The sequence below is a fragment of the Eurosta solidaginis genome, chromosome 5 (genome assembly GCF_040869045.1).
Source record: "Eurosta solidaginis isolate ZX-2024a chromosome 5, ASM4086904v1, whole genome shotgun sequence".
Taxonomy (NCBI): domain Eukaryota; kingdom Metazoa; phylum Arthropoda; class Insecta; order Diptera; family Tephritidae; genus Eurosta; species Eurosta solidaginis.
Genome location: NC_090323.1, coordinates 170,235,847 through 170,490,281, shown reverse-complemented (window position 1 = coordinate 170,490,281; position 254,435 = coordinate 170,235,847). Strand labels below are relative to the sequence as shown.

The following is a 254,435-nucleotide window of genomic DNA, read 5'->3' as shown; positions in this document are numbered from 1 at the left end:
TTAGTAACAGTCACGCCATACTCCAGGCAATATTTTCAGTTAAGATCCTTAGTGGTCCTCGAGTGCGGGAAGAGACCTGACCGGCTCGGATGTCTCAGAGAACTACAATGGTTTGAAAGCACAAAATTGCGAGGGCAATATCGCAGCTTGGGGGTTTTAACATAAAGCGATATAAAGACATAATTAGCCGTATGAAAAGTGGGTGTTAGAAATACCTATTTACATTGCAGACATAAAAGATAATTCACAAAATGGTGCATAAATAATAGCATCGATTCTCTTTATTGTTGAATATCGAAGGAGAACACGGCGCGCCAAAAGAGAGGTAGAGGCTAATTCATTTCATTTATTATTTCATGGAGTAATCATAGTTTTTTGTTATTTAGGCTTTCTCGCAACTTTCAAAAGCTAATTTGAGCAGAAAACTAAAATAAGCAGAAATTTGTAAAGAAAAAGGAAAAATGTTATGATTTTAAAACTAAATTTACTATAATTAAAAAAATTATGACTAATAGTACGGTGCTCATAGATAGTACATTATCTGAGTAAAGATACCGGGTGCTAACTCCGCCACCAAACTGTGATTAACATAACTGTGTCTACAATGTACATTCAGAGAAAAAATCATTCTAAAACGAACGAAACACGTTCAAAATTAAGAACATTCGTTGACAAAAGTCTGTTAAGTATTTTTTTCTTAACTCGTGACCGATGGGCTTGTTTTAAGAACAGTTTTTCCAAGCACACCGTTCGTATTTTATGACCACTTTGGTATTGATGTGTGAACCTTCTGTGCTCATTTCAAGCACTACTTGGGCTTGATTTAAGATTTTTCCTTCTCACACTTCGAGAACGATTTGTAGTCGATTTAACATTTTTCGGTCTCAATTCAAGAACGGTTTGTGCTTGATCTTTGGGGGGAGTGGGGAAGGTAATTTTATCAAGTAGTACCCATTTATTTATTTTTTATTAATAAATAACTTTTTTGTCATTAATAAAAGATATTAATAACAAAAAAAATATTATTAAAATTCCAAAAGTTTATCTTTTTGAGAAATTCTTCTTATTTGATGATGAAATCTGAATATATATATAAAACATTGCATAACAAGATTGGGAATTACCTGTGCATATGTGAATGGAACTCAATGAAAAATAAGAGTTAAAACAAGTAAAGGTGTCTAGGTTCGGGTGTAATCGAACATTATATACTCAGCGTGAGCTTCAATTGCACATTTCATTTCAGATAAATTACTTTTCTACGTAACACGTGGCACCGCCCGTTTAAAAAATAAATGTCTCCCCATTTCCTCTTACAATAAAACTTGATAAGTGAAATACCATTGATTCAAAACTATTTTTTCTAAGTTATAGGTTATTATTCTAGTCTACGACCCTTTTAAACCTTTTAAACTTGTTTTATATTTAAGTTGCCGTGGTCTTTAACCGATCCCGTCCATTTTTACTAGAAATATTTTCTGCTATAAGGAAAATATGTGTACCCAATTTTGTTACGATATGAAATTTTTTTTTTGAGTTATGGCTCTCGAAACATTGAAAATTGCTTAGACAAAAAAGGGGGGGTGCACACCCATTTTTGCAAATTTAAGTGTTTTCCTATTTAATGTTATAATTCAATTTAGAAAGTAAAATTGTATTGATACAAAGCTAAGATATAGCTTATTATTTTCGTCTACGACCCTTTTAAAAATCTTTTATATAAAAGTGGGCGTGGTCTTTAACCGATCTCGTCCATTTTTTCTAGAAATATTTCTTGCTACATGGAAAATGTGTGTACCCAATTTTATTAAGATCCGTTAAATTTTCTTCGAGTTAGGGCTCCCGAAACATAGAAAATTGCTTAGTCATAAAAGGGGCGGGGCCACGCCCATTTTTAAAAATTTGAATTTTTTCCCATTTATTGTTATAAATCCACTTGGGAAATGAAATACCGTTGTTATAAAGCTCTTCCTTCTTTGCAAAGATATAGCTTATTTTATTCGTCCATGACCCTTTTAAAAATCTTTTATATAAAAGTGGGCGTGGTCCTTAATCGATTTCGTTAATTTTTCTTCAAAGCATTCCTTATAGTAAAGGCAACCTCTGCCGAATTTGGTTACGATATTGATTTATGATTAATAATATTTGTAAAAATGATTTTATCACAAGTGGGCGGTGCCACGCCCATTTAAATTTATTTTTTTTTTCAAATTTTTATCAAGAGTCTCATTATCAGTCCGCATGTCAAATTTCAGCATTCTAGGTGTATTATTTACTAAATAATCAGGTTTTTGTGTTTTCCAAAATGTTATATATATAAAAAGTGGGCGTGGTTATCATCCGATTTCGCTCATTTTCAATACCAATCTATTCTGGGTCCAGATAAGCTCGGGTGCCAAGTTTGGTGAAGATATCTCAATATTTACTCAAGTTATCGTGTTAATCAAATTTTTTTCAATACTGATATATGGAAGTCTATATCTATCTCGATTCCTTTATACCTGTACAACCATCCGTTATCCAATCAAAGTTAATATACTCTGTGTGCAAAGCACGCTGAATATAAAAATAGAATATAAAAAAATTGTTTTAAAAAACTTCAAGAGTTTGACGGTGATCGAACTCGCGTCACACGATCGCAGACGCAACATCATAGCCGCTGGGCCACTACAACTGTTTATTAGTGTGTGACAAATGTTGTATTTAGCAATGTATTGCACACGAATTGTTCCGTTTCTTTTTTCTTGAACTTAATTTAAGAAAATTGTTCTCATTAATAAGTAGAACATTTGTATATATTTTAAGACCAGCCGTTCTCTTTTCAAGAAAATGGTTGTCAGTTCAAGAACAAGGGTGTTGTTTTGAGAACAGGTCGTTCGTTTTTCAAGAATAAAAAAGTAAGAACATGAAGAGCTTAAATTGAGTCCGGTGGTGCTGGATTTTAGAACGGCGTTTTTCTCTGGGTGTATGTATGTATAGAAATGAAATCATACTTATCTCTTCGATTTGTCATGCACCTAAACAAAAATGACAACACAAATTTTTATTACCTTAATATTTTGGTGCCACCGCTTTTAAACTTTTGAACTAATTTGTGTGCCATTTGGTATCGTCAATTTAATAAAACAAAAAAATCATCAAAAATTCTATTAAATCAGCTACGATTCACTTTAGCATAGTCTGCGGTTTTGTCTCGTTCATTGGACGCGCCTTTTCAACCTTACCCCCTCTAAATTGAGATCCATTAGCTGTTGACATCACATGTTCCGTTCGTCGCACGCGATTTCGGGGCCTGACTCAACCCACGCTACTAACACATACAAATACTTTGCTGATATGAATGTACCCTCACGTAATAGCAACAAATACGATAAAATACAGTGTTGAACAAAACATAAATAATTTAGAACTTAAGCGAACGAGCAAGGAGAGAGAAAGAAAAGTATTTTATTCACCTTCCTGAAATAAATAGAAATCTCTAAAATGTGTGAATTTTTAAAGAAAACTTTCACAAAACTCAAAAAAAGATTGAAAATATTAATGAATATTTTTACATACTTCTCTAACTTTCAAATTTTTTCGAACTCGTTTTCAAAATTGATTTTTATAGTTTCCGTTGCCAAATTAATAAAATATTGTTTTACAAGAAGCAAAAAACTGCTTAACCTATTCTCACTGCAATTTTATTACTCGCATAAAATCTGAGACACCTTCTGAAAAAAAAAACTCAAAAATCATTACGAGGTATGAGAGACTTTACTTTGTTGGAATGAATTGAACTTTAAAACTGCATACTCAAAGATATTCTAAAATTCTAAATAAGTACCTAAAAATTTCGAGGTTGTAATGGAGTTTTTCCAAACTTTTTGAATTTTCGAAATTTTTCTAACATGTTTTAAAATTTCGTTTTCCAAATTCGGTTTTTGATAGTTTCTGTTACACAATTCTATTGATTTTTCTACAAAACTGCACACTCAAAAAATTCGGTAAAATTCAAAAAAAAAAACAATTTGGATATTTCCAATGCGAATCCGTACCAGGTGGTGGCAAGGCGAATTCAACCAATTCGCCATGAAGAAGAAAGTCAAGTCAAAAGAAAATTGTAATTGATTTCGATTAACTGACATATTAAAGTACAAGGCACTGCACGGAAAATAATCAAGAAGAAGGAATCAGCTGTTGGGATAACAACACTTGGTACTGAACTCGCCTTGGATATTTCCAAAACATTCACTAATTTAGCTACGAATTTTTTCGAACTTGTTTTCGAAATTTGTTTTTATTGTTTCTGTAGCATTATAATAAACTATCTTTTTTTAACTAACTGATAAAATTCGCAAATTAATATCGCTACTAATTTTTAATCGCAGAAAATCTAAAAAAAAATTTTTTTTAGTTTCGAATTTCGAAATATTTTATACTTTTACTACTATCTGGACAACAAAAAAGGTATAATAAATTCTAACCCAGTGTTTGGAAATTTGAATGAAGTTTTTTGGAATTTCAAAACGTGCTTACTCAGTTTTGGTTATACAATTCCTCAAGTTAAAAAAATAAAATTAAAAAAAAACATAAAGCAAATAATTTTTGTTGCAGTTTTTTTTTGTTTCGAAATTTTTTAATTTTTCAAAAACATTTTGAAATTTCGCCGATATAGCTTTCGTTATACAATACGTTCAAGTTCTTTTAAGAAGTTACGAAAAAAGCAGAAAACAACTGACAAACTCTACAAATCAATTTCGTTGCTATTATTTTACTCACATGTGTATGAATTACGCGCGAAATTAGAAACAACAACAAAATCATATGCTAATGCAGAAGAGAGTTTAAACACAAATGGTTATTGGGTAGTTTTTATACTCAGTTGAGCAGAGCTCACAGAGTATATTAAGTTTGATTGGATAACGGTTGGTTGTACATATATAAAGGAATCGAGATAGATATAGACTTCCATATATCAAAATAATCAGGATCGAAAAAAAATTTGATTGAGCCATGTCCGTCCGTCCGCCCGTCCGTCCGTCCGTCCGTCCGTCCGTTAACACGATAACTTGAGTAAATTTCGGTATTTCGGTATCTTGATGAAATTTGGTATGTAGATTCCTGAGCACTCATCTCAGATCGCTATTTAAAAAAATGAACGATATCGGACTAAACCACGCCCACTTTTTCGATATCGAAAATTTCGAAAAACCGAAAAAGTGCGATAATTCATTACAAAAGACAGATAAAGCGACGAAACTTGGTAGATGAGTTGAACATATGACGCAGAATAGAAAATTAGTAAAATTTTGGACAAAGGGCGTGGCACCGCCCACTTTTAAAAGAAGGTAATTTAGAAGTTTTGCAAGATGTAATTTGGCAGTCGTTGAAGATATCATGATGAACTTTGGCAGGAACGTTACTGCTATTACTATATGTACGCTTAATAAAAATTAGCAAAATCGGAGAAGGACCACGCCTACTTTAAAAAAAAAAAATTTTTAAAGTAAAATTTTAACAAAAAATTTAATATCTTTACAGTATATAAGCAAATTATGTCAACATTCAACTCCAGTAATGATGTGGTGCAACAAAATATAAAAATAAAAGAAAATGGGCGTTGCTCCGCCCTTTTTCATTTAATTTGTCTAGGATACTTTTAACGCTATAATTCGAACAAAAATTAACCAATCCTTTTGAAATTTGGTAGGGGCATAGATTTTATGACGTTAACTGTCTTCTGTGAAAATGGGCAAAATCCGTTGATGCCACGCCCAGTTTTTATACACAGTCGTCCGTCTGTCCTTCCGCATGGCCGTTAACACGATAACTTGAGCAAAAATCGGCATATCTTTAATGAACTTAGTTCACATGCTTACTTGAACTCACTTTATCTTGGTATGAAAAATGAACGAAATCCGACTATGACCACGCCCACTTTTTCGATATCGAAAATTACGAAAAATGAAAAAAATGCCATAATTCTATACCAAATACGAAAAAAGGGATGAAACATGGTAAGGTAATTGGATTGTTTTATTGACGCGAAATATAACTTTAGAAAAAACTTTATAAAATGGTTGTGACACCTACCATATTAAGTAGAAGAAAATGAAAAAGTTCTGCAGGGCGAAATAAAAAACCATTAAACTCTTGGCAGGTACTACATATATAAATAAATTAGCGGTATCCAACAGATGATGTTCTGGGTCACCCTGGTCCACATTTTGGTCGATATCTGGAAAATGCCTTCACATATACAACTACCACCACTCTCATTAATACCTTAAATTTGATACCCATATCGTACAAACTTATTCTAGAGTCACCCCTGGTCCACCTTTATGGCGATATCTCGAAAAGGCGTCCACCTATAGAACTAAGTTCCACGCCCTTTTAAAATACTCATTAACACCTTTCATTTGATTCCCATATTGTACAAACAAATTCTAGGGTCCCCCCTGGTCCACCTTTATGGCGATATCTCGAAACGGCGTCCACCTATGGAACTAAGGATTACTCCCTTTCAAAATACTCATTAACACCTTTTATTTGATACCCATATCGTACAAACGCATTCTAGAGTCACCCCTGGTCCACCTTTATGGCGATATCTCGAAAAGGCGACCACCTATACAACAACCATCACTCCCTTTTAAAACCCTCATTAATACCTTTAATTTGATACCCATATCGTACAAACACATTCTAGAGTCAACCCTGGTCCACCTTTATGGCGATATTTCGAAACGGCATCCACCTATAGAACGAAGGCCCACTCCCTTTTAAAAATACCCATTAACACCTTTCATTTGATACCCATATCGTACAAACAAAGTCTAGAGTCACCCCTGGTCCACCTTTATTGCGATACCTCGAAAAGGCGTACACCTATAGAACTAAGGCCCACTCCCTTTTAAAATACTCATTAACACCTTTCTTTTGATACCCATATTGTACAAACAAATTCTAGGGTCACCCCTGGTCCACCTCTATGGCGATATCTCGAAACGGCGTCCACCTATGGAACTAAGGATTACTCCCTTTTAAAATACTCATTAACACCTTTCTTTTGATACCCATATTGTACAAACAAATTCTCGGGTCACCCCTGGTCCACCTTTATGGCGATATCTCGAAACGGCGTCCACCTATGGAACTAAGGATTACTCCCTTTTAAAATACTCATTAACACATTTCATTTGATACCCATATCGTACAAACGCATTCTAGAGTCACCCCTGGTCCACCTTTATGGCGATATCTCGAAAAGGCGACCACCTATACAACAACCATCACTCCCTTTTAAAACCCTCATTAGTACCTTTAATTTGATACCCATATCGTACAAACACATTCTAGAGTCACCCCTGGTCCACCTTTATGGCGATATTTCGAAACGGCATCCACCTATAGAACTAAGGCGCACTCCCTTTTAAAATACTCATTAACACCATTCGTTTGATGCCCATATTGAACAAACAAATTCTAGGGTCACCCCTGGTCCACCTTTATGGCGATATCTCGAAACGGCGTCCACCTATGGTACTAAGGATTACTCCCTTTTAAAATACTCATTAACACCTTTCATTTGATACCCATATCGTACAAACGCATTCTAGAGTCACCCCTGGTCCACCTTTATGGCGATATCTCGAAAAGGCGACCACCTATACAACAACCACCACTCCCTTTTAAAGCCCTCATTAATACCTATAATTTGATACCCATATCGTACAAACACATTCTAGAGTCACCCCTGGTCCACCTTTGTGGCGATATCTCGAAACGGCGTCCACCTATGGAACTAAGGATTACTCCCTTTTAAAATACTCATTAACACCTTTCATTTGATACTCATATCGTACAAACGCATTCTAGAGTCAACCCTAATCCACCTTTATGGCTATATCCCTAAATGGCGTCCACCTATAGAACTATGGCCCACTCCCTCATAAAATACTCTTTAATGCCTTTCATTTGATACACATGTCATACAAACATATTCCAGGGTTTCCCTCGGTTCATTTTCCTACATGGTTATTTTCCCTTATGTTGTCACCATAGCTCTCAACTGAGTATGTAATGTTCGGTTACACCCGAACTTAACCTTCCTTACTTGTTTTTTATCAGATTAAAATATTCGCGCGAAGGGTGGAACAGGCAAAATGTTAAATGAAAAACGGAAAGAAGGCGCAACACCACATTTACTGTTGTAAGGGGTGGAATATTGGTTATGTATAAAATTCTACACAACTGTGAATGAGTTCATTCAGAAAAATCAACAACGAATGGCAATGGCACAGCATCACTCACAAAAAAGCAAGGGTCATACGAGGTGTGGGCTAGTAACGACAAAGTCTTTGATGCAGAGAAGGGGCAAACTAAGGCCACTTCTTATGCTTATAAAAGTTGATAGATGCCGTGGTGTACAAAAACATGTATGGCAAACAAGCAAACAAAAGAAATGTTGAATTAACAAAAGAAATGCTTTTGCAGCACTTCCTACATACGAGTGTACCTAAAAATTAAATGAGAGAACTTGCCTTCGCCCGTTTGCGCCCACGTACTCATCATATACGTTCGCTCAATGTGCGTGTGATTGTGCTCAAGGTCGTTGAGATGCAGCTTCGAAGAATCTATTGATTAAAATTATTTCCCAGCAGCAGCTATGGCATTGTTTTCATTTACTGCTTTGCTATGGAGTGTGCGCCATTAAAGAGGACTTTGGAGCCCCATGGCATTCAGCTTTGAATTGAATATACATACTTACGTTCTTATGTACATATAAAAGTATATAGTGTGGGCGTGTGCACATTGGCACATGTGCAAGTCTTTAATCGGAGGAGGTTTGTATTTACATAAGCTCGTGTTTAACTGTCTGCATAGAGAAGAGTTTGTTAAATGGCGTTACATTGAATAGCCGCCAAATAATTTTCCATGGAACAAAATTTACATAAATACAGTGGTGGTATTATAATTAGAGATGGTTTTGCAGGATAAATTTTATGTGGGAGGCGGACATTTTTTTTTAATTTTACTTTTTTTTATGGTGCATCGCCAATTTCACGTGAAGTCTGCGTGCCACTTTTCGAAAACCTCCTTAGAGACCAGCAAGGAAAATAATTCTTGCTCACGAATTTGCCGTAAATTTGCCCTAGATAAGTGGCATATTTTATAAATTCGAAAAAAAAAAAATTGACGTGAAGTTAGCGTGCCACCCTCAGAAAACCACCTTAGACACCAGTTAGGAAAATTATTCTTGCACACGAATTTGCCGTAAATTTGCCGTAGATAAGTGGCATATTTTATAAATTCGAAAAAAAAAAATGTTCAAATATTTTTTATGGTGCACCGCCAACTTCACGTGAAGTTAGCGGTCCACCCTCAGAAAACCACCTTGGACACCAGTTAGGAAAATTATTCTTGCACACGAATTTGCCGTAAATTTGCCGTAGATAAGTGGCATATTTTATAAATTCGAAAAAAAAAATTTCAAATATTTTTTATGGTGCACCGCCAACTTCACGTGAAGTTAGCGGTCCACCCTCAGAAAACCTAGACACCAGTTAGGAAAATTATTCTTGCACACGAATTTGCCGTAAATTTGCCATAGATAAGTGGCATATTTTATAAATTCGAAAAAAAAATTTTCAAATATTTTTTATGGTGCTCCGCCAACTTCACGTGAAGTTAGCGGTCCTCCCTCAGAAAACCACCTTAGACACCAGTTAGGAAAATTATTCTTGCACACGAATTTGCCGTAAATTTGCCGTAGATAAGCGGCATATTTTATAAATTGGAAAACAAAATTTTCAAATTTTGTTTATGGTGCACCGCCAACTTCACGCGAAGTTAGCGTGCCACCTTTCGAAAACGACCTTAGACACCAGTTAGGAAAATTATTCTTGCACACGAATTTGCCGTAAATTTGCCGTAGATAAGTGGCATATTTTATAAATTCGAAAAAAAAAAATTTTAATTTTTTTATGGTGCACTGCCAACTTCAAGTGAAGTTAGCGTGCCACCCTCAGAAAACCACCTTAGACCCCAGGTAGGAAAATTATTCTTGCACACGAATTTGCCGTAGATAAGTGGCATATTTTATAAATTCGAAAAAAAAATTTTAAAATTTTTTTTATGGAGCACCGCCAACTTCACGTGAAGTTAGCGTGCCACCTTTCGAAAACGACCTTAGACACCAGTTAGGAAAATTATTCTTGCACGCGAATTTGCAGTAAATTTGCCGTAGATAAGTGGCATATTTTATAAATTCGAAAAAAATTAAAAAAAATTTTTTTATGGTGCACTGCCAACTTCACGTGAAGTTAGCGTGCCACCCTCAGAAAACCACCTTAGAGGCCAGCTACTAATATAATTCTTGCACACGAATTTGCCGTAGATAAGTGCATATTTTACATAATATGCCACTTAAAAACGGTTATTTTTTCAAAAACTGTTATCGCCAACGTTTTTAGCGGACATTGTTGGGTCGGATAGCGTATACATGAAAATTTATAATCAAATGAAAATTTTTTTAGTAGGTCATGAAAAAACCTTAAAAACCAAAGTCGAAAAAAGTAAAAAAAAAATTTAATTTCGCAGGCTAGAAAATTATTTTTTTGGGTATGCGCAGTGGAACTTTTTTTCTGAGCCCAAATCCTATCGAAGAATCGATGACGCGAAATCGGTTAATAAATCGACCCACCCTAATATGTATATTGAAGATATGTATATGTATATTTAAGCGTCATTTTCGATAATAAAATAATTCGATTATAAAATATGCCACTTATGTACGGCAAATTCGTGTGCAAGAATAATTTTCCTAACTGGGGTCTAAGGTGGTTTTCGAAAGGTGGCACGCTAACTTCACGTGAAGTTGGCGGTGCACCATAAAAAAAATTTGAAATTTTTTTTTCCAATTTATAAAATATGCCACTTATCTACGACAAATTTACGGCAAATTCGTGTGCAAGAATTATTTTCCTAGCTGGTCTCTAAGGGGGTTTTCTGAGGGTGGCACGCTAACTTCACGTGAAGTTGGCTGCCACCCTGTATTTTCTAATATATGGCCACGGCAAATTTTTATGTTTCACGGATAAATTACGGCAAATTCACGGCAATTTTCCCAATAGGTAATTTTTTTCCACGTAAAAGTTTTCTTGCCAACTTCAGAGAGGTGACCTTCGGTGTGGTATTCGGAGCACGTTACCACGAAACCACGGCGCCAACGCTGTGTCCTACAAGGAATTACAAATTTGCCTATAACGATTGTTGTCGTAATAAGCGAACACAGGTTGTGTGTTGAGCTTGAGAACCGCCAAGTAAAAATCCCTACCAATGAAAAAAATACGTAACAGAAAAATATATAGTTGATCAGCTGGTTGATGTCCTCATGAAGACAAAAGCTGACATTACCGCCAAACAAAAATCACGATGGGCGCACCTGTTGCCGGAAGATCGATACTGTAAAGAACTTGATTACCAGCATCAACAGCAAAACAAATTCTGCTTAGAAATCAAATGGATGTCTATAGGTTATTTATCATACTAAAAGAAGGCGATGGTGGCTCTTGAGAAATTGGAGAGAGAAGATTTTTTGTTCTCTCTTGAACTCAACGGCGTGTATCGATTTGATGATGAGCTGTATGAGTAAGTTCAAAAACTTCGCCGCCTATGTCAAAGTATTCCTATAAACATTCATATTTGGAAATAGAGAATGGATGATATCTTCACTAAAATGGTAGAGAAAGGTGAAGGAAGATTTGATTCCCAAACCTAAATTTTAATAAAAAACAATTTTTTTAGAGTTTATATTTATGCGCAGTACTGTACATATATAAATAAACAGGTGAATATATCTATACTATATATGTATGCCCTTTAAGGAGAAAATATTACTCGAGCATTTCATTTGCATGCAACGTTGGCTTGTTTTGAATGGATAACGTTGCTGACTTATCGTGCGCTTTCTAGTAATGACGTGATAGTATATGAAGTTAATGCTATTTTTCAACTTACGTCAATAACTACTGAGGTAAAAGGTGATTGTGCTCTAGCCGGACATTCCGTTGGTTGATGTGAATACCCGACTTCGAACTCGGGAGTTTTACAAATGCCTTCGGAGAGTGAGGGATATTTGGGTGACATTTTATAAAAATATAATTTTGTCTATATCTATGTATGTATGTACATATAACCTATGACGATTAACTATTATTAAACGACTAAGTATTTGTAAAGACTTTGCACTCTAAGTTTGCCGGGCGTAATCATCTTATATCTGACCCGGCCTATGAAAAGGTGGGTTATGACTCAAAAAAAATTTCTCCACCTTTTTCTGGTTTCGATAGTTTTTGAGACGCTCTTTCAACTGGTGAAAACTAGAAAGTCCTAACTTGCTTAGAAGTGTTCTGGAGATGATATTTTCATCCACTTCCATTTGACCTTCAGCTTGAAACAATGCTTGTAGTTCGTCCTCGTAATTGATACCAACATCATCGAAAGAATCATCATCATTCTCTTCGTTTTCACAGAAATATGTTTGAAAAACCTCGCTAAATCCTTCTTCGGCAGATATTATTCACAAGCGACACACGTCCTATTCGTTCAGCATTGCTTTTAAATCTGAGCACTCACACGATTTTTTTCGGTCAGAAACTGGTTTGTGCTTTGCATTGAAAAAAACATCGCTCTTTATATACACACACGAACTTATCTCATTTATGCTCTTTTGCCTTTTGTTGCCTTATGGGCATGACTGTTCATAATGCAAAAGAAAAACTACTAAGAAACTGAAGAAATGCATTGTTTATCTTTAACAGCTGTTTCTCGCAATTTCTTTTTTGAATCATAAGCCACCTTTTCATAGGCCGGGTCACATACATATATTATTTCTAATTGCCGTTTTTATGTACGGCTCCCTTTTTCTCTCTTATTTGGAATCCAAAACTATAAATAAAGTTTTGGTTATAAAGATGGAGATTCGAGCTATTAGCGAGCTTTTATTAAAATAATTTGTAAAAAATAAACGATTGTTAGCACACAAAGAAATCTATTTGTACTATGGCACTACACTCACAGAAAAAATCGTTCTAAAAAAAACGAAACAAGAACAACAAGATTAAGAACATTCGTTGACAAAAGTCTGTTAAGTACGTTTTTTCTTAACTCGTGACCGAAGGGCTTGTTTTAAGAACAGTATTTCAAATCACACCGTTCGTATTGTCACGAATATTAGCAACACTAAGCCGATGCTAAGAGTGACTTGTATGCACATCCATAAATCAATCATTATGTATCTACATAAACGAATCAACCATTATGTCTACACATATGTACGTACACGCAGCGGAGAAGCAACGCACAAACACATGCAGATATCTTATATGAGATGCTCCCAAAAGTATGCAATTGTAATTGTGGAAGTGTCGCTCACAAATACACGCGCATATGAGAGCTACACACGTGCATCTGTAGTTATAATTATATACCAGTAACTAAGTAACTTCTCGAAGCGCCTAGAAGATGCAACGAGAAAATCACACAGTATAAAAGCAGCAACAGTAGAGGCGCGGTAATCAGTTTCGATTAAGCACGCTATCTGTCGAGCAATAGAAGTGTTATATTGAAAGTACTTGAATAAAGGCCATTTTGCATTATTTTTTATTTTTATTTTATTTATTCAACAGTTTAGTGATTCGAACTTAGCAGAAGGTTGCAAATAAGAGGAGTTGCAGTAAATTGGTGTCAGAAGAGGAATTGTTTAATAAATTCTGAAGATTTCGAATACAACAAGGACACGGCAAAGTTAAGTGAATTGAAGATCCAGCAACTGAAGAAGGAGTTGGACAGCCGTGGATTGAATACAAGCGGCGTTAAACTCGAACTTCAGGCATGGCTACGAGAGGCAATGGAAGTAGAAGGAATTAACGTGGAAGATTATGTCTTTCATCTCGATGTCGACGAGACGACAACAAAAATTTAAGAGAAAAATGAAACATCGCAGACAGTTACGAGCACAGACTTGAACATGATTTTGGCTGCAATATCTGCTCAAACATCGACAATGGCATCTCAACTGGAATCACAGGAGACACGTATAACATCCAAGATGTAAACTCAACTGGAAGAACAGAAAACATATATGGCATCTCAACTGGAATCACAGGAGACACGCATAACATCGAAGATTGAAGCACAAGAAACACGTATTTCAGAAATGTCGACACAGATTACATCAAAGATGGGAGCACAACTGAAAGAACAAGAGACACGCATAACAGTACAACTCGAAGCGCAAGAGGCGCGTATATCATCAAAACTCGAAGTGCGTATGGACGAGAAAATAACGCAGTTTGAGGAAAAAATCGAGGCCGAGGTGGATGCTTTGAGAGGTCGTATACAGGAGCTGCAACTAAATCGCCCAGCTGTTTCAGCAAGCAATCCGAAGGTAAAAAATACATCTTTTGACCGATCTGTTCCTTTCCAGGTCTTTAAGCTACAATTTGAGAAGACCGCAACTGTGACCAACTGGAATGCTGAAGATAAAGTTGCTGCACTGTTCATGGCATTGAAAGGGCCTGCAGCTGAGATTTTACAAACCATTCCAGAGGGCGAACGGAACTGTTATGAAGCATTGATGGGCGCTCTAGAGAGACGATACGGAACTGAGCATAGGAGACAGATATACCAAATGCAGTTACTGAACCGCTTCCAGAGGCGTGGTGAAACATTGCAAGAGTTTGCGTCGGATGTTGAAAGGCTGGCACATTTAGCGAATGCGGACGCACCCGTGGAATACACTGAAAGGGTAAAGATTCAGAGCTTTATAAATGGCATACGGGACGTCGAAAAAAAGCGAGCTTCATACGCAAACCCAAAGCCAACATTCGCAGAAACGGTTTCACAAGCTCTGATTCAGGAAACAGCGTCGCTTCAGAGTGGGTAGACGCAATATTGGAGGCGCTGGAAGGATCGCAAAAGCGGAGTGAGAGAGTTATCAAATGCGGGAAGCCCGGTCACATTGCACGTCATTGCGATCTTGATTCTAGTGGGTGCAACAGCATGAGCGGTTTTAATAACAAAGCTGGAGGGGATGAGCAAGAGCGAGTAAGATGTAGAGATCGAGAGCTATCTCCAGCTATTGAATGTCCTGTGATATCTGTGTCGCAAATTGGAAGGAAATCAAGCAGTCTTATCGTCAGAGGGAATGTCGATGGCAAGGAGCGTATACTGACTGTAGATACGGGTGCATCTCATTCCTTAATCCGATCTAACTTGTTCAACAGGAGAATAAAACCGTTACCTGGAACAAGGTTGCGTACGGTCACAGGCGAGTATAACCAAGTCCAGGGAGAAGTGATATGTGAAGTCTTAATTGGGAAGGTCATGGTTCTACACAAATTCATGGCAGAGATTGTTGATGAAGTCATATTGGGAGTGGACTTCTTGGTTGACCATGACATCAGGATCGATATGCAGAGAAGGGTGATGCATTATGAGAACTAGGATGTGCCACTTAACTTCAGTTTGGAAAAAGGGTTCAGCAGTAAGCGAGTGCTCGTGGAGGAGATTCGACAGAGACCACGAAAGTCAAGAAAAGTAGAGCGAGCAAAGGTTGATGGAAGAAATGGGCCAAACAAATAAAACCGAAGGTACCTGTGAGAGAAACACTGGCATTAAAGCCCTAACGGACGTACTAAAACGAAGGAAAGAATTTCGCAGAAGAATGCAAGGGTGGTTTCAAGCCAGGCCACATTACTGCTGTGAAGCGTCGGAACGATACTGATTATGCAAAGCAAATCCGTCAAGCGCAAGCTCTACGGACGTACTAAAATGAAGGAAAGAATTTCGCAGAAAGAATGCAAGGGTGGTTTCAAGCCAGGGTACATTACTGTTGTGAAGCGTCGGAACGATACTGATTATGCGAAGCAAATCCGTCAAGCGCAAGCTCTACGAAGTAGTTCATTGGCCAAACAACAGAGTGTGAGGGAACGAACCAGGGTAATGAGTAGTACGATGAGAACAATAATTCGGAAGGTTTCTTGGCGGGAGATTTGGTACTGTTATACAACACTCACCGTCGGAAAGGTGTTCCATCCAAATTTCGGAGCATTTAGGAAGGCCCGTACAAAGTTGTGAAGAAGATCAGTGATACCATCTACCGCATACAAACAATTGGAAAACCACGAAGTAGAAGAGTGGCACAATTGGAGATGCTAGCGGCGTTTAGATCGAGAGATTTGTCTGATCGGGACGACTTTATATCGGTTGCGCAAGATGCGCACGGGTCCGGCTCGTATTATAAATAATGGTCTAAAAATAAGTTCTGCAGCACCAGAACAGTGAAGCAAGCTAGCCGGGACTATAAAACTTACACTTCCACAATGAGGTTGAGTTTATAAGGTGCAACTACAACGGTATCGAAATGACAAAAGGGAGATTTTGCAACCTCCAAAGGCAAGACACGGTTTGAGGATGTGGATAGAGCGCCGAGCGCCGGAGGATGTGCTGAACTTATTGCAACATCAAATACCGAATATATAAACACATGTTCGGAAGGTGTTCGTCCATCTGTAGAGCTTCCATAGATCAAAACCATGTCAAACCCAAGTTATGATAAAACGATTTTGGCTGTATTTACACGATAAAAAACCAAATTTATGTTTTGAGACCGTCTCAACATAAGCTTCTATTTAAGAAGTGGACTTTCAGAACTCTTTTTTTTCGAAAACATTCATTTTATGTGTGGCCTTATTTGTTTGACAGTGTTACCTTCTCAGCTTTTTTCAACCCAGTCTAGAGAACATCGGAATCTCCTCCTAGTCCAAATAGCAGCAGAAGCACTATTACTATATCTACTGAACTCACAATATTATTAAATTACTTTCTTTTCTATTTTCGATTGGCCTCATTAATATGTTTGAATTTACGCTACTAATTATATTAGATAATAACATGATTTTTTTTATTTTTACGCTTTCAGCTACTAGCAATTTTACTAATTTTCAAGTATTTTTCTATAATTTAATTCTAGAACTAACACGCAGCAGCCGTCGTCAAATAACAATCAAAATCCGTGTAGTGTCAACATAATTTGGAAAGAAATTTTTGTGTAGAAAATTGCATTCAACACGCATAGCCGCAAACAAATATATATATAAACAAGTGAAAAATAAAAGAAAACAAAAAGAAATAAACGCCTACTAAGGTAAGGTTCATAGAAACCATTAAAAATTAACAATCAAAAAAAAAAAAAAAATTACTGCAAACGTTCCAAAGAGTCATCAAGTCAATAATAGAAAACAAAATTAATAAAAGTAAAACAAAATAAAAGATAAACATGGATATAAGCGTTACACCGAATTATTCATACATTTTCGATTTCGAAAATGATTTTATCCACCAACGCACACGAAAATGGATGGTCGAAAATTGGACTTGGGTATTTTATTATTGTGGCATTTATATGCTGGTCATATTTGGCGGGCAACATTTTATGCAAAATCGTCCTAGGTAAGTCAAGATACAAGTAGTATTAAAAAGTTCACTAAATCCAATATTATCAAAAGAGCTCTGTTGAACGCGTCTAAAAAGATTCCACACACTTTAAGTTTTGACATATGCGGCGTTTTGCGTCTAATAAGAGCATATCTACACCTAGAGCTGTAACTGTAGAGATTTATTAAATTTCATATAATAACCTGCACTGTAGTTTTATTTGACGTTTTATTTTTTCGTATTGAAAAAGCTATGAGTTTTTCAGTCACAAAAAAATTTTATATTTTCGAACTAAACACAAACATTTTCAAATGTACTATAAAGCAAACACATATCTGAATTCATTAACGTTCTATTTTGATACATTTTTCATTTTACTCACGTTTGGCAATACAAATCTTAGCTTGAAAATACTCATAAAACATCTGTAATCCATGAATTTAAAAACTGCTCCTACGTTAAAATATTTTGCTATCAAAAAATTACATGAAATATGAATGTTAGGTAGGCAGCCTGACAGAAATATCGTAATGATCAAATGAATGGTGATTTTCCCTTATTTTGTCTCCAAAGCTCTCAGCTGAGTATGTAATGTTCGGTTACACCCGAACTTAGCCTTCCTTACTTGTTTTTCTTAAAATAAAGCCCATTTATTTATCAAAAAATGTATGAATTTAAAAAAAATTTTTGTTTGACAAACTGTACGCCCAAAAAAAATTTGGTGTCAAACCCGCACTTTGTGGTGGTCTATATAAAAATCAAAATAGCGTGAATTTCATGCGCAAGAAGTTTTTTTCGTTGTCTCCCGACCATATCGAGATATCGAAATTGTTGATACATTATCTTAATTTCTTGATTTTTTTTAAATTTAGTCATTTTTGTGAGTCCCCAATAAAAGCCTACCAGGGTGACATTTTGGTTCCATTTATCCAAACGGGTACGAGATATTGAAGTAACATGTATCCGAGTAAAATAAGTATTTTAGCGTCTGTTAATTTTTCGTAAATTACTTTTATGGACATAAGAATTGTATTGCTACCGCCAGTGCTAAAAATATTATTAGTTCCCACATTACCCCATTCCACCCTATATCATTATCATATTCTATAGCATTTTATGGCTCACTTCTAATTATCACATTTTATTACAGCTTAAATACTTAGAATTAGTATACTAATTCAAAATTAATGAAAAAAATCCTCTTCTGTGTAATAAATTTTGTTTTCTGGCAAGACTATAACAGTTAATGTTAAGGGATAATCTAAAGCACTTGGACCTCGTTATCTTAAAAACTGCCAGTTAATCTCGGGGTTTCGAAGTTTTGCTTTTTAAGATTGCTAAAATTGTGATATGAGATATTAAAACAGTTGCTGTTTTTAAAATGGTCAACTCCAGTTGTGAACATAGAAACAGTAGCAAATATTATTAACACACTTTATTAGTCATTTTAGTCTATAATTTATTTTTTTAACTTTAATATTCTTAGTTTTAAAATCTAGTCCAAAATTGTTTAGGAAAGCGATGCACCTTCGGCGGATCAAATAAAAAATTTACAGGTCGGTCCTTGGTCGCAAATTATTCGCTAACTAGTTGCGAAGAGTAACAAGTAAGGAAGGCTAAGTTCGGGTGTAACCGAACATTATATACTCAGCTGAGAGCTTTGGAGACAAAATAAGGGAAAATCACCATGTAGGAAAATGAATCTAGGGTAACCCTGGAGTGTGTTTGTATGACATGGGTTTCAAATGGAAGGTATTAAAGAGTATTTTGAAAGGGAGTGGGCCATAGTTCTATAGGTGGACGCCATTTCGGGATATCGCCATAAAGGTGGACCAGGGGTGTGGGCCTTAGTTCTGTAGGTGGATGTCTCTTCCAGATATCGCCATAAAGGTGGACCAGGGGTGACTCTAGAATGCGTTTGTACGATATGGGTATCACATGAAAGGTGTTAATGATTATTTAAAAGGGAGTGGGCCTTAGTTCTATAGGTGGACGCCTTTTCGAGATAACGCCATAAAGGTGGGCCTCTAGGTGGTGACTCTAGAATATGTTTGTACGATATGGGTATCAAATTAAAGGTATTAATGAGGGTTTTAAAAGGGAATGGTGGTAGTTGTATATGTGAAGGCGTTTTCGAGATATCGACCAAAATGTGGACCAGGGCGACACAGAACATCATCTGCCGGCTACCGCTAATTTATTTATATATGTAATACCACGAACAGTATTCTTGCCAAGATTCTAAGGGCTTTTGATTTCTCCCTGCAGAACTTTTTCATTTTCTTCTACTTAATATGGTAGGTGTCACACCCATTGTACAAAATTTTTTCTAAAGCTATATTTTGCGTCAATAATTCCAATCCAATTACCATGTTACATCCCTTTTTCGTATTTGGTATAGAATTATGGCATTTTTTCATTTTTCGTAATTTTCGATATCGAAAAACCGGGCGTGGTCATAGTTGGATTTCGCCCATTTTTGATACCAAGATAAAGTGAGTTCAGATAAGTACGTGAACTTAGTTTAGTAAAGATATATCGATTTTTGCTCAAGTTAACGTGTTAACGGCCGAGCGGAAGGACAGACGGTCGACTGTGTATAAAAACTGGGCGTGGCTTCAACCGATTTCGCCCATTTTCACAGAAAACAGTTGTCATCATAGAAGCTATGCACTTACCAAATTTCACAAGGATTGGTAAATTTTAATTCGAATTATGGCATTAAAAGTATTCTAGACAAATAAAATGAAAAAGGACGGAGCCACGCCCATTTTGAAATTTTATTTTATTTTTGTATTTTGTTACACCATATCATTAGTGGAGTTGAATGTTAACATAATTTACTTACATACTGTAAAGGTATCCAATTTTTTGTTAAAATTTGACTTAAAAATTTTTTTTTTTAAAAGTGGGCGTGTTCTTCATCTGATTTTGCTAATTTTTATTAAGCACATATATAGTAATAGTAGTAACGTTCCTGCCAAATTTCATCATGATACCTTCAACGACTGCCAAATTACAGCTTGCAAAACTTTTAAATTACCTTCTTTTAAAAGTGGGCGATGCCACGCCCATTGTCCAAAATTTTACTAATTTTCTATTCTGCGTCATAAGGTCAACCCACCTACCAAGTTTTATCGCTTTGTTCGTCTTTGGTTATGAATTATCGCATTTTTCGGTTTTTCGAAATTTTCGATATCTAAAAAGTGGGCGTGGTTATAGTCCTATATCGTTCATTTTAAACAGCGATCTGAGATGAGTGCCCATGAACCTACATACCAAATTTCATCAAGATACTTCAAAATTTACTCAAGTTATCGTGTTAACGGACAGACGGACGGACATGGCTCAATCAAATTTTTTTTCGATACTGATGATTTTGATATATGGAAGTCTATATCTATATCGATTCCTTTATACCTGTACAACCAATCGTTATCCAGTCAAAGTTAATATACTCTCTGTGCAAAGCACGCTGAGTATAAAAACTGATACCTTTCACAGAATAAAATGGGAAATGGTGCTATTTTTTGTGTATTAGTTTCTTATTAGTTGCTTTTTATTTTTTTATAATGTCATGTCTACTTCGAAGAAACGGACTTAGACTTCTCCGATCGAAATGCGGCATCGAAAAAATATTTTGATGTTTAATAAATTCTTAAAGCTGTTATTGGCTGATAAGTTTACGTAGTTACATTTGTTGTTATTATAACTAACTTGGAACGTTTAATTGCTCATCCAGGAAATGTCATCATAATTATAGTTTTCGACATGAACTACCCCACCGAAATAAGAAACTTCTCATAAAGATCTATATATTTTTCTCAAGACGAAATATATTTACAGAATTTTATGAGTAAAGGAGTACCGTGGAAGGTCAACTGTGAGGAGAAACAGGCCACTTACCATTTAGTTAATGTCAAAACCCATACTAATTAGCGACTGATACACACCTAAATGCCAGCTAAGTCGCATTTCGATCAGAGAAGTCTAAGTAAATTTTTACGAGGGTGCTTCGCTAACTTCACGTCTACTCAGCGAAGCAGCCCAAAAAAGCACTAAGAAACGCGCGGTTTTTTTTCCCTGCGCAACAAATTATCGAACAATTTGCGACAAATTATCTAACTATTAATTTTTTAATCGACCGAAGGGTTTCGCTCACTTAACGTTAATTAAATGTAAAAATTTCTAGAATTATTTAAAACATGAATGCAGATTTGTATTGAGTAAACTGTTTTCATAGTCCAACTAATTATTGTCTAACAAAGTACAAGTTTGAAATCCCGCGAAGCTCTCTTTAATTAAAAAAAATTGTTTAAGGGTGCTCTACATTTTCTTTCATACAAGATGAGCATAACTTTTTCTTTTTACATATATGTAAAAAAGTCCGAGTCCGGTTTGATGAAGGGTTTTAAACACTTCGAATTTTCGAACTTTTTCGAAATAGATTTTGTAATTAGTTCGCATATCATATACATATGTACATAGTACATACTGCACTTGATTATTATTTTTAAATAATAAGAAGCAAATAGTACATACAATTTTCTAATAATTTTTGCTGTTATTTTCCTGTTCCCAACTGTATGTGTACATATTCTGCTTCTTTCTTAAATATTGTGCATACCTTAATAGTTCAAAGTTTTTCAGGTTTTTCCTTTTTTGTTTTAGTACTTTAAAACTATTCCTTCACCTAGAAATATTGTAAACATAGTAAGTACTTCCGCAAATAGTATTAGTTAACCTAGGCCAAGGCACAATATGCAGGCAATGACAAAGCTTCCATTAAAATTGTACAGACCTTTCATTACAAATTAACACACATTCTATGAACAGGTAGACTCATAAATATTTGGAATTAATTGCATGAAAGAGAATAAATCGATGTAATGAAATCAAAACACATGTTTACAAATCGTTAAAACAGAAAAATGTAAGAACATTTTTTCAAGTTAAAGCGTCTAAAGATCTTTACTGACTTATTTACTCTTTTAGGCATAACTCTTCAACTTTCTATATGTTTTGCTTAGCATGCATTCATAAGAATTCGCCACCTTTTCCTGTACCTTTCAGGGACTCTAAACTCGAAATTCCCCGAGTTTCATTAGATTACCTCATTTAAGACTGATGAATTATTATTTGCCAACACTTTTTTTTCATTTCCTTCATTGTTTGCTTTTTCGCTATATGTAAATATTTCAACAATGTAAATGATTGGTTATTGTAAATATTAATAATAGTGAACGAAGTGCCTACGTCAATCGCTTACAGCCAGGGCTCCAAATAAGGTAAAAATCATGTCACCAAATGTTTTTGTTCTTTGAGCCATATTACTAAATAAAATACATAGTTTTGGTTAACAATTTTGAGTTTGAGCCCAAACCTAGAACTATTGTACAATACATGTATATGACCAAACCAAATTTAGTCTAGAAGTCAGATTATACCACTTTTTGTGAAAATGAGGGCGTTAGAACTTGGTCTGCAGTCATATTGGAAGAAAAAATAAAACTGGTGTGCTTCGTCGGCTGGATTCGAGTCGAAGTTCTCTAGATCAGAGTAGCGCGCTTCACCCACTGAGGTATTATAATACCTGTGTAATCAAACATATCATAACACTAGCCGTGTTTTTTAACACGCGCGTATACGTTTCGTTTGCGCGTGTTAAAAAACGCCTATCTTCGCTTAGATAATGCTTAGGAGACCCATCTAGCGGCTGTGGTAAAACAACTAGCTACAGCAACAGGGTGTAGCGAAAAGCGGAGACGCAACGCTCTGATGGCCATAGGGTATAACATATAGCTGAATCAGTTGCGATGAATTGTGGACACACATATAATACATAGAATTAGTGTACAGGGTGAAACAAAGACACATATTTCAGTTACATCTGAGTATAATGCGTATTGAAATTTAGTAGGACAAAATTTATGCGCAGCAATTTCAGAGGTGTATTTATAGTTTGTCTCTTAGCAGTCAATATAAAGTTTAAGCGTAAACGGATATACGCGTGTTAAAAAACACGGCTACTATATAACAATTAGGTTGTGAAAAATATCTGACTTGCAGTACTCATAAATGAAATTTGTAGTGTTTACATTTTCTGCAGTGAGTTAAAACCTTTACGTTTTGTTTTAAAACCAGAAGTGCCAACAAGTTCCTATTTTTATATTTTTTAAACATATTGTTTTTTATTTAAATTTTAAATCGAAACAATTTAAAAATAGTGTATAAAATTACGAAATTTTAAATTTATAATTTGGTTTCAATTTTCTAACCGTGTATAAGTTCTAGAGAAAATAAATCTCATTATTTCGCCCTCTTCATAAAGAGGGCCAATGTAGGAAAAGCCAAACCTATACAAAAGGGCCAAAAGTGACAAGCGTGTCAACTCTTAGTTGCGGTTGTATTCCACTATCACGCTTACGCTCCAGTTCGCACCACAAATTTTTCGATTTTTTATTTATTTTATTTTATTGTAACTTTTTCTTCTCTTATTATTTTCGATTTTCACATCACTAGGTTTTTTCGATCTCAAATTCACTTCTATATACAATTTTTGTCTTTCACTATCTGCAGTCGATGTAAAATTCGCATAATAATTAATAAAATAAAATTTAAAAAATAAATACTTAAAAAAAACAATAAAAATTTAAAATTCAAATTAAAAGAAAACTCCAATTATTGGGGTGCGACCCAAGATCCTCCAATTGTTTGATGTGAACTTTTTAATTACTATCCCATCAATAATTTTGCAGTCCAAAATTTTCCGTTTGGAATAGGTATAGCCGTTTATTTGACATCGTAAGGACCCTGGCTCGCAACCCCATTTCTTGTTTTTTTTTTTATGTTTATTTTAATTTTTTCAATATTAGTTGTAATTATTATATGTACCATACATTTTCGGGGTTGCATATCTATTTTTTTGTAAGAAATATTTGTGATCTCTATTATGTTTCGATGTCCAACATTCTTACTTTCACTTCTATATACAATTTTTATCTTTCGCTGTATGAAGAAGAAAAATTCACACAATAATTAATAAAAAAAATAAAAACTTAAAAGAAATATAAGAAAAAAAAATAAATAAAAATTAAAAGAAAATTCTAATTATTGGGGCGCGATCCCAGAACCCTCCAATTGTTTGATGTGAAGTGATCTCAATGAAATGGGAAGGAGTAAAAGAGGCGGAAACTTCAGTCCAAAAGCTATTTTTCTATCTGCCAAAGGCACGGAATCGCATCGCAATTTATTTAGTTTTTTATTTTTCAAATACATATTTTGAATAATTGTTTTTTTTTAATCAATAACTTTTAATATCACTAATTTTGCAGTCCAAAATTTTCCGTTTGGAATAGGAATAGCCATTTATTTGACACCTCAAGGACACTGGCTCGCACCCCATTTTTTTTTTTTTTAATAATTATTTTAATTTTTTATTTATTTTTTCAATATTGGTTTTAATTATTATATGTACCATACATTTTCGGGGTTGCATATCTATTTTTTGTAAGAAATATTTGTGATCTCTATCATATTTCGATGTCCAACATTCTTACATTCACTTCCATATACAATTTTTGTCTTTCACTGCCTGAAGAAGACAAATTCACACAATAATTAATAAAATAAAAAAATTTTAATGAGCTGATAGGCCTTAGTTAAATAAAGCACAATATTTAAAGTTGTGTTTTAGTTTTACTTCGTCGATATTTCGATTTCAGTCTGAAATCATCTTCAGGACTGTCAAACACAAATAGAAAAAATACTATTAGAATAATATTCTATTTTGCATATAGGTATATAATAAAGGAACTTACACATATGACTATGTTTGATCGACTGATCAGATGTTCAAAAATTAAGTATAATAAAGCATAAGAAGGAATGTAAACAATAGAAAATACCGCAAGTGTAAACAAATTTTTGCAAATAACAATAATACATAGGACAAAGAACAATAAGACAGAAAAAAATGCATGAGCCATAACTATGGTGTTTAGTTGTTGTCATTGGATAGATTTTTAGCGGGATGTGTTGGCTGGACGCTGTTTGAATTTGCTGAGCACCGTGAAGCTTCCACTGCATGTTGTTGTTGTTTCAGCAATAGATGTCGATATGCATATGCACATTGGTCGGTGTCGCTTTTAAAATTCATTCTCTTATCATTAGGTGTGCTCATAATATGGAGCATTTCCAAAGTAAAACGCTTATTATAATGGCCCCTATTATGAGCATTATTCGATCTTCGCTGGCTATCGAACATCGAAAATCGAATTTGAAATTGGTATTATGACAACTCATCTCTGTCGAAATTTTCGTTGTGTATCTAATTTTCAAGCGAATAGAAATTTGTAGTCGCTGCTGTATCGAATAGAAAAAGAATTGTATAAAATGTAAATTTTTTGTATTTATGTTCTACTTTTTTACTACCTACTAGTAATTTTAAACTTTTTGAATTAATTTTATATAGGTCCAAGGTCGTGAGTACAAAGCAACAGCTTGAAAGACTGGTTTCAATTATGGAACAAAATCCCCATATAGCAAAGGAACTTGCACATTATAGAAATGTAACTTTGCTTGATGCAGCTCAGCCTCCTCGTAATTCAATTTTATTAAAATTTAAAATTTTCCAATTTTAAATATTAAAATTTTCCAAGACATTCAACACCTTTGATAGCACCACAGACACAGTCGGCTGGGCAAGTCCGAGTGCATTTTCGTTTCCAACGCTCGGTTGGTAGGATCCCTGAGCGCAAAATCGGGGAACTGTTGCCAAAATTAAAAAAATATTAGGAAAAGACTCGGCTCTTGTGCATTCCTGCAGCAGTTCATCTGTACTGGACAACAAGTCCATGAACGCTTCTTTGGACAGTCTGAAATTTTGAATAAATCTATAAAGAAAACTTATAATTTCAACAATTTAACAACTTATTTAGAAAGCCACACTTACGTGGTGGAATTCACTTCCAAAGGATTTAAAGCATCTTACCCGTCTCCTACTTCTGGCTAGCTCCAGTAAGCTTTCCTCTTCATCTGACGAATCATCAAACCACAATTCCGTTGTAGTCATACTTTTATTTTTAATATTTGCATTTAATAACTAGTTCTGCTTTTGTTTATTTATTCTATTTTATTTGACAGAGTATTGGAAATGTGCTATTGTGAAGTTTTGAATTTATCAAAATTCACAATAATGCTTGCCTTCATCGAACGCGCGTCGTAATACCGAATGAAAATTCGTTCGATCAGCTCTTTCGACCACGGTCGAAGATCGAATTTGTCTCATAATAGGGGCAAATGTTTCTCAATATCCAAAATAGAAACATTTCTGAAGTCAGGATAGTGACCAGTATCCTTACAATGCGCTGTCAAGGCCGTCTTATTGTCCGAAGCATTGTTTCTAAGCTTTATATTGGACTTATGACCGGAAATCCTTGTCTTTAGCTTTAATTTGGTTGTCCCCACATATACCTTATCGCATAAGTGGGACCCGTCACCGCTGCATGGAATTTTATAAATGATGTTGGATTTCTCATCTTTCGAGATTCTGTCCTTAGTATTGCTGTAAACCTGTCGTAACGTATTGTTATATGTGAACGCTAGTGTAAATTTCTCTGTATCATATAATTGCGATGTCTTTATTCTCTCCGATATTCCTGGAACATCTACTATAGACTTGTATATTTTACTTTTCCTTTCACGTGTTACCTCATCATTAGAGGTTCTTATTTTGAAATTTCGTATGAGTTTGTTGATGAGATTACTGGGGAATTCATTTTCTTCTAGAGTTTTCTTTATAATCGCAATATTCTTTCCGTGGTATATTCTTTCGCTAATAGTGAGTACCCTACTGATGAAGTTTTTGGCTGTATTTAAAATTGTTTTCCTTTCATGGTGTGAGTTGTAGTTAATTAATCTTCCCGAAGCTGTGGGTTTTTTGTACCAGTCAAAAAATATTTTATTGTTGTGCGTGTTTATTAGCGTGTCAAGGTATGGTAGTTGACCGTCTTTTTCGACCTCCACTGTAAATCTGATGTTCTTGTTGTAGCTGTTGAGTTCCTTCAGCATATTCTCTACTTAATCCGTTTTGACAATCGCAAATAAATCATCTACATATTTAGTTAGTAGGCGTGGTTTACATTTGGCTTCCATCTCAAATCTTGTTAGCAGCTCTTCCATGACGATGTCTGCTATGACCGTGGAGGCTGGGAACCCATGGGCATTCCTGTCCGTTGTTCATATATCTTTTCATTGTATTTGAAATATCTATTCTCCTTTATACAAAATTTGACAATCGTTAAAAAAAGTTCCCTTGTTAATGTTGTGTACTCTTTTATTTCATCCCACTTTGAAGAAATGATTTCCAAGGCCACATCAACTGGAATGCTTGGGAACAGGGAGACTACGTCGAAGGACACCAAGCATTCATCATCATATATGTACGTGTCCCCCACTTTGTTTTTAAATTCTGCCGAGTCCTTAACATTATACTTGGACGACATAGTAACATTTTCAAGAATTTTCACGACATATTTACATAAATTGTATGACGGGGATTCAATCGAGGAGCATATAGGCCGTACAGGTATATTTTCTTTGTGGATTTTTGGTAATCCGTAAATTCTCGGTGTGTTTGCGTTTTTACATAGTAGAAATTTCTTTTCTTGGGCATCTATATTGCCATTGTTGAACATTCATTGTACTAATTCATTGTTTTTCTCCTGTAATTTGTTAGTCGGATCGCGTTTTAAAACCCTGTAGGTAGAGATGTCGTTGACTACGGTCTGTATTTTTGAGTCGTATTCTTTTTTGTCCATGACAGCCGTAACATTGCCCTTGTCGGCATTAAGTATGATTAACTGTTTGTTTTGTTTGAGGAGCCGTTTTGTGTCTTCTAAGGTTTGGCATATAAACTTGTCTCGGAATGAAGTCGTCTTTTTCTTTAAGTGATCCTGTATTAGTGTCGTGAAATTATTTCTGGCTATTTCTTGCATATCTCTATCTTTTACAGTTTGGATGATGTTCTCCACGTCTTCTATAAACTTAAACAATGGAAACTTCTCATTATCGGACGCAAGGGCGTATTTTGGGCCAAGGGATAATAGCCACTGTATGTTGTGTGGGATTTCTATCGGTGTTAGGTTTCGAAACCATTGTGGGACTACCCTAATATTTAATTTTTCCATTTATTTTTGGCTTAGTTTTTCGTACTTGTTGGTTTGTGTCTTTTTGATATTGTTGGTAAGTTTGTCCAGCAGTACATTTTCACTGTCGAAAAACTTTGTTGAGTGATGCAAGTCAAGTATATGAGAAATCTATGTTTTCATTTTTTCCGATTCCCTCCTTTTTTGTCTTAGGAGTTCATGTTTGATACATATTATGATGTTTAATAATTTTATTTGCACTTTGCTAATATATGTGGACACTCTGTTGGTGAACTTACTTGGTATCCTGCTGCTGCTGGTGTTGTTGCTTATGATGTACATAATGGTTTTTGTTGCATCACTAATAAAATTGGGTGTTAGTCCGCTCCGCTTGAACCTCTCCAAAAACTTGGTCGACTGGGATAGTTTTGTAATTTGTTTGACTATTTGTTGGTATCGTTTGATATACCTGTTGGTCCGATTATTGTATTTGTGTTTGATTGTATGGTACACTTTGAATGTGTTGATGTTTTCTCGGTGTGCTCACCGTTTAAACATATTGCTGATTTTTGATAGCCTTGTAAGTACTTATTATTGTAAAAAATTTCTAATGAGCTGATAGGCCTTAGTTAAATAAAACACAATATTTAAAGTTGTGTTTTAGTATTACTTCGTCGATATTTCGATTTCAGTCTGAAATCATCTTCAGGACTGTCAAACACAAATAGAAAAAAGGACTATTAGAATAATATTCTATTTTGCATATAGGTATATAATAAAGGAACTTACACATATGACTATGTTTGATCGACTGATCAGATGTTCAAAAATTAAGTATAATAAAGCATAAGAAGGAACGTAAACAATAAAAAATACCGCAAGTGTAAAAAAATTTTTACAATAACAATAATACATAGGACAAAGAACAATAAGACAGAAAAAAAATGCATGAGCCATAACTATGGTGTTTAGTTGTTGTCATTGGATAGATTTTTAGCGGGATGTTGGCTGGACGCTGTTTGAATTTGCTGAGCACCGTGAAGCTTCCACTGCATGTTGTTGTTGTTTCAGTAATAGATGTCGATATACATATGCACATTGGTCGGTGTCGCTTTTAAAATTCATTCTCTTATCATTAGGTGTGCTCATAATATGGAGCATTTCCAAAGTAAAACGCTTATTATAATGTTTCTCAATATCCAAAATAGAAACATTTCTGAAGTCAGGATAGTGACCAGTATCCTTACAATGCGCTGTCAAGGCCGTCTTATTGTCCGAAGCATTGTTTCTAAGCTTTATATTGGACTTATTGGCCTCCCCGGTCATAGCAGACATCGTCATGGAAGAGCTGCTAACAAGATTTGAGATGGAAGCCAAATGTAAACCACGCCTACTAACTAAATATGTAGATGATTTATTTGCGATTGTCAAAATGGATGAAGTAGAGAATATGCTGAAGGAACTCAACAGCTACAACAAGAACATCAGATTTACAGTGGAGGTCGAAAAAGACGGTCAACTACCATACCTTGACACGCTAATAAACACGCACAACAATAAAATATATTTTGACTGGTACAAAAAACCCACAGCTTCGGGAAGATTAATTAACTATAACTCACACCATGAAAGGAAAACAATTTTAAATACAGCCAAAAACTTCATCAGTAGGGTACTCACTATTAGCGACATAATATACCACGGAAAGAATATTGCGATTATAAAGAAAATGAATTCCCCAGTAATCTCATCAACAAACTCATACGAAATTTCAAAATTAGAACCTCTAGTGATGAGGTAACACGTGAAACGAAAAATAAAATATACAAGTCTATAGTATATGTTCCAGGAATATCGCAGAGAATAAAGACATCGCAATTATATGATAAAGAGAAAATTACACTAGCGTTCACATATAACAATACGTTACGACAGGTTTACACCAATACTAAGGACAGAATCTCGAAAGGTGAGAAATCCAACATCATTTATAAAATTACATGCAGCGGTGACGGGTCCCACTTATGCGATAAGGTATATGTGGGGACAACCAAATTAAAGCTAAAGACAAGGATTTCCGGTCATAAGTCCAATATAAAGCTTAGACACAATGTTTCGGACAATAAGACGGCCTTGACAGCGCATTGTAAGGATACTGGTCACTATCCTGACTTCAGAAATGTTTCTATTTTGGATATTGAGAAACATTATAATAAGCGTTTTACTTTGGAAATGCTCCATATTATGAGCACACCTAATGATAAGAGAATGAATTTTAAAAGCGACACCGACCAATGTGCATATGCATATCGACATCTATTGCTGAAACAACAACATGCAGTGGAAGCTTCACGGTGCTCAGCAAATTCAAACAGCGTCCAGCCAATATCCCGCTAAAAATCTATCCAATGGCAACAACTAAACACCATAGTTATGGCTCATGCATTTTTTTCTGTCTTATTGTTCTTTGTCCTATGTATTATTGTTATTGCAAAAATTTGTTTACACTTGCGGTATTTTCTATTGTTTACATTCCTTCTTATGCTTTATTATACTTAATTTTTGAACATCTGATCAGTCGATCAAACATAGTCATATGTGTAAGTTCCTTTATTATATACCTATATGCAAAATAGAATATTATTCTAATAGTCCTTTTTTCTATTTGTGTTTGACAGTCCTGAAGATGATTTCAGACTGAAATCGAAATATCGACGAAGTAATACTAAAACACAACTTTAAATATTGTGTTTTATTTAACTAAGGCTTATCAGCTCATTAAAAATTTTTTACAATAATAAGTACTTACAAGGCTATCAAAAATCAGCAATATGTTTAAACGGAGAGCACACCGAGAAAACATCAACACATTCAAAGTGTACCATACAATCAAACACAAATACAATAATCGGACCAACAGGTATATCAAACGATACCAACAAATAACCAAACAAATTACAAAACTATAATAAGCGTTTTACTTTGGAAATGCTCCATATTATGGAAAAAATGCGATAATTCATTGCCAAAGGCGGTTAAAGCGATGAAACTTGGTAGATAGGTTGACGTTATGACGCAGAATAGAAAATTAGTAAGATTTTGGACAATGGGCGTGGCACCGCCCACTTTTACAAGAAGGTAATTTAAAAGTTTTGCAAGCTGTAATTTGGCAGTCGTTGAAGATATCATGATGAAATTTGGCAGGAACGTTACTACTATTACTATATATGTGCTAAATAAAAATTAGCAAAATTGGATGAAGAACACGCCCACTTTTTAAAAAAAAATTTTTTTAAATTCAAATTTTAACAAAAAATTTAATATCTTTACTGTATATAAGTAAATTAAGTCAAAATTCAACTCCAGTAATGATGTGATGCAACAAAATACAAAAATAAAAGAAAATTTCAAAATGGGCGTGGCTCCGCCCATTTTCACTTAGTTTGTTTAGAATACTTTTAATGCCATAAGTCGAACAAAAATTTACCAATCCTTCTCAGATTTGGGAAGGGCATAGATTCTATGACAGTAACTGTTCTCTGTGAAAATAGGCGAAATCGGTGGAAGCCACGCCCAGTTTTTATACACAGTCCACCGTCTGTCCTTCCGCTCGGCCGTTAACACAATAACTTGAGCAAAAACCGATATATCTTTACTAAACTTAGCCCACGTACTTATCTGAACTCATTTTATCTTGGTATAAAAAATGGCCGAAATCCGACCATAACCACGCCCACTTTATCGATATCGAAAATTACGAAAAATGAAAAAAAAGCCATAATTCTATACCAAATACGAAAAAAGGGATGAAACATGGTAACTGGATTGGTTTATTGACGCAAAATATAACTTTGGAAAAAACTTTGTAAAATGGGTGTGACACCTACCATATTATGTAGAAGAAAATGAAAAAGTTCTACAAGGCGAAATCAACATCCCTTGGAATCTTGGCAGGAATACTGTTAGTGGTATTGCATATATAAATAAATTAGCAGTACCCGACAGATGATTTTCTGGGTCACCTGGTCCACATTTTGGTCGATATCGCGAGAACGCCTTCACATATACATCTAAGGGCCACTCGCTTTTAAAACCCTCATTAATACCTTTAATTTGATATCCATATCGTACAAACACATTCTAGAGTCACCCCTGGCCCACCCTAATGGCGATATCTCGAAAAGGCGTCCACCTATAGACCTAATGCCCACTCCCTCTTAAAATGCTCAGTAACACCTTTCGTTTGATACCCATATCGTACAAACATTCTAGAGTCACCCCTGGCCCACCCTAATGGCGATATCTCGAAAAGGCGTCCACCTATAGACCTAATGCCCACTCCCTCTTAAAATGCTCAGTAACACCTTTCGTTTGATACCCATATCGTACAAACATTCTAGAGTCACCCCTGGCCCACCCTAATGGCGATATCTCGAAAAGGCGTCCACCTATAGACCTAATGCCCACTCCCTCTTAAAATGATCAGTAACACCTTTCGTTTGATACCCATATCGTACAAACATTCTAGAGTCACCCTTGGTCCACCTTTATGGCGATATCTCCAAAAGGCGTCCACCTATAGAACTAAGGATTACTCTCTTTTAAAATACTCATTACCACCATTCATTTGATACCCATATCGTACAAACACATTCTAGAGTCACCCCTGGCCCACCCTAATGGCGATATCTCGAAAAGGCGTCCACCTATAGACCTAATGCCCACTCCCTCTTAAAATGCTCAGTAACACCTTTCGTTTGATACCCATATCGTACAAACATTCTAGAGTCACCCCTGGCCCACCCTAATGACGATATCTCGAAAAGGCGTCCACCTATAGACCTCATGCCCACTCCCTCTTAAAATGCTCAGTAACACCTTTCGTTTGATACCCATATCGTACAAACACATTCTAGAGTCACCCCTGGCCCACCCTAATGACGATATCTCGAAAAGGCGTCCACCTATAGACCTAATGCCCACTCCCTCTTAAAATGCTCAGTAACACTTTTCGTTTGATACCCATATCGTACAAACATTCTAGAGTCACCCCTGGCCCACCCTAATGGCGATATCTCGAAAAGGCGTCCACCTATAGACCTAATGCCCACTCCCTCTTAAAATGCTCAGTAACACCTTTCATTTGATTCCCATATCGTACAAACACATTCTAGAGACACCCCTGGTCCACCTTTATGGCGATATCTCGAAACGGCGTCCACCTATGGAACTAAGGATCACTCCTTTTCAAAATACTCATTAACAGCTTTCATTTGATACACATATCGTACCAGGGATGCACCTTAACGTTAAGCTAATCGTTTATCAAAAAATTTCCACCGTTTCCGTTGAAACACTTCGAAATATTATCGATAAAGAAATTATCAAGATAAATTGTATCTCGTTTTTAACCGAAACGAAAAGCTTTCGTTAACGTTAAAACCGTTAACAAAAACGTGATACTTTATGTTTGAATTGTGCTGGCAATGCTATAGCCATGGTGAAGCCGTAAGGTGGTAACAACAAGCGCACATACACACACAAACTCCATGTAATTTGTTTGTGTAATTCGTTGGTGGTAATGTCAAAAATACTCTGAGAAATGTTCGTACTCTCAAAATACATGAGAAAAGTTGCAATCAGCTTGGCTAATGCTTTCACCATTAATGACCCCGCCATCACTCAGCTTTGCCAGCATAGTTTGAAATTAATAATCAACATAAACGATTTGATTTCGTTTTGATATGGCAGAAAACGAAACGAAATCATTTCGTTAATTTGACGTTCTTAACGTTAATAAACGAAACGAAATGACTTTGTTTCGTTTATTAACGTTAATTACCGTAACGAAATGATATCGGTTCGTTGGTTAAGCATGCCTGTATCGTACAAACATATTCTAGAGTCACCCCTGGTCCACCTTTATGGCGATTTCTCGAAAAGGCGTTCACCTATAGAACTAAAGCCCATTCCCTTTTAAAATACTCATTACCACCTTTCATTTGATACCCATATCGTACAAACACATTCTAGAGTCCCCCTTGGTCCACCTTAATGGCGATATCTCGAAAAGGCGTCCACCGATAGACCTAAGGCCCACTCTCTCTTAAAATGCTCAGTAACACCTTTCATTTGATACCCATATCGTACAAACAAATTCTAGAGTCAGCCCTGGTCCACCTTTATGGCGATATCCCTAAATGGCGTCCATCTATAGATCTATGGCCCACTCTCTCTTAAAATACTCTTTAATACCTTCCATTTGATACACATGTCATACAACCACATTCCAGAGTTACCCTAGGTTCATTTTCCTACATGGTGATTTTCCTTATTTTGTCTCCATAGCTCTCAACTGAGTATGTAATGTCGGGTTACACCCGAACTTAGCCTTCCTTACTTGTTTCTATTTGTGTTTGACAGTCCTGAAGATGATTTCAGATTGAAATCGAAATATCGACGAAGTAAAATTAAAACACAACTTTAAATATTGTGTTTTATTTAACTAAGGCCTATCAGCTCATTAAACATTTTTTACAATAATAAGTACTTACAAGGCTATCAAAAATCAGCAATATATAATAAAATAAAATTTAAAAAATAAAAACTAAAAAAAATATTAAAAAAAAAGAAATAAAAATTAAAAGAAAATTTTAATTATTGGGGGTGCGACCCCAAGACCCTCCAATTGTTTGATGTGAAGTGATCTTAATGAAATGGGAAGGAGTACAAAAGGCGGAAACTTCAGTCCAAAAGCTATTATCTGCCAAAGGCACGGGATCGCACCCCAATTTAATTAATTTTTTATTTTTCAAATACATATTTTGAATAATTGTTTTTTTTTTTAATCAATAATTTTTAATTACTATGCTATCACTAATTTTGCAGTCCAAAATTATCCTTTTGGAATAGGTATAGCCATTTATTTGACACCCTAATGATCCTGGCTCGCACCCCATTTTTTTATTGTTTATTTTAATTTTTTATTTATTTTTTCAATATTGGTTTTAATTATTATATGTGCCATAAATTTTCGGCGTTGCATACCCTTTTTTTTGTAAGAAACATTTGTGATCTCTATTATGTTTCGATGTCCAACATTCTTACATTCACTTCTATATACAATTTTTGTCTTTCACTGTCTGAAGAAGACAAATTCACACAATAATTAATAAAATAAAAATTAAAAAATAAAAACATAAAAAAAATATTAAAAAAAAAGAAATAAGAAATAAAAATTAAAAGAAAATTCTAATTATTGGAGTGCGATCCCAAGACCCTCCAATTGTTTGATGTGAAGTGATCTTAATGAAATGGGAAGGAGTACCAAAGGCGGAAACTTCAGTCCAAAAGCTATTATCTGCCAAAGGCACGGCATCGCACCCCAATTTAATTAATTTTTTATTTTTCAAATACATATTTTGAATAATTGTTTTTTTTTTAATCAATAATTTTTAATTACTATGCTATCACTAATTTTGCAGTCCAAAATTTTCCGTTTGGAATAGGTATAGCCATTTATTTGACACCCTAAGGACCCTGGCTCGCACCCCATTTTTTTTTTTTAATAATTATTTTAATTTTTTATTTATTTTTTCAATATAGGTTTTAATTATTATCTGTACCATACACTTTCGGGGTTGCATGTCTATTTTTTTGTAAGAAATATTTGTGATCTCTATTATATTTCGATGTCCAACATTTTTTACATTCACTTCTATATACAATTTTTGTCTTTCACTGTCTGAAGAAGAAAAATTCACACAATAATTAATAAAATAAAATTTAAAAAATAAAAACTTAAAAGAAATATGAAAAAAAAAATTCTAATTATTGGGGTGCGAGCTCAAGACCCTCCAACTGTTTGAAGTGATCTTAATGAAATGGGAAGGAGTAAAAAAGGCAAACACTTCTGTCCAAAAGCTATTTATTCGATCTGCCAAAGGCAAGGGATCGCACCCCAATTTAATTTATTTTTTATTTTTCAAATACATATTTAGAATTCTGAATAAATTTGAATTTTTTTAAATAAATAATTTTTAATTACTACGCCATCACTAATCTGATCTGATCTCTATTATGTTTCGATGTCCAATAAAATTTATAAAAAATATAAATTAAAATTTAAAAAATACTTAAATTAACTAACTTGCTAGCCTAAAATTGAATTATGTAACAGCATATCGACGGCTGAGTGGAATATCACCCTGTCTCGGTAACCAGTTAGAAAATGACCTATCTGAGAATATTTTCCAAAAACTCGCTCTTTCAGAAATTGCTTAAAAAACGACGTATCTCAGAATTTGGTTGAAACCCGCATTATCCCAGATAGGGCGTTTTGAAACCAATTCTAAAATTGCACGTTATTCATTAGTTTTCTGAGATATGGCTTTTTCGAAATAGCAGCCGAGATAGAGTGATATCTTACTCAGCAGTCGATACAGCTTATAAACTTTATATCATGACAGATTGCAAGATGTAATGTAATATAAATAAATCTTTGTTACCAAATATATCGTGTTAGTTGAAAATTTTATGATCCTTATTAGTTTTGACATAATAAAAACCTAGAACAAGTAGCTCGAACCATTCCAGCCAGATTTTTTGAAAATTTTGATCAAAAAATATTCAAATATCATACCCCAAAATGATTAAAAACATTCAAATTTAAAAGCATTTTCTGTTCGAAAATTAACGTATCGTCGGGAGAAAAATGTACCATAAATGTGATTATTCTTGAATAATCGTTTATGATTCATATTTCGAAACGATTTTTGTTCATATTTGATATCATTGTAAAATTGAGCTTTAATTGTTTTAGAGTAATATTTGAATGATTTTCACAGTCATTTTCTAATCATATTCGTGAACATATTTCAATCGTTTTGGTTGAGATTTTTGAATCATTTTTGAATGCGATTACGATGCATTTATTCTTTATATCTCATTCAAAATGAGATACTACATAATAATCTTATTTCATCAGGGGAAGAAAGAATGCGAAAGTGAGCAATTTTAACCAGAGGTCACTCGTATACAAACTTGACCGATATACTCCTCGACTACAACATCCAGCATCAACTATGATCGTCAACATCTTGAAATACGATATGGTACGGGATGTTGAAGCCATATCCAGGTACATACATATGTCAAGAGAGTTTCACTTACCTGGGGTTCACAACCTTTGTGTTGTCTAATTTGTATTTTCTGGGAAGCCGAAGGTGGAGAAATGGTTGGGACATCTTTTCTTAGGAGCAGTATTTACATTATTTCTTGTCTTGAAGAATAAAGTTTTAATATATTTTTTCTGAACTTCATGATTGAAAAAATGTGAGTATGTGTAAAAAATAAGATCTTCAATGAAAAGTAAAATTTTAACAAGTATAGAATTCATTATTCAGTCAACCTAGATAGTCAGAAAAGATTCAGAAAGCTGAATGAAAAAGGATTAAAAATGTTTGATCACCTAAAGTAAATACGTTTGATTCAAATATGATTCCAAAATTTGATTGAAAAGTTATATTGAGTTTTTGATCATCAAAAGTATTCATATTTGATTATTTCCATTGTTCAATTGTATGATAACTCATTATTTAGTCAGAAAGAGTAACCAAATTGTATTGATATGTAGGGAAATTCAAAACTTAATCACCTAAATGCTGAGTGGGATTAAACTGAACCGCATAAATTGTTGAAGTTATTTGTAGCCCTGCTTAAAATGCATACGGTTATTAATATGTATTGAAGGAACAAATATAAAATATTAAAAATAACTCATCCATATCCTTACTCAAAAGGGTGCGGTATTATATTTATGTATGTATAATTTACAACAATAATATTTGTTATTGTTTTTTCATTCATTCATTCATTCTCTTTTAACAAGCAAGTTTCAAAAGTTGTTAAGATATGTATTTGTTTAGAATACAAATAGTGAAATGTTTACATTAAAGAGAAACAAAAACTAGAAATAAATAAATAAAGTGCACTTTTACAATTGATGTCCAATGTCAAGAGTATTTGCAGTAACTAACTATGCAGATACATAAAAAAGCAAAAAACCTAAGCAAATAAATATATTTAAATGAATGTGCGTATGCGGGTTCTAAAAAGTGTACACTTTTACATAGTGTATACAAAGCTTCAGTAGTGCTTGTATAGTACAGCCGCTTTAAATAAAAAGTTGTGAGATCAGTTTTTAGCCAGGGCTCCCAAATTAGTGCCAAACGTCCTTCCTAATGTGGAATTTTAAAGAATTCTCTTTTATATTGAAATTTAGCTTTAATTTTTGTTATACATGTTATATACATATGGTCAATATTTTAGTCTTTAATGTTACAGAAATATGTATATTTTTGTACATATTTCCGAAGTATTGAACAAAAACTGAATATTTTTTACTTATTCTGATGACTAACCCCAAGGGCTATATTTTATACCTATACACTTTTCTTCAATTCTTTGTTGTTTTCAAGATGCAGCCAGTTTTAAGCGGTCTTTAATGTTACCGTATTTGGAAGTGCGTTACGTAGTAACGTCACACTCACGGAAAATTCAGCTCATCCTGCCAACTAAAAAACTTAAACAAAGCATTTTCTTCATGGCCAAGGTTGAAAGAAACGGCAACTATTTTAACTTTTGGAAAAAAAATGTCCGGCAAGTCTACGATTCAAAGTATACAGGTCTTTAACGCTACACAGAAAAAGTCTTTAACGTTACCATTCGATCTCCTTGGAGAATATAGTGAATAAAAAGATATAAAATAAAGTAAAATAATAGTAAGCTTGAAAATTAAATATTTATTCAATTGAATTCAATTCAACGTACATATCGCATACCTCAGTCTAAAATGAGGTACGTCAAAAATCTTAAATATTGAAGTTATGCATACCACTGGGTTACACGACTTAATACCTATCGACCTGTATAGTCGATCAAGTAATACCCATATATGTAATACTTCTATATCACTACTACTGAACTGTGCAGCCTGTCAAACATTACAGTACAGATACACAACGAGAGAAGGAGACAAAATCTTAAGGCTGTCGTTAAATTTTTTTAAAAAGGGGACTTAAACATATGTATATTTCAACAAGCCGTCTTGCTTCTATCAATATTGTACATTAGGCTATTTCGTTCTCCAAATGAAAAAGAAAGCTTTTGTTTTCCATTAGTATTATACAATTTTTGATTGTTTTAAGAACTCCGCAGATTAGCATTACCGATTTGTCCTGAGTGCGCAGATATACGTATGTAAATGAGCCCTTAGTGACCAAAAACCGACAAAAAACAGCAAATAATGCCAACTGACAACTACGAATTTCTCATGCACAGAATTAACAGTTACAAAATATGCGTAGGCGCAACAAATGACATAAATTGAAAACAAATCTAGTTAGCGGTCGTAAGATTCAGCTGGTATAAGTAAAATTTACAAAATTGATATTATTTCAACACCAATAGCAACCAGCCCAGTACTCATATTTTGTTTAGTTCATCAAAAATTTATTTCATTAAAAAACTCAAAATAAGTAAAATTTTTAAAACGTTTATATATCGTTTGTTCAAGCAAGTTCATTTTAAATTATTTTTTAAAACGTTTAAAGAAATGCTTGTTGGGATGTATGTATATGTATATTTTCATACATGTATATTTGAATTTTTTTCATTTCAAAAATATGAATTCTTCGCCTTGTTTTGTTTTTTTTTTGGTACTATTTATATAAATAGTGTACTTTGTATGGCTGCAGCCCATGCTTAAATAATAAAGACATCAATCCTTGTATTGTATTTGTTGGCGTTTTCATTGTTTAATCGACTAAACTGAGATTTTATAACAGTATGAACAAGTTGGGTAAAGGGGATAGTGACCCATTGGTACCCCTTTAATACTTTTTTCTACACACGCTACTACAATTCACTAACACTAAAAAAGCCCGCGCATGCGCAGAATATACTATACATTTGCACAGTTTCAGCAAATAATGATTGACAGAAAATTTGCACATTAGGAAGATAGGAAGGTATTGATATAGAAGTATTATATATATGGCAATACCTCGACTATCCATGGCGAAAAGGCTACATGAACAATAAAAATTACATTGACACATATACATACATACATAGGGAAAGCAGTCGGATTTTCGAGCATCGTGATTTTTTGAACTGATCGCTGTTTAGATCTAGTTGTGCAATGTTTTATGTTACTGAAAAAAAGGATGAAACAAACTAATTATATCCTTCACTAGACGTATCAAAAGTAACTATCTATCTTTCCATCGACTACTTGAATTTGATGCTATGTTTCGAACAGTTTTCGCATTTGCAAATACATGTGAAGTATCAAGAGCATCGTTAGTTTCATCGATTTCACTTTGTGTCACTTCTTCGATTATTATTTGTGATTTGGTACGATTAAAAGCTCTCACAAAGTCAACTGCACAGTTTACTAATTCATCTCGAGCCCTAACATGTTTTCGCATAATCATTTTTGCAGTTGCACCAATGCCATCCACACATCCTTTACCGTGCGAGGTGGCAAAATAATTCCAGTATATTTTTAGACCGAATTTCTCCTCCAATTTTGGAATCATTGCAGCATAAATTTATTTTTAAATTGGAAGACGGTCCATCACTCCAAATTTTCAACACCTTTAACGACTGTGGTAATCCTGTCAGCAGCTTGACCATGTATGGAACGATTGTTTCCTTAGTGTGGACGAGACTGTCAGATACGAATACCTTCGACTTAAATGATTCGTTGTAATAGTTGCAGTAGTAAATAACGATAATTGACGCTGATTCCAATGAGCGGACTGGACTTCTCCCTGAGCTTGACATACAAAATTTTCAGCGAAATTTACCTGCAACATACCTTCATCACCAAACTCATAGATTGATGCCCTGGTTCGATCAAACATATTGAATGTGTCTGATTGTGCAGTTTTTATGAAGCTGTGTTGTAAGAATTGTTGGGATATCGTCGTAATATGGGCAATCAAATCTGATAACTGACCAGCCTCTTCACATTTTTCAACACGTTTTCTGTCTGAATCTTTTTTCCAAATTACCCAACTAGCTTCGTTATCAAGCGCGATATTCCCAACTTCTCGATGCAGATTCTCATTTTTTATACCCGTGCATTTGTCGCATCGTCCTAACCAACAGTTTTTGGTAGCGTCGTTGCACAAACATCTCTGCACAAAACCGTTACTATAAAGTGGAATATTTGGAACTATCTTATGCAACGCAGCAACGACTTCGATGGGATGCGGGAGAGAATCACGTAGAAACAAATTGAGAGACTCACTTTTTTTTCATTTTTTTGCTGTTCAACAAATATCGCATATGCTTCTTTCATAGTGAGTTCCATATGTTTTGTTGGAAGTATTATCATCTTTCCAGTTTTTGGACATGGGTAGTGTTTGACATCCTTTGCTTTAGGTGATGGACGTGAAATATCATCACGATTGAAATATGCATGAATGTCATCCACTAATTCATAATTTTGGACGTATTCTCCTTTATTTCGAGGCAGTTGTATGACATTTATATAAATCTCTACGAGTTTTTTCATCAAAATCATTAATCACTTTTACCAATACAGCTTTTTGTTTTCTTGGTGAAATAGGAAAAGCAGCCTTACCGAGAGTGCTTAAATTTTTATAGCTGTTTTATAGCTTCAGTTGGATTAGCTTCAGTTGCATTATTCTCTTGTGTTCCAGTTTTCTTTTTTCTGTCTCTGCATTTTTTAACTCGTTGACGTGTTGCTTTACGACGCTCTGCAATGACACGATCACGGCGTGTGGTGGACAACAACATTTCTGTAGCTTTCGATGCCTCTTCGTTTTTTCATTAACGCATCCATTTTTTTCTTGTATTCGCCATACTTGTTAATTTTTTTCAAATTAGCAATGTAATTCTTGTTGATTTGTGCCCGGCTTTGCGGTTTCTAAAACGAATTTTAAATGTTGGAGAAATCGGTCTTTAATGTTACATAAATTAAATTCCGAAAGGCGGTCAAACGATAGGGATTTTAATATCAATCACTATGTCTCTCTAAACTAGACTAAATTCTATAAGAAAAAATACATTTTTGGCTGTTTCCCCGTTTTTAAATTTTTCACAATAAAACATTTTCGGTAATTTGGTCTTTAACGTTACACAGTTATAGAAGTAAAATTTAAAAACGATCAAACTCACAAAAAGCGCGTCGAATCACATTGAGTTCTATTATACTTAATTTTTTAAGGCCTTTTCATTATAAAATACGAGTGTAGAGCATCGAACAATTAGTAAGACATTATTATATTTACCCTCTTGTTTGGATCGACGTTTTTTCCATATTGATAGCTCGCGAGACACAACTGAAATGAACGTGTCTCGTGAAACTCACATACATCGGATGTCTATAAGCTTTTGTTTTTAGATACTACAGAATGTGTGTAATCCAAATATGTATATTGGAATTGGGGCGTGATTCAAAGAAACATTTTTTATCTCGCTTTCCATGTTCCCGCGTTTTTGACCATATGTACATTTGCGCTATATACATTTTTTTTTACTTTGACCATATCGGCTGATTTTTTTATAGCTATTTCGGCCTTTCCAAAAGCATTCATCAAAAATGCATATATTGCGCCTATTAGAAAAATACTTAAAAAACCTGTTATCCAAAATTTGCCCAACGTGAACATATGGTCACAGGAGAAAAAGGCGTGGCCTGATTGAAAAAAAAAACAAAAAACGATAAACGGACTGTTCACTTTGAAATCTACTACACGGTTAAAAGTTTGAGTCTAAATCTGAAACTTTGTATACCTTTCATGAAAATTAAATGGTATATTAAGTTTGGGGTCCGAAATTGATTTGTATATCTTTAAAGGAGAGGAGTTAGACCCACGTGTACCGAAATTATCAAGATAATGAGCCACGTTCGTCTATCTGTCTGCTTGTTTGAACGTTAACTAGTCTCTTAATGTTTGAGATATTTTGATGAGTTTTGGTGACGGGGATATTTGGCGCGACCGACCGGATCGTACAAGTACAAGTATAACATACATACATATATCTCCCATAAATCCGATTGTTCGGACAAGATTACCTCATTTTAACTGGTAGCACCTTGAAATTTTTCCATATGCTTACACATGGGCAAATCCCAGAAAGGTGATGTCAAATAAAGAAAAATCAACTTGAAGATGTCATTGTTGTTGTTGTAACAATAAGGACACTCCCCGAAGGCCTTGAGGAGTTTTATCGATGTTGATCCTTTGTCGGATACAGATCCGGTACGGTGCGGGTAACAAGCACATTTAAGGTACTAGCCCGAAGATTCCGGGAACGATTTGGTATAACCACAGGAAACCTTCCAGGCCATACCGCCCTCCCACCACCTAGATCCATGAGGAACTTGGGGTAAGCAGAGCTTCGGCTGTTAAAGAAACAGGATATTAGGCTCGTAAATTTCTGTAGTTGACAATTGGCTTGTATTGTGCTGGCAACCCCTGGAAAGGGTTGCGCTACACAACTCCTTGAATCAATTTGGTATTTTAGTCGCCTCTTACACTCAAACAAAAAATTGTTCTAAAACGAACGAAACAAGTTCAAAATTAAGAAATTCGTTGACAAAAGTCTGTTAAGTAAGTTTCTTCTTAACTCGTGACCGATGGGCTTGTTTTAACAACAGTTTTTCCAAGCACACTGTTCGTATTTTCTGACCATTTTGGTATTGATTTGTGAACCTTCTGTGGTCATTTCAAGCACTACTTGGGCTTGATTTAAGATTTTCGTTCTCACGCTTCGAGAACGATTTGTGCAAAGAAATTGAAATTATAAGAAGTCTAGAAGTCTAGAAGAGTCAATTGAGTCTAGAAGAACAAATTAGTGAAGTTTTCCACATGCCTCACACTATTTTTCGTGTTTGCCAAGTTCACCAAATGCAAGCCGCGGCGAGCATTTTTTCGCCGCGTTGAATATGAGAAAATACAAATAAATAGAATAAATAAAAATGATCTTGTGGAGGGATCTTGTCTACTTTGTTACTCTATGGGTAAAATGTATGCCGAAATTGGGGTGCTTTTTGGCAAACAATTATTTTCCTTGTTCACTTCCAGCAATTGATTTTAACCGCGGCGTCCTTAAAATCCTTAGGTGTGAGGCAATTAACAATTTTCATTCATAATGTTTGGTAATGTCCTCGCCCCGCTGCGCGAGCAACTTATGTTGCTTCTTGGTTCTAATACCGCCATATTTATTATATTTATATTTTTTCTTCTTTAAATCATCCAAAATCAATCAATCAACAACCAAACTCATCAAAAGTTCTTTCACAAGGCCAAAGAGGTAGCCCGAAAATGTTTAAAAGGGCCCAATACACCAGGCCATCAGAAAAATATGTAGGGTTACTGGAGTATATTAGAAAAATATAAATTAAAATACTCATCCCTAAATGAATGCTGTAAAAGAAAAAGTAATATACAAAATATCAAAGGATAATAGAGCTATCTTCTTTGTACAACATATAAATATATTTCGAAGTCAGAAATTACCCGTTAGTTAGTATGTATGTCCCACGCATTCACTCACTACTCACTAGACTGAAACTCATGCATCATGCATATAAGTGCCTGTTAGGCTATCAAGCGCTAGCAGCTAATGTGGCATAGCTGTATAAGCTGCTGAATTGTCGTAAGTTTTTGTGGGTTCGAAGCCCGCTCAAGTTAATTCTTCTTTATTTTTTTTTAGCTGAAAATAGAAAAATGCTGATAATGGGCCAAAATAGCAAAATTTTGCCGATAAGCGCGTTTTCTTACAATATAAAAGTAAAAATATTTGCAAGAATATAAATAAATGTGCTAAAACCATTTGACAAAATTAAAAGCTAACCAAAATCAAACAATTATTGAATTACTTTCAATTGTTAGAAATTGTTCTCAAAGGTAAAAGAGGCATTTCAAGATCATCGAAAGCTGGCATGGTAATAGGCGACCATATAAAATAGCAAATGTCGCTAAAAATATGCAAACATTTTTCCTAACTTCCATACCCTCCTTCTCCTCATCAACAAGCACAAAAATCAAACCAGACACAAAATCCTAAATTTTTATTTTATGTCGATTCTTATTACCAACACATTCAAACCTTTCTTCCGGCCTCGTACATATAGGCCAAAACTAACACAATCTTACATTTTGGCGAGGAAATCTTACATTCCCGCCTACGTCTCATCCACAAAATGACAAACATAAGAGGAAGAACAAAAAACGAAGTCAGAGAAAATTTAAAATTTGATTTTGTGTTACTAACACATGCAAACTTTTCGTCTGGCATCGTATATATAGGCCAAAACTACTACAACCTTAGATTTTGGGGAGGAAATCTGACATTCCCGCCTACGTCTGATCGACAGCCATAAAAGGAAGAACAAGAAATCGATGACAGAGCAGTCAGACAAAATTTAAAATTTTATTTCGATTTGATTCTTCCTACTAATACATACACAATTTTCGTCTGGTATCGTACGCATAGGCCAAAACTAACACAATCTTATAACTTAGGCGAGGAAAACTTCCATTCCCTCCTACTTCTCGTCCACAAAGCAAATTTCTCGAATTTATTTTGCCAGAGGAGATTTGTAGAAAAGAATCAAAATCTTTTTTTCTTTCCCATCTTTTAAAGTTTTAAGAAAGAAGAATTATTTGTATGGACATTTTTACTTCACCAGGCGCTCATAAAAATTAGGGCGTGTCCGTCAAAAATATGAAACGAATTTTTTGGAGTTCGTACGGACACATGTATGCAACGCATTTTACGCAAGGAATTTTACGCATGGGGGTAGGTATAGCCATCTCATATTTCGTAATTTAGAAATAGAAAAAATCTTCTTTCGTTCCCGCCTTCATCTGATCAACAAACAAATTACAAAAACCCATTGATGCAACCAAAACATTTGCTTATTTATATATTTTTGCACAGCTTGTTTTTGCATGCAACTAATGCAAACAAAATATAATTAAACACTTGTTTTGCCAATTGTTATTAGTTTTCAAACACCAAAAACTTGTCCTTGTTTTGATATCTTTGTTTACTTTTTAATTTTCTCACACACTGCTTCACTATATATGTACATACATATGTACACAGTTCATTAACTTCACCTTTGTTTTGATTTGATGGAAACCAAAATACTTGCTTAATTATATATTGTTGCACAGCTTTCAAATACAACTCATGCAACATAAATATAATATAAACACTTATTTTGTCAATTATTATAAGATTAAAACCACAAAACTCACACTTTTCCAACTTTATCCTTGTTTACATATTTTCTTCTTCCAAATTTTTGTTTTGATACTTCCACTTCTTCCAAGCACTTAACAATTTCTTTGTATCACTTTTAAACTACAATTTTAAGTTTTCTATCACTTCCCGCACATTAATTTATTGAAAAACACTTTAAATTTCATTCATTTATTAAACATTTTTATAACTGAAACTACGCGACACCAAAGCAAAACTTCCTACACGAAAATCACGAAAATTCAATTAGAATTCGTTTTCGCCGCGCGGTGCGAAAGACGAGCCAAAGAGTATGGTGAGGTGAACTCCACTAACCTGGGGCCCTATTCAGTAACTATGAGTTTTGAAATGTACATTTTACTTTCATAAAAATTATATGAAGAAAAAGTGTACATTTTAAAACTCACAGTTACTGAGTAGGGCCCCTGCTCTTTCAGAAAATTTTTGTTTTCTCGCTGAGTTTTGAAGCAGCTTGTTCAACCTTCTTATAATTTCAATTTCTTTGATCGATTTCACAGTTTTCGGTCTCAATTCAAGAACGGTTTGTGCTTGATAATTGGTGGGGAATGTACCATTTATTTATTTATTAATGAATATTTTTTTTTTTCATTGATAAAAAATATGAATAACAAAAAAAATATTATTTAAATACAAACGATTAGAAAAAACGCTTAATATGCATTTTTTAACACGCTTTTATTAGCTTGGTCTGTATGTAACGGAATATTTCAGATTAATTTTCACCGGTTTCTAGAAGTCTGATTAATTTGAAACTTTGCATACGTATCAAGGACCGATGACAATGCATTAATTTGATGGTGTGGTGACATAAGGTCAACGGCCATAAGGTCAATTGGCCTTATTACCACTTCGAATGGCCATAAGTTTGGTTGAAACCTTGCACACGTATCAAGGCTCGAGGACAATGCATTACTGTGATGGTGTGGTGACATAAGGTCAACGGCTATAAGGTCAATTGGCCTTATTACCTCTTTGAATGGCCATACGTTTGATTGAAACTTTGCACACGTATCAAGGTTCGATGACAACGCATTAATGTGATGGTGTGGTGACAAAAGGTCAAGGGCCATAAGGTCAATTGGCCTTATTACCACTTTGAATGGCCAAATGTTTGATTGAAACTTTGCACACGTATCAAGGCTCGATGACAATGCATTACTGTGATGGTGTGGTGACATAAGGTCAATTGGCCTTATTACCACTTTGAATGGCCATAAGTTTGATTGCAACTTTGCAACCGTATCAGGGCTCGATGACAATGCAATAATGTGATGGCGGGGTGACATAAGGTTAACGGACATAAGATCAATTGGACTTATGACCACCCCAAATGGTCATAGATTTGAAACCTTGCACATAATGCAAAAAACTCATTCCTTTATTAATGATAGAAGTGTATGCATGGCACATCTACGAAAGAGCATTCTGGAGCCCTTTTAAACACGCTTTTATTTGCTTGGCCTGTATCTATCTATCTATGTATCTATGTATCCATGTATGTATGTAACGGAATCTGGAGTCAACTTAGGGGAGAATACCCAGGAGGTGCCAATTGCCCTCTTGCAGGTGAACAGCTCTGCTGCTGCCTTCTTGGATCGCTCCGTTATGTGGTCACTCTATAATAGCTTCCTATCCAGAATGACTCCCAAATACTTGACTTGATCGGTAAACGCTAAGAACGCACCCCCAATTCTTGGCGGTGTAAGATTTGGTACTTTTTACCTCCTCGTGAAGAGGACAAGCTCGGTTTTATCCGGGTTGACTTCCAAACCTGTGGCGGGTTGTACTCCTGGAGCAGCTCCAGGATGTCAGCTAGGTCCGTTGATGTCACTGGAACCCAAGCTCTAGCCCTTGGTCGTGAGGGGATATCACCACTACCTTGAGGCGCACGCGGATATACCACCCCTATCAGCGTGACGGCGGCCCTATAGAGGTTTACCGACCTGGCGTCGTCACAGGAAATTAGCTTGGCATTGCCCTGGAACCACCCTGCATCGGTGTAAGATGGCTTTGGACCAGGGTTGTCTTTCTTAACCTTAACGGCCACCGTAGCGAGCGCGGCCTCGATGCACTTCCACTGTTGTTTCGAGATCCTGCCATCTTCGCTACTCTCGTCTATAATGCCAATGATCTGCCGACCCTTGACAATCGGCGAAAGACCGCGTCCAGCCTCCCTGCGTCTTGGCCCTTTTTGGTGCCGTGGGGTTGGAATCATCCATGGACCGCTGGCGTTTCGAGGTTTCATCACTCTCGACTAAAACTTTTAAAATTACTTGAACTAAAAAATTAAAAATAACTAAATAATATTTTAAAAAAACTAAAAAAACACGCTTTTATAGCAAACCGAACTAAAAAATGGAAAAAAATTTTCAATTAAAAATAGTTTATATAACAGTAGTAGAAGGTCAAACAATCGTTTATAGTTAATCACCTCAAAATAAAATTATAATAAAATTTAAGTTATTAACAGAATAATTAAATTCACAGTCAAAAGCGTGGGGTGCTTGATATTGAATGTTACAATCATTCTATTGGCAACTATCTAAGAGGAAAGGTATGAAATGTAGTCAAATGCACTCCACGCTTTTAATCTTAATTAAACTATTCTGTTAATAAGTTAAATTTTATTATAATCTTATTTTGAGGTGATTAACTATAAATGATTGTCCTTCTACGACTGTTATATACTCTTTTTAATTGAAAATTATTTTCTACTTTTTAGTTCGGTTAGCATAAAATCGTGTTTTTTTAGTTTTTTTAAATTATTATTTATTTATATATTTCTCTTATTGAGAAATTCTTCTTATTCGTTGATGCAATCTGAATATATATTGAAAACATTTCATAAAAAGTTTGCGAATTACCTGTGCATATGTGAATGGAACAGAACGAAAAATAAGAGTTGCAAAAAATGGAACATAAAAAAATTGTTTTAAAAAACTTCAGAGTTTAACGGTGATGGAACTCGCGCCACACGATCGCAGCCGCAACATCATAGCCCCTGGGCCACTACAACTGTTTAATAGCTTGTGCTAAATGCTGTATTAAACATTGAAGTGCACAAAAATTATACAGTTTCTTTTTTCTTGAACTTAATTTAAGAACATTGTTCTCATTAATAGGACACTTGTTCATATTTTAACACCAGCTTTTCTCTTTTCAAGAAAATGGTTGTCAGTTCAAGAACAAGGTTATTGTTTTGAGAACAGGTCATTCGTATGAAAAGCTTGAATTGAATCCGCTGGTGCTCGATTTTAGAACGGCGTTTTTCTCTGACTGTACGACAGACGTACCTGCCGCTGGTATATTCTTAGCCCCCTTACCCGCTGGGGGATGAAGATGTCCTCATTGGTAACGTTAACATCCTTTTCAGAAATACGTATATGTATATGTTTTAAGCTAAAATTTAGCACGGTTTAAAGCTTTAGCGTAGATCTGAAACTTTTTGTACTTTTCAGAAATAATATTTAATTTTTAGGTTTTTGAAACTTTTTTGGCTTTGTTTTAGAATAATTTTAAGATTTTAGTTTTACTCTTCAAATGAGTTTTAAACTGAAACCGAATGAAATTAATAACTCAGTAGTAAATTGAGAAGTTGCCAATTTAGTACAAAAAGGTTTAAAAAATTGCTCCAACCGATTAATGGTTTAAAATTTAGACTTAAATTTCCAATCGTGTTGCAGCACTTTGCACAAATTAAATTTTTTAGGTTAAAATTTTCAGCAATCAATTTAAACTCTTTGTTTTGTTAGTTAACCAGAAATTGATGATAATTTATATTTTTAGAGTTTTTTTCGTGTTTGGTTTAAAAAAAATTTTGAGATTTTAAACGTATTGTTCAATAAAGTTAAAAATTTTACACCTAACATAATTTGAAAACTGTGTAATAAATTGAAAGGTTTTGAATTAAGGTAAAAATATTTTTTTTTTTAAATATTAATGCGTGAATGCTTTAAAATTTAAACTCAAATTTCTAACCGTGTTATACAGGACTCATATTTTAAATGATTTTGTATAAAAGTGCAATTGAATAAATTAATACCTTCTCTTCCAATTTGCGTCGTGCTCCTTTTTAATTTTTCCTATAAGATGGCGGGACGGGACCTATATGTCGTCTCCGCGCGACATCTGCACGGAAGATGAGCTTTCACTGAGAAGCTTTTCATGGCAGAAATAAACTAGGAGTGCTTGCCAAATCACAGCCGAGGGGCGACTCCGCTTAGAAAAACTTTCTTCTAATTGGAATTGGGCGGCCACCGTGGTGTGATGGTAGCGTGCTCCGCCTATCACACCGTATGCCCTGGGTTCAACTCCCGGGCAAAGCAACATCAAAATTTTAGAAATAAGATTTTTCAATTAGAAGAAATTTTTTCTAAGCGGGGTCGCCCCTCGGCAGTGTCTGGCAAGCGCTCCGATTGTATTTCTACCATGAAAAGCTCTCAGTGAAAACTCATCTGCCTTGCAGATGCCGTTCGGAGTCGGCATAAAACATGTAGGTCCCGTCCGGCCAATTTGTAGGGAAAAACCAAGAGGAGCACGACGCAAATTGGAAGAGAAGCTCGGCGTTAGATCTCTTCGGAGGTTATCGCGCCTTACATTTATTTATTTATTTTTTTTTATAACCTAACTTTGTCCTCCTCAATCTCTTCTAAGACCACAGTGAAAATTTTGGGTAGGTGGACACGATCCCCCAAAGGTTGTAATATCACAATACGTATCAGCAAAAAAAACATAGCTCCCAGTTGCCCTGCTTCATCGCTATGCCCTACCACAATGTTTTTTTCCACCACTCTCAATTTGTAAATCTTTTAACTGCTTTATTATGAAATGTTATGAATGAAAGTGAGAGCGTGCAAGGTCTTTAAGAGTCATATTTGTATTTACATACATGCTAAGTTTGTCAGCAAATTATTTAAATAAAAAATTGTTGACTTCATTACATTTTCACCGTTTCGAATTTCATGTTCATTGTAAAATAATTTTATTATTAACTGCAAAAAGAAAAAAGGCGTGAGTACCAAGTACTCGTGTACTTCGATATGTAAACATACAGGTCTAAGAAGGTATCAGAAACAGAAGAGTTTCGTCGGCTTCTTATTGGTAACAACTCATATATTTTTAAAATCGACTTATCATCGATATTGGTTTCATTTGTCACGATTTTCACATTTGTCACGATTTTGCATTAAAGTTCAAAGGTTTCTGTATTATATATAACAAATCCATGAGTCGCCTTAACAAATCGACCACAGGCCGATAACAAATTGGTAACATTCTGATAAGTAATCGACAACTTTTCGATAGTAAATCGAAACATTTTTGATAACGAAATCGATAACTTTTCCATAACATGCAGATAACAATTTAGTAACACTCAGATAAGAAATTCCCCCCTATTGCGAGTGTCGATTGCAGTAGATAGTCGACCGCTGAGCGATAATCGAATATCTTTATAATGTATACAAATTATGTTATATACATCGAAAAGTTGAAAAAATAGCAAAATCTCTCTTGTATAAAATAACTGTTTATAATGGTCCAAAGATTTGGCGATTAATTTGTATAGTAATAATATTAAATGCAAAAAATGGAATCGACAAATTGTCGATTCTATTCCGATCGACACTCGCAATAGGGGGGATTAATAAGTTTCTTAAAACAAGTTGATATCCTTTTTATAATATAGTGATAACTTCGATAACACTCCGATAAGAAATAGTTAACGATCCGATAACAAATCAATAACGTTCATAATAATTTCAAAACTTTTTTTACTCAATTTAATTTAATTTTGGTTTATTTTTTGTGTTTAATTTTTATTGAAGTTCTTTTTCTTATATTTTAGTTTAATTTCATGCTATTTTATTTTTTTTTTAATATTTTTATTTTTAATTTTATTTTATTATGTCCTTTGTTTATTCCATTTTGTTTTAATTATTAATTTTTTTGGTTTGCTAAAATGAGCATTTGTGGCCATAAATTAAAACAGGGTATATTTGTTTATCCCGACGCGTTTCGACGTTACCTTACGTCTTCTTCTTTGGGGATATTAATATTCACATTAATAATTATTTTTTTCCAGGTACTAATATAATTTTGCACAACATTATTAACATAGTTACATTAAACTGACAATCTTGAGAAGAGAATGTAAAAAATAATAAACAAATGTCAGTTTAATGTAACTATGTTAATAATGTTGTGCAAAATTATATTAGTACCTGGAAAAAAATAATTATTAATGTGAATATTAATATCCCCAAAGAAGAAGACGTAAGGTAACGTCGAAACGCGTCGGGATAAACAAATATACCCTGTTTTAATTTATGGCCACAAATGCTCATTTTAGCAAACCAAATATTTATAAATTGGCCCAAACAACATAATAAAGATTAATTTTTTTGTTTGCACTTTATTACTTTATATAAATCCAACCAAATAATGTACAAATATGTTACAACCAACAAATGCCATAAACCAAAATACCTTACCACTTGCTTTGTTATTGTAAACAATTTTTGCATCTTAATTTCAAACAAAAAAGCAGTATATACATCTGTTCTGGTACTTGCATGCTCCAAAATTGCTCAGAGACTTTAATATATGTATACGTAAGTGATTTGTTTACCTTAACTTGCTTTGTGATATCTCTCATATCAACTCTTCCACGTTTTTGCCCCTACATTACGCTACAGTGTAGCGACTATAGTTACGCTATCATTCTTAATGCTAATACCACACACTACGCATACGCTTATACATTCCCTATTACTCTATACAGTACAATATTACACACTACGCCTGCATTTAAATTAGAGCTTACAAGTTCGAGAAGAGATTTCTCGCGAGATTCTCGAATCTCGAATTACTCGTAAGGCTAGCGAGCTTCTCGACATTCAATTTAATCGATTCATTGGCTGTTTTATATAGAGCTTACGATTTCTTTTGAAAATGTCCACAAAACCACAAGTAAAAAACTCCGAAATGTATAGAATAGTGCCAATGCGAGTATTACGAGTACTTCGAGATTCGAGAATCTCGCGAGAAGCCGTGTTCTCGATGTCTTGTTAAAAAAATAAAATATTGTGAACAAAATTATATGTATTATAAATATGTTTTGAGTTAGTATCATTGGAAAGCAATATAATCAACAAAAAAGTCACAAGTGAAAAAAACCAAGTATATAAATACTGTCAATACAGCGATTCAGTTTATGTCGAGAATCTCGCGAGAAGTCGAGTTCTCGATTTCTGGGGTCTCGAAATCTCGCTTGTGTTCGAGAAGAAATTGAAATTCTACATATATCCCCCTTAAATACCTTTCATAGAGGCTTCGCTTACGCTTACACTTACATTCTTACGCTTCATTTATTCATAAGTTATAGCAAATTGCAAAAGGTCCGTGTACAAATTATTATTGTGATAACAGTATATAAAAGCATAAAACATTTTATTTTCTTAAAATTTTTGTTTAGGAGCTTATGTGCTCTCTTTTTATTAAGTATGGATACAACTCATGAAACTGGTTTGCGGTCATGACGTTGAATTGTTGATTGTTTATGTTTGGCATTTTCAATAGAGAGATTATTAAGCTAAGGCCACACTGAGCTGCACTACACTGTGCTGCAAAATATTCTTCGCATGTATTCTTATGGAACAATTCACACCTAGCGGCAGCAGCACTGCGCAGCGCGGTCATGAGCGGCAATGTTGATCAAATAGGCAAAAAAGTGAAGCGCCGCTGCCGCTACATGTCGCACCGCTTAGTGTGCACGCACTTTAACTTTTACTGTTCACATATTACGGTATCAGAGCAAAAACAATGTGCATACTTAGTTGTCAATGATTAGTCATATTCGCGGTTGTGGATATTACGCTCGTAAATTTTGCTCCTCAGGTTGTGTTCAATGTGGTGAACGCCCTACATGGACAGTTTTGGACATAATACAAATGCTTCATAAGTTATGTTCAACGGTTTAAATTACGTGGATTTTAAGTATCTCTCTTCTGAGTAATCAATTTTTGTGTCTTGTAAAAAAAAAAGTTAGTTTTGTGTCGTAATACTCCCGATGATGACGCTGCAATATATTTGCACATAATATTATTTAATTTTTATATTTTGTTTTGTTATGTAGACATGTTTATGTAGATACATCATCTTTTATTATGTTTTAAATTTTTTATTCGCAAACATTTATTTTTTTCTACTTTTGTATTAAACTGTTCGTATTCAGCCATGGTTTCACGTGCTGCTCCTCCCATTTTTTTTGCATACTGTGCCACCTGTTTTCGTTTTACATTTTTGTTGTAGCTAATAATTGTAAGTTTCTTGTGCAATTGAATTTTGTACAAAAAGCGTATGGTTTATTCATTGACAGATGTTTTCGCCTTCATCCTGAGACTTCATTAATATTGCCTCTAGATTGTTTTGTGTGTTAATGTTACGTACCGTTGATACCTATATTTACATAGTTCGTCTGATGTCAAATTTATTTTGGAGTTGGTTTCACTCCTTTTTAACAGCCTCTAATCGGCAGTGATTTGGCAACATATATATAATACTTCTATATCAATACTTTCTTATGTTCCTAATGTGCAAATTTTCTGTCAATCATTATTTGCTGAAACTGTGCAAATGTATGTTCTGCGCATGCGCGGGCTTTGTTAGTGTTAGTGAATTATAGTAGGGTGTGTAAAAAAAAGCATTAAAGGGTAACAACGGGTCACTATCCCCTTTACCCAACTTCTACATACTAATTGTTATAAAATCTCAGTTTAGTCGATTAAACAATGAAAAGGCCAACAAATACAATACAAGGTTTGATGTATTTATTATTTAAACATGGGCTGCAGCCATACAAAGTACATTATTTACATAACTAGCAAAAAAAAAAAAAAAACAAGGCGAAGAATTCATATTTTTAAAATGAAAAAAATTCAAATATACATGTATGAAAATATACATATACATACATCCCAACAAGCATTTCTTAAAAGGTTTTGAGTTTTTCAATGATGTAAATTTTTGATGAGGTAAACAAAATATGAGTCCAGTACTCACTGGCTGCGAATATCCAAATAAAAGCTTATTACTTCCTTGCACAGCTGCGGCCGGTGATTATTAAAGATGTCATTGCTAAATGAATTTTCTATGGCTATGTGATCGTCCATGATACTATTGGAGAATGCATCACTTGTATTTTCAAAAATTTTATATATTAAACTTAATTTTGTATTTCCAATTGGGCATGCCTTGAGAACTTGTTTTAAAGCTTTCTCTGACACTATACAAATATTACATACGTCCACAGATGGTGCGACAAACGTACCTTTATTTTTGTGCACTGAAAGTAAAGGCATTTCTTCACCTATCAATTGCCCTTGATATGTGGAACATTTTATTTTCTTTTGTACCTTCATTTTCCTTTTTTGAACGAAATAGCCTAATGTACAATATTGATAGAATCAAGACGGCTTGTTGAAATATATATATATTTAAGCGCCTTTTTTACAAAAATTTAACGATAGCCTTGAGATTTTGTCTCCTTCTCTCGTTGTATACATATCTGTATTGTAGGCTGCACAGTTCAGTAGTAGTCATAAAGGAGTATTACATATATGTTTGGCACGCACTTTGTAGGAAAAATTAAAAGAAGCACGACGCGAATTGGAAGAGAAGCTCGGCCTAAAATTCCTCGGAGGTTATCGAGCATTACATAAAAAAATTCAAATAATAAATATAAAAAATGTATTTGTTAAAACTTTCTTTAAGTTTTTACCTATAAATAAATTAAATCTCAATATTTATGTTTTTTTTTTTTCAAAGTAACTATCACAGGTATAATAAAAAAGTGCAAAAAAAAATTGATATCTCGAAATTTTTTGATATCCCAAAATAGCCGGCTAGTGAGATTATGATCTCATAGAAGACTTAAAGGGACAAAGATGATCCCTTAGCAGTCTTTCAATCTCATTTTTATAACGTAATTTTGCGTTAGCGGTATAGCTTCTTGAAATACAAAATGGAATGGAAACATTTCCACATTCAAAAGCAATGTTTTGAATTTGTTTTCATTTGTCTAAATAATTAGTACTGTCGCTAACAAATTTAATTGACATTTAAAAAAAAATACGTTGTATCTACACATCTACCTGGCTGTCTCCTAAAAAATTAACCACATTTTCTTGGAATACCATATTTTTACCTCGAGTGAAAGCGAAAATATGCCCAGTTGTGGATGTTCCTTAACTTTGACTTCACCACATTTGCTGGCTACAAACGCCACTGTAAATAGCAATATTGCTTGTAATGGTGGAAATATTTCTTAATAGTGTGGCTTTCACATAACTTTTAAATATGGAAGATCTGGCAGACCTAGTTTTGTCTCGCTGCACAAGTTTCTACCTCTAAGGGTACGCTTATACAGCCACCGGGGGTTATTGCACTCTGTTTCTCATTGGGTATTAACAGCGATTGTAAAGCCTATCATATACTATGGAGTCCTTGTTTGGTGCTCAACTACAAAAAAAGAGCACAGCTCAAACAATTTGAGAGGGTATAAACGCTATCAATGTTAAGCATTACGGGAGCCCTGAATACAACCCCTACGGCTGCACTGTATACCATTCTGCACATTCCACCTGCAGCAGGCCTTTGTGGCAAAGAACGCTAACAACTGCAACGAAGCTCAGTGCCTCGGGCCGTAATAGTAAAGCGCCATCAATCACAGAACAAACAGACTAGCTGATTCTGTATCCGCGCTTCTGTATCTTCGCTTAGATCCACAATAGAGGTGGATATTTGACGTAAGGGTGCACAAATGGCAGACGGGGCGGTATACGTGTACACCGATGTCTCCAAAGTAGCGGAAGGAGTAGGGTCTGCGGTATACTGCGCTGATCTGGAAATAAACAGATCCTACAAACCGGCAGATCACTGTAGTGTTTTTCAGGCGGAAGTAGTAGCCGTAAACAAAGCTGTAGAACCACTGGAAGAAAATACTTTGAACTGTAGGCGAGTCAAATTTTATATTGACAGCCAAGCAGCAATTAAGGCAATAATCTCGCATAGCACAGCATCTAAAAGTGTGTTAGAGTATAAGCAATCCCTGGAAAGAATCGGGACAGGGGAAAGCATATATCTATATTGGGTCCCAGGGCATATGGGAATAGATGGGAATAAAAAAGCGGATGATCTGGCTAAAAAGAGCGCATCCATCGAAGCTTGCTCCGTAGACGTCCCAAGCGGGAAACACGTGGACCCAAGAGCTGGCCTGCAAAGTGTCATAGATCATATGCCCTGATTTTTGATAGGATTTTTAAGTTTCATCGTTAAACAAACTTGTGGTAACACCACGGACTCATTCAGTCTATGTGAGGTATCTCATTGACCGCGTAGTTCAATTTACCTTACCTCACCAAACACTCTTATAGTCATATAAACACATTAGCTTAAAACTTGACATAATTTCAATTAAGACAAATTATTATTGTGAATCAAAAATTTTAGGTTGTATTTGCATTGAAAAAAAAAATAAATAAAAGAAATCGCGAAAAGCGCTTTAATAGAGCACAAAAAATTACTAAAACAGCAAATCAACAAATGTGAGTTCAAGGCTTGAAAATTTGAATTTTGTTATTTGTTTACGTTTTATTTTTGGCTAATTCCATACTAAATAAATTAAATATTACATAATTACAACGCTTAAAGCTGTCGCTCAGCTGGTTTCAGATACTCTATTTGGCGTGTCAAATCCAATTGAATCAAAGAATCAACAGTTATTTCGTACAGTTGTGGGCAAAAAAATAAGAAAAGAAAATGTGCGTTTTGGATTATATAGCCCTGAGTCCGTCTTGTGTTATATAACTCGTGGTCAAGTGCCATTTTTTAAATCACAATATTTGAAAAATGCTAAATCGGCTAAATGAAACATGTGAACTAGGGATACACCTTTTATTAATAATCTGCCTTAACACCAGTATGAATGCAGGTGTACCCGGGATCCGAAATTCTAGCTGATGAAGAAGTGAAATTCATAAACTGCTAAAATTTCGATATCGCCGTACGTAGTACACAGTAGCTTAATGTGGAAATGTGCCAAGTCACTTTTTTTCAAAAATTTTATTTTAATGCAGTTTTAAAACTGAATTCAAAATACATGGATCACAAAAAAAAATATTTTAATTTTTCACTTTTACGTGCTGTGGGCAATGATGTATAAATGTGCTAAGTCGTCAGCTGTTAAAAAGAATGTGCTAAGTCAACCTGTGCGCGCATTTTATTTATTTATTTAATTCATTCAGTCTAAAAGTACATGCTTTGTTGTTGTTGTTGTTGTTGTTGTATTAGCGATAAAGACACTCCCCGAAGGCTTAGGGGAGTGTTACCGATGTTGATGGTCCTTTGCTGGATATAGATCTGGTACGTTCCGGTAACAAAGCACTATTAATTTACTAGCCCTACCATCTCGGGAACGATTTATATGACCACATTAAACCTTCTAGGCCATCCCGCCCTCCCCACCCCCTAAGTTCCGAAATTGTGCTAAGTCATAAAATAGTGTCTGGGTTAGCATACATTATTTCTATTTATCTTTTTCAAAGCTTCTACACTCAAAAGTATTGCAACTAAGCTATCCTCATTCACAGTTTTGAAAAAAAGGTTATTTCAAAAATTATTCATTTTTTTTTTCGTCTCCTGTAAAATTCGTAAAAAGTGACTTAGCACATTATCACATTAAGCTTACGATATGTTTATTCTTTAGAACTTTAATTTTGTTTATGAAATTATGTACTTGAGATGGAAGCTGCTATTAAATATAACCCCAAAAATTTCTGGTATATTGTTAAATCTTAGGAGACTGTTTTTCTGGATGATAAACTGGCAACTGGGACTCTTCCATCATCATCATCATCATCCTCCTCAACTCCTATTGGAGCATAGGGCCTCGACCACCGACTTAAATCTTATTCTGTTAGGTGCAGTTCTTGTGATGTCATTCCACGTATATCCTGCGTCTTCGAGTTCTTTATCCACAGTTCTGCGCCAAGTTTTCGCAGGTGCACCAGGTCGTCGGCTTCCTTGTGGATTCCATCGCAATGCTTGTCTGGCTATATTTACTGGAGGTCTTCTGAGAGTGTGACCAATCCACGACCATTTACGCTTGGTTATTTCTGTGGTAGCCTTAGGTTGATTTGTTCTAGACCATAAGTCGTCATTTGAAATTCTTTCCGGCCATCGAATTTTCAGGATTCGGCGCAGACATTTATTAATAAAAACTTGTAGACGTTTCTGAATTGAAGTTGAGCTTTTCCACGTCTCGCAAGCATAAAACAGTACTGATTTAACATTCGAATTAAACAGTCGAAGCTTCGTTTTTAAAGATATTTGGCTGGACCTCCACACGTTTGCCAGTTGCCCAAAAACCATTCTTGCTTTGTTTATGCGAGACTGAACGTCCTCATCTGCACCGCTCTTATTTGAGACAATACTACCAAGATAAACAACGGACTCTACACCTTCGATTTCATTTTCGTCAACCGTAAGCGTCAATGGCCTTGATGAAATACTATAGCCGCATCTTATGACTTTGGTTTTCGCTGTATTGATGCTTAGTCCGGCCTCCTTTGCATGTGTGTTGACACTGACAATTGACTCTTCCATAGCCATTGCTAATTTGTTTTTAGAGTTGTTGCAATCCAACTTCACATATGATGAAGTAGTTTCCCCAAACTATAATAGTCATTCTAGTAATCAAGCAATCCTAAATTTTGGTGATCTACGACTTACCTGATATTACATTATTACGGATATATATAAATGGAGGGGAAAGCTCTACTCAGATTGATCGGTACGGATTTAGCCTCGTCTTAACCAATCTCTTAGTTTCGAAGTCTTTGTGAATGCCAATTTGTTGCTGCGAAAGTTAGCTTGACTTGGATTTCAACCCACGTTTCTCAATGGGTTGTGTTCCTACTACATGAATAGATGCTGCATGGTATCGATCAAGGGTGTATTCTCTAAGCTTTTCTTGGTACCCTTCGTTTCATTTTGTTTATTTATTTATGATATAGATCTAGAAGATACAAGTAGCATAGGTAAATCTAAGAGGTGGGAGATAATTTATTAAATAGTTCCTGATTTCTAAAAGGGCTTTTCAGTTTGGTATTTGAGCAAACTTCTGGTAACTATGGACTAATTTAGTCTATGTGAGGTTCTTACGGAACAGCCAGTGCACCCTGACCTATTAATACTATTGGCAATTGTTTCAACTCGTCGGAGTTCCTACTCTATGCTGATAACCTAAAATTCTATTCTACTATTAAAACCTTTGAAGATGCGCAGCGTCTACAAGAAGGCATACAGAGATAGATTAACTCTCGGGTGCCGTGACTCGCATCTATTTTTAAATCTTAACAATGCTAACATATTACATTTGCTAAAACTCCCAATGTCTTACCTAGGAATTACAGTGTCATAGTTGCTCCTCTTCCATCCCTGCTTGGGATAAATGGCCTAGGTGTCATCTTCAACTCCTCGTTCTCCTTCGTTAACCATATTAATTACATTATCTCCAGCGTGTATGTCTCTATAGGCATAAGGGGTAACAGCATCAATTTTTCAGATCCGTATACCCAAACGTTATACATTACCCCATTACAATCGTTAGTAATTAGAAGGACAACGCATTATTTGTCTCTAAGTTGGAGTTGTTGACGGTGACATTGACCGCCCCTCCTTGCTGTACTTTATTGATTTTCTTATACCAGCATGCTTCCACATATGTGACCCGGCCTATGAAAATTGCGTGCTCTGAGCGAGATCAACGAGATCTCTAATTCAATTATGCTTGGTTGTTCTGTTTCAAAATCTATTTTCCCTTACTTAACTCTGTTTTGTGGTATACTTAAAGAATTTGTTTTAGTCCGTAAGAGCTGCTATTGTTTTTGATTTTCAAGATCTATCTACATATATAAATACGCCACATACAATTTTTTCAACTCCCGTTTTGCACCATTCGGCCGATTTGGATGAAATGTACACCAATTTTTAGGAAATAGAGCCATCAGTACATAGGGTGTAATTTTGGTATGAAGGGGACGTGGCATCTGATACTACATAGATATATAGCAATAAATGAAAAATTAAATGTCTCTGAGGGTGGTATTACCAGCGCAGTTATACTTAGCAGACAGATGCGCAACATTGAGGAGGAATTGGAAAAGGTAGTGTGGCACCTCGCATACAAATTTGATTTCCATATCGTATATCTCCGGAACCAATTAGCTCATATTACTGGAAATTAGCTTAGCTGTTAATATTATAATTTCAAACTTTTAACGAAAATTGGGATAGATTGAAAAAAGGGGTGTGGCACCTACCATACAATGTAAAATTCCCAGATGTGTATGTATATCCGTAAACACGCTATCTGCATTTGTTTTTGCTAGATATAGCTAAAATGGAAATATGACTTTTTGATGCATTTTGATAGAGCATCGACAAGGCAACACAATAACCTAAAATATTAACAACACGCAAAGTAAAAACTTTGTCTGGCGAGTTTATTTCATATGCCATGTAAAATACAAAAAACGCCTGGTTAGTATTTGAATTGGAAACACTCCATATTAACACCTTGTTGTCCTGAGAAGTAGAAATTATGCGTCAGGAGCTGTGGCACATCCCAAACAAAGACAAATTTGAATGTCCCATGTCAAGAAATCTCTATAAAACCTTTAATTTTGATATCCATTATCATATATATTAGATTTGTCGAATTTACGATCGCGGGCAATACTTCTAAATGAATAAATTGCCCTACAAAGGTTATTGCTGGCTGCCGATATAGCTGTTTACAATAAAACATAGTTGGAGTGAGCTCGAAAAATTTCTTAAATGGATGAATGGTTAAAAACGCAGGCTGAAATTTTTATCCATGTAAGCTCTAACACATGAGCGCAACAGCATATTAGCTTGTAGGCGTTTATCGTTTGGACGTAAATGCGTGGTAGCGTAACGGCGCAACGTGAAAAAACATATACGCGTACTAGCGTACATGCGTGTTAGAGGAAAAGCGTATTAATGTACTCCAACTATGACTCTTACTTCTACCGCGTTATTTACTACTTGTGACGCCCAAAGAAATTACCGTGTTTCTTTTTCATGCTATATCTTAAAAGCTATTGATCGGACGGCAGTAACCCAGGCAATCTTTTTGTAGCAAAGGCTTTTAAAACTGCAAAATCGAGTTTGACTCAAAAAATGATTTCTTCTCCGTATTTCGTATAAAAAGTCGTATTTTTGAAAGCGTCAATTCTATAAAGATTAGAATAACAAGTAAGGAAGGCTAAGTTCGGGTGTAACCGAACATTACATACTCAGTTGAGAGCTATGGAGACGAAATAAGAAAAATCACCATGTAGGAAAATGAACCTAGGGTAACCTTGGAATGTGGCTATATGACATGTGTATCAAATGAAAGGTATTAAAGAGTATTTTATGAGGGAGTGGGCCATGGTTCTATGGATGGGCGCCATTTAGGGATATCGCAATAAAGGTGGACCAGGGCTGACTCTAGAATTTGTTTGTACGATATGGGTATCGAATGAAAAGTGTTACTCAGCATTTTAAGAGGGAGTGGGCTTTAGGTCTATCGGTGGACGCCTTTTCGAGATATCGCCATTAAGGTGGGCCAGGGGTGACTCTAGAATGTGTTTGTACGATATGGGTATCAAATGAAAGGTGGTAATGAGTATTTTAAAAGGGAATGGGCTTTAGTTCTATAGGTGAACGCCTTTTCGAGAAATCGCCATAAAGGTGGACCAGGGGTGACTCTAGAATATGTTTGTACGATATGGGTATCAAACGAAAGGTGTTAATGAGTATTTTAAAAGGGAGTGATCTTTAGTTCCATAGGTGGACGCCGTTTCGAGATATCGCCATAAAGGTGGACCAGGGGTGACTCTAGAATGTGTTTGTACGATATGGGAATCAAATGAAAGGTGTTACTGAGCATTTTAAGAGGGAGTGGGCATTAGGTCTATAGGTGGACGCCTTTTCGAAATATCGCCATTAGGGTGGGCCAGGGGTGACTCTAGAAAGTGTTTGTACGATATGGATATCAAATGAAAGGTGGTAATGAGTATTTTAAAAGGAAGTAATCCTTAGTTCTATAGGTGGACGCCTTTTCTAGATATCGCCATAAAGGTGGACCAAGGGTGACTCTAGAATGTTTGTACGATATGGGTATCAAACGAAAGGTGTTACTGAGCATTTTAAGAGGGAGTGGTCATTAGGTCTATAGGTGGACGCCTTTTCGAGATATCGCCATTAGGGTGGGCCAGGGGTGACTCTAGAATGTGCTTGTACGATATGGATATCAAATTAAAGGTATTAATGAGGGTTTTAAAAGCGAGTGACCCTTAGATGTATATGTGAGGGCGTTTTCGCGATATCGACCATAATGTGGACCAGGGTGATCCAGAAAATCATCTGTCGGGTACTGCTAATTTATTTATATATGCAATACCAGGAACAGTATTCCTGCCAAGATTCCAAGGGCTGTTGATTTCGCCTTGTAGAACTTTTTCATTTTCTTCTACTTAATATGGTAGGTGTCACACCCATTTTACAAAGTTTTTTCTAAAGTTATATTTTGCGTCAATAAACCAATCAAATTACCATGTTTCATACCTTTTTTCGTATTTGGTATAGAATTATGGCATTTTTTTCATTTTTCGTAATTTTCGATATCGATAAAGTGGGCGTAGTTATAGTCGGATTTCGGCCATTTTTTATACCAAGATAAAGTGAGTTCAGATAAGTACGTGGACTAAGTTTAGTAAAGATAATCGGTTTTTGCTCAAGTTATCGTGTTAACGGCCGAGCGGAAGGACAGACGGTGGACTGTGTATAAAAACTGGGCGGGGCTTCCACCGATTTCGCCCATTTTCACAGAAAACAGTTACCGTCATAGAATCTATGCCCCTACCAAATTTAAGAAGGATTGGTAAATTTTTGTTCGACTTATGGCATTAAAAGTATTCTAGACAAACTAAATGAAAATGGGCGGAGCCACGCCCATTTTGAAATTTTCTTTTATTTTTGTATTTTGTTGCATCATATCATTACTGGAGTTGAATTTTGACTTAATTTACTTATATACAGTAAATATATTAAATTTTTTTTTTAATTTTACTTTTAAAAAATTTTTTTTTAAAAAGTGGGCGTATTCTTCATCCGATTTTGCTAAGTTTTATTTGGCACATATATAGTAATAGTGGTAACGTTCCAGCCAAATTTCATCATGATATCTTCAACGACTGCCAAATTACAGCTTGGAAAACTTTTAAATTACCTTCTTGTAAAAGTGGGCGGTGCCACGCCCATTGTCCAAAATCTTACTAATTTTCTATTCTGCGTCATAACGACAACCCATCTACCAAGTTTCATCGCTTTATCTGCCTTTGGCAATGAATTATCGCATTTTTTTGGTTTTTCGAAATTTTCGATATCGAAAAAGTGGGCGTGGTTATAGTCCGATATCGTTCATTTTAAATAGCGATCTGAGATGAGTGCCCAGGAATCTACATACCAAATTTCATCAAGATACCTCAAAATTTACTCAAGTTATCGTGTTAACGGACAGACGGACGGACGGACATGGCTCAATCAAATTTTTTTTCGATACTGATGATTCTGATATATAGAAGTCTATATCTATCTCGATTCCTTTATACCTGTACAACCAACCGTTATCCAATCAAAGTTAATATATTCTGTTAGCTCTGCTCAACTGAGTATAAAAAGAAAAATCTCCTAAATATTAAACACCCTAATACGCATATTTACGACTCAGGTGCATGCAATAAATTCATATAATTACAAAAATAATAAAAATAGTATGTTTATAGCTACTCAGTTAAACAACCAATTGTACTTTAATCTTTATTGTAAGAAAATTTTATTAACATCGTATTTATAATAATCTAAAATACGGTCATAAGTGTGCATATATTGTCCCTGAAACATCTCTACCATGAAAGACATGTGTAATAGAAATACATCTGCATCGAATGCCCCATCAGCATAATTTTCACTTTCGTGCTGTGAGGTTCAAGAGTTGCATCACTCGGGATTGATTTAAGTACACGTAGATAGAAACAAATGGTGGCTTATTGCAATACACACCACTGTATGTAATGTATATGTATACATATATGTATATGTACTATTTACTGCAAATGTCATTGCAAAGTTCTCGTAATTGTTAATTTTATTTCGCGTGCCCAAAACCGATCTATGGTTACTCACAAACGAAAAACTTAATATAATCGTAAAAATAAAATAATGCTAACAAAGCGTAACAAAACGGTCAACAATTATTGCAATTATCTACCAACCTGCCAATTGGCTCAAGCTTTCATTACTCATACTTAGCATATGCTTGAATTGGCAACTAAGCCTTGGTTGTACTTTCCTTAGCACATGCGATCTGCATTGTACTTTATTTTCCCAAAAATTTTAAGAAAAACGAAAATAACCCTATTTGCACTCAAATAAATGCCAAAATATTAATTATACTATCAAATTAAACTTTAAAAGCGTAAATGGCATCCAAAAATGCCAACGCCACTTAGAGCTTACGTAGAAAATCAAAAATCAACAGACACCAAAGTCAAGTTAAGTTTTTCTAAGTTTTGGGTAATTAGTTACATGCAAAGTTCATTAAACAGAAACGTAAGTGACAGTTCTCAGGTCAAGTCAAGTATATGCTTAATGTGAGTAACGAGCGCTTAAGTATGAGTAACGTGCGCTTTACTAACCAAATAACGGTTTGAGAGTTCTCATTACTGCTCGCTCCACTCACGAACTCGTTCAGCAATCAGCAAGGCCAGGTGTTGTTATCCCAACAGCTGATTGCTCAAGGCGAATCCATACCAGGTGGTGGCAAAGCGAATTCCACCAATTCGCCGTGTAGAAGAATTTTAAGTCAAAAGAAAATTTTCATTGATTTCGATTAACTGACATATTGTAGTACCAGGCGTTGTATGGAAAATAATCAAGAAGAAGCAATCAGCTGTTGGGATAACAACACCTGGTACTGAATTCGAATTGTGATTGCTTCTTCTTGATTATTTTCCATACAGCGCCTTGTACTTTAATATGTCAATTAATCGAAATCAATTAAAATTTTCTTTTGACTTAACATTCTTCTGCACGGCGAATTGGTTGAATTCACTTTGCCACCACCTGGTATGCATTCGTCTTGGCATAGAGCTATGGTGCCAAATGGTGTGGAATAAAAACATAAAGAATACCAATATGTACCAAATGGTGTATAAAGCAATAGCAACAAAGAAAGGAATATTTAAAGATCAATTGCAAATCATGCGGCGGGGTATTTATGTGGATGGGTAGATAGAGGCATTTACACTGCCATTTTGAGTTCGAGTTCAATACTCAACTCCCGAGAAGCTAGGTGATGAAGGATTGAAATTCAGAAACATGTTCTAGTAACCATCACCGTTTGTAAATTTTGTAATTTATTTCTAATATCAATGACAATAAGAAGTTTCTCATGGCAGAAATACACTCGGCGAAACGATTTCGGCGGCGACCCCTTTTAGAATAGGGTTGTTCCCATACGAGTCAATGCTCGAGAGCTTTGCTTAAGTACCGTCTATTTTTCGTGGTTGATTACCTATTACAGCAGGAAATTTTAAAGTATTAATTACAAGGGCACAGTATCGAGTTATCGATTACTCATGTCGAATAAGGCTTCTCGTAGTTTTGTAAACTTTTCTCTGACAATTCCCGCTAAATATTACTTTAAGATTTGCTACATTTGACAATTTTGAGTTCCCATATAAGTATGCCTCAAAAAGTACTCGTTGGCAAGAGTTGTTTTACGTTCGATTTCTATCCGCCAAAAGTGACGTGGCTGCTAAAGCGCCAACGCGCCCATTTTTTTTCTGATGACAGCAAGTACTTCCAGTCCAGAGACCGCTGTGCTTCTAACATGCCAACCTAATATAAACGAACACAAGTCATTTTCTGTCAAAAATGTCTCATGCACATACAACTTGTATTAGAGCAATTGAATTTGCTGCGTGAAAACCTAACTCGATTTCCAATTTTTGTTCTGCGTGACATTTAGATTTGACGTTTGCACACATGCTTTACCTTGTCGCAACGCATGCTTATTTGGGTTGGGCACAAAACGCCGGTTGTTTGCGTGCGCTAAAAAAACGCAGTGCGGTTTTATTAGGTTGGCATGTAAATGGGCAGCGCAGTGTGTCAAAAGTGCACTAATGATGAAGGCTTAGCTACCTTCGAAATGGATCTATCTGCGCAGCTATGGCAAGTGTCTGAAAAATAGTTCTATCTTCTTTTCCAAAATAAAAAATAATTGTTTAATTATAGAAAAATTAAAAAAAAAACAAGTAAGGACGGGACTTTCTTCGGCTGTGACGAAGACTTCATACCTTTCATGAATGGGGCTGAAAAATAATATTTCATAATCTCCAAATAATGCGCTGTATAAGATAAGAAATATATAGTAAACAGATAGATGTACATACCTAAACGATTTCAAGATAAATATAAAAAAATGGCAAAAAACCCCTTATCTGAATTATCGGTTGTATGGGATATATATTATATATAGCTCCTATCGAAATGATTTTTACAGGAAATCTTCTATGATATATTGGAATATATATCACCAAGTTTCACGTTTTTATATTGGAAACTAAGGGAGAAATGGCCGAAAATCTTTCTATCTGAACGATCGGTTGTATAGCATAGGTATATACTATATACATATAGCTCCGATCAAAGTGATTTTTTCAGGAAATCTTCTATGATATATTAGAATAAATATCACCAAGTTTCACGTTTATACTTTCTAAATTAAGGGAGAAATGACCAAAAATCTTTCTATCTGAACGATCGGTTGTATGTGATATAACTATATATAGCTCCGATCAAAGTGATTTTTTCAGCATACCTTCTATGATATATTAGAATATATAGACTAGTTTGCGTTCAAACAGACAGACGGACGGACGGACAGATGGACATGGCTATATCAACTCAGTTCGTCGCCCTGATCAATTCGGTATACTTAATGGTGAGTCTATCTTCTATATTTCTCAACGTTACAAACATCCGACCAAAGTTAATATACCATTTCATGTTCATGAAAGGTATAAAAAAACAATAATTACTAGGGCGGGTCGAATTGTATGGGGAAAAAAGGGGGAAAAAGGTGCACATCCAGTTTCTGAATCTATGGGTCATACTGGGTAATATTGTCCATGGGACCATTGGTCGAAATGAATTTCAAGCCTCCCCAATTTTGTTAGAAAATTGTATATCCCAATCCGAATAGCGGTTCACACAAATAAAATACATGAAAATAAATGTCAAATTCGGATTCGGATTGAGATATAAAATTTTCTAACAAAATTAGTGAGGCTCGAAATTCTTTTCAGATCTATGGTCCCATGGACAATATTACTCAGTATGACCCATAGATTCAGAAACTGTATGTGCCTTTTCAACAATAAATTTGACCCACCCTAATATTTACCATAAAAATTATTGTTATAGGCCTGAAGCAAGAAGCCTTTATCAATAGGCCTATAAAACAAAAGGCAGCTACAGCATTAGCTTAAAGTTTGCCTGAAGCATCGTTTAGTTTGACCTAGCTCTGAGCGAGCTGTGCTGCTCATAGTTTTTGGCTAAACCTTATATGTAAACTTTGCAGGGAACTTAAATTCCGACAATGCATCATATAAGAAACTTGTTTTCACGCTATCTGAAACCGCTTTGAAGTCGACAAAAAGGTGATGAGTGTCGATTATCGTAAAGGATCTGGCAAAGTTGACATAATCATAACTATATTTTTACTTATCCATATCCAGTTATTGGAGCCTTAACCTAAAATATGTGACAATTTCACAAGAAAAAATAAAATGAAAAAAACTACGAACAAATTCCACAAATAATATAAGTCACTTCGTCAAAACGTATCCAAAACCAATAATGAAATATCCACAAAGTTGATACTCCACCAACGCAAATATTTATAGGTTATGGATATGGCGAAAAACCAATTGGTTGGGTATGGCGTTAAGCTATGGTACCATTGACCAATTACCATAAGCTTGGTTGGATCAGCTGTTTTATTTATTTAACTTCGGCGGGCTCTTGACGTGAGTCCAGTGCACGGACTTTACCACTTTATTGGTAGATCTACCAAATTTTTAGTCTATTTTCATTTTCTACCACGTCAACCCAAAGATCTACCAACATTTCAATATATTTGCATTGAAACCAAATACTGCGATCATTAGGTAAACGTATTTAATTGCAAAGCACACCCAAATAACATTAAGAGGTGACACTAACCAAACTAACAAATTTCGAAAAATTTGGCCACAAATTCAGCCAAGAAATAAATTTGTTTATGAAATAAATGAGCACGCAAATATTTTCCTGCGCTATTTTCATCAGTTGTTTGTAAATAATTTTGAACGAAAATAAAAAAGTTTTAAGTAAACGATAACATACCGAAGTCGGTTATTTTGTGGTGGTGTTATTGGTATATTGTTGTTGTAATTTAACGTTTCGGTAAATTTTCGTCAGTATTTCAAGCTCGAAATACTGGGAAAAAGCAAGTATCATATTTTTTCGTTTACGTCTTTTTTACAAGTGTTATTTCCGTGAAATGGCTTTATTTGTTTTACAATAAGTTATGAATTGTTTTGTACAAATATAAACTGTAGCTATTGTTTTCTTGGATACAATTTTTAAAAGTCCGTGCACTGCGTGAGTCTTCTGGATCTGGTCGAAAAAGGAAGCTCACTATATAAAGTTGCATTAGTTTGTTGACCTTGGGACTTGATTAATTTAATTATCAGGCAGATCGCTTCACCCAAACTCTACGACTCGAAAAGTAGTGAGCGCATGAGTTCAAAGGGACGACCTGTACCTTTACAAAAATTTGCGCTTCATAAAGTGGCAGCAAATACCACCACTTTATTGCCTTGAAGCACATCAACCAAAGCGTTAGCAAGGTTGGTGGGTTTTCCTTACATTTAGTTTTAGGCACAAAGTAATTGCCAACAAGAATGTAATATTTAGGTATAGAGGTTTATGAACATGTTGAGAATCATAATAGCCAAGCTGTTCGTTTATATAGTTGTGTACGAACAAATGGTATAATAAAGTTATAAATACCACCTAGAATCAGTCTTGCCATTTTGGGCGTTTCTTACCAAATTTGGTAGGTTTTTCCCCCGTTGTTAAGATGGTAGAACGTTATGAGCTTTGGTAGGTTTAACTTTATAATCACTTCTAAATAAATAACATCCTTTATTTGCCGCATATTGACCTTTTGTCAACAGCGCCAAGAACAACTCGTAACGTCTTTCTAATATTTCTCAAAATACGGCTCTACGAATACTACACTGAGTTGTATGTCGTTTTTATAAATATCCGTAAGAAAGGAAATCAGTAAAAGGTATTACAAAATCTAAGTTCAGAAATCCGATAATCTTTTTACTTATATGTAGCATTTATTCGATGCTAAATTGTATTTTTTGAAACTTTTAAAAATCAATAAATAAATTATGTATTTGACAATAACTTAGCACTTTTGATAATACATACATACATGGGCTGCTGAAATATATGTATTGTTCAAATTTTATATATGAAACAAGAAGAAATCATATACATATGTATGAGGCTTTTAAAATCATAGAACATATTATGAATAGTGGACCCAGTGAATTGCCTTAATATGTTCAAATACCACCCAAGGAACTTGTTAGCTATCATATTCTGAATATGATCCATGTATTCATTTTATCAAATAATAATGATAAAAACACTAGTTCCCGCGATATTTGAATGGCAAAACTTCAAGTTCCGTGAATTAAATTAAAATTAAGAGGTCCGCCTCTGACAAAATTTTTGTTTTGACATGATTTTCTGCCATTGTATGGAAGAGAATGAGCAACATCCTCTACAAAAAGAATTTTCAAAATTAAATTGTAGTCGAAAACGTTTTATAACTTACACATTGTACATTGTTGAGGTCAAATTGAATGAGTAACAAAACCGCGTAACCGAAAAAATTTTAAAAACTAATAAAAAATTAAAAATGTGGGTGTCAAATATTTGGCATTCGTTGAACTGCTGTGAATTTCGTTTTAAGTATTAAACTTGAACTTTTAGAAAATCGGAAAGAGAAAGCATTAAATATTAATTGAAAATTAATAAAACAGCTTAACATAAAAGCAGATGTGAATGCAATCTTAAAATAAAAGGTTTATATTATGTGGCCGTCACTGTATATAAATTTCTCAAAGACTCTAGTCTCATATTTTGGAAAAAAAAGTTTGATTGCATTTTGGTAGGAAAATATTAAAGTTCCTTAGTGGCAGCCCTGGCCGAAGCGTGTATAACTTAAAGCTTTTTGAAAAAGTGCTTGTGGATTTGGCAAAAGCTCAACAAGAATAGTAAAAGCTGATGTGTGTAGAATGAAATCATTTATGTATCTACATACAGATGTGTGTATGTTTGTATAGAAGCATACATATATAGATGCTAGCGTATACAATGTAGTATGTATGTATACTATATATACATATATGTATATTTATTTGGGCTCAAAGTGTTCAAGCTAAATGCATCATAAGGACGTATGTACGAACCTTAACGAGTTAAGTTTTTTAAATGTTTATACTCAGTTGAGCAGAGCTCACAGAGTATATTAACTTTGATTGGATAACGGTTGGTTGTACAGGTATAAAGGAATCGAGATAGATATAGACTTCGATATATCAAAATCATCAGTATCGAAAAAAAATTCGATTGAGCCATGTCCGTCCGTCCGTCCGTTAACACGATAACTCGAGTAAATTTTGAGGTATCTTGATGAAATTTGGTATGTAGGTTCCTGGGCACTCATCTCAGATCTCTATTTAAAATGAACGATATCGGACTATAACCACGCCCACTTTTTCGATATCGAAAATTTCGAAAAATCGAAAAAGTGCGATAATTCATTACCAAATACGGATAAAGCGATGAAACTTGGTAGGTGAGTTGAACTAGTAAAATTTTGGACAATGGGCGTGGCGCCGCCCACTTTTAAAAGAAGGTAATTTAGAAGTTTTGCAAGCTGTAATTTGGCAGTCGTTGAAGATATCATGATGAAATTTGGCAGGAACGTTACTCTTATTAATATATGTATGCTTAATAAAAATTAGCAAAATCGGAGAACGACCGCGCCCACTTTTTAAAAAAAAAATTTTTAAAGTTAAATTTGAAAAGAAAAGTTTATATAAGTAAATTATGTCAACATTCAACTCCAGTAATGGTATGGTGCAACAAAATACAAAAATAAAAGAAATTTTCAAAATGGGCGTGGCTCCGCCCTTTTTCATTTAATTTGTCTAGGATACTTTTAATGCCATATGTCGAACAAAACATTACCAAACCTTGTGAAATTTGGTAGAGGCTTAGATTCTAGGACGATTACTGTTTTCTATGAAAAAGGGCGAAATCGGTTGAAGCCACGCCCAGTTTTTATACACAGTCGACCGTCTGTCCTTCCGCTCGGCCGTTAACACGATAACTTGAGCAAAAATTGATATATATTTACTAAACTCAGTTCACGTACTTATCTGAACGCACTTTATATTGGTGTAAAAAATGGCCGAAATCCGACTATGACCACGGCCACTTTTTCGATATCGAAAATTGCAAAAATGAAAAAAATGCCATAATGATATACCAAATACGAAAAAAGGGATGAAACATGGTAATTGGATTGATCTATTGTAGCAAAATATAACTTTAGAAAAAAACTTTGTAAAATGGGTGTGACACCTACCATATTCAGCCCAATTCTAAACGAAAATTCCGTGCGAGTTTTTTCCCTTCTCCCATTCCTCGTATTCTAAATAAAAATTCCTTGTGAGTTTTTTCACTTCTCCCTTTCCTCCTATTCTGAACAATGTTCGAAAAATCGGAAACCGGTTATGGGAGAAAAGTAGGTATTATGAATGTGAGGGAGAGGGAGATTTCTCTGCCATTTCATAGGAGTTTTTTCACTAGTTAAATTAAAGGGAATGCATCAAAATAGTTAGAAGAAATTGATTATTTTAAGAAAGAACACTTATTTGTACAAATTTGTGCTAAAATATGAATGTACATTCTACCACAATATTCTCACTGTTAATTCAACAACAACAACAACAACCACAATAGTCTTTATTTTAAGTAGAAAAGTATATCATAAGCAAAGAAGAGCTCTTGGTATATTTGATGCAGCCATCCAGAAATTGCGCAAGGATTTTTAAGAAGGCTTAAATAGATTTTGGCATATGGCGAAAGGCGAACTCAACTCGACTTGGCCGCCAGAAAATTGCTTTGCAGAATGAATGCAGGCAACTCCGGCGGATTTGTGTTATCCCGCCGGTCTTCTTCTTATGTTCCTCTGTTGATGTTACTGTGGCACCAATTCATTACTCATTTCAGTGAATACCACATGAAATGCAATAATGTGCATTGTTTATACCTTATTTCTTAATTTCAAACAAATTAGCAACAATGATTAAACTTTGCAATTTTTTAAACAAAATAAGAAATGCGCAACGAAATTTCAATTGACAAAACAGCTGACTTCGAAAATCCGAAATTCCTATTCCCCAATTATTCTTCTCCCTAGGAGAAAAGAATTGGAGGAATTTTTCCGCGGGAATAAAAAAATCCGCGAGAATATTCAGAATTGGTCTGATTAAGTAGAAGAAAATGAAAAAGTTTTGCAGGGCGAAATCAAAAGCCCTTGGAATCTTGGAAGGATAACTGTTCGTGGTATTACATATATAAATAAATTTGCGGTACCCGACAGATGATGTTCTGGGTCACCCTGGTCCACATTTTGGTCGATATCTCGAAAACGCCTTCACATATACAACTACCACCACTCCCTTTTATAACCCTCATTAATACCTTTAATTTGACACCCATACCGTACAAACAAATTCTAGAGTCACACCTGGTCCACCTTTATGGCGATATCTCGAAAAGGCGTCAACCTATAGAACTAAGGCCCACTCCCTTTTAAAATACTCATTATCACATTTCGTTGATACCCGTATCGTACAAAAAATTCTAGAGTCACCCCTGGTCCACCTTTATGGCGATATCTCGAAAAGGCGACCACCTATACAACTACCACCACTCCCTTTTAAAACCCTCATTAATACCTTTAATTTTATACCCATGTCGTACAAACACATTCTAGAGTCACCCCTGGTCCACCTTTATGGCGATATCTAGGACCACCTGTAGAACTACCACCACTCCCTTTTAAAACCCTCATTAATACCTTTAATTTGATACCCATATCGTACAAACAAATTCCAGAGTCACCCCTGGTCCACCTTTATGGCAATATCTCGAAACGGCGTCCAGCTATAGAACTAAGGATCACTCCCTTTAAAATACTCAGTAACACCTTTCTTTTGATACCCATATTGTACAAACAAATTCTAGGGTCACCCCTGGTCCACCTTTAAGGCGATATCTCGAAACGGCGTCCACCTATGGAACTACGGATTACTCCCTTTTAAAATACTCATTAACACCTTTCATTTGATACCCATATCGTGCAAAAAAATTCTAGAGTCAATCCTGATCCACCTTTATGGCGATATCCCTAAATGGCGTCCATCTATAGAACTATGGCCCACTCCCTCTTAAAATACTCTTTAATACATTTCATTTGATACACATGTCATACAAACACATTCCAGGGTTTCCCTCGGTTCATTTTCCTACATGGTTATTTTCCTTTATGTTGTCACCATAGCTCTCAACTGAGTATGTAATGTTCGGTTACACCCGAACTTAACCTTCCTTACTTGTTTTATTTTGTTTTGTTTTTTATTTTTCCCCTGACATCGCATTAGCTTATGACAACGATGTATTTTATATTTTTGTATTCTCGATTTTTTTTAAATATAATTGAAACAAACCAATCTCAAAGACATTTTAGCAAAAATTCGGGAAAGTTTTACAAAAATTTCAAACATTTTATTTTAGTCTAACCAAGTATAAGTTAAGAAAGGGTGATTTTTTCATATTAGAAAAAAAAAATTAGAATTTTGTGCATACTCAAAAAAAATCAGAAAACTCCTGATAGGTTAGGTTAGGTTGAACTGGCCGGTCCATGAGGACCTCACATAGGCTGATTGAGTCCGTAGTGTTACCAGAAGTTTGTTTTAACGACCAAACTGAAAAACCGTATCAAAAACCAGGACCTATGTTATAAAATAACTCCGTTCTCTTGGCAAATACTAGAAGCTTCCTAGGACTTAAGCCACTTGCTGCTTCTATATCTGACAGCTGTATCACTCCTAATAGCTGGAGTCTTAGCGTGGCAATAGAACATGCTCGATCGTTTCCTCCTCCAACCCGCACTTCCTACATCTGCTAACACTGACCAAGCCTAATTTAAAGGCATGTTACGCCAGAATGCAGTGTCTAGTCAGAATACCCGTCATGAGTCTACAGTCCTCTCTTTTTAATGATAGAAGCAACTTTGTTAGTCTAAGGTTGTAAGACCTGCACATAATCTTCGACACTTTACAGCCCCGCGCTTGAACCCACGCCTTTCCCGCTTGGTCGATCATGTGCACCTCTCGCCTTCGCTTAATCTCGCCCAGTCTAATTGGGACGTCTACGGAGCAAGCTTCAACGCATGCGCCCTTTTTAGCTAGTTCGTCCGCTTTTTCATTCCCATCTATTCCCATATGCCCTGGGACCCAATATAGATGTATGCTTCTCCCTGTCCCGATTGTCTCCAGAGACTGCTTACACTCTAACACGTATTTAGATGCTTTGATATGCGAGATTATTGCCTTAATTGATGATTGACTGTTAATATAAAAGTTAACACGGTTGCAGCTTAAGCTATTCTCTTCCAGGGTTTCTACTGCTTTGGTTACAGCTAATATTTCCGCTTGGAAAATGCTACAGTAATCCGGCAGCCTGTAGGATCTGCTTATTCCCGGATCAGCACAGTATACGGCAGACCCTACTCTTTCCACTACTTTGGAACCATCTGAGTACACATGTATCGCCTCGTCCGCCATTTGCGCACCCTTGCGCCAACCGTCCACCTCTATTGTGGCCTTAAGATCTCCCTCGAAGCGCAGATAGGGAATCAGGTAGTCTGTTCGTCTTGTGATTGATGAAAACTCCTGATAAAAAGTCGAAAATTTTTGCATAAGCTTTTCCGTTTTCTTCAAAATCTTTTGAGTTTGGTTTGCATAGTTTCAGTTAGGAGATGCTTAGAAGTTTTTTCTTAAAATATCAAAAATAAAAAGAATTAAATTACAGAAATTTGCTAAAACTTCTCACTACTATTTTTCTGTTCGCAGCTATATGTTCAATGGAAAAAGTACTAAATTTTTCCTCACAGACTCGTTAGCATTACATATGCCTGTAATTAAAAAAAATACAATTTAAAACAACCCACATGTCATTAATCGTCATTAGGTATGTGATCTAACGGAATTTTTTATTATTAAAACAAAGTTGTATGTATATCTTTATATTATATTGTAGCTACTTGTATTAGGAGGAAAAACAGGTTCATAATCAAATCCACTTACCTGAAAGAATGTCAAAAATTGCGGAAACTATTTTTTCGACACAACGAAATTGTGTTTTTTCCTACAAGTTCTTTAATTGTTCTTCTAACCTTTAATATAATATATTAGGTTGTAACAATTTGTGCCAAATCCTAAACTATTTATCTGTTTAAGCTATTTTTAAAATATTTTTGTACTAAATTGACAACTTTTCTATTTACTACAGCGTTTTTTAATTTTATACTGTTTAAATTTTAAACTTAACTGAACAATAAGTCTAAAATCTTAAAATTGGTTTAAAACAAACTTCTCTGGTTTTAATATTTAAACCAAACACAGTTATTTGCACGAAAACCTTTATAATCTAAATTTTTAACTAAATTTGATTTGATGATGTAAATAAAAATAAATAAATGTAAGGCGCGATAACTTCCGAAGAGATTTTAGGTCGAGCTTCTCTTCCAATTTGCGTCGCGCTCCTTTTACTTTTTCATCCAAATTGGCGGGACGGCACCTACATATGTACATGTTTTATGCCGGCTTCGAATGGCATCTGCAAGGCAGATGAGTTTTCACTGAGAAAATTTTCATGGCAGAAATACACTCGGAGTGCTTGCCAAATCACTGCCGAATCACCACGGACGCCGTGGTGTGGTGGCAGCGCGCTCCGTCTACCACACCGAAGATTCTGGGTTCACGCCCCGGACAAAGCAACGTCAAAGTTTTAGAAAGAAGTTTTTTTTCAATTAGCAGAAAGTTTTTCTAATGTAACTATAAATATGTAAATTGCATTGTAACGCCCCGATTGTGAGCGTCACCGGTACAATAGTTCCCAGAAGACTATGTAACCGAATATCGTTACCAGTTCTTTTATTCGCGATTCTGGAAATTTGAAAGGTAGTTTTCTTCGCTTTCACTGTTGCCACTTTGGTCCATTTGGGCCAAAAATGGTCCCTTCCAACCCAATTTGGTCCGCTGGTCCCTTTTCTTCAATTTTGGTCCTTTTTAGGCAGTAGCCACGATTGGTACTTTTCTTTCTTTTTCACTCAGGTAAAAATTCACAATATTGCCCAAAAATTCGCCCCACTTTCGTTAGCCCCCATATAATTTTGAATTTACTTCAATGGAACTGTCGCCACAAAAAAATTGCTCGGTCAGTAAAATGTACCAGAACAATAACATTTCACCTAGGATATAATTTATGCAAGGCACTAAAAAGAAAAGTGTTGGTAAACACATTGTCGTTAATTGCTGATGAAATAACCGACTAATAAAAAACAAACTCTTGTTTTATAATAATATTAATAACGGCTAGATATTTCGATCGGTTATACAACACTATGTAAAATATATGAAAATAAAAATTTCTTCTCACTTAGCATAGCTTATAGCGAGCACTCTGCCGTTAGCCTAACACTTTCAAAATGTATACAAAGAAATTCTATGCATTACTTGTCGTTTGGCACTTTGATATTTAAATCTTTCTCACCCAGCTCAATGAGTTCAAGGAATTCCAGGACTATTGTGGTGTTAAGCCACGCAAGGTAATTGAAAACTAAGTATCTTGGCATAAGAAATATTTTAACTCGAAGACAGAAGGAAGCAAATGCAAAAGAGATTTGATTTCTAAAGAAATTTTTTGTATAAAATTATTCCCGTAGGTGCTAGCAGAACCCCTGAGGCCTGGGATCAAAACTCACACTTACTGAATCTAGGCTCTGACATGAAGTTTAAACGTTAAGGGAAAAAGTAAGCATCTATAAAAATAGCACTAACAAAATTGCCTAGTTTCATTTATGATTTACTGAGTTTTCCACATACTTAGTTCGGCAACACCAGAACGCAAATTTTGAACCGTTTCTTACTACAACCTAACTGCACTATACATTTTATTTCATTGCAATCAACAACATAATGCTAGAACCAAGAGCTTTGTGACCAAAACTAGGTTTCACAACGTTTGGTTGGTGGAAGACATATACTTATCCTATGTCAAAATATAGTATCATTTTTGGTTGCATGCACATATATTTGTTTGTTCAGCTTGAATTAAAGGAAAGTGCTCACTATGTTTAGTAAAATTTTATATGGAAACATCCTAAAATTTAGTATTTTATACTACTAAAGTAAAACAAAAATTTGGTCCTTTTTTCGATGAATTTTGGTCCCAAATGAAAACATGGTAGGACAACCGTGTTCGCTTTACCGAAAATGTTTCACTTGTAGATACGAGGTTAACGAATAAACGGGACGGTGTGTATATGCATATTATGCATGATAAGTTTGGACATAGGTATATTATTTATTCTGTGAAAGTACATAATGTAAACAAATATGTATAGCAAGAGGCAACACTTTTTTACTATTATCTTTACTTATTTGCGTTTACAATTCTTTATTTTTCAGTTTTGCCTTTTTCTAAAAAACAGCTGTTGTGTGGTTATTTCGATGTAACCACCTACTTTTGTGGGTAAAAAATTATCCGGCTACTTTCGCGGGTAGAATACCAAAAGGGTGTAAAAGTTGCCACATGATTTCGTTACCGTGGTGAAGAATGTTGCTACCACACTAGAATCGGGGCGTAAATGTATGTATGTGAATATATCTTATAATCAGGTCATTCAGAAAACAAATAGCATTTTATTAAGTGAGACACCACTTTAGGTATATGAACCAGTGCGCACAAAATAGCAACATAAATTACACTGGCAGACAAAAAAAAAAAGTAGTCTACAGACTTAACTAAGTAGATCCATGTACCAATATGTATTTTGGGTGCTGATTCCGATTAGCGAATAACAAATTTGAAGATAATTGCATAATAGTCATTAGTTCAAAAATTGGGGTTATAAAAATAAAATTAAAAATTTTCGAATGTAATTAAGTGTATTTTTTTAAAAAATTTCTCTCATTGACAAGTTTTTGTTTGAAAGACTAAAATTATCTATGATATACTCAAAAAAATGTTGAAAATTCCATGGTACATTTTTACGAAAATTTTAAAAAATTTCTCTAGTGTGCGAATAGTTTTTGAGAAGTCTAAAACTGTCATACTTAAACAATTTTTTAATTTTGAAAATTTCCAATAAAAGTTTTAAGCTTCTCAAAAATACATTGTCCATTTTCGTGCCTTAGTTAAAAAAATTCAAAATCTATTAAATATCTACTGAAAAAGTTTTCGAAATTTCTTGGTTATATTTTTTATTATTTTTATGACAATTTTCATAGCATACATTTTCTAACTTTTATGAAAATCTTCCAAAATTTCGCTAATTTATAAATTTTTTATGAAGTCTTTAATTATCTATTGATATAATCATAAAGTTTCTGAAAATTCTAAGTGTAAATATTTTATGAATATTTTAAAAAGTTTTTGGAATATTTTTTTTGAAAGTTTAACATCGTATAATAATAAACTAAATAGGTTTTTAAGAATTCCTAAAACATACATAAGCTTTATTTTTATTTTCAAAAATTTCTCGCCCTCGCGAATTTTTGGTAGAAATAATCGAAAATCGTCTGTTGATATACTCAAAAGTTTTGAAGTATATATTTTAAAAATTTTATGTAACTTTGTGAAAAATTTTGGAATTTACAAACTTTTTTGGTCTAATATTGATTAATAGTCTAATATTGATTAATATTGATGTACTCAAAAACTTATTTTCTTTATTATTTGTATGACGATAATAACAAATCTTTAACAAGGTTTATTGGAGTTTTTTTTTTAATAAAACTCACGAAAATAAAATAAAAAATTGTTGATAAATTTTGATACTTTTTTGGGCTCGCAGGTGTATATACGTTAAGGTGGGTCGATTTATTAACCGATATCGCGCCATCGATAGGATTTGGGCTCAGGAAAAAAAGTTCCACTACGCATATCCAAAAAAATAATTTTCGAGCCTGCGAAACTTAATTTTTTTGACTTTTTTTCCACTTTGATTTTTAGGGTTTTTTTCAAAAAATTTTCATTTGATTGTAAAGTCTGTTATCGCCAACGTTTTTAGCGGACATTTTTGGGTCGGACAGGGATACATATGAAAAACCTTAAAAATCAAAGTGGAAACAAAATCAGAAAAAAATGAAATTTCGCAGGCTCGAAAATTATTTTTTGAACATGGAACTTTTTTCCTGAGCCCAAATCCTATCGAAAAATCGATGGCGTGATATCGGTTAACTTTCGTCCATACAAATCGACCCACCCTAATAAACGTATCTATCCAACTAAGTTAATCTTACAGCTGAATTCAATAAGCCGTCTCTAGTCACTATTAGATACTATTTGGGGTGAAAATCACTTTTGAGACAATTTGCCATTCTGTAAGCTTTCTCGCGTCTCCAGCCTCACAAAAGCAATCACTAATTTGTGAGCTGGGCCGGGGCAGATCACAAACATGAAAATTTCAGAAAAAGTATGAAAATTATTTGCGAAAAACGCTTTAAATATGTTGTTTTATTCCTTAAATTAAAATAAGCATAGAAAAAATTTAAAAACAGAAAATACTTGAAAAAAAAACATCGAGCTCTATGTGGCGCCGCTGAGATTCGATCCTACACACTTTGGGATTTTCGATAAAAAAGTGTGAACGGCGTCTTTGCAAGTTCAGCCACAATACCACCCAACGTTATGTAGACAAAATGCATTGCTATATTATTTGTTCAATGTATGAATAAATTGTCTTTTTGGTGAATTTCGTTTACTGAATACCGAAATCATCTCAAGTCACAAAAATTGCCTCTAAATTTAGAGACTTGAGATGAGACTGAATTACAGAATTCAGCCGTTAATCTTGCAGTCTAAATGCGTTACTCATTGTGTTGTCTTCTTCATTTCCTTTAATAAAGGCTTGACATTGTAATGACTGCGCTTGTTATTCTATTTAAATTAGTTTAAGCATTTTGTTGATAAGCCGTGCGCATAATAGACTGCACTATAGTGCGCTATATATGCGCTTGCTTATATGGCCGAAGTGTAATTCGAGAATTATTATATCAAATCCCACTCCCGAGAAAGGCTTTGAAGAGGTTTACAAGGTATAATCGAAACAGCTGTCGCCTTGTCCGTCCTGATGTCACGTTGTTTAAATTTCTCCCAAATTATTAAGTAAATTATAAAAAATTCAAAATTGCTTCAAATAAATGTTTTCATACCTTTAAAGCAATAAGGTTTAATCCCCGCTTAAAAACTCATATAAATCTAAGAATTGTTCAGCCTGGTTTAACTACCTGGTATGCTAGTTTTATGCCAACTGCATCGATAACTGCTAAGACTGCACGATTAAAAGTTTGAACCTGATTCTACAGCTTTTCGGGGAAATGGGTGAGTTGTGAGCTCCTTTGGCAGGTTTCGAGTCGAATTGCTCTGGATCAAAGTCGCACACTTTACCCATTGATCTATCACATCTATGTATATAACAAAGCATATCATAGCACTTATACATATGTATAAAAGATGTTATGGAAAAGAATATAGGTTTTTCAGCACCTTCCACAAATGATTTATTTTTTATATTAGATGTTTAGAAGTAAGTTTAAACTTTTTGGTTTTGATTTAAAGCAAGTTGTAAATATGCTGTTTTACTTAAAGTGAATTTATAACAAGAAAATGAAAAAGGAAACCAATTTTTAGAAATGGGCGTGGCACTTCCCATTCTTCAATCAAGTATTTTCCAACGTATCGGGAGACCAATTGACGTATCAAGTCAAAATTCGGTACACATATTTCTCCCATATTTGTAAAGGACCACGCCTATTTTATAAACATTTTTTTTTAATAAAGGAGCATACACAAATGTAAAAGGCATTATGTTTGCGAAAACCATCTTTATGTCAATCGTATTTGACTTTCAAAATAGCCATTACTGGAACAACAATTTAACTATTGTTAAGAAAATATATATCCTTATTTTTTATAAATATGAATACTTCTAATGAAATCGGCCAACATACATTTAATAAACACCCCCCTTTTGACAAGACTTAGTGTCAAAAAACTGAAACTAAATGAACTGTACTACAGCCCTCTATTTCTACTTAATTGGCGCTTAACCGTATAAACGGTTATATCCGTCCAACAAGGCGGCCAATCGCTTCTACGCTCCGCCAACTGACACCAATTGGTCACAACAAGGGAGTTTTAATCGTTTTCCATCTGGTCCCTCCAGCGGAGTGGGGGCCGGCCTCTTCCTCTGCTTTCATAGGCGGGTTCCGTTAAAAATATTTTCTTGGCCGGAGCATAATTAAATCTTTTTCGGTACTTGCCATCGCCAAGGCGTAGAGGTTCGTAAATCTTCGCTTCATCTGATGTTGTACTGCTTCATGCTTCTGCACCATATAGCAGGACGGCTACGATAAGTGACTTGTAGAGCATGATTTTCGTTTGCAGAGAGAGGACTTTACTTTTCAATTGCGTACCTTGCATTTATTGGTAAGAGTGATTCTTCGCTGGATTTCAGAGTGTTGCTTGCTTGCGTTAATGCTGGTTCCCAAATAAACGAAGACTTTTACTATTTCGAAATTGTGGCTGCCAAACAGTAGCGTGGTTTCCACGGCGCAAATGCGCTGACTCTTTGCTCGATGACAGCAGGTAATTCAGTTTGTCCTCATTCACCATCAAACCCATCAATTCATTAATTCTTGTCTTTAGTTTGGCAACGCTTCCTTTAATAAACCTACCTTTTCAAAAATAGATGTATCTGCTTGGCCTTTATCCTCAAGTTTTAAATGAAACACAGCGGCGACATCTGCCTATCATTACTCATTTGTACAAAAATATCAAAACCTCTGTTTCTCCAGGCTCACAATGATCCATATCATTCTAGTGAGAACTGAGCGGGGTACGGAGCTAGAAAACTCACAGGATGATGTTTAATATGTGTGAAGTGAGAAAGTTGGATCAAAAAGAGAAATAAATGCTGTTAAGTATTAACCTGATGCAAATGAGTGGGTTTTTTTTAAGCAGGTCAGTTCTTCTTCATTGGTCAAAAGAGGTTGACACGCCCATTTAAAAATGTGTTAGTTATGTCAATCGGTCTTCGAGTTATGCCTCCAGAAACGGTAGCCAATACATGATCAAATAAGAGGCGGTGCCACGCCCGTTTCTAAACATTTTTGCCATTCAATTAATTGTTATAAATACACTTTAGAAGAAGAATAGCGTGTTAACAATTTTAAATAAAGTTTTGTCTGGCATGGCTCTCGAAAATAACAAAAACCCGATCCTGGGCATTTTCAATGGAATTGTGCTACCCCTTAACTTTAAGTTATCTGCCAAGAGTTTGGAAATTACTTACCTACATAAAAAAAAAAATTTCGAGCCTGCAAAATTTGAGTTTTTTGACTTTTTTTCTTTGATTTTAAAGGTTTTTTTCATGACATACTTAAAAAATTTTCATTTGATTTTAAAATTTTCATATATACCCTGTCCGACTCAAAATTGTCCGCTAAAAACTTTGGCGATAACAGTTTTTTGACAAAAAAAAATATATATTTTTTGGGTTTTGAGGAGTGTTTTGGTGAAAAAATTTTTTTTTTCGCCATTTTTTTTTAAGGGTTTCTTCAGAAACGTGCAAAAGTGTTGCCGATGAAAACGAATTTGTCTCATAGTTCCTATCCCACTTAAAGTTATGCGATAAAAACGTTGGCTTAACAGTTTTAAAACAAAAAAAAAATTTTTTTTTTGTTTTTGGGACTTGTTTTGGTCGAAATCGATTTTTTTCATTTTCAAGGCTCCAAATCATTTTTTATGTATATGTTTCCGTTAAACCCACCCATAAGTTCACCATCAGACAACCATCTATGCCCAGTAAGCTTGTGGTAAAATTTGATGTTGCTAGCTGTTAAAATGAGGCAGAAATATATGCTATAGTGGTCCGATCCGGTCGATTCCGACAAATGTCAAATCCCCCATCAAAATATGCCTGCTTACAAAATTTCATCAAGATATATGAAAAATTGAGGAATTAGTTTGCGTTTAAACAAACGGACAGACGGACATGGCTAAATCAACTCAGCTCGTCCCCTGATAATTTTGGTACACTTACCCTGCAAAAATCGCGAGTACTCCATGCATGCATGTATGGAGTACTCGCTATGGACCAACCGAGTACTCCAAAATTAGCCACAATTCATACAAAAAATATGGTCCAATTAACATTGCGATGTCCTAGGACTGGACCATATACTCCAGCTGCGCATTACATCAGAGTACTCCATGGAGTACCCACAGTCCAATAAACATCGTGTAGTGATTACAATCGTTAAAAACGAGCAATGATCGGCTTACAATGTGTTCGTATAGAAACATGAGTTGGTCCATTGCTGCATTACAGTGGAGTATATTGGTAAGTACTCCAGTGGACCACATGATCCAACGATTTTTGCAGGGTATTGGTGGGTTTAACGGAAACATATACATAAAAAATGATTTGGAGCCTTGAAAATGAAAAAAATCGATTTCGACCAAAACAAGTCCCAAAAACCAAAAAAAAAAAATTTTTTTTTTAAAACTGTTAATGCCAACGTTTTTATCGCATAATTTTAAGTGGGACAAATTCGTTTTCATCGGCAACACTTTTGCACGTTTCTGAAGAAACCCGTAAAAAAACAAATGACGACAAAATACATTTTTTCACCAAAACACTCCTCAAAACCCAAAAAATATTTTTTTTTTTTCAAAAAACTCTTATCGCCAAAGTTTTTAGCGGACAATTTTGAGTCGGACAGGGTATACAGGAAAATTTTAAAATCAAATGAAAATTTTTTAAGTAGGTCATGAAAAAAACCTTAAAAATCAAAAAAACAAAAAGTCAAAAAACTCAAATTTTGCAAGCTCGAAAATTATTTCTTTGGGTATGCTTAGTGGAACTTTTTTTCCTGAGCCCAAAACCTATCGAAAAATCGATGGCGCGATATAGGTTAATAAATCGACCCAGCTTAATGTGGGTACAGTTTACATTTTTATACAATTAGGCATTTACATCGCCAAGACATTTAAAATTAAAACTAAATTTAAAAGAATAAAAAATTAATAAGTGAAGCACAAGATTGTGTATTATCTGGGTAAATATGCCAGATGTTAAAATTGCCTCCGAAATGCATATGTAAAAACGTAATATGCTAATTCTTTACTTTAGCTTACAACTGCTAAAAGTGGTCCAAAAATATCGGGAGGGATGTCAAAAGACGCGTTTTGGACCCGGGACTCCGAATGCGAAAGCGGAGATATTTCCAAATAAAAAACAAAAAATTACCCCAAACCGCTCCGAAATGAAAATATGAGTCGAGAGTGGGCAATTATTCAAATACATCTGATCGTATTTTGCTTACAAATATTCGAAACTTACAATACTAAGGTTTCCCCCATTTATTGATTAGGGTGGTCCTTATAAATCATAAAGCCGAGTTTTTCTAGTATCACAAAAATATTACACAAAATCGAAAATACTACAGTTGACGATATCATATATAAATTTGGGTACCGATAAGAAACAGTGATTAAAGTTCAGATTTTGATATATTGACTCTTCATAGGTCAATCTGTGCTTGGATTCGGCTTAACCGTTTCCAATCAGCCCCAAAATTTATATATAACTTCGCCAATTATAATATTATTTTGGGTTGAACAGGTCAGTCAATAATCGAGGTCTACTTATCCATAGTGTTAACAGAGTTTGTTTGACGACGTGTTATAAAATAACTCCATTCTTTTTTCGACTACTAAAAGTCTTATAGGACCTAGCAGATCGAACAGTTACTGATGAGGCCTAAGTTATAAGCGTGTGACGCCAGAAGGCAGTGTCCAGGTTGTATGCCCATCATGAGCCTTAAACCTTCTCTCTTTAGAGATAGAAGCAACTTTGTCAGTCTAACGTTAGAGGATTTGCACATGTGTCCTACGCCTTTCTTGCTTGATGGATTATACTCCTATTCCCTTTTGATTCTCCCATACGGATTGGGACATCTACCGTCGAATCATCGAGTGCTGCACGCTTCTTTGTCAACTGATCGGCATTTTCGTTACCTTCCACTCATTATGGCCGAAACGCCAGTGTACATGTATGGTCCGGCCTGAGCGAAGTAGCTCTAATGCTTCTTTGCATTCCGGGAACTTCTTAATGAAGTAGTGTGTGAGAGTATTGCCTTGATCACCGCCTTACTTCAATCAGAGCTTCTGCTGCTTTCTTCATGGCTACAATTTCGGCCAGAAAGACACTGGAGTGATGTGGCAGCCTGCAGGATTTACTTATTTCTGAATCAGCACAGTAAATAGCAGGACCCGGCCCTTCCGCTAATTTGGAACCATCGGGGTAACAACGTGCATAATGTATTCCGCCGTTTTCTCACCCTTCCGCTAATCATCCGATTCTATTGTGATCCCAAGATGTCCTTCAAATCTCGGGTACGGGACCATATAGTCCGTTCGCGCTATATAAGGTGGCGCTATGCTGCTATGGCCATAAGGCCTGCACTCAAGCTACGCCAAGGTCTTAAGCCTTGTTGCAGTTGCTCACGCAATATTTTTGGTCATCAGGTCTACAGGCGGCATGTGCATAGTGGAATGCAATGCTGCTATGTGGGTAGTTTGTAGGGCTCCCGTCATGCCAAACATTGATAATGTGCATACCCCCTCCCCTCTAGTTTAGGTATAAATACTTTTGTGTGTTACTGTCCACCAAGCGCGAACCCCATAGCAAAGTATAGGCTTGACAATTGCCGTAAAAGAGTTTAGGAGATAGGTCCCACGTGTATCCTCTTGCATGCATACAATGCAACGGGGGCTCTCTTCGCTATCTCTTCCACATGAAGTGTACACGACAACTTAGTGTCTAGTATAATTCCTAGATATTTTGTGATGTATTTTTCTTCTAGGGTTACCCCTATAAGTTTAGGCTTAGTCCAATAACGAACCTTATATTTCCTAGTAAATAATACTAGATCCGTTTTTCCGCCTTGGTGGTTAACCCGACTCCAAATGCGCATACATGTACATCCCGAAGCGCCGGATTCATCACAGCTGATTATTGGTAACCACCTACCGCATATGATGACTGAAATGTCATCTGAATACGCCGTGAGTTTGACTGGTTCACAGCGATGCTGATAATACCCCACGCTGCGGTCTTCCTCTGTTTGCAGATTTTGTGGCCTCGCATAGACCCCATTGCAACGTGATCATTCTGATTTGTTAAGACCGGATGGACTGCAATCGAGTTGAGAGTGTCCATGATTGCTCGTTTCAAGACATTGTTGAAAGTCCCCGCAATGTTCAGAAAAACACCTAGGCCATATTCATGGTATACCTGGGCTTTCTCTATATTCATGACACCCTATGCAATTTAATATCGACTACATAAAATATATTTTAATTTTTCAGAGAGTATTCTAAACTTTAACACAAATTAATGTGTGATATTTTTGTCCTCGGTATTACCGTCTGAAGGGATCTGTTTCGTTTATCTTCTTCTAATATATAAAATTCTTGTGTAACGGTGTTAGAGGCTTAACTCCTCCGAAACGGCTTAACCGATTCTCATGAAATTTTGTGAGCATATTGGGTAGGTCTGAGAATCGGCCAACGTCTACCTTTTTTTTCGCTACGTGCCTAGGGTCTTGAGATCAAAACGTGGACCGGGTACCCCTAGAATGTTGTTATACAATATGGATATCAAATGAAAGCTGTTGATGAGTGCTATAGTACATGATAACCTTCATACAACTGGGAGGCTAGGATCTCGAGATATAGCCCAAAACGTGGACCCGGGTACCCCTAGAATGTTGTTATACAATATGGATATCAAATGAAAGCTGTTGATGAGTGCTATAGTACAGGATAATTTTCATACCACTGGGGGGCTAGGGTCTTGAGATATAGCCCAAAACGTGGACCCGGGTACCCCTAGAATGTGTTTATACAATATAGATATCAAATGAAAGCTGTTGATGAGTGCTATAGTACAGGATAATTTTCATACAACTGGGGGCTAGGGTCTCGAGATATAGCCCAAAACGTGGACCCGGGTACCCCTAGAATGTGTTTATACAATATGGATATCAAATGAAAGCTGCTGATGAGTGCTATAGTACAGGATAACTTTCATACAACTGGGTGGCTAGGGTCTCGAAATATAGCCCAAAACGTGGACCCGGGTATCCCTAGAATGTGTTTATACATTATGGATATCAAATGAAAGCTGTTGATGAGTGCCGTAGTACAGGATAATTTTCATACCCCTGGGTGACTAGGGCCTCGAGATATAGGCCAAAACGTGGACCGGGTACCCCTAGATTGTGTTTATACAATATGGATAACAAAAGAAAGCTGTTGATGAGTGATTTAGTAGAGGATAATTTTCATACCCCTGGGTCTGGAGATATAGGCCAAACGTGGGCCCGTGAACGCCTAGACAATGTTTTTACATTGTGGGTATCAAATTGAAGCTGTTGATGAGTGCTTTAGTACAGGGTAGTTTTCATACCTATTGGTGACTAGGGTCTCGAGATATAGGCCAAAACGTGGACCCGGATACACCTAGAACGTGTTTTCACATTATGGGTATCAAATTGAAGCTGTTGATATATGCTTTAGTACAGAGTAAGTTTTACACCGCTAGGTGACTAGGGCCTCGAGATATAGGCCAAAACAAGGACCCGGATACCCCTAGAATGTGTGTGTATTATGGATATCAATTGAAAGCTGTTGCTGAGAGCTCTAAAGTTCATTGTGATATTCGATTTAGTCGCATCAACCTGGCAAAATTGATAAATATGCATGCGAATCCGAAATAAAGACAAGAATTAATAATACCCACATACCTATTTACATACGTCCTATTCGATTTGCCTGAAATTTCGTATATAAATTTGCCTATATTAGTATTTACGATGCTTTTTTCCGGGAAGAATACCAGAGACGGACTGGGACTGTGATTAGGACTAGGACTGGGACTGAGACTGAGACTCGGAATGAGACTGGAACAAAATACATACCACCCTCTGGGACTGGCAATAAGAGATGAAGAAGAATGAGAAAAAATTGAGAGAAGAAGGAGACTGAGAAAGAGATAGAATGAGACGAAGATGGAGATAGATGAAGCGAAAAAGATGGAGGGAGGAGTGAATAAAAAGATTAGGAAAAAGTATAGAGGGGTAGGGCAGAGTTAGACGGAAAAAGCTTATTAAAATGTATGCAGATAGACCGAATTTAGGGCAAAACAACGTCTGCCGGGTCTGCTAGTTTAATTTATAAGGGCCACCTTAGTGTAAATACCACTGTCAAGTATGTGCCTTATTTGCATTTGTAATGTAGTTTGTGGAAATTGAAGTTATTTGCAAATAATATTAGCCTTTCTCCTCAATTGCCTTCTCTCATGTTACCTCCACTCCAAACAAACGTAAAGGCTTACGTCACATTAAAGCTCAAGTTGAAAACTTACATGTCTCTCAAATCTGAAGCGTAGTCAAAAAAGGACATTTTTTTGTATTGCAATATTGAGAATTCAGAGGAATAGGGAAGTCGGAAAAGAAACAGAGAAGCAATACCATAGGAAAGAGAAAGAAGGGAAGCAAGGCGGTGTTACAAAATATTAAAAAAAATTTTAATTTTCTGAATATTACTTGTAATTTTTTTATTTGAATCATTCATTCTGAATATAAATTATAACTTTCTAAATATAAAATGGAGCCTTCTATTCCAATCGAGATGCAAAAAAGGACCCCAGAACATGATTTTTAAAATTCTGTAATGGATTGTAATTTTCTGAATATGTAGTGAAACGTTTCTGTGTGTTTTCGAGGAAACCCCAAAACAATTTTCTTTGCTAAAGTCACAAGTACTTCTAACGCATGTGCCTAAGTACGTCAATCGCTTATTTAATTGATTATAATAATATATATAAATATTTTTCATAAATTTAACTTGCCAATAACCTAGGTTTGTATATGCATAAGTGCATATTTCAATAAGTTATGTGTCTTTAAATTTTTCTGAAATCTATAAAGTCATATATACGTATGTTGTATATAGGTATGTAGTTTTGCAAGCTGATGGTTGAGATAGCCCCAAAGATCAGATGATTTGTCAATGCGAAAAACAACACGCGATATTTTAGAAAAATTAATTACAGTTGCGAATTATTATTAGCCCACTATGCAGGGGCTTCTCTATGCTCTTGCCCCTCTTATTCATAAAAAAAATACAAAAAGTTTATAAAACTTTTTGAAATAACATTTTTTTCAAATGACAAGAAAATGAATAATAAAAAAGAAAAATACAAATTCCGAATATAAACTATTCAAGTTTAACTTAAAAGAGGAAAATAAAAACAAGTTTATTGAATGTTTTCATATGATCTTTTTACCGAGCTTTAAACAAAAGGTTCAAGATGTTAACGAATCACCCTATACGGATGAGTAAATACCCTTTGCGGGTAGGTTGTCATTGTAATCACTCTGTGGATGCCAGCGCTAACATGCAACGAGCAGTATTCAAGAGTTTGCGAGAGTGGAAGATACACCGCGTTTTCTAGTCGGTTCCATAATTATTATTTCATCATTTCATTAAACTAATTGTTCATCAAAATAACATTTCATAAACAATATAAATATTCAAATGTAGTTTAAGACACAGCATATTAAATAAACAATGTTAATGTATATACTTTAGATATCCTGACAACGGTGCCTATTTATTAAAACGGTGGCAAACATTTCTTATATCCCTTAACAAAGGAGTATGCCTAGAAAAAAGAAATATAGGTAAATAACGGACACCTTAATGTACATATATTGATCTAAATTAGGGATGTTGCGGAGCTTTGATTCCTATTAGGAAACGTCGGTTCCGAATGTTTGGATTCGGATGTTGACCAGTAGAAACGTTCGATGAGTAAATGCAAATTGGAAAATATGTTTAACAAATTTTTTTACAATTTACTTTCCATTGAAAGAGAAGCTTCGATTGACGCACCGACTTAGATCTAAGATAAATCATATGGAATTTATATATTTGTTTTATTCAATTCCTCTACATACTAGATATTTACATCTTATGTCTTTTACCCTGCTTACACTTCCGATTCCGGTTCCGTTACGGCCCTAATATAAATGCAATTAGTTGTAGATAGTGTATCATTGATAAGGTTGATCGCTGGCTGTGGGATCTTAATTATTTTCCGATTTCAATTTAAAATGAACTTATGCATAGGTATATGAACTTATATATTTATGTATGATGTACTAAGTTTTTAATACAACTGATAAGGTAGGGTGACCAGATGACCGAAGTGAAAAATATTAATTTGTTTAACATTAATTAGATTGTTTCTGCCGCGCAAATTGTATCTATGGTTTTTTTGATTAACGCTATCGATAACATTTTTATCATTGCGATCACTTAAAACTACTTCCCCCTTTCAGCTCCAGGCGAGTGTCGAGCGTTTTGTTAAACTTCTTTATCAACATAATTTCTAAGCTTTATTTTTTCAAGTGGGTTTGCTAATATTTCTGGTTCTTGGCTATTCTGGATTTCTTTGTTTCTACAAGACTCGTCGCCACTTTGAGATTTTTTATAGTACAACATGAAAGGAAAGATAGTTATAAGTAGTAATACAAAAAGAAAATAAACAGCTACATGATACTGGTATAAACAGATATATATATATTAGGGCGGGTCGATTTAAAAATCGCTCATTGTTCTGTAAAAATCGTATTCTAGGGATCAAAATAAGAAACTTTGCCGAAGGAACCATACCCCTAAAACGAATTCTGATGTCCCCCCCTTTGGGTCGAACTTTTGGGTAGGGGCAATTTCAATTCTACCTGCTGTGTCTTGTGGTGGTTTAAAAAAACAACACAAGCAATTTTACGATCTGCAATTGTGTCAGCCACCGTGGTGTGATGGTAGCGTGCTCCGCCTATCACACCGTATGCCCTGGGTTCAACTCCCGGGAAAAGCAACATCAAAATTTTAGAAATAAGATTTTTCAATTAGAAGAAAATTTTTCTAAGCGGGGTCGCCCCTCGGCAGTGTCTGGCAAGCGCTCCGATTGTATTTCTGCCATGAAAAGCTCTCAGTGAAAACTCATCTGCCTTGCAGATGCCGTTCGGAGTCGGCATAAAACATGTAGGTCCCGTCCGGCCAATTTGTAGGGAAAAATCAAGAGGAGCACAACGCAAATTGGAAGAGAAGCTCGGCCTTAGATCTCTTCGGAGGTTATCGCGCCTTACATTTATTTTTTTTTTTTAATTGTGTCACAGTAATACCTTCATTTTTTAAAACGGTTGAATAAAAAGCCCACACAACTATGTTTACGACATGCAAATGCATCACAGTGATGCCTTGATTTTAAAAGGGGGTTGTAAAAACGCTAATTTCTCATAATTTTTTTTTAATTTCTTTTCTATTACTAAGTTAAATTAATTTTTTCATTTACATATGTTCTGGCTAAATAAATTTCTAGAGAGAAAAATAAACTCCAAAAAGAAACAAGTAAGGAAGGCTAAGTTCGGGTGTAACCGAACATTACATACTCAGTTGAGAGCTATGGAGACAAAATAAGGAAAATCACCATGTAGGAAAATGAACCTAGGGTAACCCTGGAATGTGGTTGTATGACATGTGTATCAAATGGAAGGTATTAAAGAGTATTTTAAAAGAGAGTAGGCCATAGTTCTATGGATGGACGCCATTTAGGGATATCGCCATAAAGGTGGACCAGGGCTGACTCTAGAATGTGTTTGTACGATATGGGTATCAAATGAAAGGTGATAATGAGTATTTTAAAAGGGAATGGGCTTTAGTTCTATAGGTGAACGCCTTTTCGAGAAATCCCCATAAAGGTGGACCAGGGGTGACTCTAGAATATGTTTGTACGATATGGGTATCAAATGAAAGCTGTTAATGAGTATTTTGAAAAGGAGTGATCCTTAGTTCCCTAGGTGGACGCCGTTTCGAGATATCGCCATAAAGGTGCACCAGGGGTGTCTCTAGTTGTACGATATGGGAATCAAATGAAAGGTGTTACTGAGCGTTTTAAGAGGGAGTGGGCATTAGGTCTATAGGTGGACGCCTTTTCGAAATGTCGCCATTAGGGTGGGCCAGGGGTGACTCTAGAATGTGTTTGTACGATATGGGTATCAAACGAAAGGTGTTACTGAGCATTTTAAGAGGGAGTGGGCATTAGGTCCATAGGTGGACGCCTTTTCGAGATATCGCCATTAGGGTGGGCCAGGGGTGACTCTGGAATGTGTTTGTACGATATGGGTATCAAATGAAAGGTGGTAATGAGTATTTTAAAAGGGAGTAATCCTTAGTTCTATAGGTGGACGCCTTTTCGAGATATCGCCATAAAGGTGGACCAAGGGTGACTCTAGAATGTTTGTACGATATGGGTATCAAACGAAAGGTGTTACTGAGCATTTTAAGAGGGAGTGGGCACTAGGTCTATAGGTGGGCGCCTTTTCGAGATATCGCCATTAGGGTGGGCCAGGGTGACTCTAGAATGTGTTTGTACGATATGGGTATCAAATGAAAGGTGGTAATGAGTATTTTAAAAGGGAGTAATCCTCAGTTCTATAGGTGGACGCCTTTTCGAGATATCGCCATAAAGGTTGACCAAGGGTGACTACAGAATGTTTGTACGATATGGGTATCAAACGAAAGGTGTTACTGAGCATTTTAAGAGGGAATGGGCATTAGGTCTATAGGTGGACGCCTTTTCGATATATCGCCATTAGGGTGGGCCAGGGGTGACTCTAGAATGTTTGTACGATATGGGTATCAAACGAAAGGTGTTACTGAGCATTTTAAGAGGGAGTGGGCATTAGGTCTATAGTTGGTGGCCTTTTCGAGATATCGCCATTAGGGTGGGCCAGGGGTGACTCTAGAATGTTTGTACGATATGGGTATCAAAGGAAAGGTGTTACTGAGCATTTTAAGAGGGAGTGGACATTAGGTCTATAGGTGGACGCCTTTTCGAGATATTGCCATTAGGGTGGGCCAGGGGTGACTCTAGAATGTTTTTACGATATGGGCATCAAACGAAAGGTGTTACTGAGCATTTTAAGAGGGAGTGGGCATTAGGTCTATAGGTGCACGCCTTTTCGAGATATCGCCATTAGGGTGGGGCAGGGTTGACTCTAGAATGTGTTTGTACGATATGGATATCAAATTAAAGGTATTAATGAGGGTTTTAAAAGCGAGTGGCCCTTATATGTATATGTGAAGGCGTTCTCGCGATATCGACCAAATGTGGATCAGGTGATCCAGAAAATCATCTGTCAGGTACTGCTAATTTATTTATATATTCAATAACACTAACAGTATTCCTGCCAAGATTCCAAGGCCTGTTGATTTCGGCTTGTAGAACTTTTTCATTTTCTTCTACTTAATATGGTAGGTGTCACACCCATTTTACAAAGTTTTTTCCAAAGTTATATTTTGCGTCAATAAACCAATCCAGTTACCATGTTTCATCCCTTTTTTCGTATTTGGTATAGAATTATGGCATTTTTTTTAATTTTTCGTAATTTTCGATATCGATAAAGTGGGCGTGGTTATGGTCGGATTTCGGCCATTTTTTATACCAAGATAAAGTGAGTTCAGATAAGTACGTGGGCTAAGTTTAGTAAAGATATATCGGTTTTTGCTCAAGTTATTGTGTTAACGGCCGAGCGGAAGGACAGACGGTGGACTGTGTATAAAAACTGGGCGTGGCTTCCACCGATTTCGACCATTTTCACAGAGAACAGTTAACGTCATAGAATCTATGCTCCTACCAAATTTCAAAAGGATTGGTAAATTTTTGTTTGACTTATGGCATTAAAAAAATTCTAGACACACTAAATGAAAATGGGCGGAGCCACGCCCATTTTGAAATTTTCTTTTATTTTTGTATTTTGTTGCATCATATCATTACTGGAGTTGAATTTTGACTTAATTTACTTATATACAGTAAAGATATTAAATTTTTTGTTAAAATTTGAATTAAAAAAAAAATTTTTTTAAAAAGTGGGCGTGTTCTTCATCCAATTTTGCTAATTTTTATTTAGCACATATATAGTAATAGTAGTAACGTTCCTGCCAAATTTCATCATGATATCTTCAACGACTGCCAAATTACAGCTTGCAAAACTTAAATTACCTTCTTGTAAAAGTGGGCGGTGCCACGCCCATTGTCCAAAATCTTACTAATTTTCTATTCTGCGTCATAACGTCAACCCATCTACCAAGTTTCATCGCTTTAACCGCATTTGGCAATGAATTATCGCATTTTTTCGGTTTTTCGAAATTTTCGATATCGAAAAAGTGAGCGTGGTTATAGTCCGATATCGTTCATTTTAAATAGCGATCTGAGATGAGTGCTCAGGAACCTACATACCAAATTTCATCAAGATAGCTCAAAATTTACTCAAGTTATCGTGTTAACGGACGGACGGACGGACGGACGGACGGACATGGCTCAATCAAATTTTTTTTGGATCCTGATTATTTTGATATATGGAAGTCTATATCTATCTCGATTCCTTTATATATGTACAACCAACCGTTATCCAATCAAACTTAATATACTCTGTGAGCTCTGCTCAACTGAGTATAAAAACATAGGCATTTCAAAGTAGGATTTTTCAAAATTTGCCCCTACGACCCACATGGGGGGGACATCAGAATTCGTTTTAGAGGTAGGGTTCCTTCGGCAAAGTTTCTTATTTTGATCCCTAGAATATGATTTTCACAGAGCAATGGGCGATTTTTTTGCTTCCCCACAAATCGACCCGGCCTAATATATATATATATATATATTGTAAGCCTATCCATAAACGCTAAAATGTAATTTATTCTAGTACCGTGATCAAATACACGGCCAGTCTACATACTATTATCAGAAAAATAGTATAGATAACATTCTTATAGTTGCTCCTGCTTATACTATTTCTTTTAGCATTGGGAATAGAATTCTACTGTGAAAGAAAGCTTTTTATAAAGATATAAGGGCGTCTTAGTGAGCATGAGTCGGAAAATGCAGCTCCTGGCTTTGAAATAGTCGGATATTTGAAATCCCAGAAGGCTAGATATGTGGTCGAACTTCGAAAGTCCATACACATAGCGTGTTATATGGTTAAAGGCCACGTCTAACCTATGAGCAGAGGGCGGATCTATCTTATTATATATCAACTCGGAATATGCCAAATAAGGTAAAATTAGTTGAACAGCCAATTTATGGCGGATGTTACGAGGAGTAAACATCGCCGATAACCTCAGATTTCTCAGTGTGCCATACACCCTTCCTATAGCCTGGTTAACGTGGTCAACACAAGTCAAACTGGAGTTGACTACAAAGCCGAGGTTTGTAATTTCACTCACCAGATCGTAGTCAACCGAAAGTATGTTGTGCGAAGTGCAATGACCTCTTTCACTTAAAGTGTGTGAACATATCATCAGCTGATCTTCTCGCATCTTTTTTTTCCCCTACCTAGGGTAGGCACCTTGTCGTTGGTGTGAGGGCTTAGCCGAACTCCATAGCGCCCGACTATGAGGCGGAGCTGTTTAGGACTGACATCTACGCGGTTTCGCCTCATAGGAGGGCGGCAGGATGTCGGTGACCAAGAACTGCCAACCCCCTAATCCAGGGTGTTATGCGGACCGTTCCTATTGGACGATTGGCAGCCAGGGGATAAATTCGGCTGTATTCGAACGGAGCCTTCCTGATACCGGGCCACCTCGGGAAGTATTGATGGCCTTACCACAGTCAGGGGCGCTGATATGGCGGACGGTTCTTTCCCCGTATATAATACTGGACCGCTGAGCCCGCCTTGTCGGGCAGATGGTCGTACGACCAAGATGAACGACTCATTACCTAATTGTAATAAGGAATATGATAAGAGGAGGACTGAGTCGCAAGCCAAGGATGACAAATACGCATTAAGCGATGCGTAGGACTTGGGGAGCGAGAGTAGTGCTGATTCAATGAACTCCGTGTTGGAGAAGCACACAAATTATAACGGAGTAGAAGAGTGGAGAAGGGCACGGAGCAGAGGAAGTAAAAGAGCTCTCTCGCAGTACCGTTCAGCACTAAAAATTGTACAACGCTTGGGAGCAGTGGTCGACCTGACATAAGTGGAGATCGAGCGCTTGGAATGGGCCCATGAGGCGGTAGAAATAGGTCGATGGCAGTTCAAAAGGTTTGCTGCGACAAACCCTCGGTTCTGCAACCGGTACGAGGAGGAGGAAGCGTCGAGAGCCCTGAGATAACGCTAAGACTCCGGCTTTCTCTGAGGTGCTAAAGGGAGTTAACGCTAAGACTCCGGCTTTCTCGGAGGTGCCAAAGGGAGATAACACTAAGACTCCGGCTTTTCCCGAGAGGATGAGTGATGTGGCAAAGCAGTCACTGACTGTGGCGCTGGTTGATCGTAGCAGTCTTTTTGGACAGATGACTACTGAAAGGCGGAGACCTGTAGAAAGGGAGCTTATTAGCCTAATGCTTAAGATGATGCGGAAACAACCAAGTAAACCCCTTTCAACCTTTGATTCGGGGGATGGCATAATGGTGTGAAGATGATAGCGTGCGACAACATCGCGAGGTTGCGGTGGCTGGAGGAAGTGGTACCAAACCTCCAAAGGCAAAGCACGAACGCGCGGTTTGAGGTGGTGGATAAAGCGCAAATCCCCACGTTACCAAAAGTAAAGGTATGGATACCATGCGTGATGAAGTCTGAGGATACACTGCGACTTCTGCAGAATCGGAATCCGAACATACCGACACAGGATTGGAAGGTGCTTACTGTATCTTGGCCTACGAAGGAAGGTCAGTTCTACATCTTCCAAATACATCTTCCTAAGAGAAAGGAAAAAGACAGGTGGAGGTAGCCGACGTCACCACGAAGGTGTTTGAAGAGGATCAACCGCCAAATGGCGCTGTGACTCGCACAGAGGAACACCCGGTACAACAGTTACGAGCGGCTGAAGGGGGCCTCGAATACTCTAAACCAAAAGGGCAAGGGGAGGACGACGACGTCACGACGAAGGTGCTGGAGGGGGACAAACAGCTCAATGGTGCTGCGAGTCCTACAGATAAACCTCAAACACAGTAAAGTGGCGTCGAGCGAACTCCTCCTAACCCTTGAGGAGGGTTCGTTTGACATGGCACTGATCCAGGAGCCGTGGCTTTCATCGGGAGGAAAGTTTTCTGGACTAAGCGCGCGCGGGTTTGGCGTTTACTACGCGCAAACGGAAGGACGGGTGCGAGCTGTAGTAATGGTAAGGAAACAGCTGCATGCATATATGCTGCCTAATTACACTACTGAGGACCTCGTAGTGGTGGCCGTTGAGCAAAAGAATAAGCAGGCGTTTATCCTGGCATCCTGCTACATGTCCCATGCTGCGGAAGTTCCACCGATGGAGTGCAAAAGGCTAGTACAGGAGGAAGGGCGCAAATGGCGGTTGGTAATAGGCGCAGATGCAAATGCGCACCAAAATGCGCGGAGGAGCAGATACGAACGAGAGAGGCGAATCTCTATTTTGTTACATCCAGCAAACCTATTTGCAGATAGCCAACAGGGGAAATGTCCCTACATACATTGGTCCAACTTCCAGCAATGTTCAGGATATTACATAGAGCTCCGAGCGTGATATATCAAGGTATGATTAAATGGTTCTTGACAGACCATCCTTCTCCGACCATGCGTATATCAGCTTCAGCATCCCCTTAAAGAGGGTAGAAAAGGGAGGAACCTTTAGAAACCCTAGGCAACGAACTGGACTAAATTTCAGAAACAGGTAGAAACAAAACTGGGACAACCGAAAAAGGTTGCTAATGTGGAGGAACTGGAGGAGTCGAATAAATTCCTAACAAGGACGCTTATGACTGCGTTTAACAAAGCTTGCCCTCTAAGAAGATTCAGAGGAAAAGCAAAGCCACCATGGTGGAGCAATGAGCTGAGTCTTCTAAGAAGACAGGTAAAAGAAATTTTTAAGCTCGCAACGATCGCGGAAAGCGAAGTATATCGGGAAGAGTACAGGGTTCTACTGATGATCTACAAGCGTGAAATTTCCAGGGCGAAGAGAATCTCATGGAAAAGTTTCTGTACGGACATAGAGTGCTCCAGCGAAACAGCACGGTTGAAAAAAGTCCTAGCAAGGGGAAACATAGTCCAGGGACTAATCAAGAAAGAGAACGGGGAATGGTCACGTAATAGTGAGGAATCCCTTAAGGTGCTTTTCGACACACATTTCCCATCGGGAGACGATTTAGAAGAGCCAGCAGTCATCACTCACACTTCGATCACGGATAGTACCGGGCTTGGTGACCAATACCAAGATTGAATGGGCAGTAAAGACGGATCCTAAGTTTAAATCGCCGGCCCAGATGGTATATTCCCGGCCATGCTACAAGTTTCAAGTATGGCGGTCGTGAAATGGCTTAAAATAATATTCGATGTGTGCATAAGGCTGAATCATGTACCGCACTCTTGGAGAACTACTCGTGTAGCTTTCCTACCAAAGGCGGGGAAGGTCGGTCACGTGTATCCGAAAGACTATAGACCCATTAGGTTAACATCATTTCTGCTCAAAACCTTTGAGAGGCTGATAGATGCGTACATAAAGTCCAACGTGGATGAAAAGCTGATCTCCACAACACAGCATGCGTACACCAAAGGCAATTCGATAGACACCGCATTGCATAGGGTGGTAATAAGCATAGAGAAATCCCTGGAATATAAGGAATATGCTCTAGGAGTCTTCTTGGACATTGCCGGGGCTTTCAATAATGTTTCTAAATGGGCGATTATGGATCGTCTTAATTACATTAAAGTACATCCAGCCTTAACCAGATGGATCGGCTGCATGTTAAATTGCAGGAAGATTACATCACAATGGGGATTGTACGAGGCCACGAAATCAGTGGACAGGGGTACGCCACAGGGAGGGGTGCTATCACCTCTGCTGTGGACGCTAGTAATCAACCAACTGCTCAGACGGTTCGATGAGGGACCCGTAAAACTTACGGCTTACGTAGATGACGTTGCAATTCTCAAAAAACGGTATGCCACACCTATCAGAGACATGCTATGCTCTCTTAATTGGCTTAGCATTAGACAGCAACTTTTTTATTAGACCATGAAATTTATTAAAAACATAATATAAGGAACTTTGCCTGCGTATTTGAGGACTAATATAAAATATGTAAAAGATATACCCTCTGTTAATACTCGTAATAAAAATGATTTTAATCTGCCGGCTTATAAAACTGAAGCAGACAAATGTAATCTGTATTATAAAGGTCTTAAATCCTATAATGAACTACCGAAAGATATTAAATCATGTCATTCCAGTAAATTTAAACAAAAATTGTACAATTATTGTAGAACACTACCAATTTAGTGCTGGACAGGCGGGCTTCCATAGCATCGATAGAAGTGCAGCGAAACCATTCTGCTATGGAGCGCCAATACTTTCAAGCTCTTGTACGCATACAAAAAAGGTTGCCGAAGCACATACCGAAACGCATCACTCGATTAACTCAGTGCATCGCCGTGCAGATGTTGCCTTCGCGCTTTACTAACATGCTTAAAATGCCTACATACTACACTAGCACAACACTTTGTTCGCATGATCTGGAAGTCTCCCATCCATAGTACTCTACGGTAGGACATAGATGTAACTATTCTAGATTGCATAGTCCAGAAGACAATTATAAACATGTAAAATATATTTAAGTTAGGCTTAGGAAAGCCGTAATAAATAAATAAATAAATATAAAATAAATAAATAAACTGTCGTAAGTGGAGAGTGCCTTCCAACGATTAGTTCTTTGATGGATCGGGCACTTCGGGATATTCATACCTGGGCATCTAATTTCGTGTTGAAAGTCAATTACCTTTTCTCATGTTACCTCCACTCCAAACAAACGTAAAGGCTTACGTCACATTAAAGCTCAAGTTGGAAACTTACTTGTCTCTCAAATCTGAAGCGTACTCAAAAAAGGGCATTTTTTTGTATTGCAATATTGAGAATTCAGAGGAATAGGGAAGTCGGACAAGAAACAGAGAAGGAGAGCGCGAGAAATAGCATAGGAAAGAGAAAGAAGGGAAGCAAGGCCGTGTTACAAAATATTTAAAAAAAATTTTATTTTCTGAATATTACTTGTAATTTTCTGATTTGAATCATTCATTCTGAATATTAAATTGAAACCGAGTATAAATTATAACTTTCTAAATATAAAATGGAGCCTTCCATTCCAATCGAGATGCAAAATATGAAAATATGCAAAACATGATTTTTAAAATTCTGTAATGGATTGTAATTTTCTGAATATGTAGTGAAACGTTTCTGTGTGTTTTCGAGGAAACCCCAAAACAATTTTCTTTGCTAAAGTCACAAGTACTTCTAACGCATGTGCCTAAGTACGTCAATCGCTTATTTAATTGATTATAATAATATATATAAATATTTTTCATAAATTTAACTTGCCAATAACCTAGGTTTGTATATGCATAAGTGCATATTTCAATAAGTTATGTGTCTTTAAATTTTTCTGAAATCTATAAAGTCATATATACGTATGTTGTATATAGGTATGTAGTTTTGCAAGCTGATGGTTGAGATAACCCCAAAGATCAGATGATTTGTCATTGCGAAAAACAACACGTGATATTTTAGAAAAATTAATTACAGTTGCGAATTATTATTAGCCCACTTGGACATTTTTTTTTTCAAATGACAAGAAAATTAATAATAAAAAAGAAAAATACAAATTTCAAATATAAACTATTCAAGTTTAACTTAAAAGAGGAAAATAAAAACAAATTTATTGAATGTTTTCATATGATATTTTTACCGAGATTTAAAAATAAAAGGTTCACGATGTTAACGAATCACCCTATACGGATGAGTAAATACCTTTTGCGGGTAGGTTGTCATTGCAATCACTCTGTGGATGCCAGCGCTAACATGCAACGAGCAGTATTCGAGAGTCTGCGAGAGTGGAAGATACACCGCGTTTTCTAGTCGGTTCCATAATTATTATTTCATCATTTCATTAAACTAATTGTTCATCAAAATAACATTTCATAAACAATATAAATATTCAAATGTAGTTTAAGACACAGCATATTAAATAAACAATGTTAATGGATATACTATAGACGTCCTGACAACGGCGCCTATTTATTAAAACGGTGGAAAACTTAACATAGGAGTATCCCTAGAAGAAAGAAATCTAGGTAAATAACGGACACCTTAATATACATATATTGATATAAATTAGGGATGTTGCGGAGCTTTGATTCCTATTAGGAAACATCGGTTACGAATATTTGGAATCGGATGTCGACCAGTAGAAACGTTCGATAAGTAAATGCAAATTGGAAAATGGATATAAAAGCTCTATTATCTAAGGGTCCAAAGTTCGCGATCCCAATAGAAAATAAGAGCTTTCCAGTATTCAAATACATAGCTGACGGTGAGAATTTAATACAAACACACAAAACCAAAGAGCAACAAGAGGAAGCGCGAACAAAATTAACAATATTGATAAAAGATCATACAACAACAACACGGTAAAGTGCAATAGATCGTGCAATACTAGATACAGTGGCACGGACACGTAAATTTCTCAATAAAAATGACAAGATTCGTATTTTAACTTCTGACAAGGGAAACAAAACAGTAGCAATGGAACTCAATGACTATAACAATAAAATTGATGAAATATTAAATGACCTGACGATGTATAGAATTCAGAGACAAGATCCCACTTTAAAATTACAAAATAAAAATAATAGTCTTGTAGATAAACTTTTTAAAATGGAATTAATTTCGAAGGCAGGTAGCCGACGTCACCACGAAGGTGTTAGAAGAGGATCAACCGCCAAATGGCGCTGTGACTCGCACAGAGGAACACCCGGTACAACAGTTACGAGCGGCTGAAGGGGGCCTCGAATACTCTAAACAAAAAAGGGCAAGGGGAGGACGACGACCTCACGACGAAGGTGCTGGAGGGGGACAAACAGCTCAATGGTGCAGCGAGTCCTACAGATACACCTCAAACACAGTAAAGTGTCGTCGAGCGAACTCCTCCTAACCCTTGAGGAGGGTTCGTTTGACGTGGCACTGATCCAGGAGCCGTGGCTCTCATCGGGAGGAAAGTTTTCTGGACTAAGCGCGCGCGGGTTTGGCGTTTACTACGCGCAAACGGAAGGACGGGTGCGAGCTGTAGTAATGGTAAGGAAACAGCTGCATGCATATATGCTGCCTAATTACACTACTGAGGGCCTCGTAGTGGTGGCCGTTGAGCAAAAGAATAAGCAGGCGTTTATCCTGGCATCCTGCTACATGTCCCATGCTGCGGAGGTTCCACCGATGGAGTGCAAAAGGCTAGTACAGGAGGAAGGGCGCAAAGGGCGGTTGGTAATAGGCGCAGATGCAAATGCGCACCAAAATGCGCGGAGGAGCAGATACGAACGAGAGAGGCGAATCTCTATTTTGTTACATCCAGCAAACCAATTCGCAGATAACCAACAGGGGAAATGTCCCTACATACATTGGTCCAACTTCCAGCAATGTTCAGGATATTACATAGAGCTCCGAGCGTGATATATCAAGGTATGATTGGATGGTTCTTGACAGACCATCCTTCTCCGACCATGCGTATATCAGCTTCAGCATCCCCTTAAAGAGGGTAGAAAAGGGAGGAACCTTTAGAAACCCTAGGGCAACTAACTGGACTAAATTTCAGAAACAGGTAGAAACAAAACTGGGACAACCGAAAAAGGTTGCTAATGTGGAGGAACTGGAGGAGTCGAATAAATTCCTATCAAGGACGCTTATGACTGCGTTTAACAAAGCTTGCCCTCTAAGAAGATTCAGAGGAAAAGCAAAGCCACCATGGTGGAGCAATGAGCTGAGTCTTCTAAGAAGACAGGTAAAAGAAATTTTTAAGCTCGCAAAGATCGCGGAAAGCGAAGTATATCGGGAAGAGTACAGGGTTCTACTGATGATCTACAAGCGTGAAATTTCCAGGGCGAAGAGAATCTCATGGAAAAGTTTCTGTACGGACATAGAGTGCTCCAGCGAAACAGCACGGTTGAAAAAAGTCCTAGCAAGGGGAAACATAGTCCAGGGACTAATCAAGAAAGAGAACGGGGAATGGTCACGTAATAGTGAGGAATCCCTTAAGGTGCTTTTCGACACACATTTCCCATCGGGAGACGATTTAGAAGAGCCAGCAGTCATCACTCACACTTCGATCACGGATAGTACCGGGCTTGGTGACCAATACCAAGATTGAATGGGCAGTAAAGACGGTCTCTAAGTTTAAATCGCCGGCCCAGATGGTATATTCCCGGCCATGCTACAAGTTTCAAGTATGGCGGTCGTGAAATGGCTTAAAATAATATTCGATGTGTGCATAAGGCTGAATCATGTACCGCACTCTTGGAGAACTACTCGTGTAGCTTTCCTACCAAAGGCGGGGAAGGTCGGTCACGTGTATCCGAAAGACTATAGACCCATTAGGTTAACATCATTTCTGCTCAAAACCTTTGAGAGGCTAATAGATGCGTACATAAAGTCCAACGTGGATGAAAAGCTGATCTCCACAACACAGCATGCGTACACCAAAGGCAATTCGATAGACACCGCATTGCATAGGGTGGTAATAAGCATAGAGAAATCCCTGGAATATAAGGAATATGCTCTAGGAGTCTTCTTGGACATTGTCGGGGCTTTCAATAATGTTTCTAAATGGGCGATTATGGATCGTCTTAATTACATTAAAGTACATCCAGCCTTAACCAGATGGATCGGCTGCATGTTAAATTGCAGGAAGATTACATCACAATGGGGATTGTACGAGGCCACGAAATCAGTGGACAGGGGTACGCCACAGGGAGGGGTGCTATCACCTCTGCTGTGGACGCTAGTAATCAACCAACTGCTCAGACGGTTCGATGAGGGACCCGTAAAACTTACGGCTTACGTAGATGACGTTGCAATTCTCAAAAAACGGTATGCCACACCTATCAGAGACATGCTATGCTCTCTTAATTGGCTTAGCATTAGACAGCAACTTTTTTATTAGACCATGAAATTTATTAAAAACATAATATAAGGAACTTTGCCTGCGTATTTGAGGACTAATATAAAATATGTAAAAGATATACCCTCTGTTAATACTCGTAATAAAAATGATTTTAATCTGCCGGCTTATAAAACTGAAGCAGACAAATGTAATCTGTATTATAAAGGTCTTAAATCCTATAATGAACTACCGAAAGATATTAAATCATGTCATTCCAGTAAATTTAAACAAAAATTGTACAATTATTGTAGAACACTACCAATTTAGTGCTGGACAGGCGGGCTTCCATAGCATCGATAGAAGTGCAGCGAAACCATTCTGCTATGGAGCGCCAATACTTTCAAGCTCTTGTACGCATACAAAAAAGGTTGCCGAAGCACATACCGAAACGCATCACTCGATTAACTCAGTGCATCGCCGTGCAGATGTTGCCTTCGCGCTTTACTAACATGCTTAAAATGCCTACATACTACACTAGCACAACACTTTGTTCGCATGATCTGGAAGTCTCCCATCCATAGTACTCTACGGTAGGACATAGATGTAACTATTCTAGATTGCATAGTCCAGAAGACAATTATAAACATGTAAAATATATTTAAGTTAGGCTTAGGAAAGCCGTAATAAATAAATAAATAAATATAAAATAAATAAATAAACTGTCGTAAGTGGAGAGTGCCTTCCAACGATTAGTTCTTTGATGGATCGGGCACTTCGGGATATTCATACCTGGGCATCTAATTTCGTGTTGAAAGTCAATTACCTTTTCTCATGTTACCTCCACTCCAAACAAACGTAAAGGCTTACGTCACATTAAAGCTCAAGTTGGAAACTTACTTGTCTCTCAAATCTGAAGCGTACTCAAAAAAGGGCATTTTTTTGTATTGCAATATTGAGAATTCAGAGGAATAGGGAAGTCGGACAAGAAACAGAGAAGGAGAGCGCGAGAAATAGCATAGGAAAGAGAAAGAAGGGAAGCAAGGCCGTGTTACAAAATATTTAAAAAAAATTTTATTTTCTGAATATTACTTGTAATTTTCTGATTTGAATCATTCATTCTGAATATTAAATTGAAACCGAGTATAAATTATAACTTTCTAAATATAAAATGGAGCCTTCCATTCCAATCGAGATGCAAAATATGAAAATATGCAAAACATGATTTTTAAAATTCTGTAATGGATTGTAATTTTCTGAATATGTAGTGAAACGTTTCTGTGTGTTTTCGAGGAAACCCCAAAACAATTTTCTTTGCTAAAGTCACAAGTACTTCTAACGCATGTGCCTAAGTACGTCAATCGCTTATTTAATTGATTATAATAATATATATAAATATTTTTCATAAATTTAACTTGCCAATAACCTAGGTTTGTATATGCATAAGTGCATATTTCAATAAGTTATGTGTCTTTAAATTTTTCTGAAATCTATAAAGTCATATATACGTATGTTGTATATAGGTATGTAGTTTTGCAAGCTGATGGTTGAGATAACCCCAAAGATCAGATGATTTGTCATTGCGAAAAACAACACGTGATATTTTAGAAAAATTAATTACAGTTGCGAATTATTATTAGCCCACTTGGACATTTTTTTTTTCAAATGACAAGAAAATTAATAATAAAAAAGAAAAATACAAATTTCAAATATAAACTATTCAAGTTTAACTTAAAAGAGGAAAATAAAAACAAATTTATTGAATGTTTTCATATGATATTTTTACCGAGATTTAAAAATAAAAGGTTCACGATGTTAACGAATCACCCTATACGGATGAGTAAATACCTTTTGCGGGTAGGTTGTCATTGCAATCACTCTGTGGATGCCAGCGCTAACATGCAACGAGCAGTATTCGAGAGTCTGCGAGAGTGGAAGATACACCGCGTTTTCTAGTCGGTTCCATAATTATTATTTCATCATTTCATTAAACTAATTGTTCATCAAAATAACATTTCATAAACAATATAAATATTCAAATGTAGTTTAAGACACAGCATATTAAATAAACAATGTTAATGGATATACTATAGACGTCCTGACAACGGCGCCTATTTATTAAAACGGTGGAAAACTTAACATAGGAGTATCCCTAGAAGAAAGAAATCTAGGTAAATAACGGACACCTTAATATACATATATTGATATAAATTAGGGATGTTGCGGAGCTTTGATTCCTATTAGGAAACATCGGTTACGAATATTTGGAATCGGATGTCGACCAGTAGAAACGTTCGATAAGTAAATGCAAATTGGAAAATGGATATAAAAGCTCTATTATCTAAGGGTCCAAAGTTCGCGATCCCAATAGAAAATAAGAGCTTTCCATTATTCAAATACATAGCTGACGGTGAGAATTTAATACAAACACACAAAACCAAAGAGCAACAAGAGGAAGCGCGAACAAAATTAACAATATTGATAAAAGATCATACAACAACAACACGGTAAAGTGCAATAGATCGTGCAATACTAGATACAGTGGCACGGACACGTAAATTTCTCAATAAAAATGACAAGATTCGTATTTTAACTTCTGACAAGGGAAACAAAACAGTAGCAATGGAACTCAATGACTATAACAATAAAATTGATGAAATATTAAATGACCTGACGATGTATAGAATTCAGAGACAAGATCCCACTTTAAAATTACAAAATAAAAATAATAGTCTTGTAGATAAACTTTTTAAAATGGAATTAATTTCGAAGGCAGGTAGCCGACGTCACCACGAAGGTGTTAGAAGAGGATCAACCGCCAAATGGCGCTGTGACTCGCACAGAGGAACACCCGGTACAACAGTTACGAGCGGCTGAAGGGGGCCTCGAATACTCTAAACAAAAAAGGGCAAGGGGAGGACGACGACCTCACGACGAAGGTGCTGGAGGGGGACAAACAGCTCAATGGTGCAGCGAGTCCTACAGATACACCTCAAACACAGTAAAGTGTCGTCGAGCGAACTCCTCCTAACCCTTGAGGAGGGTTCGTTTGACGTGGCACTGATCCAGGAGCCGTGGCTCTCATCGGGAGGAAAGTTTTCTGGACTAAGCGCGCGCGGGTTTGGCGTTTACTACGCGCAAACGGAAGGACGGGTGCGAGCTGTAGTAATGGTAAGGAAACAGCTGCATGCATATATGCTGCCTAATTACACTACTGAGGGCCTCGTAGTGGTGGCCGTTGAGCAAAAGAATAAGCAGGCGTTTATCCTGGCATCCTGCTACATGTCCCATGCTGCGGAGGTTCCACCGATGGAGTGCAAAAGGCTAGTACAGGAGGAAGGGCGCAAAGGGCGGTTGGTAATAGGCGCAGATGCAAATGCGCACCAAAATGCGCGGAGGAGCAGATACGAACGAGAGAGGCGAATCTCTATTTTGTTACATCCAGCAAACCAATTCGCAGATAACCAACAGGGGAAATGTCCCTACATACATTGGTCCAACTTCCAGCAATGTTCAGGATATTACATAGAGCTCCGAGCGTGATATATCAAGGTATGATTGGATGGTTCTTGACAGACCATCCTTCTCCGACCATGCGTATATCAGCTTCAGCATCCCCTTAAAGAGGGTAGAAAAGGGAGGAACCTTTAGAAACCCTAGGGCAACTAACTGGACTAAATTTCAGAAACAGGTAGAAACAAAACTGGGACAACCGAAAAAGGTTGCTAATGTGGAGGAACTGGAGGAGTCGAATAAATTCCTATCAAGGACGCTTATGACTGCGTTTAACAAAGCTTGCCCTCTAAGAAGATTCAGAGGAAAAGCAAAGCCACCATGGTGGAGCAATGAGCTGAGTCTTCTAAGAAGACAGGTAAAAGAAATTTTTAAGCTCGCAAAGATCGCGGAAAGCGAAGTATATCGGGAAGAGTACAGGGTTCTACTGATGATCTACAAGCGTGAAATTTCCAGGGCGAAGAGAATCTCATGGAAAAGTTTCTGTACGGACATAGAGTGCTCCAGCGAAACAGCACGGTTGAAAAAAGTCCTAGCAAGGGGAAACATAGTCCAGGGACTAATCAAGAAAGAGAACGGGGAATGGTCACGTAATAGTGAGGAATCCCTTAAGGTGCTTTTCGACACACATTTCCCATCGGGAGACGATTTAGAAGAGCCAGCAGTCATCACTCACACTTCGATCACGGATAGTACCGGGCTTGGTGACCAATACCAAGATTGAATGGGCAGTAAAGACGGTCTCTAAGTTTAAATCGCCGGCCCAGATGGTATATTCCCGGCCATGCTACAAGTTTCAAGTATGGCGGTCGTGAAATGGCTTAAAATAATATTCGATGTGTGCATAAGGCTGAATCATGTACCGCACTCTTGGAGAACTACTCGTGTAGCTTTCCTACCAAAGGCGGGGAAGGTCGGTCACGTGTATCCGAAAGACTATAGACCCATTAGGTTAACATCATTTCTGCTCAAAACCTTTGAGAGGCTAATAGATGCGTACATAAAGTCCAACGTGGATGAAAAGCTGATCTCCACAACACAGCATGCGTACACCAAAGGCAATTCGATAGACACCGCATTGCATAGGGTGGTAATAAGCATAGAGAAATCCCTGGAATATAAGGAATATGCTCTAGGAGTCTTCTTGGACATTGTCGGGGCTTTCAATAATGTTTCTAAATGGGCGATTATGGATCGTCTTAATTACATTAAAGTACATCCAGCCTTAACCAGATGGATCGGCTGCATGTTAAATTGCAGGAAGATTACATCACAATGGGGATTGTACGAGGCCACGAAATCAGTGGACAGGGGTACGCCGCAGGGAGGGGTGCTATCACCTCTGCTGTGGACGCTAGTAATCAACCAGCTGCTCAGACGGTTCGATGAGGGACCCGTAAAACTTACGGCTTACGTAGATGACATTGCAATTCTCAAAAAACGGTATGCCACACCTATCAGAGACATGCTATGCTCTCTTAATTGGCTTAGCATTAGACAGCAACTTTTTTATTAGACCATGAAATTTATTAAAAACATAATATAAGGAACTTTGCCTGCGTATTTGAGGACTAATATAAAATATGTAAAAGATATACCCTCTGTAAATACTCGTAATAAAAATGATTTTAATCTGCCGGCTTATAAAACTGAAGCAGACAAATGTAATCTTTATTATAAAGGTCTTAAATCCTATAATGAACTACCGAAAGATATTAAATCATGTCATTCCAGTAAATTTAAACAAAAATTGTACAATTATTGTAGAACACTACCAATTTAGTGCTGGACAGGCGGGCTTCCATAGCATCGATAGAAGTGCAGCGAAACCATTCTGCTATGGAGCGCCAATACTTCCAAGCTCTTGTACGCATACAAAAAAGGTTGCCGAAGCACATACTGAAACGCATCACTCGATTAACTCAGTGCATCGCCGTGCAGATGTTGCCTTCGCGCTTTACTAACATGCTTAAAATGCCTACATACTACACTAGCACAACACTTTGTTCGCATGATCTGGAAGTCTCCCATCCATAGTACTCTACGGTAGGACATAGATGTAACTATTCTAGATTGCATAGTCCAGAAGACAATTATAAACATGTAAAATATATTTAAGTTAGGCTTAGGAAAGCCGTAATAAATAAATAAATAAATATAAATAAATAAACTGTCATAAGTGGAGAGTGCCTTCCAACGATTAGTTCTTTGATGGATCGGCCACTTCGGGATATTCATACCTGGGCATCTAATGTCGTGTTGAAAGTCAATTACCTTTTCTCATGTTACCTCCACTCCAAACAAACGTAAAGGCTTACGTCACATTAAAGCTCAAGTTGGAAACTTACTTGTCTCTCAAATCTGAAGCGTACTCAAAAAAGGGCATTTTTTTGTATTGCAATATTGAGAATTCAGAGGAATAGGGAAGTCGGACAAGAAACAGAGAAGGAGAGCGCGAGAAATAGCATAGGAAAGAGGAAGAAGGGAAGCAAGGCCGTGTTACAAAATATTTACAACAAATTTTATTTTCTATATAATACTTGTAATTTTCTGATTTGAATCATTCATTCTGAATATTAAATTGAAACCGAGTATAAATTATAACTTTCTAAATATAAAATGGAGCCTTCCATTCCAATCGAGATGCAAAATATGAAAATATGCAAAACATGATTTTTAAAATTCTGTAATGGATTGTAATTTTCTGAATATGTAGTGAAACGTTTCTGTGTGTTTTCGAGGAAACCCCAAAACAATTTTCTTTGCTAAAGTCACAAGTACTTCTAACGCATGTGCCTAAGTACATCAATCGCTTATTTAATTGATTATAATAATATATATAAATATTTTTCATAAATTTAACTTGCCAATAACCTAGGTTTGTATATGCATAAGTGCATATTTCAATAAGTTATGTGTCTTTAAATTTTTCTGAAATCTATAAAGTCATATATACGTATGTTGTATATAGGTATGTAGTTTTGCAAGCTGATGGTTGAGATAACCCCAAAGATCAGATGATTTGTCATTGCGAAAAACAACACGTGATATTTTAGAAAAATTAATTACAGTTGCGAATTATTATTAGCCCACTTGGACATTTTTTTTTCAAATGACAAGAAAATTAATAATAAAAAAGAAAAATACAAATTTCAAATATAAACTATTCAAGTTTAACTTAAAAGAGGAAAATAAAAACAAATTTATTGAATGTTTTCATATGATATTTTTACCGAGATTTAAATAAAAGGTTCACGATGTTAACGAATCACCCTATACGGATGAGTAAATACCTTTTGCGGGTAGGTTGTCATTGCAATCACTCTGTGGATGCCAGCGCTAACATGCAACGAGCAGTATTCGAGAGTCTGCGAGAGTGGAAGATACACCGCGTTTTCTAGTCGGTTCCATAATTATTATTTCATCATTTCATTAAACTAATTGTTCATCAAAATAACATTTCATAAACATTATAAATATTCAAATGTAGTTTAAGACACAGCATATTAAATAAACAATGTTAATGGATATACTTTAGACGTCCTGACAACGGCGCCTATTAATTAAAACGGTGGAAAACTTAACATAGGAGTATCCCTAGAAGAAAGAAATCTAGGTAAATAACGGACACCTTAATATACATATATTGATATAAATTAGGGATGTTGCGGAGCTTTGATTCCTATTAGGAAACATCGGTTACGAATATTTGGAATCGGATGTCGACCAGTAGAAACGTTCGATAAGTAAATGCAAATTGGAAAATGGATATAAAAGCTCTATTATCTAAGGGTCCAAAGTTCGCGATCCCAATAGAAAATAAGAGCTTTCCATTATTCAAATACATAGCTGACGGTGAGAATTTAATACAAACACACAAAACCAAAGAGCAACAAGAGGAAGCGCGAACAAAATTAACAATATTGATAAAAGATCATACAACAACAACACGGCAAAGTGCAATAGATCGTGCAATACTAGATACAGTGGGACGGACACGTAAATTTCTCAATAAAAATGACAAGATTCGTATTTTAACTTCTGACAAGGGAAACAAAACAGTAGCAATGGAACTCAATGACTATAACAATAAAATGGATGAAATATTAAATGACCTGACGATGTATAGAATTCAGAGACAAGATCCCACTTTAAAATTACAAAATAAAAATAATAGTCTTGTAGATAAACTTTTTAAAATGGAATTAATTTCGAAGGCAGATAGAAATAAACTTACGACTACAACGGCACTACCACCACGGATATATGGATTGCCGAAAATCCACAAGGAAGGAACACCATTAAGACCGATATGCTCGGCCACGGGATCACCAGAACACGCACTCTGCAAATACGTTGCAGATATTTTAAAAAACGTCACCACCAGTTCATTATATAATATAAAGAACACACAAGACTTTAAAGAAAAGATCAATAACTCTTATATTTATGACGATGAAACGATGATATCCTTTGACGCAGTTTCATTGTTCCCTAGTATACCGACACATCTATCACTTGACATAATAAGAAATAAGTGGACAACAATAGAAAAATATACGAAAATACCTAAAAAAATGTTCATAGAAATATTAAAGTTCTGCATTAAAGATAATCGGTATTTTAAATATAATGAAACAATATATACACAACTAAAAGGATTACCGATGGGATCACCAACCTCCCCAATAATGGCAGATATTGTAATGGAAGAACTGTTGGACAATGCGATGAACAAATTAGCACGAAAACCAAGATTATTAACTAAATACGTGGACGATCTTTTTGCAATAATCAATGAAACGAGGTACAAAACATACTTTACGCACTAAATTCTTTTGACAAAAATATTAAATTCACTACGGAACTCGAGGACGACGGAAAATTACCCTACCTAGATTCAATAGTAATACGACGAGGAAATCAACTAAAGTTAATGTGGTATAAGAAGTCCATAACATCGGGTAGAATTATAAATTATTATTCTAAACATCCCAAAAACAGGATCATAAATACGGCAATGGGCTGTATAAGACGAATGATGAATATTACAGATGACACTTACCATAATGACATAGAAAATGAAATAAAGATATTGTTAAAGGCCAATGATTTTCCTGATAAAATTATAAAAACTCTTTTAAAAAGATATAAATCACCAAATAGTCAACGTAGAGAAGAAAACCCGGAAATATTCAAGTCGTTAACTTATGTACCTAAATTATCTGAGCGCCCATCAACATCTGACATCTATAATAAAGAAGATATTAAAATAGCACACAAACCTATGAGCACTTTAAAAAGTATGTTTAACCAAACGAAATCGAAAATACCGCAAATGGAAAAAGCAACATTATTTATCAAATCCCATGTAACGGAAACGACAAAGAATTATGCAACAAAGTATATGTTGGAACAACTAAATCTAAATTAAAGACTCGATTAGCACAACATAAATCAGATTTTAAATATTGTAATGATTTAAATATAAATAACCAAAAGACCGCACTTATGACCCATTGTGCAACGAGAAAGCACTGCCCGAATTTTGAGAAAAACAATAGTACTTCAACAAGAACAACAATATGGAAAGAGATTCACACTGGAAATGCTACATATACTAAACACACCAACTAACACAAGAATTAACTACAAAACAGATGTAGCAAATACCGCGCTCTCCTCTAGGCATCTAATAAAACCAAAATAGTTAACAACTCCACGTACAAAGGGAAAGACGTGTCAAAAATGTATGTTTTCAATGTTTAAGAAGTTTTGTTAATAATTGTTAATTGTTGTTTGATGTAAATTATATGTTATTTTGTGTTCTGTTTGTTCATAGTTCACCCTGAGGACGGTTATCGTGCATAACCGAAATATATTGGTAAAAATTTAAAACATCTGTGTTTTATTTTCCAAAACATCAGACCTCAAGCCGGCAAATAAAAATTTATTGGAAAATATGTTTAACAAATTTTTTCACAATTTATTTTCCATTGAAAGAGAAGCCCCGATTGACGCACCGACTTAGATCTAAAATAAATCATTTGAAATTTATATATTTACTTGTTTTATTCAATTCGTCATCCTCTTCATACTAAATATTTATATATTTTACCCTGCTTACACTTTCGATTCCGGTTCCGTTACGGCCCTAATATAAATGCAATTAGTTGTAGATAGTGTGTCATTGATAAGGTTGATCACTGGCTGTGGGATCTTAATTATTTTCCGATTTCAATTTAAAATGAACTTATATATTTATGTATGTATGTATTAAGTTTTTAATACAACTGATAAGGTAAGGTGAACAGATGACCGAAGTGAAAAATACGGACATGACCGCCCCCTTCCCCCTTCCCATTTTCGACTTATGTAGAAAGCAAGTGATAATACAAAATTCATTTATGTATATAGGTGTGCTTCTTAAACACAACTCCGTTATGAAAATAGTCGGAATGTTGTGTCACACATTTAACAAAATTTTCTAGCATAATTAGATATTTTAATAATTTTTTATTTGGTGCAATTTCAAGTGTTTGTCTTTTTACCATTCCCCCGTCGAGTCGTGTCTCTCTCACGTATTGTCTAATTCAATAAAATGTTCAACTACTTCGACGCGAGTTTCTAAATTTAAACTTTAATAAAATCTGAAAATTTTTTCTATTAAAGTTCTACGATTAAGTAATTTTGGAGAGTTGAATGTTGATAAATTAGAGGGAATAATATAATAATATATAGGATCCAAATAAAAAAGGAAATTCACTAAGAACATACAAAATTTTTATTGCAAGATATAAAATAAAGTACAATGAAACAGTAGTTACAATCATTTTTGAAGCGATTTCAATTGCATATGCAAGTTATAAGAGAACAAATTATGAATACTTTCTACCACTACCAATTTTTTGTAACAAGTCGGTGTTATATTTCAATTGTCAGTGGAATTGTTCAGAAAACTGTCTTTCAGTCGTTGTGTCCAGCCCTTACCGCATCCGCATAAATCTGCCTCAGCTGATGCTACCTGGGCTTAATAGGTCCGACACATAAGCAGTTTTTCATATAGATGAGTTCAACACATGCTTATGCATTATGAGTAGATTTCACGTATTTTTATGGAGAACGGTATAATGAGCGACACTGGCGCCATCTGATATTGAAAAGTAGCCTACTCCCCAATTATGTTCCAAGCAAATCATAAGAAGAAGAATTTGACGTTTGCTTTGGCTAAGGGTGTTGGCACACTTTACAAGTGAAATTATTTTTCCCACTGGTTGGTAAGTTTTCTAACATTTTTCGCAATTAAAAACTGCAATATAACAATCGAATACGACACCAAATATGTTAGCAAGTATTTTTGTTGTATAGGGAGAATGTGAATGGGCAAGGCGTAATAAACTTCAATTGCCAAGTCTGAAGTTCCTTCATATTTACAAACGCAACATCTTGGCTGATTGTGGCGATCAGTGTTGCCAGGTGATGAAAAAAAAAGCTAGATTGGCAAAAAAAAAAAGGTTAGAAAAAAAAGAAGCTAAAAAAAGGCCAGAAATTTTTTTGGTTAATTCATAATTTTTTTTTTTATATTTTAGTTTACACATTTGTAAATAAAAACTTATAAACATAACTTAAACATAACTTCTTGTTTCAAAACATATCAGGCACATTTTCCTTGACTAGCACATGGAATTACTTTAAATGATTGCGTATGTGTATATACAGAAAAAAAATATTACAAACTAATTATTTATATAAAATATTCCCCGTCTGAAAAATCAGAAGAGCTTAAGCTGCGTATAAATTTTGGCTATTTACCATAGATATGAGATCATCGGTAATTTCAAAATCAATACAACATTTAGATAAGCGTTTTAACGAGCATCTAATATTAAGCAGCGCATTAAGCATTTTTAATTTTTAGTTTCTTATTTAATTTAGTTTTCAGAATTTTCATGCCACTAAAAATTCTTTCAACCTCCGCGTTACTGAGTGGTAATACTAAAAAACTAAATATGAATTCGACAAGTTCTAAAAAAGGTGGTTCGTTTAATGCATTTTTATGTTCTCGGACTTCCGACCAAAATTCCATGGTGGAGTGTACATTTTTCCATTGTATAGTTATAAGTTTTCGCCACTGCAGCTCTATTAATGCTATTTGACTTGAAGAATAACTATGCTTCTCTTTTTCAAAGTACGAAAATACATCTGGCTTTGAAACTTTCAACGAATTTTCAGCAGAAAAAGAATTAATCTTTTGTAGAGAATTCATACTATTAGGTATTAGGTGTTCACAGGAACTATTGAAATTATTTTATCTTAGAAATTATTAAAAATACATTCGGATTAAAAAAGGCTAGAAAAAAGTCACGAAGCTAACCCCAAAATTTCGAGGCTAAAGGCAAAAACAAAAGGCTAAATCTAGCCTCGAAAAGGCTAACCTGGCAACACTGGTGGCGATGTTATTGGAATGCATAAGCTTGTGTTAAACGCACATACATATATGAAAAATGTCATTGTACCGCGGCCTTAACACGTGTTTGCATGTGTGATATGTGGTACGCCCTTATGTGCGCGCGTGACTAGCTGTCAGGTCGAGCGCCTTTAAGCATCGACATCTTCAAAGTTATTTTCAGGGATGCACCTTAACGTTAAGCTAATCGTTTATCAAAAAATTTCCACCGTTTCCGTTGAAACACTTCGAAATATTATCGATAAAGAAATTATCAAGATAAATTGTATCTCGTTTTTAACCGAAACGAAAAGCTTTCGTTAACGTTAAAAACGTTAACAAAAACGTGATACTTTATGTTTGAATTGTGCTGGCAATGCTATAGCCATGGTGAAGCCGTAAGGTGGTAACAATGAGCGCACATACACACACAAACTCCATATAATTTGTTTGTGTAATTCGTTAGTGGTAATGTCAAAAACACTCTGAGAAATGTTCGTACTGTCAAAATTCATGAGAAAAGTTGCAATCAGCTTGGCTAATGCTTTCACCTTTAATGACTCCGCCATCAATCACCTTTGCCAGCATAGTTTGAAATTAATAATCAACATAAACGATTTGATTCCGCTTTGATACGGCAGAAAACGAAACGAAATCATTTCGTTAATTTGACGTTCTTAACGTTAATAAACGAAACGAAATGACTTTGTTTCGTTTATTAACGTTAATTATCGCAACGAAATGATATCGGTTCGTTGGTTAAGCATGCCTGGTTATTTTTTAGAACGTGTTTTGCAACAAAAGCACTGCAAATGCTGAATTTCGGAAATGTCCATATTAATACGGACGAAATTTTATTTATGTAGAAATCTACGCCGAAGCAAATGGTGCATCAATTTCTGATAAAACAAGTGGTCAGGAAATTGTTTGTCAAATTTTACTTAGAGTACACGCTAATATATGTATGTACGTAGATTGGTTTACATATGAACAGCGTTGCCGCGAGCTTCGAAAAAAATGTATCAATTTCCAAAAAAAAAAATGTATCAAACTCATCAACGGCAACCATTTTTATTATTTTTTTTCTTTAAAAGTAAATAACACTAGATATTTGAAAAAAATCCATATTTATTTTAGTAATATCTATTTATATATAATTTGTCTAACAAAAACATCTGATTATTTGCACAAATTTACACATTCAGACTTATTAGGCAATTTTTGTATGCATAGGTACATAATAAAAAACGTATACATACAAATTACATTTTTTCAAAAAACAATTCATGAAATAAAGGTTTTAATTTTTTAACAAAAACTGAAGACTTAAAAAACTAGAATTAACAAATTTTCGTACTCGTATTCATTTTTAATTTGCTTCGCAAACATAACATCTTTTGCCGTTTCTACATTATACTTATTTTTTAAAGTTGTTTTTATCAAATTATATTGTGAAAAAATATGTTCAGCCGGTGCTGAGCTATGAGGTAAACTCATTGCTTTCGATGCGAATTCAAAGATGTCTTTATACAATAGACATTTTTCTGCATTTTTATATTACCTACATTTCCCCAAAATTTTTGAAGTTTACTTCTATAGCGGCATGCATTTGAGAAAAACTGTAATGAAATTGGAACACAACAACCATATGAATGTTGTTGTTGCGAAGCGACAACCACACCAAACTCATATAGCAAAAGCACCATAGAAAATCTTAAGTACGGTAGTTGACATAAAAATGAAAACATTTGTATGGCTCATGTGGTAAACGTGCGAATGAACACGCAAAGGTCGCGGGTTCGACGCTGTCTACTGTTTCTAGTTTTTTTTTTGTTTCTAATTTTTATTTTTTTAAGTACAAAATCACCATTCTTTTATTTGAGAGTTTAAAACCACACTCCGGTGCCAGAGAGTTTAAAAGCTAATTTACCATACTTACATACATATGTAAATACAAATTTGTGAAATATATATGTACATATGTACATATGTGCCGTTATTTATAAGCAAAATGTTGCATATTTTGTGATTTGAAATTATATGTAATATTCAATTCAGTTTATTGAATTCAGCGAAGTCGGAGTAAAACGTCATAGAGATCGGGCGCGCTGTGCTTACTGTTTCCAGGTTTTCATAATTTTGTTGGTTACACCATATTGCGTTTAGGGATCGATATGCCGCGAAATAGGAACGGGGCTCGTGGCCAACGGCGAATGCTAACTAGAAAAACCCCAAAAACTTCAATTGAACTCACACGTGAATGTCGTGCACGCCGGAGGACATTAATGAATGTGCTAAACAGTGAACACGGTGGTCGTAAGTACCTTTTTACACAAGTGCATATCGTCCGTTCCAAACTAAAGATGTGTAAATCAAAATTTTCGTTTTTCGGGTTTTTATGATAAACATAAATAACTGACTGATAAGATTGTTCTCTAAATTGCAAAATGATCAAAAGTACGAAAATTGCGTCCGTGGATTCCTTTGATTTTTTTTTTTTTTTTTGTAAAGGAGCTCTATGAAAAAAAAATAAATGTTTGAACTCGTTTTCCCAAAAAATTAAAATTTTGAAATACATCTCTTTACTTTGGAACGAGCGATATGTATTTCGTAATCAATAGTCAAATCTTTCTTATTTGATATTTGTTGTAGTGGATATATCCCCTGTGCAAGAACATGCTCCCATTGGACATAATGATGTAGTTTATCCTTGTGAGTACTCAAATACTCTTACATAGATATGTATATGTACATATGTATCGCTCATTTAATTCAATTGTGTCATAACTCTAAAATTACGATTTTTGAACTAATTGCCCAATAAATCATGATCTTTGTTGTGTAAACAATTTTTGGTGATGGTTAAGATAAAAATTAAGTTGACAGCTTTCGCTTCTCGGCCTAAGGCTTAGATCAAAAGTGTAGTTGATCAATAAACTTTTTGATCAGACATTGCTTTGTTCATCAACGCGGTGTCTAACCCTATAATCAATACAAGTGTGGCATACGGTCTGAGTCATTTAAAAGCGAGTTTGAGTTGTGTTGTTCTCTTTTTTACATTTTTTCCCCTTTTTTTTGGTATTGTGACGTGTGAATGCAGCTGCTGGTTTGACAACTATAGAGTTGGATTACCCTGGGGCAGCGAAACTAGTCATCAGGATTAGCCTGGTGGCTGTCAAGTGTGCTGTGTTTGTTGTCCGTCCTGTGTGACTGAGTTTGTTGGTCTTGCGGCTTAGAGCTGTTTGACTGTATCAGGCGATATCGGGCCATCAGGATTAGCCTGTTGGTTGGAGGGTGCGGAGTTGTTTGTGTATGACTGGGTTCCTCGGTGGAAGGCTCAGAGCAGACTACCAAGAGGGGGAGCGAAAACGTCTCGCCAAGGCAGCTTAGGGCGGAGACACTGACTGACTTGTAATTGTTTGTCCAATTGTAAATCCTATCCCCCTCTGGTAGGATGGCTGAGGAGCCGGATGCCAAAGTAGTGGCTGAGGGCATTGTCATCCTATTGCCAGTGGATGAGCGTGCTCTCTTGTGCCCGCTGTGCTCCGATAGACGGATTGGTCACTATGCGGGAGCGCGAAAGGGGGAGAATCTCCTGCGCCATCTCAAAGAGCACCATCCAGACATGCCACCACGATTCCGCTGCTGGAGATGCTCTTTTGAGGCTCCTCCCACAGCGAAATACCAGAGAAAAGTGGTACGGCAAAACTGCGCTACCTGCGTACCAGAGCGTGTTGTACCATCGGCAGGCGCGAGAGACAGTGAGCGCCGCCAAGGTATTCGCCAACAAATTGGAGCAACGTCCGAGCGACCAGTGCCGACTGTTGATACTCCAACTAGAAGAAAAGGAACACGCTCAACAACAGATTCAAGAGCGACTATACAACTTACGCAGCCTCTCATGAGTAACGAGATGTATGCAGTGGACGCTTCGGGTTCATCGAACCCGTCGTCAACCTCAGCTGCCGCTACACAACGAACGGAAAACATAATTTCTGATAACACACTGGTAAATGCCGAGCAGTTACCACCAGCGACACCCTCCCCTTCCGCAATTATTATCCAAACACCTACGCCAACGGAAATAGCAGGAAATACAATAACCAATAGCAACATACTAATTTCCATGCAATCACCGCCAGTGGCGCAGTCTCCTGCGTTGTCAGAGGAGGATAATTCGCAAAGAGTAACCCCACATACAAGCCCACCATTAGGGGCTACACTACACCCCATACCCATGGTGGAAACCAACGCACCATCACCAGTAGAGCCGTTAACTGCCCACCACGGTACAAACGCAGATAAACGACGAAGAATCGAGGCTTTGAACTTATCAAACGACCAAGGGCAATTAAAAGAAGCCTCAGTCGAAGCCATGAGATACCTATCGAGGTTATCCGTCCGTACAGACCGACAGACTGTGAGAGGAACTCACCCAGGTCGTGGTGGAAGAAACCCCCACGCAGAGGAGGGCTTCAGATCGTATACGGGAGGCCGCCAGACTACAGCGTCTATATAGGAACAATAGGAAGAAAGCGGTGCAAGAAATTCTGGAAGGTTCCAATAGGACTTGCCAGATACCCTTAGCAACCCTCGAGCACCACTTTCGTACCCTAGCTGCGCCCAGAGACGTCGAGGAAGACTGGCCGAATATATTCGATCGTGAAGACCCCTCCACCTCAAGCAACGAGGCATTTACTCGTCCATTCACCAGAGAGGAGGTTATGGACAGGCTAAAAGGTCGGGCAAATTCATCTCCCGGTCCTGATGGCCTGACCTACTCCGACCTGCGGAAGGTCGACCCAAAGGCTCAAGTGCTGACAGCGTGGTTCAACGCAGTGCTGAGAACGGAGTCGGTTCCAGTAAAATGGAAAGAAAGCCACATAATTCTATTGTACAAAAAGGGCGACTCGAGTGAGGTGGCAAACTGGAGACCGATATCCCTAGGGGACACGGTGCCGAAGCGTTTTGCCGCGACACTAGCTGACCGGCTAAAAAAGTGGGCCATGGCCAATAGCCGTATAAGCCCCTCCCAAAAAGGGTTTTTAGAATTTGAAGGGTGTTTTGAGCACAATTACGTTCTACAGGAAGTACTGCGTGACGCTAAGAAAAATAAAAAGGAAGCGGTAGTCGCGTGGCTAGATTTTTCCAACGCGTTCACATCTGTTCCACACTCTATAATCTTTAAGTCTCTCGAAGCACATGGCCTACCGAGAAAAATAATTAATACAATCAATCAGAATTACAACGGCATGACAGCACGACTCAAGGTATCAGAGGGCACGTCCCCGCCCATCAACATGCAGGCGGGAGTTCGCCAGGGATGTCCCTTGAGTCCTATAGTGTTTGATCTCATTCTGGAAGTCGTCGTTCGCACGGTGGCCCAAGAAGGGATCGGATACCAACTGGGCAACGCCCTCATTAATAATCTGGCAGTTGCCGACGACGTGGTGCTAATAGCGGATACCCCGGAAAATCTGCGAAAACTGCTTGAGGCCGCTGAAAAGGGGGCGAGGGCTATTGGGCTTAAGTATAATGCTGCCAAATGCGCAACGCTCCACATACCAGGGAGGGCCAATGACGAAATGGCTACTAACTTCCTAGTCCAGGGCCAGCTTGTTCGAGCACTGGGGTCAGGGGAGTATTACGACCACCTCGGAGTACCCACTGGCTTCCAGATTAGACAGACACCGGTGAGCACCATAGCTGGTATGCTGAGCGACGTGCGGGCACTGTATCGCTCAGGGCTGGCCCCATGGCAGAAAGTAGATGCCACGGCAACGTTTTTATTGCCACGCCTAGACTTTATTTTGCAAGGGGCAGACGTAGACAAAGAGTATTTGAGCGAGGCAGATAAGGTAATAAAGAGAACAGCCAAGCGCTGGATGAACCTGCCCCAACGGGCTAGTCCAGAACTCGTCTTCATGCCGCCCCACAAAGGTGGTGGCGGGCTGCTACCCCTGGCAGACCTGACGGATCTCCTCACCGTGGCCCCTTCATTTAAGATGTTAAGCTCAAAAGACCACGTCGTGAGTGATATAGCGGTTTCATCGCTGAGACAGGCTACGGCGGAAAGGCAAAGAAAACCAGCATGTCATATAGACATGGCGAGTTACCTGTCCAGCGAATCCAACGTCCCACGTTCAAATAGTATTGCGAACTATTGGACGAAGGTGCGGACGGCAACGGCCAGAATTAGCAGCAAGGTAAAGCTACGCCGGACATGGTCCTCACCGGAGTCCGAGTTTTGGATCCAGTGTGGTACACCAACTGATTCGAACTTCACAGTTGTCGAACCTGGGGACGCCCATCGCATCATTTCGACATTGCGACGGTGTGTAACACAACACTACGAAGCCATGCTAATAAACAAACCCGACCAAGGTAAGGTGTTCGAAGTGACGTGCAGGACACCACCAGCCAACCACTTTCTCCGCTCGGGAAAATTCACCCGCTTTTGCGACTGGCGTTTTATACACCGGGTACGTCTCAATGTCCTCCCGTTGAACGCTGCAAAGAGGTGGCTTATAGACGCAGACAAGCGCTGCCACAAGTGCGGAAGAGACCTGGAGACATTACCACATGTGCTTAACCACTGCACCCCCCACTCCGCGGCACGACAGCAACGCCACAACGACGTTCAAGACAGACTCGTAAGAGCCCTGAGATGCCCCGGGAACGTGAGAGTAAATAGAATAGTAGAAGGCGCCCACGGTACTGCTGGCACCCTAAGACCAGACATCGTCATACGGGACGAAGTAAGCCGACGAATCACTCTGATCGACGTGGCTATTCCGTTTGAAAATAGGGGCGAGGCTTTTAAGGATGCTCGGCAGCAAAAGCTACAGAAATACCAGCCGCTTGCTGACCAGCTATCGACACTTGGCTACGAAGTCAGAGTGGAGGCCTTTATAGTTGGGGCATTAGGCGGATGGGACCCGGCAAACGAACGAGTCATAAACCTTCTGAACATCACGCGCTATTATGCAAGCCTGATGAGGAGGCTCATGATAAGCGATACCATCCGTTGGTCGCGAGACATCTATGTGGAGCACGTAAGCGGTACCAGACAATACCGTAATACACCATCATGAAAATAATACAACCACCAAGTTACAGCCAATAAATGCTTTGTTGAAAATTATAAATTATTAATTGTTATTATCTGTTATATGTGATGTTTAGTTATCATTTAAAGTCCTCGTGATTGAAATATATTTTTGTCAGCAACATATCAACCTTTACTAAAAGGTTAAAAAATTTAAAAATACCTGTTGACAGCTGAAATGGCTCTTCTAAAAAGCTACATATAGGTACATATGTATTTTGAAAAGTGCCACTGCTTAAAATAAATGAGCGATATATATATGTATGTAAACATCGTTTCGTTCATTGGTCTTAAAACCTTAATTTCTAATTTGTTTTTTTTTTTTCATATAATTTCTTTTTTTATCTTTAATATATGTTTTTTTTAATCATTTAATGCGAAACGTCACTTACATCATAATTGCATTTGATTTGTCTTTGTAATGGAATTTATTACGGTTGTGATATTTTGTGAGAAATAGAATTACCGATATCTGTAAACAAATGAATTTTCATAATTTTGTTGGTTACGTTTAGGGACCTATATGCCGAAAGATAACAACGGGGCTCGTGATAGACGGCGAAATGCTAAATTAAAGAAGTAAACTTCCCCTGGGTGTGCACCGCACATACTTATTTTTATATATTGAACATACTTTTCCTGCAGTATACACAAAATTCATTACCATTTTGTTCATCCAGCCAATGAAATAACTCCTTCCAATTTGCCCTGAAACGCCGTTCATATGCTTTGGGCGTTGAAGATTTAAATGAGTGGTCAAATATATTTGGAAATTAAATGAATAGGGGGACTCATGAATGCATATAAACTTATAAGGTGTGTAACGCAGTTATATGAACGCACCTAGTAATATTCTTGATAAACTTAATTGTTTTTCAGCTGTATTATTGGCAAACAAAATTTTTTTGATTGTTATACAAATTAAAAAATGCCAAGATTGAGTGAAAAATCAAAACTAAAACGTCTTTACTAAGATATACTTGTAAATGACTTACTGATGTTGGAGATTTCTGATGAAAATGCCTGCTGTAATGTCTGCAAAGTTGCATTCCTTTGATTTTACCGCGTTTACACAATGAAATGTGCGGGTAAATTTATACAAATTGTGTAAATGATTTTTCATACAAAATTTGACAGCTCGTTTACGCACTAGATAAATTTATACGTTTACACACTTTATAAGGCATTTATACGGTTACATGAGTCCCCCTAATGTACTTATGTATGCATGAATGTGTATATTTTACAACTATCTTTCTTTTTCTATGAAATCACTAAATTTAGAAAAAAATGTATGATACAATTGTAGCAAAACGGCAACGCTGCATATGAACTCATTGGTATTCTCTACCACTTGCCTATAGTGGGGTTGTTATGATGCTTCGGTTTGTATGTATACTTATACATATATAACATCCACAGAAATAAAGTGCTAGTTTTTCTTCACACCCCACGCATTTTCTGAAAGAATGGGGATAAAAAATAAGATCTGTAATAAAATCTGGCCATCTGTTGTGAAAAAATTGCATCGAAATTTGACCTAAAGGCTAAAAATGCACTAAACATTGTTTGTCTTTATTGGCTAATATCTCGTAAACCAGTAATTTTAGGAGAAATAATGACATAAGGACTTTTATTTAGATTGGAGTCAGGAGTAAATTGCACATATGAATGTTGTACCAGCGTGTGTCCTTTCAAGGACTTTTAATAAGTCGAAGTTAATTTGTTATTTTTTATTTTTTGTAATGGTCAAATAAAATACATGGAAAATAATGGACTAGATAAGCTATACACCGTTTGGTGAGATATTAACCACAGTTTCATTTTAACACTGCATTTAAATTTTATTAACATTTCTGCAACGGGTTTTAAATTTCTAAAAATATACAGAATGAAATAATTCAGGGGTAAAGTTCTTATCCTCTTCGCTCCACATAAAAGACAAGATCTGTAAAAAAATCTGTAGTGAAAATATTCCACGCGCTTTTGACCTAAAGGCTAAAAATGTACTAAAAATTGTACATATATGTCTTTATTGGGTAACATCTCGTAAACAAGTATTTTAAGGACTTTTCATAAGTCAAAGATTTTTTTTTTACGAATTCTTAAAAAATAATTTATTAAATAAGCTATTTTTGCGAGTAAACCGGTACTAAATTGCCACAAAGGGCTTGGAAATATATTTATAATAAACGTGCATTGTAATTGTGAGCTCTAGGCTAAGAAATTTATAATAAAAATAATTCTGATAAGGCAGCACAATGGAAAACAAATCTTGAAGCGTGTTCTTAATTGGTAAGTCTTTTAAACTAAGTAAATATAAGAAAATAAATCAACAAATTGTTCTACATAGGAAAGAAAAATAAATGCTTGAATGCAGATGCGCTTCCCAGTGTATTTTGTTATTTAATGCAAAACAAAAGAAAAAGTGCAAAAGACAGTGCTTTATCCCTTCACGGCGCCATGTTGAACTGCAACATAATTTTCAATTTACTTTATTTTCCTTCATGTAGTTATAATTGCAGTCACCTAAATATGTTGCGCATCTGCAACGTTTTTCTTTGGAATTACGTCAGGCATCATCGCCAAAGTAACTGTAGAAATTGCAAATTATATAACAGTTGCAGTAATGCAACAAAGTGCTCGTACAGATGAGAAATAGTATATTTCATAGAAAATTTGTTCGGGGTTCTCTCACTTAGAATGTCGACGAGACGATTGAATTCCGCCGAAATATGTAAGTAACGTTTTGGAAGATCTGGACAGATCGCATGATGAAGAGTTTTCAAGTGGTGGCAACCTTGGAGATCCAGACTATATTGAGGTTATAGCCACGGAGGAAAGCGAAGTTACAGATTGTGAAAATGAAAACGTCGAATGCTATGATAGCGCTCCAGTTTTGCTCAGAGTCAAATCATTGAAAGCTTCGTCGCAGCACGTACCACCACAGCCCACACGTCAAGACCAATTCGGTCACTGGCCTTCTTGACGACGAATCGTATGCGATGCAAGTATCCAAAGTGCACAGGATATACACAAACGACTTGCAAAAAATGTGGAGTATCGCTCTGTTACAACAAAACCAACAATTGCTTCACAGATTTCCATTTGAAATAATTTTCATGCTATCCATTGTATCATTGAGCAGAGCTCACAGAGTATATTAACTTTGATTGGATAACGGTTGGTTGTACAGGTATAAAGGAATCGAGATAGATATAGACTTCCATATATCAAAATCATCAGTATCGAAAAAAAAATTCGATTGAGCCATGTCCGTCCGTCCGTCTGTCCGTTAACACGATAACTTGAGTAAATTTTGAGATATCTTGATGAAATTTGGTATGTAGGTTCCTGGGCACTCATCTCAGATCGCTATTTAAAATGAATGATATCGGACAATAACCACGCCCACTTTTTCGATATCGAAAAATCGAAAAAGTGCGATAATTCATTACCAAATATGGATTAAGCGATGAAACTTGTTAGGTGAGTTGAACTTATGACGCAAAATAGAAAACTAGTAAAATTTTGGACAATGGGCGTGGCACCGCCCACCTTTAAAAGAAGGTAATTTAGAAGTTTTGCAAGCTGTAATTTGGCAGTCGTTGAAGATATCATGATGAAATTTGGCAGGAACGTTACTCTTATGACTATATGTCTGCTTAATAAAAATTAGCAAAATCGGAGAACGAACACGCCCACTTTTTAAAAAATTTTTTTTTTAAATTCAAATTTTAAAAGAAAAGTTAATATCTTTACAATATATAAGTAAATTATGTCAACATTCAACTCCAGTAATGATATGGTGCAACAAAATACAAAAATAAAAGAAAATTTCAAAATGGGCGTGGCTCCGCCCTTTCTCATTTAATTTGTCTAGGATACTTTTAATGCCATAAGTCGAACAAAAATTTACCAATCCTTGTGAAATTAGGCTTAGAATCTAGGACGATAACTTTTTTCTGTGAAAAAGGGCGAAATCGGTTGAAGCCACGCCCAGTTTTTATACACAGTCGACCGTCTGTCCTTCCGCTCGGCCGTTAAAACGATAACTTGAGCAAAAATCGATATATCTTTACTAAACTCAGGTCACGCACTTATCTGAACTCACTTTGTATTGGTGTAAAAAATGGCCGAAATCCGACTATGACCACGACCACTTTTTCGATATCGAAAATTACGAAAAATGAAAAAAATGCCATAATTATATACCAAATACGAAAAAAGGGATAAAACATGGTAATTGTATTGGTCTATTGACGCAAAATATAACTTTAGAAAAAAACTTGGTAAAATGGTTGTGACACCTATACCATATTAAGTAGAAGAAAATGAAAAAGTTTTGCTGGGCGAAATCAAAAGCCCTTGGAATCTTGGAAGGAATACTGTTCGTGGTATTACATATATAAATAAATTAGCGGTACCCGACAGATGATGTTCTGGATCACCCTGGTCCACATTTTGGTCTATATCTGGAAAACGCCTTCACATATACAACTAGGGGCCACTCCCTTTTAAAACCCTCATTAAGACCTTTCATTTGATACCCATATAGTACAAACAAATTCTAGAGTCACCCTTGGTCCACCTTTATGGCGATATCTCGAAAAGGCGTCCACATATAGAACTAAGGCCCACGCCCTCTTAAAATACTCATTAACACCTTTCATTTCATACTCATATCGTACAAACAAATTCTAGAGTCACCCCTGGTCCACGTTTATGGCGATATCCCGAAAAGGGGTCCACCCATAGAACTAAGGCCCACTCCCTTTTAAAACACTTATTAACACCTTTCGTTTGATACCCATATTGTACAAACAAATTCTAGAGTCACCCCTGGTCCACCTTTATGGCGATATCTCGAAAAGGCGCCCACCTATAGAACTAAGGCCCACGCCCTTTTAAAATACTCATTAACACCTTTCATTTGATACTCATATCGTACAAACAAATTCTAGAGTCACCCCTGGTCCATCTTTATGGCGATATCTCGAAAAGGCATCCACATATAGAACTAAGGCCCACTCCTTTTTAAAACACTCATCAACACCTTTCATTTGATACCCATATCGTACAAAAAAATTCTAGAGTCACCCCTGGCCCACCTTTATGGCGATATCTCGAAAAGGCATCCACCTATAGAACTAAGGCCCACTCCATTTTAAAATACTCATTAACACCTTTCATATAGTACAAACAAATTCTAGAGTCACCCCTGGTCCACCTTTATGGCGATATCTCGAAAAGGCGTCCACCTATAGAACTAAGGCCCACTCCCTTTTAAAATACTCAATAACACCTTTATTTGATACCCATATCGTACAAACAAATTCTAAAGTCGCCCCTGGTCCAGGTTTATGGCGATATCCCGAAAAGGCGTCCACCCATAGAACTAAGGCCCACTCCCTTTTAAAACACTTATTAACACCTTTCGTTTGATACCCATATTGTACAAACAAATTCTAGAGTCACCCCTGGTCCACCTTTATGGCGATATCTCGAAAAGGCGCCCACCTATAGAACTAAGGCCCACGCCCTTTTAAAATACTCATTAACACCTTTCATTTGATACTCGTATCGTACAAACAAATTCTAGAGTCACCCCTGGTCCATCTTTATGGCGATATCTCGAAAAGGCGTCCACATATAGAACTAAGGCCCACTCCTTTTTAAAAGACTCATCAACACCTTTCATTTGATACCCATATCGTACAAAAAATTCCAGAGTCACCCCTGGCCCACCTTTATGGCGATATCTCGAAAAGGCATCCACCTATAGAACTAAGGCCCACTCCATTTTAAAATACTCATTAACACCTTTCATATAGTACAAACAAATTCTAGAGTCACCCCTGGTCCACCTTTATGGCGATATATCGAAAAGGCGTCCACCTATAGAACTAAGGCCCACTCCCTTTTAAAATACTCATTAACACCTTTCATTTGATACCCATATCGTACAAACAAATTCTAGAGTCACCCCTGGTCCACCTTTATGGCGATATCTCGAAAAGGCGTCCATTTATAGAACTAAGGCCCACACCCTTTTAAAACACTTATTAACACCTTTCGTTTGATACCCATATCGTACAAACAAATTCTAGAGTCACCCCTGGTCCACATTTATGGCGATATCTCAAAAAGGCGTCCATTTATAGAACTAAGGCCCACGCCCTTTTAAAATACTCATTAACACCTTTCACTTGATACCCATATAGTACAAACAAGTTCTAGAGTCACCCCTGGTCCACCTTTATGGCGATATCTCGAAAAGGCGTCCACATATAGAACTAAGGCCCACGCCCTCTTAAAATACTCATTAACACCTCTCATTTGATACTCATATCGTACAAACAAATTCTAGAGTCACCCCTGGTCCATCTTTATGGCGATATCTCGAAAAGTCGTCCACATATAGAACTAAGGCCCACTCCTTTTTAAAACACTCATTAACACCTTTCATTTGATACCCATATCGTACAAAAAAATTCTAGAGTCACCCCTGGCCCACCTTTATGGCGATATCTCGAAAAGGCGCCCACCTATAGAACTAAGCCCCACGTCCTTTTAAAATACTCATTAACACCTTTCATTTGATACTCATATCGTACAAACAAATTCTAGAGTCACCCCTGGTCCACCTTTATGGCGATATCTCGAAAACGCGTCCACCTATAGAACTAAGGCGCACTCCCTATTAAAATACTCATTAACACCTTTCATTTGATACTCATATCGTACAAACAAATTCTGGAGTCACCCCTGGTCCATCTCGATATCTCGAAAAGGCGTCCATCTATAGAACTTAGGCCCACGCCCTTTTAAAATACTCATTAATACTTTTCATTTGATGCCCATATCGTACAAAATAAATTCTAGAGTCACCCCTGGTCCACCTTTATGGCGATATCTCAAAATGCGTCCAGCTAAAGAACTTAGGCCCACTCCCTTTTAAAATTATCATTAACACATTTCATTTGATACCCATATCGTACTCTCAACTGAGTATGTAATGTTCGGTTACACCCGAACGTAACCTTCCTTACTTGTTTTTACAACTTACCGTTGTTGCAAATATGCAACATAACCTTTCTTTCAAAAATAAATAAAGTTTTTTAAAATATCAAAAAACGTCAAAAGAAATGTTTTTAGTTTAGAGATTTCCCATCAAAAAACCCCACTTTTATAAAAAATTATGTTATTGCGCTGTGAAGGGTTATTTTTGGCAGAAAGAGTTATCAATTTATACGAAAAATTCGAAATTTCAGTGAAAACACGTAACGGAATTGAAAGAATTATCCTAATAAATTATAATAGCTATAAGAAAATGAAAAAAATTGTAGTTTGGTGACTATAAAATAGTTTAACAACTCTTTGGAAGAACTGTTCGATATTTCGCATACAAATGCATTAAAAATTTTATTTTTATAGACCTCAAAACGTTTCATATTATTATTTAATTTGATTCTATACTTAATATTTATCATTTTACTTTAACATAGCATATAAAATTAGAACTATGCCCCTGAATTATCCTATTCTGTATATTTTTAGAAATTTAAAAACCGTTTTTACTTAGTTTTACCCCATCCAACCATTGCAAAAATGTTAATAAAATTAAAATGCAATGTTAAAATGAAACTGTGGTTAATATCCTACCAAACGGCGTATAGCTTACCTAATCCATTATTTTGCATGTATTTTATTTGACCATTACAAAAAATAAAAAATTAACTTCGACTTATTAAAAGTCCTTGAAAGGACACCCGCAGGTACAACCTTTATATGGGCAATTTACTCCTGACTCCAATCTAAAGAAAAGTCCTTATGTCATTAGTTCTCCTACAGTTACTGGTTTACGGGATATTAGACAATAAAGACATATACAATTTTTTAGTGCATTTTTAGCCTTTAGGGCAAATTTCCGTGGAATTTTTTCACTACAGATGGCCAGATTTTTTTTACAGATATTATTTTTTATCCCCATTCTTTCAGAAAATGCGTGGGGAGCGAAATGATTTGATAATTTTGCAAATCCCATACATTCTGTGGGTGTTCTAATATATATATATATATATATATATATATGCATGCATTTTTCCTTACTGCAAACGTACCTAATACGTTTGGTTATATCCATCATAGCAGAACGTTATGTTTTTTCATCCACCTCTCATTTTCTTGCAGTGTTCCATCGTAAAATTCTCATTTATTTAATACACAATTCCATTGTAATATTTATAATTTTTCTGGTTGTAGTTATCGCTTCTTGGCGCAAGGCTTAGATCAAAAGTGTAGGATCTGTTCTTATCAGCTTAACATCTGGTAGATTCTCCATCGGGGAACAAGAAATGTTAAACGAATTTTTGGAAATAGACGGAGTGTTTAGGAGCTTGCTCCACCTCTGTCATGGGTTGGTCCGACATTGCAGTACTGTCGGAAGCCGGCTCGAATTTTTAAATAAATATAATTTAAGTTGAATGCGAATTTTTCTCACGCCGATGGTTGTACGTAGAGCTGGATTCGATTCGATTCTCAAAAAAAATCGATTAAATCGGATCGAAAAAAGTTGATTGCTGCTTAATTGGTACACGGCTTTCACCCATAATCGAATGAGCCAATATCCCACATTACGGAATTGTTGTATTTGTAATCGAATTTGAAAAAAAGTTTCATGACGTAGCGCTTTTGAAATTTTTCGACTTATTTTCTCTCATATTTCGCTACCAGTGTTCGGAGTATTTAAAACTGTTACCTGAGTAAACGTCTACGCCGGAGTAAAAAGTAAATTTTTGGAGTATATTTTTTCTTCCTTTTTGAAAGCGGGCGATCAAACACCATCAAATTGATTTGGTGGCTTGGCAAACCTTTCGATTGTGTTTTTGGAATGTTTCTCAGCAAAAAAGTTATCTGCCTTAGCAGATGCACATGGAGTCGGCCTAGAACGTGTAGGATTACCAATTAATGCTCCCATTAACACACCACATTCTATCTCCCCGCATATTTATCGCGAAAAAATATTATTATTATTATTTTCGGTTTACCATACATACTTCATGCTCTTTTAATGACAGACGGTTTCACGACCGGGGCAGATTCCTGTAGTAACGATAATGGCGACCTGGTAACTGACGTACAGAGTGTGGGGGAAGACGAACCCGATACCCCGATCGCCGATGATGAAAAATACTCCCCGGCATCCAATATCACTGCTAAAAAATCAGAAGGTGCCAAGTAATGACGGCATACCCGCCGGGCTGTTCAAACATGGCGGCGAAGAGTTGGTATAAGATAAAGAAGCAAAAAAAAGTGGGTTTGCAATAAATTTTGACAAGGCCTTTGTAGCCACGTCACTGCTGACGGATATAAATTCGAGACTGTGAAGGATTTCGTTCATTTGGGAAGCAGCATTAAAAGCAAAACAATTTCGGCTTGGAAATCAAACGGATAATAAAATAACTCTTGGCAAGAAGTAAGTAAGTAAAGTCCTCTCTCGACGAACAAAATTCTAGCTCTACAAGTCACTCATCATACCTGTCCTGATGTATGGCTAGAAATCATGGAAGGTGTCGAGAGAAGATGAGATGTCTCTTGGAGAAAAGTTCTCCGGCAAGGTTTATAGTCCTATCCGTGATGTCGACGGCGAGTATCGAAGGAGGTATAATGATGAGCTATATGAGCTTTATGCAGACATGACGATAGTGCAGCGATTGAAAATCCAAAGGCTTCGCTAGCTAGAACATGTTATGCGGATGAACGAATACGCTCCGACAGTTTGTATACAGAGGAAAGAGAAAACCTTCACTGAGTTTTGAGAGACAGTTGGAGGAATATTTGGTCTCGCTTGGTGCCCCCAAATGGCGACTATTATCGCAAAACAGGGCCAGCTGACCTCACTGACTCAACGTACTTCATTTTTATATAAAGCTTCAAGAAGTGATGTATGTTGAATTTTGGCAGGATTTACAGATCGCGTCCGGACACATTTTTTGCTATTCCCGTTCCGTACGAAAAAAGTACAAAAACTGAAAAAATTGTAAAATGTGAACAAACATGTCTTAAGACACGAACAATTAATTCACGTCATTTCATCCAATAGGCACTTGTAAACAATCAGCTTTTCGTGCGTATAGAATAAAAACTTCAACCAAAAGATATTAGGTAATAATACTATTCAGTTTCCAACTCGACCCAAATAAACCTTTGAGATAAAAAATGTAGTAGGAGGTAAGAGCGAAACAAAATACTCCGATTGGAATATAGTCTGAAGACTGCGTCAGCAATGAAACATGTTGTCAAAAGCGTGACGTCACACCCAGAAAATTTATTTCACAGCTAACTATGATTTTTTGCTCTCTCATTTTTTAATGCGGGATCTGTTTATGGCTTTCACCGCTCGACAGTTTCTGGCGCTTGCTCGCAAATGAAGGGGTACCACTGGTCCTCTCATCGGAGTGGGATTATTAGTGTATTTCATACTGAAATATCATAACTTTTGTGCTTTTTAAAACCAATTTATAGCAGTAGTAGAGAAACAAACCTCATGCATTGCTATAGGAAAGTTATGAATGGCGCTTCATGTGCTTCATGCCACTTGTTTGAACATTTCAGCAAGCCAACGACCCGAAATATACGAGCAAAGTAGCAAAAAGATGGTTTGAGGAAAGCTAGATCGAAGTCACATAGTCACCAGACATAAACCACATGGAGAATTTGGGGGTTGATCTCTGCAAAAATCGTTGGATCATGTGGTCCACTTGTGTCATACTGGAGTACTTACAATTATACTCCACTGTAATGCAGCAATGGACCAACTCATGTTTCTAACGAACATATTGTAAGCCGATCATTGCTCGTTTTTAACGATTGTAATCACTACACGATGTTTATTGGACTGTGGGTACTCCATGGATTACTCTGATGTAATGCGGAGCTGGAGTGTATGGTCCAGTTCTAGGGCATCGCAATGTTAATTGGACCATATTTTTTGTATGAATTGTGGTTAATTTTGCTTGGTCCATAGCGAGTACTCCATACATACATGCATGGAGTACTCGCGATTTTTGCAGGGATGTTAACGCAAGCCAACATCGAATACGCAAATATGAGATGCTGTAAAGAGTGTCGACTCAAAGTCTCGTCCTGTGCTGCATTCTAAAGAATAACGGTAATGCATCTAAATACATACCTACTTATTTAAATATTAGCCAAAATTCAATGTAAAAAAATCACAATTATATAAATGATCCGTCAAAATAATCCTTACAATTGGTATACCACAAATTTTTTTGAACGCGCAAAATTCGCTACAGTTTTTCAAAATATTTGTTTATCTCATTAAAATGAGACTAAGGTTGAAATTGTTTCACGATATGATTTGTTAGATATTTGGGCTATAATAGGAAAAACTAAAATTTTTTTATAGAAGCGATTTTTATTAGTATGTACACTACTAAGATTTTGACCGCAGCTGTACTTTAATTAAATATTGCACACTTATAAGTACTGAAGTTCACACTATTGATGTATCTACAGTATAAATATCTATCTATCTATTTAATAAGCTGTTATATCTCAAAGGTGCCGAAGTTCAACTATTTCTAACGTTGTTTGTAAATTATTTTTTGTTTGTTTTTGTCCATTAATACAGTGGGTTTATTATTGCATTTAACTTTAGTTTATGTCCACAGAATTTAACACATCTTTCATTATTTAATTGACTTACATACGTCCCATTTCAAAAATGGTTTATTATACAAAATATTTGTTAACAGCTCTCCAAATTAGAGAAACATGTATGAGAATACTATAAAACTATACTTAGGGCCTCATTCTGTATTCCGAACGATAGCTCAGACAAACGATTCGTCTCCAAAAGATTTCGGCTAACAATTGTATTCTATATCATTTTCGTTTGGCCTTTACGTTTCCTATTAAAGGCGAAATCAATTGTCTATTGATATGTTTCCATCGTTTAGCATAGTACAAATACACTAGCGATTCGTCTCTGAAGCGAAACGAACGTTCGTTTCGTAATACAGAATGAAGCCCTTAACTTTCCTTAAAAAGATGTTCTCAAACGAAACTAATCTATGGTTTTAAACCGTTCACTAATTAAAATTCTAAACCCTTTACGATTAAAAGTTTGAGCCCTAAGCGCGGTATCCACATAATATAGGGACTCTTTAAAGCATATAAATTCATAAGATGAAAAGTTATATCCGTTATATGAACGCACCTCGGTTATGCTCGGTTTTCAGTGGTGCAAGTTTAAACTCCAGTTAAAGTTGACTAGAGTTTAACCCTGCCACTTCGGCCGCGTAAGCTGAGATGAGCAGCAAAATTGTATCTTATCGAACAAAGTGGGAAGATTACACTATAGTCAAATTTCACTGGAGTTTAAACTCGCACTGAAAACCCGGGCTATAATTGTCGATCAGCTGTAAAAGAATACACTAAACAAGAAAAAAGAACACTTGTGCCCAAATAGAATTGCAAATTCCATTAAAAAAACTTCATAAACACAGACACGGTTATCTCTGGTATTTGGCCGACTGTGTTTTTAGAGGGTCGTTGCTCAAGAAATAATCAGACGCACATATCTTTCTTGGCGAAACCTAAGCCGGTGTAATGAAATTTTAAACCAAGTTTGGTCTGGTCATATATTTACTCCATGCCGAAAATGGTGTGTCCAACAACCTCGAATATACCCAACAAGTATTTGGGCAGTGTTTGGCAAGCGCTCCGAGTGTATTTCTGCCATGAAAAGCTCTCAGTGAAAACTCATCTGCCTTGCAGATGCCGTTCGGAGTCGGCATAAAACATGTAGGTCCCGTCCGGCCAATTTGTAGGGAAAATCAAGAGGGGCACGACGCAAATTGGAAGAGAAGCTCGGCATAAGATCTCTTCGGAGGTTATCGCGCCTTACATTTATTTGTTTATTTATCATGACATTTCATGTTGAATGCTAGTTCTTCTAAATTCTCAAGACAGTGACTCAACTCGAGAATCCTAGCATTCTCAGCAAAAAGGGAATTTTTATTAAAGTCAACCTTTACTAAGGTTGAAAAAAAAGGACCCAACTTATACTCAAGTGTGGTTCCCTATTGGACCTCAAATGCAAGATTCCAATACTACAGAATTTTCAAGAAAATAAAATAAAACAGGTATAATTTATTCTATTTTTTAACGTTTTATTACTGCTACCAAACAGGTATTTTATTCCTCACAATAAAGAGCTGCTGGCTTTGGTGTTACCACCGGAAAGGTTTTTTTTCAATCCCAACTCAACTCGATATCCAATGAGTGATATTAATTGGAGAAATGTGCTGAATATTCATTTAAGAACTATGCATTTTTTTTAAATCTCTCCAAATTTGGAGAATAATCTGAGGTTGACGTTAGAGATCGACTCAAGAACTTAAACAAGTTTACAAAATTTCTAAAAAGTTTGATAATGAATGGAGAATGATGTTGGTTATCAACTTGAGAACTATCTGGTTTAAGAATAATTAGTGAATGATGTTGGATATCAACTTTTGTCAACGAATGTTCTTAATACTGAACTTGTTTCGTTCGCTTTAGAACGATTTTTTCTTTGAGTGTAGATATATATTTCTCCATGGATGTAAAAATATTTTTCAATGTTTGTTGTGTAAACAAAATCCAGCTGTTGCCGTATCTGCAAATTATCTAGATAATAAAAACTCAATGTTGCCGTACAAAAACCCTACCCGAAAGGCGCCCTTAAACTGTGACTGGAAAACTGCTCTGTAGTTTAACTTGAGTTTAAATTTGACTAGAGTTTAAGCAAACTTAGTTTAAGCCTAGCTTAACCAAACTTATAAAGTGTGCAATTTTTAAAGTTTCCTTCTAAAAAGCTACGTATTGTCTGTCTGCTTGAATTTTATTAACTGCTGCTGGCTTGTTCACCTATCGTTTAACTTAAAATTTGTGCATTTAAGCTCTGCTTAATGTTGCCAATTTTTGCGCCCACTTTTTTTGTTAAATAACACAAGTCTGCGAAAAAAAATTTGTCAGCTGCATGAGATATTTTTACTGAATTATATGTTTTAAAGTGCGCTGATTTCAAAAGTGATGACCATTTTTTTCTATCGCATAAGGATTTTTTGCAAATTCAAACACAAAAAATTGGTTAAAGCACTCCTTTATTCAAAATTTTCAAACAATAAATATTTTTTTAAAGCAAACGAAACATTATTTTGATACATATACTTATTAATGTTCTTTATGAAACCTCTTCTTCTTTTCCTTGATACTTTGACGAGTCCTTTTCCGATCTCCATCTTCAGTTTCTCGCTTAAGCAGCCAACAGTAGTCAGCAAGCATAGTGACATCCCATCGCCCTTGGTACCTTCTCTCGATATCACGGACATCCTGGTGAAATCGCTCCCCCTGCTCTTCACTGTAAGCTACCAGCTCGTCTTGCAACCTTGAGCTCCGTATGCTGGTAGTATCCATTGCACAAGGGTTTTATAGTTAGGATCCTTAGTATTTCCCAAAAACTTTCGCACTACGTCCTTGAACGATACCCAAGCTTCTTTTTCCTTCTCATTCATAGTTTCCACAAATGAAGGGTCCGTTAAAAGTTTTCTTATGTCGGGCCGGTGAAAACTCCCTCTTTCAACTTTGCTTCTGACAGCTTCGGGAATTTTGTACATAAATATTTGAAACATTATCCATCCTTTTGCAGCGATTTTACAAATTGTTTCATCAAACCCAATTTGATATGGAGAGGGCAACAAAACCTTTTTTGGTGGTACCAAGGTAGTGTTTATAACATTTTCCTCTCCAGGTTTTAAAGTTTATCGGGATGGCCAATCACTTTTTTCCAGTGCTGTTCTCTGGCTCTACTATCCCACAAGCATAAAAAGCATGGGTATTTGGTATAGCCTGCCTGCTGACCCAAAAGCATTGTCAGTATTTTGAAGTCCCCACAAATCATCCATTAACGGTCTTGATACTTGATTTTTTCCAGGATAATGGCCAAATCGTTATAATTTTCTTTCATATGCACAGAATGTCCAATCGGAATCGAGGCAAATTTATTTCTATTGTGCAATAATACTGCTTTAATTCTAGTCTTAGATGAGTCAATGAATAGGCCCCATTCAGATGAGTTATACTTTATATCAAAGCGATGTATGAGTTCTTCCACATTATTGCAGAAAACTAAATTTCCTTCTTTTGAGAAAAACTGGGTAAATTCTTTTTCTCGGTGTCTGTACCAGTAGAAAGAAGTGTCAGGTGATAAAAGGTTTTTGTTTTTTAATCTAGAACCTAACAGTTCGGCTGCATCTTTTGAAAGATCTAAATCTCTTACCAAATCATTGAGCTCACGTTGAGAAAATAGTTGAGGCCTTCCATCTTCGTCAAAAGATAAATATGAATTCGCCTTGCCAACAGCTCAGGTTGTTTTTCTCCATTATCAAATAAAAATCATATAGGTTTATTACCAATGAACATAGATATTGCAATATACATAAAAACTTATGTGATATAATAATTTGAATATTTTTTCTGTTTTTAGGAGGTCAAAATCTGTAAGAAAATGTAAAAAAATCCTATGCAGTTTTTTGGTCTAAGACCTGTGTAATTGTTTGATTTTTATATGCATATGTTCATACGTGCAAGTGTATTTATTGACGGTTATGTATACATATATCGCTAGGGGCATATCCAAATTAATAGCCTTTTTAACGCGCTTATATTAGCTTCACTTGTATGTATGCTTGTTTGTTATATCTAGCGTGGTTAAATAACTCACTACAATACGGTTGATGCTTAATAGCGAAGACACGAACCTCTGTGCCACGGCGTGTTTTTTAGTTTCTTAAACTATATTTATGTTATTTATCTTGCATTGTTTCTCTAACATTTATGCCTTTCTTTGTATAAATTTGTACATACAAAATTTTTTGTTTCCATTATGTATCAAATCACAAAGTATGAGATTAAAATTTATGCATATTTGATACTAATTACTAGCGCTCTTAAAAATATTCAAATAACTCGAATAATCGAGTATCCGATTATTCGATTTTAGATTTTGGTACAGTTATTAATCGAATTTCGCTATTCGAATAGTTGATGTATTTAGATTATTCAATGTACACTATGTATATTTTAATATTCGAATTTCAGCAGCGATTATCGAATAATCGACAACAAGCAATAATTCGAATAATCGACGATGTGCGATTATTGGATTTTTAGAAGTCGAATTCTGAAAAGCCAATATTATAGTAATCGAATAGTTCGAATATTCGATTAATCGAGTATCACGGGCTCTAATATTTACCCCATCGATTGAATATTTTTTTATAGTTTTTTCTTGCATTAAGCAGCTATCTTTTGTATAACGTAATTTTAGTCAAAATGTCATTTTAATTTCGAAACACATGCCACTTACTCGCTAAGAAAACACCCACTCAATTTTTGGCCTACACCCACCCACTTATTGATTTCATATGTAAATAAAAACGATACAAACAAACGTGTTTCGGCATAATTTACCTTATAAAGGCTAATGTTCATGTCTAAAGAATTAATTAACTAAAGTTTGTTTACAATTTCTATTTTTAAAAATCTGATAATACATATTGAGTGCTATGATATTTCATTTTGTGAATAGTAGTTAGTTGGTGTTTTTTTTATCGAATTTTTGATATAATGGCGCGAAATTAGCACTGTAAACGTGAAGGTAACTTCTTAAGTTAAGAATAAAATGGGAAAGATTCCTGAAAATATTTTTTAATTTTCTGCCATACAAAGGCCTCAGCTCTATTTTTTTATATTTTTTTTTTTTGGAAAATTCAAAAATCCAACCGAATTTTGAGACAGTTATAGCTTGTACTGTATTAGACTAAAATTGATTGGGCTGCAAAATCGCATACTCTATAAAGTTAAGAAAAATCTAAAAAAAAATTAAATTTTTTTAATTATCTCTATTTGCGAATTTATTCTAAAACATTTTTGAGTCCTACTTCGGCGGACGAAAGGTTATGGCATTCTACGGTTTTTGCGCGGAGGCCTGAACTACCATGGGCAGAGCCCAGGTATGTTTTATCTTCGGTTGAATCCGATGGCTCGGCCGACATGTGTGTATATGTGTTCGTTGATGTTTTTATTATTATGATAGATTTTTTTTTCTTCTCTTTTTTCAACAATAATGTGTACATTTCATTTGTGTTTAAATTTACATTGCAAGTACGAAATTCATTTTAAATTTATATTTCAAGATTAGGGTATATACATACATATATACATTTTTATATTACATTTTAAATTTACATTTCAAAATTAAGGTATTTACATTTCATGTATAGAAAACCTATCAAACTAGGTCGGATCTTGCTTCTCCTCAGCCAGAGAATCGTACCATCTTGGAGTTTTCTTTCAGCTTGATTATGGCGTGATCTTCGTCCACCCTACGCGCCGTGTTACACCCTTTTGCGATTTAGCCATAGTCCGGGCGAAGAAGTCTGGGGCGTGGTTTCCATTGGTAGTATCGTGTGGCTCTCGGGTTGGTGCATACGGTATATTGTCACCAGTGGTTGGTTTGTCGCATACGATGGCGTTTAGATGGCCGGCTATTGATGGCGGGCCCCAGAATGTCTTCACGTCCAGTATTCGTGGCTTATTTAGCGGCCACGGTACTGCGTCGAATGGAGGCGGTTCTTCGGGCATGGCATCTTTTGTTCGTGCTTCTCTCGGCCCGACGACGTTGCGGTTAAACTTTATTTCGGCGGTTGATGTGTGTGTTGATTCTGGTAGTTCTTGGTGCCAGTCCCGATGGTCTTGTTTCGTAAGTTGTGCCACCCTTGTTTTGATAACCCGTTCGGTAGGATTTTTGTGGGAGGCATACGCTACAGTAAATCGGTGGGTGATGTTATGATCCCTCAGGATCGTTGCCGGGGCGTTAGTGACGAGTTGCTCACCATTATCGCTGAGGAGGATGGCCGGGTAATAACATTGTTTTAGTGTTGTGTTGTGTCTGTGTTCTGCGGCAGTGTTTGGCCCTTCTAGGTGTGTGGGTGCTTTTTGATGTGTTTCTATGAGCTCTAGGTGTTCTCTTTTTCGCTCTTCGTTGAGGTGTTCCGCTTCTCTTATGTAATGCAGGGTTACGGGTGCGTTTGCTTTGGTTGTACCGGCTGTGGTAAGGGGCTTTCCATCCAGTGAGACGGTAACGTTGCGCTTTGGCAAAAAGTCCATACCCAGGATAACACTCTCGGCCAAATTAGGGATAACAGATACCAACGTACTGGCTGTTTGATCATTGTATTTGACTTTGACCGGGTAGGAGTGGGTGCTCGCAATGCATGATAGGTCGGCGAGTTGCACGTTGCGACGTTTGGATAACGGTGGAATCTTTCGTCGTTCCAGATGCCTTCTTACGGCTTCATTGATGTATGTCACGGTGGCCCCCGTGTCGATCAGGGCGCGGCACATCAATCCTTCGATGGACACCTGTATGTAAAAACGTCCGTCGTTCCCCTTCCCTTTGGCTACGGATGATAATAGTGCCGGTGTTATCGGATTATTTCGGTTCATTCCGTAGCATGCACAATCCCTGGAGAGCGTTCCGTCTCTGCCGCATCTAGAACAAAAAAGTCGTCTTTTGTTGGTGCAATGGGAGCGGTGGTGGCCGCGTTTCTTGCATCGCCAGCAGGTGTTTCTTGCATCGTAACGGTCAGTGAGTGTGGACAGGGAGTGCGTTATTTGATCATTCTGCTCCTCCAGCTCCTCGATTATTACTGTGCTTAAGCTATGTGCTAACAGTCGGCTCTGTTTGGCTTCTTCGCTCCGCAGTAGTTCGTACTCGTCGGTGAGCTCCATAAGCTGATCTATCGTTTGGTACTCGCCCCGCTTCACAAAAAGTCGATACTCCACCCGTAGTCCGTCGTATATGCGTTCTAGATGATCTTCTTTGCACAAAGTCGGGTGGCGGCGAATCATCGTCTGGAGGGCGAGGATATAGTCCTTGGCCTTTTCTCTACTCGTCTGTTTTCTTTGGCGGATAGCGTCCTCTAGCTGGCCAATGTGTCGCTTCGGCAAAAAAAATGTTCCGCCTTCGGAGCAGAAGTCAGCCCATGTGTGTAGTTGTTGTTTTCGCAGGCGGAACCATTGAAGGGCTTTGCCACGCAGTATCTCAGGAAGGGTTGGGAGGAGTTGATCTGGCTTAATCAGATAGCATTCTGCCAGTTCCTCAATCCTTTCCAGGAAGTCGTATAATGTGTCGCCTCCAGCGTAATGTACATCCCAGCGGTGGACTGTATTCATGACCTCCGTGTTACTTATGCCGCTCTGCTCGCGCTGGGGGATATTGCTTTAATTGTGCCGGTCGGCGTGGTGTTTTGCGTAGATGTGACTGGCCGGGCCTCTTCGGCGGCGATCTCCATCCCTACCTCTCTCAAAAGATTTTCTGTTGACTTACGCTTTCGTTGGTCTCGGACGTATGCGCTGAGTGTGCTGCTCAATTCGGCGACGGTATGTCCTTCGGTGTAGATTCGGTAGCGTTTGCATTCTTCGATTAGCCTCTCCTTCTTCAGCAGGTAAATCCAGCCTAGAGAGTCGACGTTGAGCGTGGTGGTGTTGGTTTCGCTTATCTTTGTGTCAATTGTTGGTTGTGTGTTCGGTGAACCCGTTCCTGCAGTGTTGGTGCTCTCGTTGGTTTTGGCACAGTCGCCTGAGGAGACGGGTCCCTGCTCGGGCGCCATTTATGAGGTGGGTTTGGTCAAAGGCTGAGGTATTCTCAAGTCAATCCAGAGTCGGATGGAGGTCCCACTTCCCTCACCTAAATAAATACACAGTAAATTAGTGTTTTGATTTCGAACACACACACACGCGGCTCTCAGGCTAAAATATCCACAACCTTGAATCCAGGAGAGAGAGAGAGAGATGTTCCCTAGGTAGTGTCGCTGAGAATATATTATAATCCAAGGACGACGGCTCTCCACAGAGAGAAATATAGTGCTAGCTAGCGGTGGCTCAGATCAAGTGTCGGCAAAAATGTTGTGTGGATGTATTAGTGAGAGCGCTTTGATCGCACGAACCAATTGATTCACTGATCATTCGCTTATTAGACTGCAACTGCTAAGCACGCAATAAACAATAAATTATTGATGCGCACAATGGCAAGCGAATATTTTATGTTGAACAACGCCTTTGGGCAAATTCAATGCGTTTTATGCTATAAAACATTTTCAGCGACGTATGTACATAACATCAAACGACATTTTGAAAGTTCGCATAAAAACTTAAATAAGTTGAATTCAACAAAAAAATTAAAACTTTTTGAGGAGAAAAAGCATTTATTTTTAGAAAAAATAAAAGGGTGGTTGCCCAATATGCAATTCTCCGGGAGGGAAAAGAAAGGCAAAACGAAATTAAAGACTGAGTTATATTCTTTAATAAGTTTTGAACTGGCGAAGAAGGGTAGACCGTTCACTGACAGTAAATTTATTAAAGACTTAATTATAAAAGTTTTTGATAAACTAAGTATGAATATAGACTTTGAAAAAGATATTCCTTTGTCTCCAAGAACTTTAGTACGTCGTACTGATGAGCTGGGGATAGCTATTAAATATCAAATGGCAAAGCTTTTGGAAGATTGCAAATTTTTTTCTATCTGCTTAGATGAAAGTACCGACATTAATGACACTTGCCAACTTGCCATTTGTGTTCGAATGGTAATGGCCGATTTTAAGATTTACGAAACATTATTTTCCATTGAGAGCTTTTATGGGCACGTAAATGGAAAGTCTTTATTTGATGTGGTCAATGAAAAGCTCTTCTCCTTGGTAGATTTGGGAAAATTGTCTGGAGTTTGTACGGATGGGGCTGGTACTATGAGTGGTAGGAACGAAGGCTTCGTAGGTCAGTTAAGTAAGCATGGTATTGGAGCATCAGTCCTCCACTGCATTATACACCAGGCGGCACTTTCTTCGAAGTTTTTAACAGATCACCTAGTCATGAAAACAGCAGAGGAAATTATAAATAAAATACGTTGTGGTCACCAATCACTTTCCCATAGGAAATTCGCAAGCTTTTTGAAAAGCAAAGGAGCAGTCCACAATGACCTAAAAATGTTTACGGAGGTAAGATGGTTAAGCCGTGGCGATTGCCTTAATAGGTTGTTTGACCTAAGAGCAGAAGTTCTACAATTTCTGGAAATAGATAAAAAAGAAGTTAGTTTTATATCGTTGCTCAAGGATAAAAATTTTATTTTGAACTTGGCGTTTTTGTCAGACACAACGAAGTTTTTGAACGATTTCAACCTACAACTTCAAGGAAAAGGGTTAAGTTTACCGGATGCTTACAAAATCTTAAATATATTTAGGACAAAGTTGTTTTTACTTCTAAGCGATTTGCAAAGCGGTGATTATTCCAGTTTTTCGAAAACTGCAATGATTCTTTCTGACTTTAGCACGAGTAATACACATTTGGAGCATTCCTTTATTTTTCAAACGCTTTTGGAGAATTTTCAAGATAGGTTTAGGGATTTTAAAAATATGAGTCCACTAATAGAACTTTATGAAGATCCTTTTCGGTGCGATATAACTAAATATCATTTCGAGCTTCAATGCGAACTTGTTTTTCTAAGAAGTGAAATGATTGTTCCTGATGTCACAAATATAATTGAATTCTGGAAGAATTTGGATGGCACAAACTATCCTGAGCTTAAAAAAAAATCGTTAATATGTTTTTCATTATTTCCTTCCACATATTTTTGTGAGCAAACATTTTCCGAGTTGAAATATATTTGTTCAAAGCAGCGGAGTAAATTGACTTCAACAAATTTGAACAATATACTTTTAATACGAAAGTGCCATCCAAATTTAATAAAAAAACAAGGAAGGACGGGACTGTCTTCGGCTGTGCCGAATACTTCATAACTTTCATGAATGGGGCTGAAAAATAATCTTATCCCATTCGTAATCTCCAAATAATGGCGCTGTATAAGATAAGAAATATATAGTGAACAGATGTATATACCTAAACGATTTTTAAGACAAATGTAAAATAAAAAATGGTAAAAAACCCCCTTATTTCAACGATCGGTTGTATGGGATATATATTATATATAGCTCTTACTTACTACTTTAAATTCCACTTTTATATACAAATAGATCCCTATAATTTTCCTAATAAATACATACGTTTTTTACTATTACTATTAATATTTACGAATTTAAGACTGACACCTGATTGTTCTAGAAACAAATGGGCAACAAAACTACATATACACTAAAAAATTAAGAATTTTGATGAAAATTCGCCGAATTTTCGAGAATTTTTAGTATTATTTTCAAATAAAATTTACAGTTTCTCTATTAGATCCTGTTGCATTTTTTCATATTAAATTAATTCATATTAATAAAATGTATTTACGTAAATACGTGCATATATTTTTCGCTGCGCAACTAGCGATACCAACACTCGATGTCGACACGCCAATTGCTCATTGCAGACTGAACCAATCACTAAACAAAGAGCGCAGGCTATCTGTGTGAGTTGCTCACCATCTTAAGCAATGATGACATGATATGAAACTTATCGCTCTCTGAGAGCGCGTGAAAATGTGCATTTTTTATAACATTGACCATAGATGCCATCATCCTCAAAATCAAATTTGGGCATTTCGGAATAACTTTGGGGTATTTTACATGGTAAAGGTTTAATTTATGATTTTCACCGAAAACTTACTCAAGATTGTCAAATGGGATATCAAAAAACTCGAATTTTTTCAGGATCACAAATACAAAAAAGAGCTTATTTTACCCGTTAAAAATTTTTCCGTGACAACACGTGAAATTTAATTTTTTGATAGCTAAGATAAAATGTACTTATCTCTTTTCGTGCTTTAATATAACAGCTCATTTAATTTTGTTATTTCTTGTACCTTTTTTACAAATTTTTGATCCGCTTATGTAGTTGAATACACTTGAAATGAAAAATAATGAAAACGCACCGATTTTCTTGGAATTTTTTTTGCGCGGTTTACGCAACTCTGATCTTCAAGACCCATTCTTGGAAACGAATGAAGTTTGTTTACAATCGAATGAACCAATGTTTACAATTGAATGAACTTTAAGACCCATTCCTGGAAACGAATTGAGAGAGAATGAATGTTTCGTATCATGTCATCATTGATCTTAAGATGTATGAAACGCCGATGTCTGGCTCAGATGGGGAAGACGACGGTGAATGGCGGTGGCTCTCGCCAAGGGGTGATAACGGCGGTAGTGATGATCACGCCCGAAGAGAGAGAGTTTTGAATGACGGTAGTTTTCACCAAATAGCTATGACGACGGTGGTGGCTAGACTTCGAGATGGGATGTCCAAGGATCGGGATGGCGATGATCTTGTACCTACGGCGAAGTGTCGATATTAGTATGAGGCTAGTCTAACTAACTACAATATTTTGGCTAGGGTAGTAGGGGAGTTTGTCCCGCCGCAGGCGCTGGGAAGTGTTCCCCTCTTACCTGAGCTGTATATCCGTACATTACCCTTCCTGTGAGTAATAGGGGGGGTGAGCCCCGTCTTACTCAGAGGAGATGATAACAAAATATTACGGTTGCCCAATAGGTCGGGAGGGGAAGTACCATCGGCAGAACCGACCTTGTAACTTTACCTCCACCCAAGGGGAATCCCTGGAATATGGGTGAGGCTGCCCAATAGGCCTGGGTGGAAGTACCATCGGCATAACCGACCTTGTAACTTTACCCCCCGTCGACCCAAAGGGAGCCCCTACAATGTATTTATATTGGCTCGGGCAGTCTGCCAGGGTAGTGGGGAAATCCGCCCCGCCACTGGCGTTGGGACGGGTTTCCTTCCTACCCGAGAAGGCTGCTCGTGCATTACCTTTCCGATGAGTAATAAGGGGTGTAAATCCCGTCTTACTCAGCGGAAATGTGGGTAAACCTGCGGGGCGTCCGATAAGCAGGGGGGCGTACCATCGGTGGAACCGACCTTGTAACGCACCCTCCTAACCCAAGGGCACCCCTTGTCCACCGCCAATGGCGGCCGACACGCACTTCCCTTACCTGCGGTGAAGTGTGCCTGGTAGTGATGGAACGATATTTCGCTATTGGTGATTGCATCGCCGCTATTGACAAATCGCTAATAGCTGTAGCTATTGCAATCCAAAAATATCAGTGATTGTGATTGGCGATTTTCCTTCATTCGATTCTTTTGAATGGCAATCACCTCTGGCAGAATATCGCCAATAGCGATTATAGCGATTGGCGATTTTCCTTCAGCATGAAATTCTAATACTAATATTGATAGCGGGGATGCAATCATCGATAGTGAAATATCGTTCATCACTACTCATCTGTGTGCTTTGCTTTCAGACTGAGTAAAAAAGTTTATTGGCGACAAAAAGGAATAATTTTCTCGAAAATTGGAAAAAATATACTTTTACAAAAGTTTGCCAGCTATTCTCGAAAAATGGGGATAGTTGTCTTAAGAACTGCACAACGAAAAAAATTTCTCGTCAACAGATAGTGGTAAATAAGGGCGAACAAAGTATGCCTTTTGTGCAGAGAAATTGTGGAAACAGCGAACGGAACAAAGCAAACTTGTGCAACAACAATTTCGACGACGAAGTGATGTGCAATAATTGCAAAAAATGGTTTTGCAATGGACGTGGAAGCACATCTGGATCCCAAATTGTTAAACTTTCGGTGAGGGCTAAACATAGGGAAGTCACCCTACATTCTGAAGGTCCACTTCGAGAAACAGTACTAAAACTTTACTCGTGTGGCGTACGTAATGTATATGAATTGGGATCAAGAGCAATGTTGTTGTTGTTATTGTTGTAGCGATAAGGTTGCTCCCCGAAGGCTTTGGGGAGTGTTATCGATGTGATGGTCCTTTGCCGGATACAAATCCGGTACGCTCCGGTACCATAGCACCATTAAGGTGCTAGCCCGACCATTTGGGGAACGATTTATGTGGCCACATTAAACCTTCAGGCCATTCCCTCCCTCCCTACCCCCAAGTTCCATGACGAGCTTGGGGTCGCCAGAGCCTCGTCTGTTAATGAAACAGGATTCGCCGCGGATAGGTGAGGTTGACAATTGGGTTTGGAGAAGCTATATATTGCGCTGGCAACCTGAAAGGTTGCGCTACACAGCCCCTTGAATCTGGTATTTTAGTCGCCTCTTACGACAGGCATACCTAACGCGCTGGGGTATCAAGAACAATGGAAACCACTTATAACTGATCGTTCGTTTTTGCTGTGGTTGGTTAAGGTGCCTACCGAGCAAGAGCAGTAGCGTGCACGACAAATATCAGCAGCACAAATAAACTAATTAGAGGAATTTTGGAAGGAAAATATCGATGCAACATTTCGGGATTTAGAGAAGCCAGGTATAGACACTGAACCATCACAAGTGCTTTTGCGTTATGAAGATGGTTATCAATACGACATAGTTTTTGGTCCAATTGTGCGCCTAGAAACAGAATACGATAAAAATTTAATGCATGTGTTATTCATGAGTTAATACTTCTAGGCTGTAGCCGTTAACAGTTTCATAAAATTAAATAATTTTGTGTTTTGATGGAAAAATAAAAGAATTATAGAAACATATATCACTCGTCTTATTGTAAACAGATTAACTCAAAATTTAAGTTTTTTGGGAGAATGCAATTCAAGCTTTGTCATATGGTTTGTATATGGTTGAATTCTCCGGCTAATTTCTAGGGCACTGAAGTGGGTGGCTAATTTTCTGCTAAAGAATATTTTTATAATAGTTTGGAGAATTTGCTATATTTTTCCTCTATATTTTTCATTAAAAACTGATCCACTTTACTATACAAATATTATGCAGCCAAATACAACTTTCAGAATAAATTCATACGGAGTATTTCTGAATACATCGGCGTTGTTGTTGTTGTAGCGATTAGGTTACTCCCCGAAGGCTTTGGGGAGTGTTATCGATGTGATGGTCCTTTGTCGGATACAGAACCGATACGCTCCGGTAACAGCACCATTAAGGTGCTGGCCCGACCATCTCGGGAACGATTTATATGGCCACATTAAACCTTCAGGCCATCCCTCCCTCCCCACCCCCAAGTTCCCTGAGGAGCTTGGGCTCGCCAGAGCCCCGTCTGTTAGTGAAACGGAATTCGCCGCTCGAAAGTGAGGTTGACAATTGGGTTGGAGAAGCTATATATTGCGCTACACAACCCCTTGAATCCCAATCCATCGGTGTAGTATAATATAGTAAATAAATCATGTTTTTATGGTGTTACATATACAGATTTATTTCGGGTTGATTCATCTTACATTTAAAAATCAAAGCATTTTGAATTAGCAAAATTTATAAAACAAAAATGCATAGACATCTATTTCAGCTAGTTTCATCTCATTGAGTGTAATACGAGAATGAACATATTAGAATTTCACATTACATCAGTTTACTATAAAAGGTACATATTTTCGTCTTTTTATTCCAATTTTGGTTCATATATTCTGTATACTAAATTAAATTAATGTATAACATTCAATCTACTCCGGTAAACAAACTTAAACATTCAATATTTATATCCAAGTATACAAATAATTGCAGATTCGCTTATCAAAGATAAATGAAAGCGATCGCCATAGCTGTAAAAAATAGCCATATCTATATTCACTGATAGCTCAAAATCGCTGTACTGCATATCGTCTGTATAGAATCGCTTGTTAAAATAAAGCGATCGCTATAGCAATAAAAAATAGCCGTGATTTAAAAATAGCCATATCTATTTTCATTGATAACTCAAAATAGCCATATCGTCCATCACTAGTGCCTGGTGTATTCCGGCCAATCATTTTATTCATATGTAACTATGAACACATTGGGAATTATGCTCGCATTGTCGCGCACAGCGCGCCACGAATGAAAATTCCCAAGCATTGTGCGTTAACCATCGCTGGCTTGCCTTGTGCTTGCGCGATGGTTGTTGGGCCGGTATGTATGTATATATGTATGTCGGTACATACACTACTAGGGGTGGGCAGTAAATGGAAAATATAATGTTAGGAGTGGGCGCTAAATAGGAAATAGATATTGTGGCGTAGCATTTGCTACGTTACAAGTTTCAGTCACAAAATTCGTGGACGTTTTACTTAACTTATAAAAATAAAAAAAATAAAAAATGTTAACCAATAAGAAAGTCGTAAGTCCGTGTGAAACCAAACATTACATAGCCAGCTGTGCAATTGAAACGCTGTTGTTGTTTGTTTTGTGTGGTGCCATAAATCGTTCGGATTGGGAGATTTGTGTTCGACTTATGGCATTAAACGTTTTTTGGAAAGAGTAACAAAAAAAAGGGGCGAGTCACGCCCATTTTCAAAATTTGTTTAAGTTTTGTTCTTAGCTCAACCATACCACTACTACGGTAGAATATGTAGTTAAATACCATAGAGTTATTGCAAATTTGTTAAGGGTAGACCATTAGGAAAAGTGGGCGTGGTCCTTAACCGATTTTGATTATCTTCACTCAGTCTACATAATTTGGTAAGGATAGTATCTCTGCCAAATTTTTCAATTTAATATCTTTAACGGCTTTTGATTTACGGCTTGTTAAACTTCCAAATTTTCTTCTTCTAAATGTGCGTGGTGCCACTCCCATATTCCAATTTTTTTTGGAATTTATGTTTTGCGCCATAAAACCAACCCACCTAACAACTTTCATTAGCTTAGCGGCATTAATTTTTGAATTATCTAATTTTTTCAATTTTTCTAAATTTACGACATCGTGGGCGTGGTTATCATCCCATTTTGCTCATTTTCAATACCAATGCATTCTGGGTCCAGATAAGCCCGTATACCGAAATTTGTGAAGATATCTCAATATTTGCTTAAGTTATCGCTGCCGCGATGGTAGCGTGCACCGCCTACCATACCGAAAATCCTTTGTCCACGCCCGGGAAAAACAACATAAAAATTTTAGAAACAAGTTTTTTTCAAACAGAAGAAAGTGTTTCTAAGCGGAGTGCCTCTCGGCAGTGATTTGGCACTCTGAGTGTATTTCTGCCATGAAAAGTTCTCACTGAAAACTCGTCTGCCTTGCAGATGTCGTTCGAAGTCAGATATTTCCAACAAGTTCTATTTTGGAAGAAAAAAGTTCCGGTAACATAATCAAATTACTGTCCCATCGCCCTGAAGTACTTCTTGAAAGTTTGTTTGGAAGCTTTTGCTCATAAGTATTTCACATAGGACTTTAAGGTGATTTGAAAAATAAATTCTTGGCGCGATTTACCTTCGAGGAAATTTAGGCCGAGCATCTCTTCCAAATTTCGTGGGGCTCCTTTAATAATTTTATAATTTTAATTTTATCTACAGGTTGTTTATGTCGACTCCGAACGGTATTGCAAAGCAGATGAGTTTTCACAGAAAAACTTTTCATGGCAGACACTCAGAGTGTTTCTTAAACAACTGCTGAGGGACTACCCCGCTTAGAAAAACGGCGTTTGGGGATCACTGTATATCACTATTGCCCTATGGGTGGCTCTTTTCAGCTCCGAGCTGTCTTGCGGCTTCAGCCGCTGTGCTCCGTCTTTTCAATACCTACAAATTACGTTGCCTTAGATTCGCAACATTCTTTAGGTCTAAAGTAATCACTACACAGAGCTTTCTTTTACTTTAATTTTCATTTATGGCTTCTGGAGGTATATTGCCAAGAGTTTGAAATTTATTCAATTGATTATTCGATAGTCGCTGAAAAAATCTCTGTTCAAGATCTACTCTCGGGCTCAGGAGCTATGAATAGCAATTCATTAGATCCTTGAGTTTTATTATAAGAGACTATGTTCGCTGTATCCCATACCTCCTGCTCTGCAATTCTTGGAACTCCAAACCCTCTATGCTTTCGGTTTGATAAGTCCAGAGCTGGGTAGTAATCCGTCGATTCCCCATTACATGTACTTGAGGAAAGTAATCAATTCCTTTCCTCCACAGCAAAGGAGTTGATTACATTTCAATTCCTAAAAAAAAAAAACCAAAATAATTAAATACCAAAAGTAATTTCGTTTTTTTTTTGCGACTCAAGTACAAAAAATTGTTTGCTTGTAATTGAAAACAAAAATACTTTGCTCAAATGTAATTTCTACCCCAGTACTTTCGTAAGGAATTGCATATGTAATTGAAAATTTTCCAATTACATTACAAGGAATGCCAAAAGTAATTGATAATTTCCCATTCCGCAAAGGAATTGCAAAAGTAATTGAAAAATTCTTAGTGTAAAAAATATTTTTGCGATTCCAGCACTGCCTTCAATGACTTGCAATTCATTTCTTCTCGCCATATATGAGGAAGGTTATGGTAAGATTGTATCATCGTAGTTTAGATTTGCTATTGAGTGGCCGGCCAATTGCTTTGTATGTGGCTAGCAACGTTTCTTCATCTTTTCCCCAAGTGCTACTGGCAAGCGACTTGAGGATTTTGTTGCGGCTTTGTACTTTAGATACAACTTCGATGGCTTACGTTTTGAAGGTGAGAGTGTGACCGAATGTTTCTCCTAAGATATTTTAACGGATGACAATCGGTAGCGCAACACCATCGACGTGAACGTCCAATATTCCACGTCGCAAAACAGTGACCGCGGATTGGTCGGCTAGGTTCAGATAATTTGCAGTTTATCTTTTTATACACAGGGGAAAGGGTGAATCTTCTATATCCTGGGGTATAGTACCGTGGTTGACTGTTTCAAAAGCTTTTGACAGTGCTGGTAGTGCTATGTATTTTGCGGAAGCCATGCTGATGAGTGGCTAGGCGAAGATACGCACTAAACTGACGGAGAAGAAAGGTTTCCAATGTCTTCGCTACTGGCGAACGGAGTGATACCGGTCGTTATAACTCACCTTCGTTAGCCGGTTTCCCAGGCTTGAAAACGTACGTCAGGTACCTTTCTCCCTCAGCGCCAAGAAAGTTTGGCTTTTTTATGGCTTTTTCAACCTCTGTGGGTGATGGTAACGGGTCACACGTCGTGTTTGTGTCTATGTTCCCCTCATCCGGGGAATTAAAAATTCCGGGCATTCAAAATTGCCGGCAAAAACCGCTCACGAATGTCTTCAAGTCACCAGAGTTGTATCGCCAAAGGCGATGGATAAATTATCATTGTTTTTTCGGGTTAGATAAGGACTTTACAGAATCTTTTAAATAATTTTTAAACATATATCAGGTGAGCTAGAATCATAGCGCTGAGCCTGGTGATATTGCAGCACAATGGAAATCAATGTATAGATCCAAATGTCCAATCCTGTGTCGGTATATTCCTTCGGTATCCTTCGACTTCATCACACATGGTATCAATACTTTAACTTTTGGTACCGTGGGGATTTGCGCTTTATCCACCGCATCGAACTTCGCGTTCGTGCCTTGGCTTTGGAGTTTTGGAACCACTTCCTCCAGCCACAGCAAAATCGCGGACGCCATCATCTTCACACCAGGACCTTACGTGGTTGTTCCCGTATCATCTTAAGCATTAAGTTTATAAGCTCCCTTTCTACAGATCTCTACTTTTCAGTAGTCATCTGTCCGGAAAGATTGCTACGATCAACCAGCGCCAAAGTCAGTGACTACCTTGCCACATCATTCATCTTCTCGGAAAAAGCCGGAGTCTTAGGTTTATCTCCCTTTGGCTTCTCCCCTACTTCCCTAGTTGGCACTTCGCCACTTTTGATGTCCTTCCTCTGACCTGTAGCTTTCAACGTAGTTGCTCTCTCGCTATTGGGGCCAACTGTCCTACAGCTTTAGGCCTACTTATCTTATCTATGCGGCTGCCCTGCCTCGCGGCTCTGGGACTGGGTCCTTTCAGACTCTTGAAAGTAGACTTTTCGCCTTCCGCCGAACGTTGCCTCTTCATTCTGCCATTCGACGTTTCTTCCTACTCCTACCGGTTGCAGTGCCGAGAGTTTCTAGCAGCAAACCTTTTGAAATAACGCAAAATCTATTCAAATATTTGTTTTTCCTTTTTGTACTTTTCATGAAAATTAAATGGTATATTAAGTTCGATTTGGTTCTTGGAAATTGTAAGTCCTTAAAGGAGAAGAGAAAAACAAATAAATAAGCATACCGAAATGATCAGGAAAAGGAACTGTTGCTATCCGTAGGTATGATAGGAATAATGGGGATACCATTACCTAAAAACTTACAAATTTTGCGTAACACCTCATTGCCAAAGCGAGAGAGGTGATAAACTGTCTAACATAGTCCTTGGACCTGGTACCAGAACAAACATCGTACTGTGAGGAGGTGGAAGTGCAAATATCTCGACCTAAAATAAATGAGGCACAGAAGAACATCTGACCACTAAACTTTTTAAACAAGGAAGCGGAACAATGCATAATTTTTACGCAAACTTTTAAATATAAAAAAGCATTTGGCATTGACAAATGTAGTAACACCTGGTGCCGCTATACCTTAGTTACACTTCACTTCAAACACTTCTGAGGTTTTATATGGACGACTTGTCATTGTCTGCTCTAATATTATTTATCTATTACAATATGGTTCAGAGCAAGCAACTATGGATGGATCAAAACATCAAGAATACGAGAAACAAGTAAGGAAGGTTAAGTTCGGGTGTAACCGAACATTACATACTCAGTTGAGAGCTATGGTGACAACATAAGGGAAAATAACCATGTAGGAAAATGAACCGAGGGAAACCCTGGAATGTGTTTGTATGACATGTGTATCAAATGAGAGGCATTAAAGAGTATTTTATGAGGGAGTGCGCCATAGTTCTATAGGTGGACGCCATTTAGGGATATAGCCATAAAGGTGGATCAGGGTTGACCCTAGAATGCGTTTGTACGATATGCGTATCAAATGAAAGGTATTAATGAGTATTTTAAAAGGGCGTGGACCTAAGTTCTATAGATGGACGCCTTTTCGAGATATCGCCGTAAAGATGGACCAGGGGTGACTCTAGAATGCGTTTGCACAATATGGGCATCAAACGAAAGGTATTAATGAGTATTTTAAAAGGGTGTGGGCCTTAGTTCTATAGGTGGACCAGGGGTGACTCTAGAATGTGTTTGTACGAAATGGGTATCAAATTAAAGGTATTAATGAGGGTTTTAAAAGGGAGTGGTGGTTGTTGTATAGGTGGTCGCATTTTCGAGATATAGCCATAAAGGTGGACCCTAGACCCTAGAATTTGTTTGTACAATATGGGTATCAAAAGAAAGGTGTTAATGAGTATTTTAAAAGGGAGTAATCCTTAGTTCCATAGGTGGACGCCGTTTCGAGATATCGCCATAAAGGTGGACCAGGGGTGACCCTAGAATTTGTTTGTACAATATGGGTATCAAAAGAAAGGTGTTAATGAGTATTTTAAAAGGGAGTAATCCTTAGTTCCATAGGTGGACGCCGTTTCGAGATATCGCCATAAAGGTGGACCAGGGGTGACCCTAGAATTTGTTTGTACAATATGGGTATCAAAAGAAAGGTGTTAATGAGTATTTTAAAAGGGAGTATTCCTTAGTTCCATAGGTGGACGCCGTTTCGAGATATCGCCATAAAGGTGGAGCAGGGGTGACCCTAGAATTTGTTTGTACAATATGGGTATCAAAAGAAAGGTGTTAATGAGTATTTTAAAAGGGTGTGGGGCTTAGTTCTATAGGTGGACGTCTTTTCGAGATATTGCCATAAAGGTGGACCAGGGGTGACTCTAGAATGAGTTTGTACGATATGGGTATCAAATTAAAGGTATTAATGAGAGTTTTAAAAGGGAGTGGTGGTAGTTGTATATGTGAAGGCGTTTTCCAGATATCGACCAAAATGTGGACTAGGGTGACCCAGAAAATTATCGGTTGGATACCGCTAATTTATTTATATATGTAATACCTGGCAAGATTTTAAGGGTGTTTTATTTCGCCCTGCAGAACTTTTTCATTTTCTTCTACTTAATATGGTAGGTGTCACAACCATTTTATAAAGTTTTTTCTAAAGTTATATTTCGCGTCAATAAAACAATCCAATTACCTTACCATGTTTCATCCCTTTTTTCGTATTTGGTATAGAATTATGGTATTTTTTTCATTTTTCGCAATTTTCGATATCGAAAAAGTGGGCGTGGTCATAGTCGGATTTCGTTCATTTTTCATACCAAGGTAAAATGGGTTCAGATAAGTACGTGAACTGAGTTTAGTAAAGATATATCGATTTTTGCTCAAGTTATCGTGTTAACGGCCATGCGGAAGGACAGACGGACGACTGTGTATAAAAACTGGGCGTGGCATCAACCGATTTCGCCCATTTTCACAGAAAACAGTTAGCGCTATAAAATCTATGCCCCTACCAAATTTCAAAAGGATTGGTTAATTTTTGTTCGATTTATGGCATTAAAAGTATCCTAGACAAATTAAATGAAAAAGGGCGGAGCCACGCCCATTTTTAAATTTTCTTTTATTTTTGTATTTTGTTGCACCATATCATTACTGGAGTTGAATCTTGACATAATTTACTTATATACTGTAAAGATATTAAATTTTTTGTTAAAATTTTACTTTAAAAAAATTTTTTTTTTAAAAGTCGGCGTGGTCCTTCTCCGATTTTGCTAATTTTTATTAAGCGTACATGCAGTAATAAGAGTAACGTTCCTGCCAAATTTCATCATGATATCTTCAACGACTGCCAAATTACAGCTTGCAAAAGTTTTAAATTACCTTCTTTAAAAAGTGGGCGGTGCCACGCCCATTGTCCAAAATTTTACTAACTTTATATTTTGCGTCATAAGTTCAACTCATCTACCAAGTTTCGTCGCTTTATCGGTCTTTTGTAATGAATTATCGCACTTTTTCGGTTTTTCGAAATTTTCGATATCGAAAAAGTGGGCGTGGTTATAGTCCGATATCGTTCATTTTAAATAGCGATCTGAGATGAGTGCTCAGGAACCTACATACCAAATTTCATGAAGATACCTCAAAATTTACTCAAGTTATCGTGTTAACGGACGGACGGACGGACATGGCTCAATCAAATTTTTTTTCGATCCTGATTATTTTGATATATGGAAGTCTATATCTATCTCGATTCCTTTATATATGTACAACCAACCGTTATCCAATCAAACTTAATATACTCTGTGAGCTCTGCTCAACTGAGTATAAAAAGTTTTCCGGAACATTGATGGTGTTTACGTTATGCCAGCTGAATGTATCAAAGAAAATTAAAAAGTACACTCAGAGAAAAAATCGTTCTAAAACGTACGAAAGAAGTTCAAAATTAAGAACATTCGTTGACAAAAGTCTGTTAAGTACGTTTTTTCTTAGCTCGTGACCGATGGGCTTGTTTTAAGAACAGTTTTTCCAAGCACACCGTTCGTATTTTTTGACCACTTTGGTATTGATGTGTGAAACTTCTGTGCTCATTTCAAGCATTACTTGGGCTTGATTTAAGATTTTTCGTTCTCACGCTTCGAGAACGATTTGGGGTCGTTTTAACATTTTTCGGTCTCAATTCAAGAACGGTTCGTGCTTGATCTTTGATGGGAGGGGAAAGTTTTTTTTTTCAATAGGTACCCATTTATTTTTTATTAATAATAATTTGTTTGTCATAAATAAAAAATATTTATAACAAAAAAATTTTTATCAAAATTCAAAAGTTTGAGAAAAAATGCATAATATGCATTTTTTTCATACATTTCTCTTATTGAGAAATTAATCTTATTTGAAGACGTAATCTGCATACATATATACTTAAAACAATGAGTTACTTTTATCTAACGCCAGAGGCTGCATAGTCAAGGTTCGAACCTAAGCTTACTCGTTTCAAAAGCTGCACAGTACTAATCTAAATATAAGAACTCGCGTTGCATACTTTTAGGCAACTCACTAAACGAGTAAAAGTAACACAAATGTCAAGCAATGCAAAACGTCCCTGCACGGAAATGTCGCCAGATACGAATGCAGTTGCACCAAGGGGAAGCACTGAGGTTTTAGAACTTATGGCAAAAATGCATGCCGACTTTAATAAAAGCATGCCGGAACTATCCACAAGAATGGTTACCATGGATAGTAAACTAGAAAATGTTGCAACGAAAGATTTAGTAATATTAACTACAGAGCTACATACTGTTAAAGCACAAATATGCAAGCTAGAAGAAGAAAACTTAGAGCTCAAAAAAGCACTTGTTAAAGTATCCAATGAACAAGAGGCAGATAGAAAAAAGCTTAGATACCTAGAAGAACAGTCGAAGAAAAAGGCCCTTATTTTTAGAAACATCCCGGCTAAGGATTCGACCACGGAAGCGGTTCAGTCAGTATGTAAAGCAAATTTAGAAATGGGAAACCGTGTTGAGGTTGCAGGAACTAGATGGTTGGCCGAAAGAAACTCGAAAATTACCGTAGCGTCGGAATTTGTTAAAGAGGACGCAGCAACAGAAATTTTAATGCACACCAAAAATCTGGCAGGTACAGCGATTTCAATCTCTAGAGACATAAGTAGAGAAAAACAGCAGCAGAAAAAAGCAATGCTGCAACTTAAAAAACGTTTGGCGTCATTAAAAACCGGCATCCCTGTATTGGTGCGCGATCATAAACTTAGGATCAACAATAAATGGTATTCCTGGAATCATGAACAACGTCTTGTATGTGGTAAAGCCGATGGTCTCATCGAGTTGAAGAAAATTTATGGAGATAAAATTGGCTCAGCCTTTATAGATTATAAGCAACTCTTGAATGCAAACACAAAAAACTAAGCAGTTTAAGTAGTAAGAATGTTGTAGAAGCGTTGGCTTGCAATGTTAAGGTCCTGGCATATAATGTGGTAGGTTTAAGAACAAAATTATCTAATTACGATTTTATAAATTATATTAAAACTTTCGAGGTATTTTTATTGTATGAAACATTTATAGAAGAGCGATTGGACAGCGTTGAAAATATTTTCAAAGATTATTTGTTATTTTGGGTTTATGCGACAAGAAATTATGTGAGAGGAAGGGCTAGCGGTGGAGCTTTGTTTGGAATTAAAAAACGTGTAAACAGAAATTTGTCAGGTCAGTTTGTAAAGAAAGGAGATATTTGTGTAATTGAATTGAGTCTTTATCGAGAACAAATTTATATCTTACCGGTCTATTTAAACTGTAATAGGTGGGAAAGCGATTTTAATGCGCTGTATGAGACTGTCCTTGAGCTGGACACTGAGAACGTTATGTTGATGGGTGATTTTAATGCGAGATGTGGAGAAGAACAGCTTTTTAACTGTAGTCCAACACTAGCAACTTCCCCTATTTCATTCGAAAGGGTTTCAAAGGATAAGCATGTTGATGCCAACGGTAAAAAATTTGCTGAATTCTGTAGTTCGTTTTCGTTAACTGCATTAAACGGTCGCGCAATTGGTGATAAAGAAGGAGATATCACATTTCTAAGAGGAACTGCCTGTTCAGTGATCGACTATTGTTTAATCAGGGGCAATTTGATTACATTAATAGATTCCTTCAAGGTTGATGATATGTTATACTCTGATCATCAACCACTATCAGTCACTTTGAATACTATGGCTCAACCAAATGTAAACGCAAACATTATGAACCCACTCCCTGGGCTTAAATGGTATGATAAACAAACCGAGAGATACAAAGACAATTTAAATCAAATGTTAAGTACTATAAATATCAGCAGCTACTCACTGAGTGATCTAGTGGATTGTGTAAGAAAGGCATCGGAACACTGTCAAAACAAAAAAGTGTGTACAAAGAACGTGCACCCCTGGTTTGACTATGAGTGCAAAGAAGCCAGAAGGACATCCTTTTCAGCCTTACGTAAAGTTAAAAGACTTGGTACGCAAGAAAGTTTGAAAGAATATCAAAATCTTAACAAAGAATTTAAAGAAATTTGCACACATAAAAAACACGTATATTTTAAAAATATGGCCATGAAACTCGGCGATATTAAAGACATTTAAGAGTACTGGGGGTTTGTGAAGAAGCTAAATGGTACGGGGTTCGCGAAGAGTGCACAGTTATATGCGGAAAGTTTGGGAGCACATTTTTCCTCTATGCTAAACCAAAACAGTAGTGTATCTACCCTAAGTTTTGCGCTGCCCTTCGTGACTGTACGGGAATTGGATTGCGCGAAATTACGGCGGATGATGTGAAGACCGCACTTAAAAGAACTAAAGATAATAAGGCAACTGGGCCTGACGACATACCCGCGGAATTTTTTAAACATGCCCCTCCTAACTTTATAGAGCAGCTTACAGCTTGCTTTAATAGTATGTACAACTCTGGTTCGGTCTCTTCGCTGTTTCAGAAAGCTATTATATTCCCACTTTTTAAAAAAGGAGACATAAATGACCCAAATAATTACAGGGGAATCTCCTTTCAGAATGCCATTGCAAAAATGTTTACCTCCATTTTGTATGAAAGGTTAGCGGCGTGGGTAGAGAGGAATTCGATTTTAAGTGAGTACCAGGCGGGATTTAGAAAGGGATACTCTACAATCGACCATATTTTTAGTTTATCTAGCATATCTCAGCATTACATTTCAAAGAAGAGAAAACTGTATGCTTTGTTCGTGGACTTTAAGGCCGCTTTTGACTCCATAATACGAAATGCTCTTTTCTTCAAATTAAGTAATTTAGGTTTTTCAACGAAAATGCTAGAAATAATAAGCAGTCTCTACAAAAATAACGTTGCAAGGGTGTGGGATGGTAGCACTGCCTCAGAATGGTTTCCAGCAGAAACGGGTGTTAAACAAGGTTGCCTACTTAGCCCATTACTGTTTGCGCTTTTCCTGGACGATTTGGTGAATCACTTGCCAAAGGGTGTTACGTTTGGGGGCATCCATATAAAGATACTTATGTATGCCGATGATGTAGTTATCTTAGCAGAACCCCAAAACAATTACAGAAAATTATCAACAAACTAGAGGAGTACTGTAGTGACTGGGGGCTTACAATAAAGTACAAAAGTACTTATATTCAGGGGTTCAAAAGGTAGATACTGTATAGATGAAAATTGGCATTTGTGTGGACACGAGTTGGAGAAGGTTAAGGATTACAAGTATCTAGGAGTAGTTATAACGTACAATGCATCGTACCATAAACATTTGTCAAGTAAGCTTAAATCAGCAAAATACGCTATAAACAGCACCTGGAGATCTTTTTTGTCTAAAAAATACATTCCTCATAGTCATAAGTACAAACTATTTGAAGCAGCTGTGCGAACAGTGCTGGGCTATGCACCAGAATTATGGGGAATTGAATATTACGAAGAGGTAGAAAAATTGCTGAGGTACTTTATTAAAAGGCTGTTCAGATTACCGCGTAACACCCCGAACTATATGATTCATCTCGAAACCGGACTACCAGAATTGTATATTGACTTCTTGAAAACATATTTCAATTATATTTGCAGGGTTATGGAAATGGGGAATAACCGTCTTCCAAAGCTAATCGCAATGCAATGCTAGAAACTAGGTCTCAATGTTTCCAAAAGTGGGATGCACTTGCCAATGAGTACGGTGAACCAATTCTAATAAATGATAACACTTTGTGGAGACATTGGCACCGCAATTTATTAGCTAAAATAGATGCAGTGAAAAGGGAACATTTTCTGTTAAAAGCTCAAGCTAGCGAAGTAAGACGAACTTACCTCGTCCTCGAACATAATCTTTGTGAGCTTAATTATTTTAGAGATGAATTTAGCATATATGCGATCAGCAATTTGTTTCGCGTAAGAGGAGAACTATTGAAACTAAATTACGAACCTCATCTTGAGCAGCCAGATAATCGCTGTCCAATTTGCAACTCGGGAAACGAAGAAAACGTTTTACACTTTCTGGGTAGTTGTCCCGTACTTATGGAATATAGAATGTTATTTAAAAACAAGTAAGGAAGGTTAAGTTCGGGTGTAACCGAACATTACATACTCAGTTGAGAGCTATGGTGACAACACAAGGGAAAATAACCATGTAGGAAAATGAACCGAGCAAAACCCTGGAATGTGTTTGTATGACATGTGTATCAAATGAAAGGCATTAAAGAGTATTTTGTGAGGGAGTGGGCCATAGTTCTATAGGTGGACGCCATTTAGGGATATAGCCATAAGGTGGATCAGGGTTGACTCTAGAATGCGTTTGTACGATATGGGTATCAAATGAAAGGTGTTAATGAGTATTTTAAAAGGGAGTAATCCTTAGTTCCATAGGTGGACGCCGTTTCGAGATATCGCCACAAAGGTGGACCAGGGGTGACCCTAGAATTTGTTTGTACAATATGGGCATCAAACGAATGGTGTTAATGAGTATTTTAAAAGGGAGTGGGCCTTAGTTCTATAGGTGGATGCCGTTTCGAAATATCGCCATAAAGGTGGACCAGGGGTGACTCTAGAATGTGTTTGTACGATATGGGTATCAAATTAAAGGTAATAATGAGGGTTTTAAAAGGGAGTGGTGGTTGTTGTATAGGTGGTCGCCTTTTCGAGATATCGCCATAAAGGTGGACCAGGGGTGACTCTAGAATGCGTTTGTACGATATGGGTATCAAATGAAAGGTGTTAATGAGTATTTTAAAAGGGAGTAATCCTTAGTTCCATTAGTGGACGCCGTTTCGAGATATCGCCATAAAGGTGGACCAGGGGTGACCCTAGAATTTGTTTGTACAATATGGGTATCAAAAGAAAGGTGTTAATGAGTGTTTTAAAAGGCAGTAATCCTTAGTTCCATAGGTGGACGCCGTTTCGAGATATCGCCATAAAGGTGGACCAGGGGTGACCCTAGAATTTGTTTGTACAATATGGTAATCAAACGAGAGGTGTTAATGAGTATTTTAAAAGGGAGTGGGCCTTATTTCTATAGGTGGACGCCGTTTCGAAATATCGCCATAAATGTGGACCAGGGGTGACTCTAGAATTCGTTTGTGCAATATGGGTATCAAACGAAAGGAGTTAATGAGTATTTTAAAAGGGAGTGGGCCTTAGTTCTATAGGTGGACGCCTTTTCGAGGTATCTCAATAAAGGTGGACCAGGGGTGACTCTAGACTTTGTTCTTACGATATGGGTATCAAATGAAAGGTGTTAATGAGTATTTTTAAATGGGAGTGGGCCTTCGTTCTATAGGTGTTCGCCTTTTCGAGATATCGCCATAAAGGTGGACCAGGGGTGACTTTAGAATATGTTTGTACGATGTGGGTATCAAATGAAAGGTGTTAATGAGAGTTTTAAAGGGGAGTGGTGGTAGTTGTATATGTGAAGGCGTTTTCGAGATATCGACCAAAATGTGGACCAGGGTGACCCAGAACATCATCTGTTGGATACCGCTAATTTATTTATATATGTAATACCTGCCAAGATTTTAAGGGTTTTTTATTTCCCCCTGCAGAACTTTTTTCATTTTCTTCTACTTAATATGGTAGATGTCTCAACTATTTTATAAAGTTTTTTCTAAAGTTATATTTCGCGTCACTAAAACAATTCAATTACCTTACCATGTTTCATCCCTTTTTCGTATTTTTTATAAAATTATGGCATTTTTTTTCATTTTTCGTAATTTTCGATATCAAAAAAGTGGGCGTTGTCATAGTCGGAGTTCGTTTATTTTTCATACCAAGATAAAATGAGTTCAAGTAAGCACGTGAACTAAGTTCATTAAAGATGTGTCGATTTTTGCTCAAGTTATCGTGTTAACGGCCATGCGGAAGGACAGACGGACGACTGTGTATAAAAACTGGGCGTGGCATCAACCGATTTCGCCCATTTTCACAGAGAAGAATTATCGTCATAAAATCTATGCCCCTACCAAATTTCAAAAGGATTGGTTCATTTTTGTTCGACTTATGGCGTTAAAAGTATCCTAGACAAATTAAATGAAAAAGGGCGGAGCCACGCCCATTTTGAAATTTTCTTTTATTTTTGTATTTTGTTGCACCATATCATTACTGGAGTTGAATGTTGACATAATTTACTTATATACTGTAAAGATATTAAATTTTTTGTTAAAATTTTACTTAAAAAAAAATTTTTTTTTTTTAAGTGGGCGTGGTCCTTTTCCGATTTTGCTAATTTTTATTAAGCGTATATATAGTAATAGGAGTAACGTTCCTGCCAAATTTCATCATGATATCTTCAACGACTGCCAAATTACAGCTTGCAAAAGTTTTAAATTACCTTCTTTTAAAAGTGGGCGGTGCCACGCCCATTGTCCAAAATTTTACTAATTTTCTATTCTGCGTCATAAGTTCAACTCATCTACCAAGTTTCGTCGCTTTATCTGTCTTTTGTAATGAATTATCGCACTTTTTCGGTTTTTCGAAATTTTCGATATCGAAAAAGTGGGCGTGGTTATAGTCCGATATCGTTCATTTTAAATAGCGATCTGAGATGAGTGCTCAGGAACCTACATACCAAATTTCATCAAGATACCTCAAAATTTACTCAAGTTATCGTGTTAACGGACGGACGGACGGACGGACATGGCTCAATCAAATTTTTTTTCGATCCTGATTATTTTGATATATGGAAGTCTATATCTATCTCGATTCCTTTATATATGTACAACCAACCGTTATCCAATCAATAATATACTCTGTGAGCTCTGCTCAACTGAGTATAAAACAAGTAAGGAAGGCTAAGTTCGGGTGTAACCGAACTTTACATACTCAGTTGAGAGCTATGGAGACAAAATAAGGAAAATCACCATGTAGGAAAATGAACCTAGGGTAACCCTGGAATGTGGTTGTATGACATGTGTATCAAATGGAAGGTATTAAAGAGTATTTTAAGAGAGAGTAGGCCATAGTTCTATGGATGGACACCATTTAGGGATATCGCCATAAAGGTGGACCAGGGCGGACTCTAGAATGTGTTTGTACGATATGGGTATCAAATGAAAGGTGATAATGAGTATTTTAAAAGGGAATGGGCTTTAGTTCTATAGGTGAACGCCTTTTCGAGAAATCCCCATAAAGGTGGACCAGGGGTGACCCTAGAATATGTTTGTACGATATGGGTATCAAATGAAAGCTGTTAATGAGTATTTTGAAAAGGAGTGATCCTTAGTTCCCTAGGTGGACGCCGTTTCGAGATATCGCCATAAAGGTGGACCAGGGGTGTCTCTAGTTGTACGATATGGGAATCAAATGAAAGGTGTTACTGAGCGTTTTAAGAGGGAGTGGGCATTAGGTCTATAGGTGGACGCATTTTCGAAATGTCGCCATTAGGGTGGGCCAGGGGTGACTCTAGAATGTGTTTGTACGATATGGGTATCAAACGAAAGGTGTTACTGAGCATTTTAAGAGGGAGTGGGCATTAGGTCCATAGGTGGACGCCTTTTCGAGATATCGCCATTAGGGTGGGCCAGGGGTGACTCTGGAATGTGTTTGTACGATATGGGTATCAAATGAAAGGTGGTAATGAGTATTTTAAAAGGGAGTAATCCTTAGTTCTATAGGTGGACGCCTTTTCGAGATATCGCCATAAAGGTGGACCAAGGGTGACTCTAGAATGTTTGTACGATATGGGTATCAAACGAAAGGTGTTACTGAGCATTTTAAGAGGGAGTGGGCACTAGGTCTATAGGTGGACGCCTTTTCGAGATTTCGCCATTAGGGTGGGCCAGGGGTGACTCTAGAATGTTTGTACGATATGGGTATCAAACGAAAGGTGTTACTGAGCATTTTAAGAGAAAGTGGGCATTAGGTCTATAGGTGGGCGCCTTTTCGATATATCGCCATTAGGGTGGGCCAGGGTGACTCTAGAATGTGTTTGTACGATATGGGTATCAAATGAAAGGTGGTAATGAGTATTTTAAAAGGGAGTAATCCTCAGTTCTATAGGTGGACGCCTTTTCGAGATATCGCCATAAAGGTTGACCAAGGGTGACTCTAGAATGTTTGTACGATATGGGTATCAAACGAAAGGTGTTACTGAGCATTTTAAGAGGGAGTGGGCATTAGGTCTATAGGTGGACGCCTTTTCGAGATATCGCCATTAGGGTGGGCCAGGGGTGACTCTAGAATGTTTGTACGATATGGGTATCAAACGAAAGGTGTTACTGAGCATTTTAAGAGGGAGTGGGAATTAGGTCTATAGGTGGACGCCTTTTCGAGATATCGCCATTAGGGTGGGCCAGGGGTGACTCTAGAATGTTTGTACAATATGGGTATCAAAGGAAAGGTGTTACTGAGCATTTTAAGAGGGAGTGGACATTAGGTCTATAGGTGGACGCCTTTTCGAGATATCGCCATTAGGGTGGGCCAGGGGTGACTCTAGAATGTTTTTACGATATGGGTATCAAACGAAAGGTGTTACTGAGCATTTTAAGAGGGAGTGGGCATTAGGTCTATAGGTGCACGCCTTTTCGAGATATCGCCATTAGGGTGGGCTAGGGTTGACTCTAGAATGTGTTTGTACGATATGGATATCAAATTAAAGGTATTAATGAGGGGTTTAAAAGCGAGTGGCCCTTAGATGTATATGTGAAGGCGTTCTCGCGATATCGACCAAATGTGGATCAGGTGATCCAGAAAATCATCTGTCGGGTACTGCTAATTTATTTATATATTCAATAACACTAACAGTATTCCTGCCAAGATTCCAAGGGCTGTTGATTTCGCCTTGTAGAACTTTTTCATTTTCTTCTACTTAATATGGTAGGTGTCACACCCATTTTACAAAGTTTTTTCCAAAGTTATATTTTGCGTCAATAAACCAATCCAGTTACCATGTTTCATCCCTTTTTTCGTATTTGGTATAGAATTATGGCATTTTTTTAATTTTTCGTAATTTTCGATATCGATAAAGTGGGCGTGGTTGTGGTCGGATTTCGGCCATTTTTTATACCAAGATAAAGTGAGTTCAGATAAGTACGTGGGCTAAGTTTAGTAAAGATATATCGGTTTTTGCTCAAGTTATTGTGTTAACGGCCGAGCGGAAGGACAGACGGTGGACTGTGTATAAAAACTGGGCGTGGCTTCCACCGATTTCGCCCATTTTCACAGAGAACAGTTAACGTCATAGAATCTATGCTCGTACCAAATTTCAAAAGGATTGGTAAATTTTTGTTCGACTTATGGCATTAAAAGTATTCTAGACACACTAAATGAAAATGGGCGGAGCCACGCCCATTTTGAAATTTTCTTTTATTTTTGTATTTTGTTGCATCATATCATTGCTGGAGTTGAATTTTGACTTAATTTACTTATATACAGTAAAGATATTAAATTTTTTGTTAAAATTTGAATTTAAAAAAATTTTTTTTTAAAAAGTGGGCGTGTTCTTCATCCAATTTTGCTAATTTTTATTTAGCACATATATAGTAATAGTAGTAACGTTCCTGCCAAATTTCATCATGATATCTTCAACGACTGCCAAATTACAGCTTGCAAAACTTTTAAATTACCTTCTTGTAAAAGTGGGCGGTGCCACGCCCATTGTCCAAAATCTTACTAATTTTCTATTCTGCGTCATAACGTCAACCCATCTACCAAGTTTTATCGCTTTAACCGCCTTTGACAATGAATTATCGCATTTTTTCGGTTTTTCGAAATTTTCGATATCGAAAAAGTGGGCGTGGTTATAGTCCGATATCGTTCATTTTAAATAGCGATCTGAGATGAGTGCTCAGGAACCTACATACCAAATTTCATCAAGATACCTCAAAATTTACTCAAGTTATCGTGTTAACGGACGGACGGACGGACATGGCTCAATCAAATTTTTTTTGGATCCTGATTATTTTGATATATGGAAGTCTATATCTATCTCGATTCCTTTATATATGTACAACCAACCGTTATCCAATCAAACTTAATATACTTTGTGAGCTCTGCTCAACTGAGTATAAAAAGTGTATTAACACACCAAGAGATTAATGAATACCTAAATGGTAAAAACTGGATCACATTGAATCAGTACGTTAAATCAGCGTTAAAATATAGGAAGCAAATTTTAGAAAAGGAATTTTGAAACTTATATTTAAGAAATATTTTATTATATAATGTACAGAAAAACCTACTACAAGTACTTATAAACTGACGGCTCTACGCCAAAGTTTAGTTATAAAATAAAATTTTATATTGTAATCAACTTTGTAAAAAGATTCTGTTTAATAAAACAAACTACTACTACTATTTAAAACATTTCATAAGAAGTTTGAGAATTACCTGTACATATGTGAATCGAACTGAACGAAAAATAAGAGTAAAAAAAATAGAACATAAAAAAATTGTTTTAAAAAAATTTAGAGTTTGACGGTGATCGAATTCGATCGCAACCGCAATATCATAGCCGCTGGGCCCCTACAATTGCTTGAAAGCTTGTGCCAAATGTTGTATTTAACATTGTAGTGCACACGAATTATACCGTTTCTTTTTTCTTGAACTCAATTTAAGAACATTGTTCTTAATTTTAGAACATTGTTCTCATTAATAGAACATTTGTTCATATTTTAAGACCAGCCGTTCTCTTTTCAAGAAAATGGTTGTCAGTTCAAAACAAGGTTGTTGGCTTGAGAACAGGTCGTTCGTTTTTCAAGAACAAACGAGTAAGAACATGAAAAGCTTGAATTGAGTCCGGTGGTGCTGGATTTTAGAACGCGTTTTTCTCTGAGTGTATGCTGCTTTCCTATAGCCACCACCCTCTGATAGCGGAGGAAGTAAAGGAAATGCCCTTAATTAGCTGGGAACTTTAAAAGGATAATGATTTTATATTCACTGGTGTTTCCAAATGCTCAATTAACTTCGCAATTCCTTTGAGGAATGGAATGGGAAATTCGAAAGTACTTTTTCCATTCCTTGTAATGTAATTGGAAAATTAAATGCTGGGAAAGAAATTACAATTGCGCAAAGTTTTTTTTTTTGTTCAATTACAAACAAAAATTTGTTTGTACTCGAGCCTCAAAAAAACGAATCTGCTTTTGGTATTTTTTTTTTTTGTTTTTGAGGAATTGAAATGTAATCAATTCCTTTGCTGTGGAGGAAAGGAATTGATTACTTTTTCCAATTACTGAGGAATGTAATGGTTAATAAGTCCAGCTATTTTTTGATGGAGCCAGAGATTCGGCGATTCTACTCATCAGTACTGGACCTTTGGGCTGCTGTAGTACTTGCTCTTGAAATTTGGCGATTACCGTTGTTTTATGCACTGCTGACAAAATTTTGTGGCGTAGAGCACTCTTCTTCTTATGGAGGAATATTAACCCGATCACCACGCTTATTTGTTTTTTATCTCAAATCGCGTTTGGCATAGCTTTACACTCAGAGAAAAAAAAAACACGTTCAAAATTAAGAACTTTGGTTGACAAAAGTCTGTTAAGTACGTTTTTTCTTAACTCGTAACCGATGCGCTTGTTTTAACAACAGGTTTTCCAAGCACACCGTTCGTATTTTGTGACCACTTTGGTATTGATGTGTGAATCTTCTGTGCTCATTTCAAGCACTACTTGGGCTTGATTTAAGATTTTGCGTTCTCAGTCTTCGAGAACGATTTGTGGTCGATTTTACATTTTTCGGTCTCAGTTCAAGAACGGTTTGTGCTTGATCTTTGGGGGGAGTGGGGAAGGTAATTTTTTCGAGTAGTAACCATTCATTTATTTTTTTATTAATGAATAATTTTTTTTTGTCATTAATAAAAAATATTAATAACAAAACAAATTATTATAATATTCCAAAAGGGTTTGAAAAAACGCGTAATATGCATTTTTTCATATATTTCTCCTATCGAGAAATTTTTCTTAATTGATGATGCAATCTTAATATATATTTAAAACATTTCATAACAAGTTTGAGAATTACCTGCGCATATGTGAATGGAGCTGAACGAAAAATAAGAGTTAAAAAATAGAATATTGAATAGAAATCTTTTAAAAAAAACTTCAGAGTTTGACAGCGACCGAACATGCGCCACACGATCTCAACCGCAACATCATAACCGCTGGCCACTACTACTGCTTAAAAGCTTGCGCCAAATGTTGTATTTAACATTGTAGTGGACACGAATTATACCGTTTCTTTTTTCCTGAACTTAATTTAAGAACATTGTTCTCATTAATAGAACATTTGTTCATATTTTAAGACCAGCCGTTCTCTTTTCAAGAAAATGGTTGTCAGTTCAAGAACAAGGTTGTTGTTTTGAGAACAGGTTGTTCGTTTTTCAAGAACAAAAAAGTAAGAACGTGAAAAGCTTGAATTGAATCCGGTGCTGCTGGATTTTAGAACGGCGTTTTTCTCTGAGTGGACGTGCGGGCATGTTCCAAAAACTCTGTGGGTGATTTTACATTAGTTAGCTAAGTATCTCGCTTACGTTTTCTATACCTTCACAGGAGGCAGTTCAATGCATAAACCTTACCTGTCTTGTAAAAATATTATGGTAGTTTTTATTATGTTTTCTTAATATATGTATGTACTAGCTTATGCCCGTGGGCTTCACCCCACGTTTCCATAAAAATATGCAAAATAAATAACACAAATTTTAAACTTATTTTAAGGTTGTGTGTTTGCGAATTTAGGTATTGCTGAAAACCATAGGATATACAATATTTTTTGTAATATTATTTGGAGTATAAATAAAAATATTTTCCGATGAGCCAACTCTGGAGCAGGCTACGTATAATTGGCCATGGGTGAAACATGAGTTGGTAAGATTGACTCTTACTACAGCTAATGATTGTCCTTGAGCTTTATTGATTGACATTGCGAAAGCCAACCTAATAGTAAATTGGTAAAGTCGGTATTAATGGAATCCTTGTTATGAAAACTTTGTTGTTTTCGAAATTTCGAATTTTATATAGATATAGAAGATGTAGATAGACTGAAGTTGACAAATAAATTTTAAAGGCGGCAGATTACTAAACGTATAAAAGGAATAACAGCCAAACTGATTTCTGTAGTCAAACTTTAGCTGTACGGCAGCCATAGTTCTGAAAAATCCTATTTGTAGTGAAGGTGCAACGCCCCCTTTCTCCTAATTCCACATTTTACTGGAGGTGTTAGGACTTAACGTCGTATAGCTCCTTACCAGTTTTCACTATCCTACCATTACTACATCCAGAGATATGCAGTATGATATATTCCATTTGTATGGGAGGTGCAACGCCCCCTTTTCCCTAATTCCACATTTTACTGGAGGTGTTAGGACTTAACGTCGTATAGCTCCTTACCAGTTTTCACTATCCTACCATTACTACATCCAGAGATATGCAGTATGATATATTCCATTTGTATGGGAGGTTCAACGCCCCCTTTTCCCTAATTCCACATTTTACTGGAGGTGTTAGGACTTAACGTCGTATAGCTCCTTACCAGTTTTCACTATCCTACCATTACTACATCCAGAGATATGCAGTATGATATATTCCATTTGTATGGGAGGTGCAACGCCCCCTTTTCCCTAATTCCACATTTTACTGGAGGTGTTAGGACTTAACGTCGTATAGCTCCTTACCAGTTTTCACTATCCTACCATTACTACATCCAGAGATATGCAGTATGATATATTCCATTTGTATGGGAGGTGCAACGCCCCCTTTTCCCTAATTCCACATTTTACTGGAGGTGTTAGGACTCAACGTCGTATAGCTCCTTACCAGTTTTCACTATCCTACCATTACTACATCCAGAGATATGCAGTATGATATATTCCATTTGTATGGGTGGTGCCACGCCCCCTGCTCTCTCACCCCACATTTTCGTGGTGGTGTTAGCGATTGACCTCTTTATAACTCCTTACTGAATTTCAATGTTCTAGCATGAATACCTTCAGAGTTATGCAGTATCAAATATTCCATTTGTATTGCAGGTGTCACGCCCCTTTTATATATCGAAATTATTTTTAGCCTATGACCATCCTTGGAAGGTTTCTAGTGGGTTGTGCAAATTTGGTTGTGATCGGTCGATCCATTTAGGACTCAACCCGATCTATACCTACATATGTACATACATACATAATTTGAATTTTATTTATATAAATAGATAGAAGATGTAGATAGACTGAAGTTGACCACAAATTTTAAGCGCGGCAGATTACTAAACGTCCAAAAGGAATAACAGCAAAACTCATTTCTGTAGTCAAACTTTAGCTGTTAAAATAACCTAAGTTTGTACGGCAGCCATATTTCTGAAAAATGCAATTTGTAGGGAAGGTGCAACGCCCCCTTTTCCCTAATTACACATTTTACTGGAGGTGTTAGGACTTACGTCGTATAGCTCCTTACCAATTTTCACTATCCCACCATTACTACATCCAGAGATATGCAGTATGATATATTCTTGGTGGTGTTAGGGATTGACCTCTTTATAACTCCTTACTGAATTTCAATGTTCTAGCATGAATACCTTCAGAGTTATGCAGTATCAAAGATTCCATTTGTATTGCAGGTGCCACGCCCCTTTTATATATCGAAATTATTTTTAGCCTATGACCATCCCTGGAAGGTTTCTAGTGGGTTGTGCAAATTTTGGTTGTGATCGGTCAATCCATTTAGGACTCAACCCGACCTATACCTACATACATAATTTGAATTTTATATATATAGATATCATCTTAATTTTTCCAGAAGCTCTGAATAATTTCAATAAAAAATATTATTTCTCTTTCTTTATTTAATTTTAGGTTCCAACTACGCGGTCCATTAATTATTTGGAATACAATGCTCGCTATGTTCAGTATTATGGGCGCATTTCGAACGGCACCAGAACTTTTGCATGTGCTGCGTCATTATGGACTTTTCCATTCCGTTTGCGTTCCTAGGTAAGTGGCTAATCGTAAGTGGCAATAAAAAGCGCTGATTTACCTACCATAAACGTGTTTGCTTTACTGGCCTTTCACTTTTCTTAAGAAACAGTTGCAACAACAAATTCTATCTTAATATTCTTCTCGGTTACATCTTTGTTTCATCTTTTTATACTCAGCTGAGCAGAGCTCACAGAGTATATTGATTTTGTTCGCATAACTGTACCCGGCATAAACTAATCGAGATAGACATAGACTTCTATATATCAAAATGATCTGGGCGAAAAAAGAAATTCATTTAGCCATGTTCGTCCGTACGTCTGTCCCGGAACACGATAACTTGAGTAAATTTTGAGGTATCTTAATGAAATTTGGTATTTAAATTTCTGGGCACTCATCCCAGATCGCTGTTTAAAATGAACGAAACCCATTTTTTCGATATCGAAAACTTCGAAAAACCGAAAAAGTGCGATAATTCATTACCAAAGACGGCTATAGCGATGAAAGTTGGTAGGTGGATTGACCTTATGACGCAGAATAGAAATTGTTTAAGTAAAATTTTAGCAAAAAATTTAATATCTGCAGTATATAAGTAAATTATGTCAACATTCAACTCCAGTAATGATATGGTACTACAAAATACAAAAATATAAGAAATTTTAAAAATGGGCGTGGCTCTGCCCTTTTTCATTTAATTTGTCCAGAATACTTTCAATGCCATAAGTGGAACAAAAATTTACCAATCCTTGTAAAAATGGGCGAAATGGGTTGAAGCCACGCTCAGTTTTTATACACAGTCGACCGTCTGTCCTTCCGCCATTAACACGATAACTTGAGCAAAAATCGATATATCTTTACTAAACTTAGTTCACGTACTTATCTGAACTCACTTTATCTTGGTATTGAAAATGGGCGAAATCCGACTAAGACCATGCCCACTTTTTCGATATCGAAAATTTCGCAAAATGAAAAAAATGCCATAATTCTATACCAAATACGAAAAAAGGGATGAAACATGGTAATTGGATTGGTTTTTGACGCAAAATATAACTTAAGAAAAAATTTTGTAAAATGGGTGTGACACCTACCATATTAAGTAGAAGAAAATGAAAAAGTTCTGCAGGGCGAAATCAAAAGCCCTTGGAATCATGGCAGGAATACTGTTCGTGGTATTACATATATAAATAAATTAGCGGCACCCGACAGATGATGTTCTAGGTTCATTTTCCTACATGGTGATTTTCCCTTATTTGACAAAGGTTCAAAGTTAACCAAGTTTTCATATTTAAAAAAATATTCAAATAAAACGAATTGATAGCTGAAGAAAGATAGCAAAGGCAAGTTGCTTCACTTTTTATTATTACCATTTGTATGTATCCATGAAAAAGACAATTTTGTCTCCTAAGCTCTCAGCTAAGTATGTAATGTTCGGTTACACCCGGACTTAGCCTTCCTTACTTGTGTTTATATATTTTACTACACACCTTACGAACATACTTTTGTTGCAACTGGAATTCCATTTTAAAAATGAAAAATTTCCACAATTTATCCTTGACAATCATCTCTACGTGAGCTTAACTGGTATTGACCATCTTCGATGTATGTGAGTAATAAAAAACTCGCAATATAACTGCTCACTCATTTTATGATCTTACCTTCCCACTCGTCTGATGATGTTCTTACTTACCGACAGTTGAGTGTTGGTTACAGGCAACCATTACAACAGTTACTTGCTTCTTGACCTTGAATTGCTGATTTTGCTGATGACGTAGATTTGCCCAAGCTAATTTTACTGTTACAACCACGCAGATCAACTGGAAGTTGTCCAGTCATCAAATATAGAACTTTGATTCGAATGTTTGTATGTATCCCCTATTTGGAAACAAGTTCGCAACTCAAAGTATATTCTTTTTCCATTTGTTGTACTTGGCCTTAGGATGCTTTGTTTATTTTGCTGTTTCTTATAAATTTACAACATCAATTTGTTCAATGGAATCACCTGAAAAACGCTTGGAGGCTAAGTTAGGCTAAACTGTAAACTGATCGGATTCAAGTCAATCGAATAGATGGCACCAACACTGCTTGCTGAATCAAGGGCGGTGTTACTTCAACAAATCAATTCCATTTTACTATGGCTGCTAGCTAAGCCGTATGATGAGGGACAGGTAACTGCAGCGTCAACCTTTATATTGACAGCCAAGTAGCAATTATGGCAATAATCTCGCATAGTACAGCGACTTAAAGCGCGTTAGAGTGAAAGCAGTCCCTGAAAAGAATCGGGACAGGGAGAATCATACATCCATAGTGGATCCCAGGGCATATGGGAATAGATGGGAATGAAAAAGTGGATGAGCTAGCTAAAAAAAAGCGCATCCCTCGAAGCTTGCTCCGTAGATGCCCAATTAGATTGGGCCATGTTAAGAGAAGGCGAGAGGTGCACAAAGTTACTCCTAGCATTAAAGAGAGGACTGTAGACTGATGACGGGTATTCTGACTGGACACTGTCTTCTGGCGTCACATGCCATCAAATTAGGTTGGGTCAGTGATCGCAGATGTAGGAAGGCGCAGGTGCCCAGGAGCTATGCCATTCTTTTAGGCTGGCGATCCTGACAGTGAATCAGATGCCTGATCAACTGGAATATCCATAAAATAAGTGTCCATTAGAAAACTAGAGGACTTCCCAAGGCTCATCGTCCTGCTTCCATGCAAGATCAGGATAACTCGATACGTTCTTACTGAGCCTAGCAGATTTATTACATTCTGTTTTTGTAGAAGCTTACGCAGTAGGCCCGATTGGCTCTCGTAGTCTCCGACTTAAATATACCGAACCCCACCTTAGAGAACTCCCACTGCGATGGTAGTTTACTCCTCCTGGCCTTGTTGAAGAGCTTCCTGAAGGAAGCTCTGAAATCAATAGGTGCCTTCTTCCACCGCAGTAGTCTCGTTCAACTCTCATCATCTCCTATTTAAAAGTACCCCATCCCATCTCGAAGACCACCCACTGCGAGAGTAGTTTACTCCTCTCGACCTTGTTAAAGTACCGCCAGATGGAAACTCTGAGATCGATAGGTGCCTTTTCCCACCGCGAAGGTTTGATTTTCCCCTACCTCCGTGAGTTTCGTAATGATACTGACTGCATTATTGGTTTCTGTGTGTGTTCCGGTCTAATGAATTCTTTGCTAGGCACTGACTACTGAAATACATATGTAAAACAAATCGCTGTCAATTGTTACTTTTCCCTAGTATGGTTGAGTTAGACTACAAAGAGTTTGCAGTTTGAGCTGCTTTCTCCAGTTGCTGAGTTTGTGCTGACCAGTCGCCTGATATCCAATGATTCGTCGCTCATTTGAAAACCTCCTAACCAATTCTTTCCCCTCTTCTCTTTACAGCTACATCGAACAAGATCGAGTCTGCGGTTTCTGGACATGGTTATTTGTACTCTCAAAACTGCCTGAACTTGGCGACACCATATTCATTGTACTACGAAAGCAGCCATTAATTTTCCTACACTGGTACCACCACATAACGGTGCTCATCTACTCGTGGTTCTCCTACACAGAATACACATCGTCAGCGCGTTGGTTTATTGTTATGAACTATTGTGTACATTCAGTAATGTATTCATATTATGCTTTGAAAGCGGCGCGTTTCAACCCACCACGTTTCATTTCCATGATCATTACATCATTACAATTAACACAAATGATTATTGGTTGTGCGATCAATGTATGGGCACATGGATTCCTGAAGACGCATGGACGTCAATCATGTAATATATCACAAACGAATATCAATTTATCGATTGCGATGTATTTCAGTTATTTTGTATTATTTGCGCGTTTCTTTTACAAAAGTTATTTGTCGCCAACTGGCAAAAAGGAACGTCATATGGCAACATCATTGGCAGCGCAAAATACTGCAAAATTATCAGCATCAACACAGCTGTTGGCGGAAGGTAATGGTGTGGTGAATGGTAATGCAGCGCGGAAACCAAAAGTGCAGTAAGCGGAACGATATGACATCGAAACATCTACACAGCAGCTGTGGTGGTGAAAAAGATGTGTTGGATTAAGGGGAATGCATACTGAACAAATGCGTTTTTTATTATGTTGTTATTATTTTTTTTTGGTTGGGATGGCGTTGTAGTTGTAGGTGGATGAGTTAATCGATGAATGCTTAAAATTGCAATGTAAATTTTTTTTAATTTTGTGCAAAATATATAAGTTAAAAGTTAGTAGTCACTAAAAAAATAGTTGGATAACAAATTTTGGGTTAAAACGTAAAATTTAGTTATATATTTACAGCTGTAAATACCAAAATGGTAACAAAATTGGAAGCATATTTATTTTTTTTTAAATAAGTGCGTTTTGTAACAAACGATGCAAGTCAATTTCAAAAACGTTTTAAAAAAAATCGAAAATACCAAAAAAAATTCGGGTTTTTTACTGGAAATTTCGAGAAACATTTTGAGTACAAACACATAAGTTATTCAATCCGTTTTAGCCTAACAAAGTACATTAACGTTTCCAAAAAAATTCGAAATTTCCAACAGAATTTACAAAAAATTTTGAACTTTTCACTGGAACATTTCATAAACATTTTGAGCACACACGTCTGTTATCAAAAAAATTTTGGTTTTTTTACTGGAAATTTTCAGACACATTTTAAGTAGATACACATCTGAAGTTGAAACAATTTTACTCTAACAAAGTATACAAAAGTTTTCGAAAAAATTCGAAATTTACAAAACATCGTAAACGTTTTGAACTTTCCACTAGAAAATTTCAGAAACATTTCACGTCTGTTATTCAAACAATTTTAGTTTAACAAAGTACAACAAGATTTTCGAAAAAATTTCAGAAACATTTTGAGCACACACGTCTGTTATTTAAACAATTTTATCTGTGAGCTAAGCTGGCTTAATAACTTAATTAAATTAACTTAATAAACAATTTTAGTTTAACAAAGTACAAAAACGTTTTCGAAAAAATTAGAATTTTCCAAAAGCGAACTTTTTATTGGAAATTTTCGAAAACATTTTGTGTACAAACACAATTGTTATTCAAACAGTTTTAGTCTCACAATGTACAAAACCGTTTTTGAAAAATTTGAAAATTACAAAGTGTTAAAAAAACTTCATGAAAATTTTAAAACTTGGACTGCGACTTTTCAGAAACACACATTTGTAATTCAATCAAAATTAAGGAAAAGTATAAAAAAAATAATATTAATAATGTTTGCTGCTATTTTGGTATTCACTACTGTATATAATGTGTATATGCATAAAATTTGTGTATTTCAAAGGTGTAGGCAAGAGCGCGATATCTACAAAATAGCCTGGAATCTATATAATATATGTATTTATATGTAGATTGTTGTATTCATTAAATTATATGGATAGTATGTACTAATATGTAAACAACAAAATAGACAAAAAAACACAAGCATTAAAAAATACAAATTTATTATAAAAAATTTTTTAATATTTTTTTAACTACATGTTTGTAAAGTGTGTATAAAAAAAAAAATATTAATTCCTAAAAAATTAAAACTGTCTGGAAAAATTTTTCTTAAACAAAATATTGGTCAAAATTTAAAATTGGGAGAAATAATTTTCTTTTCATTTAAAATTTACTTACAACAAAAGAGTCAACAACAAACTAGTATGTGAGTTATGAGCCCATCAATTTTCCTCAAGTCACATTAACTATAATAATATTTAAAATATGGAAACAAAAAAAGAAAACCAAAACAATAATAAAAATTAACTTAAGTTATGAAAAAAACTACAATTCAATTCAATTCAATTTGTCTATTTGTATGATTGAGCCACTTTCTATAGACAACTAATTACTACTTATTAGCAGCTAAACAAGTATGAAATGCACAAAGAAAAATCCAAAATTGAATTAAGTATTTAATGCCAAGATGTTCCACATTACCGTTAAAGCAATAATGATGTTTGTTGAGAAATTGCAAAATAAAAATAAAAACTACTTAATTCTAGTTTCTAAAATTTTGAATCATTATTAAATCAAAATCGCTCAAATTTTTTCACACGTACGTATATGGAAATAGGTTTTTATGATTTTAAAGACTTCAGCGTAACCTTGGTATAAAGAACTTTGATCTAAGCGGACTACATCCAATTGATCCAAATAAAGCATAAATTTTACGGAGACTTTTTCGATTCATGCAATGACCACAAGTTTCTGCATAATTTTTTCTTGTTTCGCAATCCCTTCCATCATAATCAAACTTCAAAAAAGCCGAAATAGGTGTTCTGAATGATGAAAAAAAAAACTACAAAATAAAATTTGAGATATTTTTCATAATATTTTAGATAGAATTGGCTAAAAAATTTAAGTAACTGCCATTAAATAATTAAAAAATTTTGAAAAATCTTTGTTTTTAGGTGAGATATTATGAGAATACTAGTCGTTAGTGAGAATTATAATTGTAATGCTGAGTGAAGGACCACAAAGTCGAAACCATGCTTACTACGGACTGGCGCTCCTTATTCGTAAACTTTCGACTGAAGTTACGGAATGTATTGCTACCCCGTCATTGATTAGCGAATAGGTATTATCGATGGGTTGCATGAGCTTTACCAAGCGGCTGTTTTGGCTGCATGAATATGCTACGGCCCATAAGTTATTCTTATCAAATCCCATCTATGGGAGCAAAGAATGAGGAAGGTACGTTGGATGGACCAAGAGAATAACGATCTAACATATTTTTGAATCTCCAAGTCGCTGGCGGTATTTGTTGGACGACAAAATAAAGCTAAGGCGTTAAACTGAATCAAGAAGCAGTATTTGAGAATTTCAATCCCATTTTATTTCAAAAAATATCTGCTACACTCTTGCGGACTATATTGGCAATATAAGTCTCAATTTTCACCATGCATTTGTACACCTGTTGAACAAAACAGCTCCTATAGAACGGTCTGTTTGTAAGATAATGTTGACATTTTCATTATATTCACTATTTAAAAACGCTTTATACCCACAGCCCTGTCGTGATCTTTTTCGCATGCAGTGAATGCATTTCATAAGTTTTAAGATAGCATAATGCTTTTTTCCCATACAAGCTGCTGAGTGGATTATCACTATCCCGGGTAAATTCAATACATTTTAAGTGTCAGCTTTATAGAGGATCTCTTCGTGACCCTTGTAACCGCTACAGGAGATTACTCTAGCAGTAGATCTAAACTATGATGATACCATATATTATAATTGCTGGAGTATGCTGATTATTTTAATAGCATTAGCCTTAGCAAACCCACAATAGGTTCTGCCTTCTCTTGATTGGATAAATAGGAGAACAAAGTGAATTGAGCTAAATCAGGACAGCACGAAGTACTTGTTGTCAATGGAAGAAACGGCATATTTATTTGCGCCTTGGAAGGAGCGTCAGTGTTGAAGGATTTAAGCTCTACATTGTGAAAGGCTATGTCTATCTAGAAACCAGCATTAGCAACGAAAACAATGTCAGCCTAGAAACGCAATAAAGAACTATTATTGTCAACAAGTACTACTTTGGGCTGGGTAGACAAATGAAAAGTCTTCCCTTGACGAACACAAATCACGCTCTCTAATTCTCTCATCATACCTATCCTGTCGTATGGACGGCGTCGAGAACCGATGGGATGGCCGCTTGAGACGGAAGTGCCACGAAATCCCAAAAAAAAAAAAAAATACTCAAACACAAAATCCCCAAAGAAAAAAAAATATCCAAACAAATAATCCCCAAAATCAAAATCCCCAAACACAAAATCTCAGTGCTATGATAAACATCATGACCGTTTAAAAAATAGCAATCTCTTTCCTCTTTCATTCATATTTATGTATGTATAACTATATATTCACGTTTTGGCAATACATATTTTTACTTATCCATATATAGGACTGCTTGTCGCTCTAATTCTAACAAGCTAACAGAAGCGTGTACTAAGCAGAAGGACATCACCGTGGCGGTAGCCACGGTTATACCACACACCCGGACTTGGCATGGCGTAACCCAGGGTTATTTTTTATAAGCGCGGCCGAAGGCCGCCTATGCAGAAAGTTGGTATGGATTATTAGCCTTTTTTGGTCGCGGTGATTTTAAACCTAATTTGAATTTATTTCACACATAAAATGGGGATTTTGTGCTGGGGATTATGAGTTTGGGGTTTTGATTTTGGGGATTTTGAGTTTGGGGATAACGTGGTAGCCCCGTTTGAGACATGTCTGTGATGTCAATAATGTGTAAATGAAGGAGGGTAACGATGAGGTATATAAGCTTTATGCAGATGTGTAAACAGCGCAACGAATAGAGCGCAAATTTTCGCTGGTCAATGAAGTATACTCAAGCTCAGAAATCATTCCTACCGACAACCGTATTTGAAAGCAGCGATAGGGGGAGACTACTACCGAGTCGGTAAAGACAGGTAGAGGCAGAGCTGATATTACTTGGTGCCATCCATTTTCCTCGCAAAACGTTTTCAAAAGGTGTATTTAGCTGTATTTATTAAGAAAAAAAATTTTTTTATTCCACTTCCGAACTAAATTTTTTTCGCAGCACCATATTTATCGTTTGATAGGTATCCAGAGCGCTATCACGAACCCAAACATCGTTACTAGTAAGAAAAATAACAAAACAACTCATAAGTCATGACTATATCGTTATACTTAATCACAAAAACCCTAACCATCAAATTTAAAATGTTACCGAAAAAGCAAAAAAGTGTTTTTCACATTCAATACATGCAGAATGCTTATTTAAAGTGGCGTAACTCCCTTGTTATTGGTTCTAACACTTTTAAACTTTTCATGGGGGTGTATTGTAATATATCACTCCAAAATCTGCTATTGATAGTACATTTTTTTCCTTTATTATTATATAATTGTTTTAACCTTTTAACCTAAAATTATACAAAAAATATCGTTGCAAATCCGGTGGGTCGCATATAATATATTATTTTTTTTATAAATATATACATACATATATTATGGAAGAAATATTTATAAATAAGTCTTGTGTCTTTATTTAAAAAAGAACAGCAAAACCAACCGAAAATAGTCCGCATAAAGATAAAATAAAAATACAATTTGTTTCATTTTTACAAGCAATCAAAATAAGCTGCATATATGGAATAAACAAATAATTATTTAAAAAATTATGTAATTTGGATTCATGTAGAAAATAAACCAAAACATAAAAAAACAGCATACTTTGATTTATTTGAATAAAAGCTAATTGTGATGAATGCTTTCTAGCGCTAGCGAGGGGTTCCATCGTTGTTGTTGTTGTTGTAGCAATGCTTCGCCCCACCTAATAGCTGCGACCGATCACAAATTGTCATCAATATCCTCTAACGGAAGTCCAAGGAAACTTGCTGTTTCAACAGAGGTGGACCATAATGAAAGGGGTGTTTGAGGCGTTGGCTCCACATTACAATTAAAGAGATGGTTAGTGTCATGTGGGGACACATTGCAGGCGGGGCATACATTTTGTATGTCGGGGTTGATTCTGGATATGTAAGAGTTTAACCTGTTACAGTATCCAGAACGAAGTTGAGCCATAGTGACGAGCGTTTCCCTGGGGAGTATGCGTTCCTCTTCCGCAAGTTTTGGGTACTGTTTTTTGAGTACTGGATTCACCGGGCAATTCCTGGCATAAAGGTCCGACTCCTGTTTGTGGAGTTCACCAAGGACCTGCTTGTGTTTTTTGTTTCATACGGCTGAGTTCTCAGGTGCCATATTTCCTCAAAATGCTTACGGAGATGACTCCTTAAGTCCCTAGGCGGTGTTGGCTCATCAATCAGATATCTGTTGCGATGCCCAGGTTTCTGGGAATTCAACAGGAACTGTTTGGTTAGCTCGCATTTCTCTCCCTGATGGGGAGTATTCTCGCCTCATTATGTAGATGGTGTTCTGGGGACATAAGAAGACAGCCCGTGGCGGTTCTGAGAGCAGTATTTTGGCAGGCCTGTAGCTTATTCCAGTGGGTAATTTTTAGGCTTGGCGACCATATAGGGGACGCGTAGCATGCAATCGGCTGGCCAATTGCTTTGTATGTGGTGATGAGCGTTTCTTTGTCTTTTCCCCAAGTACTGCCAGCAAGGGATTTGAGGATTTTATTACGGCTCTGGATTTTCGGTACAATTGCGGCTGCGTGCTCACCAAAATGTAGATTCTGATCAAGCGTCACACCCAAGATTTTGGGGTGTAGGACAGTCGGTAGCGTAGTGCCATCGCCGTGGATTTTCAAAATGGTCGACATTTGGGACGTCTATGTTGTAAATAAGGTCGCGGAGGGTTCCATCATCTGATCATAATGCGGCGAGACTGGAAGCGGGCGCTTGTTTTCGGATCTGGTGACTAAAAGACAACAGAAACAACGTGTTACCCGACATCATTATCACGCGGGTGGTGGTGTATTACGTGTTGGACCCGCAACATAATACCGGAGTCCCATAAGATACATAAATCGGTGCGTTTACACTCACTATGTGCTCATTTAAGAGCGCGAAATTAGTGTATTTCCCTTCTTGCAATGGTCGTCCGATATGAGCCGTTTTTCATATACTATGTGAGCCTAAACAGGAGTCCGATCAGACTCCCAATACGCTCATAAACAGCTCATAATTTTCTTCGTATGTGACTCTTTTCTGGAGTCATTTATGTGCTTATATTAGGGATTATGATTGGCCATATCAGAGTGGATTTTGGTTGGAAAACAGGAATTTCGGAGGAAACCTATAAAAGCAGGGCATACCGACGTCAACTCTAATAAAAGGCAAAAGTGGCGCGACAGACCAACCAGAACATTCCCCGCAGGTAGTTTTGTGGCTACAATGAAAAAACAACGAAATACATTGTTAAAATGCCCATCATTACGGAAGTAATTAAAATGATTTATTAAAAATTGAATATGAAACAAAATTTTTTTCAAAATAATTTTTCCCAAAGTTCCAATGTTTGCTGAACACTCTTGGCATATAGCTCATAATGTTCATCATATTGTTAAAAAAAGACAGGGGCTCATATATTTCGGACTCATATCGGATTCCTAAATTATGAGCGTTCCGAGAATGTTTCGGGGGGAATAATTTTTTTAGTTGTAGTAGAGAAAGGCAGCACAATCACTAAGCTGGAAAAAGATAATGCGCACTACAATTTTTCCAATATAGTGTGATGTTAATGAAAATGACATGCTATCCAAATTTTGTGCACTATCCCCAACTATGATTTGAATTGCTCAAATAAAACCAAAATTAAATTTTATTAAATTCGAATTTATTTGCTCAAAATTAAACCACAATACATCTATTATTTCAGATATTGCTTATTGCGTAAGTAATTATATGTCTTTAGTTCAACAAAAGGTATCATTAATTAGTTCAATATCGGAAGCTATTATATCATTATACACATTATACTTACGAGAATTTATAAAAACAAGGTTTTGAGTGAATAAATGCATATCTAGACCAATTATAATTTATATAATTAGTTGACTGGCAATCAACTTCTGGAAGAAAAATTACTACAATGTATAGAAATGCATTTGAAAATATGTGCTCCGAATCAGCAGTTAGACCCTTATTGCACAGCCTCGTTATATTAAAAAAAAAAATATTATTGATGAAAATTTAAAAAACTATGGACGTGAACCGGTTTCGAATTGGATTCGCCTCGCTTTCTGGTACTAATATATAATAGAAGGTATATAAATAATAAATATATAGAATAACCTCAACCACATACAATGTTTTGAACCGTAGCGAGTTCGTATTCAAAGTTTAAGTATTGATTGGTTGAGCCCTTATGCTTTCTGCTTCTTTTCAAAATTTAATTTTTTTTTGTTAATTTAAAACAAAAATCTTTAATAAATTGTAAACAAAAACTGTATCGAAGACGTTTTTGAAAAAAAAAAACTGAAAAAATCGACAACTTTTTGAAACCTTGAAAATTTTCCTTTTTTAATTTATAATTTTAGGAAATTATCTGCGTGTACACCTTCCAAGGAGCGTTCCTTACATAAACTCCTTAATCATTAAGCCGAACTCCCAAGACAAAGCGCCTCCTTCATGTCCTGCCAAAAATAATTAAGTACCAATGGATATTTAAAAACCCTACATAAACATTCAAAGCTGTTCCTATTAGTCCGAGCAAATATTTCTTACCGATCATATGGCCACATTAAATTTGAAGTAATAAATGTATCTAAAATCAAGTTTTCGACTTAACGTGTCAACCTGCTAAACATCTTTTATATCAAAAGCTACTTTTTGTTGCATGCAGTCTGATGGAGCAGAAGGTAGAACATTTACCAGTCAAAACAGCAACACAATATAGTGGCTATAAATTAGAAAGCCAACTTTATCTAACTTTTCTCTCCATCGTTTTATGTCGCTTTGCGGATTTACTCTGTTAAGAAATAAAAGAGGAAAACGTTAGTGAGCCTTTTTTTCGTTCTTGATAAAGGTATTGGAGCAGTCAAATACTAAGACAAACCACAAATTTTAATCCAGCGAAACTCGTGCCCATTTTTTCTTTGTATATCTTTTCCGTGGTGTCAATGATTATTACTAGATAATACAACAGTACAAGATACAGTTTACTACAAAAATAAGGGCGACATATAAAAGTAAAACAAATATTATAGAATTGGCATTTAAACGCAAAATTTCTCTGTTTATTTCACGAAGATGAAGTTATACATACTAAGCTTTGCATTTATACAAATTCTAAAGCGTACAAGTCTTAAACATTCTTAACGAATTTCTTAGAAATCAAGTCAAGATCTTGCTCTTGTATATATCTCATATCAAATTGATCTATACAAAAGATAATTCCTTTTCAAGTTTTAACTGTACATATTTCCTGGTTGTAGATATGAAATATTAACTCTAGCGACGGATCTGTATATGTGTAGATGCGTTTCTTTTAGATGCCACAATAGTTTTCCTCTTTATTCTATTTTTAATGTTTGAGCACATTTTAAATTTGTTGTAAAAATGGATATACATTAATATATTTTTTAAACTATTTTATATCATATTTCTATGCCGTATTATGCAGTATGAGTTTATATATAGTGTTTGAAAATTTAATATATTTTTATAGTTACATATGTGTATCAACACAGAATTTGTTTATAGTGTAAAATCTTGTTTCTTCATTGATGTTTACAATTTTTGTGATTGCATTATTCTGCTTTGCTGCTGCTGTTGTTTTTTTATATTTATTTTAGTTCATAGTGCGGTAGTTGTTTATGCTGAAAGCAGAATAAATTATATTCAAACTAAAAAACAAAACAAAAATGAATATACAAATTATATAGAAATGTTAGACATGATTATATGAAATTGAAATAAAAATGAACAACTCCGCTCTCGATAAACCATCTTGCTTTGATTTGATTATAAGAAAAAATAATTTTTCCGCCACCCGATAACTCTATTTACGTGTGCCGTTGGTGACGTTTGCATTACTTCAATTCTTTTTGGTATAATCATTTGTGGTGACATTAATTTGCGTATTCAACGTCGAGTTATGCAGTTTATTGTTGTTAGTTTTTAATTTTTTACTAGCGATGCCACTTGCAGCTGCTGCAGTGTCAACTCATTTCTTACCGGGTGGTTGTAGCGGTTGGCCGCGATCTTTTCCACGTAATTTAATACCAATTACACGCTCAATCTTGCCTAAAATTAAATTATTGGGTATGCCTCGGCCCGCTTCATAATCAGTGACGACTTGTTGTTTCTCACAGATTTTCTAAAAATAAGTTTTGTAAAATAAGTAAAGATATACATATTTAAATTTATAATTAGTTAAAATTAATTTTTTTTTTTACTTACAGTAGCCAAATCCTTTTGACTGAGCCCCTTCGCCTGGCGACCCTGCATAATTATTTTGCCAACATCAAGAGGAATTTTATCATGCTTTAGTTCTTCAGTCTCACGATCCAATTTGGCAGTATTCTTTGTGGTTACATGCTGCTTATTAGTACCAGCACCATCTATAAAACAATAAAACAGAAATATTAAAAGGTTGTACTTGTACTGGTACTGGACATTACATAAACACAGGATCCAATCAGGCCAAACCGACTAATGTTGTAACCGACTATAACTTCTTTTGCAAATAATGTTGTATGAAAATAATTATATATATATAATTTGAATGCTCCGGTTTTTACACTGATAGGGCTGTTTTTTTCAATAATACGCTGTGTTTGTTACTTAAGGTTGAGTATGAGTATCCTCGATCCGCTATATAATGATAGCAGTATTGATGGAATGTTGCCGATACTCAAGCTGATAATGTACCCAATAGCGCAGTGAAAATTGTTTTGTTTGGACATTGCCATATCTGCTAAAACTTTGCCAACGAACGTGATGCCGTCACAAAAAGTAGCACTGCTGCAACAACCGAAGCTCGAAGACACTCGATGTTATCGGCAAATCACCGAGTTAAAACAAGGGTCAGCAGTCTGCATCTGGTCTAAACGATGGATCGTGAACTATTTCAATAAGCAATCGTCTGGGGCATTTCGGAGTTAACTATCTATCTAACACCAGAAGAATAAACCAATTAAGCCTTATTATTGAATATTTTCACTCTTATTGTCAATTAAATGTTCAAAAGGCTCAAATATAACTTTTTCGAATATCTTCATTATCCAAGCTGAGCGACACTCTCTTCGTCATCACGGATGGCTCCAGCTCAATAATCTCACTTTCCCAATTAAATGTCAGGCACAATTTGTTTGAAGATGAAGAGATATGGCTGACAGCTATTCGTGTACCCGGTCGACCAATGTTTTAGTAAACACTCAGAGCCACAGCTGAATGCTTCATGTCTCCTAGCCTCATACCTAGCAGACACATTCCAGTTAGGGAAGCTTTTTTATAATGAAAAATTTAGACTTGCTAGATCCCAAAGCCCATCTCTGAAGCCAACCAGAAGAGGTGAATAAGCGCGGCGAAACCTTAATGGTGCTATGTTACCGGAGCGTACCGGATCAGTATCCGGAAAAGGACCATCACATCGATAACACTCCCCAAAGCCTTCGGGGAGCAACCTTATCGCTACAACAAGTAACAATTTGTTACTAAAGCACCATAGTACTTTTTATTTAACCGACAAAAAGATGATCAGAGAATTTTATTTGTGATAGTGCCTGCCGCATTATAGTGCTAAAAACGGCCAAAAAAGGCACTGTGCACTGTGTGACGTTTTGATAAAACAAAAAATTTATTTACACAAAATGTACTTGTTGTGAAATCTCAACTAATGCACACATGGAAAATTAACCCTACCAAAACAATAAAAACGAATGCCGGGACTTTTTATTTGGCCTCTACCTATAGATTCGTGTGATAAGTGTACATAACTTTCCTAAACCTACAAATAAACCTATGCGAAGATTTCTATATGCATTTTGTATACATATATACGCATCCATTCGATCCGTGCATCTTGTAAAAAACTAGCATTACGCTTAGGAAATCAATATGTAGGTGGGTACTATAAAAATATATACTTTTAGAAAATAATTGGTCTAAATTTGCAAACCGACCCCACTGAAACCGCGTGCTAAATCAACATAATTAACCTACTCACATTTTTGTGTTGTTGCAACGGGTACTCCTTGTCGTCTGGCATGATTTACCACAGATTCCGATTTTGCTGAAGTACCCTTGGGTTGTCGCTTACGCAGCACGGTAACTGTGTCCCAATCAGACATTTTTCCTTTTTATATTTCTGCAACTGCTAACCACGTATTTCTACTTGAATCAAAAAAACACGAAGATATTGAAATTTTCTACCCAGAGTACTTAAATTTTTACGAGCACAAATTTAAAGTGCTGCACAGAATAAAGTGATTTTATTAAATGTTTGTTAAGGATTAGTTAACTATGTGGAACGTACCTTTTAACACCCGAATAACAAGTTAATTGGCGTAAGTTTAATAACTTAGGATTAGTAAAGTTTTCTCCGATTCCAGAAAAATCTCAATGTGTGTTACGATCCCTTTTTTTTATACACGTTTGACAGTTTGCTTCGTGTGACTTTTCGTTGAACTCGACGTTGCCAGTGCTGTTTTTTACTGATTGCCAACTCTTGAGGTTTTGGTAAGAAGTCTATCAATGCAAGCGCTTCTTAAATAATTTTTTGGCACAGAGAAAAAAACAAATTGATTTTGTTGAAAATTTTCAATAAGTTGAATTTTTTATTTTTTTCGGTAGTAGTGCAGTTTATGGTACCCACCGAAATTTGGGCCAACATTTTCAAGTAAGGTATCAAAAGACGCGTATTCACGTCTAGATTAAGAATCCGTTTTTTCCGTTTAAAAGTTATCCGCGAAAAACAGGTTTGTGTGATACATATTGTTCCCGCACGTTTACAATCTTTTAAGCGCACACATCACTTTACTTTTTATATTTAGTATATATAAGCTAACTTGCACGAATTAACGTAAAAATTATGTTAAATTTCACTAATTTACTTATAAAATATCAAAACTATGATCTTTTGTGATCGATTCCTTTATTTTACAGCTCGGTCAATCTGACAATCAATTGACCTCGATTGATCCATACAATCTTTAATTTCATCCAAATATTCATAATCAGTACAATCACTTACAATTTCTTCTTATAAATACTCATAATCTGTACAATAATCATTTGACATAGAGTCATCAGGACTATCAATGTTGCCTTCCAAATCCACACCTTGGCCAGGCTCTAACCACTTCTTCATGCGACTTGAATCAATTACATTATTGTATGGTATTTGAGTAACTTGACAATTTTCAATATCTTTAACTACATATCGGTCACAACTCAACTGCTTATGCACTACATATGGACCTTTATACTTAGGGATTAGTTTCTTATTTTGACACAGAGTAGTGTCCACATTTCTTATTACCACCAAATCCCCTATTTTAAATTCTCGTAGCGGTTTATGACTTCGTTCGAAATTGCTCTGATTATGCAGCTGAGATTTTTGAATGTTAATGATGAATCATGCAATGCATTGTACCCAATTAGGCGCTATGATTATCTGCTGATAAGGCAGTACATTTGTGCCGGTAAAGTAGTGCCCATTAGTTGCTGAAGGCGGGCGGAGATAAATTGCACGTTCAATTTTTTCACTTGCTAGCGAATTCAACCAAAATATAACAAAACGTCAAAATCCATTAGTTGCTGAAGGCAACTAATGGGCACTACTTTACCGGCACAAATGTACTGCCTTATCAGCAGATAATCATAGCGCCTAATTGGGTACAATGCATTTCATGATTCATCATACCGCCGCCCTTGAACTATCTGTGCATGTATACAAGATAGGTTCAACTAAAACTTATGAATATTTACAAGGCGTTTGAAACTTAATATTGAAAAATTCACAAATTTTAATGTCTTTAAATATTCAAACGTTACGTTAATTTAACAACAGTTCGATCTTTAAATAGATTTCAAATTTCATTAAATATGCAAAATTTACTTTAATTTTACAATGACTAAAACTTCGAACAGACTTCACATATTTAAGTTTACTTATAATTATACAAATGTAATTATAAAGCTGGATGTCACAAATATAAAAAATTTTTCTTTTCTTTCAAATTTCGAACTTCAAAGAATGTGGACTTAAAAAATATTTAAGTTTAATTATAGTTACTTAAATATAATCAAACAGATTGATAATTATAAATTTTACAATTTGTATTTGCGATATACATATATATACATATGCAGCAGAATTCTTAGTTAGATGCATACCAAGTGTGGATGTAATTGTTCAACCCATTACGACTCGCAGAATAGATCTCCTTTGGTAGGCAGAAGGCACAATCTGTTTTAGGTCGCACGTATTCCCCATTACTTGTTCTCACTGTTACGACTCGCACATTTCCATCCTTCCCAGGGTGACAATGAATTACCCTAGCAAGCGTCCACTTTGAAGGTGGAGTTCGTTCATCAAACAGCGCGACAACATCTCCTTCTTCGTAATTGCGTGAAGATTTGAGCCATTTCGTTCGGCGTTGCAAGTTTAAAAGATATTCATCTCTCCATCGGTGCCAAAAATGTTTTCGTATTTCGGAGATTAGGTGCCATCGTTGAAGTAGATTTCCACAGAACCCTTGACCCTCAGGTTCTGGGATCGACTTCAATGGCTCACCGATGAGAAAGTGACCAGGCGTTAAGGCTTCAAGATCGGTCGCGGTAGTTGGATTGGCGCATAGAGGGCGCGAATTAACACATGCCTCAACTGCAGCTAGCAATGTACTGAACTCTTCGAAGGATAATAAGCTCCCCTCAAGAATGCGTTTAATGTGGTATTTTACGCGCTTTACACCGACTTCCCAAAATCCACCCATATGTGGCGCAGTTGGTGCGTTGAAATGCCACTCGATGTTGGAGTCGGCGAAAAATGCTCGTAGTTTATCATCTGCCATACACTTCTGATATCTCTCCCGAAGTTCTCCGTCAGCGCCAACGAAGTTCGTGCCATTATCGGAGTACATGGCCTTACAATACCCTCGACGGCGGTCGTCGATAAATCGCCTACAAATTCCAAGTGCATTGCGCCAGTACACATGCAGATCAACGAGCAAATGTAACCTTTCGTGGACTTTGACCCTCTACCATGTGCAAATTTATACGTGTATGGACCAGCGAAATCTACAGCAGTTCGTGTGAAGCAGCGAACATACGTAGTACGAGACGACGGCAGGTCGCCCATCGACTGAACGGAAGTGTTGCGGTTCAAGCAAGTACATTTAACACACTTATGATATACGCTTCTAATTAGATTGTGGGCGCCAATTAATATCAGCCTCATTTCTCAACACTTCTAAATTTTCAATGGGCTTAGAGTAAATTTCATGCAAGTATTCGGTTAATTCATCAATTTGCTCCCCCCTTTGTTCAACACCAAACATCATTTGGCTGGGAGTCTGCTTAGTTGCACAGTGTACAGTATTATTTATTGCAAACTCCACCCTAGACAACTTCCTTCTCCAATCGGCATGACATATTGGGTCCGTTAGCTTCGATAAAATACTTTTTAACACCCTATTCACTCGTTCTACCTGGCCGTTCGATTGGGGTGAAGCTACTGCATTTAAAATATGACTCACGTTACATTCTTTACAGAAGTTATCAAATTCATTGGAAGTAAATACTGTTCCCCGATCACTTACGATTCTTCGTGGACGACTGTAATCTACAAAGTACTTTTTAAGTGCACATATACTCTCTTTGGAGCTTGGTCTAACCGCATATAACTTAACAAATTTCGTAAACCCATCAACGATCACCAATACATGCCTTTGTTTCGATTTTACCGACTCCAATGGTCCAAAGTGGTCAATGTGTAATGTATCAAATGGCTTCGGCCTTTTCGGAATACTGTAAAGATTTCGCTCTCTGTTGCTAGGCAAACTAGAATAATATATACACTTCAAGCAATTTCGTATAAATTTATTCAGCTTTCTCCTCATCAAAGGAAACAAATAATGCTTCTGTATTTGATTTGAGCACTTATCTATTCCTTGATGACCATAATTCTCATGTACGGTTCTCATTACGTTTTCCTCCATTTCCGATGGCACATATAACTGCTGGTATCGTCGACTGACACGAAATACTAAACCATTCTCCAACTCATATCCCGGCACCTCCCCGCCTTCTAGCTTTTCCTTTAATAAGCGAATATTTCTATCCCGCGACTGTGCAATTTGAATGTTCAGATCAACCTCATTCTCCCCAATATAACACACCGGTACCCTACTCAAAGCGTCTACGTGTGACATCTGATCCCCTCCCCTGTGCTTTACAACGAAATCAAAGTTTGAGAAGTTTAAGGTCCACCGCGCAATACGAGGGCTCACAATTTTTTTTGCCAATGTCAACACCAAGCACAAAAGGAACCCCGTCCAAAAATGTACGAAACTGCTCCAATGCATTAACAATCGCAAGCGTTTCCAACTCGAAACTATGATATCTCGATTCCGCTTCAGTAGTTGTTTTAAAAAATATGTAACCGGATGGAGTTTTCTGTCATCCTGCTTTTGTAATAATACCGCTCCATACCCACGAGCACTCGCATCTGTATGCAGCTCGGTTTCACGTTGTGGATCGAATATACATAACACAGGCGGTTCTGTCAATTTATCTTTCAATGTTGCAAAGCTACTCATACACTCATCTGTCCACTCAAACTTTACATCTTTACGCGCCAACTGATTTAAAGGGGCAGCAATCCGGGAGAAACTTGGGACAAAGCGTCTAAAGTAAGGAAATAAGCCCACACATTGTTTTACCTCTTTTGCATTTTTAGGAATCGGATAATTTTTAATTGCCTTAAAGTGTGCTTCGTTTGGACTTATAAAATAAAAAAATAAATGTAAGGCGCGATAACCTCCGAAGAGATCTAAGGCCGAGCTTCTCTTCCAATTTGCGTCGTGCTCCTCTTGATTTTTCCCTACAAATTGGCCGGACGGGACCTACATGTTTTATGCCGACTCCGAACGGCATCTGCAAGGCAGATGAGTTTTCACTGAGAGCTTTTCATGGCAGAAATACAATCGGAGCGCTTGCCAGACACTGCCGAGGGGCGACCCCGCTTAGAAAAATTTTCTTCTAATTGAAAAATCTTATTTCTAAAATTTTGATGTTGGTTTGCCCGGGAGTTGAACCCAGGGCATACGGTGTTATAGGCGGAGCACGCTACCATCACACCACGGTGGCCGCCTATCATCATTTACACAATATCCTAAGTATTCAACTTCTTTATATGCAAATCGACACTTTGACAAATTTAATTGCAACCCAGCAGCACTTAATAGATCTACTACTTGCTTCAATATTTCAACATGCTCATCAAACGTTTTGGTAGCCACATTAATGTCATCTAAATACACTACAATCCTACCAGCATCAATAAGTGGTTTTAAAATTTTATTAATTAAGCGCTGGAAAACTGCAGGTGCATTGCTCAGTCCAAATGGCATATAGCAATATTCGTATTGACCCATTAGCGTGACAAAAGCCGTCAGTGGTATGGACTCCTCACTCATTGGTACTTGCTGGAAGCCATCCTTCAAATCAAGAGCACTGAAATACGTTTTTCCTCCTAGATAGCTTAAACAATCTTCAATAAGAAGTAACGGATAGTGATCACGTATTGTTAAACTATTGAGCGCCCGATAGTCCACGCACACTTTCAATGAACCATTCTTTTTTCGTACCAAATTATGGGCGATGCATAAGGTGACTCACTTTGTCTTATAAAACCTTTAGCCAATAATTCATCAATAGTTTTCTGGACCTCAATTTTTTCCTTAAACGATAGCCTCCTCGGACTACTGTACACTGGTGTATCATTTTTCAATTTGATTTTCATCGAATACCCGCTGACAATCGCTCTGCTTGTGCTTTTATAGTTATTCAATATTATAGCGCGAAGGATATCTGATTTTATTTTATTCAATTTTGGATCTATATTAATATAATCGCTAACATTCTCTTCCTCAGTTGCATCAACAAATAAAATAATTTCATTGCAATCATTTACATCTTTATCGATCAATTTTGCCACATTGATATTATTACGATAACAATTCTCGCTTATCTCTAATTCTGACATCTCTAAGTTAACATTGTTTTGTTTTTCTATGAAAGCAACCTGGTCAACAACTTGTGGACTTTTATATTAATGAAAGGAGCGAAGTGTACTGACAAGGATATCCGAAAGATGGGATTTATTTTGAAAGTTCAAGCTTAACAATTCATTTGGATTATAACTAATTTTATTAAATTGGCACAACATTATTCGCAATTTTGTTAACAGGTCCCGTCCAACCAATACTGGAACAACTGCATCCGAATCTGACAAAATAACAAAATTGTGAATGATACAATGCTTACGAAATATAAATTTACAAGGCAAAATACCGTACATTTTTATTTGCTTGTTACCAATTCATGGTATCATGTTAATTTTCGTTTATTGCTTAGTTGTACTAACTCTGGCACAAGGGATCGTTTTATGAAACTAATTGGACTACCCGTGTCGAATAATGCAAAAAGAGAGACTAAATCAGTACAGTTTTCTCCATTATAGAAGGCAACACTTACCATGTTGTTTGACGGAAGTCGTTCAGTTAATTTATTCATTTCTCTAATCTCCTCATCACCTACAGCAGCTGCGACATTGCGATTGTTTGCTGATGATACACGACGAGGAAAACTATGGCGAATATGGCCAGCGCACATAAAACACGAATTAGGTGGACGTCTGAGCTGTGTACATGCACTCTGATAATGCCCGTACTGGAAACAATTGTAACAACCCACATTATTGACATCTACACGGCTAGTTACGGTGTCTTCTCTTTGACACGATTATCCACTGTAACAACAGTTTTTCTCATTTTTTCGTAACGCTCCATCAACATTTTTAAACTTCTGATTGACGTTGCACCATATAACATCGACACATAAGTAGATTTGTCGTTGAGTCCGTCATAATTATGTCGACTAAATCACTTTCTGGTATGTCAGCTCGGCTAGCCATATGTTGCATTTCCACCACGTATTGTTGGGGGATTTCCCCTGGTTTAATACTACGCGTTTTCAACTGGCTAAATACATCTTGGAGCGAAAACGTTCGTCGATACTCCAGCAATAAAGTAGACTTTAAGTCACTATACGAACGGACTAGAGCAATGTCCAGGAATTTTTTGGCATGGCCTGTTACTAAATGTCGAGCAGCAATCAGCTTGTATCTATTATTGTAGCGTAGAAATTCAAATACTGACTCCAACTCACCAATCCACTTAACAACATCTTGGAATTCTGACCCGTCGAATTTATTCATGAGCGCATCCAGCTCATGCAGATCAATTCTGCGTCTATTAATTTGATTGATCTGTTGCTGCAGTTCAATCAGTTCACGCTTTTTGCGAGCAACAGCTAGCATCCGTGCCAAGTGCTCTTCTTCAGCCTTTAAGCTATAAATTGAGCTGCCACTCGCCTGTAAATTTGGCTTGGTCAAAGTGGTCAACGGAAGTAGCAAATCATTATCAACATTTGAAGCATTCACCACATCTACACCGGTTATGTCCTCCCCCGGCCCTCTTTCATCTGGCACGTCTTCATGTGGCCTATTTTCGTCTGGTACACCTTCATCTGGCACATTTTTGTCCGGTACATTTTCATCTGGCACGTTCACGTTTTGTAACTTTCCATTCAGCGAACCGTCATCCAATAATTTTGGCAGAATAGCTACAGCCTGTTCGTACAAGACACGCAATTGTACAAGAGTAGCCTCTTTATCAAATTCAACATTAGCCATCGTCAGCGTATTAATCATTTGCTGCCGTGTCAGCATATTTGCCATTATCAATTAGTTTCTTCAAATTTCCATTTGAATTTAAAATATCTTGATGTACTAAATAAAATATTGGCCTGTGGGATTTTCACACCTGATATATGATCTTTTGTGATCGAATTCTTTATTTTACTTCGATATCGCAGGCAACGCGTTGGCTGGGCTTCTTCTCTTCTTTTTACATACTTTCCGGAACCGGAAGTCTCCAAACCCTGCTCGACACTTCGTGCTGCCAGATTACCATAATTACATTCAGATAACTTATTCCATTACAAAATATTGCAACAAATTTCTGTCGAAATGAAAACACATAAAAGTGAACAGTGTTGCCAGCTCAGCAACGCTGGTAATTACTTTTGTTGTTCTCTGTTAGGCTTAATACAAGGCGTTGGCGGCTCAACACAAATTTAAATACACATACAATTACATTGTTTTTGTAATTTACTGAATATGTTGCAATTTAATATATTAAAATAGAAGAGAATACGTCTTCAATTTATCGAAATAAACAGATGCTGGCAAATATTTGGAATTTTCATTTTGGAACAAGTACGGATTTCATACATTTGTCAAACAAAAAAAAAAAAAATAAAAAATCGGACTTTATAGAGATTTTTATGCTGATTCCAACGGTATATTTCTTTTTTGGTGCAAATGAAAGGTTTGGGGGTAATTCCACGTCAAAAGGCGAAATTATGAATTTTTCAAATCAAAATAACTGCGAAACTAGTGGATGGATTTCAAAAATTAAAAAATCGAAAAATAACTTATAAAAATACCTTTTATCTGATGTATATTAATCTTTAACTTTTCTAGTCTTTTTTTCCCAAAAATTTGAAAAGGCTCTATTTTGGTGGCCATGCATAGAAATTCTGCGTAGAACACCTTTCTGCATAGGCGGCCTTCGGCCGCGCTTATAAAGAATAACCCTGGGCTACGCCATGCCAAGTCCGGGTGTGTGACATAACCGTGGCTACCGCCACGGTGAAGTCCTTTTGCGTAGTACACCCTTCTGCGTAGGCAGCCTTCGGCCGCAAAATAACCCTTAGCCGATCCAACACTGGCTACGCCCTGATCAATAATTCTGTGTAAAACACCGTTAAAAAAATTATCCTTAACCGATCCGACACCGGCAACAAGAAAACTAAAATAAAAACTCACCTCCAAACAAACCCGACAATGTTCTACGCGTGTTCTACAGCTTGAGTACAAAAATCGAAACATCAAAAATGTTCAGTTTAGCTAACTGTAAGCTTACAAAAACAACATACATTGTAGAAAGAGAATGTCAAAATATAATAAATGTAATATGTATACAGAAGTTTTCACAGTACTCCACACCAGACGAAAGCTACCTGTATCGTTGAGGAAGATTAATCTGGCGACCAGTGCGGGTGGTTTTCGTCGGAACGCTCTTGCTACTATCCTGTACAGGTTGTCCTTTTTCAGAATTAGTTGACGTTTCAATGTTTTCTTGTGGCTGGTGATTGATTTCAGAATGAGTTGGTGTTTCTATAGTTTTTGCGGCGTATGGTTCCTCTCAGGATGAGCTGGCGTTTCGAGATCGGTGTTTGTTAAAAAGGCAGGTTTCAATGCTAATATTGCTAGGATGGCCTTTGATGATGACCGTACAGTATTTTGGATATTTGCGTGTAACAGCGTGACCATCGTAAGGATGTGTCAACGAAGAGTATATGGAGTCATTTCTGACGAAAACGTGTGTTGAGCTCAGCAGTTTCGGTGAAACGAACGTTGCTGGTGGCGAATGATAGGCGGTTTCCGTTGGCCTTAGCTTTTCCATAGCTTGGCGAAATTTTGCAACCGATTCGCTGGTCGGCACGGGTGACTTGGTTGTTTGAAAAAATTCGCCTGGAATTCTGAGCGTCGTTCCACATAAGAGTTCTGCTGGCGATGCACCAATATCTTGTTTATATGCTACTCTGAGGCCGAGTAAGATTGTTGGAAGAAAATGTGTCCATTTGTCAGGGTCGTGACAGAGAATGTCAGTTTTAAACGTTCTATGAGACCATTGGATTGGGGGTGATACGGCGTAGTACGAAGATAGTTGGCCCCGATTGTAGAAACCAGTTCTTTGAAAACGGTTGACTCAAACTGTCTACCTCGGTCAGATGTGATGCGTTCTGGTACACCAAATCTGGAGATCCAATGTGTAGTCAATGCTTTAGCGATAGTTTCGGCTGTCATATCTGGGATTGGTATCGCTTCTGGCCATCTCGTGTAGCGGTCTATTGCGGTGAGACAGTATCGCTGCCCTTCGCATAGCGTAAGAGGTCCAACGATGTCGATATTTATGTGCGAAAATATATTTTGTAGCAATGCGTATTTCTCAGGTGATGATTTCGTATGTCGCTGCACCTTCGACCGTTGACAAACTTCACAACTACTAACAAAATTTGTCACATCCGTCTTAATACCTTTCCAAACAAATCTAGACGTCATTAGTTTGGTTGTGGTGCGAACGCCGGGGTGCGATAGGCTGTGAATTTTCGTAAGTATTTGCGCTCTGATCTGCAAGTGTCGCAAATCAGCTTCATATTCGTATCTGGAAGTATGAAAGGCTTTAGAATAAGTGAGTTTTTGAATTTGTACCTAATTGCAAAAGGTGTTGGAGGTCCTCATCGTTTCGCTGCTCCTCTGCTACGCTTTTGTAGTCGATGGCGCCGTGAACTGATTGGATTCGCGAGAAGACATCTGCTGCAATGTTGGCTTCGCCCTTTATATGCCGATGCCGATTTTTTGCAAAGTGCTGGTCAATGTTTTGTCTGCGATGTTTGCGCTGCTAAGCGTCGGACTTCCCTCCGTTCACCTCCCCCACCTACTGCAAAGGAGACACCATCTGCCGTCATCACCTGTTCTTCTTCTTCTGGTTCTCAAAAGTTGAATGATTCTTCAAAGCATAGTGATATTTGAATAAAACTCTTTATTTTGAGTTTTCTTACCACTGTTCAATTTAGTGTTCTTGCCTGATGAAACTCTTAGGTAGGTAATTTTCCAGCAAATAAAAAAGTCGGTTTGATATTGATAACCTTAACTTTAATTACTTGAAAGTTTACTTGAAAAGATAATTAGTGCGTGTTCTACAGCTTGAGTACAAAAATCGAATGATCAAAAATGTTCAGTTTAGCTAACTGTTAGCTTACAAAAACAACATACATTGTAGAAAGAGAATGTCAAAATATAATAAATTTAATATGTATACATAAGTTTTCACAGGGTGCCCCACATACGTAACAAAGGTGTTGAACATAATAAAACAGAAAATATAAACAAAATTTTAAAATAAACTTATTAATATTTTCACAGCTCTTTTATCTCATTTGGTAATTCATTATACATTTTATAACCTACTAGAAGATCCGGAAGGTCCTGCCCTAAATTTGGCCTATCTGCATACATTTTAATAAGCTTTTTCCGTCAGACCCTACAAATATAGGCATTTCAAAGTGGGATTTTTCAAAATTTGCCCCTACGACCCAAAGGGGGGACATCAGAATTCGTTTTAGAGTTATGGTTCCTTCGGCAAAGTTTCTTATTTTGATCCCTAGAATATGATTTTCACAGAGTTATGGGCGATTTTTTTGCCTCCCCACAAATCGACCCGGCCTAATATATATAAATTATATGTATGTAAAGTTAAATAAGCACGTGCACAAATGTATCCATACCAACTGAAAAGAGGTGCACCACTGCGTATACGTAACATTTTATTATTATGTATAAACAAATAAAAAACTTTGCAGTAAAATAAAATTGCGACTATAAACTGATATATAACCTATCCTATATTTCAAGTTAGATCAGGCTACACACGGGGTGCAAACCAAATTCAAAATCGGTTCATTAGTTTAAGAGTCCATTGGCCTCAAACCTGTAAAACGTGTTTTTTATATATTAAGATATATTCTAAAGTCCTTTTAGCGAACTCAGTTCTTACCCTAGGCAGTCTTATATTTTTACTGCTTCTAAACTCATAGTTGTGAATCCCATGATTAAAATGTAATTTGTTGCCCAGATACTTCGGAAGTATTCCTAATTTCACATGATGAATAAATTTCAATGTAAAGTACCTTATGGACTGTTTGATACTAAGCCAATTTAACATATTTAATTTTGTACTTCTAGGTGTTCTATTCGAGCATTTTAAAATTAATCGCATTGCCTTGTTTTGGTGTATTTGAAGTTTTTTTTACAATTGTAGGACATTGTAGACAATTGTAGGACAGTAGATAAAATGTGGTTCAATGATGGGTCTGTATACTAATATTTTATGACGTTGGTTAATATACTTACATGCTCGGTACATGAAGCCTATACTTATGTATATGGTCTCCAAAGTTCAAGTTCATATCAATCAAGACTCCTAAATAATTCATTTGAATTTCACTGTTCCTTATTTTTAAGACAACATTGCTTGGATAATTGATAACAGTGGTACTCATTTTTTTCGAAAAACCATAAATTTGGTTTTATCCACATTTACTTTCAGCTCTCTTAGGCACAGCCATTTGTATAAGGTTTCCAAATCCTCTTGCATCTTTGACATAGCACAATCGGCATTTCTTTCACTGACGGTAATCAATGCATCATCCGCAAATAAACGAATTTTGCAATGTTTTAAACATGATTTAATATCGTTGATGTATATTGTAAACAATATTGGTGCCAGTATTGAGCCTTGCGGTAGGCCAATGTTTACATCAACAACCGATGAAATTGAATTTCAGCCATTCCAACTCTTTTCCCTTATACCAATTTTAAACATGACATCCAACAGAATATCTCAATCAATTGTTTCGAAACCCCGTTTTAAGTCTACGAAGACCGATAACAGAACTTTTTTGTCACTTATATCCTCTTTCTGTTCTGCAATTACCATATTCAATGCTGCTTCACAAGAATGACTTTTCTAAACCCAGATTACTCAGGTATAATTACATCGTGTTTTTCTAAGTATGCTACTAGTTGATTTTTAACCACTGTTTCCACTATTTTTTCATCTGCAGGTAACGTATTGATTGGACGCAGCTCCTCCGGCTTTACTGTATTTTTAACTTTTTCAACAGTCACTATTTTAGATGTTTTCCAGAAATTAGGAACAATGCTGTTAATCAATGAATCGTTTATGACTTCCTTGTAAAAGTGAGCAGTGTATATCATGGTGATTAGTGATATTTATTATATCATTTAATACTATGTCTGTGAATTCAAACGCTTCAATTTGGTTATTTACGCTTATTTCGGCAGCATAAGGAATTATTTCAATGCTTTCATTTATTCATTTATTTCAACTATGCTCTTAACAAAGAAATCGTTCAGGGCTATATCACATTCCTTCTCAATGCATTCATCATTAATTTTTATTTTGGTTATGTGTTTTTTGTTATCAGTTATCTTTGCGAGATCCTTCTAACACTTCCACTTCCGTTTCATGTCTCCATGATTATCGAGCACCTTATTTATTTATTAGTCTACAAATTAAGCAATTAATCAGACTAAATATAGTTACAGATTACAGATAAATTACAGAGGCACACAAATTGAACAAAATTATATTATAAAATATTGTAACGAATTTACTGCAATTCCCCTTATTTGCAATTCCCCTTATTACTAAGGTTCGTATCGCTAAACTGTTGAATAAATAACTCCAATATTGAATAATGGAAAAATGACCTTTATTAAAGTACTTCACAATAACACTTATACTTTGCAACGAATAGCTTGCTTAATAACCAAACTGATTGATAGCTCAAATGAAGCTGATTTTCAAAATAATACTGCTATTGCTCGCTAGATAGCGTCTTAATCGAAACTGCCCATAGCGCCTCTACCGTTGATGCTTTTATACTCTGTGATTTCCTCGTGGCATCTTCTAGGCGCTTCCAGAATTTTACTTAGTTAGTTATAAATTTCTTAGCTACAACTACAGATGTATAATTCTTATAGCTTCTCTCATAGTCCATGCGCTTGTATGTGTGAGCGACACTTCCGCAATCACAATTGCATACCTTTAGGAGCATTTCAGATAAGATATCTGCATGTGCTTGTGCGTTGCTCTCAGCTGCGTGTTCCTACATATGTGTAGACATAATGATTGATTCGTTTATGTAGATACATAATGATTGATCTATGGATGTGCATGCAAGGCGCTGCTTAGCATCGGCTTAGAGATGGCAGCACCCCTTAGTTTTGCTAATATTCGTAACACTGCCGTCCACCTAAGTCTGATCGTCCCGATTAGACAAATCTCTCGATCTAAACGCTGCTAGCATCGCCAAATGTACCACTCTTCTATTTCGTGATTTCCCAGTTGCTGGTATGCGGTAGATGACATCACTGATCGTCTTCACAACTCTGAACGGGCCTTCCCAACTGCACCGATATTCGGATGGAGCACCTTTCCACCGGTGAAGGTTATATAGCAGTACCAAATCTCCCTCCCGGAAACCTTCCGAATTATTTCCCTTGTCGTACCTGTGTTTCATCTTACTACTCATTATCCTGGATCGTTCCCTCGCACTCTGTTGCTTGGCCAATGAAGAACTACTTCGCAGAGCTTGATCTTGACGGATTGACTTTGCATCATCAGTATTCGCTTGACGTTTCACAACAGTAGTGCGCGCTGGCTTGAAACCACCCTTGCATTCTTTCTGGAAAATTCTTTCAGTCGTTTTAGTGCGTCCATTAGGGTTTGTCAATGGCAGTGTTTTTCTCGCAGGTACCTTTGATTTCGCTTTATTTGACCCATTCGATCCATTAACCTTTACTCGATCTACTTTCCTTGACTTTCGTGGTCTCTGTCGAATCTCCTCCACCAGCACTCGCTTACTGCTGAACCCTTTTTCCAAACTGAAGTTAAGTGGCACATCTTGGTTCTCATAACGCATCACCCTTCTCTGCATATCGATCTTGATGTCATGGTCAACCAAGAAATACACTCCCAATATAACTTCATCAACAATCTCCGTCACAACGAATTTGTGTAAAACCATGACCTTCCCAATTAAGACTTCACAGATCACTTCTCCCCGGACTTGGTTATACTCGCCAGTGACCGTACGCATCCTCTCGCCGGGTAATGACTTTACTCTCCTGTAGACCAAATCAGATCGAATCAAGGAATGAGATGCGCCCGTATCTACAGTCAGTACATGTTCTTTACAATCCACATTCCCTGTGACGGTAAGACTGCTCGATTTTCTGCCAATGTGCAACACAGATATCACAGGGCATTCAATAGCTGGATCTAGCTCTCGATCTCTACCTCTTACTCGCTCTTGCTCATCTCCTCCAGCCTTGCGTTTACGGCCGTCCACATTGTTGGAACTATTAGGACCAAGATCGCAATGACGTGCAATGTGAGCGGGCTTCCCGCATTTGAATCATTTGATAACTTTTTCACTACGCTTTTGCGATCCTTTCAGCGCCTCTAATATTGCGTCTACCCACTCTGGCCTTTCTACTTCCACACGGCGTGCTTAGAAAACTGGCTTACACAGAAGCGACGCTGTTTCCTGAATCAGAGCATGTGATACCGTTTCTGCGAATGTTGGCTTTGGGTTTGCGTATGTAGCTCGCTTTGTTTCGACGTCCTGTATGCCATTTAAAGAGCTCTGAATCTTTACCCTTTCAGTGTATTCCACAGTTGCGTCCGCATTCGCTAAATGTGCCAGCCTTTCAACATCCGACGCAAACTCTTGCAATGTTTCACCAGGCCTCTGGAAGCAGTTTAGTAACTCCATTTGGAATATCTGTTTTCTATGCTAGCTTCCATAACGTCTCTCGACAGCGGCCATCAATGCTTCATAGTTGTTCCGCTCTCCTTCGGGAATCGTCTGTAGGATTTCGGCTGGTGGTCCCTTCAATGCTACGAATAGAGCTGCAACTTTATCTTCAGCATTCCAGTTGTTCACTGCTGCAGTCTTCTCAAACTGTAGCTTGAAGACCTGGAAAGGAACAGAACCGTCAAAGGATGGTGTTTTTACCTTTGGATTACTCTCTGAAACTGCTGGGCGATTTAGTTGCAACTCCTGTATACGATCTTTTAAAGCATCCATCTCGGCCTCCATTTTATCTTGTCGTTCACTAAAAGCCTCCAGCTGCGATAAGACTTTTGTTTCCTGTGCCTCCAGCTTCGTTGAGATACGCTCTTCCTGGTCTTCGAGTTGTAATGTTATGCGTGCCTCTTGCTCTTTTAATTGTTCTGCAATTTGTGACGCCATGTATGTTTTCTGTTCATCCAATTGTGCTTCAATCTTCGCTGTTATACGGTTCTCCTGCGATTCCAGCTGAGATGACATTTCGGATATACGTGTCTTCTGTGCTTCCATCTTGGATGTTATACGTGTCTCCTGCGATTCCAGTTGAGATGTTATATCTGTCTTTTGTACTTCGAGCTGTGTTGACATATCGGTTGATATTGTGACGACATTTGCTTCAGCATTACTAGTATCGCGTTAGTGTCTACACTCGCCAATGGATTCGGAGTCTCTATCTCCTCCTCCAATTTAGTCGCTGGCTCTTCCACATCAGGATAAAAGACATACTCGTCCACATCAATTCCTTCCAACTCCATTACCTCTCGTAGCCGTGCTTGAAGTTCGATATTATTGCCGGTTGAATTCAATCCACGGCTCTCCAACTCCTCAGTTGCTGGATTTGCAACGAATAGCTTGCTTAATAACCAAACTGATTGATAGCTCAAACGAAGCTGATTTTCAAAATAATACTGCTATTGCTCGCTAGATAGCGTCTTAATCGAAACTGCCCATAGCGCCTCTACCGCTAATGCTTTTATACTCTGTGATTTCCTCGTGGCATCTTCTAGGCGCTTCCAGAATTTTACTTAGTTAGTTATAAATTTCTCAGCTACAACTACAGATGTATAATTCTTATAGCTTCTCTCATACCCCATGCGCTTGTATGTGTGAGCGACTCTTCCGCAATCACAATTGCACACCTTTAGGAACATTTCAGATAAGATATCTGCATGTGCTTGTGCGTTGCTCTCAGCTGCGTGTACCTACATATGTGTAGACATAATGATTGATTTGTTTTTGTAGATACATAATGATTGATCTATGGATGAGCATGCAAGGCGCTGCTTAGCATCGGCTTAGAGATGGCAGCACCCCTTAGTTTTGCTAATATTCGTAACAATATGTACATATATTATTAAATCAGTTGTCGGGATAGACTGTGATGCCGGGCAACGGGAATTGGTTATTAGTGCTGTCGGAATGGACGTGATTTCGAGCAGCTGATGTATATTTGACACACAACAAGTAGGGCTCCGATGGGTGGGAGGTTGGAAAGGACGTGATTCCAAGCACCCGCCTAAAGTTACTGGAGCTGGTGATAGAAGCTGATGTATTTTTGACACACAACAAATAGAGCTGCGATGTGTGGCAGGTTGGAACGGACGTGATTCCAAGCCAACCGCCCAAAATTATTGGAGCTTGTGATAAGGGTGGGGGTTGGAAAGGACGTGATTCCAAGCCACCCACCCAAATCATTGCGTATTTAAGGTAGTCAGCAGATATTTTTTATTACGTGGAGTGACAGTCACATGTATCAATGCTTTTCCAGTGCTTATTGAAGCCAGTACACAGACAACGAAGAGGTTCGTGCACTTCAAAATTCGATCTGCGTGTGCTTATATGAAGCGGTTGAAAATGTCTAGATGGTCTAAAGGGAACATTAAATAAAATTTCACCAAGCAGAAAAGGGCTATTTACCCTCCCTCTAATAAGTTTTACTACAAATAACACACCTATCATCTCCATACGACTCCGTAACGTAGGGAGCTGAATAAGTTTTAACCGGCAGGAGTGGGAAGGAAGAATCCTTGAGGGTCCATTAGCGCAAAAATTAGGAATTGCTTTTGAACCGACGCTAATTTGTCGCAGTGCGTCTGGTAACGAGGGTTCCATATTATCGAAGCGTATTCTAATATTGGCCGCACAAAAGATATAAAGAGAGTTTTAGTAATATATGGATCATCGAATTCTTTAGATCATTGTTTGACGAACGCCAAAGTACCTTTGGCTCTCTTCACGCAACCCTCTATTTGCAATTTAAAGTCGAGTTCAGGGTCCTTCGTAACGACAAGGTCTACAAAAATAATGACTCGGTTTATTGTGTAATCATCAATCATATCCTCGCAGGATTGGTATGATTTCCTTGTAAAGCACATGAACATGCACTTCGGCTGGTTTAGTGACATTATATTTACACTACACCATTCGACTAGGCTATTCAGATCCGATTGTAGATTTGATCTATTGGAGATTTTATCTTCCACATATTTCTTCTTTTTATACTTGATAGTTTTTTATATGTTCCTTTAGCCGTATTATAATCATCCCAGTATCCAGTGTTTTAGCAACATTATAGGAGTCGAGTTTTGTTTTGTGCAATGTTCGCAGCTCGCGATCATACCACTTATTTCTTAGCTGTATTTTTATTCTCTTCTCATAGGTCAATGCTTGCATGTCTTCAGCTAGGATATCGTTCAGTTGTATTATTACTAGGGTACTTTTAACATTTTACTCAAAGATAATAAAGTTAAATCGATTTGCGTTTTAAAATTTATATAAAACAGTAGGACCTAAAAGTCTAGAAGGCTGATGATTTAGCCAAAAAAGCTATTGTTGATGGACCAACTAGGAATATTTGTCTTACATTTAAGGAAGCTCAACAAAACCTAACTGAAAAAGATATTTATAATTAATGGTATACTGATTTTATTGAATTTTCAATTGATCATCCTAATCGCCATTGCGCCATTGCGAATGAACGCAAATAACTGATAGGTTAACTTAAGTTTAATCCTCTCAAATCTGCCGCTTAAGCTCAGCTCCGCAATTTGGCGGCCTATGGATTAAGAAACTTGTTACGAGTAAGAAAAATTACTCGGGATGTTTCCCAAACCGGGGATGGGATCCATATTGTTTTCGATCAGAACACCTTGCTTGGGCGGCCTAAGGCCGCGCTTAAAACATTTCCCCTCGCCGTTCCAACAGTTATTTGGTTTAAAAATTTAATACCTGTAAAACTCCTTTTTTTCTGCGTAAAACTTAATTACAAAAAACAACATGACAACTTTCAACTCTCAACAGCAAAAATGTTCTGAAACAGAACTTGGCACCTCCCGCTATTTTTAGACACTTATTTGCATTCAACCGCTGCTGTTAAGTAATAATCCCACCTGAAATATAACATAAAGCGAGTCAAAAAAAGAAATATTAGCGGTGTTATTTTTTTACACCTATATACGTCTACGTTTGCGGGTCAAAAAAACGCTTATCCTCACTTACACCCCTATTATGAATTTTCATACGATAGACGATAAACGCTTGCTAGCGTATCGTAAAAAATCAGCTTTCATATTGCGATTTACACACGCCCGATAGATGTACTATTGTGAATGATAGCAGAGTTTTGTTTACAAATTTTTGTGAATCTATACGAAACAGAGGCCTTAGTTCTATGGGTGGACGCCTTTTCGAGATATCGCAATAATGGTGGACCAGGGGTGACTCTAGAATTGTTTTGTACGATATGGGTATCAAATGAAAGGTGTTAATGAGTATTTTAAAAGGGAGTGGGCCTTAGTTCTATAGGTGGACTCCTTTTCGAGATATCGCCATAAAGGTGGACCTGGGCTGACTCTAGAATTTGTTTGTACAATATGGGTATCAAATGAAAGGTGTTAATGAGTATTTTAAAAGGAAGTGGGCTTTAGTTCTATTGGTGGACGCTTTTTCGAGATATCGCCATAAAGGTGGACCAGGGGTGACTCTAGAATTTGTTTGTATGATATGGGTATCAAATGAAAGTTGTTAATGAGTATTTTAAAAGGGAGTGGGCCTTAGTTCTATAGGTGGACGCCTTTTCGAGGTATCGCCATAAAGGTGGACCTGGGGTGACTCTAGAATTTGTTTGTACAATATGGGTATCAAACGAAAGGTGTTAATGAGTATTTTAAAAGGGACTGGGCCTTAGTTCTATAGGTGGACGCTTTTTCGAGATATCGTTATAAAGGTGGACCAGGGTTGACTCTAGAATGTATGATATGGGTATTAAATAAAAGGTATTAATGAGGGTTTTAAATGGGAGTGGTGGTACTTGTATATGTGAAGGCGTTTTCGAGATATCGACCAAAATGTGGTCCAGGAATTTGGCTTTTTTCATTTTTCGTAATTTTCGATATCGAAAAAGTGGGCGTGGTCATAGTCGGATTTCGGCCATTTTTTATACCAATAAAAAGTGAGTTCAGATAAGTATGTGGACTGAGTTTAGTAAAGATATATCAATTTTTGCTCAATTTATCGTGTTAACGGCCGAGCGGAAGGATAGACGGTCAACTGTGTATAAAAACTGGACTTGACTTCAACCGATTTCGCCCTTTTTCACAGAAAATAGTTACCGTCCTAGAATCTAAGCTCCTTCCAAATTTCACAAGGATTGGTACATTTTTGTTCGACTTATGGCATTAAAAGTATCCTAGACAAATTAAATGAAAAAGGGCGGAGCCACGCCCATTTTGAAATTTTCTTTTATTTTTGTATTTTGTTGCACCATATCATTACTGGAGTTGAATGTGGACACAATTTACTTATATACTGTAAAGAAATTAAATTTTTTGTTAAAATTTGACTTAAAAAAATTATTTTTTTTTAAAGTGGGCATGGTCTCCGATTTTGCTAATTTTTATTAAGCATATATACAGTAATAGGAGTAACGCTCCTGCCAAATTTCATCATGATATCTTCAACGACTGCCAAATTAAATTATCTTCTTTTAAAAGTGGGCGGTGCCACGCCCATTGTTTTAAAACCCAAAATTTTACTAATTTTATATTCTGCGTCATAAGTTCAACGCACCTACCAATTTTCATCGCTTTATCCGTCTTTGGTAATGAATTATCGCACTTTTTGCGTTTTTCGAAATTTTCGATATCGAAAAAGTGGGCGTGGTTATGGTCCGATTTCGTTCATTTTAAATAGCGGTCTGAGATGAGTGCCCAGGAACCTACATACCAAATTTCATCAAGATACCTCTAAATTTACTCAAGTTATCGTGTTAACGGACGGACGGACGGACGGACATGGCTCAATCAAATTTTTTTTCGATACTGATGATTTTGATATATGGAAGTCTATATCTATCTCGATTCCTTTATACCTGTACAACCAACCGTTATCCAATCAAAGTTAATATACTCTGTGAGCTCTGCCCAACTGAGTATAAAAATAGATTTCAGAGTATGTCTTAACAGAAGTAGAAGGCAGCTTGCGCGCCCGTAAAAATAGGTCATCCATCCCAAATATTTTGAAGGTTTGTGCCACTTTAAGGATTCTTGCCCAGGGTGTTGCAACAGAGTGTTAAGGCTTTAGTTGGATTCTTTTGAATTTTTTAATAGGGGGACTCATGAAAGCATATAAACTTATAAGGTGTAAAATTATATCCATTTATACACGCTGTTTTATGAACGTACCTAGTAATACTCTTGATAAACTTGATTGTTTATCAGCTGTATTATTGCCGAACAAAATTTTTTTGATTGTTATACATATTAAAAAATGCCAAGATTAAGTGAAAAATCAAAACTAAAACGAATTTACTTGCTGATGTTGGAGATTTCTGATGAAAATGCCTGCTGTAATGTCTGCAAGGTTGTATTCCTTTGAGTTTACCGCGTTTACACAATGCGCGTTTATACAAATTGTGTAAATGATTTTTCATACAAAATTTGACAGTTCGTTTACGCACTAGATAAATTTATACGTTTACACACTTTATAAGGCATTTATACGGTTACATGACATACAGTCCCCCTAATAACTTTATATTTACTTTTATTTAAATAGCTCTCAACGTATCGTGCAAAAATTTATCAACGGTAGCTAGCGTAGAAAATTGAACAGCTGGTGCGGTAGTTAGCGTATGGCAATGCCACGATAAACGATAAACGCTAACGATCGGATTTCACACGCTAGAATTTATTTCATAATACGGTACAACAGATTGCAAGCGTTTATCGTGTATCATATGAGTTCATAACAGGGGTGTTAGATAATGTTCAGGATACCCATCTAGTGGCAGTGGTTAAATAACTAGCTACATAACGGGTTGTACCGAGATACACACCTCTGTTGGCCTTAGTGTAAAACCTATAGCAGAATCGGTTGCGGTGAATAGTGGACACACACCATTTGTAGAGGTAATACATGGAGGTAGTGTATAGGTGAAACATAGACACATATTTCAGTTGTATCTGAGTATAATGTGTATTGAAATTCAGGAGTACTAATTTTCTGCACAGAAATTTCAGAAGAGAAGGTAAAGTTTAATGTTCAGCAGACCATATAAAGTTTAAGCGTATATGTATATAGATGTAAAAAACACAGCTATTTTTAAGATGTATCGCGCTTATCTAACAAAGTCGAAGCTTTTGCCAAAGCGTTCTATGTAACTCCAGCTTAATTCTTCTTTGATTTTTATAAATTTACATAAATTCCACGAACATTCAAAATTCAACCATGTGACCATTTTACATTTTTCTTTTATGACATTTAAGGATAGATGAGACAGCTATATAGACTTTTCTTTTGATGCACTTGAAAAAGAACGAGTTGAAGAAAAGGGAATAGAAATTATCTCAAACGACGAATCATTGTGAATGTCACATGCCAACCTAATATAAACGCACGCAAGTCATTTTCTGTCAAAAATGTTTCATGCACATACAACTTGTATGAGAGCAACCCAAATTGAATTTGCTGCGTGAAAACCTAACTCGATTTCCAATTTTTGTTCTGCGTGACATTTAGATTTGACGTTTGCACACATGCTTTACATTTTCGTAACGCATGCTTATTTGGGTTAGGGCAAAAAACGCCGGTTGTTTGCGTGCGCTAAAAAAACGCAGTGCGATTTTATTAGGTTGGCATGTTATTCACAATCATATATGTATTCTATATTACTACTACTGAACTGTGCAGCCTGTCGAATATTACAGTACAGATATAGAACGAGAAAAGGAGACAAAATCTCAAGGCTGTCATTAAATTTTTGTAGAAAAGGGGCTTAAATATATGTATATTTCAACAAGCCGTCTTGTTTCTATCAATATTGTACGTTAGTCTATTTCGTTCTCCAAATGAAAAAGTAAGATTTTGGTTTCCATTAGTATTATAAAATTCTTATTATTTTAAGAACTCCGCAGAATAGCATTACCGATTTGTGCTGAGTGCGCAGATATACGTATGTAAAGGAGCCCTTAGTGCCCAAAAAGCGACAAAAAAAAGCAAATAATGCCAACTGACAACTACGAATTTCCCATTAACAGAATTAACAGTTACAAAATATGCGTAGGCGCCACGAATGCATTAATTGAAAACAAATCTAGCTATCGTAAGATTTTCAGCTGTTATAAGTAAATTTACTATCAACAAGTAAGGAAGGCTAAGTTCGGGTGTAACCGAACATTACATACTCAGTTGAGAGCTATGGAGACAAAATAAGGAAAATCGCCATGTAGGAAAATGAACCTAGGGTAACCCTGGAATGTGGTTGTATGACATGGGTATCAAATGGAAGGTATTAAAGAGTATTTTAAGAGAGAGTAGGCCATAGTTCTATGGATGGACGCCATTTAGGGATATCGCCATAAAGGTGAACCAGGGCTGACTCTAGAATTTGTTTGTACGATATGGGTATCAAATGAAAGGTGGTAATGAGTATTTTAAAAGGGAATGGGCTTTAGTTCTATAGGTGAACGCCTTTTCGAGAAATCGCCATAAAGGTGGTCCAGGGGTGACTCTAGAATATGGTTGTACGATATGGCTATCAAATGAAAGGTGTTAATGAGTATTTTGAAAAGGAGTGATCCTTAGTTCCATAGGTGGACGCCGTTTCGAGATATCGCCATAAAGGTGGTCCAGGGGTGACTCTAGAATATGTTTGTACGATATGGGAATAAAATGAAAGGTGTTACTGAGCATTTTAAGAGGGAGTGGGCATTAGGTCTATAGGTGGACGCCTTTTCGAAATATCGCCATTAGGGGGGGCCAGGGGTGACTCTAGAATGTGTTTGTACGATATGGGGATCAAATGAAAGGTGGTAATGAGTATTTTAAAAGGGAGTTATCCTTAGTTCTATAGGTGGACGCCTTTTCGAGATATCGCCATAAAGGTGGACCAAGGGTGACTCTAGAATATTTGTACGATATGGGTATCAAACGAACGGTGTTACTGAGCATTTTAAGAGGGAGTGGGAATTAGGTCTATAGGTGGACGCCTTTTCGAGATATCGCCATTAGGGTGGGCCAGGGTAACTCTAGAATGTGTTTGTACGATATGGGTATCAAACGAAAGGTGTTACTGAGCATTTTAAGAGGGAGTGGGCATTAGATCTATAGGTGGACGCCTTTTCGAGATATCGCCATTAGGGTGGGCCAGGGTTGACTCTAGAATATTTGTACGATATGTGTATCAAACGAAAGGTGTTACTGAGCATTTTAAGAGGGAGTGGGAATTAGGTCTATAGGTGGACGCCTTTTCGAGATATCACCATTAGGGTGGGCCAGGAGTGACTCTAGAATGTTTGTACGATATGGGTATCAAACGAAAGGTGTTACTGAGCATTTTAAGAGGGAGTGGACATTAGGTCTATAGGTGGACGCCTTTTCGAGATATCGCCATTAGGGTGGGCCAGTTGTGACTCTAGAATGTTTGTACGATATGGGTATCAAACGAAAGGTGTTACTGAGCATTTTAAGAGGGAGTGGGCATTAGGTCTATAGGTGGACGCCTTTTCGAGATATCGCCATTAGGGTGGGCCAGGGGTGACTCCAGAATGTGTTTTTACGATATGGGTATCAAATGAAAGGTGGTAATGAGTATTTTAAAAGGGAGTAATCCTTAGTTCTATAGGTGGACGCCTTTTCGAGATATCGCCATAAAGGTGGACCAAGGGTGACTCTAGAATGTTTGTACGATATGGGTATCAAACGAAAGGTGTTACTGAGTATTTTAAGAGGGAGTGGGCGTTAGGTCTATAGGTGGACGCCTTTTCGAGATATCGCCATTAGGGTGGGCCAAGGTGACTCTAGAGTGTGTTTGTACGATATGAGTATCAAACGAAAGGTGGTAATGAGTATTTTAAAAGGGAGTAATCCCTTTGGCCAGGGGTGACTCTAGAATGTTTGTACGATATGGGTATCAAACGAAAGGTGTTACTGAGCATTTTAAGAGGGAGTGGGCGTTAGGTCTATAGGTGGACGCCTTTTCGAGATATCACCATTAGGGTGGGCCAGGAGTGACTCTAGAATGTTTGTACGATATGGGTATCAAACGAAAGGTGTTACTGAGCATTTTAAGAGGGAGTGGACATTAGGTCTATAGGCGGACGCCTTTTCGAGATATCGCCATTAGGATGGGCCAGTTGTGACTCTAGAATGTTTGTACGATATGGGTATCAAACGAAAGGTGTTACTGAGCATTTTAAGAGGGAGTGAGCATTAGGTCTATAGGTGGACGCCTTTTCGAGATATCGCCATTAGGGTGGGCCAGGAGTGACTATAGAATGCGTTTGTACGATATGGATATCAAATTAAAGGTATTAATGAGGGTTTTAAAAGCGAGTGGCCCTTAGATGTATGTATATGTGAAGGCGTTCTCGCGATATCGACCAAAATGTGGACCAGGTGATCCAGAAAATCATCTGTCGGGTACTGCTAATTTATTTATATATGCAATACCACTAACAGTATTCCTGCCAAGATTCCAAGGTCTGTTGATTTCGCCTTGTAGAACTTTTTCATTTTCTTCTACTTAATATGGTAGGTGTCACACCCATTTTACAAAGCTTTTTTCTAAAGTTATATTTTGCGTCAATAAACCAATCCAATTACCACATTTCATCCCTTTTTTCGTATTTGGTATAGAATTATGGCTTTTTTTTATTTTTCATAATTTTCGATATCGAAAAAGTGGGCGTGGTCATAGTCGGATTTCGGCCATTTTTTATACCAAGATAAAGTAAGTTCAGATAAGTACGTGGACTAAATTTAGTAAAGATATATCGGTTTTTGCTCAAGTTATCGTGTTAACGGCCGAGCGGAAGGACAGACGGACGACTGTGTATAAAAACTGGGCGTGGCTTCCACCGATTTTGCCCATTTTCACAGAGAACAGTTACCGTCATAGAGTCTATGCCCCTACCAAATTTGAGAAGGATTGGTAAATTTTTGTTCGACTTATGGCATTAAAAGTATTCTAGACAAACTAAATGAAAATGGGCTGAGCCACGCCCATTTTGAAATTTTCTTTTATTTGTGTATTTTGTTGCATCATATCATTACTGGAGTTGAATTTTGACTTAATTTACTAATATACAGTAAAGATATTAAATTTTTTGTTAAAATTTTAATTTAAAAAAAATTTTTTTTAAAAAGTGGACGTGTTCTTCATCCAATTTTGCTAATTTTTATTTAGCACATATATAGTAATAGTAGTAACGTTCGTGCCAAATTTCATCATGATATCTTCAACCACTGCCAAATTACAGCTTGCAAAACTTTTAAATTACCTTCTTGTAAAAGTGGGCGGTGCCACGCCCATTGTCCAAAATCTTACTAATTTTCTATTCTGCGTCATAACGTCAACCCATCTACCAAGTTTCATCGCTTTATCCGCCTTTGGCAATGAATTATCGCATTTTTTCGGTTTTTCGAAATTTTCGATATCGAAAAAGTGGGCGTGGTTATAGTCGTTCATTTTAAATAACGATCTGAGATGAGTGCCCAGGAATCTACATACCAAATTTCATCAAGATACCTCAAAATTTACTCAAGTTATCGTGTTAACGGACAGACGGACGGACGGACGGACGGACATGGCTCAATCAAATTTTTTTTCGATACTGATGATTTTGATATATGGAAGTGTATATCTATCTCGATTCCTTTATACCTGTACAACCAACCGTTATCCAATCAAAGTTAATATACTCTGTGAGCTCAGCTCAACTGAGAATAAAATTATCGATGTGATGGACCTTTGCCAGATACAGATCCGGTACGCTCCGGTACCACAGCACCATTTAGGTGCTAGCCCGACCATCTCGGGAACGATTTATGTGGCCACATTAAACCTTCAGGCCATTCCCTACCTCCCCACCCCCAAGTTCCATGAGGAGCTTGGTGTCGCCAGAGCCTCGTCTGTTAGTGAAACAGGATTCGCCGCGGATAGGTGAGATTGACAGTTGGGTTTGGAGAAGCTATATGTTGCGCTGGCAACCTGAAGGGTTGCGCTACACAGCCTCTTGAATCTGGTATTTTAGTCGCCTTCTACTTACCGCGGGTATATTCTGATCCCTTAACCCGCTGGGGAAAAACTTTTTAAACCCTCATTAATACCTTTACTTTGATACCCATATCGTACAAACACATTATAGAGTCACTTCTGATCCACTTTTATGGCGATATCTCAAAAAGGCGTCGACCTATAGAACTAAGGCCCACTCCCTTTTAAAATACTCATTAACACCTTTCATTTGATATCCATATCGTACAAACACATTCTAGAGTCACCCCTGGTCCACCTTTATGGCGATATCTCGAAATGGCGACCATCTATAGAACTATGGCCCACTCTTTAATACCTTCCATTTGAAACCCATGTCATATAAACACATTCCAGAGTTACCCTAGGTTCATTTTGCTAAATGGTGATTTTCCCTTATTTTGTCTCCAAAGCTCTCAGCTGAGTATGTAATATTCGGTTACACCCGAACTTAGCCTTCCTTACTTGTTTTTTTTTTTTTTACTATTTATGTGAATAAAGTACTTTGTATGGCTGCAGCCCATGTTTAAATATAAAATACATCAAGCCTTGTATTGTGTTTGTTGGCCTTTTCATTCTTTAATCGACTAAACTGAGATTTTATAACAATTAGTATGCAGAAGTTGGGTAAACGAGATAGCGACCCGTTGGCACCCCTTTAATACTTTTTTTACACACGCTACTACAATTCACTAACACTAACAAAGCCCGCGCATCCGCAGAACATACACTTGCACAGTTTCAGCAAATAATGATTGACAGAAAATTTGCACATTAGGAAGATAAGGTATTGATATAGAAGTATCTATCTTAATATATAACAAGTAAGGATGGGACTGTCTTCGGCTGTGCCGAAGACTTCATACCTTTCATGAATGGGGCTGAACAATAATTTTATCCCATTCGTAATATCCAAATGATCGGCTTAATAAGATATGAAATATATCAAGCAATTTTTAAGATAAATATAAACTAAACTATATTGACAAAGCTAAAAAAACTTAAGGAAAAAAATTTTATTTGAACAATTAGTTGAAAGGGAGAAAAACTGTCTGTGAGACAGCCATGGCTTAATCGACTTACCTCATTGTTCTGATAATTTCGATGGGTCTGTCATTCTGTAATAATGATTAAAATTGTATTAATAACAGCCAGGAGCACATAAAAATATTCCATCATGGTCACTGTAAGGCGTTTCATAAGTTATCGCCTTTAAAATGTCCGGAGATAAACTGGTCAGTAACCAATCAATAGCAGTTTGTTGCTTCGTAGTGGCAAGATTTTCCAAAAGTGAATGCAGTCCCAGCTGCTCCAATTTCCTCCCAAGTTTATTGTTTGACGAATTTCGACAAATGTTAAAGTCCCCTACAAGAACAATTTTTTCAAAATTTTCATTGAAGAGCTCCTTAGTATCCTCTTCCAGCATTCTTCTAAATGTCGGCAATGAGAATGACGGATTTCGGTATACCAACGCAATAGCTATATTTGCCTTTAATATCGCCAAAAACTGATAAACTTTTGCAGCTACATACTGGAATTTTCTGGAATTTACTGTAAAACTGCGAGCGAGGTCAGGCTTACAATAAATTATAATTACGTTTCGAGGACGACTTTGTACAGTTGAGCCAACTCCATCAATCCTAGCAACTATATCAAAGCCTTCGATTTGTATATCTTATCCTGGCAAAGCCCAGCACTCAACGAAACAAAGAATATCCACGGAACAAATAAGTTGGTCTGCTCTTATTTCATCGATATTCTTTCCCAAGCTTCTTATATTTTGATAATATAAAAGAAGGCTGTCAGTTGGTTGCTCAATAGCAAACTTGAAGTGGGTAGCTAGTTTTTTTTTCTGAACGAAGTACACTTAGTTGCTTTTGAACCGGTTCGTTGGCTGTAAACGGTTTTGGTGGAACGAAATTACCTATAATGAATAAGCCAGATGCACTTGTCGCTCTACTGCACGCAACGTATAAAGCAGATCGACTTATTCCTCTCTTTATATGAACAGCAACCTGCCTATAGGTTGCTCCTTGACTTTTATGGATCGTGATTGCCTCTGCTGGTACCAAAGGAAACTGTCTCCTTTCTACAGTAACTTGGTCGTTTCTTCTATACTGGAAAGTACGTACCACCTTCTCAATTGGGGTCCAACTTGACTCATGAGAATGAGATTTTTTTGAGCGGGCAATCGCACCCACTTCTGACTCTGAAAACTGTATCCAAAGAGTAGTTGGCGTACGTTCGTTACTCTGATGGTCAATTTACATTAAGCGACCTCCAGCTCCATTAACCAGGCCATCTGAAGTATTAATATTTACTGTAACCATGTATTTTGCAGATGCTTTTAGCTGTAAACGATAGCACATTCCTTGTGTCTCTGATATTTTAAAATTCTGAACTGCTTCTAAAATGTTACGCTTACTTTGCTCCGAAATAGAGTGGGCTTTTACAGTGTCTTTTGCGATAGATGTAAACTCTTCCGTGCCAATTTCAGCCAGTCTCATACTATTATAAATTGCAACATCTCAGTTAGAGTAGAAGAGGTGAATACAGTCGTTGGGAACAGAATCTAGTCTTGTTTCCCTTGTTTTTATTAAATCAACATCAGCAGAGGTCATATTCCCTTCAGACAAGTGGTTTAAGGCGATAGCAAATACTTGGTCTTCTCTTTGGCGCATAATTTCTGTGAGCTCGAAGTAACGAAACAAAGCCCAAAGATGTGTACCGGTAATCGCACTATATGGATCCGATTGATTTGGTGAGAAAATCCACCTATCGCCTACTGGTGAAAGTTGTTTTAAGTCACCAAACACAATAATCGGTATACCTCCGAAATACTCGCTAGTCCGAAATATTTGCTTTAGACGAGCATCCAGGTATCCAAACATTTTGGCACCCACCATTGATATTTCATCCACTATTATAAGCTGAAGATCTATCAAACTTGAATATATTGCATTAACGGTATCGTTGCTTAATGGGCATAATTCAGCTGAAGACTGATTGATGAGTAAAGAGAAAACAGAATGCAATGTTACTCCACCAATACCAAACGCAGCTTCTCCCGTAGGAGCACATAACAACACTTTAACCGTTTCCGGGTTACTTCCAGGTAAAGTGTTTGCTCGGGTGTTCAGTGACTGATATATAGCGGAAATTAATCGGCTTTTTCCTACTCCAGCACCACCGCCAACATATTCGTAAAGTCGTCGCTTAATCTTCATATTATGGTGCACATGATAAAAATATTCCCGCTGCTTTGCATTCAAAGACCGTACGGTCGATAACAGTTCATTTTCTTGTATGATGACAGGCAATCTTATAAGTCTAACTTCGTCTATATTTTGCTCGTCGTTCTGGAATATGTCGACATTATTTCTGATTTCCGGAACAGCTAATGCCCTGAATTCCTCATCCAAGAAAGGAGTCATACTTTCTTCGTTGGCAGCATTTTCTGGCCCTATTTGTTGATTCAAGTCCACTAGAATTGTTTCCAGTTTATGCTCAGAGAACTTGTCGTACTTTTTCTTACTCTCCTCTATCATCTCTTTATTGAGGTTACATATTGCTTCAATGTCGACTTCAATTAAATCAGAGACTTCGTTGCGCCATGGATAAAACAGCATAGCCATTTCTCGAAAATAATCGGATCGAGAAAACTCAACACTAAAACGCCTCCATCTTAATACAAGAGGATGCTTTCTCGGCCTGATAAAACCACTCCCATCATTTAATTCCAGTGGGACTACGGTTATTTCAGAAGTTTCAGCTTCTTGCTCCAACTCTTCGTTGGCCTCACTTTCTGCTGCAGTTTCCCTTCTTGTCTTCGAAAATTGGAAAGAGGCGGCAAAATCTGCAAGACATAGTTGTTCTAGCTGTCTTGGTCTCTGGATATAATGGTCCAGTAAGTTGGGAACATAAATATCCGTTGAATCGCCAGGTAGTCTCTCTAAATCTGCTTTCGGTCTTACCATTCGGACTCTCTTCTCAGGATGAGACGTGTTAATGAATATATCACCTTCACTGGCTTCTGAAAGATGGAGACCTAAAATGTTAAAGGCTGCTTCTTGGGCGGACACTTCAGAGCCATTCACGAACTTATTACCAATGTGTTGTAATTTCTGCTTAACTGTATAATTTCCCTCATTTATTTCTTCCATGGCTTGCCGCAATAGCTGAGAAACCCCCCTATTCGATTTATTTATATAATTTATGATATAGTTGCAGCAGGCAAAAGCATCAAGTATAAACTGAATGTCCATATTTGCTCTATGCAAACGTAAAATATCACTGTTATATGCATTCAGCAGTCGATCAGAAAATTTCCTTCGGAGAAATATTTGAGGCTTTTTCAAGTTTGACCGAAGAGCCAATTTGTAGTTCTCGTAGGTTATCGAAATTTCGGGATGTACTAAAAACTCCTCAAAATTGTTTAAGGTGTCGGCTTCATTATGTAGGTTTAAAATTTTTTTAATTTTTTTAAACAAAGCCACATGCTCTTCATTTAGTTCATTTGAATCTAGGGGAAATAAAATTTCAGTCCTAGGCATAGGTGGATAAGGCATGTTGAAGCGACAGACTTGCTGACCTCTTATGTCTCTTAAACAAGCGCGACCATGTTTGTGTTTTTGATATTCGACATATTGTTGCACGTCTGGATTGTATCCATCCGTTGAAATAAAGCGATCCACAAATTCAATAATGGGTCCAACATTTATAGTTCCATCTATCTCTAATGTAGGCGCATCGCTCAACCAATACATTCCATGACAGTGAGGTGAGCCTCTGTGTTGGAACTCAATTCTCCAGTAAAAATGAGTGAGCACATGTGGCTCGAAAATTTTAGATTTCAACAACTTTACCATCTGTCTGAATCGGTAATCAAAATATCTAGAACATGTGACAGGATCTGTTCTTATCAGGCGAGCTTTTTCCGAATTAGAAAGTTGTGCAGCTTCATCTTCTGAAAGATCTTTCTTGTCCACAAGTTTGGATAGAATAACCAAAAGTTCTGGCCATTTGGTCTCTGCAGCCGATAAAGTAATAAATAATGTAGGCAAAGCAAACTGACGAATCATTGCTAACACCTTTTTTTTCTCTGATTCCCAGTGAGCAGGTGATGATCTAAGTCCTTTTAAAATATGATATCCTTCATCATGTTGGACTAAGTTGGTTACAAAATTTGAGTCTACCATGTTTGCTGCCGTAATAAGGCAGGCTCCGGACTTTTTTCTTAAACAAATAGAAATCGCTTCTTTAATGCAATGTAATTCGTAATATATACTTCCATAGCAAGTTCTCAACACGCGCACAGCGTCGATCATATCTTCGTACTTCTGATCGCGTAATTTTGCTATATGTTAGATCAGTTGTTCTTTTCTTGCAACAAAATATTGTTGGAAAAGATAACTCCTCCGCATCATCGTCTCGTGTAATGTCGATGGGAGTTCGCCCTTCACCAGGAGCTATTTCCACTCGTTCCAGTGGAAGGTTTTCAATGGGCTCGTTGTCCAAAAGAGTTTCTTGTCCTCCGGGATTTATTTCATCTTCTACACTAGCCTCAATTTCAATATTGTGTAGAGAACTCTGTAATGCTCTTACGATATTCTCATCGTTTGGATCTGCTAGAAATTGAACGGTTTCGTTGTTCCTATAGTCTGCTAACCATCTTTCGGACAATTGAATATTATCGAAACCATACAGATCTGTATCCATGAGCCACTGAAGTGCTGCTATTATTCTTGCTGGCCTTATAGTTTCTACTATAAAGCTATGGTTATACTCCAAACGACGTTTTAAGTGTACTTGGATCACTTGTGCATCCTCAAATCTTCGAGGAAGAGTGGTAACTGCCTGAACTACGGAAATAGGAACATTTACAACCGCTCCTCTAACAGCACATTGACGGTCGTACCCGAGAGATACTGTTCTCATAAAAGGAATTCTTGGAGATATAAGCCGTTCTTCTAGGCATATCAAATTCTTCAAAACATCAGGTATGTCTAGAAATTGGAGGCCATTAGCCAAACAAATGTTTGGAATTTTGCCTGTCATAACCTGACGATAGCACGTTGAACAAAATGTGAATTTTCCCGCTATGCTTGGAAATTCATTTTCTAAAAAAAATATTTTGTTGAGCTGGAGTTGTGGATATTTATTTGAAAGGGAAGATTTGTTCAGTTTCTTGATTTGGTGCGAAAACCATGTCCCCCAACAGCATACACATATAATAGTTGGTCCTTCTTTTATATATAACTCATATTGCTCATAGTGTGTTAAGTGCCGTGACCGAATTTGATTGTTATGCCCTTCTTCTGTTGCATCAGGCAAGAGGTTATCTCGATATGCTGATGTTCTTGAACGCTGTCTCTCGTTTCCTCTTCTTCGGTTTTCTTCATTAGACCTATGAAGCTGGACATGTTCGCGTGCGCTTTGTCTGTTACTTTCCAGGGACATTCGAGTTTGTTGTCGAGATATTCGCCTTTGCGATGTATTTATCAGTTGCTCACGACGTCTTGTGATTGGATTTGATCTTCGTTGAGTTCTCGAGAGCCTACACGAATTTGTTCACCCTGCCTCAATTCGTGAACATTCCTTCTACACCTATGGGCATTGGTGTTTTTCGCTTGCTCTTCTTCTCTTACTATAGGATTTCGTCGTCGTGTTGCTCGGGCGACTGAATCACGAACCCGTTCCTCCCCCTGAGTTCTGGAACATTCCGTCTTAATCTATGATTTTCGGTATTACGGGATTGTTCTTCCTCTCTTACAATTGAGATTTCCCTTCGTGCTGCTCGTGCCACCGAGTCACGAACGCGTTCCGGCTCCCTCAATTCAGGAATATTTCGTCTAACCCTATGCTCCAAAGTGTTTCGGGCTTGTTCTTCCTCTCTTACAATTGAGGTTTCCCTTCGTACGGCTCGTGCCACTAAGTCACGAACCCGTTCCTGTTCCCTCAATTCAGGAATATTTCGTCTAACCCTTTGGTCCAAAGTATTTCGGGCTTGTTCTTCCTCTCTTACAATTGAGGTTTCCCTTCGTGCTGCTCGTGCCACTGAGTCACGAACGCGCTCCGGCTCCCTCAATTCAGGTATATTTCGTCTAACCCTATGATCCAAAGTATTTCGGGCTTGTTCTTCCTCTCTTACAAATGAAGTATCCCTTCGCGCTGCTCGTGCCACTGAGTCACGAACGCGCTCCGGCTCCCTCAATTCAGGTATATTTCATCTAACCCTATGATCTAAAGTATTTCGGGCTTGTTCTTCCTCTCTTACAATTGAGGTTTCCCTTCGTGCTGCTCGTGCCACTGAGTCACGAACGCGCTCCGGCTCCCTCAATTCAGGTATATTTCGTCTAACCCTATGATCCAAAGTATTTCGGGCTTGTTCTTCCTCTCTTACAATTGAGGTTTCCCTTCGTGCTGCTCGTGCCACTGAGTCACGAACGCGTTCCGGCTCCCTCAATACAGGAACATTCCGTCTAGCCCTATGATTTAAAGTGTTTCGGGCTTGCTCTTCCTCTCTTAGTAACGAGCTTTCCCTTCGTGCGGCTCGGGCCTCTCGGTCACGAATCCCTTCCACGTCTCTAAAGTCACGTCTCCGCGATCGTCGTCTTACATTATGTAAGCTTGCGTCATTTTCCCTTTCTCTCTCACGAAACTGGGAATTTGATGACCTTAGGCATGACATTAAATTAGCGCTAATTGCTCGGTTTTGTGCTAAGTTGCTTTCGTAATGTCTGCGACTACGATTTCTAGCAACTCTGCGACGCTGCTCTTGAGATCGGGCTGACAAGCGCGGCATTGTTTTTTCGTCGTTCGTAACTACGTTAAAATGTTTTATGGGCTTGGTATAAAGACTCAAATATTTTGAACGAATAAATTTAAAAAAAGTTGAAAAATATTGGAAGTGTTTAATAAAGTAAGTTTTCAAAAACTCTTAAAATATTTTAAAAACAATAGTTAAAAGTCGTAAGAAACACTTGAAATAATAATTGTTCGAAACGAAAAATATTGAATTAACGAAAGCTACCTATTACTTTTGAAAAAGCACTCGAAAAGTTAAGCAAATTTAAATAATAAACTAAATAACACACATTCCATAACCCGCCAATTAAAAAAAGGTTAAGCAAAACAGGTTTTTAATAATTTATGGTTGATTTTCAAAAATAATTTGTATAATAGAAGACTATTTTATAATATTGTCACGGATATTAGCATCACTAAGCTATACCATCACTAAGGCCATGCTAAGCAGTATTTACGTCAATAATCAAATCAAGTATACACATATATAAGGCAGCCCAGAGAGATGTCACACACAGATGCATTTACTTATACGCCTATGTGTACTCGAGAGACTGTAAACTACAAACATTCACATCAATAATTCAATCATTATGTATCTACATAAACGAATAAATAATTGCGTCTACACATATGTACGTATACGAGCAGTGGAGCGGCAATGCACAAACACATACATATATCTTATCTGAGTTGTCACAAGAGAGGGCAATAATTTGTGCACGTAGTTGTGGCTGGCGATTTTGTAGCCGAAACTAACTAGTAAGTTCTGGAATGGAAAAGCCTAGAAGTATGCAATTAGAAATCAAAAAGTATAAAAGGCGCGACAGTAAAGGCGAGGAGTTTGAGTTTGATTTGAGTTGTCAAGCAGTTACGACTAAGACGATATCTAGCGAGCAATAGCAGTATTATTTTGAATAGTGGAGTTTAGTTTGGTTATTAAGCTATTCGTTGCACAGTTTGAGTGTTATTGTGAAGTATTTTAATAAAGGCCATTTTTCCATTATTCAATATTGGAGTTATTTATTCAACAGTTTAGCTATACGAACCTAGCAAAATGGCAAATAAGAGGAATTTGCAGCAAATTCGTTACAATTGGTGTCAGAAGAGGAATTGTTGAATAAGTTCCAGAGGACAACAAGGACATGGCAAAGTTCAGTGAATTAAAGATCCAGCAACTGAAGAAGGAGTTGGGGAGCCGTGGATTGAATACAAGCGGCGCTAAACTTGAACTTCAGGCACGGCTACGAGAGGTAATGGAAGCAGAAGGAATTGATGTGGAAGAGTATGACTTTCATCTTGATGGCGAGGAAATAACAAAAATGAAAGAAACACCGCAAACAATGGCGAACACATACCTGAACATGATATTGGCTGCAATATCGGCACAAATGTCCGAAATGTCATCACAAATATCTACCAACATGTCATCACAATTGGAAACGCAGGAAACCCGTATAACATCACAATTGGAAGAACAGAAGACATATTTGGCATCTCAACTGGAAGCGCAAGAGGCACGTTTATCTGAAATGTCGGCACAAATTTCGGAACAGGTATCATCGCAGCTCTTTGTGAAACTGGAAGAGCAGGATGCAAAAATTTTACAACTCGAGGACAAAATTGATGCCGAAATAAAAGCGTTAAAAGGTCGTATGGAGCAGTTACAACTAAACCGCCCAGCTGTTTCAGCAAGCAATCCAAAGGTAAAAACACCATCATTTGACGGTTCTGTTCCTTTCCAGGTCTTCAAGCTACAGTTTGAGAAGACCGCAGCAGTTAACAACTGGAATGCGGAAGATAAAGTTGCTGCACTGTTCGTGGCATTGAAAGGGCCTGCGGCGGAAATCTTACAGACGATTCCAGAGTACGAACGGAACAGTTATGAAACATTGATGGCTGCTGTAGAACGATGTTATGGAAGCGAGCATAGGAAACAGATATTCCAAATTGAGTTGCAAAACCGTCACCAAAGAGCGAATGAGACTTTGCAGGAGTTTGCCTCGAATGTTGAAAGGTTAGCTCATCTCGCAAATGCGGACGTACCCGTGGCATACACCGAAAGGGTAAAGATTCAGAGCTTTATAAATGGCATACGAGATGTGGAAACGAATCGGGCTACATATGCGAATCCAAAACTAACATTTACTGAAACGGTATCGCATGCTCTGATTCAGGAAACAGCGTCGCTTCTGTGTAAGCCAGTTTTCAAAGCACGCCGTGTGGAAGTAGAAAGGCCAGAGTGGGTAGACACAATTTTGGGAGCACTGAAGGGATCTCAACAGAAGAAAGCCGGAGTTATTAAATGTTTCAAGTGCGGCAACCTAGGTCACATTGCACGTCATTGCGATCTTGGTCCTAATAGTTCCAATAATGTGGGTGGCCGTAAACGCAAAGCTGGCGGAAATGAGCAAGAGCGTGTCGGATGTAAAGACCGAAAACTTGCCCCGGCTATTGAATGTCCTGTGATATCTGTGTCGCAGATTGGAAGGAAATCAAGCAGTCTTACCATCAGAGGGAATGTGGATGGTAAAGAGCGTGTACTGACTGTAGATACGGGGGCATCTCATTCCTTGATTCGATCTGATTTGGTCTACAGGAGAGTAAAGTCATTACCTGGAGCAAGGTTGCGTACGGTCACAGACGAGTATAATGAAGTCCAAGGCGAAGTGGAGGTATGTGAGGTATTAATTGGAAAAGTCATGGTTCTACACAAATTCGTTGTGGCAGAGATCGTTAATGAAGACATATTGGGAGTGTACTTCTTGGTTGACCATGACGTCAGGATCGATATGCGGAGGAAAATTATGCGCTATAAGAACCAGGACATACCACTTAACTTTAGTTTGGAAAAAGGGTTTAGCAGTAATCGGGTACTGGTGGAAAAGACTCGACAAAGACCACGAAAGTCAAAGGCAAAGGTTGATAGATCGAATGGGCCAAATAAATCAAAATCAAAAGTACCTGCGAGAGAAACACTGGCATTGAAAAAACCTAAACGACGCAGAAAAACGAAGCAACGAATTTCCGAGAAAGAATGCGAGGGTAGATTCAAGCCAGAGCGCACTACTGTTGTGAAATGTGGAAACGATACTGATCATGAGAAGCCAATCCGTCAAGCGCAAGCTCTACGAAGTAGTTCATTGGCCAAACAACAGAGTGTGAAGGAACGAACCAGGGTATTGAGTGGTACGATGAAACACAGGTACCATGAGAACAATAATTCGAAAGGTTGTCTGTGAAGAAGATCAGTGATACCATCTACCGCATACAAAGCATTGAGAAACCACGAACCAAAATGAAAGTGGTTCATTTGGAAAGATTAGCAGCGTTTAGATCGAGAGATTTGTCTGATCGGGACGATCAGACTTAGGTGGAGGGCAGTGTCACAGATATTAGCATCACTAAGCTATACCATCACTAAGGCCATGCTAAGCAGTATTTACGTCAATAATCAAATCAAGTATACACATATATAAGGCAACCCAGAGAGATGTCACACACAGATGCATTTACTTATACGCCTATGTGTACTCGAGAGACTGTAAACTACAAACATTCACATCAATAATTCAATCATTATGTATCTACATAAACGAATAAATAATTGCGTCTACACATATGTACGTATTAGGGGTGGGACTATCCGAATAAAAATTATCCGAATAATAAACTCTTTTATTCGCCAAGTATTCGTAATCCGAATAATATTTATTCGGATTTTTTATTCGTTTATCCGAATAGTACTATCTGGATAATTTTTATTCGGATAGTACTATCCGGATAGTGCGCACTATCCGGATACTTGGAATAGTAAAATGAAAGATATTGCGTTTATGTTACGCTCATCGCTTGTGCAGATGAGCATGCATATATATTTATACGTACATATATTTATGTGTGTATAGATGCATATATGCATATATTTTTGTTTGTTTGGGGTTGCTTTGTTAATATTCATTTATTTAGTTACATATATTTACGTAACCAAAGTTGTGCTTGAGGCTTAAGCTAGAAATAGTTATCGGGGTCGTTTACAACTGTACTGATCATAGAACTTTGTTTATTAGTAAACAGGTGTGGAAATGGTAATATGGTAGGGATTTTTGTTTCCCATATACATACATATATACATATGTATGTATGTAAGTTGTATGGAAAATGTTTGTTTTGATATCGTTTGGTTTGTATAAACATCTAATTGGTCACCATTAAAAAAATAAGTTTACATGTCATTGTCAACATTTTTTGCGAAGTCTGATGGATCAAAAGTTATTTAAGGTCAATGTTAACTTAATGAAAACTTTTGAAAAAATTTCCTAAAATAAAGTTTGAAGCAATCAATTTTAAACGTAACAAAATTCTAGTGGAATTAGTGACTAGTTTCAAAACCGGCTGTCTGTCTGTTTTTGCCGCTCCTTAAAATTTTGATTGTCCTTGAACGCGTTAAACGCTGTAATATAAATACCCAAATGTGCATATAAGCATATTCTAACATATGTACATGTTGTATTCTTGCAGATTCCTTTGAAATTAGATTCATATACAAGTGCATGTGGGTATCTCTATGTGTATGTATATGTATTCAAGAAAATGCGCAAAGGGTGATATGAAATAAGAATCCCACCTACTTTTACGGTTAGTGTGGGTATTATGTTTATTTTTTATACTCAGTTGAGCAGAGCTCACAGAGTATATTAAGTTTGATTGGATAACGGTTGGTTGTACATATATAAAGGAATCGAGATAGATATAGACTTCCATATATCAAAATAATCAGGATCGAAAAAAAATTTGATTGAGCCATGTCCGTCCGTCCGTCCGTCCGTCCGTCCGTCCGTTAACACGATAACTTGAGTAAATTTTGAGGTATCTTGATGAAATTTGGTATGTAGGTTCCTGAGCACTCATCTCAGATCGCCATTTAAAATGAACGATATCGGACTATAACCACGCCCACTTTTTCGATATCGAAAATTTCGAAAAACCGAAAAAGTGCGATAATTCATTACAAAAGACCGATAAAGCGACGAAACTTGGTAGATGAGTTGAACTTATGACGCAAAATATAAAATTAGTAAAATTTTGGACAAATGGGCGTGGCACCGCCCACTTTTTAAAGAAGGTAATTTAAAATTTTGCAAGCTGTAATTTGGCAGTCGTTGAAGATATCATGATGAAATTTGGCAGGAACGTTACTCTTATCACTGCATGTACGCTTAACAAAAATTAGCAAAATCGGAGAAGGACCACGCCCACTTTAAAAAAAAAAAATTTTTTAAAGTAAAATTTTAACAAAAAATTTAATATCTTTACAGCATATAAGTAAATTATGTCAAGATTCAACTCCAGTAATGATATGGTGCAACAAAATACAAAAATAAAATAAAATTTAAAAATGGGCGTGGCTCCGCCCTTTTTCATTTAATTTGTCTAGGATACTTTTAATGCCATAAATCGAACAAAAATTAACCAATCCTTTTGAAATATGGTAGGGGCATAGATTTTATGGCGCTAACTGTTTTCTGTGAAAATGGGCGAAATCGGTTGATGCCACGCCCAGTTTTTATACACAGTCGTCCGTCTGTCCTTCCGCATGGCCGTTAACACGATAACTTGAGCAAAAATGGATATATCTTTACTAAACTCAGTTCACGTACTTATCTGAACCCACTTTACCTTGGTATGAAAAATGAACGAAATCCGACTATGACCACGCCCACTTTTTCGATATCGAAAATTGCGAAAAATGAAAAAAATGTCATAATTCTATACCAAATACGAAAAAGGGATGAAACATGGTAAGGTAATTGGATTGTTTTATTGACGCGAAATATAACTTTAGAAAAAACTTTATAAAATGGTTGTGACACCTACCATATTAAGTAGAAGAAAATGAAAAAGTTCTGCAGGGCGAAATAAAACACCCTTAAAATCTTGCCAGGTATTACATATATAAATAAATTAGCGGTATCCAACCGATAATGTTCTGGGTTACCCTAGTCCACATTTTGGTCGATATCTGGAAAACGCCTTCACATATACAACTACCACCACTCCCTTTTAAAACTCTCATTAATACCTTTAATTTGATACCCAAATCGTACAAACTCATTCTAGAGTCACCCCTGGTCCACCTTTATGGCGATATCTCGAAAAGGCGTCCACCTATAGAACTAAGCCCCACACCCTTTTAAAATACTCATTAACACATTTCTTTTGATACCCATATTGTACAAACAAATTCTAGGGTCACCCCTGCTCCACCTTTATGGCGATATCTCGAAACGGCGTCCACCTATGGAACTAAGGAATACTCCCTTTTAAAATACTCATTATCACCTTTCTTTTGATGCCCATATTGTACAAACAAATTCTAGGGTCACCCCTGGTCCACCTTTATGGCGATATCTCGAAAATGCGACCACCTATACAACAACCACCACTCCCTTTTAAAACCCTCATTAATACCTTTAATTTGATACCCATATCGTACAAACGCATTCTAGAGTCACCCCTGGTCCACCTTTGTGGCGATATTCCGAAAAGGTGTCCACCTATAGAACTAAGCCCCACACCCTTTTAAAATACTCATTAACACCTTTCTTTTGATACCCATATTGTACAAACAAATTCTAGGGTCACCCCTGGTCCACCTTTATGGCGATATCTCGAAACGGCGTCCACCTATGGAACTAAGGATTACTCCCTTTTAAAATACCTATTAACACCTTTCTTTTGATACCCATATCGTACAAACAAATTCTAGGGTCACCCCTGGTCCACCTTTATGGCGATATCTCGAAACGGCGTCCACCTATGGAACTAAGGATTACTCCCTTTTAAAATACTCATTAATACCTTTAATTTGATATCCATATCGTACAAACGCATTCTAGAGTCACCCCTGGTCCACATTTATGGCGATATTTCGAAAAGGCGACCACCTATAGAACTAAGGCCCACTCCCTTTTAAAATAATCATTAACACCATTCGTTTGATGCCCATATTGTACTAACAAATTCTAGGGTCACCCCTGGTCCACCTTTATGGCGATATCTCGAAACGGCGTCCACCTATGGAACTAAGGATTAATCCCTTTTAAAATACTCATTAACACCTTTCATTTGATACCCATATCGTACAAACGCATTCTAGAGTCACCCCTGGTCCACCTTTATGACGATATCTCGAAACGGCGTCCACCTATAGAACTAAGGCCCACTCCCTTTTAAAATACTCATTAACACCTTTCGTTTGATGCCCATATTGTGCAAACGCATTCTAGAGTCACCCCTGGTCCATCTTTACGGCGATATCTCGAAAAGGCGTCCATCTATAGAACTTAGGTCCACGCCCTTTTAAAATACTCATTAATACCTTTCATTTGATACCCATATCGTACAAACGCATTCTAGGGTCAACCCTGATCCGCCTTTATGGCTATATCCCTAAATGGCGTCCACCTATAGAACTATGGCCCACTCCCTCATAAAATACTCTTTAAAGCCTTTCATTTGATACACATGTCATACAAACACATTCCAGGGTTTCCCTCGGTTCATTTTCCTACATGGTTATTTTCCCTTATGTTGTCACCATAGCTCTCAACTGAGTATGTAATGTTCGGTTACACCCGAACTTAACTTTCCTTACTTGTTTTTATTTAATTTTGTTGATGCTTGGAATAGCTGAGTATTTTTGCTTGCGAATGAAATTCTTTTCTTTTAAATCTTTTGGTTGTTGCAATACTTTTATGTGGGCATACTCGTGTATTCTACCTGCTACTGACTGACCTAACTACTGCTACTGACTGATCACAGTCCTACAACCATAAATACATACGTGTAGGTAATTCTACAATAAATTTGCATATACATAGATGGAAATATTCAGGCAAACTTTTCCTTCGGTTTTTAGTTGTGGATTTTTAATCGATTATGTATATGTTCTTTGTCTTTCTTTAAATGCTGCGCTTGGAAATTTCGTTAACAATAAATATTAACCAGCATTGTCCTTTTATATCCTGCATCGCGTAACTTATTCATAAATAAAAAACGAAACAATGGAAAGTATAAAATGAGGATACCATCTTCTTTTTGTTGATGGTGTGGGTCCCTATACTCCGTATTGAACAGAAGACAAATCACTTATCACAAATAATCAGTAGTATTTTGAGGCTTTTTTCGAGTTATAAGACATTCAAAAAGCAAAAAACCTTAACATTTGCCCTTCAAAGTGAACAATTTTTTTTAATTTCATGATAAAATTTTATTTATTTATTTCTTTTATATACATACTTACAATTATAAACAATCTTTGCTTAATTATTCATTTCAGTGTCACATAAAGTTGATTTTCTTATTTATATATATGTAGATGATGACTTAGTTCTAAAATCTGTGTAAATATTTAACTTTTCTTATTTTGGTGTAAAAATATTAAAGCTGATACAAGATATGGTTTAAGTTTACTTCTTTAAGGCTTAACAATATTACCAGCACTTGAGAAAACTCGCTCGGAACTTGCTGAAGTAGCTGGTATGGCAAGATATTTCTTTGCCAGCATAGAAAGTAAGCGATATTGCTTTTCATGATCCTTCCACCAAATTCTTGCCTCTAAATTGTGGTTTATCTGAGGCTCTGAAATACATCTTTCGTACTCATCCTGCATTTCGTTTATGTTGTCGCCACAAAGAAGTATATCCATCACTGTTGGTGCATCCTGAGCGACCGAAGTTGACGGCGTGTTTATGCCGGATTTATATAGTTCTTTTACCGTTGCACATATCTTCGCTCTGAACTCCTCTGAACTTTCAAAAAGTAAATTCTTATATCGCGGATCTAAGAATGATGCGATGTGACATGGTTCGACGGATCATGTTTCCAACGTTGTATAAAGCCCAAACCGTTGAACCAAGTCATCGGAAATTTTGTTTTTGATATCCATTACAAAACTGGAATCATTGCAGTTCGGTCTGAGGTGTTTGTATACTAAACTATTTATAATTGGCTGAACTAAGGATATTGTTATAATAGCTTCAGAGCACAACACAGTTGTTGCTTTCTCTAAAGGCTGCAACAAATTACAGACGTCACTTAGCTTCAGCCATTCGCCCTCAAAAACTTCCATTTTTTGGGCCGTTCGACCATCAAAAATATCTCTATCTGCGAGCACTGCTTCCAATGATGGTCTCTGGTTTATTAACCGCTCGACCATATAAAAACTGGAATTCCATCTTTGGGGGCAACTTTGTATTAGAGACAGTGCGGGTTTTCCAAGTTGCTCAAGGTGTTTCTCTAGTGCTGCAGTTCTTTTCGATGAATGGTTGAAGGCACTTACTAAATTTGATGCCTTTTTTAAGAGGTTGCTACAGTCTTCCATCTCCATGGCTTTTTTAATGCTTAACTGCAGCGTATGTGCTGCACAAGCCACGTTGCCTATTTCCTTGCTTTGTAAATTCCGAACCGCGTTTGTCACATTTTTTGCATTATCGTGCACTACAGCTGATATTCTTCCGGAAATTCCCCATTCCTCTATGGAGTCCAGAAGAAAGTTGTGCAAGTTTTCCGATGTGTGACTTGAACCCAATTCATCTGTTTTCAAATTCATTGAATGTAGGATCCAATCAGAATCAAAATAATGCGCTACAGACAAATATTTTTATAAAAAAAATGTATATATAATATAAATTTTTATTTTTCCAAAAGAGTTTTTCAATTACAATATAAAAAATTTTATTTTAAGAAATTATTTTTTGGCATAACTCTTAGAACGCTCGAAAAAATGCCACGTATGAAAAAAATTATTTACATAAGACTGGCCGCAAGCCAACCATAAATAGATATATTGTAGACAACTAACCTGTTATTGTGACGTAGGAATCTAACGCCCTTGAAGTCCAACCATCTGTGGTTAGGGCTATATGTGCATTAACCTTGCCAATGACATCTTTAGCTTTGTCTAATTCGTCAAAGTATAGAGCTTCAATTCGTTTCCGAATAGTTTTCCGACAAGGAACTTTGTAGCTTGGCTCCAAAGTACTCATTAAGGACCTAAATCCTTCATTTTCAACAAACGACGTCGGCAGCATATCCAATGTCAACATTTTCGTTAACGCCTGTGTTATCAGTTCCTGCCGGTCTTGACTGATATTGCAGGAATTGCTGATTAATGTACTAACTCGTGACTGCCGTTTCCGGTTTGGTGGCAAAATTTCTCTGAAATCATCAGTAGCATTGCTGCTTGAAGTTGCTTGCTGATAATCAACTCCATAACTGAGTTTGTGCTTGAAGTTATAATGGTTCCATAAACAAGTAGTGGATCCCATGTGTTTTAGCACAGCATTACAATAATTGCAGGCGGCTTCACCAGTGTTTTCCAAGATTGTAAAATGTTGCAAAACTTTGCTTCTGGGCATTGTAATTTTTTAAATGTCTTGATTTATGCTTGGATCAACAGAACGTTCTTGCTTGAGGTGTAAAACTCTTTTACTTTACGCATCTTTTTTTTAAGCGATCTGCTGTAACGTTCGTAGTTAGGTCAGTCAGTAGCAGTTAAAGTTTTCTATTCTATTCCATGAAATACGTACATACTTATGTACATATAAACAATGCGATGCAGGATATAAAAGGACAATGCTGGTTAATATTTATTGTTAACGAAATTTCCAAGCGCGGCATTTAAAGAAAGACAAAGAACATATACATAATCGATTAAAAATCCACAACTAAAAACCGAAGGAAAAGTTTGCCTGAATATTTCCATCTATGTATATGCAAATTTATTTTAGAATTACCTACACGTATGTATTTCCGGTTGTAGGACTGTGATCAGTCAGTAGCAGTAGTTAGGTCAGTCAGTAGCAGGTAGAATACACGAGTATGCCCACATAAAAGTATTGCAACAACCAAAAGATTTAAAAGAAAAGAATTTCATTCGCAAGCAAAAATACTCAGCTAGTCCAAGCATCAACAAAATTAAATAAAAACAAGTAAGGAAGATTAAGTTCGGGTGTAACCGAACATTACATACTCAGTTGAGAGCTATGGTGACAACATAAGGGAAAATAACCATGTAGGAAAATGAACCGAGGGAAACCCTGGAATGTGTTTGTATGACATGTGTATCAAATGAAAGGCATTAAAGAGTATTTTATGAGGGAGTGGGCCATAGTTCTATAGGTGGACGCCATTTAGGGATATAGCCATAAAGGTGGATCAGGGTTGACTCTAGAATGCGTTTGTACGATATGGGTATCAAATGAAAGGTATTAATGAGTATTTTAAAAGGGCGTGGACTTAAGTACTATAGATGGACGCCTTTTCGAGATATCGCCGTAAAGATGGACCAGGGGTGACTCTAGAATGCGTTTGTACGATATGGGTATCAAATGAAAGGTGTTAATGAGCATTTTAAAAGGGAGTAATCCTTAGTTCCATAGGTGGACGCCGTTTCGAGATATCGCCATAAAGGTGGACCAGGGGTGACCCTAGAATTTGTTTGCACAATATGGGCATCAAACGAAAGGTATTAATGAGTATTTTAAAAGGGAGTGGGCCTTAGTTCTATAGGTGGACGCCGTTTCGAGATATCGCCATAAAGGTGGGCCAGGAATGACTCTAGAATTCGTTTGTGCAATATGGGTATCAAACGAAAGGAGTTAATGAGTATTTTAAGAGGGAGTGGACCTTAGTTCTATAGGTGGACGCATTGTCGAGGTATCGCAATAAAGGTGGACCAGGGGTGACTCTAGACTTTGTTTGTACGATATGGGTATCAAATGAAAGGTGTTAATGAGTATTTTTAAAAGGGAGTGGGCCTTCGTTTTATAGGTGTTCGCCTTTTCGAGATATCGCCATAAAGGTGGACCAGGGGTGACTTTAGAATTTGTTTGTATGATATGAGTATCAAATGAAAGGTGTTAATGATTATTTTAAAAGGGCGTGGGGCTTAGTTCTATAGGTGGACCCCTTTTCGAGATATCGCCATAAAGGTGGACCAGGGGTGACTCTAGAATTCGTTTGTGCAATATGGGTATCAAACGAAAGGAGTTAATGAGTATTTTAAGAGGGAGTGGGCCTTAGTTCTATAGGTGGACGCCTTTTCGAGATATCACCATAAAGATGGACCAGGTGTGACTCTAGAATGCGTTTGTACGATATGGGTATCAAATGAAAGGTGTTAATGAGTATTTTAAAAGGGAGTAATCCTTAGTTCCATAGGTGGACGCCGTTTCGAGATATCGCCATAAAGGTGGACCAGGGGTGACTCTAGAATGAGTTTGTACGATATGGGTATCAAATTAAAGGTATTAATGATAGTTTTAAAAGGGAGTGGTGGTAGTTGTATATGTGAAGGCGTTTTCCAGATATCGACCAAAATGTGGACCAGGGTGACCCAGAACATCATCTGTTGGATACCGCTAATTTATTTATATATGTAATACCTGCCAAGATTTTAAGGGTTTTTTATTTCGCCCTGCAGAACTTTTTCATTTTCTTCTACTTAATATGGTAGGTGTCACAATCATTTTATAAAGTTTTTTCTAAAGTTATATTTCGCGTCAATAAAACAATCCAATTACCTTACCATATTTCATCCCTTTTTTCGTATTTGGTATAGAATTATGGCATTTTTTTCATTTTTCGTAATTTTCGATATGGAAAAAGTGGGCGTGGTCATAGTCGGATTTCGTTCATTTTTCATACCAAGATAAAGTGAGTTCAGATAAGTACGTGAACTGAGTTTAGTAAAGATATATCGATTTTTGCTCAAGCTATCGTGTTAACGGCCATGCGGAAGGACAGACGGACGACTGTGTATAAAAACTGGGCGTGGCATCAACCGATTTCGCCCATTTTCACAGAAAACAGTTAGCGCCATAAAATCTATGCCCCTACCAAATTTCACAAGGATTGGTTAATTTTTGTTCGACTTATGGCGTTAAAAGTATCCTAGACAAATTAAATGAAAAAGGGCGGAGCCACACCCATTTTTAAATTTTCTTTTATTTTTGTATTTTGTTGCACCATATAATTACTGGAGTTGAATCTTGACATAATTTACTTATATACTGTAAAGATATTAAATTTTTTGTTAAAATTTTTTTTAAATAAATTTTTTTTTAAAAGTGGGCGTGGTCCTTCTCCGATTTTGCTAATTTTTATTAAGCGTACATATAGTAATAAGGGTAACGTTCCTGCCAAATTTCATCATGATATCTTCAACGACTGCCAAATTACAGCTTGCAAAAGTTTTAAATTACCTTCTTTTAAAAGTGGGCGGTGCCACGCCCATTGTCCAAAATTTATTAATTTTCTATTTTGCGTCATAAGTTCAACTCATCTACCAAGTTTCGTCGCTTTGTCGGTCTTTTGTAATGAATTATCGTACTTTTTCGGTTTTTCGAAATTTTCGATATCGAAAAAGTGGGCGTGGTTATAGTCCGATATCGTTCATTTTAAATAGCGATCTGAGATGAGTGCTCAGGAACCTACATACCAAATTTCATCAAGATACCTCAAAATTTACTCAAGTTATCGTGTTAACGGACGGACGGACGGACGGACGGACATGGCTCAATCAAATTTTTTTTCGATCCTGATTATTTTGATATATGGAAGTCTATATATATCTCGATTCCTTTATATATGTACAACCAACCGTTATCCAATCAAACTTAATATACTCTGTGAGCTCTGCTCAACTGAGTATAAAAATAAACATAATACCCACACTAACCGTAAAAGTAGGTGGGATTCTTATTTCATATCACCCTTTGCGCATTTTCTTGAATACATATACATACACATAGAGATACCCACATGCACTTGTATATGAATCTAATTTCAAAGGAATCTGCAAGAATACAACATGTACATATGTTAGAATATGCTTATATGCACATTTGGGTATTTATATTACAGCGTTTAACGCGTTCAAGGACAATCAAAATTTTAAGGAGCGGCAAAAACAAACAGACAGCCGTTTTTGAAACTAGTCACTAATTCCACTAGAATTTTGTTACGTTTAAAATTGATTGCTTCAAACTTTATTTTAGGAAATTTTTTCAAAAGTTTTCATTAAGTTAACATTGACCTTAAATAACTTTTGATCCATCAGACTTCGCAAAAAATGTTGACAATGACATGTAAACTTATTTTTTTAATGGTGACCAATTAGATGTTTATACAAACCAAACGATATCAAAACAAACATTTTCCATACAACTTACATACATACATATGTATATATGTATGTATATGGGAAACAAAAATCCCTACCATATTACCATTTCCACACCTGTTTACTAATAAACAAAGTTCTATGATCAGTACAGTTGTAAACGACCTCGATAACTATTTCTAGCTTAAGCCTCAAGCACAACTTTGGTTACGTAAATATATGTAACTAAATAAATGAATATTAACATAGCAACCATAAACAAACAAAAATATATGCATATATGCATCTATACACACATAAATATATGCACGTATAAATATATATGCATGCTCATCTGCACAAGCGATGAGCGTAGCATAAACGCAATGTCTTTTATTTTACTATTCCAAGTATCCGGATAGTGCGCACTATCCGGATAGTACTATCCGAATAAAAATTATCCGGATAGTACTATCCGGATAAACGAATAAAAAATCCGAATAAATATTATCCGGATTATTTGAAACGAATAAATTTATTCGTTTATTCGAATAACGTTTATTCGGATATAATTCGAAAATAATCCCACCACTAGTACGTATACGAGCAGTGGAGCGGCAATGCACAAACACATGCATATATCTTATCTGAGTTGTCACAAGAGAGGGCAATAATTTGTGCACGTAGTTGTGGCTGGCGATTTTGTAGCCGAAACTAACTAGTAAGTTCTGGAATGGAAAAACCTAGAAGTATGCGATTAGAAATCAAAAAGTATAAAAGGCGCAACAGTAAAGGCGAGGAGTTTGAGTTTGATTTGAGTTGTCAAGCAGTTACGACTAAGACGATATCTAGTGAGCAATAGCAGTATTATTTTGAATAGTGGAGTTTAGTTTGGTTATTAAACTATTCGTTGCACAGTTTGAGTGTTATTGTGAAGTATTTTAATAAAGGCCATTTTTCCATTATTCAATATTGGAGTTATTTATTCAACAGTTTAGCGATACGAACCTAGCAAAAGGGCAAATAAGAGGAATTTGCAGCAAATTCGTTACAATATATTATATATTTCAGGGGCGAAAGTTTATAGAAGCACTCAGAATTATATAAAAACACACTTTAAATATTTTATGGGTGATTTTCAAAAATAACTTGTGTAATAGAAGACTATTATATATATATATATATTATATATTTCAGAGGCGAAAGTTTATATAAGCACTCAGAATAATATAAAAATGCACTTTAAATATTTTATGAGTGATTTTCAAAAATAGTTTGTATAATAGAAGACTATTATATATATATATTATATATTTCACGGGCGAAAGTTTATATATGCACTCAGAATTATATAAAAACACACTTTAAATATTTTATGGATGATTTTCAAAAATAATTTGTATAATAGAAGACTATTATATATATATTATATATTTCAGGGGCGAAAGTTTATATAAACACTCAGAATTATATAAAAACACACTTTAAATATTTTATGGGTGATTTTCAAAAATAATTTGTATAATAGAAGACTATTATACATATATATTATATATTTCAGGGGCGAAAGTTTATATAAGCACTCAGAATAATATAAAAATACACTTTAAATATTTTATGGGTGCTTTTCAAAAATAATTTGTATAATAGAAAACTATTATATATATATTATATATTTCAGGGGCGAAAGTTTATATATACACTCAGTATTATTTAAAAACACACTTTAAATATTTTATGAGTGATTTTCAAAAATAATTTGTATAGTAGAAGACTATTATATATATATTTTATATTTCACGGGCGAAAGTTTATATAAACACTCAGAATTATTTGAAAACACACTTTAAATATTTTATGGGTGATTTTCAAAATTAATTTGTATAGTAGAAGACTATTATATATATATTAAATATTTCACGGGCGAAAGTTTATATATGCACTCAGAATTATATAAAAACGCACTTTAAATATTTTTTGGGTGATTTTCACGAATGAAAGTTTAAAAAACGACACCCAGAATTATATGATTGTTTAGGAAAAACACATCAAGAATTTAGTAACAAAAGTTTACACACACTTTAATAATTTAATGAACAAAATAAATCTGATAATTTTTTTAAATAACAAAAAATTATGTAATTGATTGGTTTAACTCGTTAAAAAGCACATCGAATTTGATATTAGCCGTGTTTTTTAACACGCGTATATCCGTTTACGCTTAAACTTTATATTAGCCGTGTTTTTTAACACGCGTATATCCGTTTACGCTTAAACTTTATATTGACTGCTAAGAGACAAACTATAAATACACCTCTGAAATTGCTGCGCATAAATTTTGTCCTACTAAATTTCAATACGCATTATACTCAGATGTAACTGAAATATGTGTCTTTGTTTCACCCTGTACACTAATTATATGTATTATATGTGTGTCCACAATTCATCGCAACTGATTCAGCTATATGTTATACCCTATGGCCATCAGAGCGTTGCGTCTCCGCTTTTCGGTACACCCTGTTGCTGTAGCTAGTTGTTTTACCACAGCCGCTAGATGGGTCTCCTAAGCATTATCTAAGCGAAGATAGGCGTTTTTTAACACGCGCAAACGAAACGTATACGCGCGTGTTAAAAAACACGGCTATTGACTGCTAAGAGACAAATTATAAATACACCTCTGAAATTGCTGCGCATAAATTTTGTCCTACTAAATTTCAATACGCATTATACTCAGATGTAACTAAAATATGTGTCTTTGTTTCACCCTCTACACTAATTCTATGTATTCTATGTGTGTCCGCAATTCATCGCAACTGATTCAGCTATATGTTATACCCTATGGCCATCAGAGCGTTGCGTTTCCGCTTTTCGGTACACCCTGTTGCTGTAGCTAGTTGTTTAACCACAGCCGCTAGATGGGTCTCCTAAGCATTATCTAAGCGAAGATAGGCGTTTTTCAACACGCGCAAACGAAACGTATACGCGCGTGTTAAAAAACACGGCTATTAATACTTTACAAATTTAAAATAACTGTTTTGAAAAAAAAAAACACGCGTATTTCCTTTGCAAGTAAAATAATTGTAATTTATATAAATATTTTATATTTTGAGAACACGTACGATGTATTTGAAGCCGCAATAATTACTGAAGAAATGTTTTAATAAGATATCTAAGAATGAAGGAGTTAGGTAGAAATAATATGCATTCTAGATATTTACTGACAACAAAAAACATAGTACTTTTGAAGGAAGCGTGTATATACGTAAATGTATGGGTACAGCGCAAAATAGCACCACCAAAAACAGGTACGTTTCTACATAACCGCAGACGTAGCAGCAAATAAATGTCGCAAGCAGCGTTAGATTTAGTTGAACATTTTACCCCTTTAAAAGCAGGTAGGAAAATTGATTTAGCTTCGAAGAAAAGCGTCTTCAATTGATAAAAATAAGTTTCAACGTATTTTACTCAAGGCCATTAGAAAGATTAAATAGAGAGGACAAACATTTTGTAGGCGTTAAAAATATTTTCTCCTTTAGTGCTGATAATTATACTATAAGCAAATTCTTTTGTATTCAAAATTGCATGGATAACCTTCGGTTGTATGTAGCCCAATTCTTAAAATAGATCAACAACTGCGTAAATATATACGTTAACATCTCTTCAAAATTGTAGCTGCTAAAATGAAGAAATGACGAAAACATTATTATCTGAACAATGGCTTGTATTCTAAAAATATTATATATTCGACCGAGCTTGGCGATTTTTTCATACACCTTTGCACGTAATATATGTCCGTATCCGGTGAAATTTGAAGAGCTAAAATGAGGAGTACAATCCTCTTATTTGAACAATGGAACAAATGTCTAATCGGACGCCTATATACATATACCCGCTCATCAAATTTTATCAAGATATCTCAAAAATTTAGGGACTAGATTGCATACAAATAGACAAACGGACAGACGGACATGGCTTAATAACTCAGCTCTTCACCCTGATCATTCCGGTATACTTATTGCTGACGCTATCTATTTTCCTTTACGGACTTACAATTTTGGGATTCGTGACGAAATTAATATACAATTTCATTTTCATGAAAGGTATAAAAATAGGTAGGTACTTTGTGAGAGGATGCAAAGCTTCACGTTTTTTGTGACCTGCATGTAAAAACTATGACTACGAATCACGTATTTCAAAAGTATATGACGTAAACGTAACTATTTGATGAAATTTGATGAATTTTGAAGCTTCTAGCCGTAAAAAAGGGGCAAAAATGAGAGTTTATTTGGGGTATATAATATATATACCACCGATCTCTATGATTATTTCAGACAACAATATATGCTATATACGTAAGCATTTGGTGAAATTTGAAGCTTCTAGCTGTTAAAATGGGGCAGAAATTGCGCAAAGTTTCTTATCTAAACAATCGGTTATTTGAGATATATACTGTATATACCACCGATCTCAATGATTTTTTCAGACAACAATATATGCTATACACGTAAGCATTTGGTGAAATTTGAAGCTTCTAGCTGTTAAAATGGGGAAGAAATTGCGCAAAGTTTCTTATCTGAACAATCGGTTGTATGAGATATATACTATATATACCACCAATCTCTATGATTTTTTCAGACAACAATATATGCTATACACGTAAACATTTGGTGAAATTTGAACATATCTAAACGATTTTTAAGATAAATATAAAATAAAAAATAGGTAGGTTCTTTGTGTGAGGATGCAAAGCTTCACGTTTTTTGTGGTCTGCATGTAAAAACTATGACTACGAATCACGTATTTCAAAAGTATATGACGTAAACGTAACTATTTGATGAAATTTGATGAATTTTGAAGCTTCTAGCCGTAAAAAAGGGGCAAAAATGAGAGTTTATAAGAAGTATATCATATATATACCACCGATCTCTATGATTATTTCAGACAACAATATATGCTATATACGTAAGCATTTTGTGAAATTTGAAGCTTCTAGCTGTTAAAACGGGGCAGAAATTGCGCAAAGTTTCTTATCTGAACAATCGGTTGCATGAGATATATACTATGTATACCACCGATCTCAATGATTTTTTCAGACATCAATATATGCTATACACGTAAGCATTTGGTGAAATTTGAAGCTTCTAGCTGTTAAAATGGAGTCGAAATCGAAAAAAAAATATATATATACTATATATATATACTATATATACCATCTTATATATTTTATATATCACCGATCTCTATGATTTTTTGACACAACAATACATACTATATACGTAAGCAATCGATGAAATTTGAAGCTTACAGCTGTTAAAATGGGGTAGAAATTGCGAAAAGTTTCTTATCTGAACAATCGGTTTTATGAGATGTATACTATATATACAACCGATCTCTATGATTTTTTCAGACAACAATATATGCTATATACGTAAGCAATAGGTGAAATTTGAAGCTTATAGCTGTTAAAATGGGGTAGAAATTGCGAAAAGTTTCTTATCTGAACAATCGGCTGTATGAGATATATACTATATATACAACCGATCTCTATGATTTTTTCAGACAACAATATATGCTATATACGTAAGCAATGGGTGAAATTTGAAGCTTATAGCTGTTAAAATGGGGTAGAAATTGCGAAAAGTTTCTTATCTGAACAATCGGTTGTATGAGATATATACTATATATAAAACCGATCTCATCAATTTTTTCAGGCAACAATATGTGCAATATACGAAAGTATATGGTGAAGTTTGAAGCTTCAATCTGTTAAATTGGGTAAGATATTACAAAAATCTTCTTTTTCTGAAAGATCGGTTGTATGGAGGATATATGCTATAGTGGTCCGATCCGGTCGGTTTCGACAAATGTTTAATCGGACACCCAAATACACCCGATCACCAAATTTTATCAAGATATCTCAAAAATTGAGGGACTAGTTTGCATACAAACAGACAGACGGACAGACGGATATGGCTAAATCAAATCAGCTCTTCAACCTGATTATTTCGGTATACTTAATGGTGGGTCTATCTATTTTCCTTTAAGGTCTTGCAATTTTCGGTTTCGTGACGAAATTAATATACCATTTCATTTTCATGAAAGGTATAAAAATAGGTAGGTTCTTTGTGTTAGGATCCAAAGCTTCACGTTTTTTGTGGTCTGCATGTAAAAACTATGACTACGAATCACGTATTTCAAAAATATATGACGTAAACGTAACTATTTGATGAAATTTGATGAATTTTGAAGCTTCTAGCCGTAAAAAAGGTGCAAACATGACAGTTTATATGAAGTATATAATATATATACCACCGATCTCTATGATTTTTTCAGACAACAATATATGCTATACACGTAAACATTTGGTGAAATTTGAACATATCTAAACGATTCTTAAGATAAATATAAAATAAACAAGTAAGGAAGGCTAAGTTCGGGTGTAACCGAACATTACATACTCAGTTGAGAGCTATGGAGACAAAATAAGGAAAATCACCATGTAGGAAAATGAACCTAGGGTAACCCTGGAATGTGGTTGTATGACATGTGTATCAAATGGAAGGTATTAAAGAGTATTTTAAGAGGGAGTAGGCCATAGTTCTATGGATGGACGCCATTTAGGGATATCGCCATAAAGGTGGACCAGGGGTGACTCTAGAATGTGTTTGTACGATATGGGTATCAAATGAAAGGTGGTAATGAGTATTTTAAAAGGGAATGGGCTTTAGTTCTATAGGTGAACGCCTTTTCGAGAAATCGCCATAAAGGTGGACCAGGGGTGACTAGAATATGTTTGTACGATATGGGTATCAAATGAAAGCTGTTAATGAGTATTTTGAAAAGGAGTGATCCTTAGTTCCATAGGTGGACGCCGTTTCGAGATATCGCCATAAAGGTGGACCAGGGGTGTCTCTAGAATGTGTTTGTACGATATGGGAATCAAATGAAAGGTGTTACTGAGCATTTTAAGAGGGAGTGGGCATTAGGTCTATAGGTGGACGCCTTTTCGAAATGTCGCCATTAGGGTGGGCCAGGGGTGACTCTAGAATGTGTTTGAATGATATGGGTATTTTATGTATTTATGGTAATGAGTATTTTAAAAGGGAGTAATCCTTAGTTCTATAGGTGGACGCCTTTTCGAGATATCGCCATAAAGGTGGACCAAGGGTGACTCTAGAATGTTTGTACGATATGGGTATCCAACGAAAGGTGTTACTGAGCATTTTAAGAGGGAGTGGGCATTAGGTCTATAGGTGGACGCCTTTTCGAGATATCGCCATTAGGGTGGGCCAGGGGTGACTCTAGAATGTGTTTGTTCGATATGGGTATCAAATGAAAGGGGGTAATGAGTATTTTAAAAGGGAGTAATCCTTAGTTCTATAGGTGGACGCCTTTTCGAGATATCGTCATTAGGGTGGGCCAGGGGTGACTCTAGAATGTGTTTGTACGATATGGGTATCAAACGAAAGGTGTTACTGAGCATTTTAAGAGGGAGTGGGCATTAGGTCTATAGGTGGACGCCTTTTCGAGATATCGCCATTAGGGTGGGCCAGGGGTGACTCTAGAATGTGTTTGTTCGATATGGGTATCAAATGAAAGGGGGTAAAGAGTATTTTAAAAGGGAGTAATCCTTAGTTCTATAGGTGGAGGCCTTTTCGAAATATCGCCATAAAGGTGGACCAAGGGTGACTCTAGAATATTTGTACGATATGGGTATCAAACGAAAGGTGTTACTGAGCATTTTAAGAGGGAGTGGGCATTAGGTCTATAGGTGGACGCCTTTTCGAGATATCGCCATTAGGGTGGGCCAGGGTGACTCTAGAATGTGTTTGTACGATATGGGTATCAAATGAAAGGTGGTAATGAGTATTTTAAAATGGAGTAGTCCTTAGTTCTATAGTTGGACGCCTTTTCGAGATATCGCCATAAAGGTGAACCAAGGGTGACTCTAGAATGTTTGTACGATATGGGTATCAAACGAAAGGTGTTACTGAGCATTTTATGAGGGATTGGGCATTAGGTCTATAGGTGGACGCCTTTTCGAGATATCGCCATTAGGGTGGGCCAGGGGTGACTCTAGAATGTTTGTACGATATGGGTATCAAACGAAAGGTGTTACTGAGCATTTTAAGAAGGAGTGGGCATTAGGTCTATAGGTGGACGCCTTTTCGAGATATCGCCATTAGGGTGGGCCAGGGGTGACTCTAGAATGTTTGTACGACATGGTTATCAAACGAAAGGTGTTACTGAGCATTTTAAGAGGGAGTGGACATTAGGTCTATAGGTGGACGCCTTTTCGAGATATCGCCATTAGGGTGGGCCAGGGGTGACTCTAGAATGTTTGTACGATATGGGTATCAAACCAAAGGTGTTACTGAACATTTTAAGAGGGAGTGGGCATTAGGTCCATAGGTGGACGCCTTTTCGAGATATCGCCATTAGGGTGGGCCAGGGGTGACTCTAGATTGTGTTTGTACGATATGGATATCAAATTAAAGGTATTAATGAGGGTTTTAAAAGCGAGTGGCCCTGAGATGTATATGTGAAGGCGTTCTCGCGATATCGACCAAAATGTGGACCAGGTGATCCAGAAAATCATCTGTCGGGTACTGCTAATTTATTTATATATGCAATACCACTAACAGTATTCCTGTCAAGATTCCAAGGGCTATTGATTTCGCCTTGTAGAACTTTTTCATTTTCTTCTACTTAATATGGTAGGTGTCACACCCATTTTACAAAGTTTTTTCCAAAGTTATATTTTACGTCAATAAACCAATCCAGTTACAATGTTTTATCCCTTTTATCGTATTTGGTATAGAATTATGGCATTTTTTTTCATTTTTCGTAATTTTCGATATCGATAAAGTGGGCGTGGTTAAGGTCGGATTTCGGCCATTTTTTATACCAAGATAAAGTGACTTCAGATAAGTATGTGGGCTAAGTTTAGTAAAGATATGTCGGTTTTTGCTCAAGTTTTGTGTTAACGGCCGAGCGGAAGGACAGACGGTGGACTGTGTATAAAAACTGGGCGTGGCTTCCATCGATTTCGCCCATTTTCACAGAGAACTGTTACCGTAACATAATCTATGCCCCTACCAAATTTGAGAAGGATTGGTAAATTGTTGTTCGACTTATGGCAATAAAAGTATTCTAGACAAACTAAATGAAAATGGGCGGAGCCACGCCCATTTTGAAATTTTCTTTTAGTTTTGTATTTTGTTGCATCATATCATTACTGGAGTTGAATTTTGACTTAATTTACTTATATAAGGTAAAGATATTAAATTTTTTGTTAAAATTTGAATTTTAAAAAATTTTTCTTAAAAAATTGGGCGTGTTCTTCATCCAATTTTGCTAATTTTTATTTAGCACATATATAGTAATAGTTTTAACGTTCCTGCCAAATTTCATCATGATATCTTCAACGACTGCCAAATTACAGCTTGCAAAACTTTTAAATTACCTTCTTGTAAAAGTGGGCGGTGCCACGCCTATTGTCCAAAATCTTACTAATTTTCTATTCTGCGTCATAACATCAACCCATCTACCAAGTTTCATCGCTTTAGACGCCTTTGGCAATGAATTATCGCATTTTTTCGGTTTTTAGAAATTTTCCATATCGATAAAGTGGGCGTGGTTATAGTCCGATATCGTTCATTTTAAATAGCGATCTGAGATGAGTGGCCAGGAATCTACATACCAAATTTCATCAAGATACCTCAAAATTTACTCAAGTTATCGTGTTAACGGACAAACGGACGGACATGGCTCAATCAAATTTTTTTTCGATACTGATGATTTTGATATATGGAAGTCTATATCTATCTAGATTCCTTTATACCTGTACAACCAACCGTTATCCAATCAAAGTAATATACTCTGTGAGTTCTGCTCAACTGAGTATAAAAATAGGTAGGCTCTTTGTGTGAGGATGCAAAGCTTCACGTTTTTTGTGGTCTGCATGTAAAAACTATGACTACGAATCACGTATTTCAAAAATATATGACGTAAACGTAACTATTTGTTGAAATTTGATGAATTTTGAAGCTTCTAGCCGTAAAAAAAGGGCAAAAATGACAGTTTATATGAAGTATATAATATATATACCACCGATCTCTATGATTTTTCAGACAAAAATATATGCTATATACGTAAGCATTTTGTGAAATTTGAAGCTTCTAGCTGTTAAAACGGGGCAGAAATTGCGCAAAGTTTCTTATCTGAACAATAGGTTGTATGAGATATACATATACTATGTATACCACCGATCTCAATGATTTATTCAGACATCAATATATGCTATATACGTAAGCATTCGTTGAAATTTGAAGTCTCTAGCTCTTAATATAGGGCAGTAATTACGAAAAGTTCCTTATCTGAACAATCGGTTGTGGGGGATATATACTATATATACGACCGATCTCATCAATTTTTTCAGGCAACAATATGTGCAATATACGAAAGTATATGGTGAAGTTTGAAGCTTCAATCTGTTAAATTGGGTAAGATATTACAAAAATCCTCTTTTTCTGAAAAATCGGTTGTATGGAGGATATATGCTATAGTGGTCCGATCCGGTAGGTTCCGACAAATGTCTAATCGGACACTCACTAAATTTTATCAAGATATCTCAAAAATTGAGGGACTAGTTTGCATACAAACAGACAGACGGACAGACGGACATGGCTAAATCAAATCAGCTCTTCAACCTGATTATTTCGGTATACTTAATGGTGGGTCTATCTATTTTCCTTTAAGGACTTACAATGTTCGGTTTCGTGACGAAATTAATATACCATTTCATTTTCATGAAAGGTATAAAAATAGGTAGGTTCTTTGTGTGAGGATGCAAAGCTTCACGTTTTTTTGTGGTCTGCATGTAAAAACTATGACTACGAATCACGTATTTCAAAAATATATGACGAAAACGTAACTATTTGATGAAATCTGATGAATTTTGAAGCTTCTAGCCGTAAAAAAGGGACAAAAATGACAGTTTATATGAAGTATATAATATTGTAACGAATTTACTTACAAATCCTCTTATTTGCAATCCTCTGCTAAGTTCGAATCACTAAACTGTTGAATAAATAACTCCAATAACTCCAAAAATGGCCTTTATTAAAGTACTTCACAATAACACTTATACTTTGCTACTCGCTGGCTTAATAACCAAACTGATTGATAACTCAAATTAAACTCTACTATTGGCCGCCAGATCGCGTGCTTAATCAATAACTGATTGAGTGCTCAACTCAAACTGAATTACTTCTTACTCGCTTGCGCCACTTTTATAGTTTACGCTGCATACATCTAGGCTCTTCTATTTCCAGAACTTACTAGTTAGTTTCGGCTACAAAATCGCCAGCCACAACTACGTGCACAAATGATTGCCCTCTCTTGTGGCAACTCAGATAAGATATATGCATGTGTTTGTGCATTGCCGCTCCGATGCTCGTATACGTACATATGTGTAGACGCAATTATTTATTCGTTTATGTAGATACATAATGATTGAATTATTGATGTGAATGTTTGTAGTTTACATTCTCTCGAGTACACATAGACGTATAAGTAAATGCATCTGTGTGTGACATCTCTTTCGGCTGCCTTATATATGTGTATACATGATTTGATTATTGACGTAAATACTGCTTGGCATGGCCTTAGCATCGCCTTAGTGATGGTAAAGCTTAGTGATGCTAATATCCGTGACACTGTCCTACACCTAAGTCAGATCGTCCCGATCAGACAAATCTCTCGATCTAAATGCTGCTAGCGTCGCCAAATGTACCACTCTTCTACTCCGTGGTTTCTCGATGCTTTGTATGCGGCAGATGGTATCACTGATCTTCTTCGCAACCTTGTACGAGCCTTCCCAACTGCACCGAAATTTGGATGGAACACCTTTCCGCCGGTGAGGGTTGTATAACAGTACCAAATCTCCCGCCAAGAAACCTTTCGAATTATTGTTCTCATGATACCTGTGTTTCATCGTACCACTCAGTACCTTGTTTCATTCCTTCACACTCTGTTGTTTGGCCAATGAACTACTTCGTAGAGCTTGCGCTTGACGGATTGGCTTCGCATAATCAGTATCGTTCCCACATTTCACAACAGTAGTGTGCCTTGGCTTGAAACCACCCTTGCATTCTTTCTTCGTTTTAGTACGTCCGTTAGGGCTTTTCAATGCCAGTGTTTCTCTGACAGATACCTTCGGTTTTGATTTGTTTGGCCCATTTGTTCCATCAACCTTTACCTTTGAATTTCGTGGCCTTCGTCGAGTCTTCTCCACCAGTACCCGATTACTGCTGAACCCTTTTTCCAAACTAAAGTTAAGTGGCACACCTTGGTTCTCATAACGCATCACCCTTCTCTGCATATCGATCTTTATGTCATGGTCAACCAAGAAATCCACTCCCAATATAACTTCATCAACAATCTCCGCCACAACAAATTTGTGTAGAACCATGACCTTCCCAATCAATACTTCACATATCACTTCTCCCTGAACTTGGTTATACTCGCCAGTGACCGTACGCAACTTTGCTCCAGGTAACGGTTTTACTCTCCTGTTGACCAAGTCAGATCGGATCAAGGAATGAGATACGCCCGTATCTACAGTCAGTATTCGTTCTTTGCCATCCACATCCCCTCTGACGGTAAGACTGCTCGATTTTCTACCAATTTGCGACACAGATATCACAGGGCATTCAATAGCTGGATCTAGCTCTCTACCTCTTACTCGCTCTTGCTCATCTCCTCCAGCTTTGCGTTTACGGCCACCCACATTGTTGGAACTATTAAGACCAAGATCGCAATGACGTGCTATGTGACCGGACTTCCCGCATTTGAAGCATTTGATAACTTTTTCACTTCGCTTTTGCGTTCCTTTCAGTGCCTCCAATATTGCTTCTACCCTCTGGCCTTTCTACTTCCACACGGCGTGCTTTGAAAACTGGCTTACACAGAAGCGACGCTGTTTCCTGAATCAGAGTTTGTGACACCGTTTCTGCGAATGTTGGCTTTGGGTTTGCGTATGTAGCTCGCTTTGTTTCGACATCCCGTATGCCATTTATAAAGCTCTGAATTTTTACCCTTTCAGTGTATTCCACGGGTGCGTCCGCATTCGCTAAATGTGCTAGCCTTTCAATATCCGACGCAAACTCTTGTAATGTTTCACCAGGCCTCTGGAAGCGGTTCAGCAACTCCATTTGGTATATCTGTCTCCTATGCTCAGTTCCCTATCGTCTCTCTAGAGCGCCCATCAATGCTTCATAACAGTTCCGTTCGCCCTCTGGAATGGTTTGTAAAATCTCAGCTGCAGGCCCCTTCAATGCCATGAACAGTGCAGCAACTTTATCTTCCACATTCCAGTTGTTCACTGCTGCGGTCTTCTCAAACTGTAGCTTGAAGACCTGGAAAGGAACAGAGCCGTCAAAAGATGGAGTTTTTACCTTCGTATTACTCGCTGAAGCAGCCGGCCGATTAAGTTGCAATTCCTGTATACGACCTCTCAAAGCATCCACCTCGGCTTCGATTTTTTCCTCAAACTGCGTTATTTTCTCGTCCGTACGCGCTTCGAGTTTTGGTGATATACGCGCCTCCTGCGCTTTTGTTGTTGTTGTTGTAGCGATAAGGTTGCTCCCCGAAGGCTTTGGGGAGTGTTATCGATGTGATGGTCCTTTGCCGGATACAAATCCGGTACGCTCCGGTACCATAGCACCATTAAGGTGCTAGCCCGACCATCTCGGGAACGATTTATGTGGCCACATTAAACCTTCAGGCCATTACCTCCCTCCCTACCCCCAAGTTCCATGAGGAGCTTGGGGTCGCCAGAGCCTCGTCTGTTAGTGAAACAGGATTCGCCGCGGATAGGTGAGGTTGACAATTGGGTTTGGAGAAGCTATATATTGCGCTGGCAACCTGAAAGGTTGCGCTACACAGCCCCTTGAATCTGGTATTTTAGTCGCCTCTTACGACAGGCATACCTACCGCGGGTATATTCTGATCCCCTAACCCGCTGGGGGGCCTCCTGCGCTTCGAGTTGTACTGTTATGCGTGCCTCTTGTTCTTTCAGTTGTGTTTCCATCTTTGATGTAATCTGTGTCGACATTTCTGAAATAAGCGTTTCTTGTGCTTCGATATTTGATGTTATTCGTGTTTCTTGGGATTACATCTGTGATGACATATACGTTTTCTGTTCTTCTAGTTGAGATGCCAGTTGAGATGTTATATCTGTCTTTTGC

The 254,435-nt window shown here is 36.8% G+C and overlaps 2 protein-coding genes and 2 non-coding genes across 7 annotated transcripts; 2 read left to right on the top strand and 2 right to left on the bottom strand.

Moving 5' to 3' along the window:
• Positions 1-17,025: 17,025 nt before the first annotated feature.
• Baldspot (elongation of very long chain fatty acids protein baldspot) lies at positions 17,026-181,444 on the top strand. The gene is made up of 3 exons (XM_067757100.1): positions 17,026-17,502; positions 175,309-175,446; positions 178,818-181,444. The coding sequence occupies exons 1-3, from the start codon at positions 17,330-17,332 to the stop codon at positions 179,431-179,433; spliced, it is 927 nt and encodes a 308-aa protein (XP_067613201.1). The 5' UTR covers positions 17,026-17,329; the 3' UTR covers positions 179,434-181,444.
• On the bottom strand, positions 70,895-71,088 carry LOC137234071 (U12 minor spliceosomal RNA). The gene has a single exon (XR_010947674.1). It is a non-coding gene; the product is annotated as a U12 minor spliceosomal RNA (small nuclear RNA).
• LOC137234068 (U2 spliceosomal RNA) lies at positions 134,000-134,195 on the top strand. Its single transcript, XR_010947672.1, has one exon. It is a non-coding gene; the product is annotated as a U2 spliceosomal RNA (small nuclear RNA).
• Positions 181,445-186,696: 5,252 nt separating the features above from the next.
• mbf1 (multiprotein bridging factor 1) lies at positions 186,697-191,511 on the bottom strand. Of its 4 annotated transcripts, XM_067757104.1 has the most exons (5): positions 191,358-191,479; positions 191,049-191,293; positions 189,281-189,441; positions 189,056-189,197; positions 186,697-188,697 (listed from the first exon to the last, which is right to left on the bottom strand). In XM_067757104.1, exons 2-5 carry the CDS (start codon positions 191,170-191,172, stop codon positions 188,693-188,695), a joined length of 432 nt encoding a protein of 143 aa, XP_067613205.1. In that variant the 5' UTR covers positions 191,173-191,293; positions 191,358-191,479; the 3' UTR covers positions 186,697-188,692. The 4 variants fall into 4 exon arrangements, with proteins under 4 accessions (XP_067613205.1, XP_067613203.1, XP_067613204.1 ...); XM_067757102.1 differs by lacking the exon at positions 186,697-188,697 and having other exon boundaries at positions 189,045-189,197; positions 191,049-191,212; positions 191,358-191,511; XM_067757103.1 differs by lacking the exon at positions 186,697-188,697 and having other exon boundaries at positions 189,045-189,197; positions 191,049-191,215; positions 191,358-191,485.
• Between the last annotated feature and the right edge of the window lie 62,924 nt (positions 191,512-254,435).

Excerpts from the sequence above, each read along its gene's own strand:
- Baldspot (XM_067757100.1), top strand. The coding sequence starts at position 17,330 with ATGGATATAAGCGTTACACCGAATTATTCATACATTTTCGATTTCGAA. Across the intron at positions 17,503-175,308 it reads TTTATGCAAAATCGTCCTAG|GTTCCAACTACGCGGTCCAT; the intron begins GTAAGTCAAGAT and ends ATTTAATTTTAG. Across the intron at positions 175,447-178,817 it reads CATTCCGTTTGCGTTCCTAG|CTACATCGAACAAGATCGAG; the intron begins GTAAGTGGCTAA and ends TTCTCTTTACAG.
- mbf1 (XM_067757102.1), bottom strand. The coding sequence starts at position 191,172 with ATGTCTGATTGGGACACAGTTACCGTGCTGCGTAAGCGACAACCCAAG. Across the intron at positions 189,442-191,048 it reads CGTTGCAACAACACAAAAAT|ATGGTGCTGGTACTAATAAG; the intron begins GTGAGTAGGTTA and ends ATTGTTTTATAG. Across the intron at positions 189,198-189,280 it reads GTCAAAAGGATTTGGCTACT|AAAATCTGTGAGAAACAACA; the intron begins GTAAGTAAAAAA and ends ACTTATTTTTAG.